This window comes from Cricetulus griseus, chromosome 3, assembly GCF_003668045.3.
Source record: "Cricetulus griseus strain 17A/GY chromosome 3, alternate assembly CriGri-PICRH-1.0, whole genome shotgun sequence".
Classification (NCBI taxonomy): Eukaryota; Metazoa; Chordata; class Mammalia; order Rodentia; family Cricetidae; genus Cricetulus; species Cricetulus griseus.
Window position 1 is genome coordinate 8,282,166 of NC_048596.1, and position 288,358 is coordinate 8,570,523.

Below are 288,358 nucleotides of genomic sequence, written 5' to 3' on the forward strand. Positions count from 1 at the left end.
TGAGAAGGGAGATAAATGGTGCGCCCCTTCCCCTGTTTTGAGATGGGGTCTCACATAGCCCAGGTTGGCCTCAAACTTACTATGTATCTGAAGATGACTTTGAACTTTTAATAGTTTCGCTTCTATCTCAATAGGGTGGGGATTACAGGCATGCGCCACAGTGCCTGATTTCACGAGGTGCTGAGGGTAAAACCCAGGAGCTGGTGCTTACTAGACAAGCACTGTAGCAACTGAGCTATATACATGCCTAGTCTCAGTGTGGCCTTTCTGATGGAGATGGGTACCCCCTAACAGACAGTGTCTTTTATGAGCATTTGTTATGATAAAACTCTTGGGGGTCCTTGTGTGGATTCCATGGCCGTCGAGGGTGACTGAGGCAGAGGGACAAACTTGCTAGGCAGACAGAGCCTAGTGAGAAGTTTTATTAGAAACTGGAGGGAGGGGAATGAAAGAGAAAAGAGGTAAAGAGACCCAGAGACAGACAGGACAGAATGGAAGAGGGAGACAGGAAAAGTCCTGTCTGACCCAAAGGAACAGCAGGAAAGAGAACGAGAGGATTAAGTGGGTTGGGGAGGTCTGTCTTCTAAAGGGTCCTTTGCAGCTGCCTGCAGACTACGCAACCATGGAACACCGGGCTTACCAGGGTACTGCCTGAGTGCATTCTGCCAGGTGACAGGGGCAGGTCAGCATAATGCTTGAATCCTTACAGCATTGAGCTGTTGGGGAAGGAGTGATTCCTAAATACGGCTGAGTCCAAGTTTGAGTGGTATCAACCCAGGGGGACAAACACAGATTTTGGTCTTCTAGGTGTGGCTAGCAATACCTATAGACCATTGCTGTTTAAGAAGCCCCATGGCTTAAGAGACCCATGGCTGCCACCCTCCATATGCTGGGAGCTACCCAACGTTGTACAGCAAGGGGGCACTTAGTCCGTGTTTGTCCTGAAACTGGGAAAATGAGTCTTGAGTCTCAACACTGCAGCGGGGATAGCCAAGGATGCGATGGGTGACCTCGTCCCTTCCTGCCTTCTCGGGATGTTCTGCTCTGAATCACTTCCAAGCTAACAGGAGTGGACAGCTAGAGAATGTCCAATGAGAAGAAAAACCACAAATTCCCAGGACATGGTTGCTTACGTTTATCATTGTTAAACATAAGATAATCCTACTATGTGCCAGATGATGACCACTGTGGTCCAGGCACGAGTGAATGGGTATTGCTTCTACTAACCTCAGCAATGGGGTCTATAAGCTGAATGAAATATGGCATCGTCTTCATTTTGCTGACTGGTAAACCAAGGCACAGAGTTCAAGAGATTGCCCAAGCCCACAGCTACTAAGTAGAGAACCTGGGAATCTCACCTGTGGGCTTTGGCCCTAGAGCCCATGTCCTCAGCACAGTGCAAACTGCTCATGTGCTAACCACAGTGACTTCTCCACAGGTTACTAAGCAGTGAGCGGCTATTTGGCGCCATGCTGGGAACTCACATAATCCTCTCTACCCCTAGTGAGAATGCCCTAGGTTACACAGGAGTAAACTAAGGTCCTGGCAGCTTCAGGAGTTTTCTGGGGCCAAGACATCCCTGATAGTAATTGTTCCCACACCGTTTCTCCAGTGGCTACACAGCCCCATCAGCCCTGACCACAGGACTCAGAAGACAATGTATGTGCACACGGTCCCCAGGATCCCTGGCAAGTGACGCCCCTCCCACTGCTCCCTGGCCTATCTTCTAATTAAACGTTTTGTCAGGGCAAGTGGGTTTTTGTCCTCTATACAGAACTCCTCCTTCCTACAGAAGAAAGCAATTTCCTCCCTGTCAAAGTTGCCAATATCTTTTCATTGTTGCTTCCTGGAGCAAGGGCCCTGGCGACAGCATCAACGGTGTTTTTTTGTTCCAGCCTCCATGGCCCTCCCACCCACACCAGCCTTTCGAAGCCTTTACCTTACCTTCAGGTAATGAGTGTTTGGGGTTTCAAAGCGAGCAGAATTGTTTACTTTCCAAAAGGAGACGCTTTTAGGCTTTGACTAGATTCAGGGTGCCCATCCATATCTGGGGCTGAGGGATCCTAGCTATGTCTCAGGCCCTTAGCAAGTCTGGTAAGTTATTTCTTTTTGTACATAATCATTTGAAATGACATAAACATATAAAATGGTGTTAAAAGTACAATTCTCACATGTCCTATCAACTCTCAATGACACACACCTTTCCAGACTTTTCTTCATTTGTTTGCATTCATTTATGGAAATGCAGACATACAGATTTTTGAAGATGTACACGTTATACTCAGAGAAAATAACGAGGCACATAGCTCTGTGGTTTGAGCTTTCTCTTCTGTGAAACTTTAACTTGGTTTTTGAGCAAGTGCATGGCATTCCATAGTGTGGGTGCATCTTTCTTCTGTTTCCTGCTTCATTTTTTGAGGTGGTTATTTTGATTTTCAAAGAAGAATAAGACGGTGCAAAGGAAAATAGACTGTGCCCATCTTGCCCACTGATGTGCCCCTAGGACCTGACTTAGTAACACAAAACACTCTCTCACTCCTGGATACCCACAACCTAGCTACCTGGTTCCACGTGAGTCCCTCAAAAGGGTTCTATGCACACTCAAGTGCATTTGTCAATATAGTCTGTAGCTTAAATATAACCCATTATCACCTCCCTCTCCCCCTTCTTCTGTTCTCACAGAGATCAGCAGGGGCCAAGCTTTGGGGAGGAGATCACACCCCATGAGGCCTGGCCAGCCCTTGAACAGTAAAACCAGGCGCAAAGAGCCTTAGTTGAGTGGGGGCAGGAGGGTAGGAAGGGAGGACCTGTGTGTACCTGGCACTTGGGAAAGCTGTCTTTGGTAACCAGTGGTCAGGGTGCACCAAGCAGGAAGAAAAGAAACACGAGCAGCTTCTAGTGAGGCCTGGGCAGCAAAAGGAGGGGCTCAGGGAAGGGGCAGCTTAGGAGACAGCAGAGAGAGGTCCTGATATGTGGATCATGGTGTTCTTTTGTCAGGGGTTACCCACCCAAGGAGAGGTCTCTCTGGGGGCCGGCCAGTAAGCCTAGAGATCTTCCTGTCTCTGCCTTCCCAGCATGAGGAATGTGCTTCCATGCCCAGTTTTCCATGTTGGCCCTGGGGATGAAACTCCAGTCTTCTGCCTGTGTGTCAAGCACCTTACTAACCAACCCATCCCCCAGTCTGAGCTGTGGAGGTTCTGAGAATGCTCTGAGACTAGGGCTGAGTAGGAAAAGAAGGGAAATACGGAAACTCTCTTACTTGCTTGTTGAGGTTGGTTTTCCTTCAAGATCTTCTACTGAAGAAATGCTATCATGTTTGGTGAGTACCCCGCATTACTTATCTTTATAATTAAATAAACTAAATGTCCTCCGGAGAGCTGGCTCAGTGGTTAAGAGTGCTGGCTGTTCTTCCAGAGGTCCTGAGTTCAATTCCCAGGTCCCACATGGTGGCTTGCAATTCTCTGTAACTGTAGTCCCAATGCCCTCTTCTGATGCACAGATGTACAAGCAGACAAAACATTCTTATACATAAAATGCACAAACCATGAGCTAAGTATGTGCTCAGTGCTGAGGACAATGCCTGGTGGTTAGTGAGCACACACCACAGGCAGCTTTTTTTCTTTTCTTTTTTCTTAGTTTCTAGTTAGCATACAAAATAATGGGTTCTTCAGGACATTTTTATATGTGTATCGTGGTCCCTTGCTTACATCTGTCTCTCTTCTTCCTTCCTGCATACAGTTCCCTATTGCTTTAATGTCATATGTGTGTGCATGTATGTTTGTGTGAGCCTATGTGTATGTCTGTGTGTTTATGTGTGTGTACATGTGTGTATGAGTGTATGTGAGTTTATGTGTGTGCACACATGTATGTGTGTATATGTGTGTTTGTGTGTGTGCAGCATGTATATGTGTGTGAGTGTATTGTGTCAATGTGTGTGCACACACATGTATGTGTGTGAGTATATGCGTGTCTGTGTGTTTATGGTGTGCACACATGTATGTGTAAAAATGTGTGTGAGTGTATGTGTGTGTGTGTGTGTGTATTCTGTGTGTGTGTATGCGTGTTTGTGTATTCTGTGTGAGTGTATGTGTGTGTGTATTCTGTGTGTGTGTGTGTATTGTGTGTGTGTGTATTGTGTGTGTGTGTGTGTGTGTGTAAGATAGGCTCTGCATATCAGAGAAAAGGAAGTATTTTGTTTCCAAACCCTTATCGTCAGCTCTCAGTCCCCTGATTTGCTTTGATTTCCTTTATGAAGTAAAAGCTTAAGACAGTGATGGAAAGGAGATTTTTGAGGAATTAAAAGATTGAGCTCTTAGTGTTCAGGTCTCCCACCTACATAATTTCCTTCTTTTTTTCATTTTACTCCAAACTTCTGGCTTTAAGATCAGAATTCTCTGGAGGGTGTATTCCTAAAGAATGACCACCATTTGCAGAAAAGCCAAATTCTTTTTGTCTATAATGTTTTTAATATTTTCCTGTGGGTTTTAGAAAAATGGGCTAAAAGTAACTCAAGTCCTCCCGTCCTGGTGACAGATGGTGGCAGCGTCTTACCCTGTGGCTGTACTGCGTCATGATGGATCTGTCACTGTGAGTGCAGAGAGCCTGGGGTTCAAGCCCAATTCCAAGCGCATGGGCACAGTGCTGTAGCACTGTAGTGCTGTAGTGCTGCAGTGCTGTAGTGCTGTAGTGCTGCAGTGCTGTAGTGCTGTAGTGCTGTAGTGCTGTAGTGCTGTAATGCTGTAGCACTGTAGCGCTGTAATGCTGTAGTGCTGTAATGCTGTAGTTCAGTAATGCAGTAGTGCTGTAATGCTGTAGTGCTGTAATGCTGTAGTGCTGTAATGCTGTAGTGCTGTAATGCTGTAGTTCAGTAATGCTGTAGCGCTGTAATGCTGTAGCACTGTAGTGCTGTAGCGCTGTAGCGCTGTAGTGCTGTAATGCTGTAGTGCTGTAGTGCTGTAGTGCTGTAGTGCTGTAGTGCTGTAGTGCTGTAGTGCTGTAGTGCTGTAGTGCTGTAATGCTGTAGCGCTGTAGCGCTGTAGCGCTGTAGTGCTGTAGTGCTGTAGTGCTGTAGTGCTGTAGTGCTGTAATGCTGTAATGCTGTAATGCTGTAATGACAGTGTCCAGCTGACACCATGTCCACAGAGAGCCGTGTGACTGTAAAGCGCTGTGCAATGATGAGGGCACCATCATTATTTTCTTCGTGCTCAGATACTGATTCTGCTGTTTTTCTGAAGGACTCCATTCTACCTCAGCTAGAAGCTAGGAAATGGGCTTCAGCCAACACCAGATGATCTTGACTGTGTACTGGGGCCAAGAAAGCAGCTCCTGGCCCCTGGCTCCTCTCTGTGCCTCCGAAGGGCCCTGTTTGATGGCTGTGGATTTTGAGGGGATTCACAGGTCAGTGGAGGTGAAAGGGTGGGGGATAAGGAAACCAAGAGTCACCATGAGGTGTGGTTCGCGTTGCAGGTGCCACACAGGGCCTGTAGAGAACAGATTACCCCCAAATAGGGCAGGCAGTGCTGGCCAGCGTGGGTAGGGCCAGTCCCCACCAAACATGCAGAGGACAAAGGAGAAGGGGCAGGAGAAACGTGTGTGGAGCTTTTAAATAATATATTTGGGGCTTTATAGGAGACAGCTGCAGGAATAGGACTTTAGTAACTGTACCTTATCTCGAAGGCTCTCCAGAGCCCAAAAGCGCATATATATATATTTGTTCTAATCTGGTCTGGGGGTCCCACAGGATGCATCTTCATCCCAGAGCCGAACTCCCCACAGCTATGGAGGCCAGGCACCACACTGTAGCCAGTCAACCCTGACTCCTTCTCCACAGAAGCCTTGGGCGGCATCTTCATCTCCTGGGATGCCTCTGCCTTGTGAACAGCCGGTCTGCCATGAAAGAGTTCCCCATTGAAAGCAATTTTGTTATTGGGGTGGGGTCTACCCCTTCCTCCCCCAACTCCCTGACATGAGTCCGTGTCATTAGCTACTCACTTGAGCAGTTTGATTATGGAAATGACATATTGAAATACAAATTGGGACGTGTACAGTATAATTACTAATACTGCATATTCATTTCCTCCCTTTGTTGCTGTTGCGTCTCCATAAAGCCCTCTTCCCAGCCACGTCCCATCCCGTCCTGTGTACGCAGTCAACTCTGTGTCATTTTCTTTAGAGGCCAGGCGGGGCTGGAGGGGAAATGCTGCCTGGGGAGGGAGTACCTGCCTTCCTAGACAAGGGCTATTTTTGTGACAATGCTGAGCTGAAGAGGCAGTTTGGTTCTCTGAGGTCCAAGGACTTCCCAGACTGCCCCAAACAGCTCCGTCACTGAGCCAGATGTGGGAAGTCCCAGCTTTCTGAAACATTTAGATGTGAACAAGCAAAAATTTCCAGAGATACAGGGCCAGTGGCCCAGGCTGGACCACACCGACCTTCAAGGCCACTCCTCTCTCTCTCTCTCTCTCTCTCTCTCTCTCTCTCTCTCTCTCTCTCTCTCTGTCTCTGATATCTTCTTTCAAGAAGGAGGTTACAGAAGTTAGTTAACTTGGCTTCCTGCCACCGTTGTACAGGCAGGCTCAGAGCTGTGTAATCTAGCCCAGCTCCTTTGTCTGCCCTTCCTCAGAGGAGCACTGTGTCACAAATACCTGAGTGTAAGCCACCCATAGTTAAGGGAGTGGATTCTAGGTTCTAAACATGCCTTGCCACTGAAGTTCTGCCCCTTTGGGTAAATTTGCCCAATGCTTCCGTAACTCAATATTCCCATCTGTAAAAACGGAGCTCTTAGTAGTGTCTCTCCGTAGAAGTGTTAGGGGATTAAAAGCTTTAGTTCAGGGTAAGTATGTATACCAGAGATATTGCTTCTTTCTCTGGCTAGCAAAAGCAACAATGGGCTTATTCTGAGCTTAGACACCGAAAGGTCTGGCCCACATATGTACTGGGCTGTGAGGACAAGCTCAGGCTAGCCTACTGGATGATAAGAGTAGGTGAGGCAGAGCTGAGTCAGTCAGCCTTATTGTCTCAACCGAGGCCCCAGACAGGTAAGAAAGCCTGGCCAAGATCAACAAATGAACCCACAGCTAATCCACAGCTGACCACAAGAGTATACACAGGGTTGTTCAGGACCAGAAGGACCTCCGGGTCAGAAGACAGACTGCGATATTTTGAGCCCGTACATTTTGAACTGGCTTGCTATGCAGCAGCAGCTAATTGATACACATAGGAGGCTACTCATGTATTCTCTCCTTCCTCTAGAACAGTGGTTCTCAACCTTCCTAATGCTGCGCCCCGTTACTACAGTTCCTCAGGTTGTGGTGACCCATGACAATAAAATTATTTTGTTGCTACTTCATAACTGTAATTTTGCTACTGTTATGAATCACAATGTAAAACTCTGAAATGTAACCCACCCCCCAAGGGTCATGACCCACAGGGTGAGAACCACTGCTCTAAAATCTCCTGCCTATCCTCCTGATCTGTTGTCCATGTTGAATAAAGGCAGACATAACAAGTTAACCAGAGTAAGAACACAGGTCCTAGGAGTCAGACAGACTGAGTTCAAACCTCAGCTCTAACATGGGTAGAATTATTTAAGTTTTAAGAAGTTATTTCTCTTCCATGGGAATAATAATATTTCTCATACAATGTTGAATAAAACAGGTGATGGGGGAAAATCTGGCACCAACAAAGTTTATCTCTTCCCTTTTATATGATGATTGAGATCCTCTCTCTCTCTCTCTCTCTCTCTCTCTCTCTCTCTCTCTCTCTGTGTGTGTGTGTGTGTGTGTGTGTGTGTGTATGTGTGTTGAGCTGTTAATCTTAGTCACCTGACACTGAAGAAGAGACACTCCTCGTGGCCCCCATTCAGAAGCACTAAGGAAGAATTCTTCTGTAGGCTGATGAGAGCCAGAGGCACTTTTAGAAATCCAGTGTTCTTGTTTGTATTTACCACGTGTGTGCATATCTATTACATTGTTAAATCCACCATAACTTTAAAGGGTCCCTAAGTGCCAGCATTATCCCCATTGTGCAAATCCCAAGGACACGGTTGATGATACACAGGGTAAGTGGTAGAGCCTGGGCCCCAAGAGCCCATGCTTCTCCCGATATGTCAGTTGTGGTACCGACAGCCCGTTAGGAGTCCCATGAACCAGACAGACAGTGTCCTCTACTATTTAGCTAATTGGACACATACACCTTACAATGCAATGCTCTCAGCCTCCTGGTGGCACAAATCAGTCCCCACACGCACGCAGCACGGAGGTCTTGAGCTCTTCTCACCCAGGACTGTCTTTCCTGGGAGTTTTGAGGAGAGCCTTTTCTTGTCTTCATCACCCATTCTCACAACAGTTCTTGAGGACATCACCCATGCCCCATGTGCCTCCCCATGACAGAAGCCAGTTCCTCCTCTAGACACACTAAGGAGCTCCTCCCCCACAACCCTTGCGTGATGTATGCCGGCAGCCCCTGTGGTATTTCCTGGTGAAGACCATTAGCCTTTTTCTAGGAAGACCATAAGAAAGCCAAGATGACTTCCCAGCATTGACAGTCAACACATGCCTGCAGCTCTCGAGGTGGGCGGGGTAAGAGCAGGGGTGAGAGGAAGCAGGAGTGCATGAACTGTGAATAAAACAGCAAGTCAACCTTTCCAATCTAGGACATCAAAATCCAAAGGGGATGGATCCTGGGAAATGCCTTTCTTGGAAAGCCATCACTGAGAAATTGGTCAAGAGTTAAAAAGCTATTTGTTTAAAGACATAACAGCATGATGCAGCATGATGAGGCTTGGAAGTTGCCTGCACTCCACAAAATGGGGTGGCTGAGCATCCTCTGCTTTAGCCATCAGTGCACTGATAGTCACCCAATAGTAGACCTACTGAATTTAAGTAGGTCTATGGCAAAGTGCTTTTGAAACAATTTCAGACAAATAAACATGCAAAATCCAGTTTCTAAGCTTTGATCACACTGGTGGAAAAATCTTACATGCCTGTAATAATAACTGTGGGAAGGCATTATCAACTAAAAGCAGCAGCTTTTTTTTTTTAAGGTAATGAGCATCGTTATAGTTTTTTAGTCATGTTTGATTAATATGTGATGGAAAATCTAAAAGTGAGAGAGACATGTGCTGGCTGGCTTTCAGAGCCATACATGTGAAAAGTACGGAAGCACACACCAGTGAGGAAGTCAGATGTGCAGAGTTCAGTACTGAGCCTGGAGACCCAAGGGTGGAGCTCAGTGGTAGAGGGCGGAGCTTTGGCTCCGACAGCCAGCATTGCAAGAGAATGAAGGCCTGGATTGGAGTGGCTTGGAGATGTACCCACGCTGAGTTGGCATTTTGGGGGAATCTGCTAAGGACCCCAAATATATAAACCTAATCCAGAGAACATTCAGCAATGTCTACGACAGGATTTCGTTCCCAGGACAGAACAGACCAACTTGCTGGAGGAGGTTACAGGGCAAGGAGGGCTTCTGAGCACATCAATTACATCAGCCAGTCAGGTGCGGATTAATCACAAGAAAGACAGGTTGTCCGTCTGTGTATGTGTGGGGATGTGTGTGTGCGCATGTCGGTATACACACATGCGTGTGTGTGCACAGAGGTCAGAGGACAACCTGAGTGTTCATGGACTCTCCTATCTAGATGTCACTGGGAGTAACACACACACACACACACACACACACACACACACACACACACACACACTAACTACCACACCCAGCTTCTCATGGGGGCTCAGGGGATCCGAACGCAGGTCTTCACATGCGCGAGTGAAGCTGCTTCCCCTGGCCCTGCTTAAAAATGTAAACTATAAATAGTATATGAGTTCCTGTGTTTAATCGTGTGTGTGTGTGTGTGTGTGTGTGTGTGTGTGTGTAAGAGAGAGGGAGAGAGGGAGAGGGAGAAAGAGCGAGAGAGTGAGCGCAGGGTGAAGGTGATCTGTGCCTTCCATTTGTTTTGCAGATATATATATATATATCTGCAAAAATATACAGCATACAAATTCCTGGGCCGCACCCTTGATCCTGCTTCTAACGAGGGACTGTTTGTCGACAAGGCTGCCAGGTAATACTGATGTCTGTGGTTCTATACCTCAAGAAACATGGAGCAAAATGACTTTGATTTATTTTGAAGTTTAAATCTTAACCTGGCTCTTCTCTGCCGATGTTGCCCCTTGAAGGTGTGTGAGTTGCTCTCATATTTTAAAAGGGAAATCGAAGGCAAGAGGGAGAGAATTAGGCCTCGGGACAGCAAGGAAGAGTGGACAGACTTCTTTGCCTAGGACTTCACTCTGCCTTTGTGATGCCATCTGTGCCAGGGGAAGGCCTTGGCCCAGGGGTAAATGACACCTTGTCCTGTGTGGACTGACTCAGACCAAGAGACACAGGGGAGGACGGGAGAAGCATACTGTCTTTCTCATGGTCCATCTCTCTCAAGGTGCTCACAGTGAAAGAAGTGGACAGGCGTAAATCAATGATTTGAATAAAATAACAAGAAATGTGCCAAGGCAGCCATGTAAATATTGTGGGAGTCAGGGTAGAAAAGGAGTAACAAGGACTGTGGAGGAGGAGGCTGAGCTCTGGGATGAGTAGGTGATGACCTACTAGGCAGGGCGCATGCAATAATTACGTCCTCACAAAACCCCGCAAGAGGTGTTATTTTCTGTGGATGAATGTGCTCCAGAAGCTTCCGTAGTCATGCACAGGCAGCATCGGGCAATGGTGACTGCATCTGGGTCTGGCTAACTCTGAACCATGGGCAGGGTTTCCCTCCTGAGCGAGGGAGGGTGATTCCTCCAGGTGCCCTCTGGGTGAGTCACTTCCCTTCAGGTTTCTCATCTATGGAAGCAGGGCTGGGCTCCTCACTTGACACCCAGGGGCTCCTTAGAGCTTAAAGAAGGTACCCAGAAAGCAGTGGTGGTCATTGTTCTTACTCTCTAAGAACTTCCAAAGAGCAGCGGTCTGTAGACAGGATCCACCCCTTTGTGCAAGTTGGAGCAAAGCCAGTGGCCGAAATAGACTGAGGTTCTTTTTCCTGGTTTTGCTTTCGGGCTCCTGTGTCTGTTAGAAAGCTTACAGTTGCTAAGTGCAGTGTGGAATAAAAAAAAGTATCCTTTATTAGCTGTTTCAAACAGCGCTTTAGGGGGCCAAGGAGACAGCTCAGTGGATAAAGGCAACTGCCACCAAGGCTGATGACCCAAGTTCAATACCCAGAACCCACATGAAGGAAGGAGAGAATGAATTCCTGCAAATTGTCCTCTGACCTTCACATGACACACACACACACACACACACACACACACACACACACACACACACACAAATAAATGTAATAAAAAACACTTTTAGTCACTGGTGGCCCTGCTGCTGTGCTATAGAATAAATAATTAGGAGAAGGCAAAGGTAGGGATTGTCTTAGGAAAGCCTGGGAGGACCACACATCAGAAAGCTAACTCTGGGCTATTTCCTGACCTTGACACATGTCTGTCAGGAAGAGAAAGGGTTCCCTCTCAGGCTCTGGAGCAGTAGGAAACTTCTTGTACTACACACCCACTTCTGTCCTCAGGACAGCCCTGTGGGCCTTCAAAGTGTCTATCACAAGTACAGAAATAGGACATGGCTCTTGCCCTTCCCCTTCCTGGGCAACAGTCACGTCCCAGAGTCCGGGATCACAAAGGTGCCAGGGTGTCTCACCTCTGAGAAGAGCCCCAGGGCCAGAACTTCAACTCCATCATATAATCACCTGCTCGGGGTTGGGGACATTGGTGGCAGAGCCCCACAGCTTGGACTGGAACCTTTTGCCTCTCTCTGTGGCTGACCCAGTCTTTCTGGCCCTCCTGTAGGCTCTGTGGGGCCCTCCTGGAATGCTCTGACTCTCGGAGTGTAGACTAAATACTTCACAGCTGTGGAAACAGACTCATAGCCTGTGGCTAGAGTCACCACTGGGAACAAAGTAAGACACACACACACACACACACACACACACACTCCACACGGCTCACAAGGATTGCCTTAGCGGTGGTGCTGTCACAATAGCTGAACCACAGAATGTTTATGTACTTATTTCTCAGAGAAACCATGTGAAATGGACATTAAAGGTTCTTCCCTCTTCACAGATAACAGCTGGAGGCTCAGAAAGACTTCATGGGAGAGGCCGGAAGAACACCAAGACAGCCAGCTCAAGGGCTTGAACCCTCAGTCACCACAGTGAGGGAAGGTACCTCAAAGACAGGCCAAAACCCATCATCCTCCATTAGGGCCCCTTTAGGGGACCTTTTCCTTCAAGGAAAAAAGGGATCAATCACTCCAGAGTCTGGGGGTATGTGTTCCACAGAAGGAAAAACCACCGGAAGACCCTGGGCGAGGGTATCTGCCAGCAGTTGACGGCCTCCTAAGTGCTGATTCAGGCTGCACATAGTAGGTGTTGGATGGAGTCATTCAGCATCTTGCTCTCCTCACTAACATTACCGAGTGCTGCCAGCTCACCTCTTCCCTCTTTGGCTCAGACACACTGTTACCGGGGCCTTCTGGCAATACAGATACAAAATGTTGCGAACTTGGGACTCCATAGGTGGTCTAGAGGTGGGGGGGGGGATCCTCTCTTCTGAATGGTGCTGGAGTGGTTCCACCCCACCTTGAGGAGCCCCCCAGTCAAAGAGAAGGAAGAAAGCGTCTTATGGATGTGTTGGGGACAGCGGTGGTGGTGAAAGGGGAGGTGTCACACCTGCTTCCAGATGACTATAGGACTGTCACAAGAGACACCTGGAGGTGAGGCTCTGAGGCACCAGTGCCCATGGGTGTATCCACATCCTAGGGCCGCAGATGTCAACTCAACCCGAGAAAGAACATGGGGTAACTTTCCTCTTGCTGCAGCCACTCTGGCAGCAGCCTTTTATTGAGGACAACGTCAAGCCCTCCACTAAGCACTTTTATCTCCGCTGCCATCAGTAAACCTACTGACTGACCATCTGGGAACTAGATGCCTGCAATTAATTACAGCCCCCACATCACAGAGGAGAGACCATTAAGTAACTGGATGAATGTGGCTGAGCAAGCAGCTGGGAGCGCCAAGGCCCCGTCCACATCTGACTCCAAAGTCTGCATTCTTAGAGGTTAACTCCATCTTCCCTGGTACCCTTGAGAAGCGAGGGTGAGGTCCCCATTCTCCAGGGTAGTCGAGAGATTCTGTAAGCCTGGCTGTAGGAATCACCTGCGATACTCCTCAACATCCCAGTCCCCAAGCCTCTCCTCAGGGAGGGCCCCAGAATCTGCCTTACCCAGTACTGAGCAAGCCTGAGAAGCCCGAGAGATGCTGTGCCCGATGCCCTATCAGGGTTCCTAACTCCTGGGTGGCCTGAGATTTTAAGATTCTATTTTTAGGCAAGTCCTTCCTGAGACTCTGTGTCAGACTTTCTGGCACCTTCTGACAGGCTCCAAGGCACCTAGGCTGTCTTAGGAGCCGCCCTGATGCCCCAGAGATACCTGGAGCCTGGCTGGGAGGAGCCCTGTCAGGGAGGGCAAGGCCTCATGCTGAGGGTGGGGTGGGGGCCTAGGGGGGCTGTGCTTTCATTTCTGAGGAGTTTCTGCTATTCTGACATCCCATCGTTGGGAGGGAGCCTGTGCTTGCTCTGTGCTCGCTTGCTTGTAACCTTTGCAGCGAACTTAGCCTTCCTGAAGCTCTGGGTGAAGAGGGAGATTTACATGACTGTTTCCCCCAGAGCTTTGGAGGCTGAGAGATGGCTGGGTGAAGTGTGAGGAAGACATTGCCTGCTGTCCTCTTGAGGCCCCACGTTGACAGTGGCAGTCGCTGAGTCTGCCCTCACCACAGCCCTCCATCAATCCTCACGTTAAGTTACCTGATGAGAAAGCACCGTGATTCTGCTCATTTTACAGATGAGCTAGCAGACTCAGAGAGGCGAAATTATCCATCTTCAGCACCACACAGCCACATCAACTGATGGAGGCACCAAACCTTGTTGACGAGGCTAGACTTAACCCACCATCCAATGCCTTGGACCCACAAAGGATGCCATTTCATCATTTCATAACTTCCATTTGGATCATTAGAGTTTTGTGGGGGTTTTGTTTGCTTCCCCATGAAGACCAGCCTGGGCTCAAACTCAGGATCCTCCTGCACTGACCTCTTGAGTGGGAGCATGGGGGAGGGGGGAGGGGGGCACGGGTACCAGGACCCAGATCATCAGCTTTTTTTAAATGCATGAAAGCTGTTATTCGTTATCAATCAGGAATATCTGTAATGGCCAAAACACAAGAAGTGTTGTAGGTCCTTTATGTATAGTGATTGGGCTAATCCTATTGACAGCCATATAAGGCAAGTAGGGTTATTAGCTAGGTTTGTAAATGAGATAACAACCTGGTGGAGGCTGAGTGATGGCTGCACTGGTCGTAAACTGCAATCTGGTTTCACACTGGTGATCCTGACTGCATAGTTGACGCCATTAGTCATTGCTCTATGTCACCTCAAAATAGAGATGCCTAGAGGTACATGTATGTAAGTGTGGACTTGATTTCAAAGATTTGGGCTCTCTTCCCGCCCTCTTTTGAAAACCAGTTGCAGGTAAACAGCTCCCAAGGCTGGCTTTATTGTTTTTGTATGCCACAACACCTAAGAGTTGGCTTGCTACTTTCGAAGAAAACCCAGGTTGTCAGTTCCAGATCCCAGCTGCCCTAGGCTGGAGGAAGGATCAGTTACGCCACTCATCTTTTCTAACTCACCTTGCTGGTGGGAAACACACAACCCCGTGTTCTGGAACTGCTGGTCCAAGGTTTGCTCTTTTGTGAAACTGTAAACCTGAGTTTGAGTCTAGAGAAGAAAACTTCAGGCGGGACGGGTAAAGAAAGTTTTACCACCAGGCCATTGAGTTCTGGACTTTTAGTTTATATCAGTCACCTGTTCAAAAGCAGGTTTCTGGGCCCCACTCTGAGTACAGCAGAGACAAAGCCAGGCACTGTTTTTGATAAAGGTCACAGCATTCTTGATAGCATGCCCTAGTGATGAAGATTACAGACCTCCCTGCTCATGGTTAGAGTCAAAAGGCCTCTTGGTTAATCCCTGGTGTTTGGGACAATGTGTTTGCGACCAGAGAGGTGCGGATCTAGTCAGTGAGTATCCAGGGAACTGGTCCTTGCAACATCTCGCTGGCTGTGCTCCTACCCCAACCCCCATCCTGAGAGGTTCCCAGTGTGCAGTCAGCTGCTCCAAGTCTGCTCGCTGGCTTTTACTGAGCCTTGGCCTGTGTGCTCTGCAGGGAGACCACATTTGACATAACAAGACCCAGTCCCTGGCTACAAGGGACCAGAGTCTTAGTTGGGAAGATGGACAGTTAAGTGAGAAACGTCAGGGAACCTGAGGTATTTGAAAGCAGGCAATGAGGAAATTGGAGCACAGTTAGGGATGGAAGGAGCACATATCTCAGCAGGAGGGGATTCCAAGGACTCCAGTGCTGTCTGAAGGCCACTGCAGGGGAACCTGGGAAGTACCGGAGTAAAGAACTGGATTCTCCCAACTGGATGGGTGTATTGTCTAGGATGGAGAAGGACAGGCAGGTTTGAGCTCATCTACCCAGGCTGGGTATGCTCTCCCAGGCACAGGAGAGTCCACCTGAACACTTTATGCTACTGGATTCTACTCAGGGGAAAGTGGACCAGTGAGTGTAGGTGGGGAGGGGACTTGGGGGTGGTGGTGATCACTTATGAGTACCCAGAACCTCTGTCTCCCTAACCCTGGGACTATAAGTACACAGTGCACGGCTTTCTTTTTCATCGGTTTGGGTCGTCTAAGTCAGGTCTTCACACTTCCAAGCTGAGCTGTCTCCCTAGCCCCTGAAACTCTTTTATGACTCACCACAGGTCTCTGACGTTGAGAGGGTGGACCAAATCACCCATGGTTCCACATACATAGGTGAATTATACTACCACAAATCCATAGAAGGGCAGGTGCCTACATTAACTGTGCTCTTTCTTGCTATGTACAGGGACTGTGATAAACATCTCATACAGGCTGTCTTGTGGTAACTTCCCTGTGAGGGAGATTTTATTGCCTCTATTGGACAGATGAGAAAATAGGCACAGAGGGGGAGGCCACCGGCCCAGTCACACACCCAGCAGATGACTACCCTGGTTTTTACCACACTCGGCTTCTGCTTCGCAGAAGGATGTGGAGCTGCAGGGCTGCTGACTAGCTGACTAGCGTGAAGGACCTCCAGGTTGAAGTGAAGAACACTCTCCTGTGCGTGCCTGCCAGAGAAGGGGAACCAGAACAAGGAAGTGGTTATGCAACTACACAACATTTTTAAAAAAGAAAGATCCAAGCTGGCGAGATGGCCCAGTCAGTAAAGATCTTGCCACCAAGGCCAACAGCTTGAGTTCAATGCCCCACACGGTGAAAGGAGAAAACCAACTCCTGCCAGCTGTTCTCACCTCTGTACAGGCTCCCTGACACACCTGCACAATAGCCACACACACACACACACACACACACACACAATAGACACACACACACACACAATAGACACACACACAATAGACACACACACACACACACACACACACTAGACACACACACACACAATAGACACACACACACACACACACACACACACACAATAGACACACACACACACACACACACAAAATAAAAAGCAGAAATGCAATTTGCGAATTTACTTGAAAAACAAAGAAAAATAAAAATGCAAAGCCAAGTGTGGTGGCATGTGCTTGTAACCCTGAAGAAGGCTGCCAGGGCTACTTAAGAGACCCTCATTTTAAAACAGGAAAAAAAAAACCTTAACAGCTAATGAGAGGTCACCAAGACAACCTCAAAATAAGTTTTCAGGGTTGAAGGCGCTGGAGCTGCCGTTCACACAGTGCAGGGGAACGAGAAGTTTGGAGCTCTGGATCCTGGCCTGCCCAGGCAGAGGCTTCTATCAGAGAGGACATTCAGCTTGGGACAAGGAATGGAAGATCACACCAATTGCAGAGGGGACCTCTGACACTCCTGGGTCTAGTGCAGTGACACTGTTAATCCTAAATCTACTCAGTTCTCTCATCACCAAGAATCTCCTGACCCCAACCTCTGGCAGACTGTGGCACAGGGGCAGTTGGAAGAGGAGGACCACATAGACACACACACACACATACACACACACACACACACACACACACACACACACACACACACACACACCCTTCCCAGCACTGGCAGAGTCTTTCCAACTTTTCTATTATGTCCCATAGTAAGAAAAAAAAAATCTTACTTTTTTTTCCCATTTCTTTTTCCCCTCTTCCTTTCCTACTCCCCACTTTAAAAAACAAAACCAGCAGGGCAGTGTGCGCACACCTGAAATCCCAGCACTCAGGAGGCAGAGGCAGAGGCAGAGGCAGAGGCAGAGGAAGAGGCAGAGGCAGAGGCAGAGGCAGAGGCAGAGGCAGAAGCAGAGGCAGAGGCAGAGGCAGGTGGATCTCTGAGTTTGAGGCAGCCTGGTCTACAGATCAAGTTCCAGGACAGCCAGGTTGTTACACAGAGAAACCCTGTTAAAAAAAAAAAAAAAAGACAAACCAAAACAAAAACCCCAAACCAACCAACCAATCAACCAACCAACCAATCAACCAACCAACCAACAACAACAACAACAACAACAAAAAAAAAAAACAAAACAAAAAACCCAAACCAGGCTTTGTAGTTTTGCCTGACCTTGAACTCATGGTGCAGCCCAGGGGGGCCTCTAAGTCAGTGATCATTCTACTTTGTTCTCCTGTGTGCTGAGATTTCAGGCCTGGGCTACCATCTGATAGGAAGCACAGTGTCTAGCACAGGCCAGCATGCACGTGTGTGCTGAAGACGCCCTCTCCTTTTACCTTCTCCTCTATCCAGTCATTTGTTTCAGGGCTGGTCATAACCCACTAAGTTGATTTCTCTGCTAATAGTTTACGATTCATGTTGATAAAAGCGAAAAACAAACAACAACAAAACCCACACAGGGCCCAGTTTGAGTGGCAGATCCGTGTCACATGCCACTTTAGAGTGTCGTTCTCTCCTCACCTCCATTAGACACCCAGCATCCCTCAAAGCGCGCTCCATCACCACCATTCTTTAAAGCACACTCTTCTCCACAGCGGCTCTTCGGCAGTACATTTTCGACACCATGCAGCATGTGGCATCTGACGTGTCTCAGTGTGCTCAGCCTTGCCAAGGTTCGAAGTCGGTACTGATGGACCTGACTGATCCACAGGTTTTAAACACAGAGCCGTTTTCCGTTCAGGAGAGCCCTGCTCCGTTCCTTGTGGGGTCAGTGAGGGCCCTTTGTTTCACTTCCCCCATGTCCCCTGTGAGTGCAGCCAGGTAGGGAGGAAGAACCAGCCAGAGCTTCCTCCCTCTCCTTGGGGCAGGGGAATCTCTTCCCAGTCTTGGGACCCCTGAACTTGCCTTGTGAGCTGCATTTGTCAAGAGTGTCACCTGCAGCTATCCTTTTTTGTTACCTCCTAGGTTCCTAGACTCCAAATCTTAGCTTGACAGATCTTAGAGCCTCATCTACCTGGAGGTGAGTCAGGTGTGTTCCCCGTGTCTGTTTCCCTGCACTCCTGAGCAGGGAAACTGCTCCCGACCTCCAGAGCCTGTTGTGGCTCAGCTCAAACTTGGCCAAGAAACCTGTGCTTAGATTTGTCAAAATCCTTCTGCCAACTTATTTATTTATTTACATATACAATTCACTTCCCTAGTTGCAAACAGACAAGAGTAAAGCACTCGTCTCCTATCCCAGTTGCTAGATCACCCAGTCCCTGCTCCCCACCCCTGAGTCAACCAATTAGTCCAGTTTCTGGGATCTCTGCCCAAGCCCTCGACACACCTGGAAAGCTCAAACACACAGCTCTCATGCACTCTCGGCATCTTCCGTTTGGGGAACTAGTAACTGAAGCCCAGGTCTCTTGCGTGCTAGGCAGGCTACGTTCTCAGCCCCATCTTCCCTTTGGTTGAGTTGGGTCTCACAAAGTCCCTCAGGCTGGTTTTCAACTCAGTCTGTAGCACTGTCAGCTCTTAGAATCACCACCCTCCTGCCTCGGACCCCCAGTGGCTGTGTCAGCACTCCTGGTGCACGGTACTTTGTCATCAGATGACGGATCTTAGAAACTGCTTCCTGTTTGTACACCGGTTTCCTTACTCTACTGTGATCTGAGCAGTAGCATGTTGTGGGTGTGTCATACTGCACTTGGCTAGCCACCCAGTGATGTCATGGGCTGTTCCCAGGGTTTCTGCTAGAGATGAGGGGGCAGTGAGTAACTGCATCTCAGTCACTGAACGTGTGAGTATGTGTGCAGCATAAATCCCTACAAGTGGAGTTGCTGACTCAAAGCTCAGCACGCCCTTAGGACTTGAAGGGCACTGTCTGGAAACTTTCTGATGTCCAGCTGGGATGGCAAGAAGAGACGAAGGCTTTCCCTTTCTGGTTTGATGTCTAATCCCAACCAGCTTCACGCATTGACCCAGAACTCAGGAAACATGGGTCGCATGGCTGCTCTGTCTCAACTTCATTGGTGGCTGCTGAGAGAAGGGGTTTCCTCCCAGCACAAGATCCCACTTATATGTCCAATCCTAAGTGGCCATCCCCAGACACATATGCCCACGAGCAATATATCCGTGGGCTCAGTGGGTTCTATGTGTGTTTACAAGTGTGTATGCGTACACATACATACATACATACCACTAAAAAGAAAAGGTCTTAAACTGAGAGGGGCATGGAAGAATTGGAAAGGGAGAGGGGGCGTTATGATTGATATAGACGTAGTGTTTATGCAAGTAAATATTCCCACCCCCCACAATGGTTTGACCCCAACTAATTCACATGCCCAAGCCAAGTCCTTCCCCTCCTTTTTGTAAAATGGGGGCTTCTAAGCCCCACAGTTCTGCTACATTCTCATTGTGTGAGGTGAGTAAGGGCTTCTTTGACTTTCTTTTTTTCTTTCTTCCCTCTCTCTCTCTCTCTCTGATAAGGTCTCTCTATGTAGCCCAAGTCAGCTTTGAGCTCATGGTCCTCCCACCTTAGCCTCTGTAGTGCTGAGATGACAGGCCCATATTACTACACCAACTTGGCCACTACACCCAACTTGGCAGTTTCTTGCAAACACAATGAAATATTCAACTAACACAAGACCAGCAATCACATCTCTTGGTATTTACTCAAATGAACTGAAAATTCATGTCCACACAAAAGCGTGTACACCCATGTTTATAGCAGCTTTAGTCCTCATTGTCCAAACTTGGAAGAAAACTAAGCGTCCATCAGTAAATGAGATAAAAAAATAAACTGTGGTGCATCCAGAAAATGGAATTGTATTCAGCTTAAAAAGAAACGAACTACTGAGCTGTGAAAAGACATGGAGGAAGCATGAGTGCATAGCGCTAAGTGAAGGACGTCAAGTCCAAGGAGGATCCATGCAGTGTGATTCCAACCACGTGGCCTGGGAAGGCGAAGATTATGGAATCAGTAGAAGAATCAGTATGGACGACTCTGGGACACTGACAGTGGCTGTGCAGAGCCGTGTGGGATGTCTCTCTGCCTGCTGCTCAGTTTTGTGCTGTCCCTGATGCTGCTTTTTTTTAAAAAAATGTCCGCTTTAAAAAGTGGACCTTGGGCTGGGTGTGGTGGCACACACCAAAAATATCTCGGGATCATAGCAAGTTCAAGGCCAACCTGGTCTACATAATGAGCACAGGCCAACCAGGACCACATGACAATATCTTCTCTCAAAAAAATAGAATTAAAACATTTTTTTAATTAAGAATTTTAGGCCGGGCAGTGGTGACACACCCCTTTAATCCCAGCGCTTGGGAGGCGGAGGCAGGCGGATCTCTGTGAGTTTGAGACCAGCCTGGTCTCCAAGTGCTGCCAGAACTGTTACACAGAGAAACCTTTTCTCGAAAAACAAACAAAAACTTAAGATGGGTTTTAATAGATAGGAGGCATAGATGTCATTCTTTGATTGCAAAATTTGAGATGTTAACTGATACTGTGCATAATTTGTTTCTTAAAGTGTACCTTTTGGTAGATTTTAGTAGACTCAGAAGACCCCACAGCTGCCGCCACTGTGGGGTCCTAGAACCTTTCCCTCACCCCAAGTGAAACCCACGTCAGTCAGCATTGCTCGCCACTCCTCCACGCTCCTTGTTCTGGCTGCCACACGTCTTCCCACAAGCACGGACCTGCTCGGTCTGGACAGTGCACATGGACAAAGGGTGAAGACCATTTCAGGACCCTACAGACACTATCCAAACCCTCAGATACTCAAGTCTCTCGTGCAAATTGGGGCGGAATCTGTGCGTCACCTACACACATATCCACAGTATCTGTGTTAGTTATAATGCCCAATGCACCGTCAATGTTTGCAACCTTAAACCTTCGTTCTTTTGTTTCTTTGAAGCAGGGTCTGCTACATAGCCCAGGCTAGCCTCAGATTAGCACTATCCTTTCCTCTACCTCCCAAGCGCTGGGGTTATACATCAGGCAACACCAGCTGACCCCTCTTTTCTTCTGGCGTTTTCTTGAGCTAGCTTAGAGCTTTGGTCCCCTGAGTTAATTTTTCATATGGTGCGAAGGTAGGATCTGGTTTCAGCCCTCAGCATGCTCCTCGCCGTCTGCCCCAGAGCCTTTGTTGAAAAGATCTTCTTTTTCCCTGTTGAACAGCCCGGCACCCTGTTGAGAATCAATCACCCTAACCAGGAGGCTGGTTTCTGGCTGCCCAGCCTCATCCCATTGATCTGCAGATCTGTACATTTGTCCTTAGGCCAGTTCACACTGTGCTGGACACCATCGATTCAGCACGTTTTTATATTTGTGACCTCTGGGTTTCTTCTTAAAACTTCTTTTTTGTTTTGCTATAATCTGTGCATTAATTGTGTTTCCACATTAATTTCGGGATCAGCCTATGGATGCCTGCAAAGAGTCACGTGAGATTTTGCATTGAACTTGTAAGTTATAACAGCTTGGAAACTTTTGCCATCTTCCAATTGCTACGTGTGGGCTGTTCCACACTGAGTCTTCTAAGCTGTAGCCACAGGATGGTGTTCCGTTTCCTTGGGTCTTTAATTTCTTTTAATAACATTTTTTTTTCAGTTTTTACCTCCCAAATGTTATACTGCTGTTACATTTATTCTCAAGCACTCTATTCCTTTCGATACTATTTAAGTAAAACTATTTTTCCATACTCATTTTTGGACTCTTTGCTGGTATTGTATGGAAATAGAATAGATTCTGTTAGATCTTATATCCTGAAACTTTGCTAGATGCATCCGTTAGCTCTGACACTCTTTTTTGGAGGGTGGAGTGGGGAGATGGAAACATCGCAGGACCTTCGATGTAAAAGATCACTTGTCTATGTAGACAGGCACACGGACATAAAGAGAAAGAGTTTCATTGTTTGCTTTTCAAGCTGAATGCCTTTCATTTAATTTTCACTTAGCTTTCCTGCCTAGGCCCTGGTGCAATACTCACCAGAAGCGGCACGAGCAGGCCGCCATCACCTGTTTGTGATCCTAGGGGAAGATGCCGCATGGTTTGTGACTTTAGTTGTATACTGTGTTATTTTACGTTTTCTAGGAACATTTTTAAAAGGCAAAGATAAAACAAGTGATGCCACTGTAGTTTGTTTTACCCAAGATATCATCCCTACGCAGTTAATATTAAAAGCTGCGACTACGTTTGCACACCAAGACTTTGAAACACGGTTGTGTGCTAGACTCTCTATTCTGCGTGCCTAAACTTTTCTGGCTCCTTCCACATCGGACAGCACAGGTTTAGAATATGTGTGGCTCAAAACAGTAACAGCCCATATTTACTGAACACTTAACATGGGCTGGGCTCTCATCTCAGATTCTCCATCTATTTATGCAATCTCAGCGGTGACACAGGAGGAGATGAAACACCGAGAGTGACGTTTCTTGTTCAAATTACCCAGCTAGTGACAAATACAGCTGGGGATTTAACCCAAGAAGCCTGGCTTCAGAGCTGGAACTCTGTTTTGTTTTTCAAGAATTTCAACCAGTCATGGTGGCACACGCCTTAAGTTACCGTACTCAGGAGGCAGAGGCAGGCAGATCTCTGTGAGTTTGAGGCCAGCCTGGTCTACAGAATGAATTCCAGTACAGTCAGGGCTACATAGTAAGATCCTGTCTCAAAACCAACCAACCAACCAACCAAAGAATCTCATTATAGAGTTTATTAAATAAGTTTGAATAGTTATTCTGGTTCTCTGCAAAAACAAAACCCAACCAAATAAACAAAAACTCTCAAGAGATAAAATTAATGATGTGGAATTATTTTTTATTTTCCCCAGCCTTATTCTCTTTCTCCCTTCCTTCCTCCTTCCACCCTCTCCTCTCTCTCTCTCTCTCTCTCTCTCTCTCTCTCTTTCTCTCTCTCTCCCTACCTCCCTCCCCCTCTCTCCCCACTCCCAATTTTAAGGCTTTATTCGGGAGGGAAGAGCTTCTGTAACATGTTTGCCTGCTCATATCAGTTGGTTAGTTAGCACACCCACCAGACAGTGTTACATATTACAGAAGAGGGAAGGCTCCTGAGGCCTTCTTCCCTGAGGGACCGTTGAAAGCTAATGGTGCTGAGGGAAGGGGTGTAACCACTGATAGGTGATCCGTAAAGGGTGAATAGCCTCGCCACACTCATGCAGGCAAGCCTAAGTCAGTTCCATGGGACACAGAAACATAGAACATACACATACCCACTCACACATACACACACACAGACACACACACATACCCCACACACTTACACACACATAGAGATACACACATACCCCTCCACCCACTCACACACACACAGACACACACACATCCACTCACACACATACACACACACATACACCACACACTTACACACACATAGAGATACAACATACCCTTCCACCCACTCACACACACACAGACACACACATATCCACTCACACACATGGACACACACATATTCACACATACTCACACCTACACTCATGAACTCACACACAGACACACACATTCACACTCATACCCACTCACACACATACACACAAGCACACATTCACACACAAACCCATTCACACACACACAAACACACACACATTCACACACATACCCATTCACACACATACCCATTCACACACACATACCTATGCATTCACATACACACATACTGGTTCTCTCTCTCTCTCTCTTTCTCTCTCTCTCACACACACACACTCACTCACACTCACATTCTCTCTCTCACACAGACACTCACATACTCTCTCTCTCACACACACACACTCACATACACTCACACACAACATAGATACACTGTCTCTCTCTCTCACACTCACACACACACTCACATAGATACACTGTCTCTCTCACACACACTCACATACACTCACATACACACTCACATAGATACACTCTCTCACACACACTCACACACACTCACATACACTCACACACTCACATAGATACACTGTCTCTCTCTCACACACAGTCACATACACTCACACACACACTCACATAACTCACACACACATAGATACACTGTCTCTCTCACACACACTCACATATATTCACACACACACTCACATAGATACACTGTCTTTCTCACACACTCACACTCACACACACATTCACATAGATACACTGTCTCTCTCACACACACTCACATACACTCACATACACACTCACATAGATACACTCTCTCACACACACTCACACACACTCACATACACTCACACACTCACATAGATACACTGTCTCTCTCTCACACACAGTCACATACACTCACACACACACTCACATAACTCACACACACATAGATACACTGTCTCTCTCACACACACTCACATACACACTCACATAGATACACTCTCTCACACACACTCACATACACTCACACACTCATAGATACACTGTCTCTCTCTCACACACACAGTCACATAACTCACACTCACATAGATACACTGTCTCTCTCACACACACTCACATAGATACACTGTCTTTCTCACACACTCACACACACATTCACATAGATACACTGTCTCTCTCACACTCACACATACACACTCACATAGATACACTGTCTCTCACACACACTCACATACAGGTGACAGGAAAGTAGGAGGGGGAGATGTTAGGAAGGAGACAAGTTTCTTCAGAAGAGGGAGTGGGAATGAGATGGGGACAGGGGATGAGAAGGATGAAAATTCACTATATACATTCACAAAACTGTCAAAGAACATAGAATAAATAATTTTTCTGTTGTTTTCAAGACAGTGTTTCTGTGTGTAGCCCTGGATGTCGTGGAACTCACTCTGTAGGCCAGGCTGGTCTCAAACTCCCAAGTCCTGGGACTAAAGGCCTGCGCCACCATGCTTGGCTACTGTATGATATAACTAACTCTTTGTTTTTAATAGCAGATTTTTTTGAGGTCTAGTTTGCATTCTGTGACATTTCACCCATCTGAAGTATGTACTGAGACAGTTTTGAGAATGTCTCATCACTCAACTGTACAAAGTTTCATCATCTCAGAAAGTTGGTAGTCATCCCATTTCCCCATTTCCTGGTCCTTCGCAAGTACTACTTCCTGCTTCTGTGTGGTTGTGGACTGCAGAACTAATGGAAGTGAAGCCAGGCAAGATGTAGTTTGCAGATGGAATTTTCTTTGGCTGCCAACCAGCTCCCAAATAAACACATGGAGACTTGTTATTAATTGTGAATGCTCAGCCTTAGCTTAGGCTTGTCCCTCTAGCTCTTTTAACTTGAGTTGTTTCTATTTACCTATGTTTTGACTTGGGGCTTTTAAAAAATCTTATGTTTTGTATGTCCTACAAAAACTCAAGTATCCGGGGTCTCAGGCCAGGTTCGCGGTCACCCCAATCACCAGGCGGATTCGAGAGCTTGCTGCAAACTGCACGAGGCTTTATTGTAATTTAACGAGCTAACCCCATGTTAGCTCGGGTCTTTCACCCACCCGCCATGGCGGACAGCTAGAAAAGACGGCTCCTAAGGTCTCCCCAAAGATCTTATAGGGCAGCGTAAGGGGAGTGTCTAGGGGTATGCACAGGCTTACGATTGGTGTGCTTCCAGGCTTGGAGGGCTTGCCCTGTGTTGATTGGTCAACTGGTTGTTATGGCCCATAGGCCCTCCCAGGGTGGTTGCTATGCTCTCTACGTCATTGCTGTGCGCTTGTCCGTAAAGCACACCCAGGGTCGTAAAGCATAGCGCCACCAGCTAACTTCCGATTGGTTCCTTGTCACGAGACAGGCATCTGACCTCTACGTGACCAAGGTAGGTTTATGGCAAGCACGTGTTCGGCTGTTATGGCTGCCAAAAGGGAAGCCGGTTCCTTCACTACTTTCCTGCTTCCTCTGTGTCTGGCTGGCTAACCAGTGGCATCCCCCTGTTATCATCTCCTTGTCTTTCTTCCTTGAATCTAAATTCCTCCTCCTATTTACTCTCCCTGCTTGGAAATTCTGTCTTTTGCTTTTGGCCATTCAGATTTTTATTAGATCCATCAGGTGCCTTAGGCAGGCAAGGCAAAACAGCAACACATCTTTACATAGTTAAACAAATGCAATGCATGTTTGCTGAGTTTAAAGAATATTCCACAACATTGGTCCCTTAGGACTGGCTTGCTTCACTTATCAGTTTTCAAGGTTCCTCGGTGTTCAGTGCACATCCAGACCTCTGCTGACAGTATTCGTCCTGCTGACACAGCCACACTTCATCTGTCCACTCGTTCTCTGATAGACATTGCTTCATTTTCATTTTTTAAACATTTGTTTTACTTTGTATTTATAAGTTTGAGTGTTCAGTCTTAGCAGCTGAGCCATTTCTCTAGCTTCTGTTTTTGTTTCTGTTTTGGTATTTTGTTTGCCTTTTTGAGATAAGGTCTCATTGCAAAGCCCAGGCTGTCCTGGAACCCAGTCCTACTACCTCATTCTTCCAAGTGCTGGGATCACAAGCATGAGCTTTCATGCCTAACTTTCTGAACAAGATTCGGGCTGGTTATGTATTTTCCTTTCTTTTAGGTATGTAGCCAGGGAGTACAATTGCTGGACATGTTGTCCCAGTTTTTAGTAATGTGATGACTTGCTAGGCTCTTTTCCAAAGTGGCTATGCCATGTTTCATTCAACCATCAGTGCAGAAATGATTTAGTTTCTCCCAATCATTGTCAACACTTACAATATCTGTCCTGTTTACACTTATCCTAGTGGGTTTGAACTGGCCCAGAACCTAACTTCAAAGTCTGTTCTACACAGAAGGCAATGGATGGATATTTTGTGTGTCTGTTGGGTCAGTGATGGATGGACAACAGACATGCCCACATGTTGAGGCCAGACGATGATGCCATGCATCTGCCTTGGCCTCTCTACCTAATTTTTGATACAGGGTCTCTCACCAAACCTGCAGCTCACCGGTTTGGCTATGCTGGCTGTCCACTGAGCTCTTGGGATTTCTGTGTCTCCACACCCTGACACTAGGGCTCCAGGTACACGTGTCCACGGCAGCTTCTATGTGGGCACTGGGGATTTGAACTCAGGTCCTACTTGTTGGGACTCAGCCCCCACGGGGTCTCTGAGAGTTGTTTTCCAGCATAACCACAGGTACCTCCTGTTTTCCTGGCCTCGCCTCACTAGCAACATCCTGTTGTGAACCCTTCCCCTGGGGTTTTTTGTAAGTCTGTGTATAAGGCTGCTCCCTTTCTACAATAAAAGTAAGTAAAACATACATCCTCACAGAAAACGACCGGACATCTTGTCATTCATCGTGGCGCGGTCGCCACACCTACTTCCACATGGTGTATTCTTACCTGCTCTGCTGAGTCCTTATTACTTATTGTTGAATGAATGAAACAACAAGCCCATACCCTCATGGTCAGTGGCTATTCTGGGTAATGCAGCCAGGCAGCCACAGCATGTTAGCGAGGAGGTTAGCAAGAAACGTGCTTCTCCTAGAACTGTGGCCTCCTGGCTGCCTGAGGCACCTAAGGACCAAGTGTAGACGCCCAGGACCCACTCCCAGAACTTGACTCAGCGGGAAAGATGGGCTCAAGGGCTCTGTATTCTACTTAGCTTATTTCTTTATTTGGAGTCAGGCTCTCACTGTACCGCTTTGGCTGACTTGGAACCTTCTATGTAGACATGAACGCTGTCTCCCCAGTTGTCTTTTAGGGCTTCTGTTGCTGTGGAGAGACGCCATGACCAGGGCAACTCTTATAAAGAAAACTTTTAATTGGGGTGGCTCGCTTACAGTTTCAGAGATTCAGTGCATCATCATCACAGTGTGCAGACTACAGGAAGTCCACTGACTGTCACACTGAGGGAAGCTTGAGCGAAAGAGACCTCAAACCCTGTCCCCACAGTGGTACACTAATAATGTCACTCCCTTTGGGGCTCATTTTCTTTCAAACCACCACACCAGTGCTGGGGATGGAGGCATACACCACCACACCTGGCCTGGGAATTTGTATTGACTCTGTCACACAGCCAGGTGTGAGGCTCCGTAACCTGAGTCTAGAGTACGTGTTTTTGTTGTTGCTGGTGGTGGTTTTTTTTTTTTTTTTTTTTTCAAGACAGGATTTCTCTATATTGCTTTGGAGGCTGTCCTGAAACTCACTCTGTAGACCAGGCTGGCCTCGAACTCACAGAGATCCACCTGCCTCTGCCTCCCAAGTGCTGGGATTAAAGGTGTGTGCTACCAAAGACCTGTCCAGAGTAGGTGTTTGAGCACAGCCAGTGACTTCCAAAATGGCTGGCTTGTCAGTGGCTGTGAGACCTGGGTAAGGAGGCACAGCCATGCTGGGGGCTAAATGTCACGTTACCAGTAGGAAAAAAGAAGAATAGGTTAGACTCACTGAGAACTTTCTGCATCTCGTGTAAACTCTCATGTGCAATACTTCACGTGACCTTCAAAACACCCTCCTAGAGAAAGGTAGTTCCATACTTGCTTGTTATCTGTAGACAGGGTCTGCCTGTGTAGCTTGGCTGGCCTTGAACTCATAACCCTCCAGGGTGCTGGGATTACAGGCATGCACCATCATGCCCAGCTGAAGAGAAAGGTAGTCTTAATTAGTCCTTCCTTACGGTTGAATAAACAGAGTCTGCAGGGAGAAGGTTGTCTGGGGTCTCACAGCTCCCGGGTTGGCTGCAAGCCAGGGCAAGCCTCTACTGTTTAGCCTTGAAGGTCTCGTGTAAGTCCTGTGGCAGCTAGAAAGGCCGACAAGAAAGGAGAAAGACAGACACTTGGTGGGTGTGTGGGGGTAGGTGAGCTATCAGGGAACAGAGTGTTGGGGGAGGAGAGTCAAATGGGGCGGGGGTCACTGTAGCAGAGCCTCTGAAGAGCTCCTGAGTCCCACACTGGCCCACGGAGCACTTGGTGCTGCTTGTATACTTGGCCCAAGATGCTCGCTCCTCCATGCTCCAGGGGAGTCAGAATCAGCAACTGTCCTTCCAAATCAGAAGTCATTGCTTTTGCATGCAACACCTCACTGAGGTAAGTTTCCAGTGATGAAACCGAGGCTCGGAGACATCAGGTAGCTTGTTTGAAATCACACAGCAAGTCATTTACGAGACTGAGATTCCATTTGTTTTTAACTTCCTGCTATGTTTACATTTTCCCCCAAACTGTATGCTGATACCCTAACATCCCTGTGACAGCGTCAGCGAGTGAAGCGTTCGGATGGTCATGAGGCCAGAACTCTCACGCTGGGATTGGTGCCTGCTAGAATAGAGGCCCAAGAAGATGGCCCTTTACCTCACCACCACAGGAGAACGTGGTAAAAAGCCAAGTCTGAGCCAGGAAAAAGGCCCTTCCCGGGCCTTAGGTTTCTCAGCCGCTAGTACAATGAGAAGCAAGTTTCCGGGCCTGAGGATGCCACTCAGTGGCAGGGTACAAGCTGTATATGACACATGGGACCCTGGGTCCATTCCCCAGCACCTCAGAAATAATTATAAAGCTGTGGACCTTAGAAAGGAGACTTCTGCTTATGAGACGCAGCTGTAACATCTTTGTCACAGTGCCGGGCAGGTCAGGCTGCTCCCAGTCCAGTGCTCTTTGCTCCTGCTTGAGATTAACTGGACACAGGTCGTGGGTCCCTGAGAGAGCCTGATGAAAACTAAGCGTCCTGGTGCAGAGTGAGCACGCAGGGACAACCTGTCCCTGGTTTACATGGCCCGCCCACCCATCTTATTCCCGATCTGAGGCAGGCCTCTCAGTGCAGGTTTGCGTGATCATAGTAGAGCTTCAGAGACAAAGGCAACAACTTAAAAGGCTGGCTGATCACCTCAGCAGCCTCTTTTCAACAAGCCCAAGGGGACCCGGAAACCATCAAAAGCTGAGGCTGGGAAACCCAGTTTCCTGTGTCTGGCCTCAATCCCCCCACCATCACCACCATGACCACTAAAAAACAAGAGCGAGCCCAACACAGGCTGTCCCTGCCCCCAGAGTCACGCTCCTCCTGGCCTGTCTCTGGGTTTCCTGTTGATTACGAGGCTGTTTTCCTTTCACAGTCTGTAAGGTCTGTCCACAGCCCACTGGGCGCTTCCCCAGCTTGGGACACAGTGTTTAAGACAGAAGGTGACGAGATGGTGAAGGGGGGAAGTAGGAAGGCAGAGAGGGCCCGGCCTGCCTTCATTCTCTCCCCATCCCCTTCTGCCCACCCATGCAGCTGACCCAGGGAGCTATGGTCCAGACTGCCAGCCTGAACATGGTTTGGACCAACAACGCACATACTTTCCCAGCAACGGTTGTGAAGTTGTAGCAGCTCTGGGAGGAGACTGGTCCACAGGTTCCAGGATCTTTGAGGACACTGACCAAAAAAAAAAAAAAAAAAAAAAAAAAAAAAAAAAGCCCTTTTTGTTGTTGTAACAGTTAAAAAAAAATCTATGTACTCAGAACCAAGACAAATTGGTTTTGACAAAAGAGTAGAACCCCTTAAATGTCAGTGAGAGAGCTGGGTGGGTAAAGCACTCGCCCCTGCAGCCTGGAGGCTTGAGTTTGATCCTGGAAGTCACTAGAGGAGCTATGGGTGTGGATTCACGAATTTACAGTTCTGAAGCTGCCCCTTTGAAGAGACCGTTGTTCTAGAGTTCCACCTGGGTTCTTTTGTGTTTCATGTTCTACAAAGCCCCCTAGTTAGTAGTTAATTCCCTGGAAATTGGTAGCATTTGGAACATTTAATAAGACGTGGAACGTTCCCTTTAAAACGGGCAGAAGCCGGTCATCTGGGTATGTTTGGAAAGCCTGTGTTGTTTCGTTTGCTTGTTTTTCTATTGATGCTTGGTTTTGTTTTTAGAAAAGTACTCATTATGTAGCCTTGGCTGGCCCAGAACCTGCTATGTGGACCAAGCTGGCCCCGAACAGAGAGATCCTCCTGCATCTTCCTCACAAGTGCTGGAATTAAAAGTGTGTGCCACCACATCTGACACCTTGTATGTTTTTAAGAGTACCAGGTCCCCTGGCAGAACTGGACTCGGCTGCAGTTCTTGGTGGATTGAGTCTTTCAAAACACACAGATAGCTAAAAAGGAATGTTTTCTTCTTTTCCTGTCAGGGTCAGGCTAGGCTCTGAGGGGACTCAGCAGAGCCCTGAGTTAACTCTTCCTTCACCCGAGGTCACATCCGCTGGGGCTACTCAGAGTCTTGTCGACTCTGCAGCTTCCCTAGGAAGTAAAGGCAACATTTCCTCACCACTGACGCCCTCCTTTGCACAGGGTACATTTGTTAAGAGTCAGCCTCTGGAGTCTCTGGATCTTTCTGATCAAAAGGCCAGATGACTTCCTGGAACTGTAGGGCCCTCTTAGAAGGACTGCCATCCTCTGGCTCCTGGATGACCTTCAGAAGTGTGTTATTTTTTCTGGTTTTTGTGATCAAACACCTGGCAAGTGGCAATGTAAGGAAGAAAGGGTTCATCTTGGCTCACAGTTCACAGGTGCTGTCTGTCACAGCAGGGAGGGCATGGTGGCAGAGCAGAGGCCACTGGGCACACAGCACCCAGTCAGGAAGCAGAGAGAGGCGGCTGCTGGTGCCTGCTCTCCTTCCCCTCTCTTTCTTCAGTTTAGGGCCCAGTCTCACCGAGGGTGCTGACCACAGCCAGGGCGGGTCTTCCCACTTCACTTAAGATTTTCTAGAAACATCCTCATAGACATGTTTCCATTCTGATCCTAAATCTAATTAAGTTGGTAACAACTATTAACTACACAGAGGTTAACTGACTGTTCTCTTAGCCTCGTTAGCCCTCGCTAACTTGCACCTCAAAACTTTGCCTGTTGAACATTCCAAAGGACAGTTTCCTAAGTCTTGATAAGAAAGCAGTGGATCTTAGTCTCAACATTCCCACAGAGACTGGACGAAAATAAAATAAATTCCACGTCCCTGGAGTCCCTCACTGAGCCTGAACCACCTTGTCCTACTCTCTCAGCTTCCCTTTGTTATATTTGTGGGTAGTGACTTCTCATTCTCTCACTTTAGAAATCACCAATTGATACATGCGTACTGTGTGAAGATGTTAGAAAGTTCAGGTCAGCCTCTGGCCCACGAAAGGATGAATGGATGCCCCAGAAAAGACATGTGACTCTGATAAACTTACACACACACACACACACACACACACACACACACACACACACAGAGAGCACAGGACCAGATGCTCTGTTTTAAGTTCCATAACTTGTTTGTTGCTATTCAACAATTTTAAAATATTTTTACATCAACTCTTCGTGCTACCAGAAACTTCTGTTTTCTCAGCCACTTTCCTATCATATAGCATTTAGGTTATGTCTCTTTCCAAAGCCGTTTTCTTGAGACGGAACTCATATGCTGACATTGGGGTTGCTCCCTGACCAGCTTTGAACCGTACACAGCACCCAGACTAGTCCCTGAATACAGGAGTTGGTGAACTCGTGCTTGTTGGAATAGGCCTGCATGTACCCCAGTAGACGAGTTAGCCTCTCTGAAATTCACTCACACACCCTGTCCCCCACAAAACATGGAGCTGTGGAAAGCTGTGGGGAAGAGGTGGAAGCAGAGGTGGATGACAGCAGGAAGAGAGGGCCGTGGGGGAGGGCACGGTGAACCTGGGTGTTAACCACTTGGCGATCATCATGACACAAATGAGTACTTGGCTTATACCTGGCACATGGCCGATGTGTGAGGTCATGCCAAGAAAAGAGCACGTGTTCTCGAAAGCCTAGGTGACAGAACAAGGAGCTGGAGTGAGGGGACTGGATGGCAGTGTGGAAATAAAGCCAGGAGGCTGGGAGGGCCAGAACACCTATCAGTGGACTACCCCGCATGGAAAGGAGGGTAGATTTCCTATCTCTAGTCTGTTAAGTGCCAGGGCAAGGAGCTGTAGGGGCAGGACAATGAGGGGGATCTCTAAGGAGCTCCTTCTGCAGCCACGAGGCTGGCTGGAAGGGCCCAGACTGGGAGTATACAGGGGGATGAGGGTGGGGGGACTGGAGTCGGGTGGAGGTTGGGAGGGTGCCAATGGATTCAATGATTCAGGCAGGCAATAGGAGCTTAGGCTAGGCCTTGACAATGACCTCAAAAAAAGGAGCCAAAGGGAGATGCCAGAGATATTGTTATGGGGTTTGGTGGCCTTATGACCTCTGAGCTACAGTCCCAGGGCACGTGCCAAGTCAGAGGGAGGGCAGGTACAGCTCTGTGCACTGCTCTTCACTTTCCCAGGTCCACATGAGGGAACTGGGCTGTGAGAAACAGCTTAGTTTAGTCTCTCTGGGAAGGACGTAGCTGCACTATGCGCCCACCCGATGGGCCTGGAAAGACAGGGAAGGAGGCACAAGAGGAGTCTTTCTCACTCCAAACCCTGCCTTCTGCAGGAAGCCTGGTTCCGGGCTGTGTGTCACAGGACAGGCAGCTGAGACTAGACTCCCCCAAGCAGCCCTGGTCTCTTTGAAGCTCTGCCATAGCAGGACTGCAGGGAGCTTAGCACACACCCCCCCCCCCAAAGGAAAAAATCTAACCCTGAGACCATGGGGTGCTACCCAGGGCTTTCCTCACAGGGTTGAGCCGAGGGTCACCTGCACTAGGAGCTTCTCTCTGGAAGCCTGGGGAGGTGACATTCAGAATGGGGTGCCAGATCTCTTAGGCTGCCCACAAAAAGAGAAGCCCCATCCTTTTCTCCGCCCACTCCCCTCAGGCCACACCTCCTACTTGGTGTGCTCATCAGCCTTTGTCTCACAGGCCCTGCTCACTTGGCTTAAAGTTAGCAGAGGCCCAGACGGTGACATGCAGAGAACCTTCTGGTCTTCGCCCAAGACCCTCAACCCTCCACCACTCCCAATGCCTTATCCTGATGCCCCCTCCCCCACTTTATCTCTGACCCAGAGTCCTTACCCTGTTTGCTATCTGTCAATTAGGTGGCCTCAATACCCTGCACACAGACAGCTAGCCATCCAAGAGTAGCAGTCCCCACCCATGCCCATGTCTCCTTCCTCTGGGCTCGGGGAGAAGGGAAAAGGAAGAGAAGCCTGCAGGGTGCTTTCTGGTTAAAATGACCATGGCCCTGATCTCCATAAGTCATCTCGGCTTCTTCCACAGCCAGAGTTGGAGTCCTCAGGTGGAAGTCAGGGGTGAGAATGAGACACAGGCAGCGAGGCCTGTGGTGAGGGGTGACGCAGAGACTGGGGGCATGGGCTTGGCTGTCAAGGGACACAGTTCATCTGGTGATTCAGGGCCTGGCTTAGTTAACCCTGGGCAAAGTGTTCTAGGTGTGTCAATGGCTCCTACTGAGTGAGGGCAAGGCCCAGTCTGGTCTCGCCCTGGCCTATTGAAGGCTTCCAACTGCCTAGGAAGCAAGAATGAAAGCAGACAAGGAAAGAGACAGGAAGAGGCATGGCATGGGGAGGTGGGACAGCGGGAAGGGTCTCCCCTCACAGGGGCCTTTAACTGACATCAGGGTTCACGTTTGCTTCCTGCCCAGCACCACTTCCATGACGAGGGGAGGCTCATCCCCACTTCACAGCCCAGAAAACTGAGCACAGAGGACATTGGTCTGAGGTGGCTTTGCTGTCTCAGGGCGGGGCTTATGGCTCCAAAGTTCACCTACTTCTAAGCCACAGCTTTTGCCTTGCTGTCCTCTGGGCAGAGTCTGTCAACCTTAATCACAGCCCAGGGCACCTGTCACCCAGAGTCATCTTACTAGGCTGGCCTCTGCTTCCTGAAGGACATACTCCTGATTTGCTCCACAAAAACCTGGCTTGCTTTAGGGAATCACATGGGCTGGCTACCTGAGAAGCTTCCAGGGTGAGAAGGCATTGCCCCTGTCCTCAGGGAGGGGTTGGGGGAGGACACAGATGCAGAAGGGCAAGAAGTAGGGACCTCAGGCACAAAAACCATGACTCTTTTTAGAGATGCAGTGGCCCAGGGGATGCAGGAGTCACAGATACCAGGCTTGGAATCCCCACTCCACTTTATCATGGCACGGGCACAGTGTCCGGCCTCCACAGGCCTGCGGGTCCTCACTCATGAACAGGATAGGTGGCTGTGGCCCCTGACGCTTTCGTAGTCTGAGGAGCGTAGTGGTCCAGACAGTTGAGCTCACTGCCTTTGCAATGTCGTACATCCTGGACTGCTATCGTTCCCATCAATTCTACCATTAGGTAACCTCTCCAGGGCGCACACACTTTCCAGGGGCTCAGGGTGACATGGTAACAGGATAGTTCATCTACCATTATGTAACCTCTCCAGGGGCCACATATGTTTTCAGGGGCTCAGGGTGACATGGTAACAGGCCATTGAGCAGGGATTGGTTCAGGTGCACACAGCAGACTGGCACTGACTCAGGGCTGGTCACCGGGCAAGACACAGACTCACCTTGTGTCAAGTGTCCTGGCACTTCCAAGGAAGGGACCAAACCAGCTATAAGGAAAAGTAGAAAGTCAGCGCTAAATTGCTGGTTTCACAGCCAGGATGAAGGTTGGCTGCAGCCAGCCAGCAGTAGGTGTACAGACACCGTCACTTCCAGTCTGCCTCTACTCCATAGGGGTGGCTCCAGCCAATCCCATAAAGTCCCTGCTGGGACAGGGCAACTTGCCCAAGCACATACAACTCATAAGCAGACCAACCAAGACAGGAGTAGAGCCTGGCCCCTCTGCCTGCTGGCTACCTCCCTTTACTCTTCTACCCAGAGAGAGGGAGGTTGAGCCACTCCCAGAGACAACTCTGGCTGGAATCATCTTTGGCAACCAATGGATGCCAGAAGTTCGAGGCCTCCCCAGATAACTCAGCACACTGTTCATTCTGCTGCAGGTCCTGTTCTTCCTAACAGGCGCTTTTTTAAACGGACCTTCTTCGTTTGCCCACTTGTCTCAGGAGCTGGATTAACAGGGCAGTAGACGAGCTGCTTATTTGGGCTCCAGGTCCAACAATTAGTCTCAGGGTCCTTCAACTTTTAACTTAGGGGAAATTCTTTGGGCCTCTGATGTCTACCAGCAGAGAATTCTAATGACGCTCCTCATTTCCAGGAGGACCGGACTGCCACTTTAGAGAGGAAGTGCAAGTGGGGAAGCCACTCTTGCTTCATGGCTCCTGGGCACGAAGCTTTCGCCATCAAGAGTGAGCTCCCCATCTCCGACTGAGAAAAGACAGCCAGCTGCCTTCCCAAGAAGCACTGCAGACACTACAGACATGTGCATAGTGGGGAGACATCTATATTTGGAAGCACACAAGAGTTGGGCGGGTGGTTCCCTGGCCTTATCAGGTGCCCTCAGTACAGCATGGCACCAGGGCAGACGGGGCTTCCAATCTCCACCCTGCCGGACTTGGCTCTGTCCCCAGAAGAGGGCCTTGCCCTCACATACCTCTGGGCTTAGCATCAGCCTGCCAGGGGTTAAAGGAAGACACCGAGGTGCAGCTGGAAGACACTCCACACCGCGTGATCTGTGTGTTAGGAGCACATCAGGCAGCCCTGTCAGAACTCATTCCCCTTCATATGCTAATCTCATTGCTCTCTGGTGGCAAAATGGCCTTGGCTTAGAGAAGTCAAAGCATTGAGTTCTTGGCTCTCCATTTTCTATTGAGGGATGGGGAGGGGACCTTGGCTTGCTGTGGGTAATGCGCTTCTCTATCACTAGATGTGACCTTGAGCAAGTTCCTCAAGAGTTACACTTTTCTTGTTCTATGAAATGAAGCCCCACGATGTACATCAAGTACACAACAGAAACGTCCATGACAAGGTAACTAACTGGTTCTGCTGTGTTTCCCTTTACTCTCTGTTGTCATCTTAGTTGACTAATTGGTTTTAAATAGGACCCTATTTAATTAATCTGACTGAGAATGGTCCCCACAGGCTTATATATTTGAATGCTTAGTCACCAGAGAGGGGCTCTATTTTTGAGGATTAAAAGGATTAGGAAGTGTGGCCTCACTGGAAGAAGTGTCACTGGTGTGGGCTTTGGAATTTCAGGAGCCCACGCCAGGCCCAGTCTCTCTCAGCCTACAGATGAGGCTGTAGCTGAGTAACTCCCCAGTGCCTGCCTGATGATAATGGATGAATCTCTGAAACTATAAGCCAGCCCCCAGTTAAATGCTTTCTTTCCTAAGAGTTGCCTTGGTCACGGTGTCTCTTCACAGCAATAGAACACTAAGATAGACACTAACCCTTTGACACCCTTATCTCCAAAGGTAAAAACTAATGTGTCTAGGCAGACTGGGTGGCTGGCTTATTTTTCTTTTCTCTTTTCTGTTTTTCCCCATTTGAGATGGGATCCTTGCTATTTTGATTGGACTGGTTTCCAGTTTATAGACTATTCACTGCCCACCTGAGCCTTTTGGGTATCAAGGACTGCAGGTGTGCACTGCTGCAGCCAGCTCAAGGTTTTGTTTATGGTATCTCAGGCTAGCCTCCTGAATGTGGGGTCACGGGAGTGCACAGCCACTCAGCGAATGGCTAAGACATTGCTGAAGGAAAAGGACGTGGCACCTGCCGAGGCACTGCAGCTTCCACTTTGCGCTTGGGTCAGTCTGAGACAATACCGTCAGGACACGGGAGAAGACTAGGACAAGCCCACATGGGGGGTGTCCAATGTCCGCCACCAGCTAACACCAGTAAGGCTCAAGCTTGGCCTGTTCTCAGAGGGCTCTGGCTGATGTCCTAACTGCGACTTCAAGACTGCAAGCAAGGTTCCTGTTTCTGCCTCAGAGAAACAAACTCATTAGCAAATGAGTGTTGTTTTTATTGTACATGTACATGTGTGTGGGGTGGGGGTAGGAGAGCACATACGTGTGAGTGTGGATACTCAAGACAGAAGAGCGAACACATTTTCCTGGAGCTGGAGTTGCTGGCTGTTGTGAGCCGTTTGATGTAGGTGCTGGGAACCAAACTCAGGTCTTCTCAGAGAACAGCAAATACTCCTAACCAGGGAGCTATCTCTCCAGCCCCCTTAAATGTGCATTGTTTTAATAACCTATATTTTAGAGTGATTTATTGCCTAGCAACAGGTACACACTGCCTTCCAAAAAGGTTTTGATATTGCATGCAGCTAAAAGCACACCCGGGGTAAATGTGTAACAGCATGGAAAACTGGGGTGGCTGGGGAGGAAGGGGAGGCTTGAAAAGTGACTGATGTCATAAACAATGGGGCAGCCCGGTGTGCTGGGGTATTCCTGTAACTCCAAGAGGTGGGTGCAGGAGGCTTGACTCAACCAGAAAGCCTAGCTGAAGATGCTATGCAGTTGTAGGCTCACTGGAAGCCAGGGCCAAGAAGGATACTTGATAGGTCACCCTCTTAACGAGGACAGCCACTTGACACGTAGCCTTCGGTCAACACAGTAGGGTGGGTGCTACCTTGAGACTTTCTACCTACTCAGGTCACAACAAGCACCTCTGAAGCAGTGCCAATGGCCCACTGTCACATGGAAGCATTTTCTGACGGTGTTTTAGGGGCTTGGCATTATAAAAATAGAAAAAAGGGCACTGTCTTAAAGATGTAACCTTTACCATGGGTGGGAGATAGAAAACACAGGAATAAACACAGGGTCAGGGTGTGAAGGCTATGCCTCATCCCCACAGTTTGCTTCCCTTCTTAGGGAAGCAAAACTGTGTGATTTCCACCCTCTGCTTCTGGAATGTTCATGAACATGCAAACGTATGATGTAAATTGTCTCCCTTCATTACAAGGTGGCAGCTGCTCTGCACTGTGAAGTTTACTACTTGGCTTACAGCAATGTCTTTCAGTTAGGACAATTTTTGTTTTCATAGTCTCCTCCTCAACCACCTCCACCTCCACCTCCTCCTCCTCCTCCCTCCTCTTTTTTTTTTTTTCTTTGAGACAATATCTCGCTATGTAGCCCTATCTGGTACTTTGCAGATCATGCTGGCCTCTAACTCTTAGCTACCCTCTGGTTTCAGGCTCCTGGTGCTAAGGTTACCAGTATGAACCACCATGCTGGCTGATTTTTCCTACATCATTTTTTTTTCATTCAAATTCAGAAACATAAAAAGTAAAAAACTACGACACACCTTCTACCACCATTTTTTGGAGATGGGGGTTTGAAACAGGGTCCCCCTCCAGCCCTGGCTGTCCTGGACCTATGTAGACCAGACTAGCCTCAAATTCACAGATCTGCCCGTCTCCAGTGCTGGGACTGAAGGTGTGGCAGAATCATTGTTAAAGACATGCTGTTTGGGTATTTTTTTCTTGTTTTCCCCTTATATACAGAAATGTGTGTAATACATTAAATTTCATGAAAAACTTGGCACCAAACTGTAGGAAAGACTTTTACACCCCTCCCCCATCCCATATATACCATTAGACTGTGTAAGCATAGGTGTTTCTTAAGAAGGGAGGAGGGGAGGGAGAGGGAACCGGGATTGACATGTGAAACAATCGTGTTTCTAATTCAAATAAAAAAAAAAAAACATGGGGCGGGGGGAGAAGTATAGGTAGGGGTTGGGCATGGTGACACAACCTTTAATCCCAATACTTTGGAGACAGAATTTGAGGCCAGGATGGTCTACATAGCAAGTCCCAAGACAGCCAAGGCTGTATGGAGAGACTGTGGGTCGAAAATAGAAAAACAAACCAACCCAAATCCCCAACCCCCACAAAACCCAATAAAACAAAACAACAAAAACAAAGACAGCAGGATATTTAGCTGCCTGGTGACACAGGCCTGTCAACCCAACACTTGGAAGGTAGAGAAAGACCTGGAGTTCAAGGTTGTTGTCAACTGTGATTCTTAGCTAATCTGGGCTGGGTAATACTCAAGCCCAACAGAAACAGAAGAGGAGGAGGAGACAGAAGAGGAGAGGTGGCTATTCCCTGAACGTCCTGCCCCGCCCAGGACTCACCTGGACCTGTTTTCGCAGTTTCTTCACTGTTCTCCATGTGGACCAGCTGCTCAACCAGGGCTTCCCTGAGATGGAAAACAGGCAGATTTGAGCCTGTTCAATGGAATGTGTCTGGAATATCTTTTGCCTATGCACGTGTTAACATGTAACCAAGGTAGACGCGTTAGCAGCCACGACAGATAAAAAGACAGGCTTATTTTTGGCCAAGCACAGCAAGTCTCTGCTTTTCTGGAGCTGTCTTACATACAGGTCCAAAATCAATGGAGCTGAAGACAGGCTGGGAACTATGGTCCTGCAGTACTGTCTAAGTTTCACAAAGAAAAGCCTTATTTTTAATTCCTAATTATTTGGGTGACTATTTTATTATTACAACTTTATTATAAAGAACTTGCAAATAAAAAGATCACACAGTGAAATTAATCAGATCCAAAGTTTATACATGTCAACGAACATAGTTCTATCTTGTTAGAGTGTATTTATGCCTTTGTTTTTGAGCCAAGGTATGTAGTATGATTATGTAGTCCAGGCTGGACTTGAACTTGGGACCATCTCAATTCAGAGTGCTAACCAATGATAGATTTGTAGTCTGCACTGAGCAGGAAGAAGCTATTTTGGTGAATGGAAACATCTTCCTCCAGTGTGGCCAGGTGGGGAAGGTACCTGGGAAGCTGAGGAAGGTTTATAAACCTGTGGGCACCTGGGTGAGAGCCTGTGGGTGTAACAGCGGTCCTACTTGCCAGTGGCAGGCTCAACCTCTGTGTGGAGACCTGCAGACACGGATCTGCTTTCATTGGATAGCCTCTAACAGCAGGCTGGAGGAGTGAATGAGAGGTTTTTACTTGGGCAACAGAGAGGTCTGTGACTCAGTGGCAAGAAGTGGTGAGCACAGGCAGGTTATGAAGGACAAGCCAACAATCAAGGCTCTCACAGGCACATCTCAGAAGCACTGACCACACTCCCGTCATCTCCTGCCCAGTTGGTGCTGTGGGAAATGACCTCCACGCAGAGAAAATTGGTTTGTAAAGAGCACAGGGGGCAGGCATCTTCTCAGCTAGTTTGGGGCGCCCTTGGCCTTTGCTCAATAGTCTTTCCTCTTGCTCTAGGCAGGTTCTGGTGCAACACTCATCACCCCTCCTGCAACCTGTCACTTCCTTATCACACAGGCAGCACTTCCTTTGTGAAAGCCCGGTCAGGCCTTTCCTGGCCCTGCAGTTCTCTTCCTTCGAGGGAGGGCTGCCTCATTCAGATAGAGAAACTGAGGCATCTAGCTTCTCTCTGCAGTAACATGAAGCCAAGTTACTACTCAGCCAGGCCAGACTTTGCCTTGACCCTGAACACTGCCTGGTCTCTGGCTTCTCAGTGGTAATAGGATCCCTAAGGACCATTTTCTTTACATCCAAGTTCCTGTCTTGAATTGTTTGGTACACCCTGGGCCCCCGAGGCCTGAGGTCCTGCCTTGATTCTGCCTTTAGCCCATAGAAAGGGGAGAAGCAGTACTTCTGCAGCACTGTGCCCCAGATAGGGACAGGACGTGAGCATCCCCACAGACTTCCATCTTCCAGGTTCCGTGTTGCACTTGCTGGCCTGAACTTGCTACTGGCTTCTTCACCTCAGCTGGTCTCCTAACACCTGACCTGCTCAGTGAGTGGGAAGACTTCCAGAATTGCCCCACCGGGTCTGCCCTGCTCTGCGTTAATTGAGTCATGCTTGCCTGACTTTGGCAAGTTTATGTGCATATACTCTCTTGCTCAATATTAACCTAAAGGCCCGATGGAGCCAAAATACTTTTATATACATAGTCCTAAGACACAAAGCTAGTTAAGAGCTATTTTGAAACAAAGCCTCTATCATACTTTATGCACACACACACACATACACACACACCTTTTAAATTTTTTTTTTTTTTTGAGATGTTGTTTCTCTGTGTAGCTCTCTGGCTGTCCTGGAACTTGCTCTATAGACCAGGCTGACCTTGAACTCAGAGATCCTCGTCTCTGTCTCCTGAGTGCTGGGATTAAAGATGTGTGCCACCACCTGACAAAATACATATTTTTTTTTAATTTAAAAAATTGAGATAGGGTCTCTCAATGTAACCCTGACTGGCCTGGAACTCCATATATGTAACTTGAGAAGCTTACAAACTGAAGAAACCAAGGGCAAAGAGAGCCTTACTCCTGCCTAGTCTCTCTGTGGACCAGTAAACTATATTTATGATATAGTCTTTGGTTCCTTTTCCTCAAATGACCTTTCTTTCAGTTGCAACAATTGAAGCCAACATTTCCAAAATAGAAACCAGGTAGGAAGTAATGTTTAACCTTGTTAGTCCAGTAAACGTTTGGAGTCTTTGCTGCGCCTGCAACAAGTTGACTGTGTCCACATGCTCTCATGAAACTGGGGCCATCTACTCTGAAGTCAAAGTCTACCTCCCCTGTCCCCATTGCAATCCGCCCTGAGCAGTGCCAACAGGAAAGGGCGAGTGACAGCATGGCCACTTCCTCCACACCTGACTGTTCTGCAGAAGGAGGTATGTTTGGACCCAGTCTGTGACAAAATCTCCAACTCACAGATATTCGCCTGCCTCTGCAATTTCTTTTAGGGCAAGAAGCTCAGCAGGAACCTAGTGACAGGAGTTATATGAGACTGAAAACAAGGATTTCCCCACCCTCAGAGTCAGGGTCAAGGGTGGCTTTGGAGGACAAGAACCTAAAGCGTGTAGGGATGAAACCTAGAAGCAAAGGCTGGCTTATTCCAATAGGCTTTGGCACAGGTTTGGGGTGTCAGCCCTTTCCCAACAGAAATTCTTCAGGTTTAAAAACAACTGTGGAATGGTTCTCTCTCTCTCTCTCTCTCTCTCTCTCTCTCTCTCTCTCTCTCTCTCTCTCTCTCTCTGTGTGTGTGTGTGTGTGTGTCTCTGTGTGTGTGTGTGTCTCCCCTCCTCCTCTTCCTACTAGGCATAAGGAATAATAAAATGTGCATTTGTCATCTAAGTCACAAATGACACTTAAAAATTTTAAGTTCCACGTGGAAAGAAAACAGTACCATGATTATCTTGAGAGAATAATTAAACAACTTTCAAGGAGAATCTAATAGCTCAAAAACATTTTAAAGTTTTTCTTTTAGCTTAAAAAATTTTATGTGTATGAATGTTTTGCTTCTATGTATGTCTGTGTACCACATGTACCTGGTGTCTTTGGAGGTCAGAAGAAGGCATCGAATCTCCAGAATCACAGATTGAAGTCATGGGAGCCAGGCCCCTGGCACTCAAAACTGCAGTGTCACCTCTCCAGTCCTAATAACTTTAAATGTCAAAAAAGCAGAGATTGATAAATAACACTCAAGCTTAGTTTCATGTCTTTTACCCATTCCTAAATACTAGTTTGCAGGAACACTTGTACTTACCTAATCCTGGGATATGGTCCATAGGAGGTTCAAGAGAGCCTGTGTTATGGTGGGAAAGCAAGAGACACAAATGTGGAAGAGCTTGCTTGAATTCTGACTTAGTCCTTTTTGTGTTGTGTCAGGCAATACCATCTCTCTGAAGAATTGATAGCCTCGCTCTGAGGACCACAGGATGTAATCCTACATCTATAAACTTCCCTCAACTTCAGACTGTGCCCAGTGATGCACACTCATCAAGTTCCAAGCCAATAATAATAATAATAATAATAATAATAATAATAATAAAAATTAAAAGAAGTTCCCTTGACTAAATATAGACTCAGTATTGCCTCCTATAGTCATTTTCTAGTAACGAACCCCTTTTGGAAACCAAGCTTGCCACTTTTTTTCTACTAAAAGCTCCTTAAAACTTAATCATTTCAACTCCAGCATGCTTTTCCCCCCAAAAGGTCTTTTGGGTGAAAGACCACTATTCACTTTAATAAGTAGCTCACTTCGTCTTTAAATACACATTTCTGTCTGGACAAGCTACCTCTGCAGGTTTTAAAAACTGCCTTTGAATGTCTCCCGACTCCCCAGCGAGAAGGATGTTGGAATTTAAGAGCCCATTCTTCATGCAGACATCCTCACCACACCTCACCTCTATTTCCCACTCAGTTCTTCATTCTGAGGTGACTTGGGGAGGAGAAAGTCTTTCAAATCAAAAGTAGTGTTTTATCTAAATATACTTAAACAAAAGCTGGTTCACTGTGGCTGAAACAAACTATGCAACTTGGCCATCTGTAAAACCAGAACAGAACAAAACAGAACAAATACACTAGAGCCACACAGAGATAAGCAGTAAGTGGGCACCAGTAATTCTGCAAGTCTGAATCTATGGTCAAAGCACCAGGTCTGTCTTCCACAGACCTTAGTTTTATTACCTACAAGGTGGGGGCAGTGTCTATGGGCTGGTGGGGAAGTCAAGTGTGTTCATATGTGAAAAGTACTTAGCATAATCTTTGGTATACAGAGACATTAACAAGGGCAGGCGCTGTCAACTACTTCCTTAGTAAAAAAGAAGGAAGCCTTATATTGTCACACGCCTGAAACCTGTGGGCAGTCACTCCTGTTACAGTCTGCATGTTCTCTATAGGCATTACAACCCTGCAGGTGACACCTGTCTTGGTGAACTAGGACCTGCTAAAACAGGGCTGAGGGACAGTCTCGCGAGAATAAGCAACAAAAGAAATGCCCTCCAAGTTCCTCACAACAAACATGGTATTCAAGTCTGCGAAGAAAGAAGTATGGAACTGGAAATTGGATTGTTAGGTTAGTCACACCCCCTAGTGGCCACAAAGGAAACGGTTCTTAGAAATGATAGTTTGGCCAAGATGATTTGCGTATGTATGTGTGCCTCTAAAAAAATAGCTCATTTACTTTTAGGGGGTTTCTGCCCATTTTTTAAAAAAGATGATGTTATAAGATATGATGAAATATTAACTTAAGACACAAGCAAGCACTTTGTAATTTATGGTCACTCTGGTGAGAACTACAGTCAAAGAGACTTCGTCTGAAATACTTTTCACCAGTCATTTACAAGCCGAGTAACAAGTTACGATGCGATGACCAAGACTATCACTCTATTCTTTGTGTTTTGTTTTGTTTTTCAAGACAGGGTTTCTATGTGTAGCTTTGGAGGCTGTCCTGAAACTCATTCTGTAGACCAGGCTGACCTTGAACTCACAGAGATCTACCTGCCTCAGCCTCCTGAGTGCTGGGATTAAAGGCGTGCGCCACCAACACCCCACTCTCTTCTTTGTGAAATCCTTCATTTCTGTAATAGGTAATTTTAGTAAAAGCTTCAACTAACCAGAGCCTTCAATTACATGGTTTCTTCTTGCTCTTCATTTCTAGGACTAAGTAGAGAAAATTCAAAATAAATTATTCATGTGAGGGATTACTCTCTTTGTAGACAGGGCCACCTATGCTAAAGCCTGAACTCCAGACCCTCCAGGCCTCCATCTCCCAAGTGCTGGGATTACAGGTGTCTCTAGGGTGAGCTATTTTAAGTAGAAAAAAACTGGATAGAAATGATATTCACATTATGATTATCAACATATAGGAAATATACACATAATTAGGCAAGAACTAGAGGGAATGAAAAATTAAAACCTTAAGGGGGAAAAATAGTGAATTTTCTCTTTTTCCTGCCCCTTTCCTTACACTGTTGTTTGTATGATTCTAATGTTTTGAGCTAGTACACAGTTTACATCTTCTGCCTTAACACAGCATCCTCAGGCCACCACACCCGACCGGGACACACACACACACACACACACACACACGCAGATATATGTGATACTTGACACATATCTTTTTTTTTTTTTGTTTTTTTCTAAGAGTGGGTCTCATTATTGTAGCCTTGGCTACCCTGGAACTCTCAGAGATCCACCTTCCTCTGCCCCCTGAGTACTGGGATTAAAGGTGTGCACCATTAAGCACAGATGTTATTCGTGTGTGTGTGTGTGTGTGTGTGTGTGTGTGTGTGTGTGTGTGTGTGTATGTTTTTAACTAAATTGAAAATGCATTGACCAGAGATCTCCTTACTCAGAAGACAATCTTACAGCTCTACTGTTTTACATAAAACTTGGCAGAGTACAGTGTATAAACTAAGAAGTCACTCCTGAATGGAAACTTCATTATAGCACATGCATATATTTAAAATACTGTTTATTTGTGACTTTACATTAATTAGCATAACATCTAAGAGCAATATCAGATAACTTTTACACATTTCTCCACAGGACACTGGGTTCACTGGCTCATTCATTATGCCAAAGCAAGTAAATAGAAGCATTAGCAAAAGGTGCAATAGTTTACTGTTGTGTTTAAAAAATATTTATGCACATTGCATTCATTTAGATATATATATTCTTTAAAAGTTATGGAAAAGGATAGTTCACAGGTTACTGTGTCTACACACATTGTAATACAACAAAAATGATGTAGAACATAAAACAATCCTCAGATACATAGTTCAGCAACTCAAAGTTTCCACTACGAGATGAACAGACTCCAGTAGTTCGTGAGATCTAAACTGACATTTGCAGGCTGTTTCAAGTTTGCATAACCACACGGTCAGACAGAGCTGGCCCGAGAACACTGTGGTCAGTGTGACTTCTGCACGCCAACTGGCCCTCCAGGGACCTCCATGATTTTTACTCATAAGTGTTGTGGATCATCCATTTACATTGATCTGTGACATCACTTGGGAAAATGGAGAACACTATATTAAACCTAGGTTTAAATTTGTATTTACAGTAGAAAGAAAGTTAAAAGAATTTTTAAGTTTGTAAAAATCAAGAAGTGGTAGTTTTCTTGCTGGTGGGATTAGACCTGCTGCTTTGTTCTAGTGCTGTCCTCTAAAAGTATGTACGTCTTAATCTCTCTAAAACTCAAACATCAACAGAGACATTGATTTTGGCAGAGAAGGAGGATTTTAGCAATCCGGGGCTTCTTTTCAGTAACTCACACTACGTATCACACTGTGGATGTACACTATCATCATCAGACTAGACCCCTCCTTCCCATCCTGCCTCACTTCCCTTTGCCTTTCCCTTCCTTCCCGCCTCTACAGTATCTGGTTACCTTAGGAGACACTCTTCAGCCATCAGCAATACTAAGAGAAAAATACATTATACGGTTCAAATATGAATCTAGACTTTTATATGCCCTTTGGATGCCATGTCCCTGGACTCTTGAATTATACTCAGTACTAAGAAGCCTCAGGAATGCTCTGCTGTTAACTGATTGGCTAGATGCACATGACACCTTATACTGAAGGTGCACAAACATTTCAACATACAAAAATTATTTTTGTCAGAGTTAAACCAAATAACTCATTTATGTGTACAAAATCCCCTCTGTGAAAAATAAGGGGCTTTCTAAACTAATAAAAAAGGAAGTTCTTCAAAAATTATAGCTTATTAAAATGACTTTTTTTGGCAAACAGTTACTTCAGGTGAGAGAATTTCATACTATGAATAAAAATCCAAACAAATCTTGTCTTAAAACATTTAAAAAATTATATGCCAGTGTATACCAAAGCTACAGATTCTTGTTGTAGAAGCTTTTAGAGCATTCCATTAGTGCCCACTGAAACAACAGGGACCCAAGATACAGTCAATAATAACCATGATAAAATACAGTCTGATTAGCAAGTCAAGCAGCTTCTGGGAAGTAAAAATTCTCCCTGGTTCACTGGCAATTTCTTTCTAATAGAAATGGCGGAGAAGTCCTGAAGTAACAGACAGGTGTCTGTCAGTGATCAACAGCAAAGATACTTCATGAGGGTAGAGCTAAGTAAAACTAGCAACTGTTTAAAAGTTCAAAGCCATGTTTGGACATATAAAAAGAGATGAATTTCAAAGTTTTCCATAATGTTTTTCTTTTAGTAAAACCTCTTTCCAGTTTTTTAAGTCCAGTTTGCTACATACCCCAATCCGATCTACCACTGTATATGAACGATGAACTAAAATGTGGTATTTAATTGTGCAATGTCACATTGTAATATACAAATTACAAAAAGACTACTTAGGCCTCAACTTTCTCCTTTTTTTTGCTCTTTTTGAGAAAAGAAGGTGTGCGGAATTTCTTCTTTTTCTTGGATGGTGACTTTGAAGGCGAGCCATCAGGTGACATGACCTCTTGGGTTCTCTCTGGAGACTTAATGGTGATCTCGATGCTCTCTATGGTCGAGCTTGTGGTTAACCTACTGACCCGCTGAGCAAGCTCATCTTCAGCATCGTGCATCTCATCCTTGCCGTTCACAATCATGACAGGCACGTCCATGGAAGTGAAGCTCTTGGAAAACAGCTCATGGTTTTCTGCAAAAGGGGAAGGTTTGGGGGATTATTATTTACACAGTCAACATTTCTGTTTAGTTCTCAAACTGAGATGTTTTAGCAATGTACTGAGGGATTGCTTTAATTTCAATGAGGACAGATTGTCATTTTAATAACCTACTATCTACTAGCATGAAGCTAATTTTTCTTAAATGATACAAAGGGAAGAGAACACAGGTATTAAAAAGTCAAAGATAATTGTAGTTTGATGTCATGTCATTTCATTGTAAATTGAATCATTATAAATGAAGATGACAACACATATTTTCCCCTAGATTGATGGTCACTGTGACATTTTCAACTGTAAACAACCTCATGCTATTGATCAGAAGATGTATGACATGATGAGTTAATTTTAATCCCACAAATTCTTTAAAATTATGGGTTAGCCCAAGCTAGGTGAAAGTGACTCAATATAAATGAAGAATAAAGTAGTATATTCCATTTCATAAATGTGCAACATTCTGGGGAGAATTCAGTAAAACTCTGACAAAGTTACTGTGAACACTTGCTCAATTTCTTACATGGGCACAATCGACAAGACTTTTATGATGTGAAGGCTATGGGAAATTACATCGAATACCTTCCAATTTTTCAGGGACATTTTGCGGTGATTGAGTCTGAGACTGAATTTGTGAAACAGATGCTGCATCATCTGAGAGTGACTCCTGCTCAGCGTCTGTTGAATAAGATGTTCAGTTAAAAGCCATGCAGACAGAACAAGGAAGCTTACGGTTTCAGAGAGGTTAGTGCACACACCCAACGCCTGCTCACACAGGCGCCGAGCCCTTCAGCAATGAGTGGAGCATGCTAGCACTATCCCACACGTCACACTATGGTGCTGAGGAGACTAATGTGTTAAAGCTTTGGGCTGGGAATTGTAATTTTTCATACTGGGTTAAAAGAAGCAGACAAAGAACATATATGCACTTGGGTCCTGCAAGTTTAGGAAACCAAAAATCAACAGAGCCAGATGAAAAGAGTTAACACAGCCTCACCAGCACTGCCACACTAATCAGGCAGAATAGCTCACTGTGTTCCTAACCATTTCCAGTTAGTGCTTCTGTTGGAGCAATATTAGTGAGCTAAAGCAGGAATGTAGAAGAAATTAATTACAAAGTTATATATAAAAAGTGATGTCTGGAGTATATTTGTTACCTGGCATCTTTAGACTTTCAAAAATAAAAGATTAAACAGGAACATTTTATAAAATATAAAAAAGTTTCTATCTTATGTTAGAACAAACAAGTTAAATATGCCACTTAGAACAATTTGCTGCAAATACATTAATGAGTAGGATAAGTTGCTTTTGTGATAAAGGTATGAATATATTGATAAATGGATGGCCCAGATGTCATTAGCCATTAGCCATCAGGTAACACAGTGGTATTTAACACAGAAACCCCCCTGTCTTTTTTTTTTTTTTTTTTTTGAGATAGGGTTTCTCTCTGTGAAACAGTCCTGGCTGTCCTAGAACTTACTCTGTAGACCAGGCTGGCCTCAAACTCGTAAAGATCCACTTTCCTCTGCCTCCCAAGTGCTGGAATTAAAGGTGTGTGTCACCATCGCCCAGCCACACAGACAATTCTTTTATTATTGGTTCTGTTTTGCTTTGGTAGGAATGCTAACTGGGTACTGAAGATGAGGCAACACAGAAGCTCTTACTGGATCAGAGACTCCTAATTTTCCAACCTGAATCCTGCTTGTGCAGATGTCTTTATACATCACTGTCTGTCTTTCAGGGGCTTAAAAACCCAGCCCTGAAACCCTGCTAAAATCAGTCTCTTACTCTAGAGCAAAGCAGCACTAAGACTTAACCACTAGGGCTTTTTCAGTAATAACTTATTTATTTATTTACTTGTTTTTGAGAGAAGATCTCCCCATGTAGCCTAGGCTGATCTTCAACTTACAATCCTCCTGCCTCAGCCTTTGGAGCTAGGATTACAGGCATGTGCCTCCATGCTTGGCTCTTCACTACCAGTTCTTACAAAGACTTCCACAGTCAGCCAAACTTAATGCTTAGAGCACCCATGTGCCCTAGGAAAGTAACTTCCAATTCCTAGCAGTGCACTACATGGCGATTTTGAAATGACTATACTGACACCCTGACACCAGGAACAGAGAGTTCACAAAGCATTAAAATCATGTACTTGAGAATCTGTGATTAACAAGCCACAGACCATGCAATGTTCAAAGCAAGACCTGTATTTACTTTGTCTGGAAATCCTTTATTTATCTGGGCCTTGGTGTTATAATGTAAGATAACATAGCCCACATTCAGACTGCATTCTGAGAGGATCAGGGTTTTCTGTCTTAATGCGTAGGGTGGTTCTCTGCATTCTAGCTCACCTGCAGCTGGACAGGGCTAGAGCAGATGAGCTAGAATAGAACACAAGAGCTCTGATGCTTCTGTCACCCAGCTCCAGGACTCTGTTATCAGTGTGCTGACCCCAGGCCTAACCTAAGAGGAACTCACCGTCCAGGCCTCGTTGCTTTCTTTCGATTGTCTTCGTGTATTCTTCAAGGTCCCCTTCTGTGAGATGACTGAATGGGTTAGGAGGAGCTGGTGGGCCCTGATCATCATCTTCAAATTGCATGGTCTTACAGAGAAAAAAACCCAACAACTTAGATTCATTCTCAAATGCTTTGCATATCTTTCATATCTTTATCTACACACACACACACACACGTGCACATGCATGCACACACAGACACACACAGTTATATACCCAAGTAAATCTTTGTGATTACCCACTTCATAGAAATTGTAAGAAATGACTAAGCAACATGCATTTTAATTTTTAAGATATTCTTATCAAATTATAACAGAAATACCATATGATCCAACTATATAAATCCATGGGAACAGATATGTGAACAAAGAAAATGTACATATACACAAAGGAGTATTATTACTCAGCCACAAAGAAGAACAAAATCAGATTATTGCAGGAAAATGGTTGTAACTGGAGGTCATCATGTTAAGAGAAAACATGTCAAATCCAAAAGGATGCATATCACCAATTCATCTCTCATGTGGGACATCTGGAATGTTGGGGATCATGAAAATAGGAAGGCGGCTATTTGGGAAGAGGACCAGGGCTAGGGAGGGGATAAGCAAAAACAATGGGACATGAGTGTGATCATGTCTATCAAAGTTCCAGAGGAACTTTGGAATTGTACTCATGGTATGAAATTTCCTCACCTGAAGGAATTTGCCACAAAGCCATTTTAATAAGCTATAATTTTGAAAAGTCCTATAAGTTTCAAAGTTTCAGACCTTCCTCCAAGGCTTAGGCTCCATTCTGAGGCAACTTTGTACAAGATGAGGAATAGAGATCTAGTTTCAGTCTTCTGTGTGTGTACGGTTTTGCTCAGGGTTATTCAGGTGATTTGGGGTCTTTTGTACTTCCAGGTAAATTTTAGTTTCGCTGACATTTTTTGATGGCTAAAGATACTAAACATCTTTTCTATGTAGTTATTCTACATTTATAGACTGGCTTTTTGTTTGGGTGCTCAGCTCTTGAGTTTATATTTTCTCAGTATTAATCACTTGTCAGATGAATAGCTAGCAAGGATTTCCTACATCTTTCAGTTTCTCTTCACTCTGTTGCTCCTACTGCTGTGCAGACACTTTGAACTTAATTATTTCTCATGTGTCAATTCCTGCTTACTCCTGGACCTATTGGAGTTGGTTTCATAAAGCTGCTGCCTATCTCTCCAAATCCCCCAGTATGCTTGCTTGCTTCCTTCCTTTTTTGGTTTTTCCAGACAGGGTTTCTCTGTGTATCTTTGGAGCCTATCCTGGCACTCGCTCTGGAGACCAGGCTGGCCTCAAACTCACAGAGATCTGCCTGCTTCTGCCTCCTGAGTGCTGGGATTCAAGGTGAGTGCCACCACTGCCCGGCTCCCCCAGTATGTTTTTGCAGCAGTGTCAGAACTCCAGGTTCTGAATTAAGATCTTTGATACATTTTGCACTGAGTTCTGTGCAGGACGAGAAGCAGGGACCTAGTTTTTGTCCTCCACAGGTGGACAGCTTCCGGGCCTTTTCTCGATACATGTTTCTGACACTTTGTGGATATAGTTGTGTGGGCTTATTTCTGGGTTCTCTATTGTACCCCACTGATTTACATGTGGGGTTTGTATCAGTACCAGTTTTTTGTACTATGGCTCTGTAGAATAATCTGGTATTGTGGTACTCCCAGCCCTTTCTTCCTCCTCCTCTCTCTCCCCCTTGTGTGTGCACTACACACATATTCAAGTGTCTGCTAAGACTCTCTTGCCTATTTGGAGTCTTCCATTTGAGTTTCTGGAGTTTTTTTTTCTATGTCTGTGAAGAATGTGAATGAGGACTGCATTGAATCTCTAGATTGGGGTCAGTAATACAGCTATTTTCATAAAGATAATTCAATTTCTTTTCAATAGTGACTCTGTCCAGTCCAAGGGTTTTCTTTGTTGGGAGACTGTTACTGCTTTGGTCTTGGTTTGAAGGGAGCAGGCAAAAGCACCTTGGCTTAAATGTAGCCATTTTGACTTCAGACACCATTTTACCTGGAGGGTGAAACAAAGCCCAAGTTCCCATGGGGACTTTCCAGAAGCTTAACCACTTCCTCTCTAGGCAACAATTCCCAAAACATAATGCCTGTTCCTAACAACAAGAACAGATGAATTAACTAGTTGGACATTCTGTGGCAGTTACAATGACAGAACAGATAGGGAAAGCTCCTGATCCCTGGTCCTGATTGGTGACAATGTAGCTGTAACTTAGTACAGGTGTGTTCATGGTTTTGTGCTTATGAACCCTGCTTCTGCTCTGACTCGGGGCTGCCAGGAGGAACAGCCTCCCGAGCCCTTGTCATGCAGCCCTGACTGATCAGTGACCCTGCGTATGTGGTGACTTTAAAGACTCCAGACCCGTAAGTGCTGTGTCTCTCCTTTCTCATGGAGCCCGATGTACACAGCTTTAATGGTTTCTTGTTATTGATCTGTTGAGTTTTTCTCCTTTAAAATTCTTGGTCCAATTTTGGTAAGCCACAGGTATGTAGAAATTTATCAATTTCTTTTAGATTTTCCAACTTATTAGAACATAAATTTCAGAGTACTACCTAATGATTTTCTGCATTTCAATTTCCCACTTTTCAGCTTAGTTTCATTACTTGGGTATTTTCTCATTTGTTCAGTATGACCTCTAGCAGCTGTCTCTCCATATATGTGTAGTTCCCATTCTGATTCTTTCCTCTTACTAAATCTGGAGTTGGCTTATTTTCATTTTGAGCTACATCACAATGATTATTTATCTGAAGTCCCTTTTGTGTGTGTGTTTGAGGGTCAAGTGAAAAGGTCTGAGCAGAGCTATGACAATGTAGCCTGAGCGCTGCACTAACGTGAAAGAACAATCGTTAACTTGAGGCTGCGAGCTGTGTGGGAAAGGACACAAGAGGAGCATGGGAGAGCCACCTGGTCAACAACAAACACACAGCCACATAAACCCTGAAAGCTGAGGCCGCATTGGTGAGCCACGCCTCCTGAGGGATGGATGGGGAAGGCCTGGAAGCATTCTGTAAGCAGACTCAACTAAGGGTTCATCCACAATAAGGTCCTCACTGCTCTCATCCGTAAGATGAACATACCCCCACATTTTCTAATCTCTGGAACTGGGAATCATAATTTATAGCTTCCTAAAATATAACTGGCAGTACCTTTTCTCTTAAGTGAGAAATAAATAATGGTTGATAACCGATAAAATGAGGCAAGGTTTAAAACTGATAAACCGAGAAAAAGCAGATAAGAAAAGTGTTTCTGATGGTGTCATGCTCTGCTGTCCAGGCTGTCCTCACCCTTGCAATCCCTTCTTGTCCTCCAAGGTTGGAATTACAGTGTGTAGACTTGGAGCATAAAGTTGCTATTTAAACACATGGAGACAAATGCTTGTAGCAACTAGAGGAACAGTCAGTCTGCCTCTGCAAATTGGGGATGGGATGGAGCATTTTAAGTTTTATGGCTTCTGATTTTAAATTTTTACCTACAGCATCCTTAGCTAAAAAAAAAAAAAAAAAAAAAAGCAGTGACTTTATGTGGCAGATCCAAACCTAAGGTACAATGCCTCAGACTTACAGAAGGAGGCTTGTCCACAACAATTCCTGCGAGCAGCTGAGACTGTGGTCCTGCTGTCTTCAGGTCGTATCGGTTCTGTTCCCGAATCTGAATGGAAATAGTAAGTTCTTAGGGTCACCAAGCACATGAGCTCTGTCTTTTCTTTTCCTACAAGTTATGGTTTGACATCCCCAAGTAAGAGTTCTTAATTTTTACCTCCATGAAGTACCCCCTTTCACCATCCAAATACTAGCTAGCACTCATCCCTACCCTCTTGACTCTCACTTTCCTACAGTCTTAGGCCTCGAGAGAGCTGTACTTTCCACTAATATGAAGGGCTTCAAAGCAGAAATGTGTTGAATATTTCTTTCTCATGGAGCCTGTTCACTGATGACTAACATGGAGCTGGAGGTATCCGCGCAAACTAAAATGAATGAACTTGACTCTTAGGTTTCAAACTCCCAAGCTTGTGAGCAGATTCCCTCCCTAGTGACTTAACCCTGAACAGGATAAAGATCTCTTCTGGTCTTACCTTATTTCTCTTTTCCAGCACCTCAGTTGGGTTCGTGTTTAAAGGAACAAACTGATTGGGATCTTCAATTTTGATAGGTGTTCCACTACTAACTTTAGAGGAGTCTTCTGCTTTCATCCACTAAAGAATAAAATCATTTTTAGAGTGAAGCTTTGCACGAAAGAAATATTAGATACCAAGTAGCCGAGCAGAGTCTGCAGGGGGCATATTTTATTAAGTAGTATCTTGGTAGGTAACTCCTACCTCATGCTAGTTAGAGAAGCCTCCCCTCCCCAAACGTTCACTTTAGCAGGAGCAAGCACCATTACAGTGCGCATGAGTAATCCATTATGCTCCCAATTAAAGCTCTCTCCTTTTGACAGCTTAAAGCAGGATGTGGAAACTACTTTAGACAGACAGACAGACAACATGACTGCATTAACTGGCATCTGGAGTTCTGTCTCCTGCACTGAATCTCATCAGGTGACAAAAGCCAAGAAGTCACAGAAAGACAAAGAATGTCTTAATGTATAATCTTTTAGATGTCTGCCTTTTAGTTTTGGCTGGAATGGGGACAAGACTTGAGCTAGGATGCTTTAGGGGGTAATCTGAAGCATGCAGTATAATGGGAACCATGGGGTTTGGAGGACCTTCTAGAATTCCTCTCCTCACTCTACACTCTGTCTAACCCTGAGAGAAGGCTAAGTAAGATCAGTGGTGGCTGACTGGCAATCTCTGGTTATTAAATCAATTCTGGGAAACTTGGAGTTTAATTATGTATCTTTCTGTAGTTAACTGAATTAGATAATTAGAATTAAATGTCTAAACATTTCCATATTGCATGTTATTTATTTATATGTCAAATTGAACTAATTTTTAAATAGCTAAGGAATGTTTGGTGGAGCTGGGTGTTGGAGTGCACATCTTTATTTAATCTTATTAGCACTCAGAAGGCAAAGTAGGCAGGTCTCTTTGAGTTCCAGGCCAGCCAAGGATATACAGTAAGACCTTCTCTCTTCATCCAACCCCAAATAAATTTGGTGCTATGTACTCCAAAACCAAGCCAATTATGGACCAAAAACTTTAAAGCAGATAAAATAACCCAATCTCCATCTACAAGGTCATGCTGAAAAATAACTCTAAATTGATTCATGCAATTGTGGCCCAATGTGGTATTGGAAGAGCAACATGTGGAGCCACACAGTGGTGTCATGTGGAGAAGATCCAAGACACTGGGTTCAATTCCCAGCAACCACATGGTGGCTCACAACCACCTCTAGTAGTATCTGATGCCCTCTTCTGGCATAAAGGTGAAGAGCACTCATATGCATAAAATAAATAAAACTTAAAAAACAAAAGAGCAAAAGCATATGGATATATATATGCATAAAATGTCTATGAAATACATCACCTTGTGTGTTAACCTAAAATAAATAAATACTTAAAAAAGAAACAGTTAACTTATTTTGGTTTTCTTATCTAAAAAAAGGAGAAAAAGAGTATTCACTTTGTTATAGGAGGAGAAAATGGGATTATTCATATATGCGGCTTAGAACAGAGCCTTAAATTGAATACCTGATAAATGACAGTGGTATCATTTTTACAATATATCCTGCTTCCCTATAACTCAGATGTGGGCCATTCATGAGGAACTAGGTAGACATTTTGAGAAGGCAAGCTATGTGGAGCGGAGGCATACCGTGATTTTGGTCCTGGGACTCGTCTCCCCATTCCGAGACTCCTCCGGCACATTCACTTTCATGTAAGTATTTGGTGAGTTCAGCCATCGTGTTTTTTCACGCTGTTGCCTCTGTGCCATGTACTTGAGGGGAGAGAGCGGCACAGTGTCGTCCTCAAAGGAGAAGGCAGTCACAGTTGCTGGGATTTCCACATCACTCTTGTGCCGAGGCTTCTCTCGAACCAGAGGGTGCCTGTATGCATAGCCTGTTCGGTAGCCCTGTGTGTGTGGGGGGCGGAGAACCACACTTAATCAACCAAACCTGTCCCAACCAAGCACTTGGAGGAGGCTGTACCTTTAAAAAAAATGATTCCGAGCCCCTGCTGAAAAACAGGAGAGAAAATAAACTGCACACAGCCTCCATATAACACTGGAGGTGAAATATATGTTTGAAACTGACTACAACTGGTATTCTAACTTCTACCCAACAGAACTAATGTCTACCCCTGATGGTCAGAAACATTTCCTGCTATGAAACTGGTTTTGGGAAACCAGAGCTTGGAGTCTTTCTTCCTAGGTTTAAAGACAACCTGTCTCCTGACCCTCCACTGAAGACAGTAAACATTCTAAGATGATACCTGCTAACCCTTGCATCTCTAAGTGGTCAATATCCAATTTGTCTAAGGAACTAAATAAACCAAGCAACAAGAACTATGGATTGAACACAGGCAAGGAACTGAATCAATATTTTGTAAAAAAATGACATTAAAATGCTCAGGTCTATGAAAAATGCAAATGAAACCACATCTGTCAGGAAGCCCATTTATTATCAGGCAGACAAAAGATGAGTCCTGGGTAAAAGGGGATGTGATGGGGGTTGTCCTTCTGTATATAAGTTTCTCTTATTGGTTGATGAATAAAACACTGATTGGCCAGTAGCCACACAGGAAGTATAGGCGGGGCTACAAGATGAGGAGAATTCTGGTGAGAAGAGGTAGAGTGTGGCCGGCAGGGATGCCATGTAGCTGTTGGGAAGATAAGACAAGCTGGGCACTCTCTGGTAAGATAAGGCCATGTAGAGATACATAGATTAATAGTTATGGGTTAATAATTAAGAGAGAGCTAGCCAGAAAGAAGCCTGATCCATCAGCCCAACATTTCCTAATTAATATAAGCTTCGGACCAAACGGCTGCAGGCCCTGGTGGGACAGAACCTCCGCCTACAGGGAAGGAAGAGAAAAACGTTCCTGAGTATTGTTTGGCGGGACTGTAAATTAATACATCTATAATCAAAAGCAGCATCTTACAACTAGAACTACTGCATGGTCCAGTGATCTCACTAGTTGATATTGATCTGAAGGAAGTAAAATCAGCATGATGAGAGGTACTACACTTCCATTTTCATTTCATTTCAGAATTAGTCACAATAACCAAGATAGGGAATCGATCTCTCTATCGTGAGTGGATGAATGGGTAAAAAAATGTGGTGCAGTAACTTTGCTAACAGTGGTTTGTTTTGGAAAGGGACAACTTTCTCTGTTGTGTAGGCTTCTGTAAACTTCTGAGCTATGTGAATTCATTATGTCTCAATAAAACACACATGAGCCTTTCTCTTTCCCCGGCCAATCTAAGTGTGGCTGGTCTTGGCTGGGGGCTGTCCCGCACCTAAGGCAGGAAGATGGTGGCCTCAAAGAAGATGAAAAAGTCTCTGGAGTTGATCAACTCTAGGCTCCAACTTGCTATGAGAAGCGGAAAGTACACGCTGGGCTACAAACAGACTCTGATGATGATCAGACAGGGCAAAGAGAAATTGGTTATCCTTGCCAACAACTGCCCAGCTTTCAGGAAATCTGAACTAGAACACTGTGCCATGGTGACTAAAACTGGTGTGCATCCTTACAGTGGCAGTGGCACTGGACTGGGCACAGCATGTGGAAACTACTACAGAGTACACACACTGGTTACCACTGACCCAGGTGATTCTGATGTTATTTGAATACTATCAGCATGCCAGAACAGACTGGTGAAAAGTACACCAGGAAAGTTTTCCTTAATTAAAACTTTACCAGAGCTCCTTTTAAAAACAACAAATAAACAAACACCACACATAAAATGTAGGGTAAAAAAGTAAGGAGAATTTGGAATATGCACAACAGAATGCTGCCCCTCCCTACACCCTTCTAAAGGAAGGGGATTCTGGCATTAGTGGCAATATGGATGAACCTGGAGAACATTATGGTAACTGAAATAAGTCAGGCATCAGAAAACAAATACCACCTGGGCACACTGATATGTGCAATCTAAACAAGTTGAATTCATAGATGCAATTAAAATGGTGGTTACCAGAGGCTAGAGGCAGAAAGAAATTGATCCAAGAATACAACCTTCAATTATGTAGGAGGATTCAATTCAAGAATATACTAAAGGGGCTGAGAAATTGGCTCGGTGGTTAAGAGCACTGGCTTCTCTTCCAGAGGACATGGGTTCAATTCTCAGTACCTCCAGTACGTATGTTACAGCTCACAACTGTACCTCCAGTACCAGGGAACCAATCCACTGCTCTCTTCTGTCCTCCACAGGCACCAGGAACACACAGACATACATGCAGGTAAAACACCCATGCACATAAAGAATTTTAAAAAGGAACAGACTATGTAATGTAGTGACTAGAACTAATGACAGTGTGTTCATGGGGGAAAGGAAAACATTTGTCTATCTCACTGCCTGGTTCTTAAAAATGAGGTGAAATTACACTGTAGTGCCTTTGTAGACTCAAGTCTGGTCATGAAGAAGTTAGAAATATGCTCTAAAGCCCAAGGGAGATGGAATGAAGTGCTCTTGGATCCACAGACACGAAACTCAAGTCTAGGTTGACAAGTCACCTACCAAATTGTCCAGAGTCCTCATCAGTCCTTCAAACTCAATCTCGCCAATCTTCCATTTCTGATGGGAACCCATATTCACACCACCTCCTCCAGACACGGCTACACCATGGGTGAAAGCTTTATACTTCTGAAGATCCAGTATGAGCAGATTGTCTACTCCCCCTGCCCCTGCTATTGCCTGCACCTGTAATGAGTGGTGAAATACAGACATGCAAATTGTGAGGACAGTAACAAGAATCTTACTTTCCAAAAGCTACAATTTCACTCTGGCACCAGATCACACTGCATCAGCTGCTAATAACAAGTAAGAGACAAGCTGACACTCTGTGCAGTCAGCAGCTGCACAGCCTTCCCACCCATCTGGAACAATGTCTTCCAGGACTCCCATTACTTCTGATGGGAAGAGCAATGGGAGTCGCATGTTTAACACACTCCAACTAACTGAGCTTTCTTGATAAATTTTAAAGCCCTTTTCTTGAAAACTTTCCCAGGGCTATCTAGCTAATATTTCTGTGAAAGGTGTACGGGAGAAGGAATATGGAGATGCTGTGGTTCCCACTTGAGGACATTTAAGCAGAAGGTGATGCTCACTGTCCTAGTTAGGCTTCTCACAGCCCTTGAGAAGGACCTTAACGGCAAAAGAGAAGCTGGTCACGACAGCTTAAGAGTTAGCAGACAAAGACTGAGCCTGGTAGCACATTCCTGAAATCTTAACGTTGGGAGGCTATGGCAGGAGGATGTCAAGTCTGAGGTTAGCATTAGCTATACAGACAGATTGTGTCTCCTCAGGTTAGTAGAAACAGGTTTTCTTTCCCTTTTTTTCTGGTTCTTGAAATAAATGAAAATGGCTGTGAGTTTGCTTATCTTTAAAGAGTATTAGAGCCTTGGCATATACTCAGCATCTCTGAGGAAAGTGGTTAATAAATATCCAGTGTGTTATAACACAGAGGTTGGATGGCTGCTAACTTCATGAGTTTGTAAAACATCTGGCCCTAGTCTGAGCTTTTACACAACACACCCAGCTCTTCATTTGCAGACAACTCTGTTTCTTAGCAGCATCACTGGAGGGGAAACAAAGTAAGACTGTCGGAAAATTATGTTCGTCAGGCTCTTCGATTGTGGGAGTGTGAATTTTAATTTCTTTTCCTTTTTTTACTTCAAATGATAACTGAGCTGACAAGCTTTGTTACTGAAATAAAGTGGAACTTCTATTAAAAGATAAAACAAGCCACTGGTCAATAGGTCTTTGAAAATAAACACAGACCCAACTAAACTGGCAAATATAAGGCAATAAAGAGGAGGGAACAACTGGCTCCTACCTGAATCTCACAGGCCATCTGCACATTAAAGATGTAATGGAAAGCTTCCTCAAGTGTCTCTCCAAGTGCTACCACTCCATGGTTCCTCAGCACCAGCACCTAAGGCAAAGAGAGCCCAGAGCACCGTTTTAACTGCACAGCTCATACACAGTGATCTTATCACGAGCAGCAACAAAAACAAAAAGCCCCTTAGATACAGACGACCACATACCTTACAGCTTGGACCCAGAACTTTCTGAAGTTCAATTCTTTCCTCCTCTTCATCAAGTGACCCCTGGTAGTCATAATAGGCTACATCTCCCAGGATAAGAGACTCTTGGGAAATTGGAAGGATCCCACACTTCATGGAGGACACCTATTGATTGGGTCCAAGATTACACATTTTGTTATTACTCACATGCTTTGGAATCTGATTCTTTAGGTATCCCAGGAAGCATTGGGTGATGTATAGTACTTGGCACTGTAGTGCAGCCCACTCCCACTCTAATTCTTTACTTATTCTAGAAGGGGGGAGGGGCAGAGTTAAAGGGATACAACACAATCCACATGAATGTCAAGTATTATGAAAGATGTTCTCCCCTCAAAGTTTCATTGACCCAATTATTAAACTGCTTAGTGAGCAAGTTTTTTTTTTTTTTTTTTTTTTAAAACTGGGTATCCTTTATCACTTCTATTTTTTATTTTACTTTTTAAAGATTTATTTATTTAATATATATACAGCATTCTGTCTGCATATATGCCTGTAGGCCAGAAGAGGGCACAAGATCTCATAACGGATGGTTGTGAGCCACCATGTGGTTGCTGGGAATTGAACTCAGGACCTCTGGAAGAGCAGTCCGTGCTCTTAACCACTGGGTTCTCTCTCCAGCCTGTGATCAAATTTTTTAATTGTTTATTTTTATTATATGTGCATAGGTGTTTTGCCTGAGTGTGTGTCTATGTGAAGGTGTCAGAACTCCTGGAGGTTGAGTTACAGACAGTGGTGAGTTGCCATGTGGGTGCTGAGAACTGGATCCAGGTCTTCAGGAAGAGCAGCCTGTGCTCTCAACCACTAAGTCATCTCTCCAGCCCTAAACTGCTTAGTTTTGAAATCCACACTTATTTCTGCAAGTGTTTCCACGACCTTTTTGCTTTCTGGGAATGCAGAGGGCTAGCAGGGTGTGACAGAGGACACACCGTGAAGCACCGTGCTGGCACAAGCATGATAACAGTATTTTCTGTAGTCATTCGGTTTCTGCACAGGCTGACTTACAGCTGCGGTAGCAAGGGTATGAATGTGTATTACACACTTCACATCAGGACGTGTTGAATAGATTGCAGCATGGGGACTGAATCCTGTATGGTCAATCTTCAAATTAGTACTTCCCTGGTCAACCACTTCTCCTATTATATTGACTTTTACCTGAAAAAAATCAGAAAGATGCAATTATTTGGTACATACATTCCAAGTTTCATCTACATCCCACAGCTAACCCAGGGAGTGGTGAGTTTGCCCAGATAGAGGCTATCTTCACAGCAACTAAACTGTTGAAACTGAACTGTGGACTATATTTCAACCTTGTTTGGAAATTTTTTCCATGTATACAATATTTAACAGATTCTATTTAAAATATAAGCAGGGCCAAGTGCGGTGGTGCACACCGTTAATGTCACACTTGGCAGGCAGGGTTCTGTGAGTTTGAGGCCAGCCAGCCCTACATAGTAAAACCCATCTCAAAAAAAGAAAAACCAGGCAAAGTAATTCCAACTCAACTTATTAATATTGTCAACCACCCTATTTTTCTTTAACTCTAATGTTTTCCTTAAAAACAAGGGCACCCAGAGAAAGTGACAGAGGAATAGGAACAGTACCAAAGTGGAGGCTGTCGCTTCAGAAAAAGAGAGGCCTCTGGGAATTATTATAATGTGGTCTTGCTCCTTACTTATTCGAACCTGGAAGAAAGAAAAAACAAGGACTTACTCGGAGGCACTTGTACTTATAGCATAAACATGGCTAGGATTATGTCTGCGATGAACAGGGGTCTGGATGGAAAACCTTCTCCTGTGAAGGAATCAAGGTAGATGGAATGGGGAAAGGAAGGAATGGCTAGAAGAAACAAGACTCGTGGGAAACTGCAGGGCTGTCTGCCTACCGTTTCCAACACAGTAGTTCTGTGGTTTTTTATTCCAAGAATGTCATCCTTCCAAGTGTGCCAAAGTGAAAACAGATGGCAGCGAACTGGAAGACACATTTGTTTGTTTGTTTGCTTGTTTATGGTTGTATTAGCTTACAAAGCATTAGGTTTCATTGTGGCGTTTTCCAAATAGAAGTGGGTTTTATTCTTTCCCCCCTTCTTCCTGCCCAGCCTCTACCTCCCGTGTCCTCTCTTCCACTCTCACGCCTCAGAAAGACAAGAATCTGGCATTCTCTCACATGTGGGTCCTAACCTCCAGTGCTTGTTCGTATGCAAATAAGGAAAAGTGGACTTAAAGATTACAAGCACCAGGAGGAAACCTTCCTGCCCCCTGCTTTCCCTGCCCCAAGGGCTTCTTAACACCATAGAGGCTCAACCGCAGAACATGGAAGGGATGCTCTGCACAGCTTCTTCCCGGGCAGGCTCTACAGCCATACTGCAAAGGAACCTCACAGAGGAGAGAAAGAGGAGGAAAGTTAGTCTCCTTGGAGGTGAAGCTTAATTTATCATCTATCTAGTCTGAAAACTGGACTTTCCAGTGACGATGAGAGGTCACAGTTGGTATCTAGTTGGAATTTTAGAAAAAGAAACCAAAAGTAAAGAACTCACTGAGATGTATGTATTTGCCAGGTGTGCCCATCCAAACAAATCTGTAAGTCTGTACAGACTGGCCAGCTTGCAGCGAGTAAGCTTTTCTCCCTTCACATATGACGATGTATCTGCACCAGGAAGGTCATTAATAGGTGTGACCATGCCAAGACCTAAGAGGAAAAAAAGTGCAAGAGATCTGAGTCACATAATTCTTTAACCTAGAAATGAGACACAGCAAATAGTCCATGCCTTGTCAATTCCAGCTTTTTTGTAAACAACCACCTGAAATTTATCAGCACATACAACAGTTTCAGTTCAATCTCCTTCCAGAGACGTGTACTGAGAGCAAAAGCAAGGGCTGTTATCTTCACTTCTGACTAGAGGAGGGGCACTTCACCTAGTACCTGTGAGAGAGTGACTGCAAGCGACCTCACTGGAAAATGTGGTCAAATAACCCCAAAGGTCAAAATGCTACTGAGAAACACAGCTGCTTCTTATAATGAAAAGACATCAACAGAAAACTGTCTAATATCTCTTTTGACATATTCAAATATAAGAGCACCTAAGATGGAAAAAAATGCAAGCAAATACTTGTCCAGGTTTGTCCTTTTTCTATCTACCAAGTGGGTGTCCAGTTTCTGCTTCTGCTCTCTGCTGACCTGGAAGTGCGCCCTCCTCCTTCCCAGTGTTTGTCTCCAGGCCCAGGATTCTGTGCTGACTCCTGGCTCCCTTTCCTCTTTCTTCTAAGTTCTCCTCTCCCACTTTCCTCCAACCTGGTTCGTTCCTGGAGCTCAGGCTTCTGTTATGCTCCTGCCTTACTTTACTTTTCTCCATGAAAACATCTTATACTCTGCACAATATATTATTTTGTGAGGTCATCTTCATCTCTAACCACGTACCTCCTCCTGTGATAGAGTAACATACAAAACCTAAAGTCCAAAAGTGATTTTACTTTCTCTTACTTTTCTTCCTTCCTTCTCTTTATGTCTGTAATGTTGACAACATTACAATTTCTACAAGCTCAATTCTTAGCAATCTTTACTCCTTTTTATTGTTTATCTTCTTTTTCTTAGACAGGGTCTTACTATATAGCCTTGGCTGTCCTGGAACTCCAGATGTGGACCAGGCTGACTTCAAACTCACAGAGATCCGCCTGCCTCTGCCTCCTGAGTGCTGGGATTAAAGGCGTGTCTCACCACACCCAGCTAACATACTTAAACATCTTGGCAGAGGGATACAGAGAAGCAGGCATTTGGGGTTGCAGATGTCAAAGCATGGCTGCAGGAAAGCCATACCCCAGTGGTGTTTATAAGTCAGGAAGGGGAAATGGACCAGTCTGGAAGGTTTCTTGTGGTGGTGTGAAAAATGCACATTTACTTGGGAAGTGGAGAGAGCAAAGAACAAAGTAAAGGTGACGATAAAATTTTATTAAAGATTCAATTGTTTTAGCTGGATGTGGCTGCACGTGCATTTAATGCCAACACTCAATTGGCGCATGTCAGCAATCTAAAGCAAACATGCCAGACTGGATCCTACACTATGCCCTTCCCACTTTTCTTATTAATCCTATGAAATCTCCATGGCCATCTTGCACAGAAAATCTCGTGGGGCTTTAGAAATCACCCTCCAGTTTAAAAATGTCTCCCCACAACAGGAACAAGATTCAAACTTCCAAACCCGTTGGCGGCAACTGACATCCAGCCATATTACCATCACATTTCAATAACACTGCCTGTGCTATCATCTCATTTTGTTCTATTTGTCCCCTTAGAGAGCAAGCAGAGTACTAATTTTTACTTCTACTCCTTCCCCAGTTTCTTCCCCACTTGGCACCTTTACCAGGTTCTGGGACATGGATGTTTTCTTTCCATCTTAAGACACACCATACGCCTTACTCTCAAGCCTCAGTTGAGATGTGCTCTCTTCAGAGGCCGTCTTTGATGACCTTATATCTCTGTGCTGCCCAGACATGCAGCACATAACCACACTGTGATTTTCAGCATGGCATTCCTCGTCTTCTCAGCTTCTTTATTTAGTGTAGTTTCAAGCTCCAAGAGAAAAAGAATCTTAGTGCAGTCCTTGTCCCTGAAACAGAACTTGGTCCAAATGCCCACTGTTACAGAGTGCTAAAAATAGCTCAAGCTTTGAATTTTTGTTTCTGCTGGTAGACTGTTTCTCAGAAGCTAGAACCCAGCCACTAGGTGACTCTTTGACATTCGCCCCTCCCCAGCACACCAGGACCGCTACGAAGCTCCCTTTGGTTCTCCTTGTTTTCCTCCTTTATATACCAGCTCCACAGAACTAATCCAGGTACTTACATCTCTCATACACTTGCTTGCGGTCTTTAAATGATCTGACTTGAGCTTCTTTCCTTTCCTGGCCCTCATTCAGATCATCAGCTAATTTCCTTCACAAGGGTTTTTACTGTCCATGCTGGCAGCTGTCCTGGTCCAGCCGTGAAGAGTCTTTTCAGTCTGATTCATTTCCTTCCCCTAGACTGCTAGCCAGCCCAGGACCCTCAGGCCCAGGCAATGGAGCACGACAAACACTCCCTCCCACCTTGCACTCTCCTACCATCATATCTCAGGGGTTTGGAAAAGACCTGAATTCAATAAAATCTTACTTAGAAACCTCTACTGACAAAAGGAAGAGAAAGAGGGGACAGATAAAAGGAGGAGCAAATAAAGCTCCTTTCTCTTGAGTCTCCCATGAAACAATGTCTGCTAGCTCTCTGTGGCCCCCACATGTGCCCTTCACTGCAGAGACTCTGACCACAATCAGAGCAGAGCTTCTGGCCAAGGGGTCTTAGTCCTCTAGGGAGTTCAGCCTCACAAATGCTGCTCTCTAAGGAGCTATGCAGTGAATACAACATCCACTCCTTTACACCAACATCTTTCCAGATCCTACCAGCCAGCCTGCCCTCTTCTCTCATCAAGTTTTTATTCAGTCTCCTTCAGGCAATAAACTCCAACTCTCAGCTCACAGCATGAGGACACAGTAAAGGGTTACAGATCACTTCTTGTGAACGAACAGCTTTTTAACTTTCTCTTCTACAGTTACTGTTAGGGTTTGAATCTGAAATGTCCACTACAGGATTATGTGGTGAATACTTGGTCCCCAGTCTGTGCCCTATTGTGAAGGCTGTCCGGCCTATGGAAGGGGCTGGCTGGTGAGAAGCAGACTACCAGGGACAGGCTCACTCTTCTCATTGCTTCCTGTGTTGTGAGCAGCTGCTCTTCTTCAGGCTCCCATCTCACAGCCAGAGTTGGAGTTGTTTTGCCTTTCCTGCCATGATGTATTGAAACCGCTCTGAAATTGTGAGCCAAAATAAAGGAAAAATAACCACTAGAGTGGTCTCCAGGGTTAATTCAAATACAACTATCTCGGTTAGGACTATGTCTTATAATATGCTATTCTAAATGTCAGATGTTGCTTTTAAAAAGTACTGGGGCTTGAACCTATGGCCTTGTGCATAGTAACGACCACTGAACCTCATCCTCAGATCTCTTTTTTATTTTGAGGGTCTTCATTAATTTGCCCAGGCTGGCCTTGATATTATGACCCTTTGCTTCTGCTGCTGAGCAGTTGGTACTGTAGGCTTATGCCACCAGACCCAGCTCTATGTCATACACTTTAGGGCTGACTCTGATCAGAGTAACTAGCCAGAGAAGTAGTGTTCCACTGCAGAGAAAACAAAATCACAATTGACATACTCAGGGGAGGTGAAGAAAAGCCTGAGAAAGAGTTGGCCATGATGTAATCTGCAATCTGTTGTAAGGCTAGTAAACCAGTTGGGTTGTGGCCTTTCTTCATCTGTTCTTGAATGAGGCATTCCAGGTCTTCCCGAAAGGCCTGTAACACACAAAACAACCACGTGAGCACAGCCATCTTACACAGAACTTGATGCTTATATGTAGGAACACTTTCTCCCAAACCTCTTCTGAGGGTTTTTCCTATGCTGTTTATAATCAAATACGATACATAAAATAACAAGTGAAGGCACTAGAAAAAGCAAGACACTCCTAAGGAAGAAAAAATATTAGGCATTCTTAATCTCAAAGAAAATGAGATATAATATCTTAGCAGACAGGCACAGATAAAACAACTGTTAGCAATATATCCTGAGCATCAGGTGTAACCAGTGCAACTGACATTTCTTGTTTTAAAGCTGCGTCAGCTAAGGTGATTTAGTTCCTGTGTGAATGTGGTACCCCTCTGGCTATGGAGTCACAGACAAAAAAAAAAAAAAAAAAAAAAAAGTGTGTGTGTGCTGATTTTCGAGGCAGCATTTCTGTGTGGCCTTAGCTGTCCTAGAACTCACTCTGAGACTAGGCTGGCCTTGAACTCAGAGATCCACATTGGCCTTGAACTTAGAGATCCACCAGCCTTTACTTCCTGAGTGCTGGGATTAAAGGCAAAATTTTGTACCTCCACTGCTTGACAAAAATTATTTTAAAACACTGGAAATTAGGTTTTCATTTTATGATTTCCACAGCAGTTCCTTTGTTTAGTTCCATACATGCTAATTTTTCTTTTTAAATTTAAATTAGAAAAAGCTTCTTTTACATGTCAATAATTTAAACTAATAGGCCCTCTCAGACAAATCACAAGCTTAACTGGGGGTCTGTATATCCTGCTCTGTATCATTTTATTGGGAGTGGTGGTGGCAGAAAACATGTACATGTAAGTCAAATCCTAAGCACACCAAACAACAATTTTATTTGTCTAACTTTGGGGGGCAGATTACTGGGAATTAAGCTTAGAGATACATGTATGTCAGGCCAACAGTTTGCTACGGAGCTACTTTCTCAACCGTTCAAGTAACTCAAGCCGTTAACGTGATTCATCATCTCAAACTTCTAATTTTTCAAATTAACTAAAAAGTTGGTCTTGTCTTTCTGGCACATCCAATCCACTTAACTGTTAGGTTAATCATTTATCCTCCTGCTCATGAATATTTCACTTACTTTAAACATAAAAGTTCCTATAACTCACTCCAAACCTGCTCTTCTTTTTGAGACTGCTGCATGCACAGCAGGAAGCTCAGTAAGAAATGAAATTCAGTTTTCTCCTTGCACTTGAGTGGGAAAGGGCAGATAGATAATGGTATCAGTATAGACGCCTTGGAGAAATGTCCTTTAGAAGGGTCAGTCTCTTTTAGACAATGGCAGTCACATTCTTCATAAAGGCAAATTTCAAAAAAAGTGATAAATATGACCGAGATGTAGTAATGCCTAAAGGATGAATTAATAATAGCATAGGATTCCATGATGACAAGGGGAAATGTGGGTATAAGCATATAAAATAGGGGTGACATGTTAGAACCAGGCCTGACTCAATTCTGTTCTTAGAACAATAGTTAAGAGGACTCTACAATCATGACCTGAACAAGTTGAGTCACTGTGAGATACATCTCAGCCTAGGAGGAGGGCCATCCTTCCTGCTGTACCATGGGGGCCACACCAGGGAGAGGGTCATCCTTCCCATTGTAGCATGGGGACCACACCAGGATCCAGGTCCAAAGGACACCAGAAGCAGCTCCTGCTCTTCAGTGAAAACTATCTTTCAGCTCTATCAGCAGAGTGTGGGGTGGAAATGGGGTGAGGAGACTCTCCTCTCACCCACACAGGCAAGCACACTTCATGGATAGGACAAGTCACTGATGAGACCCTCTGGATGGTATAAGCTTTTAAGTTCTTGGGATCATTCAGGAAAAACACAAAATCTAAAAGAAGAAGCTATGCTTTCTGCTAATAAGGCAGGTGGATATTTGCATTAATTAAAAACTGCTAACAATCACCATATATATTAGAATTCTGAGTCCATGAAACAGCTTACATAATTGTTTTTTCTATTATAGATAGATTTAAGGCTTGTTAAATATAAATCATCAGTACAATTATATAAAACACGTAACTGCATTTAAATATATGATTGAAACCAGATCAATCACCCCATAAAAATCCTCTAAGACATACTACATTTATTAGAAAACTCCATCCAAGACCCCATGGATAAAATATGTGAGCTGTGTGTAAGAGGAACTGACACCCTTATAAAGATGGTAGAGTAAGCATTTACCATGCTAATGGCTGGAAAGAAAAGCTGCTCCAGACATCCTCATTTATCTATAGAACTTTATAGAAAAAGCTTGGACATGTGGTAACAGGCCAATCTGTTCTTGTAAAACTCTATCTTCCCTTTAAAATAAAGCCATTTAAACATTCCTCAGTTTAAAGCAGATAGAATTAATATTCTCTGACTCAGTTTAAAAAGTGCCAGCTCCAATGTCTCTCACTCACTGCACGAGCTAGCTGTGACAAGGGGGCACAGCCTGTTTTATTTAGTGTCTTTGTCCTTCTATTCTCCCAGGAAGCCTTTAAGGGAGCTGCCAATAGATTAAAATGAACAAAAATAAAATAATTTAAACATAGGCAAGGAAAGTCAAGCTAATGAGAAAAAAAAAACCCAAGGATGCCAGTAAGAACCAGGAATGAGGTTAAGGTATTAACCATAAACTTGCACATATTTGCTAGAAGAAATGGATTAAAATTTATCTAATCTCCCAAGGAATGCACAAGAATCAGGAAAACCCGCTCAGTGTACTGATATAATAGCTTCAAGATTCAAGAGAGTTACAACTATTTGCTAAGTGAGACAATACAGCTTCATGAGGTTATCCTAAGTAACACAGGTAGTAATGTCAGGGGCAAGGATGCAGACGAGGTTTTCTTTGGTTGGTAAAAATGTTCTCAATTGGGTGGTTATGCACACCTTCTATCCCAGCACTCGGGAGGCAGAGGCAGGCAGATCTCAGTGAGTTCCAGGCCAGCAACAAAGCAAGTTCCAGGACAGTCGGGGCTGTTATAAAGAGAACCCTTGCCTTGAAAAATCAAAATAGTTCTCACTTCTATAGAACCCACAATGTAGTAAGCACCACTCTAAAACTTTGGATTATCCATGGTGCCATGGAAGGGTGTAAAAGCTCTTCTGAAGTTAAGGAGTGTCCCCTTTAAGTCTAAATGGCTTCTATGTATTATAAAGTTATTTTCAATGTATATAAACATATCCTAGCCTTTTCATAGGGTTGACAATACAAGATAATTCTTTTACAGCTAAAGATTTATGTTTTTGTCACATATATTCACAACTCAATTTTGTTTTGTGTTTTTGGAAGGTTATTCAGATAACTACTTAGGTCATAAAACAGCAGTAACTATACAATCACTAACAATATAAACTGTTCCAGTTGATTTTAGAAAAATTATCACTAAACTTATTCAACTTTTAAATATTAAAAGCACCAGGCATGGTGATATTGACTTATAATCTAAGCACTTAAAAGGCTGAGGCAGGGGGGATGTTGAGTTTGAGAACAGACTGGGCTACATACTGAATTCTAGGCCAGGCATCCTGAGAGACATAGTAGTGAGACCCTATATTACAATAAAGAAACGAATAAAAGCACTTTGTCTTTAAGATGAATCATTAGCCACATTCTTATGTTGTAAAAATCATATATCAATAAAGTAAGTCTTTGTCATTGATTGACATGAACACATGAAAAATTCCTAAAGTATGCAATGACTTGCTTATGGCTGCAGAGTTAGTAAGTAAAGGTAATAAAAATCTGAAGTTAGAGTTTTCACTGGGGCAGAGGGTCTTTTCCTAACTTTATCAGAGCTGGGGTGTGCCTCTGAAACCAAATATAAGGCAGCAAGCATGCTGGGAGCAGAGATGCTGAGTAGGCCTTCCTGCAGTGAGCATTTGGTTGGATGTGGGTAAAGCAAAGGAGGTTGGTGGATTCGGCAATCCTGGGGTACTGGCGAAACGTCTCCCTCGCACAGCAAACATTCATCCAAGCCCGATGGGACGCTAGCTTATACGCAGGCAGCACGGCTTCTGAAGAGGGAGAGCCAACTATTAAGTCTCCAGTAACAGATACACAGAATACTTATGTACACATACACACAAACCCACAGCATAAACTGTATCTTCCTCCTTAGAAGAACATTAACAAAGGAGGAACTGGAGCTTGTGACATTCTATAAACAGTACAATTAAGCCAGAATGCTATCAGAGTGACAGAATCTTTAAAACCTTCAAAGACTAGACTATCACCCAAGACATCATGACTATAATCTTCAAAGGATTACCATAAAAATATCATGTACTTTCATTTAGGAATTTATGTATACAATTTCCATAAAACTGTTGGGTTGTGGAATAATCCCTCTTGTACGCTGTAAAGATTTCTCACTCAAATTGGTTTAATAAAAACGCTGATTGGCCAGTAGCCAGGCAGGAAATACAGGCGGGGCAACCAAACTAAAGATGATGAGAAGGAGAAGGGCGGAGTCAGGAGTTGCCAGCCAGACGCAGAGGGAACAAGAGATGAATATGCCACGCTAATAAAGGTACTGCCACATGGCAGAACGTAAATAGGAATATGGGTTAACTTAAAAATGTTAGAGCTAGTTAGTAATAAGCCTGAGCTATCAGCCGAGCATTTATAAATAATATTAAGCCTCCAAGTCAACTATTTGGGAAGTGGCCACCAGGTATTTGGGAATAGGCAGGTGGGAGAAAAACTCCACTTACACTGTTGTGTGGTATTTTGACTGCATTCTGACAATAATGCTTTGAGTCAGAGGGTGGAGATAGCCATTACAACCAAAATCAACCATAGAGGTTTTGGAGGACTGTGTACAGAAAGGAGACAGGAAGCAGTAAGGTGGGGCTGAGAGAAGATCTCAGCCCTTTTGGATGGAGGAACAGAAGTGATAGAAGGTCACCACTGGCTTCTCAGCTTCTCTGATCATTCAGGTTCTTACTCCAATATCTGACTCCCCATTTTTCATTGATAAAAAATAATAAGACAGACGCTTGACAAATCACTTACCCACAATGGACTAGACACTCTCCTGCATACTTTAGTTGCTTTATTTTATTTTCACAGCAAATGCATAAAATAGTCTTACATCTGTACTGCTAACCTAGTCTTCCTATGCTACCACACCATGAGCTCATGATTAGAGCAGTGTGCCTTTCATTTGTCTAGATGTTCTGTCTAGTTTATCTCAGTTACCAAAATACCAAGTTTTCTTTTTATTTTCCTAGGTAAAAAGTGAAGAATCCTGACTTGAGTAAAGGATGGCAAAGATTTATTTCAGGGTTATTACTTAGAAAACAGTCGTGTCAGTCTGTCACTTAAGTGGAGGATTGATTCCTCTTGAGTAATGAATGAAAAAAAACTTTCTATCATCTATGATGATAAATTATTTCAACTTCATTGGACACTTTACATTTTTTAAGAAGTCATTTAATGTTGCAACTTAAAGTCCTATTTGAAAACTTAGTTTGTCTCCAAAGTATGATAGTTTTAACAGCCCTCTCATCAAATACAAGTCTAAAACAGTACAGTATATAATGCCTAGGTTAAAATGCTGAAGTTAGGGAATTAAGCTTATCTGAATCTTGAATTCTTTTATTTTCTTTCATTGTTGAGGAAGACCATGATATTAAATTTCATATAATATAGACAAAAATAAAGAAAAAGCTCAGTTGGTTGAGTGCCTACTACACAAACATGAAGACATGAGTTTAATCCCTGTAACAAGGCATGCCGTGGGTGCAACAGCGGCATGGATTATTAGGAGCGTGACCAAACGCTCTCAATTTGTATGTAAGGCCTGTTCCACAGAAGGAAATGCATGCCCGATACTGTAAATCTGACCAAGAATCCACGGCCAGGGAACTCAGGTCCCAGGGATGAGCCTACTACTGTTATTTGATAAACGAATATCAAACTATGCTATAAATATGTATCCACCTATAGATTAATAGAGTTCTCAGTCCTCATCAGAGACATTTCTTTGTGCAGTAGATGGCTGTTAACGAAGAAACTCACAGTGGTCAAAGTCAGACAATAGATGTTGGTAGAGTGCTCAACCATAGTGGGATGTCTGTGTCACATCTCTTCCCCGCAGGCTCAGAGAACATCAAGGAAGAGGGAGAGAGACTGTTAAGGGCCAAAGGGCCAGAGGCTGGAGAGGATTTGGGTAAAGCAGTGTCTTCTGGACTCATGGCAGCTGAGGGAAGAGTCTGCTTTCCTTGAGAGTATGGACCTTGGTAGGTTGACCTGTGGTTCTCCTGTGGTTGGGCCCCACACTCATGTGTATACAGGCAGCATAAATTGGACTTGATGTGTTAAATAAAAAAGAGGGTATAAAATCAGAAAGGGGTAGAACATGAGGTTAGATATAGAAAGAGTTAGGGTGAAGTGTGGGATCATTATGATAAAAAATTTTGTGGGTAGGTGAGAAATTCCCAAAGAATTACTACAGCATTAGACAACAGCAGATGTGGTGGCACAGGCGTGTAATCCTATTGCCGGGGAGTGGAGACAGGAGATCTCTGGGGCCTGCTGGCTAGCCAGCTTAGCCTACTTGACCTGTTCTAGGTCAGTTAAGAGAGAACCCACCCCACAACCTGCCTGCCAAAAAAAGTGGGCAGTGAACAACATTTGAAGCTGTCTCTGGCTTTTGTACACCTGCGTGCGCGCGCGCACACACACACACACACACACACACACACACACAAGCACCTGCCCACTTACACAAACACACATATACTAAAAGAAGAGCAATTTGGGAAAAGAAACTGACCTGATGCAATTATTTTAGCTAATGCTACATACCAACAACAAACTACACAGGCAGATTTACCAGTAATATCAACCTTAGGAGAGTTAGCCACAGAATACTGATTAATGTTAAAGACATTAGATGAACTCTTAAGTATCCATGTCTGGATATTGTACCTCATAATAATTACTAGAGAGGAAAAAACTGGGTGTGTGTGTCCAAGGGTGTGGGGAAATCACAGACTTGCTCCCCGGGGTACCCTACAATTATGAGATTAGCTCTCTCCTAAAGCAGGATTAAGAGCATAATAACTGCCTTAGAATTTCTCCATTAAGAAATGTATTCAACTGGAAATATACACCACTGGTCCTGTTGAGGAGAAAAATAAACAAGTGAAATTTCCTTCTGGATGGTCTTCCCTACACTGACTTAATATGAAAGCAAGGTTAGAATAATAACTTTTCTTCAAGTTGGTATATTAAGTTTATACAGAATAATTGCATCTTAGGCATCCCAAGTGACCAAAAAGAATATGGTGATTCTGACCAATTACTCTGATCAGGTCACACCATTAACACTTAGGCCTTAATCACAATCAATCATATCCTAAGTGCAAATGCTTTTAAAGTTTCTTCTGTGTTAGAAATAAGCACAAGATATTTCCTTGTTATTTTAAAACGCTACTTGTGTAAGGTGTTTAAGCTACACCATCATACTTTCCTGTTTTACAGATTACAGCCCACATGTGCCAAGCAGGCCCAATCGCTTCCTCTGGCGGCCAGGCTTAGGACCAAGGACGGTTGCCCACATTAAGCAGTCAGTTTGTGCAGAAGGCTGCTGGATGATATTCAAATGCTTATTACTCAAAGCCCACTTAACTATTCACATATCTATCTACCCATGCATTCAGAATTTATTAAACACCCACACTGTTCAGTGTATTGCCTGCTAGCTTGTCAATTTATATGCTTTTTTTTAACTTTGATGAAGTACCACTCAAGACCCAACAGTCTGTCCTGGAGTACATTAGTCAAGGAGAACTTGACTTATTATTTTTAATCTTTAATAATGTGTATCTGTGTAGGAATATGCAAGTGTCCATGAAGGCTAGAGGCATTTAGGTCTCCCTGCAGCTGGAGTTACAGGCAGTTGTGAGCTGCCCTATGTGGATGCTAAGAATCAAATTCCGATGATTCTCTGTCAGAGAAGGAAGTGCTCTTAATTGCTGAGCCATGCCTCCAGCCCTACATTGATAAAATCATAATCTAAACTAGTTTACTCACTAACATTTGCTTTCTAGATTAGTGTGCACACACATGAGTGTGTGTGTGTGTGTGTGTGTGTGTGTGTGTGTGTGTGCAGGGAGATGCAGGCCATGGTGCACACCAGGAGTTGGGTCTCTTGGGATCCAATTCAGGTCATCAGGTTTGTGCAGCAAGCGCTTTTACCCACTAATATCTTATCTTCCTGGCCCTGGTCACTAGCATTAAAAAACAAAAAAATAAAATATGAAAAAAGCTGTGAAATTACTAGAAAGAAATAATACTTCTTTTCTTGAAAGGCAAAGCAAGACAAATTCTCTTTTATTTCTTCTACACCTACAGCTTTTAGGCAAATTCTTTGTTCTTTCATTGTAGGTGAAAGAATAAAGTGCTATTTTTGCTATCCAAATTTACATATTTGCATTTATCCATACTGTCTTATCCCTAGAAATTCTTCTTGGGCTGGGCTAAATTAATTTAAGCAACAGAATGTGAAGATGTAAAATAAGAGAAGATTTGTGAGTGGAATTTTTTCATTGTTGAATGGTAGTTATAGGTTAAGAGAATGGCACCTGGGCTAAAATTCCAACCCTACCATTCAACCAGGCTATAAAACATTCAGCCAATTATTTAATGTTTCTAATTTTCAATTTATTCATTTGTAAAGCAGGGATATCAGTGTTTGAGTTGTTTGGAGGATCAGAGATTGCTATACATCCATATCAGGTACCTGGCATACAATAAGAGTCAAATTTTAAAAAGTATACTTTGCTTCTATTAGTTTCTCTGATTTGCTCTCTTTTCAAATGACAGGATTTTGGATAGTTTATAAATCTGTTTTTAATTCATGTTTATAAACATGAATTATATTGATTAAAAATTAAATTGATTATAAATTTGTCTAATAAAATAGACTCTAATAGTCTCAGGAGACCAACAAAAAATTTAAAAGAATTATAGAGGCAGAAACACTGTAAATTGTACGGAAAGTACAAGGTTTGTACAACAGAAAAACAGGCCCTTGGATTACCAAAACCTCTGTGAGAAGGAAGCAAGCTGAGAAAACTGCAAACATGAACGGCTTTTCAAGAAAGGGAAGTATGAGTCAGAAGTGGGATCAAGAGCCATGGTGACAGACACACTTGCAGTAACCAGCAGGCTGAGTTCGCACCAAGGGAACTCCTAGAAGTTCACATCCCCAAACTCCAAACTTTCTAACAGTTACTTGTACCTGTGTAGGGAGAAGGACAGGCAATGTGGCTCTTTATGTTAATAGACTCAGAGGAACTACACACGATAAGCTCAGATAAGGAACCACTCTCCGAGCGTTATCTGCCCTGAACCAAATTTAGATGAATAAGACTCTGGATTCAAATTAACTAAGGAGTGCTAAGACTTTTGGGGGATATCAGAAGAAGAAAATTAGAAAATCAGTCCTGGCTAAAGGGCAGGCTGTGGTGCTTTGAAAATAAACTGACCAGAGTGGACAATTTTCCCTCCAGAAGTGGTGGCACATACCTTTAATCCCAGCTCTTGGGAGGTGGCGGCAGGCATCCACATGCACAACACACCCAGTCAAGCAGCCCTAAAGAAAGGTCAATGTGACAAGGAGCTGTGTGGTCTTTTGCAAACAGCTACAGAAGTGATTCACCTCAGCCCAAGCCAAACCTCCAGATAACAGCAGGCTGGGCAGGAATCTGGACTGCAGTTCACAGGGAAAGCTGCTGCTGAGCCACGACCACTCGGCTAGACTGATTCTGAATTCCTGACTCACAGAAACAGTAAGGTAAAAAGAACGCTAGCTGCATTGAGCTGTCAGGCTTTGGGATGATGTGTGTGGCAACAGATAACTAATAAAGTCTACAGTGTGTTTCCTTTGTAGAAAAGTTTCTGGCCCTTTAAAGGCAAAGTAAAAACCACTCTCTCAAGTCATGGCAGAAGGCAAAGTTTACATGTTTTCAAATTTGTCATGAACAAAATTTAAAATTCATTAGGCAAGCTCTAAGAGAAAAAAACCTACTCAAAAATGATTATTATTTTAGCCTCTTTCTGGTAAAAACTGCCCCTTGTTTAAGTGAGGAGATGAATGATGTCCTACACCTGCTCTTCCCATTGTTTAAGTTCTTCAGGGTGTAAATAACAATGCTTCAATACATAGGATGAAAGTGAAATATCCTCAAAATTATGATGTCTTTAACTGAGGAATATTAAAAAAACAAAAAAATATGGCATAGAAATAGTTAAGTACTTTTTCCATTTAAATTTTAATTGACCGATCCTCTGGGACATTTAACCTAAAAAAAGGTCAATATTTTACAATCCTGAATAAAATTTGCTCTTGATTTCATTTTTTCCCCATTATTTTACAGTATAGGTTACAATAATCACTTGGAGAGTGAGTTGGCTCTTTAGGCCTGAGTACAGTAAGGCATGAGCACACACTCCACCATCAAAATCTCTCTGGTGAGTCTCTGCTCATCTGAAAGGATCTTTTAAACTGGCCCTGCACTTAGAAAAACCTTCAAAGCTTGCACTGCTCTGTCACTTGGTTTTCAATGCTTCCATCAAGGCCACTGGTACAGCAAAATTACTGGGAATGGAATTCCCCTTTGGCTTTGGACTCTACTCCTGTGATTAAATTCACAAGGGCACATAACAAAATGACTTACCAGGCCACGTCAGGCACTGGATGGCCTGTGCTTATTTTAGCAACTAAACTGGAAACCTAATATAATCCTAACCTAGATACCATGTGCCTATGTGTGCTAACTCTGCCTTAAGAGTCCTACAATCTTTATTATGCATAAACTTATAAATCTATTTTGTTTCTCAAATCAAGCAATTCTATCATTTCCTATCACTTTATGTGACCTGGGCAATTTTACTACAGCACTGGAAAAATTTAACAAATCACTTCAATACGATGAAATCAACTGCTGTGTTGACAAAATTTTCAGCTGAAGTTAAATTTATAATCCACTTTTAGCCTAGTTAATGCAGAGTATGTTCACCAATTAACAATAGGCTGCCAAAGCAAAGAACTTCTCAAAATCCTGAAGGCTTTCTGTTCTGCTATGAGTGTGAAGTAAGGAACCCAAAACACATGCACATGAATACACCTAGCTTGTTCCCATGACTTGAGTATATTCACCTCTCTGTTCAGATAAGGTCATAATTGGCTATACTTAAGCATTCAGGAGAACCATCTGTCCTTTAGAAGCAACTGCACCGAGAAAACACACAAAGACAACGTACACTGCTGAAATAGCTGTTTGCACACCGTTTATAAATAACTCTATTTTCTTCCTTTAAGCAAAAGCTCACTCTTTCTCCATCTCTTCTTTCACCTGAAGGAGTTTAAGCTATCCAATCATGTTACATCGTGGGCTCCAAAGAGGAAGAAAGGCTCATAATGACTTCAACTTACAGGGCTCTGCAGGATCTGAGTAACTCGCTTCCTCTGCTCCATCATATTGAAGTCTTGTCGTAAATCAGGAGACATATTCCTTTCTCGAAGATATTCTGGATCACTTTCATTGATTCGGTCAAAGTATCTCTCTTTGTGTGGCATGCTGGGAAGGGGAGGAGTAGTGACCACAGCTTGGCTGGTGTCTGAGCTCATGCTTCAACTCTTGTTCTCTACATAGTAAAAACAAAGACAGGAGGACATTTATTACAACACCTTACTAACATTTTACAGGAGCCAAGTAGAACTTCAAACTTTTTCGACACTTAAACTTTCTTTTGAAAGTAGCTTCAAGGGCTAGAGAGACAGCTCCCTAGTTCAATTCCCAGCACCCACTAACAACTGTCTGCAACTTCAGTCCCTCTTCTGCCCTATGCATCAGGCACATACGTGATATACACATGCAGGCAAAACACCCATATACATAAAAAAGTAGCTTGACGGAGGCCCGGTGGTAGAGAGAACGATCCCAGTGTATCATGTCCCTGGGTTTGAGGCCCAGCACTTAAAACATCGAAGAAGGCAGCTTCTCCACAAATACTGGAAAACTTTTTATGTAATCAAAAACCTTTTATTTAAAAAATATTTCTTAATAACAAAAGAAGAAAGCTATAATCTAATACTAAACTGATTATTATTTTTTTTTAAGACAGGGTTTCTCCGTATTGCTTTGGAGGCTGTCCTGAAAGTTGATCTGTAGACCAGGCTGGCCTCAAACTCACAGAGATCCACCTGTCTCTGCCTCCTGAGTGCTGGGGTTAAAGGTGTGTGCCACCCACGCCCAGCTACTAAACTATATTTTAAAGGAAGCAATGATCAAAATATCCCAAAGTAAAATGAGCATTGCTGACTGACGGTGAGTATAGTGAACATTGCTGACTGATGGTGAGCATAGTGAGCATTGCTGACTGACGGTGAGCATAGTGAGCATTGCTGACTGATGGTGAGCATAGTGAGCATTGCTGACTGATGTGAGTATAGTGAGCATTGCTGACAGACGGTGAGCATAGTGAGCATTGCTGACTGATGCTCAGTAGTGTCAGTGGATCTCCCCTAACGCATGCTTTCATGTCAGACCAGACTTTTGCCCCACTCAAGGACCCTTAAACTTCTTAGTGGGTGTAACTTGCTGATGTATGAAAAACATATGGCTAGGTTTTTAAATGATTCAGTAACTTCTCAAGAGAATGACAGAACTGTGAAGGTCGACAGGCTACCACGTAAGCAGATGCACTTTATACTTTAGAAAGGACACAATGAAAACTTTTCAGAAGTTAAACGAACAATCGACTCTGTTATCATAATTGTTACTGATATTGAGGGTAGCACAACTTTATACCATCAAGACTAATGTATTTGAGTTTACTCCATTCCTTCTCCCTCTAGTCTGCAGCAAGCACACAATATAACAACAAGCTTTTCTGGCAATCATACACAAGCACATTATTTTTCATTTCACTAAAGTGTCACTGTATAGAGTTTGAAAGTTCCTGGGGTAGTTTGAGAAGCACTGAACTGGAGTAGAGACTTACTTGTAAAGGGTTTGGGCAATGAAAACATTCAAGACAGCACTAAATTGAAGTACAATTCATGGCAAGAGTTGTCTGGGGTTAGACAGCGGTGAGAGTTGCATAAAACCACAGATGTGCTTAGTGCTACTAATGAGCACTATCGGCTAAAATAGTCAATGTTATCACAACTTTAGACAGCTCCAAAAGCACACCAACTTACATGTAAAACATTCTGGAAGGAGCTCTGTGTGTGTGTGTGTGTGTGTGTGCGTGCGTGTGTGTGTGTGTGTGTGTGTGTGTGTGTGTGTGTGTGTGCGCGCGCGCGCGCATGTGTGTGTGTGTTGGGATGGAGCCCAAGGCCTCCCACTACTAAACCAGTACACTACCACTGAGCTATATCCTCAGTCCTAAAATTATGAATCTGTTACCAAAACAAACAAACAAACAAAAAACATACAAGCAAAACAGAACCATGCAGATCTTCAGAATCTAGAATAGGGCACAATTCTTTAACACCAAACCCACGACTGGACTCCACTAAAATGTAAAATGTTTGTTTGCAAAAGATACTGTTAAGAAAATAAAAGGGGCAGGAGAGACAGCTCAGAGGTGAAGAGCTCTAGCTACTCTTTCAGAGGACCTAAGTTTGAATTACAACACCCCATATGGCAGTTCTCAACTGCCTATAACTCCAGTTCCAGGAGCTGCTAGGCCTCAGCCCTCCACCCTTCCATTGCACTACAGACAGACCTACACTTACACATAATTTAAATAAGAGTAAAAGGGGGGAGGAATGAAAAGACAAGGTATAGGCCATGAGGAAACTATGTACATAATAAAGGACCATGAACACTCAAAGGGTAGCAGTAAGCAAACAGATACACAGGTAACAAACAAACTGGCACACAGAAAGATGCTCAGCTCGCCTCACTAGTCATCGGGAAACAGCTCTTCAACAACACAGCACTGTACACATCATCAGAATGGTTCAAATAAACAGTGACAACAGAGAAATCAGAACCTCATACACTGTCAGGATGTAAATGGGACAGGTACCGTGGGGAAAGGTTTGATATTTTATTGAAAATATGCAAAAAAAAATTGGCTGGGCGTTGGTGGCGCACGCCTTTAATCCCAGCACTCGGGAGGCAGAGGTAGGCGGATCTCTGTGAGTTGGAGGCCAGCCTGGTCTCCAAAGCGAGTGCCAGGATAGGCTCCAAAGCTACACAGAGAAACCCTGTCTCGAAAAACCAATAAATAAATAAATAAATAAATAAATAAATAAATAAATAAATAAATAAATAAATAATGCAACTGCTATACAACTGGCAGTTACATTCCTGGCCATTTATCCCAGAGAAAGAACAAGTCACACTAATCTTGAGAGCAGTTTTATTTGTAGTAGTTCAGAACAGGAAATAAGCATTGTGTCTGTCAACATGACAACAGCTAAGATAAGATATATCCAAAAATGGATGATTACCTAGCAAAACAGGAATGAACTGCTTGTATATGAATAAATTTCCAATGAAATAAAGTGAGTGAAAAAGCTAATCCTAGTGGTTACATGGTGCATGATTCGTTCACATAAAATTCCTCAATGACAACACTGTTGAAGTGGAGACCAGACCAGAGGTTGGTGTACATGACAGAGGAAGGTATGCTCAGAATGGAGTTAGGATTCAATGGATGCATTAAGTGAACATGAGCAAAACTAGAAAAATCCCAAGAGGGTCGGCGTCAACAATACTACTACCTGGGCACTACAGCACAGTTTTTAGTCAATTTTGTAATTAAGAATTTCATACATGCACATGTTTTTTGATCAAGTCCCCTCCTCCCGGTCCCCCTTCCAATACCTTTCCTATCACTTCCCCTTCCATGGTTTCCTCCAGTTTTCATGTGGTTTTTCAAAACATGACACCAGTATTTGCATGTGTTTAGGGTCATCTATTGGAGCAAGGATAACCTCTTAGGAGTCACATCTGTGTAGAAAACAAACCATTTTTCTCTCAGTAGCTAGGCCTGGGACTTAGTGACTACCCCCCCACCCCACCCCCGCCCCACCCCAATCCATGGTGGGATTGTGAGTGTCTTGATCTTACACATGTCTTGTGCATGCTGTCACAGCCACTGTGAGCTCATATGAGCAACTTTTCTGTTATGTCCAGAAAACTCTTGTTCACTGCTGCTGGCTCTTAGAATCTCTCCCCTCTTCTGCAATGACCCCCGAGAGGGGGTGTTACATAGATGTCACATCCAAGGCTGACTACTCTAGAGTCTCTTATTCCTTGCACATTGACCAGTTGTGGGTTTTGGTGTTAATTGTCATCAACTACCACAAAAATAAGGTTCTCTGATGAGGGCTCAGAGATGTATAAAGATAAGAATGTACAAAGAAGTTTAATTCTATATCAGTGGTTCATAAGAGTTCATAAGAGATGTAACCCATTCCTAGCACTGGGCTTTTTAAAAATTAGCCTGGGATTCCTTCCACCCCCTATTACAGGGAAATACCATTTAAACTTTTTATGTATGTGGATGTCTATTTTTAGGAAGCTTCTACAATAGAAGATAGATGCCTTCTGTCTCTCTCCAGACTCCCCCCTCTCCCCTGTCTTCCCAGTCCCCATCCCACGTAAGTGCACCAGTTTTATAAGATGTTACTAACAGGGGAAACTACATGAAGGATGCACAGTATCTCTGCTGAGTTTCACAACTGCACATGCAGCTACAACTATCTGAAAAACATTTTACAAATTTAAGGTCTAATTTTTATAAAATTAACTTTCTATAAGAGTGTCAAAATCAAATCTAAGAGTTTTCATTTCCATTGATGCAAGTGTATGCTCAACTCTGCAATAGGGTCAAGTTTATTCTATACTTCTCTGCAGACACTTTCAGTACCAGAAAGCATTCTGATACAGTTCAATCAAACAACTAAGCCACATCTAACGGATCCTGTTAACAGTACCTGGAACACAGTACCAAAAACACTTCTTATGGCGACTCAAGGAATTGAGGAATGCAAAATGTGGTTACATAACAGCTTTCCATATTTTAACACAGAATTAAAATATGAAGCCCCTGGGAATGAAATGCAGCATTAGAGGGCATAGGCACTTTGTGGCTAGTGTTCCCATTTTAGTACCAGTCAGGAGACACACTGGAAGATACAGCAGGGGAAATACTAACTCAAGCATGTGCTTGATAGAAACCTGCTCTGTGGTCAGAGCAGTTTAAATATGACTGCTCTTCATGAGGACTCTCACACAGCTAAATGTGGTTGAAATGATCTAAGAATTTCAGCTGATTACTATCCTAAAAAATGAACTGTGAAAATTTCCATCTGTGTACTCCTTCCAACCAAAAACCCGGCCTACTACACAGTACTGGACATGGATAAAGAGACTTCCATATGTCAGCCATGGGATGCACATGGACTGGCTCACTTACTACTCACAATTTTATGTGTATACATCACCTTCACATTACAGATGAGGAAATGAAATAAACAAGCTACCAAGTGATTGATGGGGATTTGTGGCTAGGTCTGTTGAAGCCTGCAGCCCATGATCCTAATCAAGGAGTTTGGCAGGTAGGTTCTTTTTCGATGTCAGTTCATTATCAGTGTTGGGAAGCCTTGATCCTCCATGCAAAAACAAACAAACAAACACACACACACCACCTTCTCTTGAAAGGAACTTGTGCATCAGCCATCTCTGGCTCTCATGCTTCCCAAGAAAGGGATACCTTAGTGATGGAGTCTTCACTCAGCTCCCAACAATTCACTGAAAGCATAAATACTTCTAGATCCAGGTGACAGCTGATAAATTTTAGCTCTGTGGTACTTCTCTTTAAAACTGACCACACCTTTTAAAAATACCATACATATCCATCCAAGCATACTCTTCGTAGTTCGAGTAATGTACACCTGTATTTAGTGGCGGTGGCGCACACCTTTACTCCCAGCACTACGGAGGCAGAGACAGGTAGATCTCAGTGAGTTCGAGGCCAGCCTGGTCTACAGAGCAAGTTCCAGGACAGCCAGGACAGTTACACAGAGAAACCCTCTCTTGAAAAACAAACAAACAAACAAATAAAACAGTATAAGCTTGTGTAAACCAGCATGCAGACAAGTATCATATTCTGTGGAGTGCTCTGCCAGCTAAAAAAGTACATTTTTTTCACATAAAAGGTTACGACTCTGGCAGTTAACACTGTAAACTTGTCAGCCCTATAGGTTTTCCTCTTGTGTAGTCTTTGGCTATGCAAATTAGAAATAAGACACTAGGAGCAGGGCAGTGAAATGATTCAGTGGGTGAAAACACTTGCTGCCAAGGCTTATGACCTGAGCTTGAAGAAAGAACCAACCCTGAAATCTGACCTCTGATCTGCATACATGCATACAAGTGAGTGAGTGTAACAACAATTTTAAAAAGGTATTAAGCAAATGGGGATCTAAGTTAGTGGTAGAGCACTTGCCAAGAAGCACAGGCTCTAAAATTGATTCTCAGCTCTGGGTATGGGGGTGGGGAGAGAAGGATAGAGGACACTGTAAAAAGTCTTATGCCAACCAAGTCCCCGTATAATAACTATCCAGCAAGAGTGTTGCAGAATAGGATAAGACACAAAGAGATGTGCTATTCTAGGATGGTGGCTTAAAAATAGTAATCCACAATAAGAAAGCATTTCCTATTGTATCCATATAAAGCATTAGGACATAGAATGAAATGAATGAATAACACTTTGATGGTAACCCTGATACTTTCTACTCTAATGTCTTTTTCTTTGCCCCTCTTTAAAGAAATGCTGATAGCACTGATTGCTGATTTATTAGTGGGTTGTGCCATATGGTTTCAAAGTGCTGCTCTACAAATTCTAAGTTATAGTCAACTGAAAACCAAAAAGAAAGATGTATATGGCGCGCACACGTGCAAGTGCTCAAGCGTGTATGTGTGTGTGTATGTGTGTGTGCGCACGCGCGCGCAGTATAGAAGAGAAAGATGTGATGCCTTCATTTATTTTGTATGTATATGTGTGTATGGTTAGGCCCATGAGAACATGAGTGTGTGTGCTATTGCATATATATGTGTGCATGGGGAGGGCAGAGGCTGGCATCATACATACTCTGTGATTGGATCCCTGGGGCTTGCTGGCTGCCAGCTGGGCAGGTGGTGCACACCTTTAATCCCAGCACTTAGGAGGCAGAAGCAGGTGGATCTCTGAGTTCTAGGCCAACCTGGTCTACAGAGCAAGTTCCTGGGCATCCACGGCTACACAGAGAAACCCTGTCGTCTTAGAAGGGGTGAGGGTGGGGAAACCCTGCCTCAAAAGAATAAGGCAGACAGTGAAAGAACAGCTCTTTCAATGTCCTTCTCTGGCTTCTGCATGTACACAGGTGTGCGTGCACGCACGCGCACACACACACACACACACACACACACACACACACACACACGGATGTCACACATGCATAATTACCAGTTCACAAAACAAACACAAAAAATGAAGTACTAGCATTCTGTATCAGGTTGAATTATGAAATAGCATGAAAAGTGAAAGAAGCCAGTTACCACAGACCACACATTTACATGCAATGTTCAAACAGGCAGGCATGTAGAGGTGAGGTCTGGATTATTGGTTGTTTAATGCTGGGAGAAAATAAGGGGTAGCTTCTAGTAAGACTGCTTCTAAAGAATGATGAAAATGTTTTAAAATTATGACTGTAATTGTACAGTTCTGTGACTAACCAGGCTGGGGTGTAACCCAGTGTTTGCCTAGAATACTCGAAGCCCCTGGGTTTATCTCCAGCATCATATAAACCTAGTGGTGGTACAGCCTGTAATCCTAGCACCTGGGAAGTGGAGGCAGGAGGATCAAAAGTTTAAGGTCATCCTTGACTACCTGGCAAGTTCCATCTTAGCCTGGGCTATTTGAGACCCTGCTTTAAAACAGTAACAAAGAACCAAATCATAGCCTTTAAAAAGGAAACACATCTGATGTGTGATTACCTTAGAAATCTCACTAGAGAAGCTCCCAACTGTCTTGCAAATTTGGAGTGAGGCTATATTCAGAGTCCCCACACAGCCAGGAACTGTTAGAAACTGAAAGTGTAATTCCTTTTAAACTAACCTGCTCACAGTACACATGAGCTATAAGCAATTCAAACAAAAAGACCGATACTCATAAAAAGTCTTTACAAATTCCAAATTCTTGGTCATTTTAACTGGTTTCCAATAAGGAGAGATGCTATGCTCTCAAGTCTCAGCCTACTGTCCCACACTCAGAATAATAATGAGATGTCCTGACTTCAAAGCAGCACTTGGTTAAGAAACAGGCACTGTTTGCTGTGTTAGCTCTTCTGACCATTACTATGGGATGGTGAGGACATTTAAAGTTCTAGAAAACAACTTAAACCCTGTACAAAGTGTCACAAACCATATTCTTAGCCACTCAAGTTTTATTTAAGTTTGAAAAGACGTGAGTTGCTTTTATCTGCTAGCCACAGTTTTGTATACAACCGACATAAAAATGATCAAGACATGAAGCTGAGAAAAATAAACAGGTAACCTGGCATCAGATGATGGAGATGGCACTTATGTTTCCCAAAGAGGGAGGTTTAATTATCCCACAACACACTACATCTTAATGCTACAATGCTGTTGCTATGCCAGTTCTCTGGGACTATGCAAGATTTGAAGATCGTATTTTACAGATGAGACCAAATTATATATCAAGGTTGTGATTTTTTTTTTTAAAGTACAGTGCTCAAGGTATCATATACTGGTTCAAAATCATAGCAATGGCATTTATTAATATTACATGTCACTTTCAGATTATTCCATGGCCTAAATCTACTTCTTCAATGAAATTTAAGTGAACAGGCCCATCACACCATGCTTGTTTATATTTAATAAATGCCACTGGCACACAGATTATGCTAAAGGAAAGGCTAAAGTTCAGTGCTTCATGAATGGCCTTATTTGTCTCTCATTTTAGTATGTACAAAGAGACGTAGAAGTGAGATAATTATATAATGATTTGATCTAAATATTGAAGGTACATCTTTTTCCTAAAGTGCTAAGTTATTAAAGATATAGAAATACCCACTAACATTTATTAATATTGTGCCCTTTCTTAGTCTTTAAAGACTTGGAAGCAAACATCAACTAGAGAGTTGGCCCACATTTGCTTTCCTCCAGACTGCATAACAAGGAGGAGGTATGGATAATGAGGTGCTTGCACACACTCAGCAAGAGTGCTCAATCCTCCCGGAACAGGCTGCTCCACCACCCTGCATCACGTCCTCATGACCTTCTCACCTTATATACTCGCTCCTTTCCCCATTAGTGCTCAGTAAAACAAGCAAACAAGCTTCCTAATGGCAGGCAGTATTAGGAGGTGGGCAGACTAGAAGGTGCAATGCAAGTGACAAGCAATGGCAGCATAAAACATTGCAGTATACTCCACACAATTTTGAATTGTAAGAAAAAAAGAAAAGCATGCTGGGTAAGGGCCTTTAGCTGGAAGGTAGAGAGGACCACACAAGCACTGCTCTGTATTTTGGAAGCTGTAGCTGTTAATCTTACAGACTATCAGCCAAATGTGCAAATTTCCATTTTATCTTCCAAACTAAGAAAGCATCAGTTTGAAAGCTTGAGGGCTTTATCATGAAATGAGCTTGGAAGAGACTATGTTGCGATCTAATGAGTACAATATACCAAACAAACCAAGGGGTGAGGAAGCCAGGTAGGCAATACATTCCTAGAGCTCAGAAGCTAGAGGAAGGAAGATGGGGAGTTTAAGGGTTAACACTGACTCAAGAAAACAACAAAGAAATGAAAGGAAACTTGGTTTATAATGGGTAAGGTATGGAGTCTGGTGTGGCGGCTCATGCCTGTAATCACAGCACTCCAATTCAAGGCCAGCTTAGGTCACACAGTGAGTTCCATACAAGTCTGATCTATAGTGTGACTATGTCAAAAGGGGAGGGGAGTGGAGGGGAGAGAAGAAAAAAGGAAAGGGAAAGGGAAAGGAAAGAGAAAGGGGAAGGGGAAGGGGAGGGGAGGGAAAGGGGAAGGGAAAGGGAAAGGGAAGGGAAAGGGAAAGGGAAAGGGAAAGGGAAAGGGAAAGGGAAAGGGAAAGGGAAAGGGAAAGGGAAGTGGGGGAGAGATAACAAGGCTCAGATGGGAGGGGTGCTTGCCCACAGGCCTGACACCTTAATCCTGGAATCCCACAAGGTGTCAGGAGAGAACCTCTGAGGTCCTCTGACCTCCCCCGCCCCCACACACACTGCAAGTACACATACAATAAAAAAATTTAAAACCACAAAACTCAAAGATGGGCACAATAATATAAACTTATGTATACACATACATGCTGAAACTATAATCAGTAATTCATTTTTGTAATCATACACTTTCAGATACTGTGTTCTATATAATCTCATTTATTCTGATGAACATTTTCTCTATATATTTCTCTAGTCATCATTTGTTCTCAACATGGAGTATCTGGAAATGGTTGAGGAGGAAAAGACTTTTCCTTCCATGAGAAGGATGACAGACACCAGTGGATTGATGACTTGAGTGTGCCTCTCATACATTTAGTTTGTTATTGAGTCTCCTAGTATCAGTGAAATTTTAATCAGTGAGATCCAGGAAACAACCCAGAATGTTGACAGCTCACGATAAATGGGGGGGCTTATAAGGGAAGGAATCATTGGAGATTCAGGGTTTAGAGAAAGATTCATCACTCCTAGTCTACAGCAATACCTCAAATCTTTGGCTCATTACCTCAGGTACTCCACTTGGGGATAAGGATCAACTCCCACATACTTCACGAACTTAAGTAATTATTTGTGCAGACTAAGTTTCAAAAACTAAAACTCCTTGCTTTTGACATTTTCTTCAGTTATGTTTGAAGTCAAAATTTACTCTTAAGTATTACTGAAATACCCATACTCAGCATAAAATTTTTAAAAATCAATATTAAAAATGCAAGTGATACAGAAAACTTCACCAAACCCTCATTTATATTTTTTGTTTTGTTTTTCGAGACAGTTTTTTTTTTTTTTTTTTTTTTTTTTTTTAATGTATCCCTCACTGTCCTAGAACTCGCTCTGTAGACCAGTCTGGCCTTGAATTCACAGAGATCTGCATGCCTCTACCTCCAGAGTGTTGGGATTAAAGGTGTGCGCCACCACCATCACCACCTGGTTTACATCTGTTTCTTTCTTTTTTTTTTTTTAAATTTATTTATTTATTATGTATACAACATTCTGCCTCCATATATGCCTGCATGCCAGAAGAGGGTACCAGATCTCATAACGGATGGTTGTGAGCCACCATGTGGTTGCTGGGAATTGAACTCAGGACCTCTGGAAGAACAGCCAGTGCTCTTAACCTCCGAGCCATTTCTCCAGCCCATACATCTATTTCTTAAGCTAATTTTTTTTGGTTGTTTGTTTTTTGATAATTTGTTTTGTTTTCGGCCATGAACTTTCAATCTTCTTGCCTCCATCTCCAAAATTCTGGGATTATAGGTATTCTGAAAAAAAAAAAAAAAAATCCTGTTCTATTCAACCTGAAGGAAGACACAAGGCACATTACCAAACACAAGTTGGACTTGTAAAAGAAAACTTGGGTTGCTGCCATCCACTGCACTTCTGAGTTTCATCCCTAAGGAGGCCACCATGATCAGTGGAGATAGGAGATGGAGGGGAAGTGAGACCAAGGGCCTTACAAGTGGAGAAGGGTCTGGAGAAAGAAAGTGCTCAGCAGTTAAGAGCATGTACTGTTCTTGCAGAGGACCTGAGTTCCATTTCCTAGAAATCACTTCGTTTTTGGTGATAATCTGCAAGGACAGAAACCTGATGATATTTTTTTTTTTTTTTTTTTTTTTTTTGGTTTTTCGAGACAGGGTTTCTCTGTGTAACTTTGGAGCCTATCCTGGCACTTGCTTTGGAGACCAGGCTGGCCTCGAACTCACAGAGATCCACCTGCCTCTGCCTCCCGAGTGCTGGGATTCTGATGATGGGTTTTTAAGTGAAACCCACAAAAAGACATTCTCCATTACCCCACAAGTGTTTGTTGTTTATTCTTTTCACAAAAGCAGTTTTTCAAATCTTTGTTTGCCGAAAAAAAAAATCATCCTTTCAATATCAAGTTTTTCTTTACATTTTTATTATTACTTTGTGTGTGCCAAGGCAGGTTGTAGAGGGCAGAGAACAACCTCAGGAGCTGGTTCTCTCCTACAGCGGGCTCAGGGGTCAATTGCAGGCTGATGGGTTTCTTTAGCAGGTGCTTCTGCCTACTGAGCCACCTGCCAGTCCTAAAGCCAAAGTCCGATACTCCATAGTAAACAGATAATTCCCAACTGAGGCTGGTTTGCCTTACAATTTTTTTTTTTAACTTCATGACACGGTGAGAGCAATATATATCCAACAGAAATGGCACTCTGAAATTTGATCTTTTTATAGTCCTAGCACTATACAGTGGGATAGCCTCCCTTTTTCTCAAGTTAACTAAAACTTTTATTAAGTAACTTCTGATATCAGAAAAATAAAATATATATTAAACATAATATATTGGTGCTTTGGCCACCCTCTGGGATATTTTTCTCTCTCTTTAAAAAACCTCTTCCTTTATTTATTTATTTTTTATTTTGTGTGTTTGTCTGTGCACTGCATGCATGCAACAGTGCCTGAAATCAGCAGAAGTCAGCAGAGGGCATCAGATCCCCTGGGACTGAAATGAGACAGTTGTAAGCTTCCAGGTGGGGGCTGGGAACCAAAAGCAGCAGTCAGTGCTCTTAAGCACTGAGCCATTTCTCTGTCCAGAGCAGTTTTCTCTTGCTACTGAGCCAACAGTAATCCATTCTCTCAGTCACCCACTCAACCATAGTCAGTCAGTACTCTATAGTATACCAAGCTACTCTGCAATTATGTTTGCTAGGTAAGTTTATGAAATGTATTTTCAATTTATGAACTATTTACAGGAAGTAACCCCATCAAAGTTAAAGAGCATCCATACTGAGCTGTATTAACAACTGTCCCCTAGATCCATTATGTCCTGAGAACCTCTGAACGTGACCTTATTTCTAGTGAGGGAAGGAAAGATTTGGACAGAGGAGGCACACATGGACAAAGGGCAGGCCACGAGAGGCAACAGCTGCAAGCATAGGAACACTCTGCCTCAGTGGCCATCTCTAGAAGCCAGGAAAGAGGCCTGGCCTAAATTTCCCAGAACCTCTAAAACAGTCGGTCACTATTCCTTTGGGGGTCAAATGGCTCTCTCACAGGGGTCACCTGAGACCATCAGAAAACACCGATTTTTATATTATGATTCACAACAGTAGCAAAATTAGTTATAAATAGCAACAAAAATAATGTTATTGTTGGGGATCACCACAGCATGAGGATCAGCAATAAAGGGTGGCAGTGTCAGACACCCCACACTTCAGGCCTCCAGAACCCTAAGAGAATAATAAAATGCTGTTGTTTCCAGCCATCTAGTTTTGTACTGTGTTATGGCAGCACTAGTAAACTAATCTACTCAAATGGAATTTCCATCCTAATATACAGTTAGGGAGCATTTTACTCTCCTAACAGTGTGAAGAGCACACTTCTGCATAATCAAAGCTCTGCCCAACTAACCTCATCCATTAAAGTAGTAATTTGAACAAAACATCTGATACAAGAACAACGTGTTTTTTTCACCAGGCTGTAACTTTGGTTAAGTACGTTAGACTGAAAAATTTCCAAGGAAATGTGAACCAAGAAAATGTTATCAGCGGGGTGGTGGTGGCGCACGCCTTTAATCCCAGCACTGGGGAGGCAGAGACAGGAGGACCTCTGTGAGTTTGAGACCAGCCTGGCCTACAAGAGCTAGTTCCAGGACAGCCTCCAAAGCTACAAAGAAACCCTGCCTCGAAAACAAACAAACAAACAAACAAAAAGTTGTTATATTCTGACCAAAAATATCCTTGTAAAATCCTGTGAAGATGTTTCAAAATAAATTCCAATCATAAATACAAGTTGCAACAGGTTTTACTGCTTCCACCATAGTTGGAATGTTAAAGCAGGTAAAGCAGAATATTAGTTTGATGAAATGTCCTTTTCACTTAAGCAAGGGTGGATTTCAAATGCCACTTGTTGGGCTCACATTCTTACCATGTATGTATGCACTTTGGCCCTTTTCCCTACATGAAAACCATTGAAACCATGCCTGCAACTTTAGCAGCATGCTGGGCTCTGGTCCCCAGGTCATGGGAAATTGTAAGGAGCTGGCTTAGTGCAGCTTAGTCAAGTCCATGCAGCTACCGGATCCCACACTGATATCTGACTTTACTTAATTATTAAGAAACAGACAAAAGTGTGGCTGAATTACTACTAATTATTAAGACCCCCTAAATCTTTCTTGGGTGACCTAAATCCCTTCCTTATTTTTCTACTGAGTAATCTCAAATACTCAAATGCAAAACTCTCCCATTGCTTCTTTCTCCATGTGGACGTTCATCAATTACCACCCTCTGCCGAAAAGACCCTGTCCCTGTGTTCTGCCTACATGCCAGAGCTTGACAAATCCCTCACGCTCACTGCTCAACATAACTGGCCTCTTTCCACTGCCTTCTGTTAAGAAGCTGCCCTCTTCTCAAGGGTTTATTTACCTGAATTCTAAACCTTTGCCCAGCCACTCTGTCCTATTTTAAGTCAGTGTTTTCACCAAACCACATTGGAATAAAAGTAACAAGGGAAATGCTCACTAAACAGTCAGCGTTTCTTGAGCTCCTATTATTGTTCAGAAGCTTCGGTGGTGGAGTGCATTCCAATCCACTGAGACTCACAAGAACCGGAGAGGTGAGTGCAGTTATCTCAGCTTATTGATATTGATAAGGAAATGTCCAGCTACTGTTCTATGGTGTGAAGAGGCACCGTGACCAACACAACTTATAAAAGAAAGCATTTAATTGGGGGCTTAAGCTTTCAGAGGGTGAGTCCATGACCATCAGTCCATGGTGGGAGTCTGGCAGCAGGCTGGTCATCAGGCCTGGTGTTGGAGCAGTAGCTGAGAAGCAGCTCAGAGATTACATCTGCCATAGGTAAAAGGCAGAGAGTTGGACAACTGGAAGAGGGCCAGCCTTTTAAACCTCAAAGTTCACCTCCAATGACAGACCTCTTCCAACAAGGACACATCTCTTAATTCTTCCTAAACAGTTCCACCAACTAGGGACTAAGCATTCAGACATATGAACCTATGGGGGCCATTCTCATTCAAACTACAACAGGAAAAAGCAGAGTTGAGACACTACTTGTCCCAGGTCACACTTTTGGATCTAGAAACAGAATTCTCTTTACCTTCACTGATGTTTCCAAAGTTTGAGTCATTTTAGACCTAAAGTTGTTAAGATCTTTTGGCAAATTTTTTCAACTTCTTTCCTATCCCAGCCTCAATTCAAGGTTCCCATTTTTTAAAATATGAACTCTTTTGTAAAATAATATATTTTCTTTTAAAAAAATAATTTATTTATACTTATTTTATGTACATTGGTGTTTTGCCTGCATGTATGTCTGTGTGAGGCTGTCAGATCTTGGAGTTACATATAGTTGTTAGCTGCCATGTGGGTGCTGGGAATTGAACCTGGGTCCTCAGGAAGAACATTCACTGATCTTAACCTCTAAGCCATATCTCTAGCCCAAATAATGTATTTTCATGGACTGCTATTTTCAAAATGAAGTTTATCTGAATACAAGAGAATGAAACTAAGGGTTTGGAGCTCTGAAATTTTCATCAAATCAGTAACCAACAAACAAAATCCCTGGTTCCTCACAAAAAAATTCAATGACCCACAAGTGGAATATATATGATATTTTGAACTTTACAAAGGAAAAGCCTTTCTGGACCCTGGTGTCTAGACTACATGTCAGACATGAACTGCTGTACAGATGTGTAGATTCACTTAAAGAGATCTAGGCTCTTTACTTCTGACACAGAAAGGTTTAGCCTTAAAGAGCAGGACTACTAGCTGATGAGGTGAGAAATGGAAGTGAGTGTGTCTTGGGGCTTTGGGACTCCTAGCTCACTCACCTTTGAGAGGACTCAATCTCTTCGGGCACACAGAGACAGTGAGGAGACAATGAGATAGCAGAAACAACCCAAAGTTCCAAACTGTCTAAGAACTCAAGCTTTAATAAACATAGGAAAACCTAAAAGGATTTTAAAAGTCCAATGTCAAACTCATGGGGGGAAGAGTTATCATCATTTAGTTTGTGGGAGTCTATTTTAAAAACAGCAACAGAAATGCTGACTTTAGAAGATGAAGACTCTTTAAAGATACTGAGGAACAAACACTAATTTAACAATGTAAGCAATTCCCTCAAGAAACATTGCCTTTCCTGACACAACCTGGTGTTAAAATTTCAAAGAACATGACATGCTACTGTTTGGTTTTAGCCTATCATTTCTCCATGAAGAAACAAGTCCTAAGAAACAGAGCCTAACTTGCCCAAATCCCTCAAGTTAATCTTACTCAAAACTTTTCATATTATGGAGATACACAGGATGTAGACCAGAGATCACATGGTCCCTCAATATTAAGTAAGAAAGTTCTAAAATATGAACAACACATTTTGGAATTCCTTTAAAGGTATTGGTAAAATAATAATTTTTAAAACTAATGGGCAGTAAATAGACTATCTTTGAAAATAGTCACACAGTACCAGTTCATTTTTAAGGGATTTATAAATCTGTATGCAGGGTTAAAAAAACGGGAAAAATTGGAGTGTTTGTTTTCATAACAGTTAAAAGCAATTTATAATATTTTAAATACTGAGCCCTGTTTTCATGGTAATCCACCAGAAAGTAAACTTTAAGGCCCCCTTCCCTCCCTGCCTCCCTCCCTCCATCCCCCTCCTTCTCTCTCTCTGTCTCTCTGTGTCTCTGTGTCTCTGTCTCTCTCTCTCTCTCTCTCTCTCTCTCTCTCTCTCTCTCTCTCTCTCTCTCTCTCTCTCTCTCTCTCTCTCTCTCTCTCTCTCACACTCTGCCACTCACATGTCTGAAGGATCCACTTACATAGCTAGCTATAGTTTAAATTCAGGCTTGATTCCTGTTTCTGTGAGGCTCACAAAGTCTAGACTTAGCTTAGTTCTTTAGTCTATTTAACTGGACTTAAAACCTACATCAAGTACTTTATTGTCAGACAAAAAGCCATCTTCATGACTTAGCAACTTAAGTAGTTCTCCAGAGCTTAGCAAATGTGTTGTGTCTACTTTAGATTTTTATTGCCAAGAAGTAGTGCTGTACTCTCGTAAAAGGGTACAAAGTTTTATTTTAAACATCTAAAGGTAGTGTGAACACTATAACCCTTGGGGTCCTTGGCTGCTGAGAAACACAAAGTCACCTATTATAATTTGTTTTTTCAGAATACCATTTCCCTAGTCCCTCTCATTAAGGTAGAAAAACATCTTGGAGTCCCATCTATAAGAAAAACTTAGGAGACTAGGGATGTAGTTCAGTCATGTGATAGGGTGCAAGCCTGGCATGCAGCGCCCCAGGGCTCAGTCATAGACTGTAGCCTGGCATGTGGTGCCCAGCACGGTCCTCAGTCCTCAGCACTGCATGAAACAGGAAGGGTGGTGTGCACGCTAGCAATCCCAGCACTTGGGAGGTAGACACAGTATCAGAAGTTTGAGGCTATTCTTGGCATAGTGAGTTCCGGGCCTACTTGAACTCAATGAAACTGTCTCCAACAAAGCAAACAGTAGGAATGATGGTAGTGGTGGTGGTGTGATCTAAAATAACACACAGGCTCTGAAAGGTGAGGATAAGAGGCGTCTCAAAGATCAGTCCCTCCTAGAATCCCCCTGGAGGCTTGCCACAGCCAGGCTGCTTTCTCATCTCTATTATCAGGGTCAGCCTACATTCTGAGGTCTTATTCAAAGCCAACCCATCACCCCCCCCACCCCCACCCCGCCTCAAAATTAGCCTTTCCCCACCTCACCCGACTGCCCCTGAAATACTCTGTCTTGTTTGTGGAGAAATTAAACCAATGACTTTCTTTATATGCATTTAAAAGTTACTCCATAGGGCTGCTGACTCATGATATTACAGTACCTACCTAAAAAGAAACCAGGACAGAGATGTAGAGCAAACTTTAGGATTGATCAAACTGATCCAGTACTCAAGGAGTTTGAGGTAATGAATACTGTGACCTGCATTTGAAATATATTAATTTGACTTCAAAGTTATTAAGCTGAAGTATGAGAGGAAAGAAACAACAATTTTTAAAAAGCTATACTTTGGGGCAGGACAGAAATTCCGTCTACGATACTTACTGCATATTTTGAGGCCAGATACAAACAACACTATAAAAAATATCACCCTTAAAAAAAATAAAAAAGAAAGAAAGCAGGGGCTGAGAAGATGGCTTAGAAGATAAAGTGCTTTCAGTACTTAAGGATCTGAGTTTGGGCCTCCAGCACCCATGCAGAAGTGGGGGAGGGAATGTGGACAGGCAGGTTAGATTCCTGGTGCTCTGTGGTCAGTCAGTCTCACCCAAACAGTGAGCAACCCTGTCAACAAATAAGGTGGAGAGTGACAGAGAAAGGGACTTGATGCTAAACTCTAGTCTACACACACACACACACACACACACACACACACACACACACACACACACACACACCACACACACCATACTCACACACCACACTCACACACACACCACACACACTCACACACACCACACTCACACCACACTCACACACACACAATCACACACACACCACACACACTCACACACACATCACACACACTCATACACACATCACACACAGTAAGGACAACAAACATTAAATCTTGAGAATACTACAGATCTAAATAGCACATGCTAATTCAGGTACTCCAGACAGGCAGCAGTCTAGTTGCTTCTTTAAGGAACTTTCTAGTTTCAATTGCATTTATGATTGTGTGTATACATGGCGGCGGGCGTGCCATGGCATTGGTGTGGTAGTAAGAGGACACCTTTGTGGGGTCAGCCTTTATGTCCTTCCACCTTTATGTCCTTTATGTCTGGGGATGGGACTCAGGTCACCACGTTTGCACGACAGGCGCCTTTGTCCACTGAGCCACCCAGCCAGCCCTTAGTCTAAGCATGGGAGGATAAAGATGTCCCTAAGGAAACTGTAACTGATAGGAAAACTAGTTATCACAGTTGCTGTGATAACTATGGAAGCTATGAAGCAGACAGTGAACAGCTGAAGACGGCTGAGAAGTAAGGAGGGTAAGACAGCACAGGAGAGCGGGTGAACAGGGAAAGAGCCCAACTTCTTCACATACAAAATGAGACACGCCTGGCCAGACAACCCTGACATCCTCTCTAGCTCTCAGTCCTACCATGCTGTTACCACACGGGCAGAGTAGGGACTAGATAATCGTTGACCACCCACGTGAATAGGGTTTGCTTCTCTCTAACTATAGAATAACAGAGCTTTAAAAAGTTATGGATGTTGGGGCTGGAGACATGGACGGCTCAGTGGTTATGAGCACTGGCTCTTCCTGTACAGGAGCCGGGGTCCTGGTTTGCTTCCCAGGATACACACCAGGCAGCTCACAGCCACCTCAACCTCCAGTTCCAGGGCAGCTGACACCTTTTGAGAACTCTGCTTGCACCAGGCACATACATGATGTAATACATATATGCAGGTACTAACACATATCAAAAAAAAAAAAAAGAAAAAAGGCTGCCAATTCTCAAATTAATAGTATTGGCAAATGAATTTTTAATTGTAAAACATCTGAAAACTGAAAATGACAGCACATGAGGATTTGACATTTCAAAAGAGAATTGAATTTGAGGCTTTCCCCTGTTTTATACCAATTTCATGATGTGTGTTAAATTTAAAACGGGTTTTTAAATGAACACTTTTCGTGGCACCGAGAGTCGACTTATCTGAAGTAATTTACTCTTGTTTCTCTGCACAGGCAAGTGTTGGGAGTAGGCCTGCAGAGGTCCCCACCTTACCCCACCCCCATCGATGCTTCAGCACCCTTTTCCGCTAGGCTCTTTTTAACCATCATGACTTTTATTCTGTTCAGCAGTTACTGATGGTCCGATGTATTCTGAAGCCCAGCCAAAGCTTTTTTTAGAATAATACTCAAAACAAAGCAAATATTGGCTTGGTTATGACACTTGTTGTTCTAAATGTTAATAGCCTATTGTTCACTGTGGTTGTCTCAACAAGATAATACATTGAAAATCAGCATTTCCTGATAGGAAGTGAATTCCCACTGTGTGTCACAGGACTCTAGGCAAACACTGGGCTCCCACAGAGGGCTGAACCAGACCAGAGTGGTGATGAAGCTGTTTCTGGCCCCCATCTCTCTCTCCTTTGCTTCCTCCTCTTTATCCCTCTCTTTAAAATGGATTTCTGCTTCAGCTCAAACCATACTCTATTTGTTCATTTTGCTGTTGCCGAACTGTTTTCCTAAAGTGGCTTCAAATGTTTAAGCAAAGTTTGTTCAACATCCGCAGCAGCATCCTGTGTATCCCAACCAGGGAGAGCTTCCTTAGTGGTAAACACCACAATAGATGGTAACGGACAAAAAAGCCATCGGGGTGTGTCCTCCAAACCTCGTATCTCCATTTCCAAGCTAACATCTCATATGAACAACTGTTTAAAGAAATCATGTACAAAGCACAATAATCACAAGCTTTCTTATCTTAAATATATTTTAGTGGGAACAACTGAACTTTAACTTATTAGTCCAAGTACTACAGCACTGTTGAATTCATTTAGAGTTTGATGAATAAGAAACAGTCCCTAGCAGATCCGCATACAGAAGAGCACTGTGACAGGACTGAAACTGCTCTAGCAGCCTTTCAAAAACACTGGAGATGCACTTGGTTTCTTTGTTAACCTGAACAAGCCAGATGATAATAGAAAACAACAAAGAGACACAAGTCAGGCATGGTGCCCCATGTCTGTGATCCCAGCATCTGTGACTGAGACAGGGATCATGAGCTTCAGGAAGGCCAGGCAGGTCTATGCAGTGAGGCCCACTCTCAAAATCAGAATGAAGAAGAGGAGTGCTCAGGAGAATCTAGTAGGCCATGTCAGCCATCAGGACACTCACCATGCACACAGTGCTTGGCTTCTAGGACAGTTATAAACCTGCCATTTATACGCTGGTCAACACAGACAGCAATAGTTACTTAGCATTACTTGGATAAGCAGCAACTTTATTTAGGGTATACCAAGCCTTCTGTCAAGAAGCCAGAGCAACAAACACACACTCAAGACCCCACCCTACTTCCAAGCCTTCAGAGATGGCTTACCACACAGCTGTGACTACAGATGCAGTTCTCATGTCATCCAACTCAGTGAGGCCAAACTGAAACAGGCAATGCTCAACAACTATGAATGATGCAGCAAACCGCAGCCCTTGTTACCTTTGAACTCCACTGGCAGGGTAACCCTGTACCGCTCACTTCTCAGCCTGCTTCCTCAGCACTTAAGTTAGAAAACTGACCATGTAAGCAGTGCCCACTTCAACATTCAAGGAGACGAGGAGGAGAATGAGAGAGCTAAAATTTAAAAAAATAACTTTTAAAGCCAATTGTAAAGTTACCCATCACATTTATTTGTATGTGTACACACGCTACAGCAAGTAAAGAGGTCAGGGGTAACTTGTAGAAGAAAGTGGTTTTCTCCTCTCAGGTAGGTCATCAGGCTTTGCTCAAGCACCGTCTCACTAGCCTGTGGAACCACAGTTAACCACCCTGGGATAACCTCTTAAAGGTTGAACTTCTTAAAGGCACAAGGACCCACTTTAAAAGCAAGTATCACCCTTGCTTTTTTTTTTCCCCTCCAACTATTAAAGCTTGATCCAAAGATTTGGTCTTACTTCTGGAATGGGTTTTATATTATTGAAAAAGAACCATCAGAAAAGGGCAGTTTCTGTAAAAATTTAGAATAATATTCAAATACTCTCTTTTACCCCTTTAAACTTTCAAATAGGCCATATGGCATGTCAAATCAATTATATCCCAACTCTCTCTCTCTCTCTCTCTCTCTCTCTCTCTCTCTCTCTCTCTCTCTCACACACACACACACACACACACACACACACACCCCTTATATAATTTGGCTCATGTAAGTTAAACCACTGTTCCAACAAGAAAACTATATGAATCCTGAAGCTGGGAGGAACATTAAAACTCATGTATCCAATCTTTCAATCTTCAGATGATGAAAAGGGATAAAAAGAAGTTAAGTGACCTGCCTGCAATCCCATGATCTCATAGTCAAGTTACCCGGCTTCAAGTCCAACATTCTTTCACTATTGTGCTGGAAATCATTCCCATTCCCCTCTGGAGCAGTTCTTGCCCTCTCATGTGTGGCTGAGTAGGAGGCCTACTCTTGATTGATCAGATGAGGGAAGGTGAGTGAGGGATTTCTGCTCTCATGAAACACTGCCATCCTTCACAACAGCCCATGGGCTCTGATAGCAAAAGCACAACCAATGAGGGATACATGGGAAGCAACTTGGAAATAATCCAGACACCCATCAAAGTAAGAGCAGCAGATAGGCTGCCCATGTGAGCACACACTGAGGCAGTGCACAGCACTCACTAGACAGCTCCTCAGGAAGTGAGGTAAGCACACACAGCAGGAGAGGCTTCACTTCACATGCAGTTTAAAGTCACCCAAGTATGAGTATATACAGACATATTCAGACATTTAAGTACACACAAACATATTACACATGCACACACCCTTTGGGGAATAAAGTTAAACTAGGGTGGTAAAGAGACATTTTGTCACACAGTCTTTTATATTTTCACCTTTTTATATGTGCATTACCTCTTTAAAGGAACACTGTAATTGCAAAATTTGGTCAATATAAAAATATTCAAGGTATGCACGAACAATGATAAATAGCAACAACAACAAGAAATGTACATTAAAGCAAAGAAAGGATGTATAAAGCCCTGGGCAGCAACGCCCTGGTAAGGAAGGTGAAGGAAGGGTTGATTCATCCTGGGAATCTGACAGTTTACACCTAGCCCTACTTACATTATAGCCACTTCTCTAGAAAGCCTTCACAACCCTTTCATGTCACAGTACGTCTATCAGTCTTCAGGAATAAGGCATGACATGGATGAGAAGAAATTTGTTTAGCGTTCTTAGAGCAAACAAAGGGTTTGGGAAGCATGGTAAAAAATAGCTACTATTTTTGTATTATGTAATTATCATAAGAAAGATAAGAGTATTAATAGAGATATGAACTACTGATTTTTAAATGAAAGTTCCAAATAAAAACTAATTTTAAAATAATCTAATTAAACATTTAACAACAAACTGGGTGTCAAATTGTGCTCTGGCAATTCTCTTTTCCTACTGCAGAGTTGTTCAGTAAACTGAAGCTGACATATTTCAAAATCAAACAGAAAACAGTAGGCTGTTTTCTGTATCACATGACAAATTTACTTCCAAGGTTGAGTGATACATGTGTGGGTTGGGTCCTGATGCAAAACATTTTGCGGGCAGGAGTTTAAAAGCTACTTAAAGTCCGCACAGATAAGAGCTGCATGCTGAGCACCGAGGATGTTCAGGCAGGTGGACAGCCACACCACACAGTCTAGCCTCATTTCCACCAGGAATCCATTTTCTTGATGAGGTGACATACAGACAGATCTACACACCAGACACTAGAAACCAAATGTCTGACATTCCTGCAGGTATGTCTAAAGCACAGCTTTGGTTTGCTTGCCATTTATAAGAAAACAATCTAAACAAGCTAAGTAATATTTGCTCAGTTCTCATACATTCTCTATCGAGGTTTCTGGACAAATATGTATTGTTACAAAGAGGTATAGGGTATTGTAATCTGGAAAATATAAGAGTGCTAACCTGAATTCCTAATTTTATAGGTAAAGAAAATAATGTCCAAACTAAACTTGTCTTGATGGCATTCTTCAGTGATATCAGACTTTTACTTTATTCTTACCTTCTTGTGATGTCAGGGACAGCTACCTTAAAAACAAGCAACAGAGAGGAAGATGAAGCAAGGCAATGATGGCCAGGAAGTTTAAGAACAAAAAAGATGACACAATGTCACCCCAAAAGCTTTACAGAAATCCGCCAGTTTCAACATTCAATTATGATTTCCACTGAGGCAGGCTGTTAAACTTGCTTGCACTGAATGGGTGTGTCTACCCCTGAAAGAGCACACAATGAACAAATAACACAGAGAACAAATCACAAATCTCGACCTCTCTCAACATGCCCATGTTGGCTAGTGCCTAACTGAACACTTTAGAGACATTTAAAGTCCAGCTACAAACAGAACCCAGACATCTGAGGAGAGAGGATGAAAAATGTTCAGCACAGACGTCATTGAACAACAATTCTCCTACACTTCAACTTACCATGCACGTCACAAATTCTGAGAACACAGAGGCACGGAACCGACAGAACTGCCCAGGCATGGAACACAACTTTGGGCTGCAGCCTGCCCCAACTCTTCCAACAAATACCCAACAGCAGCAGGACAAAGCATCATTATGACAGAAAGAAAGGCCCTTTAGAGGCTGCCTTTTTTAATTCAATGAACCCACTCTTACACACAGAGTTCATGCCACGATGTCTCGAAATGCAGTACTACCCAATTATGCTATAAAAGTGACTAAAAAATCCAATACAAAACCCTCTTTAAACACTTTAATGTTAGAATATTAGCACTCTGGGAGATCACTGGTATTTCCCTTCCATTAAACAGCCAATGACACCCAAAACAGTTAAAAATAAGAACAAGTAAATAAATAGTATGAGAAAATAAAAAGCAGACAAATGACCTAAAAGAAAATAATCAGTTGAGTGAGAAGCCACAGCTAACTCCCAAAGACAAGTACTGCATGCTAGTTGTAACTGACACAAAATTGACCATCTATCTCAGCTTTGTTTCCTCCTACGGCTGGTAGCCATAGCTATTACAATACAAACCCCACTACTTACAAAACCCTTGAAGCCTCTCGTTTTCATGTGGCAATTCTGATGCAATGCTGCCCTAAAAATGATCTTTGTTTCAAACAGCAAGATATCTACACAGTGTGGTTAGTGCAGGGTGGGGCCCACTCTGGGGGAAACAACACACCCAGACAGATTTCACGCAGAGCAAACTGCACATTAATACTGCCACAGCATTTTCCAGGGCCTCAGAGTTAAAACGCATTGGTTAATTCCTCTCAAAGTAACAGAGGAAAACTGCTGTTTGTAGATCAGCTTTCCTGCCGAAGCATGAACGCAGGCTCATTCCTGTTTGAGAAGAGAGAGAATCATCTGGCAGCCCACACTGCTCAAGCACACAGGGGGAGGTAGAAGTGGACCACTGTAAAGGAAGTCCAGCCATGCTAGCTTCTAAGTTTAGCAACTGCAGTTTCTACACATCTCAAGGTGTCAGAAACACAGCTTGCTTTAGAATATCACTTTAGGGGGCTGGAACAGGAACACAAACTATCCACTTTTCCTTCCTCACAGATCCTCTACTTTTAGCAACACAGAAGAAAAATGAAAGCATTACAATTCCAATTAGCAAGAGTTGCCTTCAAAACAAAGATGTCAGGATGAGTAGATGGCTCTGTGGGTGAAGTCATTTGCTGCTAATAAGCCTGATTGATGACCTTAGTTCGATTCCTGGAACACACACGGTGGAAAGAGGTAACTGACTCTTACAAGTTGTCACCAGACCTCAGCACATGAGCCCCAGCACATGTGCAAGCTCCCCCCATAATAAATAAATATATATATATATATATATATATATATATATATATATATATATATATGGAAAATATTTTGATGGGGATCACTAATATGCATTACATTTAAAAAAGTTACAATCATCTACTTACAAATTTTATAAGAATTTTAGTTTAGAATTTTTTGTATAGCCGGCGCATGCCTTTAATCCCAGCACTCGGGAGGCAGAGGCAAACGGATCTCTGTGAGTTCAAGACCAGCCTGGTCTATAGACCCAGTGCCAGGATAGGCTCCAAAGCTACACAGAGAAACTGTGTCTCAAAAAAACAAAACAAAAAACTTGCATAACTTTTTTTCTAAATAAGATTCTATAGAATACAAACAAGTACTATATAAAAATTTATGTTTAGTTTTTAGATATTAAATTTATCAATACACAGTAGCTATTTAAAGTTATTTTTAATAAATGCCACTTTTTGCATTTGCACATTCAGAAATGCAAGTTAAATTTTCATTCAAATTCTATAATCATAAAACTAAATGGGTTTATCTGATTTAACTATCCAAGCATGTTTTTCTTTGTTTTTTATTTGTTTCATTTTTTTCAAGAAGGATTTCTCTACGTAGCCTTGGCTGTCCTGGAACTCACTCTCTATACTAGGCTGGCCTTGAACCCAGAGATACAACTGCCTCTGCCTCCTAAATGCTGGGATTAAAGGTATATGCCACCACCACTTAGCTAAGCAGGTTTTTCTAAATTGTCATGGATTGCTTACATATAATGTAAAACAAACAGAAAAGGTTTTGAGAGAAAATCAGTAAAATACGTTTAATGGTAAATATCATCATATTATTCTCAGTAACTGCTACCCCTCATATTGAAAGAATAAATCTCGATGGAATACTGGGCATCTTACAATTCTGAGAGGTGGCCAGAAACACCCTCTTTAAGGACCTTATAAAGGCAGTACCCATTAATCTAGCCTTTCATAGATTATGAGGTCATCCTGACAAATGAAAAAGTAACCATTCCAAAAATTCCTTTTGCAGTGCAAGTGCCTGGTTTAATTATTTTCCACCATACATTAATTATGAATCACCTGCTGCCATCCTTTGTTCTTGCTCATCTCACCCCAACACTGAACAACTCAAAGGTGCCAGCTGGGTATTAATTAGAAGAATCTTGTCTTGATACTCTTTGGATTTGCACTGCTGGGAATGTCTGTTTTCAAGTCAAAATTCACTTTCACAGCTGCAAAGGAAATGACAGGAGAAGAAAAACACAGCCAATACATATCAGCAATTAATTCCATCCACAACTGCCCAGCTGTTTGTGCATGGAGGAATCAGTCTGTTTCCTTTTGGGGCTTTCACCACTGAAAACTGATCCTGCACATTCAGAGACACAAGCTGTTTGTAACATGTCAGGAATGTGCACAAGATCACACAGAGTTGAAGAGACAAAATGAAATCCAGACTTGGTTTTCTTGGAGCTTGTCGGTATTATTTCATAGTTCTAAAAACTCAAAAACACCCAAATCACAGAGAGAAGAAATATATTTTTAAAAAATCTCATTTCTGAATATTACCCTTCCAATAGAAAGGAAACTCTGCCAATGGCATCAGATTCAGTAACAAGAACAGACACTGTTTTATTGGCATAGACAAGGTATGGCATTCTTGGGAACCCACATGCCCTAGGATGTTAAATAAAGCTAATACTTTTTTGAACATGTACACACACACACACACACACACACACCAAACATTTCATGTAAAAGCCATCAGGCAATGGTACTCACACCACAATCATGAAGTACAGCAAGTTTTTCTAGTTAGTTCAGACATTATCTGACATACACATATACCTGTCTATTTCAAAGATTCACATATATTTATAGATCCAATCTTCTAGGGTAATGGTCAAGGAGTGAAAATTTTCTTTTCTTTTGCTCATCAGCTTTGTGGATTTTAAGTAAAAACACTCTTATTGAGTGGCAGAGGGCTTAACAACCATAGTAAGGAACCATGCAACTCAAAAAGTTAATCTGTTCCCTCTCTCTGCCTTTCAATTTCAATTTTATCAGAAATATTTGTCATTTAAATCTTTGTAAAAAATTGCTGTACTATATTTTCCTGTATAAAATAAATCCTATTTTCAGTACATTAAATGGTTATGACTAGTTATCATGAAAGTTAAAAGAAAAAGATGGCATTTTTTAGGAAAAGAAACTCAACTTGAGTCCTGAAAGCCTGAAGCTTCATTTGTTAAATAAATGCACTTTAAATGTGTGGTAGACTGAAAACAGAACACACCACCAAAACCAGGGCATTTTCCTTGTCAATAAATGTCATCTAGTTGAAGACATACAGGGGAGGGAGCGAATTGAATCCCTGCTCATGTGACATTACCTCCACAAGTATGGTATTAGTGACTAAAATTTTTGTCTGGCAAGTTCCAGCTCTGTGAGACTCTCGGTCTAATTTAAAATACCCAGGGGAAGGAAGGAACCTCCACCCCCTGCACCCCCCTCCTCAGCCCCCGCCTCCAGGAGGCAGCTAAGTCAGGGGTCCTGTCTTTAGAAACTGATGATGCTTGTTAGACCAACTCAGGATGGCCTCTGGGCTGGAGCTGCATTAACAAGAATCTTCATCAAGGACACTGACAGGAAATTAAAGTGAGTATCCAAAAAACAGCTTATTAAAATTTTTAATTTTATTTCTGTGTGTGTGTGTGTCCATGTGTATGTACACATGTGTGCAAGTGCCTGTAGAGGTCAGGTATCTGAATCCCTAGAGCTGGAGTCATTTCTCTAGTCTCTTATGTTTTAATTAATCATTTACAATTTCATTATAAAAGTTGAAGCATACAGCAAATTTGAAGAATTTTACACCAAGCACCATACAGACATTGCTTAGGGTCTGTCCAAGCCCTGTATAGTACCAGTCACATCACTCCTCTATCTATTCATTGATTTTAAAAGAAAGCTAAGTGTACCTCCACCACCTTAATCCTGTAGAAGCGTGCAATACGACACTATCACCAAATGTCCCCTCATACTTCTTTCCAGACACTTCCTGCCCCAGAAGCAATCTTAATAGCTAGGCCTTTGAAACCAATTCATTAAACTACCCTGCTGTGTTGCATAGCTTATGGCTGGTCACAAAGAATGACACGCGGCAGGTATGAACCACCTAGATGGGAGGAGCCTAAGAAGAGATCACAAATTAAAAGTGACTACAGACTCAGCTACTTCAATCACTCAACTCTCTAAGTGAATAAAGCAAACTTTAAACTGTTCTGATTTGCCTCTCTATGGCACTCAACAGTCAGTTGTTACTGAAGGCAGAAACCTAGTACACTGTTCACATAGCAGTTCTTGCTCCATCCTAGAATGAAGGCAAAGGAAGGAGAGATCCTGGATCAGAAGAAGTTGACTGATTCAGTTTTGTCAGCTATAAGAGGAGTGTGAATGTGTAAAGCCGAGCGTTAGAGCAGAGCATCCAGAGTCTAAGGCACAAGGTGAGCATCAGCACATGACATGATGTGTTCTCAGCTCTGTGCTACCCATGTTTGGCTCTCATTTTTACATGCAAACTGTACACGCATAAAGAAGAACCCTGCCCCCAGCATAGTAAACTGAACCTAAGCCCTCACATATCAGGCTAGGGCTCCATCACTGAGCTATCCCCCTCACATACACACTTTTTTTTTCTTTAACTTTTTGGTTTGAGACAGTTAGGTTGCCCTGGGTGACTATAAACTTGTTCTGTAGCTTGGGCAAACCTTAAGCTTGCAAATCTTCCTGTCTCCACTTTCCAGGCCTGGCTAGAACCCTCTACTCACTGTTACAGCAGACAGTGTAAAATTGTACTTGGGGTGGGGCGAGGGGTGGGGGTTGGGGTGGGGGTGGGGGGTATTTCCTCTTACTACCAGATCTGGAGGCACAGATTAACGACTGTACAGTGACTAGTTAACATTTAAATACTTTTCTCTCTGTCTGCATAAAAAGCTCCTTTTGCTTAATATGGTCTTCTTTTCTTCACCAAGGAACCAAGGATGCATTCTGGGCCTTATTTTAAATCTAGCCTCCTTCTTGGCCTACTGAACAAGGTGAAAGCCCTTCATATGTTTCCATAGTTGCTTTGTCTAGACCAGTGGTTCTCAACCTTCCTGATGCTGAGACCCTTTAATACAGTTCCTCATGCTGTGGTGACCCCAACCATAAAATTATTTTCATTGCTACTTCACAGCTGCAATTTTGCTACTGTTATGAATCATAATGTAAACACTTTTAGAGATAGAGATTTGCCAAATGGGTCATGACCCACATGTTGGGAACTAGTGCTCTAAACACTTACATTACAGAAGTCTTCATGATGGCTAGCTGCTTCTTTTGAGGGACTCCTCTATTCATTTGGAAGCACTTGTCAAGTCTAGCCAGAGCCTCACCACTGGAGTCACCTACCAGTGCATACTGAATGAAGGCATCTTGGAACAGGTATTCAGCTTCAATCAAACAGCAAACTAACCAAGAAGGCCAAGTGTCAGAAGAGTGGGGAGCAAAACAAACGGGAGAGTGACAGGCATGTAACAGTAAAAGAGCAAGCACGCGTGTCAGAGAAGCACCACTGGGATAAGGGAGGCTGTTGTGAGCTTGACATACAACCTACAGAAAAGATGAAAACCAGAGAGGTTAAGCAAATACGGTCACAAAACCAGTAGACTCAAGATTAGAAATCAGACATGGGTAGGCGAGATGTCTCCGTGGGTAAAGGCACTTGCCATCACGCCTGGTGACCTGGTTTGATCCCTATGATACTGTGCACGGTAGAAGGAAAGAACCAACTTCCACATGTTAGCCTCTGGCCTCTGACACAGACACAGACAATTTTCCTAACAGGCCTATTTCATACCTAGTGTGGAGACCTGACTAAAGAAAACTCAGTTCTGAGGACAAACAAATTGTACAAGAGATTTAGCTGAGAGAGTAAAACTCAAAGGGAAACAAAGTCTGCACAAAGGTAGCCAAAGCCAGCGTGCTGCTAACTGTGTTCCAGCAGGGTCAGGTTCACAGCCATACACCAGCCAGAGTCAGAGATGCTTCTGAACTGTGGGAGGCTTGAGAGCAGCTTTTATTTTCTCAGGGTTTTTGCTTCTCTTAACAGTAAGGCAACCCTTGGTATCTTAGGAAGACAAGCTGCAATTCCTGTCTGAGTATGATGCCTAGCACCCTAAAGCAACAACACAAACAAACACAACTCTATAACTGTGAAAGGCAAGAACTCTGTAATTGTGTTAAAAATGTATATAAAAAAATCAAAAAAGCCCTCTAAGATTGTGAATGATATCAGCCTTGATTTTAGGGTATGGTTGGAAGGGTCTCAGCCTGTAATCCTGACTGATGTAGAATCTCCTCTAGCAATGAACTCTTGATCTTCCTGCTTAAGCCTCCCACATGATGAGATAATAGACCAAAACAAAACAAAAAAAACCCAAAAAAACAAAACAAACAAAAAGCAACACAAAAAACAAACCACACAACAGCAAAACCCAAACACAAAACAAAACCATAAAACAAATGCACTATAGCCATAAATATGAGTCATGCGGTCCTGTAATACTTTGCTTTCTAAATCATTTCTTAAGTATGCTGCTGTGACAACACAATGAGGAAGTTACCTTCTTGAGGTTTTATGCTCAGTATTCAGTACTGGTAGGGTAGGCACACTTGTTCAACAGCTGCAAAGAATGCATTCATCCTGAAATGTCTTACTAAAGTATCACCTGTTTTGATCGATGGCATGCAAGGGGGTGGGGCTATGGAAGAATTTTTGATATTTCTGCTTTTTGTATGAAACTAATCACTTTCAATAACTTGCCCTTGTAAATGCTCTACTTCTTCCTTTTTAATCTCAGGGGATGTATTCTTATAAATGGTGGCTGTACAGATCCTCTTCGAAAGCAGACCCAGCACTGCTGTCAGTGTCAGTTTGGTTGACAAATGACAACCTAAGTTAGTAGGAGCTTAGCTGGAGCTGGAGCTGCAGAGAATGCCCTGCTGCTCGCACAGCCATACCTTGGCCCTGACACTGGCGTCAGCCACACTGCTCCTCAGCTGCTATCTATGCCTTTCCTCCCGGCTCCACCCTCATTCTTCAGCCCGTGTACAACTCTGTCTTCAGTGAAAAGCATCCTGAGGTGTTTTTCATTCTATAGCTGGTAGGTTTGTCAGCTACTGCGTGATAGGAGATTTAATCAAAACCAAACCAAAGCAAAAATGTGTAAATATGTTGGATTTGAATTTTGCTCCCAAGTATTACTAAAGTTTCAAGTTGCTCTATGGTAAATCTATGCTATACTTATCATATGGTCATTCTGAATTTAGATGTTTAAAACTTAACGTTTAAAGTCTAAATTGGTAAATCAATTCGCCAATAAAATATTTCTTTTCTACATTCTGCTTGAATTTGTTTATTCTATTAACAAGAACTTATTTCATACCCATTATGTACCACAGTAGAGCAGATAGCATGGAAGAGGCTTCAAGAAACAAAATGAGAGAATGCTCCAACCCTAAAATGTTAGCAATTTAATGTATATGAGGAGGAGGAGGAAACTTCTTAAGCAATGATAGTACAGGGAATTAGTGGTACCATTTAGAGAAAAAAAGCATTGGCAAAGGTTCTAAGGATGCTACCTTGAAGCTTAATTTAAAAAGCATAAATGCTATGTATGGGGAGGGGAAAGGCATGCAAAGACAATATACTGTTTGTTTGTTTGTTTGTTTGAGACAGAGTTTCTCTGTGTAGCCCTGGCTGTCCTGAAACAAGCCTCGAACAAAGAGAGTCACCTGCTCTACCTCCCAAATGCTGGTATTAAAGGCACCCAGCTGACAATATACTTCTTAAACTTGTATTTTATATACAGCATCACATAACACTAAAATATCAGAAACTGCAATTGATATAAAGAAATTGTCACTGTTTAACAGTTTATAGTGCTTTATGTAATTTTACTTACTAGAAACTTATAATCTATTAGTAAACTACACAACTCTATGTCGTGTGCTTTTACTTCTCCTTTGATCTTTGACTCACATGCTAAGAATAAAATCCAAGAGCTATTTACATGCTGTCTGTGAACAATAGTTGTTTTTACTCTGAGCTAACCAATCTTAGAAATAATTAAGGTCAATGATCATGAAAGCTGGCCACACTCTACCCTACCACATAGTCTTCACCACAGAAAGAGGCACAATAGAGTTCTAGGCGAATGTTCTGGGCTGACATCAAGGTCAGTAGACTAAGGCACAGTCTATGTGGGAAAGCACAGTCACAGTCAATGGGCTAACTACTTTAAAGGCATCAAACATAAGCATGCTGCATTTAACAGGAAGGGCTGAGAAGGGGGAAAAGACACTGTTAACAGAGCTGTTTAACAAGGAACCTAAAGAGATGAACAAAGAAACTGTGGAGAAGGCTGGGAGTGTAGCCGAGTGACTAAGACCCACAGCCTAGGAGGCCTCAGTTTGACTCTGAGCTCTGGAAATAAGTGGAAATGGGGTGCTAAAATGATGACAAGGACCCTTAAAGGCGAAAGGAATTATGTCAAATTATTGACAATTAGATATTTTGATTAAGCTATTTTTGATATGAAAATTTCACAATATTTATGTTCACACATTAAAGTACACACGAGTCCAACGTAAAGAATTCAAAGAGCATGATGGTCATCTATAGCACTCCTCATCGTGAGAAAAAAAACACCTACAAAAGGGAAGTTAGGCCGGGCGTTGGTGGCACACGCCTTTAATCCCAGCACTCGGGAGGCAGATGCAGGCGGATCTCTGTGAGTTCGAGGCCAGCCTGGTCTACAGAGTGAGTACCAGGATAGACTCCAAAACTACACAGAGAAACCCTGTCTTGAAAAACAAAAAAAAAAAAAAAAAACAAAAAAAAAAGGGGGGGAGTTAGGGGAGAGTTAGTTATATTATTTCAATTCTTTAGAGTCTTTGCCCGGTTCTTTTAAATCATGACCTCCTGCATTTAATCACAGTTACCTGGGTGAGGCCAACTTTGGGGAACAAATAGTTTACATAAGAAAAGCCACCTGTGATTTACATTTATGAGCTCACATCTGTAATATTTAAGCTCTGACAACGGAAAAAAACCTATTTTGCCTTTTTAAATGTTCAGTTTAATCCTGGAGCAGGAATTTCTCCATGAAACATGTATCTTCAAGAGAGCATATAAGTAACGTCCTCAGCGTACATAGGAAGAAAAGGTCACAAAAACAACTGCTTCTGAGGCAGCCCAAAGCTGGGTGGAGTGAACACAGCACAGAGGGGACTGCAAGCACCAGGGTGGTGACAGGAGATAAGAAGATCAAGTGTGGTGGCCACACCCTCACGGGGCTCTGTGGCTGACTTCAAGGGAAGAGACATTGAGCAAGTGAACAATTTTGGTTTCGTTTAGCTAAAAGTTTGCACAATCCTACAAATAGAAGGAGGAAAGTGAAGGGGTGTTTCTAACATAACAAGTTAAGAATGTATAAATAGCTATCTCTTTAAAAATATTTAAAAATGAATGACTAATCATAGAAATATGATAAAGGGAGTCAAAGCTAAAATAACTGCACTTTTAGTATTTCAGAAAAGCAGTATGTACATCTTATAGAGGAAAATAAAAAACTGAGAACTTAGACAAAAAAAACAAAACTCCATGCTAACTCGGGGAATTATATACTTTTCCATGCTAATAACCCTTTTACTCCCGTAGACTATGCCATCAGGAAATAACAAGGCCCCAATAAGTCACAATGACAAAAACTTCGGGGTGTCTGGATAAGCACAGCTTTTTGTTGTTCTGATTCACAATCTGGCAGTGTACAGAAACAACTCTCAATAGCAGGGCCTTAAAAGTTTATTTCAAGATAAGCAGGAAGGACTTGGCTCTGCTGGGTTCTTTCCAAGCTGCCTAGTTGTTAATCTGTAACAGCTCTAGACTCCTCTAAACTAATTCTTGTAGTTTCAATATAGCATGTGATATGATGCTTTAACTAAAATAGGAGGGGGGGATAAACTCACATTTGGAGTGGTTTTTTAAGCTCAATGGTAAAGGGTTCTATTTAGTATGCCTGAAGCCATAGCTTGACAACAGGAATGTGCGCGCACACGCGCACACGCGCACACACACACACACACACACACACACACACACACACACACACACACACACACACACACCATCCCTCCTATCCCAAACCAGCCAACCAATCAGCTTCTGAATGGGAAGCAATTATTACCACCCTTTATTTCAATTGTGTGTCTAGAAGCCACAAGATGGATTTTAGAAAGGCCTTCTGTGAGAAGAAAATTACTTTTCTTCAGTCTCAACTTTAATTTTCTCTTTGCTACACTCTCAGAAAGGATAAAGTCAATGAAAGTGAACACTTAGTGTTCTGTGTAACTGGAAGATTGTACAATCCTTTCCAACCTTTCCAACGAGGAGGTACTTCAAGCTTTGGGTGAGGCATTTTCTTGTGGATGATTTACTACATTCATCAACTCTGTTCTTCTAAGCGTTAATTACCATTTGTTACAGAACTGGAAAAAGAGCACTATCCATTCAACAGTGTTTTCTTTTCCTATGACACGAAAGTCAAGATGTACCTGATAAAGCACAAACGGCTGGTACACCTAGACTAACACTTTTAACACAGAAAAGCAGAAACGGCTGGTACACCTAGACTAACAATTTTTTGTTGTTGTTGTTTGTTTGTTTTTGCTTTTCAAGACAGGGTTTCTCTGTGTAGCTTTGGAGCCTATCCTGGCACTTGCTCTGGAGACCAGGCTGGCCTCAAACTCACAGAGATTGCCTCCCGAGTGCTGGGATTAAAGGCGTATGCCACCAACGCCCGGACTAGACTAACACTTTTAACACAGAAAAGCAGCAGCTCTTACACTCTGGCTCAGATTAAAAACAAAAATGTAGCTAGTGATCAGAAGAGGACCTAACCTCCTCTGAGGTCCAGCCCTGCAGTAGTGCTTGCTGTTTGGTCTGGTGGGAAGTGCTGCAGATGGAACCCAAGCAAATGTTCTCCCATTGAGCATCCCCCTGGCCCTGAAAATGAGTCTTACTGCAGAATCATTTCCAAACCTCCCAACATTTAATTACAAAACTCACAAAAGGATTAAGACAGCCCCAGTTAGGACCTAAAAGCCTTATCTTTCTAACCAACAAGTGGAGGAGGGAAGGCAGAAATTCTTCCTACTTCATGTGTGTGTTTCAGATCATTTGTATGCTAACTAAAAACAATTTTTAAAATTCACTAATAATTAAGTGTTGAAAAAATAACAGGAAGTCTGCGTTATGAAGGGTTATGATGTCACTAAACGACGAACAAGGCCCTGGCAAAGCTGAGGCAGGAGGGTCACACGTCCCAGGCAGGTTTGAGTTACAAAGTGAGACAGACCCTGCTCACAGAGTTAGACAAATGTGTCATCTATCCACTAACGTGGGGACAAAGGATATGTGAAAGCAAATGAGAGAGACGGAGAGATGGGGGGGCAGGTATGGCAGTTCTTAGCTATCAGCCCTGGGGAATGGGGCATAGCTGAGGCAGGAAGATTGTTTGAGACCACCTTGGGTTAAAATAGCAAAACCATGTTAAAACAAAACACTTTACACACTCAAACCCCAAATCAAAAAGCCTTCTTCTGTTCTGTTCTTCCCCAGAATGGTGAATGGAAAATAGATGATTTTTCCTGAGAACCTGTAACACGTCTTCTCGTACAAGGATTTCTTCAACTTTGTATCTGGAATCTACGTACCAGGTGGTCCAGAAAAATCTAAGCCAAGAGAAGAACATGATGTTGTCATGGGCAATCTGACATACCTGAGGAAAGAAAACCAGAAACAGACTTCTTGTCCCAACTGAGGCTCAGGGGCAGAACACATGCATAGCAGACAGGAGCTCCGCCTTGGGTTCCACCCTCAGTATATACAATTAGTAATTAATTAGTAACAAATAAATAGATGGCTTAAAGACAATCAATAGATAGAACCCTGTCAACTTCAGAACTCAGAATAACAAAGCATACAAGTACACATACTTCCTTAAGCAAAACCCAGGAGAAAAACAGGGAACAAATCCCCACCCTCTTCTCTAAGAACTGCAAACAATGGGATAATTAAACAACATAAAATAGGGAGTGTAGCTCCTAAAGAACTAACAGAGGGGATGAAGGAGAAGCCAGAGTCAAAGAGAGCATGGCTGGAAACAGATCAGTAGCCCAGAAACACGTCTTACCTACAAGAGACTGACGCACTTGCAGCAGACTTCAAAAGAAAACTAAAGACAGAACAAAAATTTCCAACTGTTAGCAGAAATAAGCATTGGCTTAGAACTGTATCCAACAAAACTAGGTGAATGAAGAAGAAAGTAACTGTGAAGAAGAGCAAATAAACTGGTAAATATGTAATATTAAAAATACTACATAAATAACACTCATAAAAATAACAGAACCAGTCCAGGCTCATTGTACGTGCATGCAGTAGCCCTAGCCTAAAGTATCCTCATACTCTTAAGAGTTTGTTCTAAACTAGGAATGGTGAAGGCGGGTCTTCACACGCGCCTTTAATCCCAGCACTCAGGAGACAGAGGCAGGCAGATCTCTGAGATCCAGGCAAGCCTGGTCTACATAGTGAGTTGTAGGACAGCCAGAGCTACAGAGAAAGCTAAAACCAACCAAACAAACAAAAAAACCTAAGCAAACAAAAAATTATTCTGGGGGCTTTCCCTTTGTCATTCAAGTTCAACAACACACAAATTCCATGTTTAATTCACTATGTGCCTATAATGAAGTATTTAGCTGTTGTTTATATTCTCATCTGGGCATATATCCAACCTGTTGCTCCATGGAATACTTGAGTAAGATTTAATGTATTAGGAAATCAGAAAAACTAAATGAATGGGGGAGGAAGCAAACACATCTTCACACCGAGTACAGGATACAGCTGTGATGTGTCAAGCTTATAGGACTTTCTTTCGCTAACAAAGGTTCCATGACTATCTCCTCAGCTGAACAGGAAGCACCAATCTGAAAATCCAAATGTTCCCAAGCTCCAGTGTCCTGCTCTCACTTCCCACTTCCCGAATGCTCACCCCGACCTGGGCCTGTGCAATCCGCCCCGCAAGCCCCTTTGATGAATTCAGTATCAGCAATTCTACAAATGACTGGTGTTTGGGGAGTCCACAAGGAGCTTTTAGTTACCATGTTCCCAAATACAACACCCCAAGGGACTAACGTGTTTGCTGCACTATTTGAATAAACATGTTGTAGCAAGCATGACAAACAAGCTTTAGCTCTTGAATCCATACTTGAACACACAAAACGTAGTCTATCCCTTCTGAAAGTTGTTTCCATGGCAACAAGTATAACTTAGAAATCAGGGTTTTCCTTTCTGCTCTTTTCACAGAATAAGATGTGACTCACACACAAGGCACTTAATTCAGATCCCAGGCGGCAGAGACGGAAAAGGAGTATATGGAATTAAAATGTGATTTGTACATGTCCTCCAAATTGTAAATTAAAAAGAAAAGTTAGTCAAGCAATAGAAACATGAGACAGTGGTCCACTTGGGGGCCAATGATTGCTAACAGTGATATGGAGGAGTGCTCCCTCGGACCCCACTTTAGAATAAATTTAGAATACTAAAAACAATCTACTTGGATTCATAAATGCTGATTAGACACCCCTGGTACATGGGGAGGAGTGAACATTCCAAGTATGATTATACATATATAAACAAGACAAGCTCCAAACAAAGGAAATAGTTATGTGCTCCATGGTACACTTAGAAGACAGGAAGTGGTGAGCATTTTTAAAGAAAATGCTACAGAATTACTTTTAAACTAATACTTCTTTCTTCTTTCAATGTCTTAATTTCCCAATTTACTTTTACCTCAGAGGGCAACAGAACAGTGTGACCCTGCTCCCACAGGAAGCACCACAACCAGAGGTCTGAGACACAGAACAGCTAGGCCTCAAACAGGAAGCCTGCCTGACAGACTACGCACCGTGCACACGCACACGCACGCGCACACGCGCGCGCGCACACACACACACACACACACACACGCATGCACACACGGAGGGAGCAGCAGCAGCTTATAGCAGGGAGAAGGCACTCTGCTGCAAGAGTCTACCCCCTCACAACTACTACCACAATTGATTAACAGCTGGGAAATTTCCCTTTCCTAGGAAAACAGTAACTTCTTAATTCAAATTAAAGTGGAAATGACAAAAAAAAAGACATTCTACATTAAAAAAAAAAAAAAAGTGTTTCCTGAAGGAAAAGACAGCACTGTCTTTATGCTAACCATAACACACACACACCAAGCATGGAGGAAAAGTCTCTTCAGGAAGTACAGAGAAAAGAACTAACTCAAGAAAATGCAGTTAGCCTCAGTGGGAGAATCAGTTTCATCTCTCTCAAGTCCAAATATTCCTAAAAGGAGTACCACGTTATGCTATTCTACTTTATATTCTGTAAGGGTTTTTAATTTGTATTTTTAAGTCTTTGATAATTTCATAATTCACATACTGTATTTTTAGTCATAGACAACCCTGATGGTTCTCTTATCTCCTACCTACTTTCATCTGTATTTGTTAAACATGAAACACTATATATTTTCCATTTATTTACTATATACGGTGTTTGTCTGCACGTATGGCTGTATGTGCCTATAATGTGCCTGGTAGCCTGTGCTGGGCAAAAGAGGACTGGAATCCTCTGGGACTGGAGGTACAAACAGTTGTGAGGGGTCCTGTGCACCTGAAATTGAACCCAGATCATCTGGAAGAATAGACCTGTGTGCTCTTAGATGAGCCATCTTTCCAGTCCCAATCTATAACTTTTAAAAATGATTATATAGGTTCAAATTTTCTACACATGTATATAAAATTTTATCACTACTTTAGCTTTGGTTCAGATTATTTTAAAAACAATTTTTAATAATTGTATTTCTTTATTCTGCCAATTTTCTTTTGAGGGCCTGTAACACCATGAAGTATTGGAGGCACACTGGGAAACAAGCCCTGCCCTCACAGAGCTTAGAAATGAGTTCCTTTTCTTTCATGTGCTCTTACTCATCAGAACAGTTTCCAAACTTTAGTGAAAATGTAGATAACAAACTTAAAAAAAATTTCCTGGCTGTAGCCACCTTTTAAGTGAGAATCTTAGGGATGACCAAAGACTGTAGTTAGTTTGTTTGTTTTTGTTCTGCAAGACAGGGTTTCTCTGTGTAGCCCTGGCTGTCCTGGAACTCACTCTGTACACCAGGCTGGCCTCTAATTCATAGCTCTGCTTGCCTCTGCCTCCCAAGTTCTGGAATTAAAGGCATGTGCCATTTTTAAAGCTTCTGGTTATGGAACAGAAAAATCATGTTGAGTCCCAGAGCACAGTGCCCAGCTTTGAGAAACAGGTAATTAAAACATCCTCTGCATTCTTCTGACCTCAAACAAAAGGGCGGAGAGGAGAGGAGGTCCACTGATGGGAACAGCGTTCTTGGTGAGCTAGTGAGTCACTGCTATTCACAACAGCAGCAGCTCTTGCCCCTGCTCAGCTGGTGAACAGTGTCTGTGGAGGGCCTTCAAGCTCGCCTCTGGCATTCTGCTCGAGCATCCGGGTACTCAGAAGGATGACAGATACTCATTTGGGGGTGTGCTGATACATGAAGTACACAGGGTATCTCCATAACATAGAAATTAGGACATAAAAAGTTCTTAAGTTTCTGCTTTTCTTTTTAAGGGTTCTGCTTTTTGAAACTAATTTTTTTTGCAGATTTTTTTTTTATTTGAATTAGAAACAAAATTGTTTTACATGTCAGTCCCAGTTCCCTTCTCCCTCCCGTCCTCGCCTACCACCACCCCCCAACTAAAACCCTACCTATCACACATCCTTTCTGCTCCCCCTGGAGGGTGAGGCCTTCCATAGGGTGTCATCAGAGTCTATCGTATCCTTTGGGATAGGGTCTAGGCCCACCCCCATGTGTCTCGGCTCAGGGAGTATTCCTCTATGTGGAATGGGCTCCCAAAGTCCATACCTATGCTAGGGATAAGGAATGAACTACTACAGGAGGTCCTGTAGATTTCCGAGGTCTCCTCACTGAAACCCACTTTCCTGGGGTCTGGATCAGTGCCATGCTGGTATCCCAGCTATCAGTCTGGGGACCAAGAGCTCCCCCTGTTCAGGTCAACTGTTTCTGTGAGTTTCACCAGCCTGGTCTGGACTCCTCTGCTCATCACTCGTCCTTCTCTGCAACTGGATTCCAGTTCAGTTCAGTGATTAGTTGTGGGAGTCTGCTTCTACTTCCACCAGCTGCTGGATAAAGGCTATAGGGTGGCATATAAGTCAATCATCAATCTCATTATCAGGGGAGGGCATTTAAGGTAGCCTCTCCTCTGTTGCTTAGTTTGTTAGCTGGTGTCATCTTTGTAATCTCCAGACATTTCCCTAGTGACTGATTTTTCTGTAAACCTAAATTGTTTCCCTCTATTATGGTATCTCCTTTCTTGTTTTCGTCTATTCTTCCTCCAATCTCAATCTTTCTGCTTCCTCATGTCCTCCTCATCCCTCCTCTTCTCCCTTCTCATTCTCCTAGCTCCCTCCCCCCTCCTCCCGTGCTCCCATTTTGCTCAGGAGATCTTGTCCCTTTCCCCTTCTCCAGGGGACATTTTTAGCTTCAGGCAAGGAAAAAAAAAAAAAAAAAAACAACAAACCAATCCCAAATCAAGATGTTTTTGATGCTATGGAAAGAATGCAGGTAAAAATAGTTAGGGTCTGGTAAGATGGTTCAGTGGGTAAAAAGTGCCAAACTAAAAGACCTCAGTCTATTCCCCAGGGCCCACGTGGGAGAGGAAGACTTCAAGCTGTGTTCTGTCCTCTATACGTGCACCGAGGCATAAGGGTGCCCACACTCGCCCATGGGCACATGTATGCAAAAATACAACTGTAATTTAAAAATTCTCCTTTTTAAATTATCAGGAGGCTTTCAGCCCCAAAGTAGCTATTATTAATAATTAAATTAAAGGGCACAAAACAAAGTCTATTATAAAGCAAAATTATCCTTTTAAATCCCCTATTTCCATAGACGTGTTTAAAAGCAATCTGATTTTACTATTATTATTTCATGTGTGGGTGTTTTGCCACAAGTACTGCTGAGCACCACACATGTGCCTGGGTTAAGAGGTGGTCAGTTGCCCTGGAACTGGGCTTACCGACAGCTGTGAGCCACAACTTGGCTGCTGGAAACAACTTTGGGTCCTCTGCAGGAGCAGCCAGTGCTCTTAATGGCTGAGCATCTCTCCAGCCCCTAAAAAGCAATTTAAATCAATAAGCAATAGAACATACTTTTCCCTATAGAAGAGCTTGCTCTAATTAAATACCCCATTTAAGTAAAACCATCTATATAATTCCCATAATGCTAAAGAGTTCCTATGTTAGACATGCGCAGATGTCTACGCCAGGTATCCCACATGTTTCCAGAGAACAAGCCACCCCTGGCTTGCAGACCCTTATCCAGCTCACTATATGCTAAGCCTTCTACCTGTCAAATGCTACTGCTCAACCCTGCAAATGTCTACAGACAGAGTTATAGGACAGCCAGGGCTACACAGAGAAACCCTGTCTCAAAACAAAAACAAAAACAAGAAAGTAACTGGAAATTGCACATGTCCTGGTCTTAGAAAACACCCTAATGACAATTAACACTAAATAGACTTAGGCTGTATCTGTGTTTATTCATATGTATGTAATAAAATAAAAAAAGAAGCCAAGGCAGAGGCAGGTGGATCTCTGTGAGTTCCAAGCCAGGCAAAGGCTACATAGAGAACCCCTATTTTGAAAAGAAAAAGAAGCTGCAAATTTGTGGGGAGAGAGAGAGGGGGAACACAAGAATTGGAGGGGAAAGATGATGCAAATACAGGATACATATATTAATTTTTGTTTGTTTTTCAAGACAGGGTTTTTCTCTGTAGCTTTGGAGCCTGTCCTGAAACTCACTCTGTAGACCAGGCTGGCCTTGAACTCACAGAGATAAGCCTGTTTCTCAAGTGTTGGGATTAAAATTGTTCACCAGCACCACTCAGATTAATTCTTTTGTAGTTTAAGAAAAACCAACCTAATAGAAAGGCTTACATTATGCACAAAACAAACAAAACAACAAAATTCCCAATTCTAAGTTAAGAGTCTTCATTATAGTGTACTGGTAATCAAACAATACATTCCAAGTTTTAAAACATGTTATATATATTCTATTCATGTTACAAAGTCATTCCTTCTAAGTTTGGTAAATATATTTATCTAATCTATTAACCCGTGATTAAAGATCTGGTAGCAAAACGAAAAACGCCTTTTCAGTAGTAAAAATGTTTTCTTCCATCTTCTGAAAAGGGATTTTCTAGAGCAGCTATTAAGGAAAATTCCTGGCAACCACTCCATGTACAGGCAGGTTAGCTGCTACAGAAGACATAACTAGAAAAGTATGCAGTGGGCTGCAGGAGGGGCTAAGGGGAGATCTGAGACGACGTCATAAATGCAAGCACTACCCCACACTCCACCTCTATCAACAAAGGTACCAGAAGATTCAAACAACCAAAGCAATTATTGAGGAAAATGGAAACTGTTAACAGCAGCTTAGTGTTTCCTTACACTGCTGAGCACGGGAATACAACAACTGTGTAATAAAGACACAAGTCTGGAAAGAGTCAAGATGATCAGAGTTGCATCTCTGCACTAGATAGTCACTGTCTAAAAAACTCCCTGGGAAGAATGAAGGGAGTAAAGAAAGACAAGGTTCTCTTTTGGCTCTAGGTACATGGTAAGACACTGGGGAAGGTGGGCATCAGAGAGCATCATCTTGTATTTGATAGAGGCTGGGTTTGAGTTCTTGGAATCTCAAATTGTTCCAATGGTTTCAAATTCCACATTCTCAAAATTTTGCTAGTGTTGATCCAGAATACCTGATTTATGCGTTTCCTGTGTCTTTTAACTCCTGGTCAGAGTGAATAATGAACCTAACTTTTCGAGTTCCATTCCAAAAAAAAAACTATTTTCACCTTATGCATAAGGAAAGATACTCATTTATTTCTAAAATGTATATCCACTGTTGCCTGGGACATTTGGTCTACAGGGTCTCTCTGTGTAGCCTCAGCTGTCTTGGAACTTGCTTTATAGACCAGGCTGGCCTCAAACTCAGAGCTGCACCTGCCCCCCACCCCCACCCCCACCCCCAAGTGCTAGGACTGAAAGGCATGCACTATCACCACGCTGAAGGATGCGCTCATTTTAACTGGGCTGTCATCTCTAGGTAGTATTAGTAATCTATATTACTCCCAATATTGCAGCATTAATGTCTAATATTATCCCCTCAATATTATGAGTTTTCCATCTTTGCTAGTTCTTACTTGCACTTTACTGCTTTTTGTAAGAACTATTAGTCACTTGCAAAATTGTTCAATAAAGGAGCAACTTCTTAGAAAATAGACCACTCTGTTGGAGTGTATGACATCCTGAGTAAATGTGTACTGCTGACATGAGCCCAGCCATGCCAAGGACTCCAATGCCTCAACCCCATGGGAACAGTAAGACTTCCCCTGGTCCTAGTACAGAGCCTGATGCAGTAGAGTGTGTCAACCATGGCTTCTGTGCAGCACTAATAATAAAAACCCAGAAACATATATTGGGGTTCAAGCTGAAGATCAGAGAAGCAAAGTAACCAGCCACTAGAGAGCTCTCACCTCTACCAATGCTCTGACAGAAGGGGCGATCCACCCAACCTCAGACTGCTCCTGTCTGCACTGTTCTCCACCAGACCTCAGACCCCCTCAGCTCCAGTCTCCTCTCGCCTCATATTCCTCTCTGGGGCTGGGATTAAAGGTGTGGGATCCCAAGTGCTGGGATCACCATTGTGTGACCTGTTTCTCTTTTAGACTGCATTGATTTCATGTAGATCCGGGTGGCCTTGAATTAACAGAGATCTGTCTACCTGGGATTAAAGGTGTGTGCCACCACTGCCTGGCCTCTATGGCTGACTAGTGTGGCTGCTGGGATTAAAGGTGTGAATCCCCACTGCCTGGCCTCTATGGCTGACTAGTGTGATTGGCTTTGCACTCTGATCTTCAGGCAAGCATTGTGGGATCATAAACAAAGTATCGCCACACTTCTGCATTTGGATATAGTCTGAGACTGCTCCCCTACAGAGACCCCCCACTGAGATGAGCTTAAACCAAGGCTTCTTGTCCTCCTCCCACTCCCCCAACCCCAGCTTCTCTCTGTGTATTGTTTCCTCACTCTCCATTTCTCACAGTCAGGTTAACCCCAAAGTCCTGCAGGAAACTGTGCTATTCAATACAGAAACAAAATGTTTGCGCATACAAACTGGAAGTGAGCAACCAATATGCAATTTATTTGGAGAGAGAGAGAGAGAGAGAGAGAGAGAGAGAGAGAGAGAGAGAGAGAGAGAGAGAGAGAGATCATCAAACCTTTTGTTAGTCGTGCTGACTTGAGTATTAAGGGTTCCCTGAATTTTGGACCTGAGGAAGGGTAACAGTGATGTAGCCAGTCATCTCATTACTAACACTTGGAATTGTGGTGATGCAGAAGAATCTGCTTGCATTGAAGGGCAACACCTTCAATCCCAACACTAGGGAAGCAGGGGCACATAGATCTCTGAGTCTGAAGAGAGACCCTATCTCACAAAAACAAGGGTGAGTAGGACCTTTCTCCTTTAAATAACTTTTAGGTTATAAACTCATACATATGCTACTGCAAGCATTATATATCCGTCTGCATGCTTAGCTATTACAGTGGTTAGCATGGATTTACAATGAATTCCATTTTGATCATCACTGTCTCCTTCAAGAAAACTGACATAATTGGTTTTTATTTTATCTAACAAAATAAAGCATACAGTGCAAAGAAAGTCTAGATTAACAAAGGATTACATGGTTCTTTCTATCTGAATGGAGCCCTCCAGTTTACAATGACTTTCATATCCATTATTTCATTTTATGTTCATGTCAACTTTGTATAATTTTAGTGCCATTTTCATGGACTAAGATCATCTATGGATTGTGAACATCAAGCTTGTAAATGGCAACAGAACCCAAGTCTTCTGAGGCCTGCTTCTTTGGTAAATCTAGCTTTAATCTTTTTTTATTTTTTATCTGGGTGTTTCTAAGTCATATAATATGAAGAATCAAAGAAAACTCCATTACTAACACTGTGACGTTCATGAATGGTTTTCAACCTTAGAAAAACACCATCCCCCTAACAACTCAGTCTGAAATCTGGCAACTCATCTCTCTATCAACTCTGTCAAATACAGAGTTTTTGTCCTTAGTGTCCTTAGTCCAAAATATGTACATTTTGAAGCCAGGTACTATTTGGGAAATATAACATTCAATATTTTTGAAATTAAGCATTATAGTGATAAGCAGCTGTGCAGTTCATGGAAGGCTTAATTTACTACCATACTCCATGTCTACAAAACATAATTCAGAACACCTGGGCAAAAAGTTCAACAGTTCAACCAAATGTTGTGAAAACATCTGCCTGGGTGTTTTATCAGCATAACTTCTTCCTATTCCAGCATGACATCATGTCAGGCAAGAGAAGATTTTAGGAGCATTATAATAATGGTTAATGTCATTAGGCACCTACTAGATGATAAATACTGAGCAAAGTACTTCTAATGGATTTCACCAGACAGCTGCCTTTCCCTCAAAGCCAACTGAGTAACATTTTATAATGCATATCTTTGTACATACAACTTAGCTGTTTTCTGGATATAAAATGCAAAGCAAATTCCTATAAATGTAATTGGTGAAGCAAGTGCTAGGAGTATTTTAACTAACTGATAAATACTGGCAAACTGCCTTATATGACAGTCAAACTTCTAAAAACACATACATCAGAATCAAGGCTTTGTTTAATATCTCTGTTTTGGGTTATTTCACTCATTCCTATTCTTGGCATGTTGATGAGAACAATAATAGAGTTGTGGTGGCTTGAATAAGAATGGCTCCATAGGCTCATATATGTGGTCACTCATCAGGGAGTGGCCCTACTTGAGAAGTATTAAGAGGTGTGCCCTTGTTGGGGTAGGTATGGCCTTGTTGGATAAAGTATATCACTGGAGATGGGCCCAGTGTCTCTCTCTTCCTGCTGCCTGAGAATCTGGATGTAGAACTTAGCTACTCCTTCAACACCATGTCTACCTGCCTGCTGCCATGCTCCCTGCCATGATAATGGACTAACCCTAACCCTGAAGCTGTAAGCTAGCCCCAGTTAAACGCTTTCCTTTATCAGAGTTGCCATGGTCATGGAGTCTCTTCACAGCAGTAAAACAGTGACTAGGACAATAGTATAATTCAAATTTTACTATTTTAACTTCATACATAAAAACAGTTGGGTATGAGAGTGTATGCACTATATGCCAATGGAGTATTTCTAGAAATGTAGATATAAAATTTAACTTAACACCTAAATGACCTTGTAGAATCCAAATAGACAATTCTAATAGTAATAACCAAACATATGCTATACAAAAATGCTCACTGAAAACTGAAAAGTTACTTCATTACCATCTGCTACAAAAAGGAATGTTTCTACACTGTAACCAAGCGGAGACCACAAAGTGAATCAAAACCATTCTTATTATTAGTGAACTAAATAAAAACTATTATTATTATGGAGAGAGAGAGAGAGAGAGAGAGAGAGAGAGAGAGAGAGAGAGAGAGAGAGAGAGAGAGATCACTGTGGTAAATTGCCAGGGCTATTTTTCCTTCTTCTGCTATGATCTTAATGCTCTCAGCCATCTGGTTTATATTTATTATACTACTAGGAAGCTGTTTTTAGTCACTAACAAACTAAAGCACTATCTTTCCCCTTCAGTTATTCCATATGCTTTGTTTTGGCCATTTCAGAGCAGATTTTTAAAGGCCTCATTATTAACGCCTTGAGCCAACAGAATGCTATCTACTTATGATATAATTGTTCCCACACTCATTCCAGTAACAGCTTCTTGAAGCTCTAAGGAAGTTCCTCCTTTTCTACTCAAATGTTTCTATCAGCTCTATCTCTAGAGGGTCCTAGACCTTTCCATCCACCTTTGTAAGTTCTTTTCTTTACTACTTGATGTGTCTGTATCTCCTCTGGAATGCTTTTAGGATTGAGTAAACATCAATTTATTTATTCATTCATTTTTCATGTTTTTGCTATAAGCTATGTGTGAAAATACCCAGTACATACTAGAAAAATATAGTCTTTAAACACTAAAATTCCTCTCCATTGTCTTTGGGATAAGCATCTATGACCTGGACACTTTATGGTTCACTGAAGAGATCACTTCAGAATCACACTGATTTCAGCAAAGCTGGAACACCAACTCCAAAAACAAACAAAAAATCATAGGTTAAAATACACTAGACCCTGACAGTATTTAAGTATCACTTTTTCTCAATTCCCAACCAGATAATTTTCAAAGCAGTATCTTATGTTTCATTAGAAGCTACTATTGTTTGTTTATTTATTTAGTGTCAGGAGCACACAATAATGCCTTTAATACTAGCACTTGGGAGGCACAGGCAGGTGGATATCTAAGTTGGAGGGCAGATTTGTCTGTACAGCAAGTTCCAGGCCAGCCAGGACTATATAATGAGATTGTCTCAAAAAACAAAATTGCTGTTTGCTTTATATACTATTTTATATTCTGAAAATGAGTTTTTCAAAGTCAATGATACTGCCCAGTGAATCCAGATTAATCATTACTGGCCTAGTGTATACAATTTGCTGAGTAGCAGAAACAAATAAGAGTGCATGAAAAGCAAATTATAAAGTAACCCATTAAAACTCAAGTGGGGGAAGCAAGATGACTCAGCCATATAAAGACACTTGCCACTACACCCTGCAGCTGGCTCAGTTCCTGTTACTCAGATAGTGGGAGGGGAGAATGGTGGCTGAGTTTTCTCTACCTTCACAGCACATATGCACGGCCACAGAAATGTGATAGAAGATTGTCAAAGCTCTAAAGCAGAAAAACATGCATTTGTCTTTTCTTAAATTTAGATCAAAATCAATGAAAACTTTCCCTGACGTGTGCATAGTTTTAGACAATGAGCATTCAAACTGCTCTGCCAACAGTGGGAAGTTTCTCTCTTGAAGTAATTGCTAGAGATGGATAAAAAGTACTTGCTTGTAACTATCAAGAGAATTAGATTTGCTTCCAGTCTAAAAAGCAAAAACACTAACAAAAAGAAGTACCAGACAAAACTCATTGGTCAGTAGGATTACCAGCAATAGTGTGCCACTTCTAAACATTTTCTAACAGCACCAAAATCTTGATAAACACACAAAATCTACATTCCATACTATAGGTATTTTTATTAAGAATGGCATTGTTTTAATTGAAATAATTTATTCTTTTTCTTTTCAAAACATGAAAGTTTCTTCTTTGTTGAAAGATTTATAAGGCTGGCACGGGGCAGTATACCTGTAATCTCAGAATGTGTGAGGTGTTAAGCAGGAGAAAGAGTTCTCAGTCAGCTTGGGCCACATAGTCAGACACTATCTCAATCAATCAAATTATAGGTCACTTCTCACCTAACACACTTCTAACATGCCAAAGCCACCTCAGTACTAATTCTGATCACATGAACAGCAAGCCATTTTTTGTTCTGGCTGTCTTACCATCAGGGCCTTTGCTGCTCCTCCTCCTCTAAATACACTATAAAATTAATGACCATTTCTGTACATTTCCATATAACTGTACATTAAATCACTTCATTTTTCTTAGTGTTCACATGACTCTATTAACCTACAGAGCAGACAACTACCTTCTAGTTAGAATTCCTCACTTATGATGATCAAGTCAGTCTACTTCAAAAACTTTTGCAACAAATAAAGTCATAAAGTTTAAAGAGAAGTGGATTTACCTATATGTAAGGTTTTGTTTTCAATTTTTACAAAGATTTTTTAATGTATGTGAATATTCTACCTGTATATATGATTATGTCTTTAAATACGTTCTACATGTGTATCTGGAGGCATTGGATCCCCTGGAACTAGGGCCACAGGTGGCTGTGAGCCACCACGTGGGTGCTGGGAATTGAGCCCCAGTGCTCTGGAAAAGTAGCCAGAGCTCAGATCATCTCTCCAGCCATGTGTTTTCCATTTTATTGAGACAAAGTCTTACTGCACAGGCCAGGCCATCTTTCAACTCATCACCTTTCTGCCTTAGCCTCCCAAGGGCTGGAATTATAGACTTTTGCAACCACTAGTGAGAATAAGGAATTCCTTTATATAGGATCTTTTAGAGCCCAAAGTTCCATGAATAAACTTCAGAAAATTCGATTTGAATTCTCTCAAAGAGAGGGGTAAAATCACCCATGAACTTTTCTGAGGAGCATCCACAGCTTTCATCAGTTCTCAAAGGGGCTCTGTAGTTAAGAGTTAGGAGAAGTCAGGAGAAAACACATTCAGATGGTACACTGTGCCCTGGCCATGCAGCACTAGCCCTAAGCGGGAAAACCATGTCACCCCCTCTAAGGCCCAGCAAATTAGAAGAGGGGGCAGTAAGAATACAAAAACCACAGAATGAGAAATGTGTAGCAAAAGAGTCTTCTAGAAGACTTGAAACAGCTGTTGATCTCATGAACTCACTGCAGGTGTGATAATATTCCCAGGATTGAAAATCATGAATGAGGAAGGGGCTTTACCCTTCCCAAAAGGACTATTTGCAGTTAATGGTTGCTAAGGGAGGAGGAGTCCTTTTCTTCCTGGTGCAGCCACTGCTAAGTTGTCCATGTTTAGTAATAAATACCACCCAACTTTTTTTTTTTTTAAGAAAGGGTTTCTCTGTGTAGCTCTCAGGTTGTCCTGGAACTCACTCTGTAGACCAGGGTGGCCTTGAACTCACAGAAATTCATCTGTCTCAGTCTCCCGAGTGCAAGAATTAAAGACATTCGCACCACCACTGTCTGTGTACGAACAATTCTAATGGACTCGGTGGGTCACATATAAAAAGAAGACAGGAAAGGGAGACTTGGGAAGAAGGGTTTCTTCTGGGGAGAATGGATGAGAAAGGAATGTGGAGTGAAAATCACTAATTCATTATACACATGCATAAAACTGTCAAAGAACTTTCAAAAGTTCACCTGATGATTTCATTGGCACATGCCTTTCTGATGGGCAGTATAGGTGGGAAGTAACTTATTGCTGATGAAGAACTTATTTGTGAGGTGACTGCTTCTGGAAGTATATAATAAAACAGGTGCAATGTTATCTTTAATAGAGTAACACTCTCGTTTGCTGCTTTTCTTATGGCAGTGTGCCAGAACACCAGAGACTGCCCACAACTACGAGGGCTTCGGTGTTAATGTGCCTTGCACATGAATAACCCATGTTAAATTAGTCCAGCAGAAAACATTTCAGAACCACTGGCTTGAACTCCCTACTCCCATTCTATAGACAAACACAGGCTTAGGGGACAGACTTCCCTTCTGCCACCCAGTCAGAGCTGTAGATGAAACGGATCCTCAGAAGCACTGTTTTAGTCTGGGCTGTGGCTTTTGATAAAGAACAACTTTATCAAGGTGTCAAAGTTCCATCCTTGCTGTCCTGCACACTCACCTTGGAGAGCCTCATCTGCCTACCACAACTTCAGCCACCATTTCTCCAGCCTTTGTGCCGCAGATCTGTTGTCCCAGCTGCCTGTAGCTTCTATTCCTGCTCCAGTGTCGTCACGTGACCTTCATGTGTTAAGCAACCAAACCCTGACTATCCACAGACTAGGTGGGAAGATTCAGGGAGGAGGGGGAGGACAGTGAGAAGAGAAGTTTCTCTCTCTCCATGCCTGAACCAGGGCTTCTTTAACTTGACCCCCACCTCCCACACTCTTCTGACTTCGCTGTTCTTCCTCGTAAGCTAGTTTTCCTTCTCCATTCTTGGATACTACTGACTTACTCCATGCCTTAATTCTTCTCTCTGGAATAATACAGTGATCTTTGTAGCTCAGCCTTATACCTCTCCAGCTACTCTCAATACCATTGCCAAAATAAGATATTAAAAACACAAACCTTACCACATCATCCCACTTCCTATAAATCTTTCAGTGTCTTTCCATTTCACACAGAACATTGTCCAAAAAACATGGCATATAAATGTCTGTGGCACAATCTTTGTTATAAATCTATTATCTGCTTTATATTACAACAGGACTGTGCATAGTTACATATGGAATTAAGTAGTCTTTATAATAGATGATAATCCTAAGAATTACTGCACAATCACAAAAATTAACAGGTTCTACTATATGTATACCGTGTGCATTGCCTATTTGTACACTCATGTTTCAGGAAAACCAGCCCATTAAATTACCTTTGCATATTGATGAAAGTTTTACACTATCAAGCTGGAAGTAGGGATGAACTCTTTAATCCCAGTACTCAGAAAGCAGAAGCAAACAGATTCACTAACTTCTAGGACAGCCTGGTCTACATAGCAAGCTCCAAGCCAGCCAGAGTTTCATGCTAAGATGCAGGATAAAAAAATAAAAAGCAAAAAGTTTTACATAATCATCTCACCCACCTCACTCAGGGTAACATGCTTTTTGTTTTTTTAATATGACAGAATTTGGAAATCTGTAGAAAAATTTAATTTCCCTAATAATTTGCTTAAAGGCAGTATATTGATTATGTTCCCTATTTCAGTGACTAAATATTTGACGATTATCTGGGCTCAGCTGGGTGTGTCACATGGGAGAGGCATGGCAACAGAACATGAGGCAACCTGTCACTGTGCCCAGAGTCATGAGCAGAGAAAGACAAAACGCTGCTCAGACTAAGTTAAGTCCTAGACACACTCAGAGGTATGTTTCCACAGTGATTCTAAGTCCAAGTAGGTTGACACTGACGATTGGCCATCACTGACAGCATCAACATTTGTGGTTCGAAAGTTCTAAGATGGGCCTAGGGACTCCATTCTCTCTTACATTCTGTGTGGTCCTTTTTCACTTTCCCATCAAGAACAGCATGTGACCATAGAGATGGCGTATATACAACATTAGGTTATTTAAAACAAAACAAAACAAAACAAAAAACCAAAAAAAAACATGGATCCCATCCTCTTTTCAGCCCTTCAAATACTCCAAGGGAAGACAGAGGCTACATCTTAGGGACTCTTTGACCTGCAAAAGGGATGAAACTCAAACCCTGCTTTCACCACTTCAAAAAACAAAATATAACAAACAATCAGCTAAAAATGGAAACTATGAAACTGCTATAACATAAGAAACACACACACATACACACACACACAGAGAGAGAGAGAGAGAGAGAGAGAGAGAGAGAGAGAGAGAGAGAAAGAATGAGAGAATTTGGCTAAAAAGGCGGGGGTGGAGGTGGGGTACCAGATCGAACAGACAGTTCTCAAGATACATACAAATGGCCAACAAGCAGGCTATCTCCCTTAGAACCTACAATTCTGTTATAGCACAGATTGCTGGTGGGTGGGGTTGGAGATACAGTTTTAGGCAGTATTAATGAACATATAGCAGCTTGGGGTGCTTAGTGGAAAGACGAATGGACTGAACCAATGAAACAGTATGGATATCACCATCTGTTTTAGTTCTGGTTCAGGCATGGAGAAGGAAAACTAGGGCAAAACGCACAAAGAAAGCTCCACCATAATACTATAGAAAACACCTTACGTTTCAGTAAGAAAGGTTCCTGCCCTCAATGTTCTACTCAGCATCCGTGGCTTAGCCCTAAGTACCACCTTACAATAAACACCATTTTTAGTTGTTCGGCAAAAGTAAGACTGTACAAGGCCTTTTCTTTCAGGTCACCAATCAGCTCCTAAATCATGACATGGAGATTTATTAATTTTGAATGCTTGGCTTAGCTTAGGCTCATTTCTGGCTAGCTCTTTTAACTTAACCTGTTTTTTTTGTTTTTTGTTTTGTTTTTTTTTTTTTTTACCTATCTTTTACCTCGGAGCTTTTGACTTCTCTTTCCTTCTGTATATCTAACTTCCACGGCTTTGTGTCTGGCTGGCTGGTGGCTGCCTGGCTTCTGGCCCCTCATTCTCTTCTTCTCCTCCTCCTCTCATCCCTCTTGAGCCTAGATTTCTCCTATTTATTCTCTCTTCCTGCCAGCCCTATTTTTTCCCTGCCTACCTATTGGCCATTCAGCTTTTTATTAGACCAATCAGGTGCCTTAGGCAGGCAAGGTGAAACAAATGACACACATCTTTACAACATTAAACAAATGCAGCACACTACACAGTTAAAGTCATATTCCACAGCATAAACAAATGGAACACATCTTTTTTTTCATTTTAACTCTTTTTATTACTGCGTATGCATATATTTTAGGGAGCTCTACCATAACAGGTTTCCAAATGACTAGTGTTGTCTATCCCTCCCTGTATTCCCACCTAATCCTGCCTCCTTATCCCCGACCCTACTTTAGCCTTTCCTATTCTGAATGTAACACATCTTTACATAGTTAAAATAATATTCCACAACATAAGCCAAAGCCACACACACAATTCCCTAAATACAACGAAATTAAGATGCCATCTCAGTATTTAGTGTGGTAGGCAATGAAAAGAAAATCATTTCTTTTTGGTAGGAAGTCGGTTATAAACCACGTCTAAAACATGACACATAGTGAGTTAAGCTTCTTTGTTTAATTTATACACTCATTTACACTTAGCTAACCTATATGTAGGATTTTCTATTACTCACAAAATGACACAAGTTTCAATCCTGGAATGATTCAGAGTCCACATTTAGCTATTAAATTAAAACCAACTAACCAACAAAAAAACTTTCATTTATCATTCTTAAGGAATTCATTGAAAGCAAAATATTGCTTAAATTTTTTGATATATATGTATACTCAAATTAGAGATGCTAAATAATAAGCTTTGATATGTGTGTGTGTGTGTGTGTGTGTGTGTGTGTGTGTGTGTGTGTACATATAATTTGAACATCCTTTAGAGTTCATTGTCTAGGATGAACCTCAAAACCTCACTTAATACAATTGATTATAAAGCAGTATTTTGGAACACTGAAATCTTTAATTTTCCTTTCAATTCAAAATAAAACAGTCTACTTTACATACCATTAACATGTCTTAATGTAATTATTAAATTTAAAATAGCTATATTTTAATTTATCCTTTGATATATATAATTTTGTGAAGTAGCTTGTTAAGAAAATTACATGATCAGAAGTAAATGTTATTTTTTAAGCAAAAGGAAAACTACATTTATAAAAGCATCAAAATACCTCCAAGCGAGGATATATATATATGTATGTATGTATGTATGTATGTATGTATGTCAACAGTAATTCAAAAGCATGCAGAAATTAGTATTTTACAGAAACTAAATGTTTGTATGTAAATGGCTTTAGTAATACTAATGTAACAACTATATCTTTTGTGTGAATTTTCAAGGAAAAATAATCACTACAAACCCTAACTATGCAAACCTGTAGCTTGACTAGCACTGTTTCTCCAACACATGTTCCAAGAATAAGAGCTCCAGTACAAAGCCCAATTTTATTGCAGATGCTGGTTCTGTGCTGCAGTCACCTGGAGAAAGTACTGGACTTCAACAAAGAGGTGACCCATAAGCAACACTTCTCACGCTAAGGTGCACTGCCAACCCTTAGAGGAGACGCAACCAAGTCGTCTTCCCAGCATGCCTGGAACTACTTCACTGAGAAATCCTAAAGCTAATGAGGCAGTGGGAAGTGACACAAAGTGTGAAAAGGCAGTGTGTAACTATACTTATGCAAAGCTCACCTCAAAGCGTAAAAGGGTCCACAGTAGTTAAGCTGCAGTCCTCATCTGTGACCCTTTTCACTTGTACCAATGGTGCTCAGGTAGCCCAACCACATGCTTACCTAACATGACTACAACCATCTCCACATACAAAGATAGCAACTTGTGCTATTTACTAGGTGAAGCCATCTGCACGTCAGCATCTTTCTTGTTTGTAGAGTCACAGAAGCAAGCTATCATCCGAGGAACTCACAGTAGAAACTAAAAACAACTGAGGGACTACATGAATTTATTTCCCTGTTAGCTTCTAGCAGAAAGAACACATGAGATGAAGTATTTCTGCTAGATATTTAATATTTGTACTGTGTATCTTTTAATATAGCATTTGAGAATTTTAATTATAACCCAACTAATTTTAAAGTAATTATACTGCAGGAGCATTGCTTCCACTATGAATCCCATTCTCCAGAAATGAGCCCATCTGACCTGCCAGCTGGATGAATCCCAAGTACACTTCGATCAGCACTTGGCAAATACCCCATACACACAAGACTGTCCTAAAAACCAAAGTGTTGTGTCATAACACAAATATATTAAATGTATCTTCTTTAAATTTGCAGTTTAAACTAGATGAGCAGTTTCAATAATACTCCAATATTGTGCTTTGACTCTGCATACATCTTTTCTGTTATTAGTCTGTTGGCATCTAACTCTGGATTGGGAAAGCCTGCCATCTGGTAGTTATAGCAACCCTTCACTAACTTGGTTAGAAGCTGCAGATCATGAGTCATCCAGAAATGAAAACCAAGCTTATTATTACTATGAATATATCAAAATCTTTTCTTCAAAAATAGCCATTCAACAGGGCTTTTCACTCAGAGCAACATCATGCATACAAACATTATGTAATTGGCCTATCAAAAAAACCAAGTTTTAAAGGGGTTACGGGGATGAATGACTGAATGAAGTAAGTCATTAGGTTCACATTCCCCTCACCCACAAGGCGGCCACTGTCTCTTTTATAAAGCCGAGGGATGAAAGCCAAATTAGCCCTATTTAAGTTGGCCATTCAGTTTAACTCTCACTTCTCTTCATCATAATGTGGATGTTCTTTGGTGCACATTCCTTTCCTCTTGATCAAATTTTGGGCAGGTGATACTAATAAATAAGTATCAGACAAGTAATAAGTGATATAAAAATAATACCAACATGTATGGCATGTGAGTATTTAAACATGCCATGATCTCAGTCAGGAAGGAAAGGCAGAGAAGGGAAGAAAATTACAGAATCTGATCATCTAAGAGTCTACAATTTCCTAAAGTTACAGTTAGGACACTGGAAGACTTAAGAGAGCGGAATCCATACTACCTAGTGAGAAATGCTATTTCCTTCTTTCCTTCCTTCCTTCCTCTTTTTTCATTTATTGGAGTACCTATTGTTTCTCCATTTTTTAATTTAAATTAGAAACAAGATTGTTTTACATGGCAATCCCAGTTTCCTCTCCCTCCCCCTTCCTCCCTTGCCTTCCAATAACCCCTATCCTATACCCTTTCTGCTCCCCAGGAAGGGTGAGGTCTTCCATGGGGAATCTTCAAAGTCTGTCATCATTTGGAGCAAGGCCTAGGCCCTCCCCAGTGTGTCTATGCTAAGAGAGTATCCCTCTATGTGGAATGGGCTCCCGAAGTCCATTCGTACACTAGGGATAAATACTGATCTACTACCAGAGGCCACATAGATGTCCAAGGTCCCCTCACTGACATCCACATTCATGGGGTCTGGATCAATCCTATGCTGGTTTTCAAGCTATCAGTCTGGGGTCCATGAGCAACCCCTTGTTCAGGGCAGCTGTTTCTGTGGGTTTTACTAGCCTGATCTTGACCCCTTTGCTCATCACTCCTCCTTCTCTGCAACTGGATTCCAGTTCAGTTCAGTGTTTAGCTGTGGGTGTCTGCTTCTACTTCCTACAGCTGCTGGATGAAGGCTCTAGGATGGCATATAAGGTAGTCATCAATCTCATTATCAGGGGAGGGCATTTAAGGTAGCCTCTCCTCTGTTGCTTATATTGTTAGACATTTCCCTAGTGCCTGAATTCTCTTTAAACCTATAATGGCTCCCTCTATGATGGTATCTCTTGTCTTGCTCTCCTCTATTCTTCCCCCAACTCAACCTTTCTGCTTCCTCATGTCCTCCTCTCCCCTCCTCTTCTCCCCTTCTCATTCTCCTAGCTCCCTCTCCCCTCCCCGACTACTTTCTTTCTAATGCATCAGTTTCTTTTCTGAAATAACAACCACAGTTCACATAGCTCTATATATTATATATTGCTCACCTTAGTTCAGCAATGCAAGGACATCTAGATATGGCCTAGGATTATGCAAGCTTATCCAGCTCAATACACTTATTTTATCCCATTGTTTTACCTCAATACTCTATCTATAAAAAGCCTTCCTTCTGTGGTTAGTCTCTGAAGCCCAAAATTTGATATTTCCAGCATTTAGCAGACATTCTTCTTGCATCTTTTCCTGTAAGTTTCTGCAGAACTTTCGGTGATGGATTCCAAGGTGAGAAGGACATTTCTTCACGAGGCTCTGATGTGCCACCCTATCGAAAGGCTGTCAGTAACCTTAAATCTCTCTTGACAACATCTGATGTGTTATGTAGCCTTGACTGTCCTGGAACTCACTCTGTAGACCAGGCTGGCATCAAACTCAGAGACCCATATGCCTCTGCCTCCCAAGTGCTGGGATTACAGGTGTGTGCCACCATCACCCAGTGCTTCCTCAATTAAATTTTTAAAAAGAAAACTTGATTAACATTTGAGCCACTTACCAGGTACCAAATGGGGGTAGAGGGTAGCTTGGAGATTCTAAGTAGTGATCAGTCAATATCATTACGTAATCATATTTTCACTCCTTTACCTATTGCACCATGCTTCATACCAAACCACATAGAAAATTAACAGCACTTGTTATACAAGCTGGCCAGACATGTCTTGTGGAATACCTACAAGCTAGAAAATCCTGAGGAAGCGTTTCCCAGATTCCTGCCAGTTCTCATCCGTATGGTGCACACCATGAACTCTTTCCTTTCTGGCAGCAGAAACATGATGTGAACCAAGAGCATATGCACACTTCTAATTTTCTAGCAGGTACATTAAAAAGTAAACATCAAAACCAGCTATGGTGATGCATGCTTATAATCCCAGCACTTGGGAGGTAGGCATATCATCATGAGTTCAGAATAATGTCCCATTTAAAAAAAAAAAAAAGTAAAAGGCAATCACTTAATTTGTGTGTGGGTTTGGGGAGTACTATGAGACCTGTGTGTCTGCCCACTGAGGTACATGCTGAGGCCAGAGGTTAATGTCAGGGTGTTTTTCCTCAATGATTTCTGATGTGGGGTGCCCCCCTGTATGCTATGAATATGTTTTACTACCACTGGTTAATAAAGAAGCTGCTTTGGCCAACAGCCAGGCAGAATATAGCTAGGTGGGAAATCCAAGCAGAGATATGGAGAGAAAGTAGGCAAAGGGAGATGCCGTGTAGCCACTGGAGGAGTAAGATTCCAGAGTCATTACCAGAAAGCTATGGCCACATGGTGATACACAGAATAGTAGAAATGGGTTAATTTAGTTGTGAGAGCAAGTTAGAAATATGCCTGAGCCATTGACCAAACATTTATAATTAATATTAAACCTCAGACTGATTATTTCATAATAGGCTTCGGGACCAGGCGGGGCACATAAAAGCTCCTAGCTACAGGGTCTCCACCTTCTTTCCTTATGGATTTATTTTTGAGGCAAGATCTGTAATTGAACCTGGGCTTACTGCTTTGCCTAGATGGGCTGATGAGACCCCGGGAACTTCCTCCCTCAGTACTGGGGTTATAAGTTCACAGTTTAATTTAATGTATTTTGTTTAAAGGAACACCAAAAGTTCACTTCAACATATAACCTATATTAAAAATCAGGGTATTTTATAACCTTTTTCTGTAATCAGTCTTTAAAATCTACTGTGTACTTTACAACATTTCAAGTGACCAACAGTCACCTGTGTGTGGCTGTATTTGGACAGCGGAGCAGCCTGAGCCCACTCCAAAGAATCCCTCCTACCTTGTAAGTTTCAGTTAGACCAGCTTCAGCAATTTATAACCATTTCACAGACCTCTTTATGTTGCCAAAAGACTCTATTACCTTGAGTATTGTAATGAAAAGACAGAGCATCCAAAAGCTGGCACAGTCAGCAATGACGACACACACACAAGCAAATGACAGTGGCTGCTGGAACTGCAGAAACTGATGAAGGGATGTTGATCACATCAATCTGCACCATTTTTGACTGCTCACCAGTGAACACATCCCAATCAGGGTTACCCTTAATCTAAAAGAACATTTTTAGAAAGAACAGCTCCTTAAGGGACTTCACTAAAATAATGTTTTGAAAAATGAAGGCCAATAATTGTGGGAAATTTTCATCTCTAAGTGTAGCAGTACCCCACACATTTGGATGTTCTACCTTTAGTTACACTAAATTTGTTAAAGTTCAACCCAACTGCAAACAGCTTCCCATCAGCAAAGAAAGCTGTGCATATGGCTGGCTTTTCTTCAATTCAAGAATGTTCAAAGTTTGTAAAATATAACCAGATGTTGTTGGCAAACAACTGGATTTTCAAGCATAACTGATCACCAAGAACAATACCAGAAATGAGGCCTACACACTGGTGGGGGTAAAGTTTTGAAGAGTTCATATCTAATTCAACAATCATTTGGAACCCCCTTGCCCACATTTTAGTATTTTGAATCTTTAAATAAATTTTTCAAAGTGCATAGCAAGTCACAAATATAAGTGATTGAAAATACCCTCCTCAACAGATTCGGAACACATCATACTGCTAATGTCATAAAAAGTCACCATTCTATCTAAAACTGTAAGCTGAGGTTAAAAGTTGATTGAAAACAAAACACTAAATTAATGTTAATCCCAAGTCACCAAGTGGCTGTTTTTCTTCCTTTTGGAAAAAGTTTTCCTCCATTTAAATTACTACACAAGTTTATAATCATCACAACAATCTACTACCCTGTAAATTGATCTTCTAAAGTAAAACACATTGAAATTCCAAACACAATTGCCCCTTTGACAAAAACTTTAGAAGGAATAGAATACAGTGCACTTGTATCTTATCTAAGAAGAAAATGAAGTTTTGAAAACCTATGATTTTGTCTTAAGCACTTGAAACAAATTTAGGAACAAACAGATGCTATTGATTAATGGGATAAATGCACTAAAATTAAATTAAAGATCAGTGTCTTACTATATGCAAAATATACTATGAACAATTTCACATCACTACTTTCTGAACTTGTCCTTTAAAAATTCTGACTTAAAAACTCAACATTGCGGGGCTGGAGAGATGGCTCAGAGGTTAAGAGCGCCGACTGCTCTTCCAGAGGTCCTGAGTTCAATTCCCAGCAACCACATGGTGGCTCACAGCCATCCATTATGAGATCTGGTGCTCTCTTCTGGTGTGGAGATATACACGGAAGCAGAATGTTGTATACATAATAAATAAATAAAATCTTTAAAAAAAAAAAAAAACAACTCAACATTGCCAGGTGTGGTCGAGCACAACTTTAATCCCAGCACTGGGGACAGAGGCAGGCAAAGCTCCATGGTTCACACACTAAGTTCCAGGCCAGCCAAAGCTACTTAGTGAAACCCTGTCTCAAACAAACAAAAAAACAAACAAACACAAAACCCCACCTCAACCACAATGCTTACAGTCTGCTTTACTCAGGTCAAAACTGACAGCCAGTCAATTTAGGAATGGGCTGACATTCTTACATTCACTACACTCATTCACGCTTGCTTCCTCCTTCCTTTCTCAGTCCGGGTTATGTGCAGCAAACAGTAACATTTAGTCAATACATTTACTGGTCAACCATGTACTGACACTATATTTATGACACACTTTACATGTCATGCATCACCTTCAAAGTAACCTGAGAGACTTTCTGGATCCCAGTTCTCCATCTGAAGACTTGGCAAGGCTCACAGATGCCTAGCTTGCTGAAGGCCAGCAGCAATGGAAATCAGATGTCAAATGTCAACAGCTGTCCTTTTAGGCACACATGAGGCTCAGGCCTGTAATGCAAACCCTTGAGAAGCTGAAACAGGCAGTAGACCCATCTGAGCTGCAAAGTAAGACCCTCTCTGAAGACGCAGGTGCCCAGGGCTGTGCGTGTGTCCACCTTACCAAGAAAGCCTCTCAAATACTGAATGGTCTCCCAGTCTCAAAGTACATTTTCATAGCTAAATTCTCTTTGATAAGTAAGCTTCATCACAAAACTAGACTTTAAAACACTAACATCTCTAACATGACAGATTTCTTTCTTTACTGGGCCTTATGTAATAGCCCACTTAGCAGAAAATAATGGAAAATTGGGGTCAAAAGTTCTGTAATCTATTTCACTCAAACTAATGATCTAAAATGTTTCCTTTGCTTTGGAGGAGTGCAACTGTTTCTCATTTAAATACATTCCTTAAAAAAAAAGTCAAGGCAGCCAAATTCATCCAGTTTGAATTTTGAATTTTCAATATAATGTTCCTAAACATGTCAGAAACATTTACCATATACATGACTTGCTTCGGTGGTGAGCATACTAAATTGGAACAATACAGAGAAGATCAGCATGGCTTTTTGTTAAGAAAACAAGAAAGTTCATGGCAAGTTCCAGATATAATATATATAAAATTATCCAATTCAAAGAAAGATTTAAAAAACTGAAGAGAAAGCTCTAAGTCCAAGCAACTGAGGTCTCACTCTGTACAAAGCCTGCTCTGGGGAGGTCAGGTGGAACTGTAGAGTAAGCCCCACACCGCAAAGTGGGCATCCAGGGAGCCACACAGCGCCCCAAATGTCACTTCGCATCACCTAGTCCCCTGCCTGTGCTCACAGAGGAGAGCCTTGGAGTGCTAGACTCTCCTGGTCTTTTCTTCCCTTTCTCCAGATTTGAAAGTTTCAAAGAATTCTTGCTCCTGTCACTACAAACCCCAAGTAAAAGGCAAATCTTAAACTTGCAGGTCCAGAAAGTGAGATGTGGAGTTAGGTGTCAGCTGGCCAGCACCCTCTGAAGATCCCTCCCCTCCCATAATTCTCAAATGCTCGTCCCTCTACCAAAGCATCTACCCAGCTTGGCTGGAGGCCCCTCTAGTTTCCAGGCTGTGATTCCTCACTTTCAAGTAAAAGCAAGAGGTTCTGTGGCTCTATCTCAGCTCTAGACGCTTGAAGATTAAACATAATTATTGCTGCAAAACATGGACCTTAGTTTTTAAACTTCTGTTTGTTGTTCTGAGATAGGGTTTTTCAACTTGTAACAGTTCTGGCTGTCCTGGAACTCACTTCATAGACCAGGCTGGCACAGAACTCACAGAGATCCGTCTGCCTCTGCCTCCTGAGCACTGGGATTAGAGGTGTGCGGCACCACTGTTGGCTAAACCCTTTTTTAAGTCCACCAAATACGGGGAATTATTTAGAGGGTGAGTGCAAAGTAAGTGCAATGAAACTCTCACTGAGGGTGGGAAAGGACATTTACGGGGGAAAAGGCAACAAATGGAGCATCTTGTTGACAACTCCACAGGTTATTCTGAGAGGGAATCTAGATTTACTTCTTATGTGGTGATACATTAGACAGGTGTAAGCAGGAGGAGTCTTGATTCAGAAGCTTAAAAATAAAGGAAAACTTCTCTAGAAAAACATACAAGGGATATTTGAGTCATTTAGTGATAGAATGACAATGTTTCACTATTTAACTCTTGTGCCTTACAGACTTGTTCCCTACTTCTTACTCAAAAGTAATTTTTAAATACTTTAAAATGAAATTGATTTTACAAAAGTTTGGTTAAAATACTGTTTAAACTTAAATAAATCTTATTTTTGAAATACTTGGAGTATCTTTATACTTCTAGTTTATTTCCATTATATTTTATGCTCATAAAATATTTTAAATTTTATGAAGAATGTTTTTAGAAAAACAAGTTATTCCAAACTTTTTTTAAGATTTATTTTATTTTATGTAAGTCTAAGCACCACATGTGTGCAGTGCCTATGGAGGCCAGAAGAGGGCATCAGACTCCTTGGAACTGAAATAACTGATGGTTTTCAGGGCCATGTGGGTGCCAAGAATTGAACTCAGGCCTTCTGCAAGTACTCTTAACCACTGAGCCATCTCTCCAGCCCCCATCCCTGCCCACATTATTTAATACTTAAAAGTTAAAAGGGATGGGATAGGGGGCTAGTGGGGGGCAGGGGAGGAGGGGAGGGAGAGGGAACTGGGATTGACATGTAAAACAAGCTTGTTTCTAATTTAAATAAAAAATAGGAAAAAAATACAGCTTTTACACACTAAAGCAAGTTTTAAAAATAATTTACAAGTTAATTTTGTGAAACTAAGAAGCTTTTCCACAGCTGTAAAATCACAACATCCCTTCACATATCTTATTATAAAAAGATATATTTAAAAATGTCCATGTGAAGGGATACACTCTGGCCCTGGACACATGGGGAAGGGCTCAGGTCTAGCACAGGAAGATTTGGTGGACTTTGCAGAGCCCCCATTGAGGGCCCTGCCCTGCCTGGGGAGTGGTGGGTGGATGGGGTGGGGGGTAGGTTGGGGGTGGGGAGGAGGGATGGGGTGAGGGGAGGGAGAGGGAGAAGGGACTTACATGTGAAACAAGCTTGTTCCTAACTTGAACTAATAAATTAAAAAAAAAAAAAAAAAAAGTCTGACCGTACTTCTAACAAAGCTATGAGAAACATCAGGAGGCAAGCTGACACCAATTGTTTCACTATGCACCTTCTGCCACTTCACTAGATTAGAGCCTCCATTCAACTGACAACACAAAAAATGACCCTGCAAGTGACTTTTGACATTTCTACTTAGCTTCATATGTGTGACACCATCTGTTTACTTTAAACTTAAGAGGAACCACTAACTGCAATCAAAGAAAAACGTAAAAATGGCACAATGACTTCCTATAGTCATGACATGATGGACACGGTATTACACACCTGATGCCTTCAATTATTTCCTTTTTATTATTCCACTTCTCAAAAGTTTAAAATGAAATACAAAAGTATAACATGGGGATGCAGTTTCATTTGGAAACAAAAAGATTACTCCTTAGCCAAAATGACTATTCATCTATTTCTAAATGCACAAATGAAAACAAGTTCAAAGACTGTCAATGAGAAATGGTGGGAAAGTAGTAAAGAGATTAAGTCACGTTGCTAAAATATGGATGGGGGGAGAGATACCATCAAGACTTACTCCATCTACCTAATTCCCAGTAGGACATAGCCGCTATCTTTCCCTCTCACAAGTCAAGAGTAGTGAAAATGGAGTAAAATCGTTAACTTTCAATCTGTAGGGATCTTCAGAAAGTTGCATACATTTTTTCCTTCAAAATTTCCTGTTCCACTGTCATCCATGGGGGCCTCTGCAACACCACAGAAAAGATGTTGGTAGCCTTTTATTCCTCATAGTTCTGGAAGCTGGATAAATCAAGATCCAGAAGTTGAGAAATTTGGTGAGGACCAACTTTTTGTTCATAACTAGTTAACTGCTACATCCCGTGCAGGAAGGCTGAGGAAGTTCCCTGGGGTCCTATTCTTGTGGCTCTCAGCATCCAAAAGATGAATGGAAACAATACCCTACTAAAGACTGTGAGTTGGGAGACAGCTTACCACTCCTTTCTAATCCCAAAGCTATGGCTTCAGGTCACCTGCTCACCTCTAAATGCCTCTAAAGTCAACTCTGCCAGCTCCCATTCCTTTCACTGCCATGACACTTGTGACACACCAAATCTCTGACACAACCAATTATGGCTTTCACCAACTAAAACAGGCTTTATTATAATAAAATCTAAATTTCCTAAAGTACCACTCAAAGCCCTCAATGTAAGGGTGCTCCCAATCTTACTGTTCCCACCTTCCCTCTCTCCCACCACACCCACCCCGGAATTTCTGTGGCTGATAATTCACCCTCCTCCCTCGTAGCTAAAGTCCCACTGGACCTACCAGATTCAAATCAAATGCCACACCCTCCCTGGACAGTTTCTCCTCAATGGGATCAACAGCCCTTCTCTGCCTGCCATTCCTTTCCCTTCTTTTCTTTACCTGGATGTGACCTGGAACTCAGGCTCGCCTGGAATTCACTCTGTAGTATCCCTGCCTCAGCATCCCAAGCACTGGGATGACAGGAAGGAGCCATCATGCCTGGATGCACTTTCTCAGGCAGAATTCTCAGGCTGAAATTGGGAGTCATAGCCATCAAATAACATAGTCCTCTTTTCTACAAAATTTCATTCTAATAAAGTTTTTTTTTTCTGAGATAAATTTAGGGAGTTAATTTTATGCTATATGAATTATATCTTGGCAAAAAAAAAAAAAGAGAAAAGTTAGCTGGCATGGTGGCACATATCTGTGATCTTAATATATGGGAGATTAGGGTAGGGGGGTTGAGAATGAGGCCATCCCCAGGTATAGTGAGATCCTGCCTCAAAAGGGGGTGGCAGTGCTGAGATTGTAGCTCAATTGGTAGAGTTCTTGCCAAGCATGATAAAGCCCTAGATTCAATCTCCAGCACCACACAGAACTGTGTGTGGTGACACACCCCTGTAATCTAGAGGCAGAAGAATCAGAAATTCAAGGTCTTGCTCAACTACACAGTAAGTTGGAGGCCAACCTGGGCTACATGACACCTGAAAAGAGCCCAAAATATAATAGTAGTTGTGGTGATGGTGGTGGTAATATAATAATAAAAATTAAAATATTAAGATAGATGGAGTATGACAAATTAAAGAATCCTTACATGTGCCTTCTGACAGGTAAATCTTCAATGGAAATATTCTTCAGTAGTTAAATACCATCTTGAGTTTGCCAGAAATATTGTAAATTGAGTGCTCCATATTCTTTAATTACAGGCATGGAAAACATCATCTTTATTTACTTAAGACCTCACAAACTTATTTATAAGCTGCCTCTGCTCCCTGAAGCTCAGAACTGATCATCATAGAGCCTTCTTATGCTTAGCTAGGTCATCCCCTAGAAAATGGGCATTAAAGAGACTCATGACTTTCTATTTGTATGAACAAAGCATCTTAACCTCTATAAGCAACACAAGCTAAACCAGGTTGGGTGTGGCCATTTTTGCTTCATGCAACATTCTCCTGGGAGAGAACTGCTGCTTCAGAAATAAGGGTCACATCAATTGCTAGTTTTTTTAATGGACATATGAATGCACACAATACACATTTTCCTGATACTTTCTTATAAACTAAGGTATAATCCATGTAGCAGTGTTTGTTCTTTCAAATTGTCTATTTCAGTGGCTTTTATATACATTCACAACATTGCAACGGTCACCACCGTATAGTTCCAAAACCTTTTCATCACTCTAAAAGGAAACCTGGAATGTATCAAACTCGCTCCTCCTCCTTCCTCTGCACCAGAGCTCATCTTGAAAGGGGACCCATTTGCACATGTCCTTTGGTGCTGGCTTCTTCACTTGCGTAGGTCTGTCTGTCTCAGCACTTCATTCCATCTTATGCTGGAATAGTGCACCATCTTACACATACACCCCTCCGTCTTATGACTGGCTAGCATTCTACCTTGTGGATACACTGTCCTTACTTATCTGCTTATCAACTGCTAGACGCATGCTCAGCTGCCAAACTTTTTGGCTGTTATAAATAATGCTTCTATCAGCACCGCTGTACAGTTTTTTTTAATGGAAACATGTTTGTGTTCTCTTGTGTACATAGCTGTCAGAATTGTTGGGTCATAATGATAACCCTGTTACTATTTTTAACCGTGTTAACTGAGAAACAGCCAGGCTCTTCCATTTACAATCATAGACATTCTTAAACAATAATATTTTGTTTTTACATTTTAATTAAAAGTAAATCATTTTACCTATAGACAAAAGGGATATCCTTGGATACTAAGTATCAATAGAAGTTAAAATAAATTTGAAGTTTGGGTAGGATAAATTAAAGGCCTTAAGGCATAAGAATGTATAATAGGGCTGGGCAGTGGTGGCACACACCTTTAAACCCAGCACTCAGGAGGCAGGCAGAGCTCTGAGTTCAAGGCCTGCCTGGTCTACTGAGAGTATTCTTGGATAGGCTCCAAAGCTACAGTGAAACCCAGTCTCGAAAAACAAACAAACAAACAAACAAGCAAAAAAGTATAATAGTATTTCAAGCCCCTACTACAGCAAGATTTTTTTCTGGTCATTAAAGGGATTGGGCGTGCATGCTTTAAAAAAAAACAAAAACAAAAAGAAAGAGGAAAGCATAATTCTCAAATTTATAGTCAGCTTATAGCTAAGCACTGACCTCCACTCACAGCAACTTTCAAACTGCCAGTCAGTTTTGTCAGCCAGAATGCTCTCAGATCAGGCTCCTGTTACCATTCTTTCTCCAAACTTCTGCAGACTTTTGTTTGGATCGAAACTTCAGGATCAAGCTTGAGTCTCTTCTCATTTATACCCCACAAGCAAGTTATAAAATTCTGTTGGCACCACCTATAAAATATACCCAGAATCCAACCCAGTCTCACCACTTGTACCTGATGTAACCCTCACCTAGTTCACTGACTCAACCTCTACAGCAGTCTGCCTGCACCACACTTGCCTGCTATGGGATACTCTCAAATAACAGCCAAAATCATCTTTAAAACACACATGTCAGCCGGGTAGTGGTGGCTCATGCCTCTAATTCCAGCACTCTGGAAGCAAAGGCAGGCAGATCTCTGTGAGTTCAAGGCCAACCTGGTCTACAAAGTGAGTTCCAGGACAGCCAAGGTTACACAGAGAAACCCTGTCTCAAACAAAACAAAAACCATGTCAGACTGTCACAGCTCTGCTCTGTTTCCCCTTCTCCCCTTCTGTTTCATCCATGCCAGCTCTGTGGGCCTGGAGGGCATAGGCTGATGTCCTCCCCCCACCCCACTACCCCCACTCCCCCTACCCCCCCACTCCCGCCTTCTTCACATCTGCTCCCCTGCCACCTTCCCAGTAAGGGCCTGACCTGGCATTCTATTTAAACTGACATTCATCCCCCAAAGTTCTTCCCTGTTCTACATTTCTCTGCAACGACATATAATGTATTAATTCATTTATTTCTATTTGTTCCCACAAACACAAGCTCATTAGATCAGAAGGGTTTGCCTGTTTACTGAATCCTCAGCACTCAGAACAGGGCCAGCACATTAGTAACTGCATAATAAATATTTGCCGAATGAATAACGGAGCAAATGGAAGGAAGCATCGAGTTGTTGAAAAAACAGAAACCTAAGCATGGGACACAGGGACATTTCCGAGGAAAAACACTACAAGCACAATACCGTCAGGATGAGAGCTAAAAGCGCCACTTCTGGAATCACACCACCATGTTTGTGCAGTTTGCTTTAGGAAAAGTTGCCCTCTCTCATTGTTATCGGAAAGCATCTCCTACTGCCAGAGGCCCTCAGCTTCTGAAGAATTCAAACCCCCAGCGCTGACAAGCTCCTAGGATGATGATGTCCTCTAAGCTGACATGGTGTCTGCCTTCTGTTAGACCCATTTTCATGACCTTCACACCATACGGTCAGAGGTGTCTCGGCTACCTTGCAACCAAAACCACAACTAGTGAGATCTGTGTTCTCTGCGTTGACAAAAACACCACCTTCAAGAGTCTTAAGAGGACCTACCACAACCCTTCACATATGTTAACACATGGAACACCAAATAGGCCTGCAAAAGTTACACTCTTTTCAGCAGTAAATTATAAGCATGGCCAAGTCCAAGTCAGACAGTTGAGACATTTGGAACAAATCATTTAAACTCTAAAACCAGAATGTTATTCTACAAAAATTTTAAATAGCTGGATCTCATAATATCACCAACTCACTCCACCTTAAGTTATAGTAAGACACAGACAGAACTATTCTCTAGAATTCAACAAATAAGAGACATCAAATAGAGATTCCTTTTGAAAACTACATGCCTCTTCCCAGAGGAGGCTGCTTTGGGAACAGTAAGGATTCCTAAGGTCTCCTGCTGACACCAACTTCCTAAGCACTGACTTGCACGCATTTGCTAAGAATGCTCCTGTGAGCTGTCATTTTCATGTGGGCTCTGTGAAAGTACTGCTAATGTCTATGTGACCTTCATTAATATAGTACATGTCATATTCTAATACCACCTGGAGAGGAAAGTGCCCAGCACTGCTGTATGCTGTGACCTCCTGACGCCTTACAGAAGAGGACACTGTGAGCTACACTTAAAAATTATTTCCATCATACTATAGAAAAAATCATGCACAGAAATCTCTCCCCAAAATCCTTTCTGGTGTTTTTAACTAGTAAAATCCTAACTTCCCTGTAGGCCCCTCTTTTGTTTGTGTGTTTGTTTTTTCGAGACAGGGTTTCTCTATGTAATATCCCTGGCTGTCCTGGAACTCACTCTGTAGACCAGGCTGGCCTCGAACTCCCTGGGATCCACCTGCCTCTGCCTCCACTAAAGGTGTGTGCCGCCACCACCAGCAGTTGTCTGTTTTTCCCTTTAGGACCACTCTTAGCCCTCCCACCCCCAATTTAAATGCTATACACACTTTTCTGTTTTCTGCCATTTGGCACCCAATACATATTAACAAGTAACATCTTTTGTACTGTTTGCATAGTTGCTGTTGACTTTTCCTATTTTTAACAGCAGAAGTCAGAACCAAGGGGTCATGCTTTTCCCACTCTACGGAGTTTTCTATGTACTATATGGTACAGTGTCATCCCTCACATAGGAAAGGGAAAGTCAGCAGCTCTAAAGTGGTGACCACATACAGCACGACTGCTGCTGAACTATGTCACAAGGTTTAGTCAGGGCTGGAGAAATGGCTCAGTGGTTTAGAAAACTGATCTTCCAGAGGACCTGGGTTCAGCTCCCACATAGGACAGCTCATAACCGCCTGTAACTCCAGTCCAGAGGATCTGACTTTGACACCTCCTTCTGGCATCTGTAGGTACCACATGGACATGCATAAATCCAGACACAGACAGCTTTTAGTTATATCAAAACAATGATCTCCAACCTTCTAAACTAATAAGGATGTCTTTTAAGGGTTAATTATATAAAACAAGAACAGCACACAAGAGAAAGCAAGTCATTTGTTTTTTGAGATAGGTACTATATAGTAGCCCTGACTAGCTAGGAACTCTAGATGTAAACCAGGGTATTCTCAAACTGGTCACAATTCTGTTTCTGACTCTCAGCTTTTCATGTGCTGGTTTTACAGGCAAGGGCCACCACACACACAATTATGAATTTCTTAACTGAATGGCTCCATGAATTCAATAAAATATTATTGAATATGGATGACACACAGTATATCATATTTGGTGCTATGCAAAGTGTACTTGGTATGCCTGAGATGCTGAGGTTTTTCCCTCAGGACCTCAGACTGGCACACAGCTGGATTTTATTGTGCTTATAGAATAGACATGGGCTATCTTGGCCCTACTGCAAGTCCTACCACCTAAAAAATGTAAGAAAAATACAGAAGTGGATAGTCGGCTTAGCATCTAAGAGTATACTCTTTCTGCAAGAGGACCTCGGTTCAATTCTCAGTGGCCACATCAGGCAACTAGCTGCATCATGATTGCCTTTAACTCCAGTGGGGGGGGGGGTAGATATATGATGCCTCTGACCTCCTCAGACACCTGTATTCACATAGATACACACATATAACTAAAGATTAAAATAAATGACAACTAACAAACCTCTAATTTTCTATTCCTTACCATAAATAAGAAACCTGTAAAGTAACTCACTCTATATTTTAGGCACAGTGGCCAAGGCATGTGAAGCCACTTACTTATGGCTAAATTAACTCTTCATGTTGGCTTAAACTAAAAGAGAAAAAGGAACAAACAAACAAAACAGTGCAGAAAGAAACAAAACCTACTTCATGAACACTTCCTGATTCCAATGAAAATTCAATCCTGTTTACCCACCTGTTAACCTATTTAAAAAAAATATTTTCCAATGAAGACAAAAATATTCTAATCTTGGTTCAAACCTTTTGTGCAGTCACCACAAGGACATGTGTACACCTAGGAACATCACAGCATGGTGTTTAGGAACAGCTTTGAGTCCCTAAAACAACTCCTGACTGTAATCTCCTATGAAAGCCTTAGTAAACAACTCCTGACTGTAATCTCCTATGAAAGCCTTACTAAACTTCAGATAAATGTAATACTTTCACATGATTCTGGCAGTTTTTAAGGGCTGATAAAAATGGCTACCTAATTAGTTATATAATGAATATAGAACAATCAAGGGTGCTCTTACAGCAACAATTAGTTATATAATGAATATAGAACAATCAAGGTTATTCTTAGTGTAACAATTTCAAAGCTGCTTTTCAGTTCTTACTGTCAAAGTTCCTTCTCATCTGGCTATGACAGGTTTGTTCAGGTAGCCTCTACTGACCTGTAACAGCTTTTACTAACTCCAGATCTATCCATTTCTGCTACTACAGTTTCAGGAAGACAGGAACACAAAACAAAAACCCTACAAGATAGCTAGGATACATTAAAAACAAAAAAACCTAAACAAACAAACCTCTTGGAATCGGTGAGTTCTCTCAAGTAGGAATCACCACACGGAGACAAAGAAAAAAAAAAAAAAAAACACAAGAGGAAAACTTCACTACTATTTGCTGGAGCCACCAATAACCAGACCTGCTAATAAAAATACCTCAAAATGATTTTGTTTATCACCTAGTTTATTAATTTCACCATGGCTAGACTGTTTTTAATATCAATCCAACAACTACTTAAGGTCTCTTCTTCCTCATGCATTCCAACAAGTGCTGAATTAGTTCTTCATTGTGTGTTCAGGCCTCCTGCTGAGAAACATAATTAAAATTAAGCAGGCAACAATTCCACTTGGTGCTGAGAGCTTTTCAAATCCTCCAAATGAGGAAAGGGCCTGGTTTCTCCAGAAGCTGCCTGAGTTCTGCAAGGAGAACTTAGGTGCTGCTCACCCTAATGCTGGCCATTCAGCAGATGGCACTCAGCTCTCTGGGGTCAGATTAAACAAGCTCTGAGGCACACGAGTGACATTCAGGTGTGACAGACACAAAGCAGGGCTTCCTTCTTGAAAGCACTTAACTGATAGTCACATTCCTCCTGCAATGTGTTCATCAGAGCAGAAGGCTCAAGCCAGAAACTTTGACACAGCCAAGGGTGCCTTGCTAGCATGTGCAAAGCCTGGGGTTGGAGCCCATGCCCTATAGACAGCGCCAGGAAAACTGTTATTATAGACATGGAATGCACCATACGATCATTAACTCCAGTGACTACTAAGTAACCAGTGTCTCAGAGCCTTTACAAGCAAGTACGATTTTCTTATTCAGGCATAAAATATTCCAGACCTATTCCATTTAGTGACAGTGGTGATAGTATTTACATGTCTGGTGACTAGGTCCTTGTATTAAGGGAACTATGATTTTATTCATTATCAACATTTATTAAGACAAAGAATACACATACACTAGTTTCAACACTGATTGAAAATAAACTTTAAGGGCTGCAGAGATGGCACAGTGGTTAAGAGCACTGGCGGCTCTTCCAAAGGAGCCAGGTTCAATTCCTAGTGCCCACATGGCAAGTCATAACTGTCTCTAACTCCAGTGCCAAGGAATCCGATACCCTCTCACAGATATATTTGCAGGCAAAACACCAATGCACATAAAATAAAAATAAAGGGGCTGGAGAGATGGCTCAGCGGTTAAGAGCACTGACTGCTCTTCCAGAGGTCCTGAGTTCAATTCCCAGCAACCACATGGTGGCTCACAACCATCTGTAACGAGATCTGGTGCCCTCTTCTGACCTGCAGGCAGAACACTATATATAAACTATATATAAAATAAATAAACTTTAAAAAAAATAAAAATAAAAAACTTCCAGGACAACCTCCAAAGCAATACAGAGAAACCCTGTCTCAAACAAAACAAAACAAACAAAAACAACCTTGATATCCACTTAAATAGATCAAACATTTTAATACAAAACCACTGAAGATCTAGTTTTGTAAAATAAAGTGTTTAAAGCAGTGTGAATTTCTCATTCACTGGTGATATTTAGTAAAGAATGGCTCCTGGGGACAGGAAGATGGCTCAGTAGGCAAAGTTGCTACACAAGCCTGAGAGCCTAAATTCAATTCCCAGTACCCACAGGAAAAGCCCATGTGTGGGGGTTGGGAGGTGCAATTTGTAATCCCAGCCCTGAAGATGGAGACCGGAAAATCCCTGGGGCTTACCAGGCTGGCCAGACAGTGTAGCCTATTTGGCAAAGCTCATTTAGTTCCTAGTATGAGACCTTGTCTAACAAACAAACAAACAAACAAACAAACAAAGGTAGACAGTTCCCAAGGAATGACACCCAAAGTTGATCTCTGGCTTCTATATGCATACACACATATGAGCATATGAACATGTGTGTATACATGCAGGTGTGTGCACATGCAAAAAAAAAAAAAAATTGTTCCCAACCATTAGGTGATGTGTGAGGTTCATACGCTTCTGTTTTCAGAGATCTTTCTGTGAGATTTAAAAAAAAGTCAACTGTGGAAATGGAAGAAACTCCTAGTGTAACCTCCAGCTGAAAGCTAATTTTCAGCAATTACATAGGAATCAACCTTCCCTAGAAGAGACACTACTGCCCTGCTGACAAAAGTCATAAGCAAAGGGCAAGGGAGGGGCCACACACCATCCTGATGCTTAAGAAAAGAGAAAAGTGTACTGATGCCATGGCCAATCTCTTCCCTCTCCACCGTCAATCCATCCCATTCATCAAGCTAGAGCGCCCATTCACAACTCCACTTAAGGTCCCTCTACTGCCCTTTCCCAAGCACTTCCTTGGCTATTACACATTGGCCCCATAGAATCTTTTTCCCATGAATAATTAGAAAGTGAAAACAGAAGAGTCATGCAGGTAAAAGTTGTTGATGGGATGGGGAACCCTAAATATATTTCTTTAGTCACACCAAGTAAACCTAACTTTCTCCTCCATCAAGAGATGGAGTAAACCCATTTTTCAGCTGCGGCATTCAGTGATCCCATTAGAGCAAAAATTGAGAATGCTGTATGGAAAAGAAAGAAATGCTATCCTGGCACAGTATGAGCGGAGCCACTGTGGAAGAAGTCCACACTAACACCGATGATGATGACAATGATGGCAAATTAAAGACATAAACTTACATCTGTGCAGTCCTCTCCATTTTCATGTAAGGACAGTATTTCTTCCTTAAAGATGGGGAGTAAAATATCACAAAATAAATTTAAAGGGGATGGCTACAACAATAAAATAATGAGCTCATGCATATTACTCAGTTATATTTTATTTGTAATTCAATGTTTGCCTTGATCTGTTTGCCTTTTAACGTATAATGTAAGCATTCAAATTATTATATGGTGCTAAGGAGATCACTCAGTAAAGTGTTTGCCATCAGAACCTCAGTTTGGGGGGCTGAAGAGATGGGTCAGTGGTTAAGAGCACTGACTGCGTTTCCAGAGGACCCAGGTTCAATTCGAAGGACCCACATGGCAGCTCACAGCTGTCTTTAATTCCAGTTCCAGGGAATCAGACATCCATGGCAAAACACCGATGCACATAAAATAAAAATAAATAAATAAATAGAACCTGAGTTTGATCCTTAGCCCCCATGTAAAAAGCCAGGCGTTGGACCCAGCAAGATGACTTGGTGTGTAAAGGTACCTGCCTCCAATCCTGACAACCTGAGACTGATCCCTGGAACCCACATGGTGGGAGAAGAAAATTAACAACCCAGTTGTCCTCTGACTTCCACAATGTACTCCATGGTACAAACTAAAAAGTAAATTAAAAAAGAAAAACCCAAGAATGGTGGCATGTGCCTATAATTCCTGCACTAGCAAGGTGGTAAAAGATCGATGCCCGGGTTAACCTAATGAGCAAGTCTCAAGTCCCAATGAGAGACCATTACAAAACATGATGAGGCCAGACATGGTAGTGCATGCCTTTAATGCCAGCACTTAAGAGACAAAGACAGGCAATCTGATTTTTGAGGCTAGCCTGGACTACAGAGGGAGTTCTAGCCAGGGCTACATAGTGAGATTTGTCTCAAAACAAACAAACAAAAGACATCGAAAACAAAAATCAAGGTGGTGGCTTCTGAGAAATGCTATCTAAATCTGATCTCTACTCTCCACAAGCATACATATGCATGAGTACCCAAACCCTCAGAGCATGTGAGCACCTATGCACACTTACATACACACAAAAAAGTAAAAATAAATTTTGTCAACATCTATGTACACACTTGAGACACTGGTTTTAAGGACATTATGTTACCACCTTACATTTCTCAAATATATTTTTACCATCAGCTGGTTATGGAAATATCAGGTGTGTCCACTGCCCCTCAGAAAAAATGAACTTTATAACCTGATATTCAGGCTATAGTCTTGTTTGAGGAAGTAACATTCCTGAATATTAGCCAATGTGCCTGCCACACACCAGTATCTTCACTACCAGTTTCGGGGAATCAGAAACCCAGATTTCAAAGTTCATGTTATATCAGTAAATCTTCACACTTCCAGCTAAGCTTTAACTACAGCCATCTTTGAAAAGGTGTAGAAGTGTAAAGTAATGATTGGGTCCTTTTGAAAGGCTCCATTTAGACCCAGCCTCTGTGTAAAGCTATGTGCTGAGCCTATCACGTTCATTTTAGCACAGTTAAGATTAATCTATGCTGCCCTTTCAAGATGCAAACTTTCAAACACTGTCTCTTTAAAATCAAAGATTAGGGCAAGAGACTTGACTCAGTTGGTGGAGTGTTTGCCTAATAGGCACAAAGCCTTAGGTAAGAACCCTACCCCAGCAGGGTATAAAAGTGTGCACCTCTAATCCCAGCACTCCAGGGGTAAAGGCAGGAGGATTAGGCATTCAAGAATGTTATCCTCAGCTACAGCCAGAGCTACATGAGACTAAGTTTTGTCCATTTTATACTTTTTGTTGGTCATGATCACCTGGGATTACTAGACAAATCTGAAAGCCAGAATCATTCTTCAAGGCTTCTAGGCCTCTCTACACTAAGTGTAGCAAGCAATGCCCTAGGAGAGCGAACGGGATTGTTCTCATTGAGACATTCAACCAAACTAGCGGAAGAAAACAGGAGAATAGGAGTCTCATTATCTATGCTTAGTCCATGGCTTCAGGTAAATTACATAATATTTTATAACAGTCAAATACGATTTCAGCTGTGCAATTAATTAAATTTTGTACTTTGAAACTTGTCTAGCTATGAAGACCAACATTATTATTAAAACACATAAAGTAAATAAACTGCAAATGTTTTTGTCTTGCTTAATACTTTTTAATTGTTGGTACTCAGTAACATTTACTGAATAAAAACCAGGCAAATAGATTAATTTTACCTGAAAAAAATAGAATCTCAAGTAGATACACAAGCAAACACACAGACCCCGTATAATTTACTGTCTCTAAATGAAATAATTACAGCACATCTTACTTGTTTTAGAGGGATACATTCCAAGACCCAGTAAAAGTCTGAAATCACTGATATATGTATTCTATGGTTTTTTTTTTTGATAATGTTTTATTTATACATTAGGTACAACAGGACTAATAAAATAACTAATAAAATGTATTATACAAAGTTATTTAAAATTTGTGATTGTTCATTTCTGTAATTTTCCATTTAATATTTTAAAACTATATTTGGCCAGCCGCCACTGAAATTCTGGAAAGCAAATAACTGAGAATTATTCTTTTTGCATCTAGCAGATAACAAGGCTTTTCCTTCCAAATCATAGTCAGTGTGAGTATTTGAACATGTGCACTTCCAAGATTTAATACAGGTAATCACTACAGTAAATCTGAAACTGACTTGGCTTCCAGCCAAGGGCATTAAACCAATGACAAAACCCAAAGACCTCCTATCAATTGCAACTATAAATACTTGGCACGGGCCCTATGTTCAGACCTTAGCACATTAATGTATGAGACATGAAATAAAGTACTAAAACATTCACTTTGAATCTCAGGGATGTGACTGTGACTGTTGAGCAACTGTCAAACTGGACTTGAATCATTTCACTTAAGCTTACAGTTAAAGGCAAAGACAGCACTGCTGGTTAGACATGTTAAGCGTTCCCACTCAAATTCTACAGGACGACTTTTTCTGAAGGAATGTAAAATAGCACTAACGTGTTTAAGGTGAGAAATAGCAAAGGTCTTTCGGCAGTCTACACTTCCTTTACTTAATGTATCCATTTTAGCACTTCCCCCTAACTTTACACTGCATCAAGTTATCAGCAAGGGGCATATCAACTCTCTTTAATAATTCTAAACATAGCTTGACTAGCTCCTAATTTGCAATTAGTCTGTTTGATGGTGAAGCAAGTTATAAAAACTATTGCACATCATTGAGCAAAACTCACACTCATTCCAGAAAAATATTACTGATAAAGAGGTAAGGAAAGAGTCAAATGTACAACAGGATTTCTCATTCATCTTTGCTTGATGACTAAACTTTACATTCTGAAAATATCCTCTATCAAGCAAAATAAGTATTTTGAAGGGTCACGTGATCATCTATGTCTCATGCCAAAACTTTACCAAACATTTCCTGATAGCACACATGCAAAGATCTGCACTGTATTAAAGTCTCATAACTAAGCATCTAAAGGACTCTTTAAATTATGTTTAACATTCTAAATAGATAATAAGTTGCTGGGCTTTTTTTTTTCTTTAAAGTAACTGTTACCAACAATAGTTGGCCAATTTTAAGTTAGTAAAGATGGAATTCTATCTTTAAGGAGGTGTTGAATTGTAGAAAAGTCCCCCCCTCCCCCCGCGCGCCCGCGCGCATTACTCCTCAGGAAAGTTAATCTCATCAGTTTAAGAAAAAAAATGAGTTTCCGGGCAAGTAAATACAACGCCAAGGAGATTTAGCTATAAAATCTTTCCAGAAGTGCTCGGAAAAGAAACAATCTTATCAACGAGTCAGTCCTGTATCTTAGATACAAAGGTCAGGGCACTTGATTTTTAAGACACATTACACTGTACTCGCCACTTGAATTCTCATAGGACCCAAATCGGGACACGTTCAGAAGATGGGAGTCCATCCCAAGGAAAGTCAACCATTTCACATTGCTCACTCTAAAATTTTCATAATTCGTCGTAAAGAACTCACACATGTTTATGTAGCTCATCCCAAGCCGAGTCAGGGATTCCTTCCTGAGCCTTGCTCCTAATCCTTACCAAAAGCCTCTTGGCTGAGTTAAATCCCACACCACTGTAGCAAAGTCAATTCCAAGAGCACATGTGCCAAGGATATTTAGTGGTTTTCCTTACACTCCCAGTGCAAACGGGCACCTACTTGCAATTAAATCTCTGCAACAAAAAAAGTTCACCTGAGGCCATTCTTACCATTTTAATAGAGGCCTGGTTTATACTACCTGTCGTGGCCTTGCCTCGACCATTACATACCTCCAGAGAGGCTGGAAGTGCCCCAAACAGAGGAAAACCAAACCTGCTGCCAGCTCGGCTGTCACCCCACAAAGAAGAAGACCTAACATGTATGCATTAGGGGTACACAGCGTGAGTGTGTGCGAGCGTGTGTGAGCGTGTGAGCGTGTGAGCGTGTGTGTGAGTGTGAGCGTGTGTGTGCGAGCGTGTGCACGCGCCTACTATGTGTGCCGGGGGAGGCTCACCCTGATTACAGTCAGTGGTTGAACAATTTCAACTGGTGACTGAAGTTTCTTAAACCAGGAGGGAAAAAAAAAAAACCAAACCAACACCACCGCGACCTTCCACCTTCTCCAAGCGCGGGAACCTCCCACCCACCGTCCCCGCGCGTCCCTTCGGGGCCAGCAAGGCTTCGTGAGCACACGACTTTGCAGCCCCACGCTCTCCCGGGGGGAGCAGGGGACACCCGGGAGAATCGCGGCCCCCTCCGCGACCCCCGAGACCCGACCTCGCGCACCGCTGCACCCGGCGCCCTCGGCCCGCGCGCGGCTCGCGCTCCCGCCCCGGACGCGGGTCACCTGAGGCCGCGCGGCCGGCCACGAGCAAGTCCCCGTCTCGCGTGGCCCCGGCTCCCGCAGGGTTTTACCTCGCGCGCCGCCGGCTTTGTGCCCCCTCCTCCGCCGGGTCCGTCGCAGCCTCCTCCGAAGCGTCGCTCGCTCGGCTCGGCGCCGAAGAGAGGGCCGGGAAGGGAGGGGGCGTGGAGAGGGACCTGGACGCCGGACCCCCGGACGCGTCTCCTCCTCGCTGCTTCCAAACAGACCATTTAAACCCTTCCTCTCCCGGGCGACCGTTACCGGCGGGCGCCTCACGCTCTGGCGGGACGAGCCGAACTACCCCCGAACGCCCTCTGCCCCGCCCCCCCGGGCCCCGCCTCCACAGGGCCCGGGACTCCGCCCCCTACCGCCTCGGGCCCGCTGAGCCCCTGAGCACCCCGAAGGCTCCGCCCCGTGGGTCCGAACGCCCTGGCCCCGCCTCTTCGAGCCCCGCCCCAGCCCCGTGGATTCCGCCCCGCCCCCTTGCAGTTTTGACCCTCCTAGCACGCCACTTCAAGGCCCCGCCCCACAAGGCCCCAGAGCCCTGGCCCCGCCTCTTCTAGGCCACGCCTCACAGCCCTTCACTCCGCCCCCTCGTTGCTCTGGAGCGTGCCCCTGGCTCCGCCCTTCTTTCCCCCCCCCACCTCCGCCCCCGAGCGTTCTGGCGCCGCTTCCTACAGGCCACGCCCACAACAAGCTCTCGCGCTCCCAGGCCACGCCCCCGGTGCCCCTTGCGCTCCCTGGCCCCGCCCCTCGAGGCCCCCTCAGGGCTGCGAGCCCGGTGTCTGTGCGGTGGGGGCGCCTGCGTGCCCTGCAGGGCTGAGGGCCTGTTGCGGGGCGGCTGCCTGGCGCCTCTGCAAGGTCTTCCTCCCTCCCTGCAGCTCCGATCCGCTGCCGGGGAGGGAAACGACCCCGACAGAAACCCGATTGGAAGCGGGAAGGTTACGCCTCGGAAACATCTGCCTCCCCCAGCTCGACCATGCTTCCCCCACCCAGTGAGGCTGAGCTGCGGCTTTCAGTCTGAGCCCCTGCGGCCCGCAGAGGCTGCTGCTGGGCTGGGCCCGGGCGGCACTAGGCTCGCACCTCGGCCCGTCCCCCACAGGAGGGGCCTCGGTTTTCTTCTCTGCACGTTTGCGTTTGGGGGAGCCTCCTGCCTCCACTCACTGCCACGGAGGGACTGGGCCAGGCCCTTGATTCATTTGGACCGGTCCAAAGTCTGCACTCCTACTTTGGCCCCTTGCCTCTCAGACCTTCTGAGAGCTGACCCCTTGGGAGATGAAAGTCTAGGCTCTGCCAGCAGCCTTCAAAATCAGTCCGAGGCCAGGCAAACTTTGCAGCACTCGTTTGCAGAGCTGGGGATCCCTCCACAGGTGACACTGGTCTGCCACCCCCGCCTCCCAGACTGTTTCTCTCTCCAGCCTATTCTCGAAATAGCCCTCCAGGCACACGCTCTCCTCCGCCACCCACGACTTGCACACCCCTCCGAGCACACAGGCACGCACGAATTCACCCTCAAGCACACTTCTCCCAGCGCCATTCTGGTGATTCCTGGTCCCTGGGGTTAACCCCACCCCGACACACACAGCAAACTTCATCCTCCACCCTTATCTCCCGTCCTTTTCAAGGCACTGGCGACAGGCCACTGCATTTCCTTCCTCGTCTGCAGCCTCTCTTCCCCCTCAAATACTTCACGTCAGCCCCCTCATCTTCATCCTCTCTTCCTCTAAAAAACGTGTTAATTAAAATGTAGTTTCCTCTGCCCACATATGAAGTGTGGCAAACGAATCGCATTCTTGGCACACACTGCAATTCATTTATCCTCCTTTTCTCTCTCCACTGGACTAAAGCTATAGAAATTTTAGTCTGCCACTATCTCCCATTTTTCTTAAAAAAAAAATTATCCTGACCATGCCTTATTATTTTTAAATACTCCTCAACATTCGTGGGGAAGTCTTGCTAAGGCTTAAGGAAAAAAAGATATTTAGGAAACGCTCAGCCCGTCATTTTATTTGCCATTTTAAAATATCTGCAGTGTTTGAGAGAGAGATTGGGAGTGGCTGTGTTTTCTTCATTTAAAAAGAAAAAAATGCTTTGCATGCATCAAGGCTAGCCTTTTTATGCATACCCCCCCCAAAAAAAGTACTGTAGGAGCATGTATCATTTAATAGCCTGTACTGCACAGGACGTGTGCCAGACAGAACTGTAGACCCCAGCCCACCTCCAAAGGACGACAGATTCACATAACGTTTTCAGCATGGCTGATGAAGAGCGCATTCCACGACCATTCCCTTTCCCACGGTTCCTAAACAAAACGGGTAAGAGACGTGCTTACCTGCAGACGACCCGAAGCTTCTTTGCATGCAGGGGAGCCGACGTGTGTCTGTCTGCCCTGGCTAGGTGTGGATTCTGCAGTGCTGCACGGGAAACCCACTGCAGCCGCGGAGCAGCGGCGGCGGCTGCTTCTCCCAATGCTGAGTAGTAAAGTGTGTGACTTAGAGACTCCACGGTCGCCGTGAGGCGCTTGCTTAGAAGAGAGGAGGCGGAATCTTTCTTAAAGGAATGGGTTTGGTTTTTCCTCTCCCACTGTTGCTTCATCAGATGAAAAAAAAAGGGGGGGTGGAGTAGAATCAGGGAGGTTTTTTTCTTTCTTTCTCTTTTTTAGACTGAGCAAAGCAGTACAGCTGGGGGAGGTCAAGGTTAAAATTAACCGAGAGGATGGAGCGACAAGAGTGAGTCAATGAGAAATGCTAGAAGCACTAATTTTAAAGAGCCCTCTCTACTTCCGATATTGGGGTTAATTGCCAAAATGAAGCGGTGTGCCTTGAAATGGATCAGCAGCTTGTGCGAATATTTAATTTCCAACCATTGTACTAAACAACCATGGAGACGCTATTCAGTACGTACTACAAGTATGGAAGGAATAAATATAACTTCATGTGAGTGCTGACACCTATAAATATACTGAAACTTTTAATACACACACACACACACACACACACACACAGATACACACACTTTTAGGTGCTTTTGTTTGTTTATTTGTTTTTGAGACGGGGGGCCTTACCATGTAGCCTTGGCTGGCCTGGAAATTGCTATGTAGACCAGGCTGGTCTCCAACTCACAGAGATCTGCCTGCCTCTGCCTCCCAACAGCTATGATCACAAGTGTGCACCACTACATCCAATGCTAATATAATTTTTGGTACTGGCATTCAGTACCAGAAAATATATTATTGACAGATTTCAATGTATACTTCCATGTTACAAAATCATAGTACTATACACAGAATAAAATATAAAATGATTTTAGAAAATGATAGCAGAGTATACTGTGTTATTGAGTGAAAATTCACAAGTTTGCAGAATTAAGAAACTCAAGGGGTTTTACTTATTTTAAGTGCTTGAAAATCTATTTATATAATTAAAATGTGCCCTGACTGTGAGGAGTCTGTCTGTATTATAGCCTCACTTTTTGTTTTTAATATTCCTTCATTTAAGCACTGAGCATTTATTACCCTTTTAATCATACTGAGTATGGAGGTGTGATCTCCAAATAAGAACAGATAAAAATACAGAAAATATTCTGTCATTGATTTTTCTTTCCACAGCTTTTGGTAATAACCTATATGGTATTGAATAAGTAACTATCATTTGATTGTTAGGTCTCCATTTTGTAAAATGTGAAAATTGTGTTGAAATTTCTACTAAAAGACTGCTAAGCAGGGTGTTTGCCCACGCCTTTAGTCTCAGCACTGGGGAGGCAGAGGCAGGGGTGTCTCTGTGAGTTCAAGGCCAGTCTGATCTATAGACAGAGTTCCAGGACAGCCAGGGTAGTTACACAGAAAAATCCTATCTAACAAAACAAACAAACAGCAACAACAACAACAAAAAAAAAAAACACAAATGCTAAAAGAGCCAACCCCAATTCCAAATAAAAAAAGACTTTATGGCATTCCAACATTTTTGTTGTTTAAATGCAAGTGAGTTCCACTTTAAATTACTTTTCCTTACAGTGTGGATTGAAATAAAGCTTGAGAGCTGGGAATGTGATGGGTGGTAGAGTGCTTGCCTAGTGTGCCCAAATCCTGGGTTTGATTCCCAGGGCTGGAGGGGTGGGTAGTACATTTCTCAGTGTAACTGGGGTTTATTTGCTATCCCGAAATTATTTTTCAAGTCAAATAACCATTCAGTTCAACTGAATTAGGATTGTGTGCCCGCCTGTGACCAATTTTCCTGTAGCAGAGCCCTCATTTTTACAGGTCCCGGTTGGTAGAGCGCTACCACACGGGTTAATGTCTGCTTGCTCTTTGTTTTCTGTGTGATCTGGATCACTATCAATAATATCTTTCCTGTGCTGGGCGAGCATTCTCCCGCTGAAAGCAGTCCTGAGTCAGTCTCCTTAGACTGCCCTCCTGCCGCAGTGTGCAGTGTGTACGGAGGAGCTGGCCTTATCAGTGAACACAACCTCACTGCTGACATCTGCTAAACGTACCTGACATTTATTTAGAGGCTGGAGCATCATATGATGAATTAGAATGGATTTTAGAGCTCACCTGTTGTTTTCAGATGTGGGAAACAAGGAAATCCAGAGAAGCAAAATCGGGACAATTTAGGAAGAGAGCTGGTGTTAAAGCTGAGGGCCCATTCTCCACACAGAAGCAAGGTGAGTAAATACTACCCATGAAAATGCACGGTTTCATGCCTTCGCTTTGGGGTTAACAAGACCTGTCAACAAAAACAAAGTGGTTACACTCAAGGACACTATCTGTGTATACCTAGGCCATGCTAAAGAAATGTATTATCAGCTGGGCGTCGGTGGCGCACGCCTTTAATCCCAGCACTCGGGAGGCAGAGGCAGGCAGATCTCTGTGAATTCGAGACCAGCCTGGTCTACAAGAGCAAGTGCCAGGACAGCCTCCAAAGCCACAGAGAAACCCTGTCTCGAAAAACCAAAAAAAAAAAAAAAAAAGTATTAACTAGTACTTTTGATATAATATCAACACAAATTGTGCCTGAACACTTTTGTGCCACAAAGTGATGCAATTTGTCAAGAGGAACGTAAAAATAAAACATAAGCCAGCAAGGGGGAAACTCACAACCTCCCATTAGCAAACTCTTGTGTATCCTTTCTTAAGTGAATTTATCTATTTTTTATTTCATGGGCATTGGAGTTTTGCCTGCATGTATGTCTGTAAAGGTGTCCAATTCCCTGGAGCTAGAGTTATAGACAGTTGTGAACCATTGTGTGGGTGCTGGGGTTTGACCGTGGAAGAGTAGCCAGTGCTGTTAACTGCTGAGCCGCCTCTTCAGCCCAACTCTTGTTTATCTTATAGGATTTTTCACCAGCCATCGGGTTGTTTCTTTGCACACGTTTGCCTTTGCATTCTCAAACATGCCTGACGCAAGGAAAAGTGTTTTTGTTTGTTTGTGTAAGCCATGGAAAGGAAAAACCTTACATAAATCTATTTCTGGTCTTCGGAAAAGATTTTAGGATACTGCAGGCCTTGGGCAGAAGACTAGTAGATTCCAATCCTGACCCAGTATTCCTGGTGAAGAACCTGTCACCAATCTAAGACAAGTCCCCTGTGTTTAAAGAAAGCATTAGTGTTGCAACATACTTTATGTTCGATGGCACAGCAACTTTGGTGCTGTGTATACCTTACCTAGCAAGAGAGTTTTCATCACATTGATACCAAAAGGAAAAAGAAAGAAAAGAAAGACAGCCTCTTACTAGGAGAGAATTGAAGGAAATTAGTTTCCAGTTTCTTTCATCATCTATTTTTGTCTATACCTTTTTTCTGTTTGGAAGTCTTTTCATCTGTGAGGTGGTAGTGAGCAATGGATAAAAGTGATTATCTGTATGATTCAAAGCATACATAACCCCCAAATTTAATACTTTTTGTATCTTTCCAAAATGCTGAGCACAGTGTCTTCTAGAAAGGTACTTACATAATTGACACTTTTTAAAAAATGAATGCACAATTTATTATTATTTAGTGAATGAATTGCCTTTCAAATGCCCAGGAACTGGTCACAGAGTGTTTTTGTTTGTGTTTTAACCTGCATTGTCTGAAGGAACTGAGTCTATTCTCTGCTCCCCTTTCCTGACACAGTGGTGATGTAAGGGACACAGCCTTCTTTCTACAGAGTGCTTAAGGCACACCTGATCTGTATTCATCTGTTAAATTGTAGCCACAAACCTCCACATGAGCTCTGGTTAGATCAAGCTGTGGCAGAGACACTTTCTGCCAAGAAAACATAGGCCTAAGTTTCCAAATCCTGGTGTTCTGGTTTTGTGACACAAACTGGTTATATGACCTCAAACAAGTTTCTTGATAGCCTGGCTTCAGGTGAGCCAAGTGGCGGAGGTGGCTTGAAATACTCGCACTAACTGCTTCATAGGCTCGTTGTGCAGTTCAAATGAAGTGTGTGTGTGTGTGTGTGTGTGTGTAAATGCTTTGAACTTTTTAAAGCACTATAAAAATATAAGGTATTATTATAGGAAGATGCATTTTAAGTCAATTATCTAGTAAAGAGACTTTCCCTAAACAACCTGTTCTACTACTTACTGCTTCAAAAAGAGCCCCATGCTCTCTGTCTCAATCACACACACACACACTCTCTCTCTCTCTCAAGCACACACACACACTCTCAATCACACACACACAGACTCTGTCAAACACACACACACTCTTAAACACACACACTTTCTCAAACACACACACTTAAACACGCACACAGTCTCTCAAACACTCTAACACACACACACATATACTCTCTTTCTCTGCCTTTTTCAAACACACACACACACACACACACACACACACACACACACACACACGGGCTGTTTCCAATTTATAACCACTTCTGGGCTTTGAGAATTTTCCCCTGTGTTGGGAAATACGATCTGCAGTTGAATGTAAGTGTTAAATATGTATAGAGAGCTCTCTCCAAAGCCCAGTCGTCCAGATTTCCTTTTTAAAAGTACTCAGACAGAAAGGTAGACTTAATGGAGCATAGCAACCATCACATGCTATGTAATGTCATGTGTGCGATCAGTGGGGTAGAAGAGCCATTCACTTGCAATTTGACCGCACTGCACACATTCGGATCACCCCTTTATGCCAAACCTGTCTGGAAGCAATTGAGGAACAAGGCAGGAAGGACTGACAAGGAGTTCATGCTAATGAGTTTTCTATTCCCCAAGGAGACATAATCAGGGCAAAAATACTCAAGGATCCAGCAACATATTTTATTAGCACTATGTGACCTATATGGTTTGTTTTAGAGGAATTACCTTAGCTAATCTCTGACAGACAACAGTTTAAGTCAGGCTTGAGCAATCCCTGTGGGTTTACTGAGCCATCATCCTCCGGGTCTTTTTTTTTTTTTTTATTTCTTTAAGTATTTATTTTCTATTTGGTGGCTTAAAAATCATCTTCACCAAGTAAGCAAACAGCTGCTACAAATAAGAATCAGATAATGACTCACCCATAGACAGAATACAAACTCATGCGAACTCCATTTAAGTTGTGCCTCTGGCCACAACCCCTGCTTTTGGTGAAAACTTCCTTACAGGAAAATGCCTATAGAACAGGAGAAAGGTGGGAAGCCCTGGCTGTGGACTGCTCTGGCCACCCAAGAGCTCAAGTCCTCTGGCCATCAAAGGGAGGATATATATATATATATATATATATATATTATATATATATTTTCTTGGATTACAATTTTTAAGAGTTTATTTACTTATTGTGTATACAACATTCTGCTTCCGTGTATATCTGCACACCAGAAGAGAGCACCAGATCTCATAATGGATGGTTGGGAGCCACCATGTGGTTGCTGGGAATTGAACTCAGAACCTCTGGAAGAGCAGTCGGTGCTCTTAACCTTTGAGCCATCTCTCCAGCCCGGATTACAATTTTTAAATAAATGTTTTAAATAAACAATGGTTCTCAACCTGTGGTTTGCAACCCCTTTTAGGGGTCAAATGACCCTTTCACAGGGGTCACATATTAGACATCCTGCATATCAGATATTTATGTCATGATTCATAACAGTAGCAAAATTATAGTTATGAAGTAGCACTGGAAATAATTTTATGGTTGGGCTGATCCCAACCATAAAATTATTAAAGGGTCGAAGCATTAGGGTGATTGAGAACCACTGATTTAAAAAAAAAAAAAAAAAGTTAATCAGGCCTTCTCTCATGAGCATTCTCATTGGAGTGACATCATCTTTAAATCTTGTGTAGCAATCCCTTGTGCCCCCAGCACTATGATGCCCAGGGAAGACGGGCTGACTTGGAAACCCAAGAACTTCCTTAAGATCAACCTACTTCTGAGATTTATCCAAAATGTTTCTTTGTGGGAGCAGACAATGTAGGCTCCAAGCAAACGCCGCCGGCCTGCACGTCCCTTGGCGGGAAGGCTGTGGTGCTGATGGACTAGAGCACTGTGAAGTGCAAGGCCATTCCAGGGCAACTGGAATGCAAGCTGTCTCTGGAGAAACTCTTGCCTCATATGCAGGGCGTGTGGGCTTCGTGTTCACCACGGAGAACCTCACTGAGATCAAGGACCTGCTGCTGGTCAATGAGGTGGCAGCCGCTTCTGGCGCTAAGGCTATTGCCTCGTGTGAAGTCTCTGTGCCAACCCAGATCACTGGTCTGGAGTCCAAAAAACCCTCCTCCTTCCAGGCTTCAGGCCTCACCACTAAACTCTCCAGAGGCACATTTGAGACTCTGATAGCGCGTTGATGATTAAGGCTGCAGAGAGAATAGGAGTTAGCACAGCCTCATCATTGCAGGTACTGACTGACGCCTTCCCCTCCTTCTTTGGGTTTGACCATCCAGCAGATGTTTGACAACACAGTGCTTGATGTCATACAGGAAACTGCATTCTCATTTCCTTCATAGGGGTGCTGTGGTGGTTTTAACAGATATGGCCCTCCTAAACCCATGCGTTTGAGTGGTTGGCCCATAGGGAGTGGCATGATTAGGAGATGTGGCCTGGTTGGAGTGGCTGTGGCCTTGTTGGCAGAGTGTGTCATGTGGAGGTGGTTTTGAGGTTTTATAAGCTCAAATCTGGCCAGTGTGACAAGTTTTTGTTGTTGTTTTTTGTTTTTTTTCATTTTTGAGACAGGGTTTCTCTGTGTAGCTTTGGAGACTGGCCTCGAACTTGCTCTGTAGACCAGGCTGGCCTCGAACTCACAGAGATCTGCCTGCCTCTGCCTCCTGAGTGCTAGGATTAAAGGCGTGCGCCACCACCATATAAGAGCTTCTGTGGTAATGGTGTCTCATCACAGCAATAGAAACCCTAACTAAGACAGGTTCCCATCCACAATTTGCCTGTGTTCTGTCTGCAGACCTTTGTCTAAATGCCACCATCTATATTCTGTCATCAATGAGTACAGGTGGGACTTGAGTACACCTTCCTGCTTGCTGAAAATCTCAAAGACGTCCATCAGCATTTGTGGCTGCTACCACTGTAGCAACCGCTCTCGCCGCGGCCTCTGCTGCGGCTGCCACTGAGGCCCCAGCTAAGGTTGGCACCGAGGAAGACTCAGAGGAATCAAATGAGGATATAGGTAGAAACCGGATTTGGTGTCTACCTGAGTTCTCAAAACAAACCCTTATTTTTATTTGGGAACCATGTAAAGATCTAACTTCCTTTTAAGAAAAAGAAAATGGAAAAAATGGGTCTATGTACAGAGAAGTTGGCATGTAGATGCAAATGATGTAGTTGTAGCATAAAAGCTAAAATATATCAGCTGAACAGATATTTTTGCATTATACGGTCATAACTTGTCAGCTGTTAATCTCCACTATATATGTGAAAATGAGCCATCCCCTTCTATTACACTTTTACTTGTTTGGTTTGTGTGTGTGTGAGTGCACACACGTCATGGTTTGTACGTGGACATGAGAGGAAAACGTTCAGAAGCTGATTTTCTCCTTTTACTGTGTGGATCCCAGGGACTGAACTCGGCTCTTCTGGCTTGTCGGATGGTGCCTTCCCCCACTGAGCTACCTTGCCAGCCATGGCTGTATTTATAGCATATGATCAGACACCGCCTGCGGTGGACTCACTTGTGTTTCTTAGGCTCAGCCCCAAATATGCCGAATTAGAATTTTTAGCTCTGGGGATGTAGCCCTGAGTCTCTCCAGATGAGTTTAAAATATATAGGACATCAGATTGCACACTGCCGCCGGGCCTACAGCATCTATGCAGTGTGCACGATGTCTCAGAGACATGGCAAAGTCAAACACTCACAAGGCAGCTCCGCTCTTTCTCCATTAGGTGAAAGGGATTCAGATAGAGACTGATCTGGCCACACCTTTTCTACTCTGTAAACTTGTCCAACTTCCTGATACCCTGAAAATAATCCCTGCTTGACTGGCAGGGTTAAATGACTGGATTTATGTAGAGCTAGTGTTTTTATTTACAGGTTAAGAAACTGAGGCAACGATAGACTCTGATGACACCCTATGGAAGGCCTCACCATCCAGGGGGAGCAGAAAGGGTATGAGATAGGAAGGGTTTTAGTTGGGAGGGGGGCGTGGTAGAGGAGGAGGGAGGGAGAAGGGAACTGAGATTGTCATGTAAAACAATCTTGTTTCTAATTCAAATTTAAAAATCTGCAAAAGAAAGAAAGAAAGAAAGAAAGAAAGAAAGAAAGAAAGGAAGAAACTGAGGCAAGACCCTTGTTACTTCTGCCACTCTCCCAGGGCCCCAAAGCAAACAATTAGCAGAACTGGGATTCAGACCTAGGTTTTCTGGCTCCAGAACTTCACTGTCCACTACATTTCGTGTTCTGTGTGTCTTCTGGGCACTTAGATTCTAACAAATATGCCCTTCTCTTGGGAGAACACAGCAGTAAAAGTATCATTTACAAACATGGCAGAAACACTGACAAGTTAATGCCGTAATTTCCGTCTTCATTCGTTTATGTATTCGAGATGGGGGTACAGAGGATGGCAGCCAGGGCCTCACACTGCTGAGCACATGCTTTTACCACTGGACTATGCTTCCAGACCCCTGAATTTCCTAGCTATGGAAGGCTATACTAATCACCTGCAACAGTGCTTAACACATAGTAGGTGCTCAGGTGCATGTTTAGAAGGAGTGGAAGGCTAGGTTTGTACCAGCACAGTTTCTCAGCATCTCCCACAACCAAACCCATGCTTCTAAACCAAACTTGCAGGCAAACTGATCTGTTTTCCAAATCAGTTTACGCCCTGACATAATTCAAGTCTCTAAATCTCAGAACTACACATAATTACAAATAGTTCTTGAATCCTTATTATGAGCAATATACTCATCTGGCACCGAGAGGAATATTTTCTAAAAGTATACAGCCTGTCGGGTTGGGAAATACAACACGAATGTATGAAGTAACTAGATTGCAAAATCTCCTCATATGAGGTAACGAATGTGGAGCCCCCAGGAAGGGGTAAACATGTAGTAAAGTGCTGTCATGATTGGGTAATATTTTCTATGTTAATAATTGTTATGGTCCAGCTATAGTCTTATCAACAACAAGAAGAAATAACTGCTGCAGCCACCATGTAGCGAATGTTTGTGTGTTGAACACTGTGCTGGGAATTCTGTGAATGTTTAGTAACGATGGCAATTCTGCTAAGTCTGTATCATGAATCCTCTTGTTCACATGAAGCAACTGTGGCCCAGGGAAGACCAAGAACTCCCCCAACACACACACACACACACACACACACACACACACACCCCGGTCATGGAATATACACAAGGAGTCCAGGGGTAAGGAGCTGGGCATGGTGGCACATGCCTGTCACCTCTGCTTCTCTAGAGCCTGTGGCAAGACGATGGCAAGTTCAAGGCCAGCCTGAAGTACAGAGTGATTTCAAGGTCATCCTGAGCAACTTGGTGAGATCCTGTCTGAAAACAAAATTTCTTAAAAGGGCTAAGCAGTTCAGCGGTAGAATACTTGGCATGCACGTGCAGGGCCCTCAGGTCAACTCCCAGGGAAGGGGAGTCAATTCCACCAGAGAAAAAAGGGAGGGTGACTCAAACCCTGCAATCTGCAATTAGAGATACAGTTTTTGAAACAAGTCTTGCCTGGGAGCAGTAATACCTTGACCTAAATTTTCACTAAAATGTAAATGTCTGACTTGGCACTGGTCTTTTGGGGGGGGAGGGGCGGGTTTTGAGGCAGGGTTTCTCTGTGGCTTTGGAGGCTGTCCTGGAACTAGTTCTTGTAGACCAGGCTGGTCTCGAACTCACAGAGATCCGCCTGCCTCTGCCTCCCGAGTGCTGTGGGCACTGGTCTTTTGATGGTGAAGGAAGTGGGGCACAGGGGTGCCTGTACACTCTGTAGGTCAGGTTCACCCCAAATTACTCTCAGGAATGCATGCATGTTGAATTCATGCCTCAGATCTCCTCACTCAAGAGAGACAGAAGAAGAGGGGGAAGGAGGTGTGTCAGTAGAACGACAATAAACCTGTTTGTCTGGAGTGTATAATTAGTAGAAAACAAAGTTAGAATTTATGTGTTTTACAGATCCATAACCCTGCCCTTAATCTAGCCAAAATGTCCGGAAGCACTACACATACACTCCTGAGTCTTCCTTGACTGACAGCCTAAGTTGCCCGCTTCCAGTACTTTCTATGAGTCTACTCACTTCCCAAGGTAACAGTACTGGTTGACTTCCTGCTATGTGCTAGCTACCTTTCTGTTGCTAGGGACAGAGCAGTGAACAAAATGAAGATCTCTTGACTTGTAACTTTTGTTTCTTGTATGGAGAAAGCACAGATGTTAGAATTGGAAGTCAGAGGGGAGAAATGTTGCAGATAAAGATGCTATGGAAAGGAAACTCACTTCTGGATAGTGGTGGGGTGGGGCCGGTGCTACCTTTGTTAGGGTGAGACGGGACCCAAATGTTCTGTAGTCAGGCAGCTGGATGAACAGGTAAGTTCAAAGTCCATAAAACTGGATCAGCCTGGTGTGCTTGAGAGGCAGGGGAGGGAGGGCCGGAAAGTTGAGCACTGTGATGGAGGGGAGGAAGGCTGGCGATGAGGCTGGAGGGCTGGGCAGGGGCTGGATCATGCAAGCTTGGAAGATCCCAGGAGGGGCTTGTTTGACTTTCAGAAGGCTTCAAGCCAAAGAAAGAGTCTTGTTTGCACTTGAAATCTCACTCTTGCTGCGTGCAGAGAATAAAGGCTGCATGGATATGACCAGAAGCTGGGAAGGCAATTAGGGAGCCGCAGACGTCAGACTTAGAGGAGTTGCTGACTTCTTGCAGGGTAGCTTTGGTTAAGAGCTTTGGTTAAGGGGTGCTTTGGCGTTGCTCTTGGGGGCAGAGTCCACATGACTTGCTGTGTACAGGGTAAGTAAGGGAAGGGAGAAGAGGGGTTGATTCAGCCTCCAGGCCTTTGGCCCAAAGCCCCCAGAGAAATGGTGGCACAAATACCAGAGATAAAGAAGACTTGAGAAGCAACAGTTTGTCAAACAAAGTGAACACTCTGTTGGGTTTGAGATTCCATCTTCTCTCTTCCTGGGAAGGTACCCCATCCTATAATTATGTTGCTACTGTGTAGCAGTCATAAGCCATCTCCTCTCCTTAAGTCTTAGCAGAGCAGGAGCCTAGTTTATCTTCTTCACCGCTGTATTCTTTGAGTCTAGACCCCTGAAAGGAGCCCAGTAAACACTTGGGAATTCCTTTTAGTCTGGTTCAGTAGTTCTCAAAGCTAAGTGACATCAAATCTAGCCGGCTTATTTAATATATAAAAACAGCCCTCACCTTAACCCATCCCTACCAAGCTCTGCTCTTGTGGGCTGGGCTGCACCTGGGAACTGGAGGGCCAGCATCGCAGGTGACTGGACTGCAGGCTGATGCAGTAGTTTAGCTCTATTAATGTTCACACAAATGTTCATCTTAGAAATCACATTTCGGTGGTATCCCAAAATGTCTGATACCTGTAAGCCTAGCTCTGGAGGCCCCTGAAGAGGAAGGATCGTGAGTTCAAGGCCACCCTGGCTTACATACATACATACATACATACATACATACATACATACATACATACGAACGTATGTACATATATACATACATATGATGATATTATTTAGTGCAGTGAAATTATAATATATTAATTAAAAGCTTTTGAGAGAAAAGCCATTGAAGGAATCCTAAAATCTCTCCTATTTTATTTGACTTATAGATGGTCCTGCGAGACCAGAGTGGGGTCTTTTAGAAGAGGCTGACATATAAAGAAAATTGGCTGCCTAACCGCTAGAATAGTCAAGATGTCCTTGTGTATAAAGGTCTGTGAAATTCTCTTGATGGTGGCAGCAAATGCACTTTTGCTGCCATTTGCACAGCATCCGTTCCTTTTCTGGGAAGGGGCCCCAAGATCCCTCAAGGACCCCCCTTTTCACTCCATTGCTATGGTGCTGGCATCCTGTCCTTTCTGTGATAGGGATGGTCCTAACCTGGACCAACCAGATGTTCCCTCCCTGGCACATGACTCTGAAGTAGAGCCACACAAAGCCTCAAGAAGACCAGAGATCTGCTCAGGGGAGGTCCCTGCAGAGAATTTGAATAGATAAGACTTCAAAGAGCTCCCTGTCTTTTCCCAGGCCAGATTATTCAGTTTTTCCTCCAGGATAAACTATGAGCCTTACTCCTGTAGGGAATGCCTGTCTTACTTAAGTTAAAATGGTCTCACTTACTTGTCCCACAAACTGTGACCTGGGTGATACAAATCTTGCAGCCTTCAATTAACAAGTCCTTCCTGGGAACAGTGACACCTTGAGTTAAGTTTCACTGGGGTGTAAATGTCTGATATCAGGCAGAGAGCGACAGCTCTGGGGACAGACATCAGTCACACCATTAGAGAAGGAAGGAGAAGAAGGGCTGGGGTGTAACCCTTGGATCCCATTTCACAATTGTCCTGTGTTTATGCATAAGATAGATACCACCCTGGAAACTATAGTTTCTAGGCAGCTGTCTCAACTACTGAATCTCACTACCTTTAGATTAAACATTCAGGGTGAACCTTATCCAAAGCAGGGCATAATTACTAGGACACATAAACTTAAGACATCAATTTGTGAACATGAGAACGCATAACATCAAATTTAGTTCTCATTTCCTTCTGTGGCCCCCAAGGGAAAAAAGAACATCCTGTCCTTTTAATCATTTGGGCTAAAGCCTAGTCCTTTGCTGACCTTCTCCCCATATTTTTAAAGACCCGTAACTCTAAGACGCTAAGAAATTAGTAACTCATGTCTTTCGAACAACAGAACAGGGCAAGTTTCTCACCATCTCACTCATCATGATAACTGAAATAGGATGCTGAACACAGCCAGCAGCATTCTGAGTGTAAACCACACCCAGGGAGATAACAAGCCTGTTACAGTTTAACAGGAGTAATAAAAATGAGACCTAATCACTTGCAGATTGCAGGCAGCATTGACAGAGATCAACTGATAGAGCCAGTCTGATGAACTTTTTATTTTATATTTTTAGGAGCGGTTGCTGTTTGTGAAAGCAAAACATAACAACAATATCCAGATACAAAACAAGATGGATTCTGCACGTCCAGTTGTCTTGTTTAAGATGCAAGCAGTAGGAGATTGTCATTTTCACCATTGAAATGTGGAGCACTGTTTTGAACCTTTGTGGGGGACTTACCATGGGTGGGAGCTATTGCAATCTATTTTATTACTCATTTAACCCTTAGCTCGCCATCTGCATCACCCTACTATGCCCACTTAACAACACTGCAATGGAGGCATAGAGTGATTTGCATGAGATCAAAGGGGAAGTCAGGGAATAGCAGATGTTGGATTTTGAATTCCTGAAACACAGTGGCCCCAGAACCCTGCATTTCAACCCCTTTCATTCCACCTTCTAACACTCTTTGGCAGTTGGGTGAGTCAGATCCTGGCCCGTCCGTCTACCCATGCTCAAGGTTCTCTCTGACTATTTAAAGCTACATTAAAAAAAAAAAAAAAAACTCCCTGAAGGAGGTAGTCAAAATAAATAGAATTTCTGAGATTCAGGTGGCTTGGATGTTAATCATTAACTTAGTGGTAAAGCTTTAACGGCAGCCTTTACAGCAATGTACTCACCAGGTTTTACATTCAATTCAACAGTAAAAATTTAAGTATCTAATCTAAGTCAGACTCCAGACACAAGCCAAGGCCCTCAGTTTTCACATTTGGTTTGCCTTTTGTTACAAAGATTTTGGGGTGGGGGATAGGTTCGTTTTTTCCCCCCCAAAAGGTGGGTTCTTTTTTTTCTGAGAGGTGGTTTCATTTCTCTCTCAGGGAGGTAACTCAGAGACCAGCTGGGCCTCTCGCCTGGCAGAAGTGTGGGGCACACTTCTGAGAGCAGGGCCTCCAACTCACAAGGTCACTTCTGCCACAGGGTGGGTCTTCTTAGCCATTCTCCTTCAAGTCTACCCGTGTCACACCATGCTGCAGCCTGGTGCTGGTTCCTTTTGTTTCTTTTTCTTTTCTTTTGCTTTTGTGTGTTTGTTTGTTTTTCAAGACAGGGCTTCTCTGCCTAGCCCTGGCTGTCCTGGAACTCACTATGTAGACCAGGCTGGCCTAGAACTCAGAGATCTGTCCCCTCTGCCTTCCAAGTGCTGGGATTAAAGGCCTGAGCCACCACCAATACCCCCCTCCAGGAGTCAAGGTCTTCTCTCCTTTTTCCAAGGGGCCGTGGGATTGAGTGCTTTTCTGAGGACCACCAGAAGAATTGTGACAGGATACACCTGGGGTTGGGCTTGGCTTTCGTATTTTCTGGGAATACTCCAGCTCTACTTTTTCCCCACAATGCAGCTTTGTAATTTATTATTGTAATGGACTAGGAATTCAGAGCATTGAAAAGAAAGAAAGACACCAGGTGGTCTTGCCTTAGATCCTTCCTTGCCCCTTTGTTTCTGTAAGAGAACAGAGCTGAAGAAAGATGTGGAGCCCAGGTTAGCCAAAGTCACACACAATTAATGAAGGAAGTCAGCTTTATACTTATGTGGGTATATATGTGTGGATATATATATATATATATATATATATATATACATATATATGTATATATATGTGTGTGTGTGTGTGTGTGTGTGTGTGTGTGTGTGTGTGTATGCTAAAAATGTGTCTGCAAACTTGGAAGCTTGAGTCTGCTAGTGGCTAGGTGAGTAGGAGAGTCACCAAAGTTCTGTGCCAGTCAGCTGTGGGCTTGAGAAAATCCCTTCATTATTCTGTGTGTCTCTTTCTGTAGAAAATGGGTGTTGGAGGAAGAGGGTTTGGAAGTTTGATCCAGCGTCTTATCAGCTGCAGAATTTCATCTGTAATATTCTTTACTTTTTCCATTTTTTGACAATATATTTGTTCTTGGCTTTTCTTCTTTTTCCTGAGATAAGATCTCATGAAAACCAGATTGAAGTCCATGTTAGTTGAGGATGACCTTGAACTTCTGCTCCTCCTGGCCCCTTCTAAACTCGGGATTACTCACACCACCATATCTAATCTAGTTTTACGATGTGCTGAGAATAGAACCCAGGCCCCTCTGCATGCTAGGCAAGTACTGTGAGCTTCATCCTTAGCACCTCATTTACAATGGTCTTTGGCAGGTGACCTATTAACCACTTTCCCAGGAAAAAAACACTTATCTCGGCATGTCCCCCTGAAGGGCGGAGTCAATTACTTGTGTGGTAAGACAGACAGTGCAGTAAGAAAGAGTGAACTTGAGTCAACTTGGTTGAGCACTTGACTGGCTGCAAAACCTGGAGTAAATTGCATGAGATTTCTGAGCCTCAGTTTCCTTGACTGTCCAACGGAGATATTGTAAACTATGGATTTATTGCAAGCCATGTACAAAGTTTATTGGGAGAGTTAGAAATAATTTCTATAAAAATGTCTTGATATGGGGCTGGAGAGATGGCTCAGAGGTTAAGAGCACTGGCTGCTCTTCCAGAGGTCCTGAGTTCAATTCCCAGCAACCACATGGTGGCTCACAACCATCCGTAATGAGATCTGGTGCCCTCTTCTGGCCTCCAAACATACGTGGAGGCAGAATGTTGTATACATAATAAATAAATAAATAAATAAATAAATAAATCCATAAATAAATAAATAAATAAAATCTTTAAAAAAATGTCTTGATATAAAGAATGCTTGATAAAATTATACAGATTCTTTTGTGTAGCATACCACAAAATCAATGTTTATGAAGCTTCATGTTTATGGAATGGTTTCAAATTCTTTTGTTTTGTTTTGTTTTGTTTCATTTTTGGTTTTTAAGACATGGTATCGCTGTGTAGCTCTGGCTGTCCTGGCACTCACTCTCTAGACCATGCTGGCCTCCAACTCACAGAGATCTGCCTGCCTCTGCCTTCCAAGTGCTGGAATTAAAGGTGAGAGTCACCACCACCCTGTGGTGGTGCACATCTTTAACCCCAGCAGTTTAGAAGCAGAGACAGGCAGATCTCTGTGAGTTGGAGGCCAGCATGGACTACAGAGCGAGTGCCAGGACAGTCAGAGCTACAGAGAAACAATGTCTTGAAAAACAAACAGAAACAACAACAAAAAAGATTCGTGCCACCACGTGAGTGGGTTCAGGTTCTTGTTCCAGTGGTTTGTTCTACTATTTTTTTCAACCTTTCCTTTGCAGCAGTCTTAAACAAATAATCACTTCCTATATATTTCCTAGTGTTTCCTGTCCTTTTCAATCCAATGTTATTTTTGCTTGCACAATGAAAACAGTCTGATGGGAACTTGGACTTAAACTTAGTGGAGTTATATGCATGTATATACCGACCAAGGACAAAACATGTATAGTGAAGGTGACATTTTATCTCTTTATGTTTTTTGTTTGTTTGTTTGTTTTGGTTTTTTGAGACGGGGTTTCTCTGTGGCTTTGGAGCCTATCCTGGAACTAGCTCTTGTAGACCAGGCTGGTCTTGAACTCACAGAGATCCACCTACCTCTGCCTCCCGAGTGCTGGGATTAAAGGCCTGTGCCACCAACGCCCAGTGTTTGTTTGTTTTTCAAGATAGGGTTCCTCTGTATTGCTTTGGAGCCTATCCTGGAACTCACTTTGTAGTCCAGGCTGGCCTCAAACTCACAGAGAGCTGCCTGCCTCTGCCTCTGCCTCTGCCTCCCAAGTGCTGGGATTAAAGGCCTGTGCCACCACCACCCGGCTTGTCATTTCATCTTTTACTTGGGGCATAAGAGGTTTTTAGAGTTTTGCTGCAGATAAATAATATCCCTCTGAAATAAAGGAAGGTTGGGTAGAAGCTAAAATATCCCTTGCAGGAAAAAGACATCAAGTATTCTGGGGAGGGATTTTGTGAGGTTGGGAGTGAGAACCCTGAAGTATGGGTCTCAGTCAGTTGAAACTTCATGGAAAATGTCCTCAGGATAGAAGCTTCAAAATGGCTGCTCTGGAATTTGTCCATAACTATTGACTACCAAAACACAGGGCTTTTTGACCCAGTAAATCCATGGAAAAGGAACTCTGCGACAAAAACCCAACATGAACATTTGGAAAGATGGTCACAGGGCTGTTGCTTTGTGGTTTCCAAGAGCAAACTAAAGACATAATATGAAGCGTGTTCCTCAAACACTGGACCCCCAAAGTAGATTTCTATCCACTGGTAATGAAGCATGGTGTTGACCTGTCCAATGTCCAGGCATGCTGCCAAGAGAAAAGGAAATGGTACAGGAAGATGCTGCATTTGCATATCTAGCTGTATCCACTAGTGTGTACTTATGTGCACAAACGGATACAATGTAGGGTGCACAGATTTAGAAAGATCTTTGGAAACTGTTAACATTAACATTAGTTAATCCGGAGGACAGAATCTGGACCGTGGTGGTGATTTTCTTCCCTTTCTTATTTTTTGAAGTTTTTTTTGAGACAGGGTCTCTCTTTACCTAGTCCTGGCTGTCTTGGAACTCGCTCTATAGACCAGGCCAACTCCAACTCACAGAAATCCACCTGCCTCTACCTCCAGAGGTATTAAAGGAAAACAACACCATGTCTGGCTTCACTCCACTTTAGTTTTTTATATATTTGAATACTTTTGCACATATTTGTGTAATTTTTTAAATAATGAGATGAGAATAGCTAAAATCAGAAATATGCTTAAATATTTGGTTAGCTTTTCCTAAATAGCAGGAGACTGTCCTTGGATAATAACTTTAATTTTTCCCACATTTAATTAGTTGAGGGGGCTTGCATGTGCTTCAATATGAGTAGAGCTCAGAGAACAACTTGTGGGAGTTGGTTCTATCTTTCCATGATGTGGGTTCCTGGGATTGTACTGAATTTGCCAGGCTTGGCAAAGGCAAGTACCCCTACCTGCTCAGCACCCCTGGCACTGAGCGTTCCTACCCTCAGAGCCATCTTGCTGACCTGAGAAAACCTTTTTAAAGAGAACAGACTTAATCCGTTTTTTTTTTTTTTTTTTTTTTTTTAAGAAGAATCTCGGATCTGAAAAACAGTCTGGTTTAGCCCTCTATAAAAACAACCCACTATCCAAGCCCTCTGGACAAGAGATTTATCTGGAATTCCTGAGTCCCTGGGGGCTTTTTCTTACCTTTTCACCTCTTCCTCTGGATCTTGAATAAAACAAAATGTCATGACTGGAGTATGACTCTTAGGAGTGCTGTCCTTGAAGAAGGGAAGATTTGAGCATCAGATAATTTACCACAAATAGCCTGCATGCACTCGAGGCTAAGCCCTGGTTACGCATGGCCCAGGAGCTTACCCATTTCACCCTGGCACTGTGACACATGTCATCTAACGTGTGCTTGTTCAGTTGATTAAAAAGCAGTGATTATGAGTACCTGGGTGTAACCTTTTTTCAAAGGGGAAACTGCCTTACACAAAGAAATATCCTTTAGACCACACTGTCACTGAGTCCAGCCTTGAAATTTGTTCTTTTAGTTGGTGAATACAGTTTGTTAAATTCACTCATTTGTTCCTTCGTGTGTACATTAATCTCTTCCTTCATTTGATTGTCCACAATAAGATGCAGAAATTAGCAGTCGGCTAAAGGTTTAGGTGTGTGTGAATTCCTAAGCAAACATTTACTGCCTAGAAGATCTTGACAAGTTACATAACCTACCCAAGTGTTTGATTCCTCATCAATAAACTGCTGACACTAACCAATAATTTGTAAAGAAGGTTTAAGACATTATTATTAACTATTTAGAGTAGTTATGTGTGGTAGCAAATGCCTTCAATCCTAGCACTTGTGAGGTAGAAGCAGACACGTATCTGTGAGCTCAAGGCCAACCAGAGTTATATGGGGAGATCCTGTCTAAAAGAAAGGAAGAAACAAAAAAGTAGCTTGCCTTTAATCCCGGTACTTGGGAGGCAGAGACAAGAGAAATCTGTGAGTTCAAGGTCAGTTTGGTCTACATAGAGAGTTCCAAGATAGTCAGAACTATAAAGAGAGATCCTGTCACAAAAAACAAACAGATAAACAAACAAACAATCAATAAAGAACCCAATAAATAAAAAAGCAAAATATTTAAACTGTCTTAGCATAACCTTGGCACATATGGCAAGCTCAGTAAAAGTTGGCTATTGTCACAAGTTTATCATTCAAAAATATTTGTTTAGTGACTAAGGCTCATTCACTAAAGTACTTGTTTTGTAAGCATGAGAACCTGAGTTCAACACCCTGCACCTAAGCAAAGAAGCCAGGCACTGTGAAGAGAAAGCATGCTTGTAATCTCAGTGCTAGAGCGGTCCAGGCAGGACAACCCCTGGGGTTCAGAGCCAGCAGGCTCTGCCTACCTGACAAGCTTAATGTCAGTGAGGAAAAGCTGGGTGGCACCTGAGGAACAACACTAAAGGAGACTGTGTTCTGGCCTCTCCATGCGTGTGCATATACATACACATGTGCCCTGCATATACAGGAATAGACACACACAGACACACACACAGACACACACACACACACACACACACACACACACACACACAGAGAGAGACACACACACAGACAGATACACACATTCACACACACAGACACACACAGACACATGCACACACACAGACACAAACACAGATAAACACATGCACACACAGAGAAACACACAGACACACACGCGCACACACACATGCAACACACGAGCACGCGTGCATACACACAGAGACACACATGCACACAAACAGACACACATGCACACACACAAACACACACACATAGACACACGCACACATGCACACCACATGCACACAGAGTTTTTGAGCACACTCATGAATTGTTGCACATTGTGAGTTGGGATTGTATACCAAATTTTATGCCAGATTCTGAATTTGTTTACTGTGGTGATTTGAATAAGAATGGCTCCCATAGGCTCATAGATTGGTCCCTAGCTGGTGGAACCATTTGGGAAGTATTAGAAGGCATGCCTGGCCTTGTAGGACAAGGTGTGTCACTGAGGGTGGGCTTGAGGCTTCAGAAAATTCCTGTGACTCCCCCCACCCCATATCTGCTCTCTTCAGACTTGTTGTGGATCAAGATGTGAACTGTCAGCTGTTCCTTCACTCCAGTGTCATGGACTCCAACCCTCTGAAACTGTAAGCTAAGTTAAACAGTTTTTCCTTTATGGGTTGCCCTGGTCATGATGTTTTACCACAGCAACAGAAAAATAACTAGACAAATTGTTTAGGCTGTATTCCCTGCTTTTAAGGAGGTTAAACGTTGATCAGGGTTTCTAATGTAATAGAATTAATGGGATTTTTGAACTTGGATGGAGGAGAGGAAAATCGTTATTTCCCAGTATTCTCTATGCCTATAATCCCAGCACTTTGGAGGCTATGGAGGAGAATGATGAGCTGAAGCCAGCCTGTGCTAGATTGCAAGACCCTGTCTCAAATTTTAAAAAAAGAAAGGAAGAAAGGAAGGAAGGAAGGAAGGAAGGAAGGAAGGAAGGAAGAAAGGAAGGAAGGCCTCTAGTACTCTGTCTGTAATCCTAGCACTCAGGAGACTAAAGGAGGGTTGTTGTGTGCTTGAGGCCAGCCTTGGCTACATGCTGACACCCTGTCTCAAAAACCAAAACAACCAAAACCAAAACCACAAAGAAGCAAACAAAGCAAGAAAACAAACCCTAAATTAAAACGTAACATCTCCATCCATTAGGATTGTGTTCAATACATCATAACAGTGTTCCAGTGTGGATGACTGCATAACTAATAGAAATCAAAAGCACTTTAGTAGCTTGGTTGAAATTTCACTTATGCATGTTATTATTTTGAAAATCACATTTATTGTTGGACCTACTGCTATCCCTAGGAATTGGGTGAATAGAGAAACTCGGTCACAGCTCGATCTCAAATTCTTGCCTTTTATTTTGGAAAGTACTCATTAAGACTTTTGTGCCACAGCATCTATTATTTTAGGCGTCTCCAAAGTCTTCTGGAATTAAGTTTTCACGTGTGTTACATGTATGTGGATGTTCATGACAGCCCTATTCACCCAATCAGAAAGGGAACACAAGCTACATCTTCATCATGAAAGAATGAAGAGACCAGCAGCACTGGCTTGATACAATGAGATGTCATCCAGAGATGGGAATGAATAGACAATTGCTACATTCAGAAACATGGGTGAATCCCAACCCTAAGGTTGAACAAAGAGACTAGACACAAAAAGGAACACATTACATAATGCAACTGATAACACTTTTAAAAGAGACCTTTAAAAATGTTTTCTGGGATTAGAAATCAAGATGGTTTACTTTCCAAAAGAGATTTATTTATTTTTAGGATGAGTTCTTTGCCTGCATGTATGAAAGTATGCCACACGTGTGCCTAATGTCTGTAGAGGTCAGAGGAGGGTTTCAGATCCACTAGAATTGAAGTTATAGAGGGCTGTGAGCTGATGGGTGGGTTCGGGAACTGAACTCAGGTTCTTGGCAAGAGCAGCCAGTGTGCTACACCATAGATTGGTTTTGCTGGGCTCTGTGTTTTAGTTAATGCATGTGCTCCTTTTTAAAATTAATTTACTTAGTTTTGGTAACCATCTTGTCTCAGTTGTCTCAGCAAACAGCATGACTTGTTGTATGTAGTTAGAGATAGTTGCCATTGAAGTCTGAAAAGGGCAAGAGGCATGTCTAGTTTATGTTAGAAAACCCTTTAAGGAGTGTGGAGAGGAAAGAGACCTGTGAAAGGAGCAAGAGAGGTCATCTATATAAAAGAACATGAGGCCCTAACCTAGAGTCCAAGCAGAGAGGCCGGGCAAATCAGGGCTCTGGAGGAGCAATTCAAAACACATGTCCGGCTCCATCTTCGTTCAAACACAAAAAGCCCCATGAGTGCATGGACTCTGAGCTGCATTGTTTACAACAGCATTAGTCTGAGCACTTTTCAAGATTCAGACGAAACAAGTTACAAACCTCCAAGGATCTATTGTCACAGGCAGTGAGGATGAAAGAGGCCAAGAAGCCAGGACAACATGGACAAATGAAACTTTCCCCTGGGACCTCAGTGGCCTTCAGTGCCATTAAAAAAAGGTTTCTACAGTTATTTTTCCTAAGCAGTAGAGTTTCAGTATAAAATTTAGAGTAGCTAAATGTAAAACAAAACTAGAATGGAGAAGACAACAGGGAGAATTTTAGCAGAAAGTGGGAAGAAAGAGGAAGTAAGATGAATGTGTGTCACACCCAGACAAAAGCAGAAGTGAGAGTTCTCGGGGATCAAGTTTAATCTCATTTCTTAGATGCAAGCGTTACCATCCTTGAAACTGCTCCAAAGGAAAGGAGAGCTGTGTGATAAAGGCAGCTCATCTTGTTGGCATAGCCTCATTCCTGTGGGAGCAGGGAGGAAGATGCCATTTATCTGGAAGCAATCGATGTGTCCTGGAGGAGAATGCCAGCTTCATGTGAAGATTCAAGAGCCAGCACAGACTTCATTTCCTGCCAAATGCTTTGGCTTTCTGCTCCAGTCTCCCCCATCCACAAGGTGTAAGGCAGAAGTGCGCGTACTGAATCCCCTCTCCATCACTCCAATGCTGCCGGACCACCAGTCAGCTCTATTTCAGATCCTATGTGGTTACTCTTTCACCATCACATCCTTAGATCAGAGTCTGGAGAACCCTCTCCTGTCCAGTACAGAAAACTCCGAAGCAGTGTACACCGTTAAAAAACAAAGCAAAACAGAGTCCCTCCAGCCATTACTAAACCCTACAGATTAGAGCTCCATTAATATTTGTTTACATGGAAGGGAACCTTTGTCAAATCTTTCAAAAATAAAAGAGATGTTAGGGAACTGGAAATGAATGAGAAAGAAAGGGGAGAGGAAGAGAGGGGGTGAGTGTTATGTGAACTGCCAGTCATTACAAACTACACGTGTTGTTTGATCCATGGACAACTCTGAGACAGACTAAATTATATCCAGTTTAAAGCAGAGAAAGCTGACATCACTACACACACACACACACACACACACACACACACACACACACACACACACTGAGATAGGGTCTCAACAATGGGTTTCACTATGTAGACCTTGTTGGCCAGGAATTCATTATGTAGACAAGACTGACTTCAAGCTCAGAGATCTACCTGCTTTTGCCTCCTGAGTGCTGGGATTAAAGGCATGTACCAACATTCCTGGTCTCAAAATCATTTTTTTTCTTTTCGAGACAGGGTTTCTCTGTGGCTTTGGAGGCTGTCCTGGCACTCGCTCAGTAGACCAGGCTGGCAAAATAATTTTTTGAAGTAACATAACTAGTAATTGTCACTTAAATCCTTATTGGCTACATGCTACCATTCTTGTTTGTTCATGAAGAATATATGAGGAAATTTTAAAATACATTTTTAAGACTGGAGAGATGGCTCATTGGTTAAGGGTGCTACCTGCTCTTCCAGAGGACCTGGATTTAATTCCCAGCACCCACATGGCAGCTCAAACTGTTCTGTAACTCCAGTTCTAGGAGATCTGATACCCCCACACATACATATTTTTGGCTGGTAATCAAAAATACCAGTTACATAAAAATAAGTAAAATTATTTTTTTAATGCATAACCTGATAGTTCTCGGAGATTTTATTTGTTTGGTTGTTTGGTTGGTTGGTTTTGGGTTTTTTGTTTTTGTTTTGTTTTTTGAGACAGGGTTTCTCTATGTAACAGGTCTGGCTGTCCTAGAACTTGCTTTGTAGATCAAGCTGGCCTTGAACTCATTGAGGTTTGCCTGTCTCTGCCTACCAAGTGCTGGGATTAAAGGTGTGCACCACCACCACCTGGCAGTTCTAGGAGTTTGGTTTTTTTTTTTTTTTTTTTTTTAAGATTTTATTTACTTTTTTATGTATACAGTCTTGTGCCTGCATGCCAGCAGAGGGCATCAGATAGCATTCAAGATGGTTATGAGCCACCATGTGGTTGCTGGGAATTGAACTCAGGACCTCTGGAAGAACAGCCAGTGCTCTTAACCGCTGAGCCATCTCTCTAGCCCCTAGGAGTTTTTAATTCTATCGATACATTCAAATAGATGCTCAGAAATACAAATGTAAGCATATTAATTTCAGTGCTGATTTGCCATAGGAGTAAACTGAAATCTGTATAAACATTCCTTATAAACTGGTTAAATAAAATAAAAAACCTTGGCAAAGAAAGAGGTCACACAGCTTCCTAATACAGAAAGCTGTTCAGGATATATTGTGAATTGGAGAAAAGCAAGATACAGAACATGTCTTCTTAAGTTATATTTAGCATTTAAAACCATATGTAAGTTATATTCAAGCTATATCAGCACCAAAAACCTCTGGAGAATTGTATGTACTAGCTCATGCCTATATCCTATGACTTTGGGAGTATGCGTGGTGGTTTGAATGAGAATTCCCTACCACCCCCCAGACACTTACATTTGATGGAATTGTTTGGGAAGGATTAGAAGGTGTAGCTTTGTTGAAGGAGGTATGTCACACTGGTGACGAGCTTTGAGGTTTCAAAAGCCAGTGCTGTTCTCAGTTAGGGCTCTGTTTTAGTCACTGTTCAGTCAATGAGAAGAGACACCATGACCAAGGCAGCTATTAGAAGAAAAAGCATTTAATTGGAATTTTGCTCACAGTTTCAGAGGTTTAGTTTATTATCATCATGGCCGCAAATATGGCGGCATGTAAGCAGGTACTGGAGCAGTGGCCGAGAGCTGCATCCTGATCCGAAGGCGAGACAGATTCTGGGCTTGTCATGGGCACTCCCCTAGTGACACATTTCTTCCAACAAGGCCATTTCTCCTAAATCCTTCTAATCCTTTTAAGCAGTGCTATTCTCTGGTGACTAAGCATTTATACAGGAGCCTATGGGGCTATTCTTTAAACCAGCACAGGCCAGGTGTTTCTGTTTCTCTCTCTCTCTCTCTCTCTCTCTCTCTCTCTCTCTCTCTCTCTCTCTCTCTCTCTGTCTCTCTCTCCACTCTACTTCCCTCCCTCCCTCCCCCTCCTTCTCTGTCTTGTGCTTGTGGGTCAAATGTAAGTCTCATCTACTGCTCCAGTGTCTGCTTGTCTGCGGCCCATGCTCCCTTTCTTTCCTAAGTTGCATTGGTAGTGATGTCTCTTCACAGCAACAGAAAAGTAACTAAGACAAGAATGCTGAGGCAGAGGATCACAAATTCAAAGCTAGCCTAGACCACACAGTGAATTCTAGGATAGCCTGGGCTCCAGAGTGGGCTACCATTTCCAAAACAGAACAAAAGACAAACAAATTAGCAGAGTGCTTACCTGGCACATTTGATAGTCAGGTCTGAATAAGCCAGGCATGGTGGTACACACCTGTAATTCCAGAATTTGGGAGATGAATTGGAAGGGTCAGAAGTATAAGGTCATCCTTAGGTACAAAGGCTAGCTATCATGTTTCAGATAACAACAACAACTAAACGTCTGGAAATCTAAATTCCATCTTTAACAGCTCAGCCCTGGGGAGCTGCCTCTGATTCAGAGGGGGAAGAGAGAATTCGCTTTCTTTTGATTATTTACTTTATGAATTGCATCAAAGTAGACTTTGAATTTTACATATGTGTGCATGGGCACATGTGTAGGCAGCTGCAGTGCCTGTGCATGGAGGTATGGAGGCATCAGGTATTGCCTTTTTTTTCTCCACCTAGCTTTTCAAGACAGGGTCTCTCGTTGATTGGCTAGAACGACTGACTAGAGAACCCAGAGATGTTCCTGTCTCTGTTCATGAAGGCTGGGGCTACAGATGAGTTCCACAAAGCACAGCTTTTTTCATAGGTGCTGGGGATCAGAACTCAGGTCCCAGTGCTTGCACAGAAGTATTTTTCCCACTCAGGCATCTCCTCATCCCTCACCAAGATACACTTTTAAATAATAGACATTTGTTACTTCGTAGAAAAGCAAATATATTGATTTAACTTCATAAAGTCCAGGCATATCATTATACATCACGATGCATTCATTAGATGAGAGACAGGGAAAGTTTGAAGCAAAGAAATGGGGTGGAGTGGGGGAGAGCAAGAATCAGGCATTGTGACATCATGCCTGTAACCCCAGCACTGGGAGGCAGGAGGATCTGAAGTTCAAGGTTGTTATTCTGGGTTTCTTGAGATCTTGTCTCCCACCACACTTACACAAGGTAGTGTGAGAGGCAAGAGAATCAAGAAAGCATGAATGGTGGTGTGTGAGCGAAAATTTTGCTTTGGTTTGTGACTTGAACAATAGAAATGTACTTGTCTCATGGACATAAAGACTTCAATACCAAGATGAAGATTTCAGCAGACGTGGCTTTGTTGTTGTTTTAACAAGCCTCTGAGAAGAGTTTGTTCTGTTCTTCCCCTCTACCTCCTGAAAGTCTGTAGATAAATCTTTGGTGTTCTTGCTTGGTAGATCTCTGACTTCACATTACACAATAGCCTTCCTATGTAGTTATATCCAAATATCTCTTTTTATAAGGACACAAGTCATCCTGAATTGGAAACCCACTGTTACGATATGACCTCCTCTTAATTAATTGCATTTGCAACATCTCTGTTTCCAAAAGGTCACAATCTAAAACTGTGGTCAGAATTTCTGCACAGGAATCTGATAAAAAATAGGCTAGGCATAAAAATTCTTTTGTCAACTATGTCCTAAGCAAGATCTTTAACATTGAGAATTTTAACTAGCCCATTTTGGAGACAATAAAAAAATTTGTAAATTCAATAAACTAATTTCTGGCTCTTGGTTAAACCCATAATTTATACACAAGAACTCTAATAATATTTAAAGAACTTAAACAGCTATTTTTAATTTTTCCCTTTATGTTGTATATGGGTGTTTTACCTGCATGTAATGTCTGTGTACCACGTGTTAGATCTCCTGGGACTGGAGTTATAGATGGTTGTTAGAATAGAACCTGGGTCCTTGAGAAAAACAGCTAATGTTGTTAACCCCCGAACCATCACTTCAGCTCCTACCTACAACAGCTATCTTTATCTGACAGGAGGTCAATATGGCCCCAGCAGAAACTGGAGCAATTCTATTGAAGGCTGTACATTCCATCGTGTGTGTGTGTGTGTGTGTGTGTGTGTGTGTGTGTGTGTGTGTGTGTGTAGTTAATTTAACACATTTTCTTTGTTGATTCTTTGGGAATTTCACATCACACACTCTAGTTACACTCACCTCCCAGTCCCCCATATCTTCTCCTCACCCTTGCAGTGCCAAATCAAACCAAAACAAGCAAGCAAGCAAGCAAGCAAGCAAACAAGCAAGCAAGCAAGCAAGGAAGAAAGAAAGAAAGAAAGAAAGAAAGAAAGAAAGAAAGAAAGAATAACCCCTCTTCTCTCCTCCATCTTTCCTGCCTCTCCAATACCTCTTCATTCATCCTGGTGGCCCTGGGAGCCTTGGTGTGTCACACAGTGCATATATCCTTTTTCCAATCACTTTACCAGCAAATCTTCTTTGGTTTGGTTCAAGGCCTCTGGTTTCTGGTACACAGTCACCACTGGATCCTCACCAAACCTCCTCTCGGATATCCCGTGACCTCCCTGAGTCATGGAGACCCTGCAGGCATGAACACAGGACCAGTCTCATTCAAGAGCTCCAGCAGGTCCTGGGTGGGTACATGCCAGGGTGGGCCAACTAAACAGTGTCAGGTTTCTCCCAGCTCTTGGGTGTAGCAAACAATGCTGCTCTGAAGATGCATTTGCAAATAGTTCTTCAAAACTCTGTTTGGGGAATCCCCAGAAGTGGAATTCTGAATCACGGGTGTCTTTTTTGTTTTGTTTTTTTAACATTTTGAGATGCCACCATACTCTCTCTCAGGGCTTCTCAACTGTGCTAGGATGTTCAGTTAGAAAGACAGACGGCAAGATGGCAGCTGATTCTCAATACATAAACCACACAAACCCCAGGAAGTTCCCTTGCCATTGGCATGGTCAAGGGCCTTAAAGGACTATGTGACAGCCAAAGGAAACGCAGGGGCAGGCTTCACGTGGTTTTCCTGAGAAGTGGAGGAGGAAAAACCACTACTGGCCAAGCTACATGAGGAACTCAGTATTTTCTACTGGGGAGTATTTATCTGTTCCGTGGAATTGCAAGTTGTGGGGAGTGTCCTCATTAGGAAACAGCTGATGATTCCAGAAGAACTTGGAAGAATCACCATGGTGACGGAGAATGACCCATTTTTAAAGTGTAAGGCCTATTGTGAGTGGAACTTGAAGAGATTATTCCAGGAGAGCTTTCTTTTCATTTTTGTGTTGGACATCAGATAGGAAATAAATAGCATTGTTACTATGTCTGCACTCCTCCTACCCCAAGGTGCCAGGGAGGACCCTAAGTCGCCTTCAGAGTCCAGACTTGGCTTGGTGCCTCCCTAGCTGTGTGACTGAGGAGGCCACTTAACCTCTGCGGTCTCAGAGGACTGACTCTGAGTCGCACAGTGTTTTTCATATGTGGATTACTTTTCTGTGGTTATTTTAGCCACTTTTTGTTTGGTGTTCATCTTCTCTGAAACTTGGCTATCTAGCAAGCTCACCTAATCAGACCCAGTGGAGAGGGAGAAAATGAGATACTAGGTGCCAGTGGGGTGATGGCCACAAGTCCTTCTGTGCTCAGCTTGGACTTAACACGCAAGGAGAAGAGCTGGCTCCACTCTCTTCAAACACCCTTCTGTCATTGGCGCAACTCATCTCTCCATATTTATTCTTTTTTTGTCACTTTTTCTCCTTCACCTCTCATGCCCTTATCCATTTCCAGTTGTTCCACTTGACGGTATAACTAATTCACCTTATTTTATAGTAACGACAAAACCCAGTGAGTGGGATAGTATTGACTCTCCTTTTGGCATATGGGAAAACTGAAGTTTAGAAACGGCAAAGGGTTGATGGAGAGTACAAACCCAATTAGACACAGATCCCAGTCTTTAATAGTATGCCCACTAATTAAGAAAACTTGTTTGTGAGGCCTGGTGGCACTGGCCTCAATCCTCTGTGTGTGTGTGTGTGTGTGTGTGTGTGTGTGTGTGTGTGTACGCGCACACACGTGCGTACAATTGAATTGCCTGTAAGACACCTCTCTTCATCATCCAAAGAAATGTTGGTGCATCTGCTTTTGAAGCACGTTCCTTCTATCCACCTTTGCAGGACTGGAATCGGTTTTGAAAGACTGGGATCCTTGTCTCTTTGAGTTTCCTTTCTGTCTGCTACATTTCTCTTACCAACAGTTGTCAGCTTGTACCTTGACTTTACTGCTTGCTGGTGACATAATTGGGAGGATCCTAAGCAGCATTTCCTGTCTGCAGACAGAACACCTTTCTCTCCGCATTTACTCTTTCTGCCTGTCATTTGCAAGCAGATGACTGTGGATGGACAGAGTACGCTCCTGTCTTCTCTTCTCTGCCCGGATGGATGATGACTAGTGCAGGCATTTATAATGCAATACAGTGTGCGTCTCCATCAAGGGAAGTGCATGCAAATCGACAAAGTGACTGCTGTCCCTGGCATCTCAGCACTACTCTAACAGGAGAGGTGTTAGTGTTGACTGCGTATTTTTTGTGAATCCTGGTGGGAAGGTAATCTTTAAAAGAGATGCAGATGGAAGAGGCTAAGGCATGGTCAGCTAGGAAGGTTCTTGCTGTAGGTTCTGAGGATGACCAGAGGAAAGTCTTTCCACACTGAGAGGGATCAAATGCAAATTAATACTACTAATGCTGATTATTACACTAATGCTAATAATAGTAAGACTGTCAATTGGGTGGGAAGATGGCTCAGTTGGTAAAAGCACCTGCTGCACAAGCATGAGGGTGTGAGTTTGAATCCCCAGAACCCAAATAAAAAGCCAGGTGTGATTGTACACCTATGGCGAGAAACTATGCCATAGCGGAGAATAAAGTGGAGAGTGCAAAAGGGTTGCCTAATGCCCTCCTGGGGCCTCTGTGCACAGGCTTACACACATACATATATCAATACATATATATGCCACACACATATACCATACATAACCATGTACACACATATAAAAAATAATGTTAATCTGTATTCTGGGTTTTAATATTTATATGTATTAACTTACTTAATCTCACCAACTACAGATAAGTACTACTATGGCACTATTTTTATGTTATTATCGACATTTAGACAGATAGTATCTACCAGTTACAATATCTGAACTATAGATAATGATTTAACCAAGACGCTTTCACCAACAGTTTATAATGAGGGGAAACTGAGACATAGAGAGGTCAAGTAACTTTCTTGTGAACACAAAGTTGGCAATGATGCATTTTTTTTAATTAATTTTTTATCATCATTCTGGAAATCAAATTCAGGGCCTTATGTATGCAAGACAAATGTTCTACCACCGAGCTACATTCCTACCTCTCTCTGGTGTATGCTTTTAACACAGCACTCATCAGTCAGTGTGATTGGAGTCCAAGGAATGAATAGAGCTCAATTGGAAAAAGGCATTTGAAGGGCGTGGTGGAGAGAGGGATTGTTTGAAGGTCCCTCCCAGTTCTTGTGTAATGGTTTGGAACTTAAGCCAAACAGACGGAAAGAACACGTTGGGGTGGTCCCTGTGGGTAGATCCAAGTGCAGGAGATAGGGGCAACATGGCCTAAAAAGTCATATGATGGTCACACCCTGTCCTTGGCATTTCTTCATTATCTTCCTCCTAATTTTCTGGTGTGGTATTGCATAATTTGCATATAACAGCCAGAGATAATTTTCTGCTTAAAACAATTAGTCATATGTTAGATTGGATCCTTGAGCGATTTATTCTGTTAGTGGCAGGCTTGCAGAGACACTCTTGCATGCCTTTCCAAAGACCTGGACCCTAACCATACCAGGGCTTGCTCCGAAATCACATACCCTCAGCACAAAGGTCACCCAGAGTTCCACCGCAGTGTTGGAATGCAATTTTTATGAAGTGTCTTTTATTTTGTACTTTGTTACTCTGTAACAAATGAGTCATTGATTTTCAAAAAATTTTAAATGTATCCAGAACAATTTTCTTTTCTTTTTGTTATTTGCTTTGAACAGCCACTCAGAAGCCAAAAGCCAGTAACCCTAAGCACCCCGGCCTGGTTAGCTTTTCTCTGTTAGCATCCCTGTGGCTTTCGAAGAGCCTGAACCACACCATCAGCCAAGGTGCTGACCCACCAGCATGGCCTTGGTGACCAGGTTTTCCAAAACATGGCCCAGCAATTATTTCTGAAGACGTTCTGGGAAGGCCTGGAAACAACAGTAAGGAAAAAAGGAACTTTAGGGACAATCCCAGTTCTCTTTGTGATTTATGAGATGCTTTGTAAATCTTTCCATGTGAGTTTAAGCAGGGAAACTGCCTGGAGCCTCCATTAAGCGGGGGGTTGGGTCCAACAGCACCCCCCACCTCCGTCCGTCCTCCCCACCCCCACTCCCACCCCGCAGTCAAAAAACAGATTCGCTTAATGCCAAACTGTTTTCTGACATCCAGGAGAGGCCAAGGAGACCAAGGGTAAGAGTGAGAATTCATCAAGGGTTCTAAGGCATTCCAACAAACTAAAAAATAAACAACTTGTGAACGAATGGGGGAAAGGAATGGGGGGGGGGTAGCGCTGGTTGGTTAGAGCGCCCCCATGTGTCCCAAAACCTCAGCATCACTTTATGACTCTGAAAGGGCAAAGAGCACTTTTTTTAACCGCTGTTCCAATGCCGTCCAGTAGCCTCTTCTTCCCTCACATTTAATTTTAGACCTACACATGAAGTTCCTTCTTTATTGTTAAAAGAATTTTATTACATTCACTTATTTAGTGTGTTCCTGTGGAGGCCAGAGGACAAGCTTGCAGGAGTTGGTTCTCTCCTGTCCTGGGGATTGAACTTGGGTCTTCAGGCTTGGCCACCAATTCCCTTTCCCACTGAAAGCATCACACTGGCCCAGGTTCCGCCTTCTTTCAGCGGGTGTTAGTTTGGACTTCAGGAGTGATCTATTTTATAAGAAGCTGTAAACGTGAAGTGTCTCATTTTCTAGGGTCTCCTGGTATGCAGGCTCAATAAATGCTTGCTTGCTGTAATTCCGTGTCTTACCCAAATTGGAAACAGCACAGAAGCCTATCAATGAATCAATTTAAAAAATGATGGTTCCCTCTATGCAGTGGATACTAGTTGTTAATAAAAAGATATGAACCCTTGCCATAGACAACAAGCTGCAAAAGATGAGATTTGCATATGTGAAATTCAGCAATGCAGACGCCAAATCATCACCAACTAAGGACTAGGGTTCAAAGGGAATAGGACTGGCTGTATAGGAAGCCAGAACCCACAGACGTTCTGTATCTTACCTGATGTCCAGTACCTGACTATGTATAGCACTCAAAACTCATAAAAGTAGCATGATGTTAAGTAAATCTGCCTTTGAAAGCTCATGGAGGAGCTAGATAGAAGGCTCAGTGGTTAGGAGCATTGGCTGCTTTGGGTTTGATTCCCAGCACCTACATGGCAGATCACAGTCATCCATAACTCTAGTTCCATGGGATTCAACACCCTCTATGGCCTCACTGGACACCAGGAATGCATGTGTGCACAAACATACATGCAAACAAAATGTTTCATACACAGAGACTAAAAGCAAATAAATCACTTTTTAAAATTATGGAATTTTGTATTTTAAAAAGGTGAGGTTTGCTATATAAAATTGCACCTCAGTAAGCTTTGTAAAAAATTTTCAAACTCATGAAAACATAACCCTTCCAGTTATCTTCTTGGCTTCCTTTTCATCTCCCATCTGAAACAGACACCCGGTGAACTCTCAGACGGTTTGCAAGATCAGCTCAATACATGGCCTCAGGGGAAAGGGGGGTGGCAGACTGCATTCCAAACAGCCTGCTCCGCCTCTGCCCTTCTGGGACGGGGACACAGAGCCTCTGTGGTATTTGGAGAGCAAAAAGGACAACATCAAAGTTCCAAGCAAGTACTAACCCTTCCTCTCATAATCTTGAGTACTGCCATTGAGTCTGGCAACGGGGACTGGACCCTGAAAAAAATCACCCTGTCTTTGTGCAAGACAGCAGCCCTCCTGGCTAGAGCCTGTACTTTGTACAGCTAGTCTAGGAACGTCTGGACTGATTCTCTGCCCCAGGCAGAATCTGAAGATGGATCCTGGCAAACAACTTTAGTTCCCACAACCCTAAATATGTTCTTTCTTGTTCCTAACATTAGTGACTGACAAACAATGATCCAGGCCAGTGGTTCTTAAACTTCCGGGGCTCTAGAGTCACCTGAGGAGTGTGTTTCTAAATGTCTGTCCCCAGTGCCCACATGCACCCTGAGGTTATAGTAGGAGTGGACTAGGAGGTCTTTGAACTCTGCACCTTGGGGATACACTTTAAGAAATGATGATCTGGGCTAGGGAGATGACTTAGTGAAGTGTTTGCCATATAAACACAAAGACTTGAGTTCAGATCCCCAGTACCCATGTAAAAAACCAGGTGTGTGTATATGTTTTCTGGGATGACTGTTTGGTATTGGTAACGACTGGTGTGCTCTTCCCTGGAAGGCTATTTCTCCCACTCTCAGCGTTTCCTAGCTCTTTATCTAGCTGAGGCCTCATGAGCTGGTCCCTGGCCATGCTAGCATGTCTATTGGTATTGTCCTTATGTCAGCTCATGTGTGGGTAGTCAGAGCAGGTTGTATGTATATAGTCAGGAATATATAGGAACACACACACACACACAACCTGTACATGTGTGTGCATGTGTGTGCAGCAACAATTAATGAAAAAAAGAGGACATGAGTTTGAAAGAGGCCAAGGAGGGATATATGCAAGGGTTTGGATTGAAGGGAGGAAAAGGAAGGAGGAAATGATGTAATTACAGCCTCAAAAATAGAAGAAATCAAACACCAAAAAGCCAGGGGCAGTGGTGTGTGGTAGTACCACCACTCTGGAGACAGAGGTAGGAGGATCTCTGTGAGTTCCAGACCAACCCAGTCCACATAGCAAATTCTAGGCCAGCCAGAGATGTGGTGAGACTTTGTCTTACAAAAAAAAAAAAAAAAATGAAGAAAGGAAGGAAGACAGACATACAGACAGACAGACAGACAGACATACAAAAACCAGGTGCAGCATCAGGGGTCTGAAATCCTAATGTGGGGAGGTGGAGCTAGGTGCTGGGGACTTGCAGGCCAGCCATTCCAGATAAAACAGTGAGGCCCAGGGGTACTGAGAGATCCTGTCTCAGAAAATAAGATGAAAAAATGATGAAGGAAGCCCCTGGAATCTAACTCTGGCCTCTGAGTGTGTGTAAACACATCACAGACAGAAGAGACAATCTAAGGACAAGAAAATGTCAGTCTATAAATTGGAAACATCTGACCCACCAAGAAGCTGGGTAGCACAGTGATTAAGAGTGGGTTCAAGAACTTAGGTTCAAAGTTCTCCTCCAATCTGATTCTGGGGTCTTAGCCAGCTCCTGGAATCTCTGTGCAGGGCTTGTATTTGAGGGAGTAAGATCAAGTGAGCTAAACTCATAGAGTACTTACAGTAAGCACCAGTAAGCATCAGATAAATATCATCATCATTCTGTCTGGATCAATAAAGGCTGAAGGGAATATCGCAAACCATGAACAAAGGAAGTCACTTCAAAGGGCTTTTCACTCAAAGCTTAGGCGTCTCTAAAGACTTGAAGTGGTGGAGACATAACCACTTCTTGCATGACAGCTTTCCTACACTCCAAATATCTTCGTTCTGTTTATTTACATGTTAAGATAAAACTGAAATACACACACACACACACACACACACACACACACACACACACACATATATATATGCTGGGCTTAACTGCTTAACTGTACCCCATTTTGATTGACTAATGAGCCTACGACAACTCACTTATATAAGCCAGATCTTCTTTATAAGCCACCTTAATCTCTGGTGATACTTAAACAAAACTGCAAACCAGAATCACATGGACGGCTTTTGAAAAGTGCGCCCTGGCATGGTAGAGATTAGGGCGAGGCCAGAGGCTCTGGATCTGTTTGAAGTTCCCTCTATGCTTTGGCTGGGCATTCCAGGAAGAGAATTGCCTCCTTTGGATGAGAGTTGGCATCACTTGTCTCTTTAAAAGATGTATAAAACCAGTTGGGCATAGTGATGAGTGCTCGTGGTCCCAGCTATTCAGGAGGCTGGGGCAGAAAAGTTGGTTCAGCAGCCTGTGTAACATATTGAAACTGTCTTCAAAACGAAACAAAACCCACTCACACACAAAAAACCCCCAAAAACAAACAAACAAACAAAACCTCTGAAGAATCAGGGACCAAACATGTTAAATAACTTGGCCAAATTTCATTTAGCAAATCATTTGCAGAGGCATTAGTTGGAATTTTATTGGTATAGTCAGAAAAAAAATTTTTTAAGAAGCCACATAGACTTCCTTTCTTGTTATCATTTCTTCTTGTTATCATTCCTTAAAAATATATGGTATACTTAGCTATGTATATTGTATTATGGCTCCTTACATTGTGTTAGATATAACAGATAACCCCAAAATGGTTTAAAGTAAATGGAAGGCGTGTGTAGTTTGTTTGGAAATATGATACAATGTATACACAAGGCCTGAGCGCCTGCAGACTTTGCTACCCAGAGGGCAACCCTTGCTGATAGCAAGGAAACGCTGTAATTACAAGGGTAATATCCTTTCCTTTATAGTTTCTATACTGTAAATTACTTGTATAGCCAAGCTAAATACTGTGGCTCCCCCTCATTTGTCTATGAAATAATAATGTGACTGAATAGCTGGGAGCATTGATTGGAGCTGCTGGATTGGGATTCTGAATTCTTTTCAGATTTCATCCTTTGTCTTTCTGTCCACACATCTCTGTTTACTGATTATTGCCATTAAGTCCCTGGAAGAGTAAGGGAGAGTTTCTCCTGTGGATCCTGGATCAGATCCCTGAGTGAAAGATGACCATGCATTTGAGAACTTGTCCTTCTCCATTCTTAGAGACTTCAAGGACCTTAAAGAACCTTCAAGGACCATGGTTTCATCATGAACAAATCCAAGATAAACTGGCACATGAAACTAGGAAAATGAGGATCCCATTAGACCATGAACATAAAAATCGTATCCTGAGAATCAGCCACAAATCAGTGAGACACGGAGAAGACAGACATCCAAAAGTCTGGTCTAGAGGCTCTCAGGCAGTGACATTTAGGTGGTCTCTGGGTTGAAATTCTTGTGGATTCCCTTTTCATCTTAAAATACATGTAACCTATGAAGTCCCCTTAGGATTTCCCTTAATGTATTATCAGAGAAGAAAATCTGTCAAATCGAAGTCTGCCGTGGATGGATGGGGGTGGGACAGTGGCTAGGGCTGAACCCGAGCCAGGGAGGCAAATTAGGGCAGTATCATTTCACTTGCAAAATGGCCTGGCAGGCTGGAATTCCTGCCTGAGGGCCTCACACACCACCAACCCCTAGCTCATAAAACAACCCCATTATTTAGTTACTTCTTGGCACCCATGGGCCGCTTCCCTTTCAGATTTCCCGCTGATCATTTTTTCAATATCCCGCCTTTGCATTCTCCCCTGGGTTTTGCAAAAATACAGTTTCTTTTTCTTTTTAAAGCTCTCTTTTAATCAGATAGCTCCTGCTGGCATGAGATGTCAGAGGTATTCCTTTCAGTGGATTCCGGCCTATGCTGCATCACCTTGGCAACAAGATTCAGAAGTAGAGTCCTGGCCTTGAGCTTGTCAGAGTCTCCAACTAGGAGGACTCAGCCCCTCTCGCTGCTCTCCAGCACAGCAAGTTGTCATGCCAACCATTAACTATAAAACCCATCTCTCTCTTCTAGGGCTTTAATTCAATAACTTTTCAAATTGGTTCCTTGTGTAATTCAATTGGCTTGGAAATGTAATATATGAGTGTATGTGCACACATGTGTGTTTTTAGCCAGTTGCTAATGACCTTCCACTAAATGACTGACCACTGGAAAAACAATTGGGGTCAAAAGTTCATCAAAAAGTATCATCATCATCATATCATCATCATCATCATCATCCTAATAGTAGTAGTAGTAAAGTAGCTCTCAGTCTAACAAGAGGAGCCTGAAAATTTGGAAATCCTGGCCAATCGGTAACGAAACAAACACTGAAGAGGTGACCTTTGCCTCGGATACCTGTGCATGACTTACTTCTGTTGGGCAAAGCCGAGTCTCAGGCTTGGTACCTGGAGCAGCTGGATTCCTCTGTGTGTGCCAAAATCTTTCAGCAGTTTTGAGTACACAACTAATTTCAAGTTCTTAAAAGAACCCTCCTATGTTCAAGTTCACATTTCATTTCCTTCATAATCAGATATTTCTGTAGGAATTCACGGTCTTAGTCTTTTGACTCCAGTGACCTTCAAGCAGGGATCGTATGGAGTCCAGGAGCTACAAAAGCTAGGGGACAGTTCTCAAAGGGCCTTGTTTTGGTACGTCTGTCCTTATGTGCCACACAAGTGTTTGCTTATATTTCTCCTCCTTTAAGAGACTTATTTCGATTTATGTCATAGGCCTGATGCTCTCTGCTCTTCTGGACCCTCTGCCACTGAGGGACGGCTTTAGTTTTCAGCAAGCAGTATCTGAGAGCTGGTGATTACAACCAGGCAGTGGTTATCAGAAACACTGCAGTACCCCAGCGACCACTGGAGGCGTGGGATATTTGTACACTGTGTGAAGATGTATTGTTGTGATTGGTGTCATAAAAAGCTAAACAGCCAATAGCTAGGCAGGAGGTATAGACAGGACTTCCAGGAAGAGAGTGAACTCTGGGAAGAAGAAAGGCAGGGTTGCCAGCAGATGCTGAGGAAGCAGGATGGGCAGTATGGTGACATCAGGGAGACACTGGAGAGGTCAGACATTCGGTACAGCGTAGAGGTAACTGACCTATGTGACAGAACGTAGATTAATATAGATGGGTTCATTTAAATTGTAAGAGCTAGTTGAGAACAAGTCTAAGCTAATGGCTGATCTTTCATAATTAATCGTAAGAGAGTCTCTGTCATTATTGCAGGCTGGCAGTCCCAACAGAAAGCATTGCTTCACAGGTCATTATTTTTATCATCTCTGTTGCACAGAGGAAGAGGAGTTAGGCCTTATGTACATGGGCTCAGCAGTGTGCCCAGTGCTTGGCACACTTTACTGTCTGTAAATATTTCTTTGCTTTCTACTTTTTGTGTGTTTTTGAGACAGTCTCATGGATCCCAGGCTGGTCTCCAGTTTGTTACATAGCCAACCAAGGATGATCTTCAACTTGGGATCCTCCAGCTCCCACAGACCAAATGCTGGAATTATAGGGGACCTCACCACATCTAGTTTTATGTGGTGCTGGGGATTGAAACCAGGGCTTCAATACACTGGAGGCAAGCATTCTCCCAACTGAGCTATAGTCTCTGCCTCCAAATTCTTCAGGTCTGTAAACTTCGAGGTAAATATGTAATCCGTGGGTAGGACTTTCTGTAGTAGTGATGTTATAGACAGTTTATTTATGACTGTTGTCTGATAGGGTCTTTAAGTAGAAAAAGGAGTGGTTACCTAAATTACTCAGCTGCAATGCTGATTCAACACAGATGAAGGCACACACTCTTTGTCATATCTGTGTTGTGAAAACCCTGAGGCCCCAGCAGGCTGGCTGCAGACCCTCATGATTACACCAGGGATCTTAAGGTAAGCTGGACCCTTTTTCCATCTCTTTCTCATTGCCACCATGGCTGTGCGTGGTGAGTCTCATCAGCTGCGGTTAATACTTTTTATTAAAAGCACCAACTACTGCAGCTTCCCAGAAATTGAATTTGTGCACGTGAATATTTCTTTTCCTTTAGAGATGAAGGTAAAACATTTATTTTCAACATCAGAATCAATTTCCCTCCAAGCCTTGGTGAGTGGAAGATGGCGTTGAAATATGTGTTTCACCAAACAGTAAATCTTATTTGCTCAGGTTCTGTCTAGTCTTGTACAAACAGGTTCTATGTGCAGAGGCATAGTTAGGCTCCAAGAAGAGAGTGTTCAAAATGAGGCCCACTCCATGGGAAGCCCAACTGCTTGCAAGCCCGCAGGAGACAGGAACGCACTTTTACAATCAGCTGAGCAATGCACACTTTGTGAATACCTACCATGTGCCAGACACGAGATTATGCAAAGTCAGACTTTATTACTTTCAATTAGTCACTTTTCTGTTGCTGTGATAAAATACCATGATCAAAAGCAACTTAAGGGAGGGAAGCTTAATTTTAGCTTATGGTGTCAGAGGGACAGAATCTTCACGGTGGGAGGTATAACGTGGTGGCAGGAACAGGGAGGGAGGGCAGGAGAGAGGGAAGGAGGGCAGGAGAGAGGGAGCGAGAGCGGAAGCAAGGAGTGGGGGTGAGGTTATCTGTTTCAAAGCCTAACCTAGGGGACTCACCTCCTCCAGCAAGGCTTACACCTTAAAGTCTCCATAGCCTCCCCAAACAGCACCACCAATTGGAGGCCAAGTAACTGAATCTCTAAGCCTATGGGAGAACATTTATCATTCAAACACCATAATTATGCGTATTTATTATTTGTGTGTGCAGACGTGCAGCCACGACGGCACTCGTGCAGCAGAGGACAGCTTGTGGGAGTTGGGACAGCACTCAAGAGAGGCAGCAACCTCGTTTTTTCTGCTGAGCTGTTTTTGCTGGCCCAAGTCTGAATAAATTAATACTGTGATAATTCAAGCAGATTCTGGCCAGTATCTATTTAGTTATCGATGCAAAAAGGATTTGTCCTGCCAATAAAGAGACCAACACATTTTTTTTCCAGTTAATTTTTTTGTCTTCGTGGTGCCTAGAGGTCAGAAGAGGGCATAAGAGTCCTTGGAACTGGAGTTATGGGTGGTTGTGAACCACCGTGTGGGTCCTGGGAACTGAACGTGTAAGAGAACAAGTGATCTCAACTGATGAGTCATCTCTCCATCCTGAAGGGAGTAGATGATTCTCAAGAACTTGCAAGTGCTTCTGAAAGGTATGTTGCGGTCTTGCCCACGGGGACGCTAATTGATTAATGATACTGACTGTTGTGTTAATTTTACAAATTATTTTAAATGAAACGTGATACTTTAGATGGTATCCTGAATAAAATGAGTTTAGTCAATAACAGTGTACCAGGGTTGGCTTTCTGTTATGACAGATGAATCATGGGAATGTTAAGTTATTAACATTTAAAAAGGGGAATATGGGAACTCCAAATTACCTTTGTAACTTTTCTGTAGATTAAAATCATCCCCAAATAAAAAAAGCCTATTGAAACAATTCTATTTTTCTTTTTTCTTTTCTTTTCTTTTTTTTTTTTTTGTTTTCTTTTTCAAGACAGGGTTTCTCTGTGTAGCTTTGGAAGCTATCCTGGCACTCGCTCTGGAGACCAGGCTGGCCTCGAACTCACAGAGATCCGCCAGCCTCTGCCTCCCGAGTGCTGGGATTAAAGGGGTGCACCACCAACGCCTGGCTTGAAACAAATCTTGCACATGCATGTGGTTCATTCTCTAAGAACCCTATTGACAACAATAGAAGCTATTGAATGATACTCTTGTTGGCACAATGCCCTAGACATGTGTTCACAACAGGTTTTAAAGTAGGTATAGTTATTATCTTCATAATTATTATCTTCACAGTTTCCACTGTGGCTCAGAGTGATTAAGCTATGTGTCCATAGATGCACAGATAGTAACTGACAGAACCAGGACTTGACAGGAGCTGTATCAAAGCCCGGGCTCTCCATGACTCCATAGCCACTCTGTCTGCCTTGCCTTTTAGTGCCTGCATTTCTTTCTTTCCTCCTCCTCCTTCTCCTCCCCCTCCTCCTTCTTCTTCTCAAGACAGGGTTTCTCTGTGTAGCGCTGGCTGTCCTGGAACTCACTTTGTAGACCAGGGTGGCCTCAAACTCACAGAGATCAGCCTGCTTCTGCCTCCTGAGTGCACTGCCACGCCCAGCATTTTTACTATTATTGTTGTTATTATTATTACTGTTTTTTCCCTGTGTAACTTTTTCTGGAAGGAGCTTCATTTGTTCAGATTGGCACCCACCTTTCAGCTGAATTGATGAGACATGGAAACTGAACTATTTGCGTGGGCTGGAGAGATGGCTTAGTGGTTAAGAGCGCTTGCTGCTCTTCCAGAGGTCCTGAGTTTAATTCCCAGGACTTATGCTGTAACTCCAGCTCCAGAAGATCTGACCCCCATAGGCACCTGAAGTCATATGATCACCCCTCTACATAAACACATAATTAAAAATAAAGATGAATCTTGAAGAAGAGGAAGAGGAGGAATGGAAGACAGAGGGGCAAAGAGTTCCTCCAAGGAGCGTGGAATATTTTTAGCTCTCAGCCACAGGCCCTTGGCCCTTGGCTCTGGTCCTCTTTTATCCACCCTGTGCTCACTTTGGATGTTTATTCTGACAACCAATCACCTCACAGTGGGCTCCCCCACCCCCAATAGCTAACTTAGAAATGGAAGTGAATAGCACACTGCGTCATGGTGCAAGCTTGGTACATGGTTCAGAATCAAGAAGGACTTTGTCTGCAGGCAGAGCGTATGGGAGTTCTACATCAGTGCACTCAGAGAATGTGAAGACAGACTAAGGATAGTCATAGTGTTTTATAGTTAGATATTTCTTAATGACCTAAAGAACTCTCTCTCTCTCTCTCTCTCTCTCTCTCTCTCTCTCTCTCTCTCTCCTCCCTCCCTCCCCCCTCTCACGCATGCACGCACGCGCGCGCGCACACACACACACACACACACACACACACACACACACACACACACTTGGCATCTGGAAGCCAGAGCCCCAAAAGGGATTTAAATTTTTTTCCAGTTTAAGCCAGGTGGTAGTGGCAGCAATGCCTTTAATTCCATTACTTTCCTTGAGACAGAGGCAGTGGGATCTCTATGAGTTCGAGGCCAGCCTGGTTTACAGAACTGACTACATACAGGACAGTCAGGGCTACATAAAGAAATCCTGTCTCAAAAAATAAAACAAAACAAAAATCCAGTCTATGAAATCTGAATGATAGATTTCTCTAATACCAATAAGCAGCGATTTAATAATTATACATTATATAATAAATACATCACATAATGAATATCATAGTGTGTACATTATACGATACATTATATAATAAGCAAAAGTGGCATTGAATATCAATAATTAAGCTGTTTCAGAATCAAATATTTCTGGGCTTAAATGCTAGTTCCATTACCGGCTAAGTTACTGTTTTCTCTGAGTCAGCTTCACTTGGCTAAAGTGAGGGTGGAGAGGAAACAGAAACCTGCCTGCTGCTGTTGTCAGGGTCAGCAGAAGGTACCTGGAATGTTGAACCCACTGTTCTATAGCTGCAGAAATGGAGAGCTCAGCCACCTAAGATAAGGACAACAGGGTTCTTGACTGGGGAGGTCATGAAATAGTCCTTTACACTGTGAAAATCTATGTCACTGTGATTGGTTTAACAAAGATGCTGACTGGCCAGTTACTGGACAGGATAAGGTTAGGTGGAAGAACCAGACTAAGGTCACTGGGAGAAGAAGGGTGGCACCTCACAACCATCTGAAACTTCAGTTTCAAGAAATCTGACACCCTCTTCTGACATACATGGGGACCAGGCACACACATGGTGCATATGCATACATACAGGCAAAACACCCACAATATAATAGTAAATCTTTTTAAAAGTATAACAGAGCCCCAGATCTTAGTAGGTCCCAAGACCTTTGCACCACTGACTCCATGGTGTAAGTACCATTCTGGCTGTAAAACTCAGCACACAGAAAACACAACCTGCAAAAATTAAAACAAAGGCTAAATCCATCAAAGTTCATAGTTATGGGAAAGACTCTGCGGTGGTTTGAAAGTAATTGGCCCCCATAAGCTCATTGGGAGTGGCACTATTAGGAGGTGTGGCTTTGTTGGAGTAGGTGTGGCCTTGTTAGAGGAAGTGAGTCACTGTGGGGGTGGGCTTTGAGGTTTCCTATGCTCAAGATATGCCCAGAGTCTCAGCTCACTTCCTGTTGCCTGTGGGATCAAGATGTAGGTCCTCCACTCTCGGCTCCTTCTCCACCACGTCCCACCAAGACGATAATGGATTGAACCTCTGAAACTGTAAGCTACCCAATTAAATGTTGTCCTTTATAAGAGTTGTCATGGCTGCCAGGCAGTGGTGGCACATGCCTTTAATCCCAGCACGTGGGAGGAAGAGGCAGGTAGATCTCTGAATTTGAGGCTAGCATGGTCTACTGAGTAAGTTCCAGGATAGCCAGGGCTACACAGAGAAACCCTGTCTCGGAACAAACCCATGTCTGAGCAGTCTTCTCAAGTTATATGAAATGAGGATCTTCTGAATCCTCTATCTGTAATTTCTGAACACTACCAAGGGCACTACTATATATTCTGTTAACTTCCATTTCCTTCCCTTATACAGTATCAGTCCAAGACCTGTAGTGGATGCCTGAAGTGAAAGTATCTACTGGCCCTGTACATACTGTTTTTCTGTATACACACATCTACAATAACATTTACCATCATTTAGCATTCACGAGAAACTTCAATAAAACTAACAAGATGCTGGGCAGGGGTGGTGCATACCTTTAATCCCAGCACTCAGAAGGCAGAGGCAGGTGGATCTCTATGAATTCAAGGCTAGCCTGGTCTACAGAGTAAGTTCCAGGATAGGTGCCAAACCTACAGAGAAACCCTGTCTTGAAAAAAAAAAAATGAGGCATTCACTTCCTGGGTACAACACAGAGTAGGATAATACAAGATTTTACTTTATTCTTTTTTTTAAAAAAATAATTCATTTATTTTATGTTCACTGGTGTTTAGCCAGCATGTATGTCTGTGTCTGATCTTGGAATTTTGGACAGTTGTGAGCTGCCCTGTGGATGCTGGGAATATGAACCCGGGTCCTCTGGGAGAGCAGTCAATGCTCTTAAGTGCTGAGCCACCTCTCCAGCTCTACCTTATTCTTCAGAATGGCAATTTAAAACTCATTCAGTGCTCATACTGTAGAATTTTTACGACAATATCTGCTACCATAATGATTGGTAACTGATAGTTATAGGTAATTGAATTTCAAAGGTGGCAAACTCGGGACCCCTGTGCTTCTCTCCTGATGCCGACCTTGCGATTCTCTGAAGGTGCCCCTCGTCATCTCCACAACACACTCTTTGTCAGCAGCCAATACACTCTCCTCTCTATGTTTCTCCTTTGATTCTGTCTCGAGTAAACCCAAACAGGCCGGGGTTGGTGGCATACACCTTTAATGACAGCATTCTGGAGGTAGAAGGAAGCAGGCATCTGTGAGTTCCAGGCCAGCTTGATCTACATAGGGAGTTCAAGCAGAAATATTGCGGTGTAAGGCACTTTTTTTTTGGTCTCTTCAAAAATGAATAACTCTAGCTGACCTCAGAGACCCAAAGGGTGTATCTGAGCAAAGCTATGAGGTGCTATGCACAGCCAAGGTGACGCTCACTGACAGGGTGCACTGTTTGTGACATGAATTGGGCCGTTGCAGGCAGCTTGCTACCCAACAGGCTAAAGTGGAATGTTCTAAAGTGAAATGCATTGTTTAAAGACTGAGAAATCAGGGCTGGAGAGATAGCCAAGCAGTTAAGGACACTCACTGCTCTTTTAGAGGACCCGGGTTCAATTCCCAGCACCCACATGGCAGTTCACAACTGTCAACTCCAGGATCCAATACCTTCACACAGACATACATGCAGGCAAGCATTAATGTGCACTATATATATATATATATATATTATATATATATATGTGTGTGTGTGTGTGTGTGTGTGTGTGTGTGTGTGTGTGTGTTTGTGCGTGCATATATATTTTTTAAAGACAGAAATCAGTTACAAGATCTCTTGGGTAGGTGGGAGACTTTCTATATAGTCAATGAAGGAGTTATTGTATATCTTGAACTTTGTACAAAGAATATTACATATTAATATTCTGAAATAAATACATTAAACAATGAATCTCTAACAGAAAAATACATGATACCTTTAGAAAGATGTGACTATGCTAGGTGTGATGGCACAAACCTTATTTATTTATTTATTTATTAGTTCTAGTTAGGGAACAAGCTTGTTCACATGTAAGTCCCTTCTCCCTCTCCCTCCCCTCACCCCCATCCTTCCTCCCCCATCCCCAACCTACCCCCCACCCCATCCACCCACCACTCCCCAGGCAGGGTAGGTCCCTCAACTGGGGCTCTGCAAAGTCTACCAAATCTTCCTGTGCTGGTCCTGGGTCCTTTCCCATGTGTCCAGGGCCAGAGTGTATCCCTTCACGTGGGATGGGCTCTCAAAGTCCCTTCTTGCACCAGGGAAAAATACTAATCCACCACCAGAGGCTCCCTGGAGTGCAGAGGCCTCCTTATTGACATCCATGTTCAGGGGTCTGGATCAGTCTTGTACTGGCCTCCCAGACAGCATCTGGGGTCGATGTGCTCTCCCTTGTTCAGGCCAACTGTTCCTGTGGGTTTCTCCAACCTGGTACAGACCCCTTCACTCTTCATTCCTCCCTCTCTTCAACTAAATTCCTGATTTCAGCTCAGTGTATATCTGTGGATGTCGGTCTCTGCTTCCATCAGCCACTGGATGAGGGCTCTAGGATGGCATAAAGAGAAGTTATCAATCTCATTTTAGGGGAAGGGCTTTTAGGTTATCCTCTCCACCATTGCCTGGATTGTCAGATCGTGTCATCCTTGTAGATCTCTGGAGATCTCCTTAGTTCCAGATCTCTTCTTGGACCTATAGTGGCTCCCTCTGATATGGTATCTCTCATCCTGCTCTCTTTCCTCTATTCTTCCCCCAACTCAGTATTTCTGCTCCTCCATTTCCTCTCCTCCACTCCTCTTCTCTTGCTCTTATTGTAGCAGCTCCCTCTCCCCTACTCTCATGCTCCCAATTAGTTCAGGAGTTCATGCCACTTCCCATTCCTGGGGACCATTTATCCCTTAGAGTCCTTCGTGTTTCCTAGTTTCTTTGGTGAAGAGGATTATAGGCTGGTAATCTTTTGCTCTATGTCTAAAATTCATATATGAGTGAGTACATACCATGTTTATCTTTTTGTGACTGGGTTACCTCACTCAGGATGGTTTCTTCTAGTTGATGGCACACACCTTTAGTTCCAGCACTTGGGAGGCAGTGGCAGGTGGATCTCTGAGTTTGAGGCCAGCTTGGTCTACCAGAGAGTCCCAGAACAGCTGGGGCTACACAGAGAAACCCTGTCTCGAAAAACCAAAACGAACCAAACAAACCAAACCAAGACAAATAAACAAACAAAAAACAACAAAAAGAAAGAAAGAAAGAAAAAGAAAAAGAAACCCATTTTCCCAGTACTGGGCCTGTCCTGCCTGGGACTATACCCAGAGGAAGATCCCCAGTTTGCCAGTTCTGGCCCTGATGGATGCTCTTCAGCTTGGCTGTAGTTCACAATCATCTGGGAAGCTGATTAGACTTTCAACTTTTGAAGATGGTGCCAAATTCTGCATTTTGAAAGAATGTCCTGGGGGTTCTGTTGCACTAGAAACTACTCTTGGAGAAACATGGATAGCTTACCCAGCATATCCTTCCAGACTGAATATGATGGCTAAGTTTTAAGAATCATGTGAGCTTTTCCTGAAAGAGAAGAAGAAAAAAAGGGCCTCAGATCAGTGACAGTCAAGTCAAACAGAGCAGTCCCCTCCCCGGACACACCAGGGGTCAAGCAGGATGTGTCTCAGATGGAGTCTGCTAATGCAAACAAGATCTGGGGAGAAATAGCAATTTTTCCTTTTCATTCTGAACCTCAGTCGGCTGAGTACCGGAAACAGTCTGATTAGAGGGTAATTGATTTGGGCCCAGAAAGCAGAGCATCCAGGCCTGCTCCCTGCCTTCCTGCTCTGAGCAAACTGAGCAGCGTCATCCAGATCTTCATGACATTAGCAACAATGTGACATGGCATGTGTGTGACCTGAGGAAGGTGATGATGGTACCAGCCCTACTGTCGAGGGATGGTCAGGCATTTCTATCCAGCCCCAATGAGAGCAAACAAAAGAAGACTTTGTTGTTGTTGTTGTTATATAAACACTGACTTTGGTTACACAGGATTTAGGGTCTTTTGCTGGTCAGGAAATGATGATTATGTATTACTCTCAAAGCCGAATCACTTACTTTAGTTTAAACAAGGATTTATAAACACTTTACGCACATCATAGAGTGACTTTAATTCAAATTTATCAGGCATTGAAAAGACAAACCAAATAAACAAGACAACCCCAATCTTCCCAGAAAGCTGGGAGGAAATGACTGAAGTCAGTGAAGAATGCCAGCAGGGCTTCAGGGACAGTGTGCGCAGCTTGGCTCTTCACTGTTGTGCTCTGTGGGTCGGTATCATGCTGACCTGCAAAGGGGTCATCAGCCAACCAGCACTAACTGCTTTGCTGAAACAGCGTTTAGATCCTTGCCATCAATTCTACTCCCTGAACCCACTGTTTACCGAGATCAGGTCTCACAATCCAGTTAACAGAGAATGGAGAATGCCATATCAATTGTATTACACACATATTGCTTGTGAGTTTACAGGAAAACACTGGTACCTTGTCATGAAATACTCAGCTGAGGAAGAGGTTAGTGCTTGGCTCCAGATGGTTCCGTTTTGCTTGTTTTCTGTCTCAGTGTTCTTTGCAGACCTGGGACTAGTATCTTTCATGCCTCAAAAAAACATGAGCTGGGTGGTGATGACGCTTGCCTTTAATCCCAGCACTTGAGAATCAGAGGCAGGTGGATCTCTCTGAGTTTGAGGCCAGCCTGGTCTACACAGTGAGTTCTAGGACAGCCAAGGTTACACAGAAAAACCCTGTCTTGAAAAATAAAAACAAAACAAAACAAAACCAAGCCTAAGGGCTTGGTGAGATGGCTCTGTGCGTTTAAAAAAAAAAAAAAAAAAAAAAGGCATTTGCTGCGCAAGTCTGCCGTTTCAATCCCTGTATGCTAGATTTATGTCAACTTGACACAAGCTAGAGTCATTTTGGAAGAGGGAACCTCAACTGAGAAAATGCCCCCACCAGACTGGCTTGTGAGAAAGACTGTGGGTGAGGCACAGATTCACAATGTAGACGTGGCTAGATTACAATTCAGTATGTAGACGTGGCTGGTCTCAAACTCATAGGCTCTACCTGCCTGGGCCTTCCAAGAGCTGAGATTAAAGGTGTGTGGCACCATGCCCAGCTCATGCTGCATTTTCTTGCAGGAAATTGGTGGGGTTGGTGATGGTGTCACCTCTGGATGGGTGGTCCTGGATGGTATAAGAAACCAGGCTGAACAAGCCATGAGGAGCAAGCCATTAAGCAGCACTCCTCCATGGCATCTGCTTTAGTTCCTGCCTCCAGGTTCCTGTCATACTTGTGTTCTTGCCCTAGCATCTCTGGATAATGGACTTTGATGTGGAAGCACAAGAGAAATAAACACTCTCTTCTCCTAGATTGCTTATGGTCATGATTATTTTTATCACAGCAATAGAAACCCTAAGACATAAATTGGTGCCAGGAGTGGGGTATTGCTTCGACACATCTGCCCATGCTTTAAGGAGGATTGTGGAAGAACTTTGAAACTCTGGACTGGGAAAACCATAGAATTTCCAGAGCTTGAAGGAGTGTTATGGGAGCTTGGAAGAGAAGCATGCTGACAGCAGTAAAGACAGTGGAAGCCTGGCTTGAGGAGTTTCAGAGGAAATTTTTGAAAGTTCCTTAAATAACTCTATCAAGCTGTTGATATTTTGAATTAAGAATCAGTAAAGTGAAACTTTTGCTTTACTGGTGCAACCAATACTGATCAGAGGGCGTTGAAGAATCCATCCTTGATTAAGAAGGGACGAGCATCATTGAGACTGAATCTTGTTGTGGGACATTTGTTCACCGTGTGAAGATGTATTTGCTGTGATTGGTGTAATAAAAAAAGCTGAACAGCCAGAAGCTAGGCAGGACTTCCAGACAGAGAGAGAGAAAGAGGAGATGAATCTAGGCATGCACAGGAGATGCCAGGACACACAGAACAAGTTGGAGGTACAGAATGAAAGAAAGGTTAAAAAACATGTGGTAGAATGTAGATTAAAAAATATGGATTAATTTAAGATATAAGAGCTAGTTAGGAACAAACCTAAAGTATAGGCCAAACTGTCATAATTAATAAGAAGTTTCCATGTCATTATTTGGGAGCTGGTGACAGTACAGAGAGAGACTCACTACAGAATCTTTTAGGAATTTTTCTTCCAGGTCAGCACTCGGAAGCTGTGGTCGAGAAGGGGCTAAGGTTGTACTCTGTGTGGGCAGCTTAACTTGATAATGAGTAAGCGTCGCCCAGGTAATGCTGGTTTTGAAGGCATGAAGGGGTCATAGAGAGCAGCCCAGGCTTGGTACTGTGTGGTAGGGCTGGAGTCCCTGAAGAAAGGCCAGGAGAGGCCATTGGTAAAGGCACAGTAGAAGGTCCAGGATTGAAAGGATCATAGACTAAAGGTGAGGCTTGGCCCCATGTGGTAGGGTCAGGGTCCCTGAAGAGAGCTCAGGAGAGGCTGTTGGTGAAAGTGTAGTCCAGTTGCAGCAGAAGACCCAAGCAATTTGGAGATGCTGGTAGTATGAGAAGACACCCATGACAGCAGCAGTCATGTAGTCTTTTTTGGCCTGGAGCTTGCTAGGTAGACCTGGCTGTCCTCAAACTCATAGAGATCCACATGCCTCTGCCTCTTCAGCCAGGATTAAAGGTACCATAGTGTACCACTATGTCCTGCAGCACTTTGGAATTTTAGGTACATATTTCTAACATATTGGTAAAGCATTGCTCACTGGGAATAGGTATTGTGAGTAATTACTAATCATCCACACAACATGGTCACTATAATGGCTGTTAGTGTTATCTATGTAGATTCCATTCTAGGAGCTGGGAGATGGATCAGAGCGATTAGGCAAATCTGCTGCTCTTCCAGAGGGCCTGGCCTGGTTCCCAGCATGAGCATCAGATGGCTCAGAAGTACCTACAACTCCAGGTCCAGGGGATTTGACACCTAACCCCTCTTGATGGGTGATGTCCTTCAGTATACATGGTTGATGAATAAAACACTGATTGGCCAATAGCTAGGCAGAAAGTATAGGCGGGCCTATGAAAGGAAGGGGAAGGAGAGAGAGGGAAGCCTCCAGAGAGATGCATGTAGCAACTGGGAAGACAGGGCGTGCCAGGCGTTCTCTGGTAAGATCAGCCCATGTAGAAGTACATAGATTAGTAGTTATGGGTTAATAGAGAGAACTAACCAGTAAGAAGCCCTAGCCATCGGCCAACAGTTTTTAAATTAATATAAGTCTTTGTGTGTTTATTTGGGACTAATCGGCTGCGGGACCAGGCTGGAAAGAAACTCCAGCCAAACCCTGCCCCCCATATCTACCATGAATATATTGGACTGAAAATAAAATAAGTCTTAAAAAATGAGAATAATGTTCTTTAAACTTAGATACTCATGCACTTAGGACTCAACCCAAGACTCCTCCGTCAATCACTACCATTTCACTCTGTGAGCGTCCCATACATAGCTCTTAAAACACAAATGGTTTTTTAAAAATGTAAACACCACGCTACTATCACACATGCAATTAAAATAACTTCTTCAATGCAAACCCATTTGCAGTTGTTTGTGGGATTTTAATCAGAAAGATCTAATGACAAAACTGAATGTCTCCTGCAGTGTTACAAGAGCTATGCATTCTCCCCCCAGCCCCCGCCCACTCCCCTGCTTCCTTCCAAAGGCAGGGATGCCTCAGAATCAGATTCACATAAGTTCTTTCAAGTACTTGGGCTGAACTCATGTCAAAACCTCCTGGCTGCGGAGCCTGGGTTGGCTCCCCATCACTGTTGACTGGGTCTGGATGTTTATCCATTCATGTTTCAGACCTCCAGTCGCTTGTTTATCTTGGCCATCCCTTTCCAGCCTGGGACTTCCCACACCCTGCCATCTGGCACCCTCTCTGGTTTCATTCCCACAGTCCTAGCTCGGAGTAGAAACCTCAGCGGAAGCCCAGATGTAGCAAAAGCCCCCGAGGACTGTGCCCCCGATTCTGTGCCCTCATCCTCCAGGGGGGAGAGAAGGAAGTGGGAGGAACTTTTGGAGAGGATCCTCAAGGTTTTCATATCAAAATTTTATTCAATGGATAGACAGATCCTCAGTGCCTCCGTGAAAACATCTTGTGGTAGATTTGAGAATAATATGCTGTGGCAGGTAGCAAATGCCAGAATAATCTTGGTGTGTCCCTTTTATTCTTCATTTTGTCTTTCAGTTCAGCCACTGAAGTTTCAGCTTGTGTCTTTAAACCTGTAATTGCTTTAGTCAAGATCACAAAACCAAACCTGTGAGCACTGAAGGTTTTATTTGAATTTTGATGATGAAGATTTAGAGTTATTCCGTGCAGACTGAAGCAATAGTCCACTCACTGTCTTTGAGGAATGCACTCTCTTCCTTCTGTCCCACGGAATCTCCCTGCTGTGCTTTGAGTGGGAACTGTCAGCCATAGGCTGATGCTTGAACAGCTGGTCCTCAGCTGGTGGTACTCTTTTGGAAGGTTGTGCCTTGAGGAAGTGGAATTCCTTTAGAGAAAGCAGGTCACTATGAGAGGCACAAAGGTTTTATAGCTGGGCTACTCTCTGCTTGTTGGTTGTGGAGACAATGTGGCCAACTGAGTTGTATCTGCTGCCACATTTTCCCTGCTGGGATGGACTGTGCATTGCTAACTGTAAGACAAAAACAAAACAAAACAAAACCAAAAACAAAACCAAAAAAACCTTTCTCTCCTTACACTACCTCTTGTCAGGTATTTCTTCATAGCAACCAGAAGAGTAACTAAGACGTCCCCTGACTCTTTGAAAGCTATACTAACCTACTCAAGCCAAAGAGGCTCTCTCTTGGTTCTCATAGGAGCAGCATCCTCTCCCCTGCCGCCACCACAGTGGCTGCCATTGTCTGAGGACACAGTGTATGCCAACACTGTGACAAGCCCTGAAGATATTCTTACATGTAACCTTTACCCATAATTTTAGGAGGAAAGAGCTATTGTCATTGTCATTTTATAAATTAGGCGAGGATATTGGGGGGGATCATGTAAAACTCAAGGGCTAGGCTGGAGAGATGACTTCCTAGAAGGGTATACACTGCCTTCCAGAAGGTCTGAGTTCAATTCCTAGTACCCATATCAGATGGCTCACAGTTGCCTGTAACTCCAGCTCCATGGGAATCCAATGTCTCTGCTTATGCTGGCACTTGCCCTTATGTGTACATAGCCACAAACAGATGCATGCATGAACCAAAACCCAAACCAAAAACCAACTAACCAAATAAACAAACAACCCCCAACCAAAAACCGAACAAACAAAAATCCCAAGGTCATAGGGATAAATGACATTGCTGGGACATATGTCTCAGAGTGCCTCTCTGACCTTAAAACCATAACCTCAAAAAGAAAAAAAACAAAACAAAACATATTTGGGGCCTGGAGAGATGGCTCAGTGGTTAGGGACAGTTGCTACTCTTCAGAGGACCCCAGTTCTGTCCCTAGCACCCACACCAGGTGGCTCAAAACCACCTGTAACTCTAGCTCCATAGATCCAACACCCTTTTCTGGCCTCCACAGACACCTGCATACATGAGATACACTCTCAGGCAAACACACATATACATAAATTTAAAACAACAAAATAAAATCTTAAACCAAACTTACTCTGTCTTGAATTGCCAACAGCATGTTCACATTCATGATACCTTTGTTTGAACCATCTCCTGTGAGTTCTTTATCATGGTAGCTGGTGCATGGTGAATCTTAGCCATTATTGCTGTTGCTGTGGTCAGTTTTCATTTATGGGATAGCCAGAACTGACGTCATGCTCATGCTGGATAGATCAGCTGCAGAAGCCAGAGAGTCTGGCCTTCTTGCTGCAGATTTAGCAAATAAACACAAGATGCGACTCTAGAGACACAGCGTTCAGTTCTTCACTGTTTATCTGAAATTCTGATTTGACAGGGTGTCCTGTACTTTATCTACAGCCATAGTCCTGGGACTTAGCAACCTGGAGAGATGAGCGAGCACAGCACAGTGGGGCAGGCGCAGCTAAGTCTCCAGTGAAGCCGTGCGCTGGTTATTATCAGCATAGCTGAAGCTGTGAGCCCGGAGGCCCAGGGTACTGGGTAGCAGACAACTCTAGGCAGATATACAAGGATGCGTGGTCCATTCCAGAGTGTCTAGGTGACTGGAAGGACTGTTGGGACCAGAGACAGAGCCATTGACTTCCCAAAAGTTCTTAGAATGAAAACAACGTCACAGGACAGAGTTCACAAGAGTTCTCTAAGTTGGTTGTGGAAGTGTAGGAAACCTGTGTAAACTGTTCACAGCATTAACCCACACTGGCTTGCGCAGTCCAATTCCTGAAAGGGTTCTGCACTCTCTGTCTCCAGGTAGAGGACAAAAAGCCAATCTGACTTCCAGAGAAGCAGATAGGCTGTGTTGCCAAGGTGTGCCGAGAAATAAAGTAGGTCTGAGTTTTCGTTGTAGGAAAGAAGACAAGAGCATAGCCACAGTCTCGCAAGAGGCTCCTCCTGACCAAAGGCATACTCTCTGTGGTTCTCGGGCTTTGGAGCACTGAGCACGTATGCCAGAACTTAATTCTCAGTGTTCCTATTTTGCACGATGATTCTAATCATTGGAGGAAAAACAGAGTCTTTTCAGGTCTTTGACAGCAGGTTACTCTGATGGCAAACTGGAGGCTGGAATTCAAAATCAGCTCGCTGAGATTTCAAGTCTCATCTCCTTTTCCTCCACCAGACTGACTTGAGTTGCTTTTCTGCCAGTCATGTTTTGTTTTGTTGGTTTTTTTTTAGAATTTGAGACAGAGTTTCCATAGAGCTCTGACTATGCAGGGACTCGCTATATAGACCAGGCTGGCCGCAAACTTGCAGTGATTCTCCTGTCTCTGCCTCCCAAGTGTTGGGATTAAAGATACATGCCGGCACACCTGGCTCTACTAGACAGTTTTAAAGGAAAAATTTCTATCATCCTCTTCTCTCTCTCTGTTAGATGATTCCTTCTGGCTACGAGGTGGCTTTTGAGGGTCCATCTCACCCCAGCATTTGGTGTCTATCAAAGAAAGGAAGGGGAATAAAGAAAATGCATCTAATGAAAAGAACTTTCCAGGTGCAGGAGACAAAATCCAGATGAGTTACAGTCAGGGCCGCTGGCATTTGCTGAAGCTAGAAGTGGGAAGAGGGCAAGCCACTTGCAGCCACCAAGAGCTACAGAGTGAAGTCAAAGGGCTAGGAAAACAGCCTATTTAATTTATTGGGCTGTGTTTTCCCAGCAGCCTCGGGATAGAACTGTGATTGCCTCCTGCAGGGATTTGTGACCTCATTCTTCCTCCCCCACCCCTGCCTGCAATGACTACAGGGTTTTCCCCTTACTAACATATGGTTTGCTGCAGGAAGTGCGAAATCCCAGGAATGAGTAAGGGCTCAGGTTTCAGACTCTGGGGAGACTCAGGTGAGCTACAAGGAATGGCCTTTGCCGCTTATATAAATGGGGTTGGAAAGACGGAGTGTAGTGACCTCTTGGTTTGGAATGAGGTAATTAGTTCTCCAGAAACTCTCTCCAGTTTCCTGGGCAACAAAATCAATGTGCTGTTGATAGTAAAACCAGGAATGAGAAATTGGCTAAAATTACACATTTTCTGCTTTTTTTTTTCTTTTAAACAGAACTCCTTACCAACCCCAATATATAACAAAACAGTTCCAAGCAACACACACGTTAAAACTGACTCTCCTCTTCTAGCCTTTGACTGGCCTTGGCTTTACATTTACTGCTGTGTAAATATTATTACTCCCAAGAAGATAAGAGAGATGTGGATCAACTCCCCTGTGGTAGGGTGTGCCCCACACCTGTGCTAGAAGAGGTTGGAGCGTTTGAGACCACCCTGGATTGCCTAGGCGAGTTCAAGGCTGGCCTGGCCTACATAGTGAGACCGGTCAATAATAATTAATATGTACTACATACATACGTATACACATAAATACCACTCCAGTTGTACACAGTATCGGAAAATTTGGGGCAGTTTTAGGCTAATAATCTTATTCTGAGTGGGTTAACTGTTAGGATAAAGCTCGGGGGGAACCTTGGGTGGGGGACCTTGGCGGATTCTATGGCAGGCGAGGGTGACCGAGGCAGGGGACAAACACACCAGGCAGACAGAGCTTAAGTGAGAAATTTTATTAGAAAGTAAAGGGAAGTGGGAAGGAAAGAGAACAGAGGTAAAGAGAGACAGAGACAGAGAGAGGACAGAAGAGAAGAGGGAGACGGGAAAAGTCCTGTCTGCCCCAAGGGAACAGCAGGAAAGTGAGAGGGAAAAAGAGCATAAGTGGGCGGAGTGTGTCTTTTAAAGGGGTCCTTTGCACCTGCCTGCAGACTATGTACTCATGGATCCCTGGGCTGACCAGGGCACTGCCTGAGTGCATTCTGCCGGGTGACATGGGCAGGCCAGCATAATGCCTGAGTCCTTACATTAACCATGGAGTAAATGGGGCAGAATTCCCATGAGTAGCAGACTGGGAACCAGTATGAAATTTTGTTAATGAAAAACAGGGTTAAAAAGCAAAAGGCTCAGAACCTGCCTTAGGATGTCCTGGCTCTACCGTACTTCCGAACTAACCTAATGTAGCTTTTCACCTGTTTGTTTTATTTGACTTTGGAGTGGGGCATGTGTGTGCCTAGGCCAAAGGAAGATATCCCATACCCCGTTCTTTCACTCTCAAATCTCTGGGTGAACCTGGAGCCAGGCTGGCAACTAGAAAACCCCAGTCTTCTTCCTGTTTCTGTCTACCTCCGTGTTGGGGTTGCAGGTGACCACATAGCCACACCTGCCTTTTTATGTGGGTTCTGGGGATTTGAACTTCAACCTTTATGCTTGTTTATCAAATGTTCTTATCTGCCCCCCGCCCCCGTCATCTACTTAGCCTGCAAATTCTGCTTGCTAATGACTAATCATAGAAGGAGGTAAGTGGCGAAGCTATCTCAGAAATCCTACTTGGTGTGCTTTCCGACTCTAGAAGCAAAGCCTCTTCCTTGGGCAGACAAGAATGCCTTTGCATGGTCTCAGAATACAAAGTTTAAGGCCACACGCCTTGGCCCCTCTTCCTTCCATATATCCTATCTCATAGAGTGTAAAAGGCCATTGACTATAATAAGATGCATCATTGTCTTCAGCATCTGTAAGAAAGACATAGAGCCGCATGACCAATTATGACACAAGGACAGTGTGCCATCAGCTGTAGGGCACATCACACTTTCAAAGGCGTTCACATTTGCCTGGCATGGTGTCACACACCTTTAGTCCCACAAGAGCCAGGCAGATCCCTGAATTCAAGGTCATCCTGGTCTACAAAATGAGTTCCAGGACACCCAGGGCTACCCAGAGAAACTCTACTCTGAAAAACAACAGCAACAAAATTTGACAAAAATAGTTGTCTTAGAATTTACAGACCATGGTATTGGTGTGTAAATTGAAGCTCTAACTTAACCCCTCTTTGCTTATCCTCCTGTTTAAAAACTGATAACAGTGATGGAACCTGCCTCCTAAAGTTGTTGTAATGATCCAGTGACTTAGTTCTTGCAAAATGCTCAAAACATTTCTCAGCCATTGTGTTCGATTCACTACAGACCACCGAGTCATCAGGCACTTGCTCAGTCAGAGGATAGAGGTCTTCCTGGTTGATATTTTGCCAGGGGTGAGAGGGACATTGCAACGACACCTACACATTGCCCAGCATGATTTTAGAGAGGTAAACGCAGGTCAAATTGGGAGGGTGGCATAGATTGTTACATTGTACCAGGGTCTCTGGTGACTTCCTCAAGTACACCCTGATCTCCACTGAAAGGCGCGGGACTGCTCTGGCAACGGATCTATTGTGGAGGGACTTTTTGCACTGATGATGCTCTTATGAATTATTTTTGCCAAGTTTTTTGTTGCTCTAAGCATATCCTGGAACCTCCCCAGCCATAGGAGAATTCTGACCTCAGAGGGATGCTGGGAGACGTGGGTGTGGTCGAGGCAAACAATGCATGCTGAGGGAGGCCAGATGGTTCTGCACAGCAAACACTGTTATTTCATTCACAGAAAGTCAAAAACAAGCCGAGTCCACGATTTCACGCCTGAGGAATGGAAAAGTGAACAGCCCTGTCTTGATACAACCCAGTTTTTTGAGTAGATGAACATGGGTGCAAAAGAGAATTCCCAAGCCATTGCTGGGTAGATGCAGCCAGTTAAGAAAAAAAAAAAAAAAAAATCCACATACACTCTCCAGTCCCTTGGAAATCCCGATTTTGTTGTTGTGCTTAGCCTTCTGCTATCCTAACTTCCTCGTGAGGCTATTGAAGAAATAGATCTGATGAGAATGTCATCTAGCCGGCGTTCACTTAAAGGCATATGGATTTTTTTTTTATAGCCAACCAAATCTGATCAGAAAGGAAACTGCGTGGGAGTTGGCACACGGAAACTCTCCAGGCCCAGATACACAATTTGATAAAAACCTTAGAACCGGAGTTTGGGAGACTGAAGTCTCACTCTGTCCTTTGAGTGGTCCTAGCTAGTGATTATTTGGTTCTTCCATTCCTCTTGCCATTCTTTGGTTTGCTATTTCCAGGTTATAAAGCACTTTCTAGCTCCAGGTCTCTGTAAGTCAGGGACTTAGCAAGCATTTAAATGCCACACAAGAGATACTTGATTTTCTGTCAGTCATCTAGGCTGGGCTGAGTTACTTGGTCATACTTGGTTCAATGCTGCAGTGAAGGCACTTTGCAGATATGTTTCATGGTTGCAATCCATTGGCTTTAAATAAAGCAGGTGTTTTGTCTTCGTTTTGTTTTTCTACTACGTGAATGGCCTCAACTAGTTAGCTGAAGTCCTTTAGAGCAAAGACAAAGGTTTCCTAGAGAGGAAGAATTCTGCCGAGTTGAAATCTGGTTGACCAACTCTATAAATTTCTGACTGAAGGCAGAAATGCCAGCTCTTACTTGAATTTGCAAGCTGCTGGCCTGCCCTACAGATTTCAGATCTGCCAGCCCTCCAGCCACATACAAAGAGATGGGCTCTCTCCCAGGTCCATTTATCTGATTTACCTTGTACTTGACTCTTCTACCTGACCTCCTCGGACTTTGGCTTGTTTTTCTAAACTTGACTCAGCCCTCAGCTCTGCAAGTCCAGCTTCACCTTGCATTTTTCTCACAGATGGCCATAACTGAAACTTCTTTTCACTGCTGCATGCTGTTTATTTTCCCGAAGAAAACTTCCTCTGCTGGGCCTCCAACCTGAGACTCCACGGCTTGACCCAGCGGGACTTCGGTGGGTCTGGTGAGCTCCATACAAGCATAGATACCCACATGCTCAGTGTCTGAGTTTTTGTACTTCAGTCTCTTAGGGCATTCTTGCCCTACATACCTTAGCCCAGAAACCACATTCTTCACACAGTGTTCTCACCCTTTTACAAAGAGTTAAAAACCAGCTATCTCCTGGGTGTCCAATTTCTTACTCATGTCTCAGGGAGCATTTGGCTACAGGTGGATATGTTTGCTAATTAAAAGGGAGTGTGTGTAATCACCTTTTGCTTATTCATAGGGCTATTTTTAAATGTAAGCATAGACCTGTGTGTGGGGGCTGGGGGGAGGTGAACTTATTTCACAGCAAATGTTTGCAAAGCTCTTAGAGATCCCTGAAAGGAAGTTGCTTGGCTCATGCCAAGAATTATTAGAAACACAGGCATTACTATTGTTGGCCTTACTCTAGAAGACTCTTATCATGGAATGAGTGTTTGTCTCTGTCAGGGGCACCTCATAGGAAGTCCAGAGCACACAAAGACTTCAATACATTGCCTGTCTGTTGAAGTCTAAAGGGTTCTCTACATGGTCTCCCCAGCCTGTGGTGTGTTTAAGCAATTCGGGTATTTTCCTCTGCCTTGCACTCTAGTGGAATCAGGCTAAGCCTGTGTTATATAACACCACCCGCTCCCGCTGTAATGAGCAACTTCTAAGGAGGAGGCACCAGGGGAACAAAGCCACCTGGCCTCTGCCAGGCCCTCCATGCTTTGCCAGTACACCTGCAGAGAGCTCCCAGGGCTCAGCCTGGAAGAGAGACTGCTTCTCATGTTTCATTGCGTGAGGTGACAGTGTCTTTCCAGGGCAGGCTGGACTAAAAATCTCTGCCTTTCTTTCCTAGCCAAGTTTTAGCCAAGGTCTCCCAGGGCTTCGGGATCGCCAAGCAGCTGCCTCACTGAATCTGGGTCTCTTACTCTCACTTCACCTGCTTTGAGAAATCTGATAGACTCAGACAGAGACATGAAACATTTAGAGGCAGCTCTCAGCCATCCACATCTCAAAAGGCTTGCAGGGTTAATTCAGGCAAGTATCATGTGACATTTGCATGCCTTAGTCAACTTGGCCACGGTTCCTGTCCGACCCAGTGGGATATTAAGTCAAACTGGCTTCATCTCTATGTCTTAATCATAAGGACACTGTTTCTTAGCTGCCTGCTGTTGCTAGAGAGTGAGGGGTTATCATGGAGAGAGCTTTCTGATAAGACAGGAAACCCAGTTCACAGTACTTTCAATGGAGAAGGACATGGATTGGATCAACTAACTGAAAAGCTAGATGCTGGCTTGGCTTAGGGTTTACATGAGGTCAGTGGGACTTGGTTTCTCTCCATCTCTTCCCTTTACCTTCTGTTGGGTTGGCTTTATTTTTAGCCTCCAGGTGGTGGGCCCTAGCAATTCTAGACTCCCCCTTGTGGTTCGGGACTGCTGAAGACGTTCCAGACACCAGAGGGAAGGGCGGGTAAGGTTGGAAGCTTTCTTCAAGCTCAACAAATACCTGTGATGAGTCAATTTTTCAAGGCAGAAAGGTTGCATTTGGCTCATGGTTGTAGAGGTTTCAATCCACCGGTCTCTTGGCTGTCGTGGGTAATTGATGTGGCACAGCTACCTACCTCCTGGTGGGGACACATGCCTACTTCACCAGCGCCAGGCAGAAGAGGGGAGGGATCAGATCTCAGTATCTCCTTCAAGGCTCCCCGGGTAACATCCTTCTACCAGGCCCCATCTCTTAAGAGTGTCACTACCTCCAATAGCACAGAAGGCTGGTCCCTGTGACACACAGGCCGTTGGAGGATAGTCAAGATTCAAACTACAGCCAAGAGGTTGACAATTTTTGTTTTGCATAAAGGTGCCAAATAGGAAATAGTTTAGGATTTGAGGATCGAATGGCTTCTGTTGCAACTACTCAATTCCACTGTAGTAGCGTAAAAGCAGCCATAGATCATACACAAATGAACGAGCATGGCTAGATTCCAAGACATTTTTATTTACAAAAACAGGCAATGGGCCAGCTACAGCCTGACCTCTGGAACTACAGAATTGTTGTTGGAAAAAGTGTGCTCAGTCAGGGACTAATTTTCTGGCTTCTCTTGTAATTGGGAGAGATCACATGACTGAGTTAATGCCCGTGGGATACAAATGGAAGTTATGTGGACATTTTCTGGGCCAGAAGTTGAAGTCAGCAAACATAGTCCTTTACATCCTCTTTACTTTCTGAAGGTGGGTATACATAACAATGAACTAATCATCGCAAAGGTGTCTCACTGTGTGGAGGTGAGCAACCAAATGACCAAGAGCTTCTGCTACATCACGGTGTTAGGCAGCTGGAAAATGGATTCCCATTGTGTCTGGGACATTGCACAGCATGGATTAAGGCAACCTACCTACCATAAGTAATGTAAAAATTGGTGTAAGAAACCGAGTGAGGGAATGTGTAAAATACTCAAAAGAGGGGCACTCAGTAGTTCAACACTCAGTTGTACAACAGGAGAAAAAAAACAATAACAACTAAAACACAGAGTAGGCTATAAAAATGGTGCCTCACGTTATTAGCAGCAAAATAGTTCTTAAAATTGTTGACTACTAAAATCTGCAAGTACAGCCAGACACTTGATGGGACTATGGCACTAGGAAAAGTCCTTAAAAAGGGAAGAATGTTTGTGTATTTGAGTTTAGTCCCTTGCTGCTTATCACAAATTACAAGAAAAACACGATTCTTGGAAACAGCTGACAAGATGAAAGGAAACACAGTCTCCCAGTTTGAAAAATCTTGTTGATTCTGGACCTCAAGTTAGGAATAACACTGAAAAATACACAGACACAGACAGACAGACAGACAGACAGACACACATACACACACACACACACACACACACACACCCCTCTCTCTCTCTCTCTCTCTCTCTCTCTCTCCTGTAGTACCTCAGCCCTGCAAAGATCAGACTAAGGGTGGGGCCTTTCTCCCCACACCAATTGTTCTGATGGCCTAAAGGTGGCTGCCACTAAGTCCAGAGAAAGATATTGAGGCTGGAAGCAGATCCTCGAGTCTCCACAAGTAGCTCTAGGAAAGGATTTTAGGTGTGGTCACTGGTTTTTGGAATTTATTGGAAGCAAAGAAATGGGAAGGTTATTGTTACTGAGGGGATGTTATTCCACAGATCCCAAGCTCGGACGAATAATCTCCAATCGACCGAGCCTTATCCTTTTGTCTTAAATTTGTCTGAGCAGGAAGTGGGGCTATGGAGGCTGACTGTCTTCATGAGGGTCACTCCAGAAGTGACCCACATGATAATGTACCCCTCTTTTCATATGCTTCAAGTGGAAGACTTGCAGTATTCCACTGCTCTTGTGTTAGATGTGTGTGCAGATGCATGTGTGTGTGTGTGTGTGTATTTGTGTGTGTGTGTGCGTCTGTGTGTGTGTGTGTGTGTGTGTGTGTGTGTGTGTGTGTGTGTCTGTGTGTCTGTGTGTGTGTCTGTGTGTAAAGCCAGAGGACAACCTCCAGGTGTTATCCTCAGGCTCTGTCCACTTTTTCTTTTTCTTTTCTTTTCTTTTTCTTTATTTCTTTATTTTTGTTTTTTCGAGACAGGGTTTCTCTGTGTAGCTTTGGAGCCTATCCTGGCACTTGCTCTGGAGACCAGGCTGGCCCCGAACTCACAGATATCCGCCTGCCTCTGGCTCCCAAGTGTTGGGATTAAAGGTGTGCCCGGCCACTTTTTCTTTTTGAGGCATGGTGTCTCATTGGTCTGAAACTTACTAGGTAGGTTAGGCTGGCTGGCCACCAGCCCTAGGAATGTGCTTCTCTGGTGCTAGGATTGCAAGTGTACTCCCCCAGGCCTGGTATTTATTTTTTATTTTTATGTGATTCTAGAAGTGAACTCATGTTCTTGTGTTTACAAGGTGAGCACTCTACCAGCTGAGCCATCTCTGCAGCTACCTGTACTCGTGTCCTTCCTGAGCTTATGTGCCCGCCTGATGGGGGATGTTCTCCTACATATGTTTCTCTTATTGGTTAATGAATAAAACACTGATTGGCTGATTGGCCAGACAGGAAATGACGAAGCTGGGCAGAATCAGGATATAAGCAGGCACAAATAGAAAATCCCTCTCTTCTCTGCAAAGACGCTGAGCAGTTATTATGTAGCAGGCAAAGGGGTTGCAGGTCTGGCATTCTCCAGTAAGATAAGGCCACGTGGAAATATTTAGATTAACATAAATGGGTTAATAATTAAGACAGAGTTAGCCAATAAGAAACCCTAGTCACCGGTCAACAGTTTCATAATTAATATAGCATCTGAGTGTTCATTTGGGGCTGAAGCAGCGGCAGGGCCTAGCCGGGACAGAAAAACTTACATTAACACTTGCCTCGGATATAGTCCAGGAAATCCATGCATCTATGAAACTCTGATTTATTTCACTATGTTCACAACTAAATGTGGTAGAATGTTATTTTAAGGTGTGTGACTTTTGTTTATGTTGCATTTGTTTAACTCGGTGAACCTGTGTTACCGTGTCTGTCTAAAACAAGCACAGTCTAATAAAGAGCTGAATGACCAATATCGAGGCAGGAGCAAGGATAGGTGGAGCTGGCAGGCGGAGAGTATAAATGGAGGGAGAAGAGAACAGGGGGGAGGGCATCAGGGGCCAGCTACCCAGCACTACAGAGTAAGAGTAAGAGTTACAGAAGTAAGAGAACAGGAAAAGCCCAGAGGCAAAAGGTAGACCCGATAGTTTAAGATAAGAAAGCTGGCTAGAAAGAAGCCAAGCTGTCTACGGCCATACCACCCTGAACACACCCGATCTCATCTGAACTCGGAGGCTAAGCAGGGTCGGGCCTGGTTAGTACTTGGATGGGAGAAACAAGCCAAGCTAAGGCTGGGCATTCATAACTAAGATTTAGCCTCTGTGTGATTTATTTGAGAGCTGGGTGGTGGGCCCCCCAAAAAAGAGAAAAATAAAACATTTCTTACTACAGGTAATCTTTTATTAACATGGCATTATTCATCATTCTGTGCCCTATAATTGTGTCATTCAGATGGTGGCTATTCTCCATAAGTTGTGTGTATCCAAAGCCAGTTAGTTATCTACTTACTCAGATGGGGCCAAATGATTCTGTGTTAGCACTTGTATTCAAAACGGACACTCTCAGCAAAGTGCTTCTCTATAACGCTGAGTAAGAAACTGTGGCATAGGGTGACACTGTTGCTTTCTGTATAAAATGGACTAACTCAGCGCAAGCACACTTTGCCTTGTGTGGTCAGGCGTGTCTTTATGAGTGAGCTTCAGCTAAGAGAATCTGAATGGCTATGATGGATGCCATTGCAGGCCAAGAAGCTGGTGTATTCCCCCCTTGCTCTATGTCTTCTGCTGGTTGGGTGTCAATAAAGGTGAAGCCTTGGGGGACAGTGCAGCCCCATCATGGAAGGAGTCTGGGCTCTGAATCACTTGGAGGAAGATTGTCTTCTGACTGTTGGGTAAGTAAAACATAAACTCTTGTCTTTAAGACTTACTAATTCTTTAAGTATTTCATACACTGTATTTCCATTGCATTCATCCTTCTTCCCCTGACCCTTACAGGGCTACCACCATCTCTCTACCCATCCAATCCCATGTCCTCTTGTTTTAAAAACAATCTTAAAACTTATTGTATGTGTATGGGTGTTTTGCCTGCATTGATATCTGCATGTCACTTGCATGCCTAGTGCCCTTGGTGGCCAGAGAAGCATCTATTGGATCCTTGGAACCGGAATTATAGGTGGTTCTCCATGTGGGTTCTGGGAATTGAACTGGGATCCCCTGGAAGAACAGCCAGTTCTCTTAATTGCTGTTCTCTCTCTCTAGCCCTTCTCTCCATCAAATCCAATTTGTGCTCCCCTTCTCCCTTTTAAGCTCATCAAGTCCAATTTGTGCTATGATGGAGTAGGGTGATATACTATTTATGATTTATTAAAACTTTCCTGAGAGAACAGAAAACAAAGCCAGCCACACTATTTAGCTATAGAAGCCAGGTGGTGTTGGTACACACCTTTAATCCCACCACTTGGGAGGTAGAGGTAGATGGATCTCTGTTAGTTCAAAGCTACACTGAGCTACACAAAATTGATTCTGTCCTAAAGAGCAACAGCTCACACAAAAATGATCTCAGCACTTGGGGTCACATGCCTTTAATGCCAGAACTAGGGAGGTATAAAAAACAAAGGGTCTCATGCGGGATTTATTCTGCAGCCACGCTGAGGAGAGGCAGCAGTCGGAGGCTTGGTGGAGAGCTTGTGGCGACAAGATCAGCCCTTTCAGCCTGAGGTAGAGGTAAGAGCTACTGGGTTGGCTGCTCCGTTGTTTTGATCTTCAGCTTGAACCTTGAACCCTAATACCAGTCTCTGGGTTTTATTTTTTGTGTGACACTGTAGCCTGGACAATCTACCAGGGGCTACACCCTTATGGAAGCTGACTCTGTATCTCCCAGTAGCCATCAGTTTCTAGCAGCTCTACACCTGCTCCATGGAGGGTTTCGTCCAGCTTGAGTGTATACAGGTTTTGTACATGTTGCCATCACTGCTGTGAATTTATGTACAACTGCCCTGTTGGGTTTCATCTGCCACCTCATAAACTCTTATTGTTGAGCAATTGTAATGTTTTGTATACTTGTTGACACAGCAGAGGCTACTTAACACAACAACACAGCTGGTCCCTATTTCAACTGCACTTTTCCTTGCTAGGTTTTACATTTAATCTTCAGTCTGGAGAGATGGTTCAGCAATTAGTAGCGAATACTGACTGCTCTTGCAGAGGACCCAAGTTCTGTTCCGAGCAGTCAGTCGCATAGGGCAGCTCCAGCTCCAGAGGAGCTAGCACTCTCTTCCGGCCTCCACAGGCACTGCACTTGTGTGCACAAGCCTATACCCATACCCCACTCACGTACTCACAATTTTTAAAAAATCTTCCGTAACAGGTCTTCCTTTGACATATTTTTTAAAAGATTTATTTATTATGTATAAATTGTTCTGCCGGCATGTCTGCCTGCAGCCCAGAAGGGGGCACCAGATCTCATTACAGATGGTTGTGAACCACCACGTGGTTGCTGGGAATTGAACTCAGGACCTCTGGAAGAGTAGCCAGTGCTCTTAACCTCTGAGCCATCTCTCCAGCCCACAGGTCTTTCTTTGAACCACCAGCTCCCGAATAGTGGGCAGGGAGATTTTTTTTATTAGTTATGAAAGCTTGGCCTTAGCTTAGGCTTGTTCTCAGCTAGCTTTTAAAACTTAAGAGGTAGCTTGTCACCCCCTTTTCGTACTGTATGCCCAGCTTCCTCCACTTCTGCCTGATGAATCTCCTGTGCCTCAGATTCCTTCCCAGAGTTCCTCTCTCTCCTTGGAAGTCCTGCCTATCCTCTTCTGCCCAGCTATTGGGCATTCGGCTCTTTACTAAACCAATCAGAAGCTGTCTCAGGCAGGTGAGGTAAAATAGAGATGGATCTTTACCCAGTGGACAGAAAGATTATGCCGACAGTCTTCATCCACTTTGTGTTGAGTTTTGGAACTGGAGCGGTACAGGGGCTTCCCTTCATGGGAATTAGATATGTATACCTAATTTCCCTGGCATCATTTATTGAAGAGTTTGCACCTTTTCTAACATGTATTTTTAGTGTTTTCTTGAAAATCAGTTGCATTTGGATGTGTGGGTTCACTTCTAGGCTGTGCTCTGTTCCTTTGGCCTGGGAAGGTCTGTTGAAGCTGTTAATCCAAAACTAGCTGTCTGTTTTCATGCAACCATGTCCCACAGGGCTTCTCTGAATGTGCTAGAGCTGATCAAAGTATTCCTTACGAATGACTTTTTCTTTGTCTCAGGAGTTTTGGAAACCTGACATTTTCTGTTTCTCTTACGTTTTAAGTGACTTTTTTTTTTTTTTTTTTTTTTTTTTTTTTTAATCATCCCCAGGAGCTTTCACTCCTACTTAAAGACTGATATTCTGGACAGTAGACTATATATAAGCCCACACCCAAAGCAGTGTTGTTCAAGTACTTGTCTCCCTGTTTTGGGAGAAAACTCAGAAACTGAAAGTTTTTCCTTTGTTTCAGGCAGAGTGGCTTCCCGATTCTGATGTCATGGAAACAATACATGTTTTCTTTTGAAGAACTCTCTGCGTAGATCAGCAAGGTACTTTTCCATACAGAGAAAACTCCCTACCTCACATAAATTCTGGTTCCAGCTGTTACTAGCATAACCTTATAAAATATATATCATATAACATATACATAGTTTTACAAATATATAATTAAATGTGGCCATGTTAGCCTTGTGTTTCCAGTAGGACTGTTAAATTCAGTTTTCTAAATTGTGTATTGTGTGACTCTTGAAGCCACATTTACACTTCAGACTATGTGTTTGGTAACCCCTAAAGTTATGTAGTCCACAGCATACATGACCATATGTCCTAGGCTTTTTTCAAGGACCACCTACCACTCTCTAATTATCTCTCGCTGGCCCAAGTCCACATTCCTGGGGAGAAAACACTTGATCATCTGTTTGGGGTCAGTTGTCCACTCCTGTCCAATCAGATATACTCAAGTTAGAAACATCTTATTATGGACCTGTAGATTCAGAGTCTCGCTTTTCTTGGGGAGTTCATCACAGGAAACAATTCTCAGAGAAAATGGAAGTACTTGGGTGTCAGGGGATATTTTTTAAGGTGTGTGGCTTTTGTTTATGCTGCATTTGTTTAACTCTGTGAAGCTGTGTTACTGTACCTGTCTGAAACACCTGATGGTCCTCATGAAGAGATGAATGGCCAATAGCAAGGCAGGAGCAAGGGTAGGCGGGGCTGGCAGACAGAGAGGATAAACAGAAGGAGAAACAAGGAGAAGAGGACATCAGGGGCCAGCCACTCAGCCATGGAGGAAGAAAGAAAGTAAGATATACAGAGTTAAGAAAGATAAAAGCCCAAAGGGAAAATATAGATGTGTTAATTTAAAATAAGAAAAGCTAGCTAGAAACATGCCAAGCTAAGGCCAAGCATTTGTAACTAATAACAAGACTCCGTGTGATTTAGTTGGGAGCTGGGTGGTGGATCTCTAAAAAAGCCACATTGCAAAAGCACCACACTACACTTGGGCTGCTACTTAGAGTCTCCCCTCTGAGATCTCCGTAGAAGTCAATGTCTGCCTAAGTTCTCAAAGGCCAAGTTGTTGTGTGTTCTAGACTGCATCCCTCTTACATCCCCTTTTCTGTCGATGGACATTGGTTAAGTCCCTTATGTGTGTCTGATCATGAAGAAACAGGCTTGACTTCCATGGTCTGCTCCCATATACTCCCCTGTTGCCAAGGAGATCACTGGAGAACTATCCGAGGGAACGGCTCTCCATGTCCATAGGTCTACCCTGCTTTTACCCTTGTGAGCCTTCTCTGGAGTTCTGGGCTCACAGTCTCACGCTTACAGCATCCTGTACCTGCTTTCTGGTTTCTTGTTTCTCTGAACAGACAGAAGGTGTTCCCCTCATACCTCCAGTCTCCTTTGAACCAGTAGGCCTTGGAAAGATATCTAAAACTCCTACTAATAACCGTCCCCCTTCTCTCCAGACAGGGTGGCCAGATGTAACAGGTAGAGCTATGGGATACACTGTTGGCAGTAAAATATCTGGGGGACCTTAGCGGATTTCATGGCCGGCGAGGGACGATCATGCTAGACAGACAGAGCTTAAGTGAGAAGGTTTATTAGAAAGGGGAGGGAGGAGAAGGGAGAGAAGAGAAAGAGAGGGGACAGAGAGAGAGAGAGAGAGAGAGAGAGAGAGAGAGAGGGAGAGAGAAGAGGGAGGCAGAGGAACTGGGGGTGGGGTGGGGCGAGGGGAAGTGGGCAGGGTCTTTCTTTGAAAGAGCCAGGGTCTATTCACTTGCCATCCACAGGAGGGTGAGAGGCCGGGCCAGGTTTGCCTAGATTACAGCATCCACAGTTTCAGAGGGACAGGAAAGGGGTCCTATTCCTCAGTTACTATTGTAGCAGAGCCGCTGCCTGACGGCCATGCCAGTGGGAAACCGATTTCTATTTTGTCTGAGTCACGATATAGTTCCCGTCTCTTTTTAACAGCAGGTTATCTATCCTAAGAAGTACAGAAACCGGTCTCTCAACAGGAATGAAAACGCATGAAGATTAAAAAAAAATATGTGAAAATCCCTAAACATGGGTACTCACTAGGTAAAAAGTGGGGGAGGGAAAAAGAGAGGAGGCTGAAAATATGGTATGCTGTAGTATGCTGCGGTGAAGTATGTCTGCCATCCTGTGTGAGTCTAACCGGGCATCTGCCTTTCTAGAGAAAGTCTTTAGAGAGAGATGGAATTTCAGAATGCCTGTGTGTTTGAGTTGAGCCCCTTGCTGCTTATGGTGAATTATTACTAGAAGACGATCATCTTTGGCAGTGAATTACTAGTATAAACTAGAAAGGAAGAAAATTAGAGAACAAAAGGAGTTCCAAGATCTAGTAAAGCTTGTTGATTCTGATCCCAAGTTGGGATTAAGACTGGAAAGTACACACACACACAGACACAGACACACAGACACACAGACACACACACAGACACACACACACAGACACAGACACACAGACACACACACAGACACACACACACACACAGACACACACACACACACACACACACACACACACACACACACACACACACACACACACACACACACACACACACACGAGGAGAAAAGGCCATTAAGAATTAGGTATTGCAGCTCAACCCTGCAGCAATGCTCAAATGAGGGGTGGAGCCTTTTCACCTAAACCAGTTGTTCACATGGTCCCAAGGTAGCTGCTGCTAGGTCCAAAGAAAGCTATTGAGACAAGAAAGCAAACAATTTAGACCTCAGAACTAGCTCTAGGAAAAGACTTGGGTGCGGTCACCGGCCTTCCGAATTTACTGGAAGCAAAGAATTGGGAAGGTTATTGTTACTGAGGGATTGTATTACAAAGGTCCCAAGATCAGACGAATAATCTCTGCTTGGCCAGCCTTATCCTTTTGTCCTAAATTTGTCTGAGCAGGAAGTGGGGCTATGGAGGCTGACTGTCTTCATGAGGGTCACTCCAGAAGCAGGCCCATAGATAAGGAGTGAGGCAGGGTCCCTTAGAGAGTGGAGTAGGAGACTCTAAAGAAAACTAGACAAGGGATCCCTCCCAGGGAGCAGGATGAGGGACAAGGGGCTCAACCTTCCAGAGAGAGGATCTTTATAATGCTTGCTGTTTCGTAAAAACAGCATATTTCCTCTTTCTGTCTTTGTGTGGCAGGTGCCTTAATTGCTGTTATCAAGTTCCTATTCCAGACATGGATACTAGAGCGGATAAAGCAGCAGTTCTCAACCTGTGTGTCGTGACCCCTTTGAGGGTTGAATGACCCTTTCACAGGGGTCTCCTAAGACCATCAGAAAACACAGATATGTGCATTATGATTCATAACAGTAGCAAAATTACAGTTATGAAGTAGCAACAAAAATAATTTTGTGGCGGGGGGGGGGGGGAGGGGGCTCACCACATCATGAGGAACTGTACTGAGGGGTTGCAGCCACTGTATTAAAGGGTTGAGAACCACTGTGTTAGAGGGATAGATAACTGGTCTTTTAGCTAAGAAATTGTTCAGCCAAGAGGAGCCACATGTAAAACTGACCAAGAGCTTGCACCTTCTTGGTCTAGTATCCTAGACTTCGTGTTAGATATTGGCTATTCTTGACAACTCAAGCAGGCAGGTGCCCTCTTTGTAAACCTTGTATACTTTGTAAACTTTGTTAACACTTAAGATGTTCAAGTGGCCAGGCCTCTGCCTGAAGAGCTCCATGGCCAAGTCCGTCCCCCCCCCCCCCCGCCAGGGCTTTTCTAATGGTTCTAACAGCCCAGTCTTCAGATGGCAGAGTGGCCAGGCCCTGCCCTACAAGAAAAAAATCTCACCAATGCCTAAGCTTGTCCCAAGATCAGGTCTCATAATCCTACCAATCCCAAGTCACCCTGAAAAATTCCACCACCCCTCCCTGGAAACAGTATAAAGTCTGCCTTCAGCTCAGTTCCCTGCTGCTTCTCACCAGAGCAGAGGTAGCCACACTCCCGGATTTCCCCCTCCCAATAAATCTCTTGTGTGAGGCTTGTTATGCGGTATGACTTTGTGGTATTCCTTGGCTCCCAACTGTTGGGATGAATTTTCATCCGAGCTGTAACATTTTCATTAGACATGGTGACTAAGCAAGTGTGCTGTGGGTTGTCTTCTGACAGAGGGAATTAATGTGGCCTGTATCTGGGCAGTAATGGTTTATTAGTGTCCAGAAGAACTATAATAGACCTACAGCTGTTTCCTAAGACTTCATTTGCTAAAGATTCATTTGTCTTCTCAGGACACACAGCGTCCTGAGTTGTAAAAGCAGTTGGTGTCATAAACAAGCTATGCCATTGACGTAGACCAACATGTTCTCATCTTTCCACCGGTCAGTGTTAACCCCACTGACTGAGAATAAAAACATTACCACAGTTTAAAGCCAGTTTTGAAGCAAGTTTTAATTAAACACTGACCAGGTGGATAGACTCTGGGCAGCTCTGTACCTGGGTTCCCAGGAAATGGCCACAAGTCATGTTGTAGGAGCTTAAAAAGCCATAATTCTCCACATATCCCATCAGGGTCAGTTATGGGCAAGCATGCATCCTGACATATTTCCTGCCCATGTACCTCCCACCCATGTGTGATCAAGCATGTCTAGGGCAGATGGGTCAAACAAACCTAGAACTATCAGGGAGTCATTCTTAACTGTCTTAATTAGATGCGGAACCCTTAACCTGCAGGGTATAGTTTGAACCCTTAACCTGCAGGGTATAGTTTTCCTGTTTTGGTCTCCCATTAACTTGCAAGATGTATTGTTCTTGTTTTCTGTTTTGGCCTCACAGTCAGACCTTATTACATATCAATAAAGCCATGTGCTACGTCAGTTTCAATGGCTTTGCTTCATCATAGTTGCACTTGGTAGTTGCTACTATGAAATTACAAGTTCTTTATTCCATTTTTATCATTTTTTCTCTGCAGTGTGTGTGTGTGTGTGTGTGTGTGTGTGTGTGTGTGTGTGTGTCTGTCTGTCTGTCTGTCTGTCTGTGTGTTGCCATCAATAGTTAATGCTGGATACTTTCTTCTATTGCTTTCCATCTTATTTTTTGAGACATGGTTTCTCACTGAATTCCAGTTAGCTCACCATTCTCTGATTAGTTTGATTGGCTGCTCAGTAAAGTCCTGCATTTGCCTTCCGCTCCCAACATGTAAAGGTTACAGATGCAAACCACTGCACCTGGATTCCTTATGTGGGTGCTGGGAGCCCGGATCCTCATGCTTGTGTGGCAGGCACTCAACAGACTAAGTCATCTGTCTGTCAGCACTTCGGTCTCAATCATTAACATCTATAGTACCCAGATACATCATGCTTTCAATACCCGTATCAGTAGCAGAGATTTAGAAAACAGTAGAGAATCCTAATACCTGAGGCCAGGAGTCAATGCTAATGCCAGAGAGACTGCTGGTGACCAGGACCAGGTTATGGACCACTGTAGGCCTCAGGTTGAAAGGCCAGAATGCAGTTTTGAAGTGGGCTGTATGCTGGTGTCAAAACAGGGACTATCAATACGATCAAACAGATCAGACTAATCAGGATGAGCTGAAGTCCGGGGATAAACATCCATTCTTTGTGGCAAAGATCATGAAGGGTGTTTGGTGGCACCCATGACAAAATGGCTGCTGCTGTTAACATGCAGCATCTTAGCTATCTCAATTTTGATGTTTCAAGTGAGGGGTTACGGCACTCTGCTTGAACATTTGTTTTATATGGAAGTTTCTTTTATTACTATTATGAATGTGTGTGCGGTGTGTGGGGGAAAGCACATATGTGTCGTGGTGGACCTGAGCCATCACACTTTTGCTGAGGTCAGAGGACAACTTTTGGGAGTCTGTTCTCTCCTTCCACCCTGTTGAGGCAGGGTTTCTCTTGTTTCTGCCTCTCTGTGCACTTCCGGCTAGTTGGATGCTCCTGTCTCTGCCCCCACATCTGCCCATAGGAATGCTGGGATTACAGATGTGTACCACTGCATCTGGCTTTTTGATGTGGATTCTTAGGCTTGAACTCAGGTCATCAGGCTTGTGAGCCAAGTGCTTTCCCCAGCTGAGTCCTCTTGCCAAACCCTGGCACTCGTGGAGCTGTGTCTTTCTAAATTCAAGTACCTGGTGTGTCATGATAGCAACCCTCTTTTTCCCCTCATACCACACTGTCATATTTAGTGGATCAGAACATAGGTTACCCCACAAACTTTTTAATATGCAATGAACAGTATTTGTATGTCCCCTGCAATATTTTGGTGCACACCCCTATGAGAACCTTTTTTTGCCCTTTATCAGAAATTCAGATTTAATTGAGAATCTTGAACTTTATCTGACTACCCTCTGCTTATTGTTCCTTGGTGAAATAATAGACTCAAGGGCCGGGTTGGGTGTGCATATTTATAATGCTACCACTTAGGGGGCCAAGGTAAGAGGTTCACAAGTTTCAGGTCAGTCTGGTCTTTGTAGAGAGTTGAAAGCCAGCCAAGGTTACACAGAAAAAGCCAATCTCAGGGAGAACAAAAAGCTTTTACATTTTTAATTTAATTTTAATTAGTTTTTGTATCACTGGAGATGGAATACAGGGCCTCATATAAGCTAGGAAAGTGCTGTGCCACAGAGCTACAGCCCCAGCACACTACAGCTTTTCTTTACATACAGGCAGGTGTGGTCACCCCATAGGACCCTACCCACCTTCATCTCTGGAGCAATAAGCCCACTTGATCTTTGTCGAACACTGGACTGCAGACAGAACATTGGTCTACAGGTCAGCTCACAGCCTATCAGGGAGTCTGGTGCAAACATGTACATGGAAGGGAAGCAGTGATGAGACCAACCAACCAGATGTTTTGTCTCAAGAGCCTGAGCCCATCATATGAGAAAATTACTCAGAGGAATAGAAGTCAAAAGACACACAGAGAGCGAGAAGCAGGAAGGAGAGTTCACAGCTCAGCAGAGAACCTAGCAGTGGTGAGGGAGGAAGGTGGGGTGAAGGGAAGGTGGGGGGAAGGTGGTGGTGAGGGGGGAAGTTGTGGGGGGAAGGTGGGGGGCTGTTTAGTAGCATCAGGAGCATTGTGGGGGAGAGAGGGAGGCGCAGGCATTGGCAGGACACTGGAGACCAGTGCGTCCTAGTTCTGGGGGCCCAGAGCTAGTCTGCTGCTGGGAATGAACCATAAAGTCCTCCTCCCAGACCAGGACCCAAGCTCTTTAAAGCCCAGCTGGCCCAATCTGGCGTTTAGCTTTTCTTTGGTTCACAGAGAGAGCTGCCCCCTTGGCTGACCTTTCTTATTTCTGTTTCTGTCCTTACAGTCAGCCGCCGTCATTCCTGGGATCAAGTTAACCTCACTGAGAAGGACAGGCCTCCCAGGCTGCTTATGCTGTTCAGTGCACCACCAGGAGAAAGGGAATCCTCATGGTCCCCGCCGCCATATTAGTATCAAATAGATCGTCAAATGACAACACCTACTGGTTTCAACTTGGAGCTTTGGACATCTGTCATGTGACACGGCCTACTTTTGAACAATGCCAGTTATGACATCTTTCTGTGCCCATCAATCTGTGGCTTGGCACAGCACCAGGTTCATGCTTGGAGAGCAGTGAAAACATACAGAAATACCCTCTGTCTATGTCAGGTTGAATGCCTGTGGTGTTGGGTTCTAACTCCAAAACCACTTGCTTAGTGGGCAAGCAATTCAGTCTTCGAGGTCTCCATTTGCTCCCCTGTAAATGAGGGTGTAATAGTTGCTTCTCTGTTTGGGCTGTGGAGAGGTTTAAAATAGCAAATGTGTGAAAGTCTATACATAACGAGCCCTGAGACATGAACTGCACTGAGTGGGAGGAAACTGTGCTTTTTGTGAAAGTCGCATGTTTTAGCCTCTTCCAATAGAAATCCAACACATCTCAGGGTGCAGGTTCTTTCTGACAGAAAGGCAGACATTTAAGGGCTGGGAAAATGGCTCAGTGGGTAAGAACACTTGTTGTATAATCATGAGGACCTGAGTTCAGATTCCCCAGGGTCACTCACACTTAAAAAAAAAATCAGATGTGGCCACACTCAATTGTTAACACTAGTGCTGGGGTAGAGGGAGACAGGAGGATGGTTGGGATTGTTGGCCACGAGACTAACAAAACAAACTGACAGCAACTGGAAAAGGTGAGCTCCAGGCTTAGAGAGAGCGAGAAGCTGTTTCAAGAGATAAGAGGAACTATTTCAAGACATGGTAGAGGAGAGCACCAGATGTTCTCTCCTGGCTTCTGCACTTACACATATGCATAAATGATCACACACATACGTGCATGCATGCATATACACACTCTCTCAAGTGAGAACGCACACAGACACACATCCATGTACATGTACACATGCGTGGCACACATTCATGTCGGCAAGCTGAAAGGTTAAAAATTTTTGCAGATTGGAATTTAGAACTAAATAGAGTTATTTGTATTATTTTAAGAACCTCAAAAAGGGATATTATTACGGTCATACTAATAAACACATCTCAATCAATTTTTTTTATGAAAGACCCCTTTAATGAGCTCCATGGCTTGACAGAGAGGAAATGAGGAAATACAGTTTGTGCTGTGAAACGGATGGTTCTCTGTGGCCCTGCACAGCTGCACAATGGAGCACGGCTGTAGCCTCTGGATCTGCTCAGCACTGACTCTGGAATTTCCAAAATGTCATAACAGCTTGCTTTCAAAATGATATGCTCAGGCCCTGCACCCCCAAGTGTGTAATATTGTCAGGGTGCTTTATCTGCTGCCATGGACTGTGCACATGACGAGTCCATTTCCCCCAACAAACCATCACGTATGTCCACACTGTCTATAAATTTTGAATTCTGACAACTCTGCAATTATCCTCTGACATTTGGATTGGCCTGGGTTGAATGTAATGGTACGGCGACGCTCTTAAAGAATAAAGGAGATGTCACTCTTTTCTTCTTGATGGGTCTTTCCTGGAGAAGGTGATGCCAGACATAGGCAAGGCTTAACCTTGCTGGAGAAAGTCTCTGGTGCTTTCCCCAGGCGGAAGAGACTGAGCAGGACTGATCTGTAAGCATGCCACCTTGGGGGTGATAACGAGGTCACCGTGTACTTAGGTTTGGCTTTGCAATAATACATCTGGCATTAATAGACTTCCTTTCCATCCAAAGCGCTTTCCTATTCGTGATCCCATTTTGCCCTCACAAGAGGAGGTTGGGGAGTTGGTTTCCCTGCTCTGGTTCAGGGCGGGGCACTTCAGCCTGCTCAGATCCATCTGTAAAGCAGTGCTGTGATCACTGCTGGCTTCTCCTGCTTGTGTGAATGCAAATGGGGCAGGGAAGTGCTTTGGAAAATATGAATAGAAACAGGCTGTGATGGTAACAGTCATGTACACACTCTAGAAGCTGCAGAGATGGAAGGAACTTAAGTAATAGCACAGTAAAGAGATTGTCATATAAACAGGGTGTGGTGGTCCATGCTTATAGTTAATCCCTGCACTCAAAAGGAGGATCAGAAGTTCAAGACCATCTTCTGCTACCTAGAGAGTTTGGGGCAAACCTGAGATGCTGTCTTAGAAGCAACTCTTTTTCCATCTTTACTTTGTGAGGCAGCTGACTCACAGGCATGGACAAAACACATCACTTTAGTATGCTCAGATTTCTTTAGTTTCTCACCTCTACAGATACCTGAAATATAGGTCAGGTCGTTGCTGGCACTGGCTCTTTGTCCACTTACTCTCTTTCATATCACACACAAGGGAGAAAGATGTCCTGATAAAAGCAATTTTGTTTCCAAATTATTTTTGTGCAAATACAAACTTTGGGTTTGTGTATGTACCAAATGCTGACCGAAACTGACTTGAAGATGAAATCTATTGACTTGTAGAATAAACAGGTATGTAGCAGTACAGGCCTCAGTCATGAGGTGATCCAGGCATCCAAATGGATTCCTCAGGATTTCTTTCTATCAATCTCTAGGATCAGCTCTTCTTTGTATTGGCATTGCCAAGTCTCTTCGAGAGTGATAGCGGTTTCTGGCAGTCTTAGGCTTTCGTCTTCAAATCTCAGCACCTTCCATGGAAATGATTTCCAATAAGTCCCGGAGTGGACAGACATGGTTTTCCAGGCAATGGGTATGCGGTTAGCTCAGGTATTTCTTGTCTATTTTGCTCTTTTATTTCTTTTCTCTATTGCTTTCTCTACTGTAGGGGATAGGGTAAGAAGTAGGCTCAGCCCCATTGGAACCACCAAAGCCCCATTGGAACGGCTTTCAACACTCTCCCTAAAGGAGAAAGGCTAAAGAGATGGCCTAGGGGGCTGGAGAGATGTCTCAGAGGTTAAGAGCACTGACTGTTCTTCCAGGGGTCCTGAGTTCAATTCCCAGCAACCACATGGTGGCTCACAACCGCCTTAAATGAGATCTGGTGCCCTTTGCTGGCATGCAGGCAGAAGAATATAATACATAAATAAATATTTTTTTTAAAAAGAGATGGCCCAGTGGCTAAAGTGTATGATATGCTACTCTTTTTAAATAAGACTTATTTATTTAATGTGCACTGGTATTTTGCCTGTGTGTGAGTGTATTGAATCTCCTGGGACTGGAGATACAGACAATTGTGAGCTACCATGTGGATTCTGGGAATTGAACCCAGGTCCTCTGGAAGAGCAGCCCAGTGCTCTTAACCACCACACCATCTCTCCAGCTCTTGTATGGACTGCTCTTATAGAGAACCTAAGGTCAACTCCCAGCGCCATGTTGATTGGCTCACAACCATCTATAAAGACAGCTCCAGGGAGGTCTGATGCCCCTGGCTTTGGATGGCACCTGCACTCACATGCACATATCCACTCCACACTCATAGACACATAGTTAAAAAAAATAAACCTTTGAAAAAAAGAGAGCAATTTTTTTTTGGTTTTGGTTTTTTGAGATAGGGTTTCAATGTGTAGCTCTGGCTGTCCTGGAACTCACTCTGTAGACCAAGATGGCCTTGAACTCACAGAGATCCGCCTGTCGCTGCCTCCCAAGTGCCTCCCAAGGGATTAAAGGCGTGGGCCACTACTGCCCAGCCACTATTTGCTTTAATTTCCACATCCCTTGCTTACTTGGTTTAGATCTGTGCTTTCTGAGTCCTGTTACCCCAGCTTTTGCTTGATTCACTCTACTTATAAGACTTTTCTCTGGGTTTTTTAGTTGGGTCATTGGGCTCTTCAGTTCCATCTTCATTTCAGTTTGAGTCCTCTTCAGTATTTCTATCTCTTTATTGAATTCCATTTTTAAGTCCTGGATTGTCTTTGCCATTGCCAGCGGCCTTACACTTGTTTTCTTGAGCCTTGCTCGGGTGTTTATTCTCCTTAAGTCCTTTCTCCTTAATTTCATTGACCTGTTTCTTTGTGTCTTCTTCAAACTCCTTGAATTCTTTGATGAGTTTAATTTCTGTGTCCTGGGGTTTGTTTAGGCAATTCTCATTATCAAACTTTTGTGCAGGACTGGAAGGTTTGGGAGGGGAGATATTAGCTTGATCATTTTTGTATTTTTTCCCAGTGAGATCTGGCCATGTGGACTTCTTTTGTTAGTTCTGAGTCTGTTATGGACAGAGAAGAGGGTATGGGGGATGGGTTGGCCCTAGAGGTTAGAAATGGCTTAGGTGGCATGAAATCTGGTAGATCAGGCTGGTGTGCAGGATGTGGGGCCTGGTACATCCTGATATCTGGGGGTAGATCTTGCTGGGTGGAAAGGTTGGATGTTGTATGGGAGGGTCCAGTGAGGTGGGGGTTAGGCAGAGTGGGTCTTGGCAGAATCTTAGAGGTAGATTGGGGTGCATCCAGGGGTGGCTGGTCTAGGTGAGGGGATGTGAATATGGGTGTGTGAGTGCCTGTGGAGGCCTGAAGACAAAGTTAGATTACCTGGAGCTGGAGGTACAGGCAGTTGTGAGCCTCCTGACAGCAGGGCTGGGAACCCAGCTCGGGTCTGAGGAACAGCCAGCATGCCTAACTAAGCACTCAGAGCCGTGTTGGCAGCCCTAGAAGGAGATCTAAGTAGACAAAGCTAACTAACAGTCACTATAGAAAACAGGGTGCTTGGGTGGTTGGTGAGCACACACTTAACAATACACATTCCCAGTGGGCTGTGCTTTACCAGTGTCAGAATCATGTGGTTAAAAAGTCACTGGTCTAACTCCACCGTCATTTTCAGGGTGCTTCTGTTTGATGAATTTGTTTCCACAGAGTGGAAGTTTTAGCTCTGATTCTGACACCTCATTAGAGATTTTCTCAGTGTCAAGAGCCAGCACAGATGCCTCTCACAAGCGTCTCATGATAGAAACCCTTCTGAAGATGAGGAGACCTGCTTTGCAGAGACACAGTCTGTGCTTTTTTGATGTGGAAAACAAAACCACTCGAAATTGAATACTTTGGACTTCTCCACATTTACACAGGCTCAGGGATGGTAGAAGGAAGCATGTTTTATCACCTGAATGTAGAGACAGGGAAACTGAAATAAAGACAGCCTCTCATATAGGCTGCAGACTTAGCTACCAGCATGGTGTGTGTGATCTGAGGTGATTCATGAACCCTTCTATCCCTGAAGGCCTCTAAAATAAGCATCTACTGACATGGGGTGTTTCCTGCATGGATGCAGTTTCTGGGAGCTTCATTGCCCAGAAACAGTTGCAGAACTAACAACCTCTTAGGGATGAGTTCACTTCTACAAATAGTTACTGAGGACCTATTAGTGTGTGTACCACTGAGGGTGGTTTTGGTTCTAAGTAATAACTCCAATTTCCTACAGTATTAAAACCAAAAAGAGTTTATTTATTTTTTATTATTTACTTATTTACATATTTATTGTGTTGCTAGGAACCCAACCCAAGCCCTCATGTTTACTAGGTAGGTGGTCTACCACTAAACTACATCCCAACCCATCCCCCCCCAAAGAATTCGTCAACGACCCCAGTGGTCATATGTCTGTCAGGAAAGGCTTGATCTAAGAGTTTCATGATTTGGGGGCTGGAGAGATATCTCAGAGGTTAAGAGCACTAGCTGGTCTTCCAGAGGTCCTGAGTTCAATCCCCAGAAACCACATGTTGGTTCACAACCATCTATAATGAAATCTGGTGCCTTCTTCTGGTGTGCAGATACACATGGAAGCTGAATGTTGTACTCATAATAAGTAAATCTAAAAAACAAAAACAAAACAAAAAACAGTTCAATGGTGTTAGATTTCTGTTTAAATTATAAGAAAAAGGCACAAGATGAGACATGAGAACAAGAGATACATTAACGATAGTTTATTATATCACGGAGAGTGAGTGAGAGAGAAATAGAAGAACAGAGCAGGACAGAGAGTAAGAGAGAAGAGAGACAGAGAGAAGAGAGAGTTAATGGCTGACCGCCATGGTTGGTCACCAGAAAAAGAGAAAAAATAAGAGAGACAGTTGTGAGCTTTAAAGGGAAAGCGAACATGCTTACTGAGGCTTCACTTGTGTGCAGAGTCCTCATGCTGGTCTGTAACAGGTGATGTGATGATGGACATATCACTGTGAGTGCCCCACCTGTTGTCAGGGGGTGGGGTCTGTCTCTTAAAGAGGTAGAGCATGTCAGCATTAATGCCTGAACCTTTCAAATGGTGCTGTTGAGGAAACCCAAGTTTCCTCCTCTTCTCAGATTTCCAGTATGTCTACTTTATCTGGTCACAGCATGGCTTCTAGAGTATCTCTTGGTGGCTTCCAAAATTTTCTTATCCTTTTTACACACAGGACAAAAAAGCAGCTTCCCAGGAGTTGACACAAGTAAAATGGTTCTTTCCCAGTGAGCATCACCTCTCATGGGATATAGTCGGGGGATGAATGTCTACCTACCATCAAACTTATTGTCCAGGGAGGGCATATGCTGATAACCATCCCTGGAACTCTTCTCCAGGGGTATGTACTGTGTGTCTTAGAGTTTCTACTGCTGCGAAGAGACTCCATGCGCCATGACCACAGCAACTGTCTTTTTGTTGTTGTTTCTTGAGACACGGGGTTCTTCTCTATGTAGCCCTGGCTGTCCTGGAACTCACTCTGTAGCCCAGGCTGGCCTTAAACTCACCGAGATCTGTCTGCTTCTGGCTTCCTAGTGCTGAGACATGTGCCACTACCACCAAGTTTAAAGGAAACATTTAATTAGGGTTGTCTTAAGGTTCAGAGGTTTAGTCCATTTTCATTATCTTGGGGAACTTGATGGCATGTAGACAGACATGGTGTTGGAGAGGTAGCTGAGAGTTCTACATCTTGATCTGGAGACAGCAGCAGGAGACTGCCCCACCAGGCATACCTTGTGCATCTGAGACCTCAAAGCCCGCCCCCATAGTGGCACACTTCCTCTACTAAGGCCATACCTCCTAATAGTGCTACAATTCACGGGTCAAGCATTCAAACACGAGTCTGTGGGGGTCATTCCTATTCAATCCACCACAGTGTGTGTGTGTGTGTGTGTGTGTGTGTGTGTGTGTGTGTGTAAGAGACAGAGAGACAGACTGATGGGGAATGTACTGTGTATGTTTATCTTATTGATTGTTAAATAAAATACTGTTTGGCCAATGAGACAGCAAGTTAGACGGGACTAGGAGTCAAAGAGGATTCTGGGAAATGTAGTAGAGAAGTGCTGATCCAGGCAGGAAGTGACATAGCAAGGAGACTCATATTTAAGCAAAGGGGAAACAGGAAGGGTCCTTTTCCCTCTGCTCTTCCTCCCTCGGAGCAATGTGATCCACTGGCAAGGAAGGACGGCAATAAGGCATCTGATAAGATAAGTCTTATAAAATATTTAGATTTATGATAATTAAGACTGAGCTAGGGGCTGGAGAGATGGCTCAAAGGTTAAGAGCACTGACTGCTCTTCCAGAGGTCCTGAGTGCCATTCCCAGCAACCAAATGGTGGCTCACAACCATCCATTATGAGATCTGGTGCCCTCTTCTGGTGTCCAGATATACACGGAAGCAGAATGTTGTATACATAATAAATAAATAAAATCTTAAAAAAAAAAAAAACAGACTGAGCTAGCAGATGAGGAATCCTAGTCATTGGCCAAGCAGCTTTGAACCTAATATAAGTTTCTGTATATTAATTTGGGCCTACCTCAGTCCAGTGGCTGGCGTAAAGCACACATGTGGCAGTGGGGCTCAGCAGCTTTTGGCGGAAAGATTTATTCTAACAACAGACAGAGACAGAGAGATGACAGAGAGAGAGAGAGAGAGAGAGAGAGAGAGAGAGAGAGAGAGAGAGAGATTTTTAGGAGTTGTGTTTTTGTTAATTACTATACTTATTCCAAATATTTGAAAATACAACAAGGGAATGGTGTTGCAAGAGGAGAGGAAGGAGGGGGGATTTGTGTTTTGGAACTTCTGTATTTGAAATGCCTGCAGAATGTTTGGGCAATGCTTTTGAGGAGAAAGAGGGCACCAGAACTCAGAAATTCAGATTTGGGCTGGGATGTACATGTGGAAGTTGGGAAATGGTTTAAGGTGAAAGCCTAGGGTGGTGTGTGCTGAGAGAGAATGGCTATGATACCTACAAAGATAGGAAAGAGGAGACTCAGGGGACCCCAAGAGTGTTCCAGGATGGTTTCCTGAGAATATCAGCCCTTGAAAGAGGTCTCAGAGGTCAGACAGGCCCTTAGTGGGTTTGGTGCAGTTCAGCATCTAAGGGTCTCGAGCATTTGTGAAGCAATAGATGAAGTAGAGGTGTCAGTGCGGGGTCACGTGACCGAGGTGGAACTTGGAGGTGAAGGAGAGAAGAGAGCAGAAGTCAGGAAAGAGGGAGAACCCTGCCTATCTCCTGAAAGAGCTTTGCAGAGAGAGATATCAGGGCATTTCTCCTCAGAATGCTTCTTCTCTTGGCCAGAGGTGTTTGTTTGTGTGTGTGCGTGTGTGCGTGCGTGCGTGTGTGCGTGTGTGCGTGCGTGCTTGCGTGCGTGCGTGCGTGCGTGTGTGTGTGTGTGTGTGTGTGTGTGTGTGTGTGTGTGTGTGTCTGTCTGTCTGTCTGTCTGTCTGTCTGTGTGGGGTCTACTTCACATGCCAGATGCAGCATATGGAGCCCAGATACTTCCTCTTCCTAGACCAGGAAGGGCTGATGCTGTGTCAGGGTGTCATCTGTAATGTGCTCAGGCCTCCAGCTAACTTCCTGTTTTTCCTGTCCACTCTGACTCAGCCTAGGGATGTCTTCCAGTAGCAGATGGGACATCCTGTGTGATAGCGACCATTTCCCTTTATCTCTCTCTCTTACCTAACCCTGAAGAAAGGGGCTGGAGCCTTTTCCAAGTCCACAAGGCACCCCTCAGACTGCCTAATATATAGACCAATCACTGAGCGTAGCAGCCAGACCCCTCCATCTCTAGTTCCCTCCTAGCTTCATCTTCAAGTGTGACTGTCATCTGTCTAAGACTGGCTATCAGATCAGGGATGCCAGAGGGTCTGACAATCGTTCTTTAACAGTCCTCTTAGCCCTTTCACTGTGTCTCCTTGTCTCAAGGGACTTGTAGCTCCCTTTGTCTGTTGCTGTTAGTATCCAGTTGACACTGCCCTCCCTCAACTGCTGTTGCATGGAAACAGCCTAGACCTCTGTACAGCTACTAGGTGACAAGCTTCGGTGATAGGGCACATGTCAAAGGTGTCCCCAGCTCAGCTTCTTCTCTTTTGCCTGTTATTACTGCAGAGGAAATGTCAGCAACTGTGCTTGCAGGGCTTGGCTAAGGGAAAGCAGAGTTCAAGGCTCTCAGGAATGTCATACTAAATGCGTGTAATTAGCATCGCTGGCCATCCCTGCTCCCTCTGGCTTGAAGCATATGTCACCACGACTCCAGACCCTGCTTGGGGTCCACTGTAGAATCTTGGGCTGCCCCTGAGCTGCAGGAGGTTTATAGGTAAGTGCAGAGAGGCCTCAGAGGACTTTGGAATACTTGGCCAGGACTAATGTCTGCCCTCAGCTGGGTCCTAGGTGCAGACTTGTGTCACAATAAAGCTATTAGCTTCTTCCTGGAATCCATATTCTACCTGGACTTTGAAAGTGGAACATCTGCCGCTTAGGGTTCCAAGTGCCCCAGGCTGTGTGTCTACTTCTGTTATTTTGAACCAGAAATTGTTGTTAATAGGAATTCATCCCTCAGGCTCAGCACTGAACTGCAGGGCCACACAAGTAGACTTTCCCTGTCTTTAACTCTTTTCTTATGCGAATGGATCACATCCAAAGACAAGACTCACACAAGTCAAACAGAAAACCAATCAACCACTGTATTCAGTTCTGGAAGAAGTCTAATCAAAGCCATGATTTAGTCAGTGTCCATGTAGCCTAAAATTATTCTGTCCAATGTGGTCGCTGTAGCTGTAGGCAGCCATGTTTAGTCATGCTTGTCACAGCAGGTACTGAATAGCCAAATATGGACAGGGCAAAATGAACAGTCACTCTGGAGAAAGTGACATGGAACAGCCTGGAGTCCAACATTGCCACAGACAGAGTACAGTTTTCCTTCCATTAAAGAGGAAGGGAAGGTGATGGGGGAGGTCCTTCTGTGTATATGTTTGTCTTATTGGTTGATAAATAAAGTACTGTTGGCCAAGGGAGAAGCAAGTTAGGTGAGAGTAGGAGTCAAGGAGGATTCTGGGAAATGTAGTAAAGGTAAGTCTTGTGAGACAGGCAGGAAGTGATATGGCAGGCCGACTCAGAATATAAGCAGGTAATCCATCGGAGCCACCATGTGATCCCAGGAAGAGGACTCCAGTGGAGGCATCCTCGATAAGATGTCTTATAAAATTTATGATAATTTATAATAATTAAGACTGAGCTAGCATATAAGAAATCCTAGTCAGTTGGCCAGTAAGTAGCATTGTAAACTAATATAAGACTCTGTGTGTTATTTTGGGTGCCCACGTGGCAGCGGGGCTGGGTGGATGGAGTAAAGACTTATAATTACAGAAAGGGTTCTTGGGTGGGAGGTGCTATGCTCAGGGGTTGGAATGGGTCTGATATGTGGGGCCACCTCCCGGAGGACAGGGCCAGCCAGAGTGCTGAGTTGCTTTAGAGCTATTGTGAAGGTCATCAGTCGAAGGGTGACCGGCACAGACTTAATTGGAGATGCCTTCTCCCTTCTCCATTCTTGGCCTCTGGGTCTTTTACTCACTCACTCTAGCCTATCAGAAGGAGAGAGCTCTAATTATGACCTCAAGACAGAAGTGACACCATAACTATAGTTACTCTATCAGAAAACATTGCTGGAATCTATTGGGAAAGGAATCTGGAACATGACCTATGACCCCAATTTCACCCCCCTATGTGAACTCCTAACTTTCTGTGTACCTGGTCGATGACAAAAGCCTACAAGTCAGACCCTACTGAGTTCATCTCCTGGCTCTTACTTCCTATAGTGAAATGTCTGTAAGTGGGTAACTGAATTTCTTCAAATATTAGTTTGCCCATCTGCAAAATAGGGATGGTTACAGCATTGTTCTCAAGAGGTAGTTACAAGGGTCAAGGGAATAACATTTACAAAGGATTGGCACAGATCCTGGCAAAATGAATGTACCAGCTTTATAATATTAGTTCTTATGATGTTTACAGCTTCTTGATTGCCGTTGTTTCTGCTTCCTTCCTAATTTAAAATATTTTTTGTGCAATTGAATTCATCAAGCATTTAAGGATTTGTTTTCTGTATCATATAAGAAATAAGGAAAATTTCTTCTTTTGCCTTCTTTTGCCTTCCCAAGTGCTAACATGTGTTACCACACCTGGTTTATTGGGAATGAGAATTAAACCCAGGGCTCGGTGCCTTCCAGGCGTGCAACCTACCAGCTGAGCTGTATCTCAAGCCCAGATCCAATAATCCTTTAAACTGGGCCCAGTCATGGAGGCTGTGATCCCAGTCATGAGGTTAAAGCAGGGAGATTCTAAGTTGAAGGCAGCATGGGCATATTAGCAGGACTCTGTCTTGAAAATAAAAATGAAAAAAAAGTCCTCATTTGAGGATGTAGCTCAATGGTAGAATTCTTGCTTAGTATTTATAAGACTCAGTATTCAATTAATCCCTAGTATTTTTTTATAAAAGGAAAAAACAAAACAAAATAAAAAATGGGGGAAAGGAACACAGAGAAAGAAAAGGAGTTGGTTTGTGATCTCCTCTTGTATTTTCTTCTAAAAACACTTTAAATAATTTCCCCCTGAAATATAGCTACACAAAAGTGCATAGGTTGTGAGTTTTTATATAACAAGTTCATATAACAAGACCAGATAAAGAAAAAATGTCATTAGAAGTCAGGGGCCCACATGCATTGGTAGGATTAATATAATAAAAATGGCCATCGTACCAACAGCAATCTACAGATTTAATGCAATCCTCATCAAAATTCCAGAACAATTCTTCACAGATTTTGAAAGGATACTTCTCAGATTCATGGAAACAAAACACCCAGGACAGCTAAAACACTCCTGAATCATAAAAGATCTGCTAGAGATATCACCATCCTCAATCTCAAATTGTGCTATAGAGCTATACGAATGAAGACAGACAACATGGTATTGGCACAAAATAGACATATTGATCGACGGAATAGAGTTGAAGAACCAGAAACAAGTTCACACACCTATGGACACCTGAATTTTGATAAAGAAGCCAGAAATACACACTGGAGAAAAGACAGCTTCTTTAACAACGGACTCTGAGGAAAATGAACAGCTGCTTATAGAAGAGCGGAAATAGTTCCACACTTACTACCTTGCACAATACTCAACTCCAAATGGGTCAAAGACCTCAACATGAAACAAGGTACACTGAGCCTGACAGAAGAGAAAGTGGGAACCAGCCTTGAATTTACTGGCACAGGAAAAAGACTTTCTGAACAGAGCACTGATAACACGGGCACCAAGAGCAACAATTAATAAATGGGACTTCATGAAACTGAAAAGCTTCTGTGTGGCAAAGGACACAGAATGTGAAAAAATATTTAATTTTTATCCACATTATTTAGGATCCAATGGGGAGAGGAAGTGAAGAGGGAAGAGAGAGAGGAAATACAGGTGGAGGGACAGCTAAAACTAAGGGCCCTTTGAGTGGTTGTTTGGAAAACTTGTGCAGTAGAAACTTCCTATTATACATATATCAAGGGAATCTAATGAAATTGCCAAATAACGGGGAGACAGATGCACAGTCCACTCTGCATCCCATGGACAACTAATCCAAAGCATATGAAAAAAAGTGGACATGAAGAAAACAAATAACTATTTAAAACCGGGCACAGATCTAAAGAGAATTCTCAAAAGAGGAAAGTCAAATATCTGAGAAGCACTTAAATAAACGTTCAATATCCTGAGTCATTGGGGAAATGCAACTCAAAACTACTTTGAAATTTCATCTTACACCCATCAGAATGGCCAAGATCAATAAAACAAATGACAGCTCTTGCTGGCAAGGATGTGGAAGGAGACGAATACTCACCCATCCCTGTGGGAGTGCAAAGTTGTGTAGCCACTATGGAAATCAGTGTGGTTGTTCCTCAGGAAGATAGGAATTGATCTGCCCTAAAACCTAGATGTACTTACTACTCTTGAGAATATACCCAAAGGATACTTCATCCTACTACAGAGACACTTGGTCAACCATGTTCACTGTGCTCTATTCATAATAGCCATAAATGGGAAACAACCTAGATTCCCACTGATGAAGAGATACAGAAAATACGGCACATTTTCACAATGAAGTAAATGTTTAAAAAATGTTTTTTAAAAAGCTGTCAAAAATGAAATCATGAAATTTGCAAGTATTTGGGTGGAACTAGAAAAAAAATAATTCTGAGTGAGGTATCCCAGACCCAGAAAGACCAATATGGTATGTGTTCTCTTATATGTGGATGCTGGCTGTCAAATCCTGGACATGCAAGCTACAATCTGTATAGCCACAGAGGTTAGGTAGAGAGTAAGGGGCCACAGGGGGGCAGGGGATGGATCCCTCTAGTAAGGGGGAATAGAATAGATAGTTATGGATGGATATGGGGCCTGGGATGGGAGGATCAAATGAGGAGAGGAAGAGATGAGGGGAGAGAGAGAGGAAATACAGGTGGAGGGACAGTTAAAACTAAGGGCCCTTTGAGTGGTTGTTTGGAAAACTTGTGCAGTAGAAACTTCCTATTATACATATATCAAAGGGATCTAATGAAATTGCCAAATAACGGGGAGTCAGAGGCCCAACTGGACATCTTTTGTTGCTGAATGAAGCTTCCAGTATTGGGAATGGGTTACATATAATTGAGTTGTTGGTCAAAGGGGTCCCATGGGAACCCCCAAACAAGGCAGGCTATTTCCAAGGTTACTGGTTGCTCTCCATAAACTGACAGTAAGGTCCTATTGCTGAAGACAGCACCTATACAACACACTGAACACAGAGAAGTCCAGCTGGCGCCTTCATAGTCTTTATCCCTCCTGACTAATGTTCATGGTGAGGGAAAGGGCTCTGCATGCTACCAAAGGAGGAGAAAGGCAAAACCCCTTTGAGTTACAAGAGTGACATGCTTGCAAGATATGCTGGTACAATAATGACACAAAGCTTGTGAGACAACCAATATCTGATTTGAGGTAAGGTCCACTCCATGAAATGAGATACCCAACATTCCATGAGACCACATAGGCCAGGGATTTTGAGTAAAACCAAATACTACTGGTTTGCTAAAGGAAGATAGCAATAAAATGACCCCTAACAATATTCTGCTATACTCATAGGTCAGTGCTTACTCGGCCATCATCAGAGACGCTTCCTCCTACAGAAGATAATGGGGGAGGGCCTTCTGTTTACATGTTTGTCTTATTGGTTGATAAATAAAGCACTGTTGACCAACAGGGAAGCAAGATAGACGGGACTAGGAGAGAAGGAGGATTCTGGGAAATGTAGTAGAGAGACAGTCGCCATGTGATCCCAGGGAAGAGAGGACAGACACATGCTGCTGGCATCCTCAATAAGATAAGTCTTTATAAATTATATAGATTAATGGTTATAGTTGATACTTAAGACAGAGCTAGCAAATAAAAAATCCTAGTCATTGGCCAGCAGCATTATAACTAATATAAGACTCTGTGTGTTATTTGGGGGCCCTAAAGCAGTGGCAGAACCCAGGCAACTGGAGGAAAGAGTTATCATTACAAGAAAATGTGAACAAATATAGAGAGGCCTACAGCCAGACACCATGCAGAGTGAGAGACCTTGGGACACTCAACCCTAGAAGGGTTGCCTCCATCAGATCCCTCTCCTTGGGCTCAGGGAACTCCACAGACAAGGCAGAAAGATTGTAAGACTTAGAAGGGATGGAGGACACTTCGGAATCAAGGCCTTCTAGACACAACAGGGCTGGTGTACATATGAACTCAGAGAGACTGGAGTGTTGTGGAATATTCCTTTACACTGTGTGAAGATGTGTCACTGTGATTGGTTTAATAAAGGGACGAATGACCGTGGCTAGGCAGGAAGAGGTTAGGCGGGACTTCTAGGACAATGAGCTCTGGGAAGAAGAGAGGCAAAGTCACCAGCCAGATGCAGAGAGAGAACAGATGTGCAGGAGGAGAGATGCAGAGAGACATCAGACATGCAGGAGGAGAGGTAAAAGTCACGAGTCACGTGACTTCCAAACTTCCATCATGGGTGGGGGAAGAGCTCATGAGGCTCCCCCTAGCTGAGGAGTTGTTGGCATTAGTGGCCCAGGGCAAGGGTAGTTATTTTTCTTTGGTGGTGTAGCTGCTGGTAAAGTGCCCATGCTTGCAAAACAATCACACATTCATGCTCATGCAATCAGAAAACCTCCAAACAAACATATGTGACATGAATAATAAAAACCCAGAGACAGACATTGGGGTTCAAGCTGAGGGTCAGATAAGCAAAACAGCCAGCCACTAGCTCCTACCTTTACCTCAGCTCAGACCAAAGGGGTGGTCCTCAGACTGCTCCCAACTTCACTGCTCCTCAGATTCACTCAGACTGCTATGCTCTCCTCAACATGGCTAGAGACTAATCCTCAGACTATGAGCCCGTCCCCACCAAACCTCAGGCTGAAGTCCCAGGCTGTTGCCTCTTGCTTTTATACCTCCCAAATCCTGGGACTAAAGGCGTGTGATCCTAGGTGCTGAGATCACCTTTGTGTGAGCTGTTTCTCTTTAGGACTGGATCACTTCCCTGTAGCTCAGTGTGGCCTTGAACTAGCAGAGGTCCATCTGTTTGTCTCTTGAGTTTTGGAATTAAAGGTGTGTGCCACTGTCACCTGGCTCTATGGCCAGCTAGTAAGGCTGGTGGGATTAAAGGTGTGTATCACTACTGCCTGGCTCTATGGCTTGTGGCTAGCTTTGCTTTCTATACCATGAGGCAAGCTTTCATAAATCATAAATAGTATGTCACCAAAAACATGCATCTTGGGTGCTTTTGCCATAAAGGGCTGCCCCCATGGAGGCCCAAATCCACAGGTTACCTGATTTTGTACTTGAACTCCTGAACCAGAGCCAAAATAAGCCTCTTTTCATTTCCTGAGTAGGCTGTAGCCGGTATTTTGTTACAGTGGTAGAAAGCTGACAAAATCAAGGTTTTAGACACTGAAATCCTGTCTCTAGTTTCACCTAATTGTATATATTTCAGATAAAATGGATGAGTGTAAAAACATATTATTATTATATATTGTTGTTAGTGTGTAGTTATGGGGGCTTGACGTCATGGTACATGTGTGGAGATCAGAGAACAATGTGGTGGAATCAGCCTGTTCCTTCTGGTTTTTCTAAGAATAAAATGTATATTTCCAGACTTTTGATGTAAGTACCTTTTCCCACTGGGCCATCTTGCTGTCTCCCATGACTAAAAACAATTCTTTTATATGTACAGGTGTTGTCTATATGTGTGTCTGTGCAGCATATGCATACCTGGTGCCAGTAGAGGTCAGAAGATGTCAGACACCTGAAACCGGAGTTACGGATTCTTGTGAGCTTCCATGTGGGTGCTGGAACTCAAAGCTGGGTCCTCTGGAAGAGCAACACGTGCTCTTAGCCACTGATCCATCTCCCCAGCACCACCCCCAATAATGTCTTGACATAGCTGAGCAAATAACATATTTTATTTGCTATTTTACCTAGTTACCTTTTATGTTGTGTGTAAAAACATCTAAAACAAGCCAGGTGGTGGTGGCACACACCTTCAATCCTAGCATCTAAGAGGCAGAGTTCTGTGAGTTCAAGGCCAGCCTGGTTTATGGAGTAAGTTATAGGATAGCCAAGACTACATAGAGAAAAAAAGTCTAAAAAACCTATTCATTCAGAAAGTTTACCTATTATAATAGGTAGTACATTGTATGTATTGTCCTTATGGTCATTTGAATAAAAAGTCCTGCATAGTCTGGGCACTTGAATCCTTGGTCCCCAGTTGGTGGCTGTTTGGGGAGGTTTATGAGGTGTGACCTTGCTGGAGGAAGTGTGCCACAGGTGGTGGGCGTTGGGCTTTCAAAGACTCACAGCATCCCCAGTGTGCTCTCTCTGCTTCCTGCTAGCAGCTGGAGGTGTGAGTTCTCCGTTGTTCCGGCTGCCATGCTGAGTGCTGCCACAGTTCCTGGCTGTGATGGTGCTGAAATCTCATCCCTATGGAGCCATAAGCCCCAGATAAACCGTTCCTTCTATAACCTTTGTCATGGTATTTTATCACAGCCATAGAAATGGACCTAAGACAGTCCACAGGCTGCAGATTGCATCCTTTGGTCTACACACCCTGAAGATCTGCTTTGACATACATTTCCCTATTTTCTTCCCCACCTGCTGTCTACTCTGCTCCCACAGCTACCATTGTATTCTGTCTCTATGTGTTTTCCCGTTTTCTTTCAGATTCTGGATGTTACTGAGTACGTAATATTTTTCTTTCATTTCTGGTCATGTGCTCTGAGTTCATCTATATTGTTGCAAATGGGGGAAAATGTCCTTTCAAAAGACTCACTTATCTTATACTATATATGTGTACAGCACCACAGTTTCTCTTTCCATTCATCTGCCAGCATATCTTTAACTTATTTGGAAAGTTGAAGACCACTTTCAGTGCCTGGTATATGAGCAAACATTTCTTTGCATGTGTTATGTGTACAGGGACACACACATGTATGTTCACGTGTGTATACACCTGTGTGTGGAGGAGGGGACTGGTGTGGAGGGTCTTTCTTGGTCACTCTCCATCTTACTTATTGAGTCACCGGGACCCAGAGCATGTCTACATGACTAGTCTAGCCAGCTTGCCCCGGGGAGCCCCCTCCGTCTCTAGAGCACTGTGATTATGGGTAGGTCACTGTGCCCGCCTTGCTTTTCTGTGGGCGCTAGGCATCTGAACTCTGTTTCTCAGGCTTTCACGGCAGACGCTTTCTTTATCCACGGAATCATCTGTCCAGCTCTGAGAAAATCTTCCGAGCTTTGTTTTGTTTTGTTTTTTAATGTTCCTTCCCCCCATTATTTTACAGCCTCGTGATTTCTACCCCACTTAACTTCAAAGGCAGGAGGGGTGGCCTGGTGTGCTGAGGTCCCACAACAGCAGCTTTTGCTTTGCTCTCTCTGTCTAGGCTGGGAGTTCTTCCCTGGCGAGAAACTGCTGGGGCCTCTTTGTGACAGAGCTAGGCGAAGCCTGGGACAGGTTTGTTTTCACAGCTGTCCTGAGATCCAACCCCAGAGCTGTCCGCCCTACTCCTCACACACTCAGCTTGCTGGCAAAGTGAAAGACAGTGTAGAGTGTAAATCTTGCTCTCCTACGTGTGTTCTGAGCTCCTGTGCCTCCCAGTCTCACCCAGGGGCCTCAGAAGTTGGTTTGCAGTGGGAAAGGTGACCACTTAGCATAATAGCCAGGCCTCCTGCCCCCTGGGGTGAGGGGCAAATCAGCTCTGGTGTGTGCAGGTGTGCCTTGCTTTCTACAATGAGGGCATTGTCAGAACCTTAGACAGATGGGACCACACACTGATCAGGGCCATCACCTCATGTCATGGGAGAGCAAACTGCTTGTCTCATAAGTTCAGTGACATAGATGGGTTCCAAAGACTCCTCCTGCTGTGACGGCATGTGATTTTCGAAGATGTAGAGACTTGAGATTTTTGAAATGCCCGGTGGGAACAGAGTTCTTCCTGTACCCCAGACAGTGCAAAGCACTTGTCTTTCTTTGGTCTTTAGAATAGCCTTCGGAGTTGGGCATTCTTTCCCTCAATTCACTGAGAGAGGAAACAAAGTTACCAAAGCAACCACAGCTAGTAAGAAGCCGTCCAGGCATTCTGGAGTTCCGAACTCCTCTCTGTGCGTGTGACCCCACTGGAGGCTGAGCTTTGGTCATGTTCTAGGACCAAAAGGAAGCTGATGATGGGTGGCACTGGGCTCATACTCCCTATGAGAGTGTGAGGGAGCAGCCACTAGCAATCTGGTTTGTGCACTGCTGCACTCTAGGGGGATCTGGAGTCCACAGGGGCTATGGGTTAGCATGGCCTAGGTCACTGGTTAGCATGGCCTAGATCACTGGTTAGCAGTGGTAGCTTAGCATGGCCTAGGTCACTGGTTAGCGGTGGTGGGTTAGCATGGCCTAGGTCACTGGTTAGTGGCGGTGAGAGCTGATGTGCTGCATAGCAGAGCACTTTCTGAAAGCACAGCCAGCTTCTCACAGGAGAGGAGGTGAAGGGTTTCAGGTCAAAGAATGCACACTGTTCCCAGATCTTCCCTTGAGGGAACTTGGGCAACATTTTGTCTTTATTTCTCTGAAGCAGTCTTGCTGTATCTGCTACTTATTTTGTGAATGTAGGCCAAAGGGTGCTTCCCCCTCCACTGTTTTTCTGACAAGCCTGCAGGCAGGCAAAGACTGGTTGCCCCTGGTGTTTGTCCACATATTTTTTTCTTTCTCTCTCCCTCTCTCCTACTTTCCTTCTTTTTCTCTGTTTCCCCCTCTCTCCTGGGACTCTGTACGGTGAAAGGACTGCAGTCAACACTTGTACTAACACCTCACATATGTCCCAGTCATCTGGGATAAGTGTCCTGAGTTCAGATCCTTCAGGAAACAGGGGGGCATGGAAGAATACAGGAACCCATTGGGCAAACACTGAACTGTATTACTCCTCTCTAGAGGATTTTTCTTTTTGAAACAGAGTTTCATAAAGCCCGGATCAGCCTCAAGCTCACTGTGTAGGTGGGGATGACTTTGAACTCCTGAGCCTTCTGCCTGCAACCTCTAAGTGATAGGATGACAGAAATGCACCATCATGTCTTGGTGTTGCAAATTTTGGACAGTAGCCATAGGCTTGATGTCAATGGATATTTTGGATGGATGTGTGAAATCTCTTTGTTCTATGAATTGCCAAGCTATATTAGCCAAATTTCCATTTCTTTAACAAAATACACAATGCTGTTTTTGATAAAGGAAAAGTTTTATTTTTCTTGCAGTTCCCTAGGCTCAAGGACATGCTGCCCTTTGCTCAGCTGTCATGAAGGTCTGTAGGTGACATGTCACATCAGGGTGTGGAAGTTGGGATTGTGTGGCGAGACAGGAAGCAGGGAAGTAGGGAGAGTCAGGCTCCCTCTTACAGCAATGGGCTGTTCTGAGAACTTCTCAGGGTCCCAGGAGAGCCATCTCCATCCCTACTAACACAGGTGTACCTAATAGCCCATTAGATTCCTAGTAGAGCACCTCTCTTAAAGGTCACACAACCTCTTAGCACTTACGAATAGCACGCAATCTCTTAGCACCTCTGGGGGAATAAATCATACCCAACCCATAGCAGCAACTATTTAAGCAAAGTCCTCTTAAAGACTGAGTTTGAAATTCTATGCATGTGTATGTATCTCTCTCTCTCTCTCTCTCTGTGTGTGTGTGTGTGTGTGTGCAGCACCATAAGTGACCAGAAGAGGGCGATGGTTTTCCTGCATCTGATTTTACAGAACATGGCTTGCAGCCATGTGGGAGCTGGGAATTGACCTCAGGTCCTCTGCAAGAGTGGTAAGTGCAGAGTCAGCTCTCCAATCTCCAAGCAAAATCTTAAAATGCTGTGTAACGTGCATTCAATACAACAATTGGCTAGAATCATTCCCAGCTTTCCTTTTTTAGGGTTAGAACATGTTATGCCGGAATATTTATGAACTTTGCTGTGTGTATGTATGTAGGTATGTTGCCCTTGCTTTGGAAATGATTAGTGCTCCTGTGTTTGCTGAGAAGAGCTGTGTGGGACTTCAGTGTGGACTGATAAGATCAGGTTTCGGTGTTACTTTTTAATAGTCATGTAGCCTTGCTCTCACGAGTCTATAAAAAACAGCTGTGTAGCCCTCTCTGCTCACGAGTCTCTTGGTTTGATTTAAGAATTTTCATCTATGAGATGAAGCTGTTGGTGAGTGAATCCTTAGGACTTCTACTTCCAAAATTCCATGCCCATGGCTCGAGTTTAGTTCTATCTTGTTTGTATTTAACATACCCAGACTTAGATACTTACAATTGCAGGCTTATGCTGCACTGTGGAAACATAATTGGTTGTAAATTAAAAAGAAGTCCCTGGAGGCTGCTTTTTTTCCAATAGATTTCCTAGAAGGAGAGGCTAAATAAGGGTCACCCTAAAATTAAATGAGGCTATGATTTCTCAATGGCAAATACCACTGGGAATTCCATCTGAAATCTGGGGGGAATGGATGGGAGGATGGAATCCATGCTAACAAAGCGTGACAAGAATGGCAATGGTTCGGGGGAGACTGAACCCTTAGCCATCGACTGCTGGGAATGCAAAGTGGTGCAGTCACTTTAAAAAACTTGGTCAGTCCTTCAGAGTATCAAGCACAAAGCATTACAGCACAACCCAGCAATTCTGTCCCTAGTGAGAGATGTGTTTTTAGAATGTGTTATGCCCAAGGGTTTATATCAGCATTGGTCACAGTGCCCCCAAAGTAGGAAGTCTCTAAGGTGTTTGAATAGATAAACTGTGGCTCAGTGTGGTGGTGGTGCACATCTGTAATCCCAACACACGAGAGGCTGTGGCAGGATGGTGAATTTGAGGTCAGCCTGAGGTATACAGTGTGTGTGTGAGACTAGCCTCAGCTACACAGCAAGATCCTGTTTCCAGAAATACAATAAAATGAGGACTGCTGAGATGGCTCAGTGGGCAAAAGCACTTGCTGCACACGTCTGAAGACGTGATGTCAATACCGGGACCCACTGCGGGAGAAAGCTGACTCCAAAAGCTGTCTTCCGGCATCCTCGTGTGTGTTCTAGCATGTAGATGCCACTGTATGAACACCGCACACACAACAAAAACAATACATACAATAAAATGAAACAAACCCCACAAAAGAGTGGCATTCTTATTGAATAGATTGTTCTTCCATAAGGGAGTTCTGGACCATGCTGCACTGTGGATTAATCCTGAAGACATTGCGCTAAGTGAAAGAAGCTGGCCGGAACAGCACACGATGGGGTTCTGTGGTCAGGGTAACATAACAGCAAAGAAAAACAGGATGGGTGACGCTCAAGGCTGGGGAGGGTGAAGGAAATGAGTTACGTTGAAGGGAATGACATTTCTTTTCATGGGGATAAGCATGTCCAGAATGGTCTGTGTGGATGTGTGTGCAGCTCTGCACACACACAGACCCCCACTGAAGCGTGGTCTTTTAGCGGCTGCACCGTAAGGTGTTTAACTATGTCCCAACGAAGCTGTTTAAAAGATATACGAGGATGAAAAAGAAAATTTAAGAGAAGCAAGAGGTAAATAGAAAGACGAAGGCTAGTGAGAAACAGGAATAGGAGTGTTACCCACAAGGAACCTGGGCCCATGGCTCAGGGATGAGAATACTTCCAGTTTAAATCCCCAGCACCCACATAAGGAGCCTGGCCGCCTGGCCGCCTGTAACCCAACACTGTGGGGAGTAGAGACAGATGGCCCACCTGCCGACCGTGGGTTTGCAGCTGTCAGTTTAGCTCTAGGCTCAGGGAGACTCTGTCTCGAAGGAATAAAGGTAGAGAGTGATGGAACACGACACTCAGCATCCTCCTCCTCTGGCTTCCAGGTGTGGGTGTACCCGTCATGGCGCTTACCCCTAGGTGTTCACATACCACACACACTCACGACTGTTTCAGTAGCATATAGATTTAGAGGTACCCAGTTTATTTCAAGAGCGGCCTTTAATGAGGCAAATTGTGACCAGGGCAAGTGATGGTTAATAATGAGAAATGGTGATTTTCATTCTTGGACGTGGGCCTAAGCACTAAGCTGTTTTATTTTTTTCTGGGTATTTTAATGCAGTGTTTTGAAGCTCAAGCAGCCTGTTGGTCTGTTTTTCGGCTCCATTTGTTTGTTGGCTGGTTTGAGTTACTGATGAGGGTGCATATGGTGAGGGACACTCATGACATCAGTACTAGCAGAACTGCCAAAATCCTGCCAAGTCCCGATGACTTGCCCCAGGACTTGAAAAACCAAAATTGCAAAATAGCAAGAGTGGAGGACTTGCTAGTTGGCGTAAAGTTGGGAGGAAGTTTGTTCAAGTGCCAAAGGTGACAGCGTTCTGACAAGAAGCTGTTTAACTCGATTGCAAAGACAACTTCGGTGGGGTTGAGCCCCAGGCCATGTTTGTTAGGTTCTCTGGGAAGAGGGCTCATGAGAGTCAGAGGTTGGGCAGGGAGAGAATGGCAGCCCATACTGGATGGAGGGCTGCCTGCCTCATCTTTGTGGGGAGGGGCTGTTCCCTGGGTCCTGACTGTTACTGAACAGAAGGAAGGGCAGTGTCTGCAAAGCAACCTGGGTTATCAGAGGAAACTGATCATAAAGATATTTACATATTGAAATATTTTGCTGTTTTGTTTGTTTTTTAAGATAGGGTCTCTCTGTGTAGCCCTGACTGTTCTGGAAGTCTCTTTGTAGACCCGGCTGGCCTTGAACTCACAGAGACCTACCTACCTTTGCCTCCCCGAGTGCTGAGGCTAAAGGCATGCGCCACTACCACCCTGCAAAATCTTCCCTTTAAAGTGTTGCCATTTATTCAGAATTTAAAGATTTATTTATTACTTTTATTTTACGTGTATGTGCGTATGTGCTCGCTGTGCATGCAGGTGTCTGTGGAGGCCAGAATGGGACGTTCGAGCCCCTGGAACTGGAGTCACAGGTAGTTGTGAGCCCCCTCAGGTGGGTGTTAGGAACCAAACCCAGGTTTTGTGCAAGAGCAGCCAGTGCTCTTAACCACCGAGTCATCTCCAGCTCCTCTAACCAGAATTTGAAATGCAACGACCTACAGCAATTTAGGGAGCAAATCATTTTCGGATCATACTTGATAAGAGATTTGCATCTGGACTATATAAAGAATGCTTCTGGTTCAACAATACTGAGAACACAATGTAAGACAGCCGGAATTTAAAATTGGAGAAAGGGTCCGAAAAGACACATCATCCTGCGGAGACACAAATGTAACAAGCACACTGGGAAAAAAAAATGCTAAATGACATTAGTGTCGGGAAAATAGAATGAAAACCACAGTGAGATACTACTTCAGAGCCACTAGCCTGGCCAGAAAAGAAAGGCCATGGTGAGTGTGGTGAGGATAGTGACCGGAGCCCTCCTGGGGATGCTGGAAATGTTCATCCTTGCAAACAGAATAGCAGTTCCTCAAAAGGTTGAGTGGGATGAATGGTCATGTGACTCACACTTTACCTCCTAGCTGTCTATTCAAAGCAATCAAAATATATGTGCAGATAAAACGCTGCAAATGAGTTTCAATACTAACGTTGTTTATTGTACTAGTTACTTTTGTATTGGTGTGATAAAACTGCATGACCAGGGTAACTTGCAGAAGAGTTTATTTGGGCTGAGGGTACCAGGGGGAATGGGGTCCATCAAGGCAGGGAAGTAGCAGGCCTGGTGGCTGGAGAAGCAAGCTGAGAGCTCACCTCTTAAACTGCAAGCGGGAAGCAGAGGGAAGGCACAGGGAACGGTGTGAGGCTTTGAAACCCTAAAGCCTGACCCCAGTGACCTATTTCCTCTATGGAGGACACACCTCCCACACCTATCAAAACAGCTCCACCAGCTGGATACTTAATCATTCAAGCATCTGAGCTTTGGGGAACATGCTTATTCAAACCCCTATATTTATGCACCCCCAAAGTGGGAGCATCACAGATGTCCCTTCACTGGTGAAGATAATCCCCTATGGTTGAGATATTATCTAGTGAATTTAGAAGTTAAAAAGGAATTAAGTACTGGTACATGCTACAACATGGATAAACTTTGAAATGCCACTTCAGGGTGTTCCCTGTCACCTCAAAGTCCAGCTCCAGGGGATCTGATGCCCTCTTCTGGCTTTCAAGGGCACTTGCACTCACATATGCACACCCCACACAGACACTCACAATACAAGTAAAAAAAAAAAAAAAAAACAAAGCCAGGCCTGGTGGCACACACTTTTAATCCCAGCACTTGGGAGATAGAGGCAGGTAGATCTTTGAGTTTGAGGCCAGCCTGGTCTACAGAGTGAGTTTCAAGACAGAACTACACAGAGAGACCCTGTTTTGAAAAATTAAACAACAAACAAACAAAACCCCAAAATGAAACAACAAAAACCCAAACAACAACCACCAAACCCCCAAAAAACAAGGTAAAGCAAAACAAAACCCCAAAATCTTAAAGATGAAATAGTAAATGAAAAGGGCTAGTCAAAAACTCTCATGATATCCTATATCATTTATATACAGTCCCTAGATAAGAAATATACCCAGACAGATTAGTGGTTTTCTAGGGTATGGAAGATGAGGGTAGAGGGTGGAAAGTGAATTTAAAGAGTATGGATTTCTTTCTAAGATGAAGAAAATTGCCTGAAATTGATTGTGGTGATGGCTGTGACTATCCCAAACCCACTGAGCTGCGCACTGTAAACAGGCTAACTGTGTGGTATGTGACTATTTCCCCAATAAAACTGTTACAAAAGAATCCAGTGAACCACACAGAGCCTCTCTCCAAACTTTAGATTCTCTTCACAGGTCTTGACAGCCGCACGGAAGGTCTGGGAGGGGGTCAAGGAGTAGACTCCTTGGGGAGTCTGGGAAGGAAGGGTTGTGCCTGCTTTCTAGCTAGCCCTCCTGTTAGTGGCAGAACCAGGACTGGAGATGTCTCCTGACCTCCTCCTCTTGCTACATTAACTCCATCCACAGCCTGTGTTTAAGTGTAACCAGGAAGGGGCTGAGAAGCCACCATCACCAACAGCTTGGACATGCTCTCTTCCCTCCTGCTTGGCAAAGGCCTCCCTCTCTCCACTGGAAGGCTTCTTGAGAAGATAAAGTACTGTAAAGAAGACCCCTTAAGGGAGAGACAGGCCACACAGTGCCCCTGGCCTTCCCCCCAGCAGCCTGGGAGGGTCTGTGTGCTCAGGAAAGCCCTGACTCTGTGTGTTTGTGATTCAATAACACTTAGCTCACCAAAATGCTGTTTTCGCAATAGTCATTTGATGTCCAAGAAACCCTGTGGGCCTCACAAGGTTTAAAAAAAAAATTTTTTATACTTGAACCAGAGAACTGAACTTTGCCAAGAGCAAATGGAACTCAGATATCAAAAAGGTCTGAGTTCAGTTTTCACTGAAGACAAAGGGTGAGTGGGCTGTGAACCGAGCCAAATGCGGCCCCTCCCACCCTCCATTTACAGTACATCGTTTTGGCAGACTCTCCCATCCTGAACGTTGGCTTTCTTCTCCCATTCCTCTCTAGGGTGTAACCATAAGCTTATCTTCCAGTTAAGTTTACGGAAAAAAAAAAGCATATTGTATCAATTTGTGAAGACCTCACCCATCATGGCTCCTATAACTATCAGTTTCATCAGAGCACATAGAAACGTGTGGAAAGGAATAAAAAGCTTCCCAGAAGCGGTGTTTTCATTTGGTCTACTGCAAGGATGTCATTTTCAAAGCCCCTTCATGTGGGAGTTTATTGAAGGAATTTTGCCATTGCCCCCATCAATACATAGTCAGGATATTAACCTGTTATCAACTCCATTCCTGAAGAGTCACTATTTATCGGAATGCCAAGGTTTGGAAGATGCACGCTTCTCCCACTTTGTCTCCCAAAGAGAAAGACACAATGGGGGTACTTACATTTTCTTTCTTTCTTTCTTTCTTTCTTTCTTTCTTTCTTTCTTTCTTTTTCTTTCTTTCTTTCTTTCTTTTTTTCTTTCTTTCTTTTCTTTCTTCCTTCCTTCCTTCCTCCCTTCTTCCTTCCCTCCCTCACTCACTCCTTCCTTTCTTTCTCAGCAGCAATGGAGACTGAACTCAGGGCTTTGTGCGTGTAGGACAAACACTTTACCAAATGAGCTAAATTCACAGTCTATGTACATGGGAGCATGTGCCTCTGTGTGTGTGTGTGTGTGTGTGTGTGTGTGTGTGTGTGTAGGTCAGAGAACAACTAAGAAGGGTTCAACTTTTCTTTCCAACAGTTGGGCCCACAGATCAAACTCAGGCTGTCTGGCTTTGAGGCAGATTTCTTTACTCTATGAACTATCTCTCTAGCCAGATATAGGCAAATAAATAAATAAATAAAAATAAAATAGAATAAAGAAACGATTAACAAAACAACAAAGAAGAAAACAGGGAAAAGAAAAATGGTTTCAGTTTCTGCCAGCCCAAGATAAGCTCCAAGACACTATAGATTATTTTGCTTTGATTCTGAAGAAGCATTTACACTATAACAGTTTGTATCTAAGTCTACAGTTATGTATTGTAAAAAATGGGATGTTAATTTGTTTTATAACCTCTTTCCATTGTGTTAGTCCACAATTATTAATAAAGCTTTAACTACTCCTACATAAAATCTGACTGTGCAAGTGATTATTTAAATAATTCAGTATGGAGTCTTTTAATCAGAAGTGACAGAAAACCCATGTCAAAATGACTTAAGAACAAAAGGGAATGTTTTTGGCTGACATCTGAAAGGTGTAATGTGAGATGTGGTCCAAGGCCCAGCAAGACTCAGGGCTCAGGTGCTGTTAGGCGGTCTGTTTCCTCTCTTCTGTCCTTGTTTCCTTCTGCTGCCTGTGTACCCTTGCAAGATCACGGCAGAACCATCGGCTCAGGAGTACATTCTCTGCTGCTGCCTGGCAGAGGAGAGCGAGCATGCAAACCTTACTGTGTTTCACCGGTCCCCTAGCAAACTCTGCACCTGTCATTGCTGGTTTTTGCCTGGGTCACACAGTACTCCCTGAGATTCAAATATCTCACTTGGACCACACAGACTGAAAACAAAAGAGGGAGGGCAGGAGTGACACTTGGGCTGTTGGGGACCAAAAATTATCGATTATAAAGTTGCTCGGAGTCCAAACCTCCGCTCCATTTTCCAGGACCCTGATTCTCCCATTGTCTTTCAGATGTTGGCTAAATTGCCACGGGGTGGCTTGGCCTCAGTGGAGAGTGTCTCCTAGTTTGCGTAACTACAGACCTAGGCCCTATCCTATTCAAAGAACTTGCTTATGTGCCTAGAGACTGTTTAGGTGCCTCTTGAATTAAAAGAATTACTTGATATCAGCTTTATACGTGACAGTAGATGCCTTCTGCGGTCACCCCCACTGATGGAAAGCTATTTAAGAGGATGCTAGAATAAACCGGAGACTGCAGTTTCCAGCATGGACTGAGAGCCCTCCTGAAATGACAAGATGTCTGTCTGGTCTTTATCCCTGTTGGGTAGCTAGGAGTTTCCCAATCCAGCACTCCCTGACACATAGATGGCCCTGGGGCTATTTGACTGGCTCTGATCTCAGCCCCAGAGACTTCAGTCCGGAATAGATAGCCTCTGTAGCATGGGACTGATACAAGCCGGGCCCGACATTGGACTCCATGGTTATCAGAGTGAATGGTGGGTGGCCCAAACAACACTTGCATTTGTAGAACTTGCTTTATGTTAGTTTTCTAAGAACTTTTATAACAGACTGACATAAACTTCCAGCTCAAAACCCAGAAACTTACTGTCATAAAGTTTTGGAATCTGGACATGTAAGATCAAGGTATCTATGGGGATCATGTAATTTTTTCCTCCAGGGGGAATCTGGTCATGCTTCTCTCTTGGCTTTGTGTGGCTCCTGGCAATCTTTGTGCTTGGCTTGTAGAGTATCACTCTGCTCTCCTCCTTCATGTTCAGATGGCATCCTCCCTGCAGGCACTGAGAGTCCAGATTGCTTTTATAATTAGTCATATTAGAGTAGGAACCTGTCTGTTTTGAAAGGATTATTACAGGCCCAAATAAGATCAGAGGAACTGAGAATAGTCTATGATTTTGGGGGTGGGGTGGGAGTAGGCACAATTCAATTTACAATGTTCTCATGAACTTATTGTTTCTAAGACCCATCTGATTTGTGCTCAGATGCTACAACCGTTTGCTTCCCTCTTTCCACTAAGTAGGTTAGCAGTTTGGATGAGGCTACTTCAAGGACCCCTTACCTAGAACCTGTTGTTTGTGTGTGTGAGCTAAGAACATCTTAATGCCAGAATGTTCACTGTAATTTTCATCATGTATGAGCTCAAGGACTTTGGGCAATGCACTCGACCTCCGATAACCTCAGTCTTTGAAAACAGTATAACGAAGCTGGGCGTTGGTGGCACACCCCTTTAATCCCAGAACTCGGGAGGCAGAGGCAGGCAGATCTCTGTGAGTTCAAGGCCAGCCTGGTCTCCAGAGCGAGTGCCAGGATAGGCTCCAAAGCTACACAGAGAAACCCTGTCTCGAAAAAACAAAAACCAAAAAAACAAAAAACCAAACCAAACCAAAACAAAACAGTAAAATGAGCACAAATAGCCTCTTGGTTCATTGGGTTGTTGTGGGCTAGATAGATAGCGATCAGTATGCGTCAGAGTGTCTACAAAGACATGAGGTCTACAGGTCCAAACCACAGTTAACCCTTGTAGCTATCACCCTCTGGCAATCTTTCTCAGAGTCTTCTTCCTGGGATTTCCCCCAAGAACTTCAAGACCATGAAGGTGGCTTTGCTGTCTTGCAAACAGGAATTCAAGTCTAGTTCAGGGAATACCCAGTGCTTCTTTTTAAAGTCTAAAGCCAATGACATAAACTCTGAGCCAGCTCCTTTCTCCTTGGCAATATGACTATGAATTGCTTGCTGCCTTTTAGTTTCACTTAGAACTCCTGCTGGTATCTCCGGTTTTCTCTCTTGCTATTCTTTTGGGTGTGGGCAGGAGCCAGTCACTTTGTTTACAGTCTCTCTCTTTTTGGCTCCATAAACTTGAGGAAATGAACAGACATGCTGTCCCACGTACATTCTTTTCTGGCTTGTCTAGGTGCTCACTCAACATGAACTGGAACTTTCAGTGCTGGAGGACAGTGGAACCCGTTTGACACAGGTGTATTAGGACTTGGGGGCACAGATCAGCTTTAAAATATGTGGCCAATTTCATTTTCATTTGGTGTCAGGTGTTGTTATAAGCACTAGGGACATAACAATGAACAAGAGAGCCACTGTCTCTTCTAGGGAGAAGTGTGCAATCTGGGGACATTCATTTCTGAAGGAAACGTGAGAATTTACTCAATGTCAGCTATTGCCCATTTTAAACACCCCACCCTCAAATCAACATTGCTTTGATGGCTATGGTAGAAAGCCATTTGTTTTATGTTGTGTAGGGTAGAAAGAAAGGGGCAGAATAGACTGTTTTTTGTTTTTTTTTGTTTTGTTTTTGTTTTTGTTTTTGTTTTTGTTTTGGTTTTTTTGAGACAGGGTTACTCTGTGTAGCTTTGGAGCCTATCCTGGTACTTGCTCTGGAGACCAGGCTGGCCTCGAACTCACAGAGATCCGCCTGCCTCTGCCTCCCGAGTGCTGGGATTAAAGGCGTGTGCCACCAATACCCAGCCAGAATAGACTTTTAAAAGACAGACTCATGTGAAAAACGGTAAAAAAGCTGTGAGAAAAATAGCAGGCTCTGAAACCTACAGCTTTAAGTAGGTTTCACCGAGGAGGTGACACTGGGAGGAAGGGACGGTGAGTGTGCTTGACCTTTTCAAGGATAGTGAAGGCCAGCAGTGAGCTGGGATTTCACCCTGAATGAAATGGGGACTGTCTTAGTTTCTTATCTTGTTGCTGTGATAAACTATTCTGGCAAAGGAATTTGAGGGGGAAAGGGTTTATTTGACTTACAGTTCCAGGTTGTAGTTCATCATGCAGTTCATAGTGGACAGAATCGAGAGGGACTGGTGTCATTATACCCACAGTCAAGAGCAGAGAGCTCATTCCCACCATGTATCTTGTGCAGGGTCCTCTGCCCACAGATAAGATGGGTCTTCCCATATTAACTCACTCAAGACAATCCTCACAGACAGGCCCAGGGTGTTTCTCCTAGGTAATTAGAGTGTGACAAGTTGACTACAGTAAACACCAAAGGGAACCTCGGAGTAGGATTGTTCTGGCGGCTGTGCGGTGTCACACGGGTGCCGTGGAAGTGACCGCATCAGATAGGTGACGGAGATGATGAAAAGTGGGTGGGTTAGGGCATCTATTTTGAAGCCAGGACCAAGAGGATTTTGGGCAGATGGGACACGGGCTTGGGAAAAGGCCGACATCATTTCAGATATTTTTCCCCTTAAAACACGGGATAGCCACCGATTGAGATGAAAAAGCCCTATTTGGAGGACGTTTTTTGTGTATCGGGTTAGGAGCTAGGTTTGGCCGAGTTAACATTGAAGGGCTCAGTTGTTAACCCCAGTGAAGCGAGCCGCAGGTTTTGAAGCTGTTTGAAAAACTAAAAAAAATCATTTGGGTGACATCTCTAAGGTCTCAGCTAGTTACATTCCGATCCGGTGTCTTCAGGACCCTAAAATAAGTTCTTCCAGAGCTGGCCACGGCGCACTCGTCGAAGCTGACCTGAAGGCTGGAACCTTCCCGGGAAGCACAGCAGCCTCCTTAGCGGGCAAAACTCCTCTCTTTCCTCGAGGGGGAGGGAGAGACGCGCGGACGCCCTCTTCCTAACCGGTTGGCTGCACAGGGCACCATCCACCCTCTCCCCGCGACAGCCTGCAGGGATCGGAATTCTGCAACCTGGCCACGCCCCCTCCGGCGAACGGGCGGGGCCTGCACCTGGGCGGGGCCCTGCGTGAGCACGCCACAGAGGGGGGCGTGGCCTGCCCTGCCCTGCCCGGTGCGCGCGCCTGGCCGCCGGTGATCAGCTGGTCTGCGCTCCCCTGACGTGGGCTGGGGCACGTCACCGCCGAATGGCAGCCTCCAGAAAGCCGCCGCGAGTAAGGTGAGGGGACCGTGCCGGCTGGCCGGCGTCCGGGCGCGCGAGCGAGCGAGCGAGCGAGCTGCACACCCGGGAGGGTCGGGAAGAGAGGGCGAGCAGCGGCCGGCCCGCGGCCATCGGGGGATGGCCAAGACTGGCGGGAGCCTCCCGAGCTGGAGCCGGGGAGCGATCCGTGCAGCCCGGCGGGACTCAGCTCGCTTCCGGCGGGGCGGCGGGCACCTCCGGGCGGCCGGAGTCCGTCCCGGGACCAGGGTGCCGGAGGAACTGGCTCGCCCGGCCGGGGCGAGCCGCGATCTTCACCTACCCCGAGCCGGAGGGAAGGCCCTGCTGTTGCAGGAAGTTGGTCCCTCTTGAATCCACCCCGGGTACCCCGAGGTGGTTGTGTCCCTGTCCTCACCCTTCCACCCCCGCGGCGACCTAAAGTTACAACCCTGACCGTTCTGATGTCTGCATTTTGCCTCTTGAATTAACCCCTCCGCAGAGACAGGCAGCCGTGGGGCCCTCCCCTCACAAATGGTCTCTGAGGCTGGATCAGGAAATAGATTAGCATAACCTTCCGGAAAATCCCACCGGGAACCTGCTCTTGGACACAGGAAGTGCAGAGATATTTCTCAGCCTCATGTTGAACATGTTTTATTTTGCCCCCATACCAGGCACACTTAGCTATTAAAAGTGGAAAATGATAAGTACATAAAGGCGAGAATTAAAACTGTGGAAATCCACAGAGGTTTGCCCATCTTCTAAGACCAGTTGAGGCTCCAGTGAACTCATGAGAAACCGCAGCCCGACTTATTTGTGGAATTCTGACCATATTGTGCTTGTGTTTTGTGAGTGGACAGATCTCAATCCTACCTTGACCTGGACCTGGTCTTGTGGCAGCATGTTAAGTGTGAACAGAAATTCACATGTGCACTGTGTGGGTAACTGTCCACATGGATAGACCTTTCTGGAAGTTTTCTGCCTGAAGTAAGGTCAGGCAAGTGGATAATGATGCAATGCCAAAGGATGAGAGGAAGCCTCGAGGACCAAACCACAGTCATTGCTGGATGGCAGAGTGACTGTGTGGGGGTGGGGTGGGCGTGGGGGTGGTCTTTGAACACCCGTTGGCAGTCTGAGAGAGGAAGGCCTTTTGCTCCAGGCTGCTTTCCTGAAGTAGAATTCCAGTGCCATCCAGTGTACAAATGACCACTCTTTTCAATTGAGAAGGTAGAACTGGACTCGTAGAAGACGGCAAATTGGAGCTGAGGTGCTGTTAGTGAAGCTAAAGGCAGAAGAGCCAATTCCGGCCTCACATTTGTCCTCCTCCTTTTACTCCAGGTTGCTCAGCTCTTGCTTGGGCAGACATTTTCTTATTGTAGGTGATGAGACTCCTAGGCTGACAGTCACACAGAGACAGTCTTACTCAGCATGGTGAGACTCCTAGGCGGACAGTCACACAGAGACAGTCTTACTCAGCATGGTGAGACTCCTAGGCGGACAGTCACACAGAGACAGTCTTACTCAGCATGGTGAGACTCCTAGGCGGACAGTCACACAGAGACAGTCTTACTCAGCATGGTGAGACTCCTAGGCAGACAGTCACACAGAGACAGTCTTACTCAGCATGGTGAGACTCCTAGGCAGACAGTCACACATAGACAGTCTTACTCAGCATGGTGAGACTCCTAGGCGGACAGTCACACAGAGACAGTCTTACTCAGCATGGTGAGACTCCTAGGCGGACAGTCACACAGAGACAGTCTTACTCAGCATGGTGAGACTCCTAGGCGGACAGTCACACAGAGACAGTCTTACTCAGCATGGTGAGACTCCTAGGTGGACAGTCACACAGAGACAGTCTTACTCAGCATGGTGAGACTCCTAGGCGGACAGTCACACAGAGACAGTCTTACTCAGCATGGTGAGACTCCTAGGTGGACAGTCACACACAGACAGTCCTATTTTTGTATGGTTGGAGCAGAACTCTTGGGCTCACTGTACTTTAAATGTTATCTGAACTAGTCATGACCAGAGGCGAGTACTAACCAAACCTGCATCCATTATGTGGCTCATCAGTGATGGACACTCATTCCAAACCTTGGACTGAAACAGAGAAGGTAGTCCTCGAATCCAGAGGGTGGACTCTGTGTGGCGGACAACAGTGTTGTCTCCGTTCCCACCCTAAGAGTTTGTCCTGTTTGTGTCATTTCACTGGGTATAATTGAGCACTTGGTTCCTGTTTGGCCTCAGCTCCAGCGTTAGAGCCGTGTGACACAGACAGGGAATGGCATTTGAATGCTGACCTGGAACTCTGTTGGGATTTCTTTTTGGAAAGAGGGAGAAAGGGAGACAAGTGTATAGTTTAAGCAGTTCCTGCCGTAACTACGTCTACAAAGATGGAACAGGGAATGCTCTGTACTCTTTCCCACTTATGTGCCTCTTGGTGCCTCATGATCTGGAGAAAGTCTGCCCTTCAGAAGCTCTTGGGGTAGAACACTGAGGTGGGGGGAGGGAGGTGTTGAGAGTCCTGGACTCTGATTCTGTAATGCTTTGTTGACCGAATAGTTGGACAATTTTAATAATCACAGAGTTCTATAACTGTCACTGATGTTTAGAAAATTTTTATCCCTAAATAAATTTTTTTTAGATTTTTTTAAAAAAATTTGTGTCGGTGTGTGTGCACAAGTTTTATGTGCACTGCATGTATGCAGGAGCCCTTGGAGGCCAGCAGAGGGCTCCCATCCCTGGAACTGACAGGCTAGGAGAGGGCATCGGATCCCTGGAACTGGAATAACTGACAGTTGTGGCTGCCATGTGGATGCTGAGAACCCAATCCAGGCCCTCTGCAGAGAGCAGCCAGTGCTTTTGACCACTGCGCCATCTCTTCAGGTCCTTTCCCCACCCTGGCTCCCTCTCTAATCACGTCCTCATCAGAATCCACTCCTCATTCTCCCAGCTTCCATCCCCTTCAGCCCTTGGCAACTAAAAGTTTACTGTGTCTCACTCATCCTGGTCATTCATATAAATGGAATTATACATGTGACATTCATTCATATAAATAGAATTATGCATGTGACAGTTTTTAACCTTAGCATAATTTTGTCTTTTCACTTTTTTCTTTTTATAGTGCTGGGGGTTGAATCTAGTGTCTTATGCATACTGCGTGCTGGACAAGTGCTCTGTCCCTGAGCCGCACCTGTAGTCCTGTGAACTAGTTTTTGTGAAGCTGTATCTTCAGTTTTCTTGAGTATATGCCTACCAGTGGAATTGCACGAGTAGGAAAACCATATTTAATTTTCTTTTCTTTTCTTTTCTTTCTTTTTTCTTTTTTCTTTTTTCTTTTTTCTTTTTTTTTTTTTTTTGAGACAGGGTTTTTCTGTGTAGCTCTGGCTGTCCTGGAACTCACAGAGATCCATCTGCCTCTGCCTCCCAAGTGCTGGGATTAAAGGTGTGTGCCATCACTGCCTGGCTCATATTTGATTTTTAAAGGAACTATCGAATTGTTTTCAAAGCCACAGCACCAGTTCACATGTCCAGTAGTGGTGTCTGGTGCTTGATGGTCCCAACTTTCTTCATCACATCTATACTTGTTACTGTCTGTTTTTTTTTTTTTTTTTTTTTTTTTTTTTGTGGCCTGGGCCTTTAATCCCAGCATTAAAGATGTCCAGTACAGACAGGTGGATCCTGAGTTTGGGATCAGTCTGGTCTGCTTAGTGAGTTCAGGCCAGTCAGTTATCTGAAACCCTGCCTCAGACAAAGAAATATTTTAAGTGTATGTGTGTGTGTGTGTGCCTGAGTGTATGTGCAGGAGCCAGCAAAGACCAAAAGGGTGTTGGACCCTCTGGAATTGGAGTTAGGCAATTGTGAGCCACTGTGTGGATGCTGGGTCCTCCACAAGAGCAGTAAGCACTCTTAACTGCTGAGTCATCTCCAGCCCCTGATTGTCATCGCCCAAATGGGTGAGGAGTGATATCCTTGTGGTCTCTCTTTCCTTTCTTTCTCCAGTGCTGGGGTGGAGCCCAGGGAGCCACTTGCTTTTCCTTGAGCTGCAGCTCCACCCATCATTGCTGTTCTGCAGACTTACTTCGATGAATGATGGTGAACAACTTTTTTCTCCCTCTCCCTTTTTTTGTTTTTTTTTCGAGACAGGGTTTCTCTGTGACTTTGGAGCCTATCCTGGAACTAGCTCTTGTAGACCAGGCTTGTCTCGAACTAAAAGAGATAAGCCTGCCTCTGCCTCTCGAGTGCTGGGATTAAAGGCGTGCACCACCACCGCCCAGCGCATTTTTTTTTTTTTTTTTTTGAGGGTAGAGTTGCACACTTCAGTGTAGGCTGAACTCAAATTCATGGCAGCCCTCTTCCTCAGCCTTGTGAATGTTGGGATTGCGTGTATGAGCCACCACATTCAGCAGTGCTGAACATCTTTATACCTTTGGCCATTTGAAGAAGAGTCTGTTCATATTCTTTGACCTTTTTCAAATTGTGGTTGTCCTTTTATTGGTGAGTCAGGTAATTGGGGCCCTTTTGGCTAATCTCAGTCTCTTGTATTACTGCATTTTAGGATCTGCTTGTCAGCTTATGCATAGAGGCTAGCTAAAATTTTGATAGAGAATGTTTAATCTTATATTAACATCTTTTTTTTTGAGACAGGGACTCTGTGTTGTAGCCCTGTACTGGAACTTGCTGTGTAGACAAGGCTGGCCTCTAACTCACGGAGATCGACTGGGTTCTGCCTCTGAGTGTACCACCATACCCAGCGAGTATGAATAAGTAAGAATAAGTAAGTCTTCAAGCCCATGAATCTATATATTCAGGCTTTATTTAACTCATGTCACTAATCTTTTGCATAATTTACAGTATACATTTTACACTTCATTTGCTAAGTGTATTAAGTATTTTATTGTTTTTGATGCTATTGAACATGGATTTTTATTTTTTGATGTTGAGAGCAAGGGTATGGAAGTATAATTAATTTTTACACACTGCCTTTGGTGAGTTCAGTTACTCTAGCTTTTTGTGAATTCTTTAGGGTTTTGTCTACTCAAAGCAATGGCATTACAAATGGAACTTTACTTGTTTTCTCATCTGGATACATTTGTTCCATTTTCTTGCCTGATTTCCGGGGATAGAACCACAAATACAGTGCAGAGTAGTAATTTCTGTCTTGCTTCTTTTTTGTCATAAGGCAAGCATTCAGTTTTCACACATCTTGTAGTTCTAGTTGTTAGGTTGGGAAAGTTAAAAAACAACAACAACAAAAACAAAAAACAAAAAAACCTTCATTTGTCTGTGTGCGTGCACATATGGCGGTCACAGGACAACTTCAGGGAGTCATTTCTGTCCTTCCTCTCCTCGGGTCCTGAGATCAAACGTAGGTAATTCAGCTTAGCTGTGGGCTCCTTGGCCTGCTGAGCCATCTCATTTTCAGCTCAAGGAATTTCTAGTTTACTGAGTGCCTTTATCCATTGGGTATAGCATTTGTCAAGTGCTTTTTCCATGTCTTGAGATGTTGATTTTGCTCTTTATTCTGTTGGTCTGGTGTCTTACATTAAGTTTCCTGTGTTGACCAACCTTGTATTCCTGGGATAAACCTGTGTTTGCTCTTTCCTGCTGTTTTGTTGAGGTCAGACACTCTGACATCTATGAGATCCCTGGCACATCTCACTTTGGACAACAAATTCAAGGCCTCATTCTATCCTTTAGAATTGAACCTGGCTAGCTTCGTCACTTTTTTGTTTTTATAAGAACATTCTTTGCAGGCTGGAGAGATGGCTCAGCGGTTAAGAGCACTGAGTGCTCTTCCAGAGGTCCTGAGTTCAATTCCCAGCAACCACATGGTGGCTCACAACCACCTTGAATGAGATCTGGTCCCCTCTGCTGGCATGCAGGCAGAAGACTGTATACATAATAAATAAAAAATCTTAAAAACAAAAGAACATTTTTTGCTAAAATGGCGAGAATTATCAGAAGGACCTCTGCTAGCTGTCTCACATGGAGACAGCCTTCCTTCTACCTTCCGGACACCATTTCTCCCTTGCTCTACCTTCCTTTCCTCGCTTTGTTAGAACAGTGTCTGTTGCTCTCTCTCCCTTGTTCTGTCTCCCTGCCCTACCTTACAAGTCAGATGTCTCATCCACCGCAGGGTCTACCCTAGGATCTAGATACGGAAGGTTCTCCGCCAATACCCCAGTTTGTGTGATAGAGAACTCTCAGGTGCCACAGACTTGAGGGTACTTAAAGCTCGCCTGGGATGCTGGTGAGCTTAGCCTGGGAGGGCATCAGATGTAGACAGAGGCCTTTGTGCCTGAGATCCAGGGTCAAACTGTGACAGCAACACTTATATGAACCAGGGCATAGTTTTTCATAGATAGTTTCTGGTCGAGGTAAGTTTGCACACCCTCCCTCTTTTTTTTTTTTTTTTTGAGATAGTCCAGGATGGGCTCAAACTGTCACTTCCTGCTTCAGCCTGCTAAGGAGAAATGGGATCGTAGGCCTGTACCACAAGCCTGGCTGAAGATAAACTTCAATTCCTTGAGACAGGTTCTTATGTATCCCTTGGCTGACCTTGAACTAAGTAGTGTGGGGTAACTTTGAACTCCCGGTTCTGAGCATGTACTGCCGTTCCTGGTTTGTGTAGTCCATGGTTTCCTGCATGCTGGGTGAGGATTCCACCAACTGAGCTACATCCCCAGTGCATGAAGATTAATAAGCTCTCGACGGCCACCAATGGGGAGAGGCAGAACACCCAGCACACACACGAGATGTTCTACAAGGTGGGAAGTGATATCGTGCCTGAAATGATCAGGCTGCTGGCGGGAGGAACTGAAACCTGAGGGAAAGAGGAGGACACCAGAAAAACTGAAATGGAACTAAGGAGAGCCGTGTACAAATGAAAACCATAGTCATCGGGAACATAGAACAAAAAAGAAATCTTAGTCTAGTGTGGATTAGGTGTAACTGAGGAGAATTCATGAGTTGGTAGTGAGATGAGGAGGTCTGGTTGCTGTGGATGTGTTTGACAGTGGCAGTCTGGTGTGTTCCATGGGGAAGTGCTCCCTGCTCTAGGATGCACAGTGGAGGGTTGCTTCTCCGAAACCGGTGTGCCATCACTGATACCAGGGTAGGAGTTCTGACTCACACCGGAAGACTGCTCAGCCAAGTTGATGCTGTCTTTGACTGAGCCTTGCCACGTTTCCTGGGGCCAAAGTCTGCAGCACTCTGCTCTTTCTCTTTAAGGGCGTATCACCAGGATTTTCAGCTGAGAAATTTAAGAATAATTGAACCTAACGAGGTGACACCCTCGGGAGACAAGAGTGTGGAAAGAGGTAACAACAATTTTGCTTATAAATTAGATAGAATATCACAAGAGTTCCTGTCCCAACCTCAGGATGCCTGGGAAGAGAAGTGAAGGGATTTGTAATTGAGTGTGGATCTGGAAATTAAAATCATGGTGTCCTCTGGCTTTCTGGCTGATCAGTTACTGCTTTTATGTATTTACCACTTAAATTTATTGTATTGTATTTGTTTACTGTGTATATATGTAAGAGTATACATGTCATGGCATGTGTATGGAGGTCAAGGGACAACTAGTGGGAATTGATTTTCTCCTTCTTAAGTTAGGCTTGGTGGCAAGTACCCACCCACTGGGCCATCTTGCTGGATCCAGTTTTTGTTTTTGTTTGTTTTTAACTTGGTAAACCAGACAGAAGATTACACTTACCTTTTTTTTTCATTTCTTGTTCTTACGGGGATGGATGGTGATGGTGGTGGGTGGAGAAGATTGTCATTGAAATGTCTTCTGGTTCTTCTAGGATCAGCCTTTATTTCCAATATAATCCCTGTTGATTATCTTAGAAGTTAGCTTTCAACCTTTTGTCAGATTCTGAAATGAGAAAATATATTACTGTGTTTTATAAATTGAGTATGTGATTAGGAAAAGGTTTTTTTTTTTCTTTCCCTAATTGGGGGGTGATTTCCAATATTAACCTTATTTCTTGGAACTTGTTAGTTATTCATCCAGTGGTTGCTAGAAAGATGATTTCTGGCAAGGACTGTATTGATATATTCCTGTCCTAGGGTAGCCACAACAAAGTGAGGCTTATATAGTGTGCCCTCCATCCTGAAGTGGCTGTGGGGATACTAATGGTATTGTGTGTCTTTCCATCTAAAAATACAGATTACCCAGCTCATTACGAGCTACATTAGGAAGAGGAGAGGAAAGAAGTAGGAAGAGGAGGAAGGAGGGCGTAAAGGACTCAACTAACCACATTTGGAGTTGGAAGAAAACTTTTCCAACTGTGTGACAGAATTAGTTTCCAGAGCTAAGGTGGTAGATGCCAGCTGGAGATCAGAGCCCAAGTGTGGATTCTGCTGGTCATAGGCTCATGTAATCCTCTGTTAAGTCCCCTAGCAGTGTGTGTAATGGAGCATGAACTAGAGAATTGCCTAGACCTTGGGTTCTGACTCTTGATGGCTCAGCTGACTTGGGCAACTCCTTAACTCCTAACCCCTGTTCCTTTAAATGGGAACAGTGAAATCTTCTTTGAAGAGTCCTTGTGAGAATCAAGCTCTGACATATGCAAAACCCTTGCTGTCTCAGTCATGTAAGGCAGAGACACAGACTGCTGTCTCTAGGCGGATTTGCAAGGACATCAGGGCATGATCTAGGATGCTGAGGCTGGAGGGTAACCAGCCCCGTGTTCTTACAACAAGTGGGTGGGAATCCCAGCTGGAGCTTCTGTTATGATAAATCTTTCTGCCAAAAGCCACCTGAGCCCCACCACGTGTGAGCTTTACGCCAGCCGCCCGACTGAGTTAGGCCCAAATGAATACACAGAAACTGGTGTTAGGTTCAAAACTGCTTGGCCAATGACTAGGATTCCCATCTGTTAGCTCAGTCTTAATTATCATAAATCTATATATTTTATAAGACTTATCTTATCGGATGCCTTATTGGCGTCCCTCCTTGCCGGTGGATCACATTGTGCCGCTGGAGTAGGAGCAGAGAGAAAAAAGGGAACGCTTCTTGTTTCTCCTTGGTTAAATATGAGTCTCCTTGCTATGTCACTTCCTGCCTGGATCACCACTTCTCTACTACATTTCCCAGAATCCTCTTTGACTCCAAGTCCCGTCTAACTTGCTCTCTCATTGGCCAAACAGTATTTTATTTAACAATCAATAAGATAAACATACCCAGAAGTACTTTCCCCATCAAGCTTCGGGTCTGGATTCACATATTTTTTGAGTTCCTTCTTGTGGTGCTTTCACACATGTGATCATTTCCCTACCACCGAGGGAAATGAGCTGTGCCTTCAGTGTGAGCAGGGACCAGCTTTTGCGATAAAGGCTTCAGGTCTAAGAACTTATTTCATATGCAAGAGACTTCTCAGTGAGTCATTTTCTTTAAGGCATGATTTAAAAATATCTGGCAGTGTAGGCTAATGTGACATCATGGACTGGCTTTCCACTTCCCTGCACACTGCTCAGCTCTTGGCAGCTGCTAACATTTCTAAAAAATAAAAGAATGTGTAGTGAGATGTAATAATAGGGCATATTCTGAGTTCCTAGCTTTTAACTGCACTGCTGTGTAGCTTTTTCTGAAAAGGTCATAGACACAACAGCCATCTAAACGTGCATAGTTATGCACGGACGCAGAAATGACACAGGTCTGCTTTAGGGAAAAGCAGGGCACATACCTGTTACCCCATTTAGCCCACTGCATTTCTTCTTAATTTATTCTCTTCCAGACTCTAATAATTGCAGACACTCATTACGCTTCTCCTAGAATACCTTATTTTGGTAAGAACTACCCTTTGCGGCTTACCAGCCATCGCTGTCATGTCCTTGCCACCTTCCCTACTGCTTCACCTTAGCGGCTGGGGTGCACAGCTGTGCCAGTTTTGTCCTTCAGCGTCTCCTCTTCAGCCATCGGTCACTTTCATAGACTGTTGTTTTGTATGCCTAAGGCTGTTCAGCCATCTTTCCTCAGCGGTAGTCTCTGGCTGAGCTCTTTCTGCTTGACGTCAACCATTGTCTGATGCTGTGGTCTCTACACTGACTGTCGCTGACGCTACCCCTTACCATAGCTGTTGGTTGGTTGTACCTTTGGGAGGGTTTTTTTTTTCCACCACGTTCAGGGATACAGGTGACAAAGAAGTGGCTACGTTTGACCCAAAGCAACAAGCAGTGTGATGAATCTGAAGGATAAGAAAACGGGAAAAGAGGGGAAGTGTTGAGAATAGTTGAGATGGGCGCAGAGGACATGGTGGATGGGAGGAAATTCCCCATTGCAATATAAACCGGTGATGCTTGTGGTTCTGAGAGGGCCTGATATGCCCGTCCAAGAGGGATAGTGATGTGGCAGGAAGCAGCCATGAAGGCCAGGCTGTGCAGGTGAGGAGACAGGGCATGGGAGTAGGAAGCTGAGGAGGACTTTGACCAAACCCACTTGGTCTTGATGGTTGCAGTCCACAGCTGAGGTGCTGATGCCTGCTGCTGTGTCAAGCCTGTCTGTGAGGTTAGTAACTGCCGGTGTGATGCTGTGTTGTACACTCCCAGGTGGTTGCCCACAAAATCCTTACCTTGGAATGTGCCCAATTGAAAACTAATGATCTTGAAAGAAAGTATGGTGAACTCTGTCAGATATTTGCGTTTTAAAATTTCATATGCCCAGGCTGCACTCCAGAGCAATCAAATCAGAAGTTCCCTAGGTAGTCCTGATGTGCAGCCAAGGGTGAATCAGTGCTCCAGAAGTCTTTATTTTGGCCTGGTGTGACGACTTTACCATAGCAGGGTGGTGCCTGCCCGTGGTCCCAGCTGTTCGGAAGCTGCAGTAGGTGGAGCTCTTCTTTAGACTTGCATAGGCAACAGAGTGAGACAGCCGTCCCCTGCTGGATGGGGTTTAATTTGCTCCAGAATATAGTTTAGAAGTATAATAATCTGTTCTGAAGCTCAGAAGTGTCACAGCCATGGTTTCAGACATTCTTCTGAGTTCATTCTTCTGCGTTTTACTTTGGATCACGTTGGAGAGTTTTGACTTTTAGGTTGTGGAACAGTGCTGGGCACTGAACCAGGTGGTGCCAGGCAAGTGCTTCATACTGAGCTACACTCTTAGTTCTAAGATTAGTTAGCAGCTCAGATACTTGTTGTGTGAGTATGTGTGTGGTGCTGGGGGTCGAATCTAGAGCCTAGTGTATACTAGGCAAGCACCCCACCACTGGGTTGTGTCTCCACCCTGAGCTGTAAACCCCCCCCCCCCCCCGCCCCCCCCCCCCCCCCCCCGCCCCCAGCAGCAGCATTGACAACTCCAAAAACAAATCCCTTAGCCTTCTAGCATCCTAGGCATGCTTTATGCTAGTAATGCCTGAGCTGAGGACTGACTGTGTGCCTGACCACACCCTGCTGGCTTTCTGTGATGTCATTGGTTAGGTTGCCATGGGACTGTGGCTAAGGCTTATCTATTGGATGATGTCAGTATCTGGTGTGTAAGGGTCTTTTTGAAGAACCTATTAAGCAGGGGCTGGAGAGGTGGTTTAACAGTTAAGAGCTAGGCTGTTCTTTCAGAGGACCCAGGTTTGATTCTCAATACCCATGTGGTCACTCACAGCTGGCTGTGAGCCCCATTCCAGGGGATCTGCCACCTTCTTTTGGCTTCCAAGGGCACCAGGCATGCATATGGCACGCATACATATATGTAGGCCAAACATTCACATACATGAATAAATCTTAAAAAGTTGAGTTTTAGTCATACAATTTTTGGTCATTTTACCCCACCCACTTTCTCATTAAAACTGTCCTTCTCATTGTTACTTCCTACTTTGCTATCTTTTTATTTGTTATGTGTGATCTACTTAGTTAAAGAGTGGCTTGCACAAGTATGGGTGAGTGATTTATTGAAGTATAGGCAACTATCAGTGGCTACATCACTGAAGAAAATTACAGCCCCCTCCTAGCAACCTACTGGCAGTAATCTCCTTGAGATGGGTGGGGCCTTATCTGTTGATAGGCCCCGTCCTGTGCAGGTCTTCCGTGGATAACCACAGCTGCAGTGAGTTAGTGAGTTTGATAGTTATGTCAGATATCAAACATCTCTCCATTCCCTGGCTCTTGGATGCCTTAGGTCCCCTCTTGTATGATGTTCCCTGAGCTTTGGAGTGGGTGACACAGGCGTTCCATTTAGAGCTGAGCACTTATCATCACTGTTCTTGCACTGTTCTTTGGCATCTCTCTGAGCAAGCTATGAGGAGCACACCAGTAAGCAGCATTCCTCCATGACCTCTGCTTCAGCTCCTGCCTCCAGGTTCCTGCCCTGTTTGAGTTCCTGCCCTGACTCCCTCAGTGAACAGTGAGGTGAAATTCTAAGCTGAAATAAACCTCTACCCCAGGTTGCCTTTGTTCACAACAATAGAAACATCCCACACATACACCTATGGAATCTTTTCCTAGGTCTGCATAATTTTTCCTAGCTGCTTAGTGTTGTGTGCATTATAGTTTATCTAGCCGGTAATTCTTGTTTCTTCTGCAGCTATAAACAAAGGTTGACACCTATATTTCTACATACCTGTTTAATTATCTCCTTAGAATAATGTCCTACAAGTGCAAGCTAATCAGGAAATGATTCTTAGTGGCAAACTTTTTCTTGCCACTTAATGGCTGTTGGAAGTAATATTTAATACCTATAAACTTAAGTGTCTGTGGCTGCTTCAGGCTTGGTGTGATGGTAGAGTAGTCAGTTTGAAGATGGAGCTGTAGGAGGATGGGACGTGGGAGGTGCCCTCCTTCAGCTTGCTTTGAACTGCTAGTCAGTTCAGTTGCGGGGGCCAGGCTGGTTTTGGAATAAACTCTCCTGTTTTTGCAGACCACAGGATGGCTCCAAAGGTGACATCAGAGCTGCTTCGGCAGCTGCGACAAGCTATGAGGAATGTTGAGTACGTGGCAGAGCCGATCCAGGCCTATATCATCCCGTCCGGAGATGCCCACCAGGTACCAAGAGGAGATGGCGGAAGATGGGTCCTTCGCCCACCTTGCCTTTTAGTCTTCCCTCAGCTCTGCCATATGTATAGAATCCTAGTTGTGAGCCCATTAGTAAGCGTGTCTTCTGGTGCCTGATCTGGGAGGGGTACCTGATAAGTCTCACTGTGTGCCTGCAGCATTGACCCTGGCTTCCTTGTTCCCAGTGAATTTAGCTCTTTCAGTAAATTGTGAAGAAATCAGTGGATAAATTAAGGTCATTAAGTTCTGGATCTTTCCATTGCTGATGTCTTCTGTCCCACTGCCTCTGCCATGCTGTGACCCCCTGAGAATTTTCTACTTTGCCTGTCTGTGCCTATGTGGATGGCCCTACCCCTCTGGCATTGCTAGAAGATGGGTAGCAAGCCACCATGGAGCTCCATCTTTGTGGCAGTGAATGAACTCTAGGGCTAACTTGATGTAGGCACGTCAGCAGGTGTGAAGGTCCACCCTGTGACATGTTAGTAAAGGGCCACAATGACAGACGGTTGGTCTCCTGCTATCACTGAGGTTCTGGTTTAGTGAGAGAAGAAACAGTGTACAAAGTGCTTTGTTCCCCATTGAGGCATCTGTGTTTGTGTTTCCCATTCTTTGCTTCTGTGCAACTCATCACAGCAATCAGTCAGCTGGGTGGTAGAGGCGCACGCCTTTAGTCCCAGCACTTGCGGCAGAGGCAGGGGGATCTCTTTAAGTTCGAGGTGAGCCTGGTTTACAGAGCGAGTTCCAGGATAGCCAGGGCTACACAGAGAAACCCTGTCTTGAAAAACCAAAAAGAAAAAAAAAAAAAGATTGAGTTTAGCAGTGGGGTTTAGATGTCTGTGTATGGCGCAGGAGATATGGCTCAGCAGTTAAGAACAGTAGCTGATCTTCTGGCAGACCCGAGTTTGATTCTTAGCATCCATGTTTAGGTAGCTCATAACTGCCTTTGACTCTAGCTCTAGGTTATCTGATACCTCTGCTTGCCTCTGCAGGCACCCTCATGTATGTATGGGTAATCACCCACAGGCATACACACGTTAAAAAAAGATGTGTACAAATGTGTCTCTTGTAAGGCAGAGTGAGTGTGGGAACCACTATGAAGAAACTTGATCAGGCTGTGGAAATGGGGGATGGGAGAGGATGATCAGAGGGGATTTGTGAGACCAGATAGCAGTTGAGAAAGGGGTGGGGGGGGTAGATACAGTGTGGGTTGTGGAAATGGGGAGGAGAAGGGAAGGAAGGGGTCCAGGTAGGAGGGTTAATAGGAACAAAACCAGGGAGGTAGACAGCTTCTTAGAATAGTGTGGCAGTTTCAATGGCAAAGACCTGAGCAAGTAAAGGCATCAGTGTGAGTAAAAGCTGCGTTGAGGATTCTGCCATTGCAAGTGGCAGAACCTGCTTTGAGACACCATGGACGATAAAAATGCCGTGTGAGGGGTAGACCAGTAGTCTTAACCTGTGGGTGGCCACCCCTTTGCTCTACATCATCTTTTTTTTTTTTTTTTCTTTTTTCTGGGCCACAGGCAGGTTATGGAGCAGGGAGTATAAACTGCCAGGCTTTCATTTCCTTATCTCTTACTTTTAAGATACTGGACTGAGCTGCAACCTTCATTCCAGGTCCAGAGTCCCGAGTGAGAATGTGATTGCTGTAAATCCCTTGGTCTCCCTCTCTTGTACCCCTCCTCCAACATCTCGTGGAACAAATAAGGGACTAGGGTCTCCCATGAGAGGGCAGGCGGCAAGGGAAGGTGTGACTGTGAGCCGCGGAGATCCGACCTCTGTATGTGGTACCTAGAAGGGCTCTCCACACATGTTCTGAGCTGTTTGTGTCTTGTCAGATGCTCCGCAAATGCATGGTTTGTGATCTAAATAAACAGTGAAGTGAGCTGGAGTAAAAACACCCCTGACTCTACCAGCATAATCACTCAGAATGCGCAGTACTGTAATGCTAGCAACAGGCACACGTAGTTGCACAGCAGATTTCCAGAAGTTTTCACCTTGCAAAGCAGATGAAAGCTCTGCCTGCCGAAGGACCCTCCATTTCCCTCTTCCCTCCCTGCTCCTGTAATCCACCGTTAGACTTTGGGTTCTAGGAGTCTGACTGCTGCATGTGCTCATGTGACCAGAGTCATGTGTTTGCCAGTTGCAGACCTAAGTGTCCTCAGGGCTCATGGCATGTGGCAGGATCTGGCGGGTGATAAGGGCTTCCCCCTCCCTCTTGCTCACCCCCCACTTTCCCTATATCACTTGCTCTCCTCCCCTTCCCTCTCTCTTCCTAACATGTCTGCTTTATCTGTGACCCCTCACCTCCCAGGGTGGCCCAGTGCAGACAGATCTGAGCCTCAGGGCACCTCCAGTTAAAAGTGAAAGGCCTGGCTCAGGCTATGTGTGCAGCCGTCTGTCTGTCTGTCTGGATTTATTTCTTCAGCCCAATAGTAGGCTGTACTACCTGTCAAGAACACTCTTGAAGCTAGGCCAACCCAGGTTTTTCTTGCTGTTCTCAGTCCTTGGTGCTGGTCACGAGAAGCCTTTTCCCTTTGTCACGAAGCTGGCTTTCCTGTGAGCCATTGGATCCTAGGTGCTTCTGCCTCTGATATTTGATGTGGCCTAACATGCCCTTTGGGAGCGATAGTAAGGCTGGCCAGTGGCAGGCTGGTGCAGGTTTACTCAGCCCTTGAGGTGTTATTGGGATGTCATTGTTGAAGTCTTTCCTTCAGGAAGAAAGCTGAGGCTCAAACTCCAGGAAAATTCGTCATTTAGCGACATCCTAAAAATAATAAATCAGGCTTTCTTTGTGTTAGTCACTAATTGAGGAAGTTGTTATCTAGAGTTCATAAACTCACTATGTAGCCCAGGCTGGCCTTGAGTTAATTTTAAATTATTTTTAAGTGTGTGTGTGTGTGTGTGTGTGTGTGTGTGTGTATGTAGAGAAGGGGGGGCAGAGAGAGATGTATGCATGAGAGTGCCAGGTACCTACAGAGACCAGAGGTATCATGACCACTGGAGCTCAGGTTACAAGTGGTTATGGTTGTGAGCTGCCCAGTGTGAATGCTGGGAATTGAACTCCTTGTACTTGCAAGGAGCAGCAAGTACTTTTAGTTGCTGAGCTGTCTGTCTAGTCCCTGGCCTTGAACCCATGATCAGTCCTCTTGGCTTAGCCTCTGGACTGCTGGGATCTCAGGGTGCAGTGCCACGCCCAGCCGTATTCCTTATACTCTCTGTCCTTCCATCTTCCACCCCCTGCTACTGTTGTTTTCATCTTTCACTGGCTTTTTCTGTTGCTGTAACTTAGCTGCCTGTCAGGAGTTCGTGGAGGAGGCTAAGCTTTGTTTGGTTGCCATTTCCGCCTGCTCAGGGGCTGATACTGGACAAATGCAGAGGCAGGTGGCTCCCAGGCGGGCCTGAGGGACTATCTGTTCAAGTGCTTGGTGTTCGATTTGCCACTTAGCCGATCACTTAGTTGTTAGAGTTCAGTCTCAGCCTGCCTGCAGAAAGGGGACAGGGACATGTGTGTCACAGGGCTGCTGTCAGCAAATGCTTAAAGCAGGTCTGCCTCTTAGGTTTCATTGTGTGAGCTGCTTCTGTTGTTATTATCACCATTGTAGAAGCCAAGGAGAGTCCCCTTTGAATAGAAAAACAGAGCTACAATTACAGATGTGAACACAAATATCAAATCCCTCGTGTCATAGGGAAGGGGGAGACAGCACCATCCAGGAGAAATTTGTGAGGCGTGCGTGTATAATTTTAAATCTTTAGCCATATTATAAGGTAGTAAAATATTAATAAACTATTTACTTCAGTGTAGCAGAAGAATTCATTTTCATGTATCAGTATAAAGAGTACAGATTACTTTTTATAGGAACCATTTCAAATATGGTAGTTTATATTTATGAAACCCCTCTATTTGAATACTTAGTTTTGAGTATTTGGTCTGCACTTAGCTTTCATTACATTTGGAGTTGACAAAGTAGATTCACATACCCAAGTTGTTGTAAGTATACCTAGAGGCTAAAATTGAATCTTGAATATCTGTTTTAAAATTACATTACAGTTTTTTGGATAGTACCGCCTTTAATCCCAGCACTTGGGAGGCAGAGGCAGGTGGATCTCTGTGAGTATGAGGTCTACAGAGCGAGTTCCAGTACAGCCAGGACCACACAGAAAAACCCTATCTCATAAAAAAAAAAAAAACGACATTGCAATTGACTAAAGTGAAATAGAATTAAATACTTGCGTTTTTTAGTCTACTTTTTTTTTTTTAAGTGTGTGGTAGCTTCATGGGGCCAGAAGCTGCTGTCATTCACGGAGTAAGCTAGTGTTAGTATGGAATCACTCCTAGATGAGAGAGGCCTTTAAGACTGTAGGATTAAGGAAGTCTTCCTTGATGAAGTCCATTTAATTGGGTTGTGGGCAGTAAGAATTCGGATGTGAGGAGAGAGGTAGAGAGGGAAAGAGAGAGAGAGAGGGAGAGTGAGACAGACAGACAGAGATATCAATAAAAAACATACCACGGACACATAGGTCAAGACCATCTGTCAGTCATTCATTCCTGTTTGTAACCTTGACTCCCATAGTCAGGAGGTTTTTTTTGTTGTTGTTGTTTGTTTGTTTTGAGACTCTTATAGCCCAGGCTAGTCTCAAACTTGGTGTTGTAGTGGAGGGTAACTTTGAACTCCCGATCATCCGTCCTGCAAGGATTACAGGGTGCCACCATGTCTGGCTGAGTTGAGAGTTTTGTTAGCTGGAACTCAGTAAGGACCTTGGAACAAGAAAAGATAATCTGACTGGTAGGGCATTCTTGAGTAGGGATTGGAGGAGGAAGACGACACAGTTGGGAAACCTGTTGATAGGCAAGATGGAATCCCAAAGTCTGCAGAAAGAGACTTTGTTCTCAGCCGTAGAGAGCAAAGGTTGGGAGGAGAAGCAGCAGGGTGTGCTCTAAGTGTGAACCATGCAGGCAGGTAGCCGAGAGAGTCTGCAAGTGCTGGGCCCACGGCCATGAAGACGGCAACAGCAGAACTGGTTCCTCCCTCTGGTTCTTGCGAGAGGCACTGTCCCGTTGGGGCAACTCCATTAAGTGGGGCTCTGGGTCCTTGCCAGGACTTTGAGAACAGGGAGGAAGGGTTGCTTTGTGTGTCACTTGTTCAGTGGCCTCTTCAGCAATAGAGAGGCTCTGTTTTCTGTGACTCTTGATCCTGATTGTTTCATTTTGGCCTGATTCAAGGTTGGTGGAATTCCTCCTGGGGTGGAGAAGGGAGACATGAAGGGCGATCTTGAATTCTGTCCTTTGTGTACTTTCCAAAATACAGACACACCCACACACTGCTCCCTAGCAGAGATGAAACAGACGAACCCCAAATGCGTGATTATGCAAGGGTTGGCACTTCAGTGGCCGGCCTCTCTCTGTCCTATGTCGATTTAAGGGCTTCTTTCTTTTAACTCCAGAACAAGGCCCAGGGAACATCGGCAGTGGTAATAATCTGGATGCTTCCGTGTACTGTCTCAGGCAGACACTGGGATTCTCAGGCATCCTTGCTTCAAGCCAGGACAGTCACTGGATGGGGCCAGAGCTTGCTCTCAGAAATCCTCATTCCTTATTAGTTTCAGCCGAAAGGCCCCGAGTTCTGCTCTTTTTCTTGGCTTAGTCAAAGGGTCACATTTTGTCAGGGTGAATCTGGCAGTGCGGTTCTCCTGGAAGACATGAATCAGATTTTCCTGAACTGTATTTTTTTTCCATGCCTCCTGTTTTGTTTTGTTCCTTAACTTTAACCCTGGGGCAGGGCAGTGATTTTACCCGCCTTAACTTTAACCTTGGGGCAGGGCAGTGATTTTACCCGCCTTAACTTTAATCCTGGGGCAGGGTAGTGATTTTACCGCTAGTTTATTCTAGCCAGTGACTGTGGTGGTTAATGCCGTGCAACTTGAGGGGCTTGGTGTGGGAAGTCTTACTAAGTCTCTATCCTGTAGGACAGAGTTGTTGGTTGGTGAGGGACTTGGCCTGGGCTCTTCATCTGTGGTGCCACCTTTGTAGCTAGCAGAGGTAGAAAGAATGTGGAGAGAACATGTTTATTTTTAACTCTTGACCCAGCCATCCCTTCCTATCATGTGACTACCTTGTAGCAGTGGGCCCTGGGAGATGGAGTTCTAGCCAGGCCGCCATTGTCCAGGAACCCTCTACGGCAGGCGTGTTAGTCTTTGGCTAGCTATACATTTCCTTCACATTGACACTGTTCCATTTATGAGAGACGTGTCAAGCCAAGGCATTAATTGCTTCAGTGTTTGGGCATAAGTAGTTTATGCCTCTATTCACAGTAACAAGTGGTATTTTCTGTGTATAGACATGTAGACATTTTCTGTTTTGTTGGGGACTTAGTGTATTTGAGGCATGTTCCAGAGTGCAGGATCAGGGACGAGGGAGATGTGCCTCCTGTGGACCCTGATGACTTTAGTCTTGCTTGTCTTGGCATGCGGGCTTTAGTTGTCCTTGCCCTGTTCCACGAGTGTGGTCACGCAACAGTGCTTCTTAAAACTCAGCACTAGTCACCACCCTGTCCTCAGCCTTAGTGCTTCTCTAGAACTTGTGGGAAGGAGTCCATACCTTTTAGAGTGATGTTTGGGACTGTGACCATGTCTTCAGATTGTCTCCATAGTTCTCTGCTCTGCCTCTGTGGGACTGTGTCCATGTCTTCATATTGTTCCCAGAATTCTCTGCTCTGCCTCTGTTGGGGCTCTGTCCATGTCTTCATATTGTTCCCAGAATTCTCTGCTCTGCCTCTGTTGGGGCTCTGTCCATGTCTTCGTATTGTTCCCAGAGTTCTCTGCTCTGCCTCTGTGGGGCTCTGACCTTGTCTTCATATTGTTCCCAGAATTCTCTGCTCTGCCTTGGTTGTCAGACCAGTTGGCTGGAAGCCCCAGACAATTATCTATTGCTTCTGGCCTTCTCTCTCTCTCCTCTCTGGATTGTCCTCTCCCTGCTCCTCACCTGTCCATGGGGGCCCAGGTTAAACCTGTGAGTGTGGCCTGCTGGGTTTAAGGCAGTAAGCAACCCTGGAGCTGGAGTAAGCTTTGTTCTGCACGTTTGGCATCCCCTGTGTGGCTTTAACTCCTGTGTCTGGGGATGCCTGTCTCCTGTGGCTGCCTGATGCCAAGTACCATCTGGTACTATGCCAACCCTGTAGTATGGCATCGTCTTCTTTCCATTTCACAGGTGAGCAAGTTGAGCTTAATGTTTACCCAGCTAGTAAGCTGAGTTCCGGGCTTGGTCACAGGCCTGAGTTGTGGATTGTGTGGTTATTGAAGGTTGAGGACTCGGGGCATACTTTGCATTCCTTGTTCCTTCTGAGTTGGTAATCCTTTTGTACTGTATTTATTATACACAGTTCAGAATTGCAAACTGCTTGACAGTGCAGCAAGGATGAGGGCTTTTAAGAGTTCAAATCTTCCCTCCACCATTTGTCATGGTGGTCCCTTGGGTGGAAGGGAGTAATTGAGTCTGTGAGCTTCAGTTTTGTTTTTCCATCTGTAGCTGGGGAGGTGGTTACTTCTGGAACTGCTGTGGTATTAGAATTGGAAGCAATCAATACAGTCATTGGGAGCAAATAGCACTTGAGCCAGATACCTCAGCCAGTGTGTTTTGTCACCGTCATCTAAGGTGCACGGATGTGGGGGCCTGCAAGCAGGAGCTGGTAGGGAAGCCGCATGTCCGATGCGTTAGGAGCTGGCGCTTGAGAGGTAACTAAGGTTCTTCTGTGGTCTGTAGGTGTGCTTTATTTATATCGTTTGAGTTGGACGCCAGCATCTAAAAACTGGAGGTTCCTTACGAACACATGCATTCCTAGTTTTCCTGAATACTGAAGGCTGGCATCATGCGGCCTGCAGCCCAGCATGGCAGCGTGAGTGAGGAACAGCTGCTCCCTGTGGAAGATGCCCCTTGTCCTGCCTGTCTGCTGGCCTCCTGCCTGTGCCATAAGCAGTTGGGTTTGACACTTCAGCCATGAGAAATCCATCCAGCCCTTTTCCTGTTTCCTGTCACTGCTATGACAAGTCAAACAGCAGATGTATTCCCTCATAACTCTAGAGGTCTCCAGATCTGTAGTGGACCAGCTGGGCTGTGTTACTTCTGGAGGCTTCAGGGAGGATCCTCTTTCTCAGTTTTTAGCTTCTCTGGTGACCTTTGTTCCCTGGCACACAGATTATTCCTCCATTTTTGTAGAGAGGGGTGAGATTCCTTAGGCAGAGGGAGAAGGGCCCTACATTTATTCTGCATATGTTGGTTGGGGACCCTCTGCATGACACGTATTCTGTGCATAGGGACAGTTGCAACAACTCTGATCTTGAGGGACACTCCAGGGGAGGTGTGAAGGACCAATGCAGTATAAGTGTAAAGTGTCCCCTGAGACAAAGATGCTTCTGTGCAGAGTGTCCAAAGTGACAGGGTGGCTGTGTTGTTTGGTAGTTGAGTGACAGGGTGGCTGTGTTGTTTGGTAGTTCAGTGACTGGGTGCTGTGTTGTTTGGTAGTTTGGTGACTGGGTGCTGTGTTGTTTGGTAGTTCAGTGACTGGGTGCTGTGTTGTTTGGTAGTTTGGGGACTGGGTTCTGTGCTGTTTGGTAGTTCAGGCAGTCTCCCCATGGAGATGACATTCAACCTAAATGTACTGATGAGAAGGCACTGGTT

The 288,358-nt window shown here is 43.6% G+C and overlaps 3 protein-coding genes and 1 pseudogene across 13 annotated transcripts in view; 3 read left to right on the top strand and 1 right to left on the bottom strand.

The window, feature by feature from the left end:
* Positions 1–46,419: 46,419 nt before the first annotated feature.
* LOC100754769 (gamma-adducin) lies at positions 46,420–158,717 on the bottom strand. 5 transcript variants are annotated; one of them, XM_027407030.2, is made up of 15 exons: positions 158,584–158,717; positions 79,198–79,409; positions 67,576–67,714; positions 63,881–64,032; positions 62,949–63,029; positions 62,350–62,499; positions 61,309–61,452; positions 61,098–61,196; positions 59,780–59,962; positions 56,915–57,172; positions 55,237–55,356; positions 54,726–54,812; positions 51,087–51,210; positions 49,194–49,289; positions 46,420–48,592 (listed from the first exon to the last, which is right to left on the bottom strand). In XM_027407030.2, the coding sequence occupies exons 2-15, from the start codon at positions 79,390–79,392 to the stop codon at positions 48,300–48,302; spliced, it is 2,121 nt and encodes a 706-aa protein (XP_027262831.1). In that variant the 5' UTR covers positions 79,393–79,409; positions 158,584–158,717; the 3' UTR covers positions 46,420–48,299. The 5 variants fall into 5 exon arrangements, with proteins under 5 accessions (XP_027262831.1, XP_027262832.1, XP_027262834.1 ...); XM_027407031.2 differs by lacking the exon at positions 158,584–158,717 and adding an exon at positions 103,768–103,786; XM_027407033.2 differs by lacking the exon at positions 158,584–158,717 and adding an exon at positions 82,607–82,710.
* LOC118238057 (60S ribosomal protein L30-like) lies at positions 58,572–58,889 on the top strand. Its single transcript, XM_035441777.1, has one exon. It carries the CDS (start codon positions 58,572–58,574, stop codon positions 58,887–58,889), a length of 318 nt encoding a protein of 105 aa, XP_035297668.1.
* Positions 158,718–166,809: 8,092 nt separating the features above from the next.
* Positions 166,810–167,443, top strand: LOC100750433 (annotated as a pseudogene).
* A 99,128-nt stretch (positions 167,444–266,571) lies between these two features.
* The window catches only part of Xpnpep1 (X-prolyl aminopeptidase 1), a 50,114-nt gene continuing 28,327 nt past the window's right edge, over positions 266,572–288,358 (top strand). Inside the window, exons 1-4 of one of the 7 annotated variants that reach the window (XM_027407042.2) lie at positions 266,614–266,721; positions 271,348–271,477; positions 273,934–274,022; positions 279,554–279,678. In XM_027407042.2, the coding sequence (XP_027262843.1) occupies positions 279,562–279,678 (117 nt within the window). In that variant the 5' untranslated portion in view covers positions 266,614–266,721; positions 271,348–271,477; positions 273,934–274,022; positions 279,554–279,561. Of the gene's footprint in view, positions 266,722–271,347; positions 271,478–273,344; positions 273,471–273,933; positions 274,023–279,553; positions 279,679–288,358 lie in introns of those variants that run through there. The other 6 variants (XM_027407038.2, XM_027407037.2, XM_027407039.2 and 3 more) reach the window with 6 other exon arrangements.

Bases quoted from the DNA above. Each gene is read 5' to 3' on its own strand.
- LOC118238057 (XM_035441777.1), top strand. From the start codon at position 58,572: ATGGTGGCCTCAAAGAAGATGAAAAAGTCTCTGGAGTTGATCAACTCT.
- LOC100754769 (XM_027407030.2), bottom strand. From the start codon at position 79,392: ATGAGCTCAGACACCAGCCAAGCTGTGGTCACTACTCCTCCCCTTCCC. The intron at 61,197-61,308 runs GTATGTGGTCGT...TCTTTGCCTTAG, and splicing joins TTCTGGGTCCAAGCTGTAAG to GTGCTGGTGCTGAGGAACCA. The intron at 48,593-49,193 runs GTATTCGATGTA...CCCCTTTTGCAG, and splicing joins TGTCCCTGAAAAATTGGAAG to AAAACCATGAGCTGTTTTCC.